Source organism: Camelus bactrianus, chromosome 12 (assembly GCF_048773025.1).
Source record: "Camelus bactrianus isolate YW-2024 breed Bactrian camel chromosome 12, ASM4877302v1, whole genome shotgun sequence".
Lineage (NCBI taxonomy): Eukaryota > Metazoa > Chordata > Mammalia > Artiodactyla > Camelidae > Camelus > Camelus bactrianus.
The window spans coordinates 66,641,035-66,869,572 of record NC_133550.1 but is presented as its reverse complement, the minus strand read 5'-3'; the positions used below and the strand labels follow the sequence as shown (position 1 = coordinate 66,869,572).

The following is a 228,538-nucleotide window of genomic DNA, read 5'->3' as shown; positions in this document are numbered from 1 at the left end:
TCCAGTGGTTAAAAAAGAAAAGAAGAAGGAAAAGGAGCCGTTACACGGCTGAAGCCGTGGGATTTCGTTTTGACAAAATGAAACTCTTAACTGCGGAGGTTCTGGGAAAACTGTCTCTGGACACCCCGGGCGCAGCAGTGGCGACGGGGACTGCCTGAGTTTAGGTTTTTGCTTGTTTCAAGGCAGATTTGCGTTTCTTTTGTTGCTGGCCATAGACAGCAGAATGATGATCTTGGAATTTCCAACAGGTCCAGGAGAGGGGTTGGAATTAGAACAGGCACCTATTCTTTCTCCGTCTTTGAGGAATTCCGCACCTAAGAGCCTCACCGGGAGGCACTGTTTTCTTCCCACTGCAGAAACCAAACCCTCACATCTCCCACACCAGACTCCCGTAGAGCGAGGATGCTGGCCTGTGACCAAGGCGGGCCAACCTCACATAGCTGCCTCAGATTTTGTAGAGGGAGCTGGTGATCGAAAGAAGCAGGGTTGGTGGCGAATCCATTGTGTGAGCAGTGAGAAGCAGCAGCAAGAACGTGGAGCTCCTGGGGTTGGCACCAAGAGCAGAGGAATGGTGGCGTCCGGGGTTGAGCGGCATGGTGGCAGGCGGCAGGGACATTACCTGACTGGTCTTGCGACCTGAAATGTGCCTGTAGTCCTGGCTTTACTCCAGGTGTCTCTGGCTGTCCCAGCTTTGAGGCGTGGTCTGTGGTATTCCCGTTAGTTCTACGAGCTGCCCGATGCCATTTCAATAACCTTTTTCCTATTGACCTTCAGCCCGAGGTGGTTCCCGCTACTCGCAATGGGATGGTTACAGAACCAGTAGGGGAATGGACGGGTCCCTGAAGATGGTGAACACTGAACAGGGGCCTTCATTAGATTGCTTACATTGAAGATGTAATATCTGGACAGGACTTTGGTTGCCTCCAGCCGGGGTAGGGAACGTTAATTTTGTCGTTGTACGTGAAATTGTTGGGTTAAGCAAAGACAAGTTCGTACATAGAGAGAAAGGGGTTATGGGTGACGGGTGGAGTGGGGTAGCACCTTTGGGGAACGAAGCCCAGCCCATGCCGCCGCCTTCTCTGACATCTGCAACTTTTATGAAAATTTTGCAGTTTCTTAAAGTACAAATCATGCATCTTACTTCTTTAGTCCTATTTTTTATTGTCATTCTGAATGGAATATTTTTTCCATCACTTTTTCTAATTTGCTGCTGCTGATATAAAGCCAAGTGATGAGATTTACGTGTTCCGTATGTACAACTGTGTGTACTGTATGTACAATCATATTTATTGCCATGAGACTTAGAAAGATAAACACAACTGGAAACATAATGACCAGTGTCTAATATAGCAGAAGAGTTAAGTCAGCACATGGCAGATCCCCACGATGGAATATCATGTAACTTTTCAAAATTTAAACTATGGGGGAGGGTATAACTCAGCGGTAGAGTGCAAACTTAGCATGCACAAGGTCCTGGGTCCAACCCCAGTGCCTCCATTTAAAAGAAAATTTAAACTATGAACACTTTCGCAACAGAGGTACTTGTTTTGTAAATAAAATAAAAATGAAGGCAGAACTTAAAATTGCATATACACTAGGCCCTGATAAAATATATATAAACACGGAGAAATATTGGAAGAAAAAAGCAGTGGCACTAGGATAGTGGTGTTTATGGGTCTTTCTGCACTAAATATTTGTTACTCTGTCCATGTATGACTTTTCCATTAGAGGGAGAAAACTGAAAAAGGCCATACGAGTGGTTCTGTAGAACTTGTTTCTACAAAGTTAGAAGTTCTCTTTCTTCCCCAGGAAAACCAGCCATTGTTTCTCTGCTTTGACTTCTTTTTTTAGGGTTATAATATACTTTTCACTGTAACCACATTGCAGAAGACTGGGAAGACAGAGGGGGGAAAAAGTGACCCAAGTTCCCTCCTTGGACACAGCCTGAACTGTGGGGTATGTATTCCCAGTGTTTTATATGCGTTGTTTACACAGCTCGTCTCGGGGTACAGAGTTTGTAACTTGATTTCCTTAATCAATATTCTCTCATGACCTTGTTCTGAGGTGCTGCAAAGCCTCAAAGCTGTCCTCACAGGGTGGAGGGGACAACAAAGCACCAGCGACTCACCCCTGCCTTGGATACTCGGGTTGACTGCAGCTTCTCTGCTGCTGTAAGATACACTGCAGAGACCGTTTATTTGTCCGTGAGCCTCTCCGTATTTGGGATTATTTCTTTAGGACAGATTCCCAGAAGTCAGATGCCTGGGTCAAAGGGCACATACTGCTCTAATGAGCATCTCTTTCTAAGTTGGCCCAGCCACCTGCTGCTCGCTGGAAGGACAAATGGTTCCAATTAAAGGCCTGAACCTTCCTCCGAGGTTCCAGCTGTGTGGACGCGGGGGAGCCGCTGGGGTCTTTGCAACCAGAACAAACTTGTTAAACTAAATAGTCGGTACAGGGAGTCTCTGCAGGTAATGTTTTCTAAAGGAACACAACAATCTTTTGATCGTGTGGGTTCGCATTAGGAAAATCTGTCAAGCTTTGAGCCTTGCAGTGTTCCCTTTGCTAAGCAAGGAGTAGGGCCCCGGGCCTTCCCTGGAGCTGCGCTGGGGAGCCGCCATCATCCCTGCCTTCAGCCCAGAGTTTATGAAGTGTCTTTGTCTCTCTTTGCCTCAATGTGCCCCCATAATACAGATGAGAAAAACTGAGGATCAGATGGGTGCAGGGACTTGCCTGAGATTACACAGTAATTAAGTAGCAAAACCAATGCTCAGTCTAGTCCCCTCAACACTAGGGCCACTTCATAACCAGTCCACGTTGGGTTAGCGTTGTTCATCCACAAGCACAAATCTGTGCCAGGCCCTTTGCTGGGCCCTGGGACCCGGAAGTGTCGGGCCCGGCTCCCTGGAGCAGCTTGTGGTCTGGAGGAGACCACAGGTGCCCTAAAAAGAAGCAGGTTGCAGGGAGCAGGGGGGCTCTCAGGGATGCTCAATAGAAGTTTGCCAGGTGGGCAAGAAAAGAAAGGGGAAACAGAGAGGAGAGTGGGTGGTGCATTTGGCCAAGAGGGGCCTGGGCCTGGCTCTCAAGGAACTCAGCTCCTGTACACACAGGGCGCCGAGGGGCAGCAGTAGAGTTGTTTAATTCTTTTTATTGAGGTAGAGTCAGTTTACAAAGTCGTGTCAGTGTCTGGTGCACAGCGTCATGTTTCAGTCATACGTATACATGCATATGTGCCTTTTCGTATCCTTTTTCACTTTCATTATAGGTTACTACCAGATTTGAGTATATTTCCTGTGCTTTAAAGTAGGACCTTGTTGTTTACCTATTTTATATATAGTAGTTCATATCTGCAAATCTCGAACTCCCAATTTATCCCTTCCCATCCCCTTTCCCCCAAGGTAACCACAAGTTTATTTCCTATGTCTGAGAGTATGTTTCTGTTTTATAAAAAAGTTCACTTGTGTCTGGGACAGCGTTAGAGACCACAGTCCCCTGTCTCACCTGGCAGTGTCCCCTGACGGCAAGGAGCAAGCTTTGTCCTCACCACCTCTTGTCAAAATGCTGCCTCCACCCCTCGCTGGCTGGCTGACTTTAGGCAAGTCACTTACCTGCTCTGAGCTGCAGTGGCTTCTTTACAAAAAAGGCTATTGACAGTGCCCTCAAACTGGTGTTACTGGTGTTGGGAGGATTACATTGGATACTGTATGTGAAGCTTCTAGACCTGTGCTTAGCGATGGGACCAGTCGGGTAAGTGTTAACTACGATGGAGGAGGAGAGGAAGGCGGGGGGTGGGGTGGGGACGATGTAGGGGAGAGCTGATCTTGGAAGTCTTCATGGAGACCCTGAAACGTGAGCTGGGGAGAGGACGCAGAGCTCCTCTGCTAGCAGAGATGGGAGGGGAGAAGCGCCCAAGGCAGAAAGAACAGCAAAGTTTTGGAGAGTGGCCTTGGCCCCTCCAGCTGGGCCTGGCATTTCTGTGTTGTTTCCAGCTGTATCCCGGTGTGTCTTTACAGAGCCCTGACCTGGGGCCAGGTGCTACGCCACAGGCTGGCACAGCGCCAGCTCTGGGCCTCCTAGAAGCCGGTGGGCTGGGAGCTGCCATTCTCCAGAGGGAGGCCCCGGGGCTTGGATGTCCACTGGCATCCAGGAGCACGCTCTGCTCAGGGCACAAGGTGGCCTCCTCTGATGTCTCCCACTTGGCGGCCAGGCCTGGCTTCTTCCTCCCCAGGCTGGCCCCTCACCTTCCTTCGAGCAACTTGGCTTTGCTCAGGATGGCTTCCAGCCTCCTCTTGCCATGTGGCGCTGCGGTGGGTGTGGCCCTGCGGTGGGTGGTGCTGAGAGAAGCCTTACACACCACAAGCTTTACAGGAAGACACCCAGCCAAGCCCCTGGGCTGTCCTGGAGGACTGCGATGTTTGTGGCCGTGGCTACTGCCCAGGGTCCAGCCAGCTGCACACTGGCCACTCCCTCCCACAGAGCCCGGGACAGTCCGGCAATAGCAGAGGGACCTTGCTGCCTCTCAGCCAGCTCCCCGCTGTCTGCAGGACCACATCCAGGATCTCAGACCACCACGTGAGGCCCTGGGACACTCTGCCCTGTTTCCTTCAGTTTTATCTTCAGCCCCTTCTCTCTGGGTACCGCATACCCAGCGAATGGCTTGCTCATCCAGTCACCCAACAAGTATTTTATCGAGCACCTACGATTTGCCAGGTGCTGTCCTAGGTGCAGATATGAACCAAACGGACCACATCCTGCCCTCGTGGAGCAGACACTACGGGGAACAGAGTTTCCATTCGGTCGTGAAATATCCTTCCTCTGCCTGAGGCTGTGGTTCCCTCCCCGACAAGCCCTTCTTCTTCCAGTGAATCCATCCTCACCCTTCTGAGTGTACCCCAAGCATCCGGACTGTCTCAGCAGCAGTGTAACGAGGGGGTGGGACCCTGCAGCCCTGCTGTCCAACCCGCCCTGACGACAGACAGAAGCTTCAGGACCTGAGATGAACATCTAAGTGCATCTCACCACCGCAGGGGGCTCCGACCTTATCTGTGCTTTTAGTTTCAGTCCTAACATGAGAGGTGTGGTGCGCTTACCCTGACACGGAAAAAAGTCAGCCTGTGTCTCGGATTTCACAGTTTACGAGGCTGACTTTGTTTGTGAGCATGCTTTACGCACTCTGGTGTTTCAGACCACCAAACGCCTTTAAGTCCCTCTGGAATTTCGGGGTTGGACGTTGGGTGAGGTTGGGTGGTCTGTGGCCTGGGGGGGTGTAGGCCTCCTCCACCCCAGCCCTCCTCGCAGTGTCCACGGGGCCTCCGCCCTGGGTCTTGCACGGGCCAGCCTGCCTGGGTGCTGACCCCTTGCCCATCTCTCTCCTCACTAGGTGGGGCTGCCCTCTGGCACCCCAGGGACCCCCGCGCAGGAGCAATCGCACATTCCTCTGATCCCCCATGTCTAGCGTCCCGTGGGAGCACAGGGCCTGAGCAGAGAGGACTGCTTGTGAATGTGTCTGATCAGATCGGCCCAGCATGCTGTGGCCCACGCATGTGATCCTCCACCAGTGGCCTGAGCCCCTGCAGCCGCTGTCCGCTCACACCCGTGGCCCCCACGGCTCAAACGCCAACTTAGCCAAGCTCTGGCCAGCCGCATACAGCACAGCCCTGAGTCCTCGGCAACCCTGTGACATAGAGCTATTGTGTCCACTTGACAGATGGAGAAGCTGAGGCTCAGGAAGGCCAGGGGTTTACCAGGTGTCCTGCAGCCACTGAGGGCGGAGCCTGCTGCTCCCCTCCCCCAGCTCTCCTGCCCCCAGCCTGGGGCTCAGCTCCCCAGAGCACCCAAGAACAGGCCAATGAGGTGAATTCCCCCTAACTTCTCTAAGAGTCTCAGTGAGGAGGAAGACAGGGGCCAGACGAGGAGTGCGGAGTCTCCAACAGAGAACACATGGAAGTGGCGGGGGGCAGTGGCCCACTTACAAGAACCTGGGACACCATCTTGCAAGCTGATCTCAGGTACAGCTGCACAGCCATGCCTGGATTTCCAAAAGGACATTTCTGAAAATCCTATAAACCACATTAATCATGTTGCATCAGAAGCCCAAGAAAACAGACAGCCCACCACCGTCCCCCACTGGGCTGATCTTTCCGTGTTCCCCTCTAGTTCTTGTTCGCTGGCAGGAAGGATTTTTACAGCTGAAATCATGGTGTAGGTACAATCATGTATTTAGTTTTCTCACTTAAGCATGACTTTTGTTTTAGAAAGTGTGTGGAGAAACTATGTAGGAGACATTCTTTTTTCTACTTTTTTTTTCCCCTTAACAAGGGCACTGGGAACTGAAGCCAGGACCTCGCGCACCCTGAGCACACCCTCCCCCACTGAGCTACCCTCCCCCACTGAGCTATGCCCTCCCCCCTAAGCTATACCCTCCCCCTCTGAGCTATATCCTCCCCCTCTGAGCTATACCCTCCCCCTCTGAGCTATACCCTCTACCACTTAGCTATACCCTCCCCCACTGAGCTATACCCTCCCCCATTGAGCTATGCCCTCTCCTTCTTCCAATAGGGACAGTTGTTTTTTTTTTTCCTGCCAGATTTGTGAGGAATTTTGTCTTTTGAAGAAGGCAATGTTCTGTCCAAGTTCAGCAGTGTTCTGAGTGAATGGGTGAGCCCGTGGATGTCTCTCTTGGCGTATTCGTGAGAGAAGGTAAGCTACGAGCGTCCTGCTCTGCCTTCTTGGATGCTCCCTCCAGGAACAGCTTTGTATTTAGCTTTTTTCACATAAGCAGGAATATTTTTTAACAGGTGAGGAGGAACCACCCCCAGGAGAGATAAAGTCTCCTGGCGCCTCCTTGCTTTCTGCACACAATGTCTAGCATTCCACTAAAACTACTAGGCATGAAGAGAGTGAAAAAAATATGACAAGCAACGAACAGAAAAGACAGGGAAAGGATACATGACCACTGTTGATCCAGATACTGAAGTTAGCTGATAAGAAATTTAAAATAATAATGATTGATATGTCCAAGAAACTAAAGGAGAACTTGGGCAAAATACCAAAAGGTAGATTTTCAATTGGAAACGAGAATCTTTAGAGAAAAAGAACCAAATAACCGAACTGACATCCTAGAACTGAAATATGAAGAACTCAAGGGAAAGTCTCAACAGCAGATGAGACAGAGTACACCACAAGGAAAATGAACTCAAACAGGGTAAACACAAAGAAAACCACATTCTAAGCCCAGAATAGTCACACTTTTGAAAAACAAAAAGTATTTAAAGCATCCGGGGGTGGGAGTGGGGAGAATACATGCTCTTCAATAGAACCTTGATGATAAATTGGGGTGAGCAGAGGGAGGGGCACACCCTGTTCTGATCACAGAGACACCATGATCCCTGGAGACGTGGTCCCTCCCAAAGGAGCCCACAGGCTATGAATGACACCGAGGACTGCGACACCATGTGATTGGTTTATGACAGACGCACGGGGGACAAGGAGACCCAGAGGAGAAGAGGCAGGTAACCCAGACTGGGGGCAGGCTGGTCATCCCAGAGAGTGACATCTGACTGGAGATGAAGAACAGGTGACAGCCACTTGGGGAAGAGAGAAGGCTGTTCCAGATAGAAGCCACCAGCAAGTCCTCTCTGCACCGACCTCCAGGAGGCGACCTACCCCCACAGCCCAGGGCCTCCGAGAGGGGAAGTCCCCCCACCTCAGGATGCCTCTTGGGACTCCATTGCCCCCCCAAGTTCTGAGGGAGGGCCGGGGAGCAGGGCACAGGCCACACCCAGGAACTCGCCAGCATCAGAGCTCTCTTCTGCCCTCTCTGAAGTCTCTCCCTCCAAGCAAAGCAGATCCTTGGATTTCAAGGCACAGCCTCTGCTCCAAGTTCCAAAAGTCCATCTTGGGAGTGAAAGGCAATACAGCATCCTTTGTCCTGAGGCACGGGCCCTCCTCCTGAAGACACATCCAGTTAACACATCTCTTAATATCAAACATTATCAGCTGATACCTACTAAGCACCTAACGCTGTCTGACTTTGCGCTAAGGACTGAAAATGGAGAAATGAATGAGTCCCAGGCCTGCCCTTGGGGAAGATACTCAATGAGAAACATCCGGGGGCCAACCATGGGGCAGACTGCTTTCAAGCCACTGTGCTGTAATGCTGTTTCTTTTCTTCTCCCCCCTGATGGGGTTAAGCTTTAGAAGTAAGTTTGGCAAGCACTTTTAACAACCTGCACTGCTCCCAGCCCGTGGTCGTTATCGGCGTAAAAGAACATTGGAGCTGAGATTATCCAAGATGCATGAACAATCTTAGGGGTGTATGACCTCATAATTTTATGCCTAATCTCAAATACCAGTTTTCCAGGTTTAAGTTTTGGCAATTTAGAATCACAGTGGAGATGTAGGCCAAACACACACAAAAACAAGCCCTCCTCACTGCCAAAAAAGTGTATAAATTAAAGACCATCGTTATCTACGCAAGAGTGAACCCTGAAATCAAATCTGAGACATTCCCCGGAGAATGTGCGTACTTTTTATGGCAGGTTTTATACATGCCTAATCTTTTTCTACACACGAAAATCACTTTCATAAAACTTCCCCACACACTCATGTTCTAGCAAGATAGCATCTGTTGGCAATTCTGAGGTCTTATGACTTCATCCTGAAGCCAGGGAAAATTCAAAATATATTTTTTAAACTTCAATGGAAAAATGAAACAGCCCATAAAGATACGAGATCTATTTTAGAGAAACAAGTAAGAATTTGTTCAGAGTTATAAAGAATTCACAAGACTTTAGAGCTGATCCAAAAAAAAAAAATTTTTGTTTTAAAAAGTGAAGTCATCACGAAGCCTGAAAATGAGGGGCCATGTTCGTTCTGACCTTCTGTGCTCTAATAGAACAACATTTTAATTCCCCTTTAAAAACACCACAGCAGTAACCACTCATTGATCAAGTGGGTTTGGAAAAGAGCCAGCTCCCTGTGAGAGATTTTCCCCCAGTTTTGAAGTTTATCCCTCTGAGCAGCAAGCCTTTGCTTCTTTATTTTGACAGTTGAATGGAAAGATTTCCAAAATGCAGAACACATTTCCTTGCCTTTCGAAACAGAGCAGGAGTTTATTTCATAATGTTTCTCTTTGATGGTCTCTAGTCATTATGTTGATGGTGTGCAGTCCTGAGTTTCTCGGGCAGGACTATGTCCAGCTCAGCCCTGGGCACTCAGCACATGGCCCCACCCAGGACGAACACGTCAAATCTGCCGATTGACCCTTTCCAGGAGTGAAGCTCAGAAGATGAAGAGACAGGGGAGAAGGGCTCCAGCATCCCAGCATGAATGACTACAAGTACTATGAACTCTTTTCAATGAATCTGCTCCCCAAGCACTGGGGAGTATAAGCGAAGGCATCAAGGCAACCCTAGAGAGAATTCCAGTGCGTGCACACGTCTGGCCGGCTAGCCAGGAAATGCTGCCCCGAGACTGTGCACTGCCAGCACAAAGGCTGACTGCACCTGGACTGATAACCTCACCAGGCATTTCTTATCTGCCTCTCCCTTTAGATAAGTACCTAGGACTTGGCCAGGCAATGGCTGTATGACATCATGACTCTCCCCTCCCCCAACTTTCTTCCTGAGCATACTGATGCTTTCCTGGAAGCTTGCGATCTCAGGGTTGTAAAAGTGAGAGAGAAAAGAGAAATGAGGCAGGGGAGGAGGGTGAATTGATGCAAGGATAGCAACAAACAGAGCCACATATATACATTTCTACATATGATAGGCCTCATACACTGTCCTCTAACATCTTTTCTGTGTCTTAAGAAAACATGGACTCAGAATTGCTTTACAAGGGTTGCAAACCAAAGGTCTGCAGGCAAGATTCACACAAAAGTTTTTTAAAGTTTGACTCTGAATGCTTTGCTCTTTAGCCACAGACCCCACTGCTCCTTATTGTTCTCCAGTGTTTTCACCTATTTATGTTACTGGCCCAGTCTTGAAACCATTTGAATTTGTAACCCTTGGTCTAGAAGCACAAATGTATTCATTCCACATGTACTAAGTACCTACCATATTGGCAGAGGGATTGAGGGTTAAAGGGAAGATTCAGCTTAGTAAGTGAATTATATTAAACATTTAAGGAAAAAACAATATCAATTTTACACAAACTCCTTTAGAGAATAGAAATAGAGGGAATACTTCTCAACCCATTTTAGAAGGCCAGCATTGCTCTTGTACCAAAACCAGACAAGGATACTACAAGAAAAGGAAATTACAGCTCAGCATCCTCATGAGGATAGACACAAAAAATCCTTAACAAGATACTATCAAATCAAACCTAGTAAGATGTAGAAAGGAAAATGCATCATGACCAAGTTGGAATTATCACATAAATAAAGAGTAGGGTTAACATTGAAGAATTAATATTGGATAAAGATATGGTATATATACAATGGAATACTACTTAGCCATAAAAAGGAATAAAATAATGCCACTTGCAGCAACATGGATGGACCTAGAGATTATCATACTATGTGAATTAAGTCAGATAGAGAAAGACAAATATCATATGACATCACTTATATGTGGAATCTAAAAAAATGACACAAATGAACTTATTTACAAAATAGAAACAGACTAACCAACATAGAAAACAAACTTACGGTTATCAGTGGGGAAAGTGGGGGGTGGAGGGATAAAGTGGGAGTTCTATGTATAAAATAGATAAACAACAAGGACCTCCTGTACAGCAAAGGGAACTATATTCTATACCTTGTAATAGCCTGTAATGAAAAAAAACATAAAAAGGAATACATGTATGTATAGCTGAATCTCTGTGCTGTACATCAGAAATTAACACAACATTGTAAACAAACTATACTTCAATAAAAAATTAATCAATGTAATTCACTACATTGACATAAATCATATAATCATTTCTGTATATATAAAGAAAAAAATTTAACAAATTCAACATCCATTTATGATTTTTAAAAAAGTCTCAGAAAACTAAGAATGGAAAGGAGCTCCTCATCCTGATAAAGGTCATTCACACAGATGGACAGTGAGAATGCTCAGTGAATTCTGGAGAATATCATGGCTGTTTCTGGGTTTTGGCCATTAAAAGTAAAAGTACTCTAAACACTGGTGTACAGGCTTTTGTGTGAACATAAGTCTTCATCTCTCTGGGATAAATACCCAGGAAGACAATTGCTGGAGCACGTGGTAGTTGACAAATTTTTTAGGAAACTGCTAAATTATTTTCTAAAACGGCTGTACCATTTGACATTCCCATCAGCAATGTGTGAATGAGCCAGTTTATCCACATCCTCATCAGAATTTGGTGTTGTCTCTATTTTTTATTTTAGCCATTTTGATAGGTGTGTAGTAAAACATCCCACAATGGTTTTAATTTGCATTTTCCTTGTGGCTAAAGATGCTGTCCATCTTTTCATGTTTTCATTTGTCATCTATATATTTTCTTTGGTGAAATGTCTCTTTATGTTTTTTTTTTTTTCCATTTTCTAATTCAGTTGTTTCATTGGGTTTTCGTTTTTTTTTTTTTAACTGTTGAGTTTTGAGAATTCTTGATAGATTCAAGATACTAGTCCTTTGTTGGATATGTGGCTTGCAAATTTTCTTCCAGTCTTTAGCTCATCTTTTCTTCTTTTTAACAGAGTTTTTCACAGAGCAAAATTTTAAAATTCTATTGAGTCAAATTTATGAATTTTTCCTTTTCTGGATAATGTCTTTGGTGTCAACTCTGAGAACTCTCTGCCTAGCCTTAGATCCCAAAGATTTTCTCCCATGATTTAAGTTTCACATTTTACATTTAAGTTTGTTATCCATTTTGAGTTAACTTTTTAACAGATGTGAGACTTAGGTCACAGTGTGTAATTCTTTTCATACATCATTAAATTCTACTTACTAGTATTTTTTCTCCTTTTTTTTGTTGGAGTACAGTCAGTCTACAGTGTTGTGTCAGTTTCTGGTGTACAACATATTTTACTCATACATATATTCCTTTCATATTCTTTTTCATTGTAAATTACTATAAGATATTGAATCTAGTTCCCTGGTGCTATACAGTATAAACTTGCTGATTATCTATTTTATATATAATAGTTAAATTCTACTTACTAGTATTTTTGTTAAGGTTTTTCAATCTTTATTCATAAACGTTATTGGTGGAGGGAGGAGGGTTGGAAGGGATAAACTGGGAGTTCAAGATTTGCAGATACTGACTGGTGTATATATAAAATAGATAAACCAGTTTATACTGTATAGCACAGGGAAATACATTCAATATCTTGTAGTAGCTTATGATGAAAAAGAATATGAAAATAAATATATGTATATTCATGTATGACTGAAGAATTGTGCTGTACACCAAAAATTGGCACAACATTGTAAACTGACTGTACCTCAATAAAAAACAATTTTAAAAAGAGATATTGGTCTGTAGTTTTTTATTTCATTTTGTATTGTACTGTTTTATCCCATTTTGATATCAAGAAAACACTAACTTCATAAAATGAATTGGGAAGCACTCCTCCTTCTGTTTTCTGGAAGAGATGGCATAGAATTAATATTAATTGTTCTTTAAATACTTGGTAGAATTTTTCAGTAAAATCGTCGTCTGGGCCTAGAGGCTTCTTTTTTTTAGGAGTTTTAAACCCACAAATCCAATTTCCTGAATAGTGATAGGCTGTTCAAATTATTTATTTCATATTAGTTGTGATAGTATGAGTTTTTTGAGAAGATGCCCCTTTTCATCTAGTGTGCCAAGTTTATGTGCAGAGTTGCTCACAGAATTCCCTTCCTATCCTTCAGAGGTCTACAGGGTCTGTAGTGATATGCCCTACCTCATTCCAGGTTTTGGTGACTCGTATATTCTTTTTAAAACCTGTCAGTCTTGCTAGGTTTGTCAGTTTTATCACTTCAAAGAATCAGCTATTTGTTTCACAGATTCTCTCTACTGTCTCCTATTTTCAATTTCATTAATTTCTGCTCTTTAATATTTTCTCCCTTCTGCTTGCTTTGGGGTTTCTTGCTCTCTCTCTTACAGACTCTTGAGGTGAAATCTTAGATTATTGATTTAACACTTTCCCTATTTTCTAACATATGAATTTAGTGCTATGAATTTTCCTCTCAGCACTGCCTTAGCTGTTCTCACAAATTTTGATACATTGTATTTTCATTGTAATTCAGTCCAGTGTACTTTTTTTTTCTCCCTTGAGACTTTCTTGTTGACCCATCAATTATTTAGAAGTGTGTGGTTTAGTCTCCAACTGTTTGGAGATCTTCCTGTTATCTTTTTGTTATTAACTTCTAGTTGGCTTCCATTGTGGTTAGAGAACACACCGAATAATTTCAATTCTTTTAATTTTTTGAGGTTTGCGTTTTGACCCAGGATATAATCTACCTTGGTATACGTTTCTTGGCAGCTAAAATAATGTGTGTTCTGCTATTGTTGCATGGGGCATTCTCTAAATGTTGTTTAGATTCTGTTAGTTGATAGTACTGTTGAATTCTGTATTTTCACTGAGATTCTGTCTAGTTCTATCAATTGTTGAGAGATGAATTTTGAAATCTTCATGCCATTATAGATTTATCTATTTTTCCATTCTTCTATCACTTTTTGTTTCACATATTTTGCAGCTCTGTTCCTCGATGCATACACATTTAGGATTGATATGTCTTATTAGTGGATTTGTCCTTTTATCATCAGATAAGCTCTCTCTATCTCTGGTAATTTACACTGCTCTGAAGTCTCCTTCATCTGATATTAATAGAACCATGTGCTTTTCTTATTAATATTTGCATGATATATCTTTTTCTACCCTTTTGCTTTCAAGCTGCCTTATTTATTGCAGGTGGGTTTCTTGTAGATGGCACATAGTTGGGTCATTTTAAAAATTCACTCTGCCTATTTCCTTTTTCTCATTGCCAATTTTTGTATCTTAATTTTCCTTAAATGGTAAATGACCATTTATATTTAATGTAATTATTAAAATGTTAGGGCTTAAGTCTGCCATTTTTGTTTTTTGTTTTATATTTGCTCTATTTTTGTTTTTCTGTTTTCTTTTTCCTGTCATTTTGTGGGTTAACTGAACATTTTTTAGAACTCCATTTTTATTTATCTATAGTTTTTTTTAAACATACTGTTTTGTCTAAGCATTTCAGTAGCTGTTCTAGGTATTGCATTATATATACATAACTTACCAGTCTATTGGTATCATTTTACCAGTTAGAGTGAAGTATAGAAATCTCATCTCCCTTTAGTTTCCTTTACTCTTTCCATTTATGGTTGTCTTAAATATTTCCCCTACATATGTTTAGAACCACATCAGTGTTATAATTTTTGCTTCTAAGTCAAACATAATTTAGAAAACTCAAGAGGAGAAGGAAAGCCTACTGTGTTTTCCTGTATTTTTTGCTTACTTTCCTGATGTTCCAAAGTCCCTTGCTTTATTGTTTTGTCTCTTTTAAGAAAAATTTCTTTAGCATTTCTTTTCGGATGGGTCTGCCAACAAAAATTTCTCTTAGTTTTCCTTCATCTGATAGTGTCTTTGTTTTCCTTTAATTTCTAAAGAAAATTTTCTCTGAGTATAGAATTCTGAATTTTTTCTTTCAGCCCTTGTTAGAGTCATGCTACTTCCTTCTGCCTTCATGATTTCTGATGAGAAATCTACTATAATTTGAATTGTTTCTTCTATTGGTAAAGTGTCATTTCTCTCTCGTTGCTTTCCAGATTTTTTTCTTTGTCTTTAGTATTTGAAATTTTGACTGCAATGTGTCTTGGTGTGGATTTCTTTGGGTTCATCATACTTGAAATTTGCTCAGCTTCCTGAATGTGTACATTTATGTCTTTTGCCAAATTTTGGAAGTTCTCAGTTACTATTTCAGCTCCATTCTTTCTCTTCTCCTCCCAGGACTCTGATGTAATAAACATTAGATCTGTCGTCCCGTAGGTCCCCAAGGCTCTGTTCATTTTTTCTCCAGTCTATTTTCTCTCAGTTGTTCACATGGAGTCATTTCTATTTTCTGTCTTCTGGCTCACAGATGCTTTTCTTTTTAAATCTTCTACACCTTAGCTGAGACTTTCTATTTTTTCATTTGTTTTGAGCATTTTCACAGTTGCTTGTTAAAGCGTTTTTATCATGTGTGCTTTGAAATCTTTGTCAGATGATCTAACATCTCTGTCACCTCAGGGTTGGTATCTATTATCTTTGTTATCTTTGTTCATTCAGTTTAGGATCTATCTGGTTCTTGGTTTGATGAGTAATTTTCTTTTCTTTTTTCTTTTTGGGCGGGCGGTAATTAGGTTTATTTGTTTGTTTGTTTGTTTATTTAATGGGGGTGCTAAGGGTTGAACTCAGGACCTCGTGCATGCTAAGCAGGCACTCTACCGCTGAGCAATCCCCTCCCCCTGATGAGTGATTTTCAATTGAAACCTGGACAATCTCATATTACATATGAGATTCTGGATCATATTTAAACCTATTTCAGCTGGCTGCTTCTCACTCCGCTCTGGCAGGGGCGGCGGGGCCTCCGCCTCATTACTGCCAGGTGGGGATAGAAGTCCTGGTTTCCCAATGGCCTTCGCTGACAGCCCTGGGGGACATGTGTCGCTACCACCGGTAGGGGTGGGAGCTCTGGCTCCCCGCTAAGCCTCCACCGAGAGCTTCCTGGCTGGGAGGGGTAGAAGGCTCTGTTTCTTCTCCTCACCTGGAGACGTGGGGTGGGGAGAAGGGTGACCTTGTTACCACCAGGCCAAGATCGAAGTCCTGACTCTCTGCTAGGCCTCCTCGGAGAGGAGAGATGCCTTGTGCCTGCCGGGCTGGGGTAGAAGTCTGGACGCCCCATGTGTCTCTGCTGACACCACGGGAGAGGGGCCTCATTACCAGCTGGCAGGGATGAAAGTCCTGGCTCCCCACCCAGCCTCCCGTGACACAGCCCAGTGGGGATGTTGGGGCGCCTCATTACCGTCTGGTGTGGGTGTGGGCGGGGCCGCGCTGTCTTCTGTGCCTTTAGCTAAAGTAGGGCGGTTACTGTCTGACAGCTTTCCGTCTCACAGGGCTGCCCTCTCCGGGTCTTTGGCCAGAGAGATCTGCTTTTGTCGGCTTTTGCTTTTCTCTGCCTGTTGGCGTTTCCAGATGCCAGCCCCTTCAGCTCCAAGTCTAAGACACACGAGGCAAAGGAAAACGTGGGGTGCTCACCACCGAGCAGTTCCTTGGATCCTGAGGCCCCTGGTCAGCCCACCTGCTTCTCTCCACCTTCCTGAATCTTCTTATATTTGTTTTATATAAAATATTCAGAGTTTTTAGTTGTACTTAGTGGAAGGAATAGGGAGAAATTACATCTGCTCCATCTTCCCAGAAGCAGAAAATTCTTTCTGTGCTATTTTTTTGCAACTTCCCTTGAATCTATCATTAATTCCGAATAAAAAGTTTAAAGGAAATTCTGACATAGGTGTCTCACCAGTTTGTTCAAGGATTAGAATCCGAGAAAGATAGTTACTCTGCAAGAAGCAGCCTGTTCATCGATTCACGTCAATGCGACATGTTCCAGGGCAGCAGCTCAGAGGCGGGAGCCGGCGTGGGGCTGACGTCACCAGGAGTGGGTCATCCGGGCAGCAGGATGGGGAGCGGCACCAGCAGTGCCCAGGGAGCTGGGGCTGGGCAGGCAGCTCGGGACAGACAGGTGGGGTGGTGTCTTGGAAGGTTACGAGGCCCTTTTCAAATAAAAGGCCTCATTACTGCTCACCTGTGGGGTCGCATGCCTGATCTTGGGTCTGAGGCAGTCACAAGGCCAGGGCGCACATGACTGTTGACTGTTAGAGCTGGAAGTGTGCTTGGGACCATCTGCCCACCCCCTCCGCAGCAGGAAGCGAGGCCACAGCAACACAGCTACAGCGAGGCGGGTGGACGCTGGGCCTGAGGAAGACCGTCTGGCTGTGCTGGAGGCCAGACTGATGGAGAGGCCCACAGCGGGGGCCCAGCAGGCCGGCCCGACTCCTGGCTGGGGGAGACAGGAGCATCTGGAAAGCATCATTCACGCTGGTCGATCAGGGTTTAAAGGCCAGACAAAGCCTCACGGAGCACAGCCGGGTTTTCTCCCCCTTCCAAGTGGAACAGCACATCTGGATGTTTCATTTTAGCTCCCAGTCATCTGCTGCCATGGGACTGCCTTGCAGGGGACACGAGCCTCCTGCCATTGAGGGACCCGTTTACCCACCTTTAAGTCCCAGAAGCAGACTGACTTCATGAAAACAGAAATTCACACCTGCCTGAGGAAAACTAGAATATTTCCACATTTCCATTTTTATTCTATTCCTGAACCAGTCCCTGGGGTGAGTGGGGAGTTGGATCAAAGGAAAACCAAGCCCCTGCCTGAAGCTGTCCGCCCTGTTGTGGGAACCAGGAAACAGGATGAGTACCAGGTAGGAAAAAGGCACCTGCCGCCCTGGGAGGCCAGTCAGCACGGCGACCACTCTCTCTTCCTCGAAGCAGTCCCTTCCTTGGGGTCCTTTCTGTGACTCCACCCTCCCCGGGGTCTTCTCCTGTCCCACCGGCCACAGCTTCACCTGCCCTTCCCAGGCTGGCTTCCTGGATGATTGGTCCTGGCTCTCTTCCCTTCTCCCTCCACTCTCTCTCCTGGACCGATTCCTCCCCTCCTGTGGCCCTGATCACCATTTCTTTGCCACCCACTCCCGCCCACATTCACAGCCCCAGCCAAGCCCTTCCTGCTGAACCCAGACAAACACATCCAACATGGCCTCTTGAGTGTCTGCATGGCTCTCAGAACTCAACCTGCTTAAAACTACATGCATGCCGGTGGGGAGGGCAAGCTTAGCATGCACAAAGTCCTGCGTTCAGTGCCCAGTACCTCTATTAAAGTAAACAAATAAACCTAATTACCTCCCCCCTAAAACAAAATAACTAACTAAATGAATAAACTATGTGCATGCGGCTGTGGGCTGAATTGTACCTTCCCAAAATTCATCTGTTGAAGTCCTAATCCTCAGTATCTCAGAATGTGACTGCCCTCGGAGATGAGGTCTTTAAAGAGGTGATGAAGGTAAATGAGATCACTAGAGTGGACCCTAACCCAGTATGACTGGTGCCCTTATAAGGAGAGTAGGACACAGACACAGACACAGAGGGATGAGCATGTGAGCACACGGGAGGAGGTGCCCAGCTACAAGCCAACGAGAGAGGCCTCAGGAGGAACCAGCCCTGCTGACACCTTGATCTTGGACTTCCAGCCTCCAGACTGTGAGACAGTGAGCTGTCTGCTGTGTAAGCCCCCGCTCCGGGACACGGTGTGACGCCAGCCCAGCAGGCTGATATGCCTGCTTTCACCCCCGCCTGCTGGCCTCCCGTGTCTCCTTCTTCTGTGAAAGACACCACCACCGAGCCAACAGCCCGAGCCAGACAGAAGCACAAGACTCCTTCTGCCTCCTCCCTCTCTTGTCCCCCACAGTCGTCCAGAGCTACATCCGGGCAACTGGGCTCCTAAAGAGCTGAAATCCACTGACTTCTTTCCGTTTCTCCAGCCCCCCCCCCCACTTCCAGGGCTGACCGACCGCAAACCAGGCCAAACCACCAAGCTCAGCATTTTTCAGGATCTGCAGCCTAAGGGGGCACGACCACATGTGCCACAGATGGGGCAGCACTTCCTGGGCGCCGCCCAGACATTGCACGTAACCTGTGGACCACGTCCCGAGATGCCCGCCGCTGCGTATTCCGAGATGGCACCAGGCTCTTGGGCATTAGACCAGTTCACATGGTTTGCAGCCACGAAAGGCAATTATGCTGTTATTTTGGAGTGAGGTGTTTAGGAATGTAAGAAGTCCCTACTGATGGCTCCTCTCAGCTCAGAAAGCCCCCACCCTTGACTCACAGAATGCTGCCACCACTAACTCCAACATGTCTCCTGGTGAAGTGGGAGACTGAGGCCCCAGGCTCACCAAGCATCCCCCACCAGGCCTTTCCTGGGTGCTTTGCCGAGAACGTGGGCTCTGGGTTCACTGAAATAGACAGAACACCCACAGGATGGTGTCTGGCTGCTCTGCCCAGCCCTCCACAGGATCATTCCACACATACCCAGGGCACCAAACAAGTATGAGAAGAGACAGGCTAGACTCTTGCAACCATCAGATCTAGAAAGATGTTGTTTACAACGAATATTAGGTACGTGGTTTGAATCACCAATAGGAGCCTAACCTCGAATGGCTGGTGCGGGGCGGGCGGGGAAGAGAGGGACAGGGACCCTTCCCTAGCACTCGCTGCCAGCCCCGGCCCACCACAGCTGGTACCTGTCTCCTAGGACCCTCCCTCGACTGCAGGAGGTGGACGGTGAACACAGAGAAGCTGCAAGGTGTCCATGACAGATGTACATGGTGGGAGCAGCAGGACCCAGAGGAAGGAAGGAGGGAGCTGTTCTTGAAAAGAGACTCAAACCACTGATGCTCAAGTCCGTATGGGAAGATGTTTGCCAGGCTGACCAGGTGGGACAGACAGCTAGTGCAAAGGTCCAGCAGTCTGGACTGGGGGTTGGGGTACAACTGAAACAGGGCAGGGGGTGGCCAGAGCAGACGTCTGTCAGGCCCTGAAACTGGATGGCCGGCTTGGGAACACGTGGCCTCTGCACTTGTGATTGACAGCCTCCTTGCTGAGGGAAGTCAGGGCCTACTGCACATGGACGCCATACCAAGGGGTGAGTGGTGGCCCGGAGGCCACCCGCTGCAAGCTGGCCAAGCTGTGTGCCGGGCAGAGGACTACACTCATCCGGAGAGTGGGCACCCTTTTCTAATTTGCCAAACCCTGAGCTGGGAGCAGGGGCTGAGGATTTTTCCTAATTTGTGCTCGTGCCCTGGAGCCCCTGGGAGCAGTGAAGGGGGGTTCGTTGTCCCTTCCATTTGGGGTGAGGGCTGGAAGCGAAGTAGACGTCTCAGAGTGATGTTGGGGGTGGGGGGCAAATTAGGAGGGAGGTCTGCCCCCTCGAGCCCCCAGTCAAGGCCCCTTCTAGGGAACACACTTCCAGGGGCAATTAGAGGCCCGTGGAGTTCCACATTAAAATAAAACCCATGGAACTTCAGAAGTGAGCGTCCCCAATGTATGTCTCCTCTGGCTCTAACCTGAGTGTCGTGTTCAACACAGACCTGAGCGTCAAATAAAGCTGGCTTCAGATCTCAGTGTCCCCAAGGCCCTGTAGCTGCGGCTTGACCCCCGAGGGCTCGGCTTTCCCATCTAGAACATAGTGTGATAACAGCTCCCACATCACACAGTAGACGGGAGGCCGACACGAACACACGGGCAGATGGCAGCTAGCACGGTGCTTGGCCCAGAGCGGACACCTCGAAATTACCGGCAACGCGTTGTCCGTCCAAGGAGGGGAAACATGCACAAATACTTTCCACCGGCTCCTAAAATACGTTAGAAGGCTCTCTTCTGGCCAGAGGTTTGTTTTAATTAGCCAGCAGCAGGAAAAGCTGGTTCAGGAATGTGCTTGTTGCTTGATGGTTTCCCCAGGTGGTGGGGAAAAATATTAAATGACAAAAACAAGCTGAGAAACATTTTTGAGGGAAAAGAGAGAGTCCGAAAGCCCTGTTAATAGCGTGGCCTAAATATAGCCAAGGGTATTTTTGTAGATGGCAAAAATGGTGCCCAAGCCGTGGAAGAAAATTCTGCTTCTTCCCAATTTTCCATCTAGCTCTTTCTTGAATCAAGGTGGCCAGGAACGTCTGGGAGCGTCCAGCCGAGGGCGCGTCGGCCCATAAACCTGAGTGCTGGGCTCCATCCAGGGCGGGGGACAAAGCTGAACAGTTTTCCAACCCTTCCCATAAGATCCAGCACAGCGGCCAGACTGCAAGGTCTTGTTCTTTCTCCCCTTTCTCACCTCCCTCCACGGGGCTTTTTTTCTTTTCTTTTCTTTTTTTTTTTTTTTTGAGTCTGCATTTTAAAAAGCTGAACATGTTGCACAAAGGGTCCTCGGGAGGCAGAATTTGGTGAAAGAGGTTGAAAAACGACAGGAGGCCCTGAGCCCCCCAAGCCCTTGATTGGGAACAGGTTAGTGGGGGCGTCCCTCTGCGGGGAGTCGCCACGTGGTCTCCGACAGCAGCCTTCCCCACTGAATTCTTTCGCTGTGATTTTGACATAAGCCGTAACAAGACCATGCAGAACCAATTACGGGCTCTGAGGAGGAGGCCATGACTCTGCTCGGGGTGGCTGGAAGTGGGCGCCCGAGGACAGCCTCCTCTGCGCGGGGGGCCACCCCGCTGTCAGTCCTGTGACCTGCCTGTGCCCGGAGCCCGCGCCTGCCTTCCCGAAGGAAAACCACACAGCATTTATCATGAACTTGCTGAAACATTGGAGCGTTTCGTGGGTGGCCAACAAATTGTTGACCACGGAGCTGACCGCTGGTAGGGAGCAGCCAGCCATTTGGAGAGGGCGGTGGGTCCATTTATATTAAATGAGTGAGCAGGGAGGCCTTCCCCTTCCGGATGTCAGTTTACAGCTGCCCAAGGGCCTTTAGTACCGAATCCGAATCTGAAAGAGGTGCCGCGTGGGGGTGGGGCAGGGTTTGGGTGGGTGGGAGCTGCCAGGAGATGGAGGCTGTTTGGCATCTGATGAAATAACACATCTGGGCGCTCCTTCAGCAAACGTCTGTGAGTGCCAGCGCCATCCCGACCTCGTTCCGGGCTCTGTACGAGGGCTCCCCTGGTCTGTGCACCCAGCGGGGGCAGCGGCTCCGGCCTCCACCCGGCAGGGAGATGGCAGGACAGAGAACTTGCCGCAGGCAGCGCTGTGGTAGAGCCGGTGACCGCAGCACCGCGTAAACTTAGCCGGTGACCGCAGCACCGCGTCAACTTCACCGCGTGTGTTCTGCAGTGAGACCAATGGGTTCAAATCCTGGCCCCACCCTTGACCGACTATGTGACCTCGGGCCACTATTTCTCACCCACAAATGGGTGTAATCATAGCGTGTAGCCCACAGGCTGTTGTCAGGATGACGAAACCATCCAAGTAAAGTGCTTAGGATAGAGCAGGAATGCAGCAAGCTTTAGCTCTTCCTATGATTCTGCTTGAGAGAGCACCACATGGAGAAAACCACACGGAGGTCGCTAGCTTTGCCCTTTGGGTGTCTCGGGGCAGACTGGTAGGGGAGCTGGTTTAGGGAAGTGGGGATATGCATCCACACAGCAAATAGTTATTTCCTGGCTGCCTTCTAAGAACAAAGCAAATTGAAGCAAACGCATACAGTCTGATATTCATCAGAGCCCCCTAGGCTGCAACAGGCAGGCCTCCCAGCACTGAGCAGACGCTGGCCCCGGCCCAGCCAGGCCAGGTGAGGGTGGTGGGGCCCAGGGTTTTCTCTGCCCCCATCATGGTTCCCAAGCTCAAAGCCCTAGCGAAAGGCTGCTGAGAACTGGAAACGGGGGTGCGGGAGAGCTGGCGGCCTGCCTTATCAGCCCAGCACCCAGCACTGCCCACCCTCTGTCCAGCTGATGCTCGCTCAGCAGCCCCAGACCACCAGCATTGGTCCCTCCTTTTGGACTTTTCAAGGCTCAAGGTTTTCTCACGCTGGCCTTTCCCTTCTCTGGCCCCTCCTTCTGGAAGCCTTTCTTTCAGTCATTACTAACTACCCATCTTCCAAGCCCCACCTGGCAGGGACTGCATCTGGGTCATCTCCAGGGCCTGGGCCCTGCCCAGAACAGGTGCCAGAATCCTGCCACCAGACCATCAGTTCATCATACAGGACGTGGTGGATGGAAGAAGGGGCACAGTCTCCCCCAGCGTGTCCTGGAAGGGCCTCTCGTATTAAATCCTAGGTATGAGTTTATATTGTGGTTATTTACACTTTTCTCGGAAGGTGGAGTTCAAGAGGAGAAAGTGATGGATTTGAGTTCCAGCTCAGCTCACAAAAAGGGCCACGGCCTGGTGGGATCTATGTGGATCTTTCCACAGATCACTCTGGCTGGAGGGGTAGAGAGTGGGCTATCAGAGGTGGGCAAGAGGAGGCTGCTGCCATGGCCCACAGTTCGGAGGGGGACCCCAAGCCAGGACAGGGGCCAGGGTGCCCGGGCAGAAGGGACCGAATCAGAGGGAAGAGGCCCAGCACTTGACTGACGTGGGACAGCCTGAGCGGTGATGGGGGAGACGGGGAGCAAGCCCCAGACCTCCCGCCAGGACGAGGTGGTGCCTTTCATCAACGTGGAATCTGTGGATAGCAGAGCAGGTTTGGAGAAAATGATGACGTTCATTTGGACATGTTGAGTCTGAGATGCCTGCAGACGTTCAGGTGAAGATTCTTAGTGGCAGAAAAAGAAGGAGCTCAGAGGAGAAGTGGGGGCTGGGGGTGTAATTTGGGCTGTGGGACATATATTATCCACTGGTGACAGCTTCACCCAGGACACGTCAGCAGTCTTCCTGATGCCTGGACCAGGGGGCAGGCAGGAGACCCGAGTGTTGCAACATCCTGAGGTGATTTATAGGGAAAAACGTCCTGTGTGTTTGTTTCTCAGCACTGTCTTCCAAGAGGGAATCTAAAACCCCACATTCTGATCCTAAGTGTAATTTCCAGTCATTTCCACCGACAACATTTGGTTCTTATTATCAAAAGATACTCACACAGATGTAGCATTAAAATCTTGGCTTGGATGGATAAAGAAAACAAGATAATCTAAAGTATTGCAGCAACTCTCTGACTTTTACGATTCCAAGAAATGATTGTTGGAGAATTGCTCTAGAATAGCCATTTTGCAGTGTGTTTCTGGGTGGAGGAACGCCAGCCATTTCGTAAATTTGAGGCTGTTGATCTGAACTTTCAATCAGGAAGGTCCTAGGGTCTTCGATGGTGAATCCCTTAGGGACAAAGGCGTGGGCATTTCCTCCGGGCATCCCCAGACCTGACACACAGCCAGGCACGCAGGCAGTGCTCACTAAGGGTTTGTTGACTGAAAAAAGAAACAGCTGAATACTGAAAGTCAGGACATGCTAGGTTTTCTCATTGGATATTTCCTTCCAAATGTTCTGAAGGCTTAAATTACTGGAAAAGATTGCTTCTGTAAGTCAAAAATGGAAAAAATTTGTATACAGAACTTGTGTTTTGAATTTTAATGGAGAACTTTACCTTCCCTGTGTCAAAGTCTGTGTTGGGGTCCTTTCAAATACCGGTAACCGGTATAGCGTTCCCTATTCATGAGTCCTAGATGTCCCCACAGCGTGCTTTTTACATAGTCATAGCTAACATTTACCAAGTACATCTGATGTACAAAGCACCTTAACAGATTATCTTGTTTGAGTCTCACGACAATTCTGGGACAATGATACACTTATTATCCCCATTTTACAGATGTGGTAACTTGGCCTGGGCAACCTAGGCCATTTTTCCAAGGGCCCACAGCTAGGGATAGGCAGAACTGGTATTTGAGCTGAAGGAATGTGACCCCTGGACCTATTACCCACTGTTCCCAGGGCTTCTGGGCGCCAACGGTGAGCCAGGGGCTGATGGGATGGCCCGTCACATACATTCATCTACTTACTCCTCTTGGTAACCCTGGGAGAGAGTTTGATATTATGATCCCATTTTACAGCTGGGGGATCTGAGCCTCACAGAGGCGACGGAGGCCGAGGCTGGGTTCCAGGACGCCAGCGGGCTGCTTTGTCTACCCATGGGCCACAGGACTGCCCCTCCCTCTCAGCCCCAGACCCCCATCATCGCCCGGGGACTACACAGGCTGCGTCAGACAGCATGTCTCCCTTGGGTCCCCCGGGACCCCCATGCTGAGAGGGGACAGCCTCAGCCCCGAGAACGTCCAGGACTCTCTGGGGCCTCGGTGCGGTTGTGACCGTGCCAGGCATGACTCAAGAGGAAGAGACTGGACCACGTGCAGCAAATTCCACTCGAAGGAAGCCTGGATCCCGGCACCAGTGCCTTCCTTCGACATCTCCCACGCTGTTCATCCTGTGTACACGGCCACGTGGATGGAATCACGAGACTGATCCAAATCCTGTCCCTCTTCAGAGGCTTGCTTGCTTAGCAGGTCTGAGTCAAGGCCAGGGAAGCCTCTCTTCCTCCCTGTGGTTCCTCCAGCCAGCCCCCTCCCACCCACCTGGCCCAGCTTGTGGCTTGCCGAGGAGAGGTGGTCTGGGCTCCCTGAAAACAGCCTCAAATCATCCAGTTTGCTGCCAGCTGCAGCGAGAGCGCCCAGAACCCATTCTCACTGTCAGCCCTCCACCTCGTCGTGGTGGTCACGGGATCCAGGAACGGTGGTCCTCCCATCAGCCCAGATGGGTAAGCAGGTTTATCTCCAATTTATAGAGGGAAGCCAGAGCCCAAAATGGGCTTTGGGGCCATGCAGCCCAGAAGCCCGTTCCGACTCAGCACTGCCTGGTTTTGAGCAAATCTCTTCACCTCTCTGAGCCTCCGTTTGTTCATCTCATCAGCAAAACAGGTACAACACAAGGGTTCTTCATCTGAGTCCACAGATTCCTGAGGGATCCTTGGAAAGGATGAGGGGGTGTCCATAAGAGGATGGGGAAATTTACCTCTTTATCTCAACCAACCTAGAACTGAAACATAGCATCTCCTTCCACTGTGAAGGCACAGCGCTTCTGGAGGGATATGAGCAGCACCTGTGACCTGTCATCAGTTAACTGCCATGGCTACTTCAAAATTACAATCATTATTAGGTCTGTCGCTGGGTCTCACTGTTTAAAGCATTAATTTGTCAATGCCCCTTCTGAAGTGTGTGTCCTAGAGGAAAGGGAGCCTCAGCTGGGTGGTGGGGTCTGTCTCTGCTCCTCAGCTGTGTGGGGTCCCCCTGTGCACACAGCCTCCCCACCTAATTGGTTAAATCATCTGTCGCCCAGTCTCCCACATGGAGCAGAGGGTCTAGAGGGGAACCGACTTTTTAATGCCCAGTGCAGGCCCTGTGTGGTGGGTGCAGGCCCTGCCTGGTGGGCTCAGCCCAGCATCCTTTTGGAAGAAGACATCGATTTTTGTGACAGTAACTCCTTTCAAACAGTTGCTCAATCCTCAAACCTTGGCGTCACCCTTGACCCCTCTTCCCACACCACAACCAGTCAGTCATCGCGTCCGCTTGCTCCTTCTCTAAGTTCATCCAGAAGCAGGTCACTACTCTTCACCTCTGCTGCTCTGTCTGGGTCCGAGTGACCATCATCTCTTTCTTGGATCATTACCGCGGGTTCCCCTTGGGTCTCCAGGCTTTATTCTACCCCTCTGCCCCAACCCTAGTCTCACCACAGCAGCCAGAGAAGTCATTCGATGTGCAAGTCAAACCGTTCTTTGCTCAAAGCCCTCCAGAGGCACCAGTCTGATTCCAAGTAGACGTCATGGTCCTTGAAAAGGCCTGGATGATCACTGCCAATCCAGCTGCCTCCCCCTCTCCCCCTGTCCTGACTCTGCTCCAGTCACATGTGCCCCCTGGAACACCCAAGCATCGCCCCTCCTCAGGACCTGTGCAATGGCTGCTCCCTCTGCCTGGAGAGGTTTCAGTCCTTATGCCTTCATTTCTTATCTCAATGTCATCTTCTTCCTTTTTTTTTTTTTTATATAGTCAGTTACAATGTGTCAATTTCTGGTGTACAGCACAATAGTTCAGTCATACATATACACACATATATGTGTTCATATTCTTTTTCATTAAAGGTTATTACAAACAATTGAATATAGTTCCCTATGCTATACAGAAGAAATTTGTTTTTTATCTATTTTTGTATATAATGGTTACCATTTGCAAATCTTAAACTCCCAAATTTATCCCTTCCCACCCCCTTTTCTCCAGTAACCATAAGATCGTTTACTATGTCTGAGATTCTGTTTCTGTTTTGTAGATGAGTTCATTAGTGTCTCCTTTTTTCTTTTTTTTTTTTTAAATGTCCATCAACAGATGACTGGATAAAGATGTGGTATATTACAATGGAATACTACTCAGTGATAAAAAAGAATAAAATTTGCAGCAACATGGATGCACCTGGAGATTGTCATTCTAAGTGAAGTAAGCCAGAAAGAGAAAGAAAAATACCACATGATATCACTCATATGTGGAATCTAACAAATAAAATAAAATAAAATAATGTCTTCTTCTTGATGAAGTCTTCCCTGGGGTAGAGGACACTGTGATGTGTGGTCCAGACTCCTCTTCAGGAGTCAAGGACTGGTCGCCTGGCTGCTGGGAGGTGCCTCAGGTCTGGGCTTCTTTGACGATTTTCTCAGCTGACGAAAACCTCCCATTCAAGGTCATACGTCCTTCCTGGGCAGCCTCATCCAATGACCGATCAACGTGGGGTATATAGGCCTTATTTGAGACAATTCTGAAGGCTCACCCATCGCCGGAGCTCCATGGGACGTTGGCTGGGGCCTTTGGCCTGAGTCCCAGCCCAACTTCTCCTGCTGCCCAGTCCTGCTTCCTCCCCTCCTGCACTCCCTAATAAATCCCCCTCCCTAATAAACACACTTATCTCTGAATCACAGTTTGCTTCCCCGAGGGAACTCAAACAGTGACCCCGGTCACCCGACCTAAAATTGCAGAACCCCTCCCCAAACACACCCTCGCCAAGCCCTTCCTTCCCTGTTCGTTTGCCATCACCCATCACCATCTGCTTGTTAATTGTCTGTCCTCGCACCAGAACATAAACTCCGCAAGAACAGGAACTTGTCTTGTTTTGTAATTCCATGCCCAGATCAGTACCTGGCGCTGCAAGCATCCGCTCAGATAGTTGAATGAAAGATGAGTGAGCAGGTGCACCGTCCTTGACTTGCAGTCAACAGAACCCTCCTAATCCTTTTCACACGCTCCGTCGACTCTGACATTCTGAGTTTGTGTAACTGCTTTGGGGGCCTGATTCCAGATCTTGACAACTTGTCACCATACTGTATTACAGAGTCATGAAGGTTTTAATCACTTAATGTGTGTCATGTCAGTGCCCTTTGGACCTATGGTTACTCTCTGAGCCATATCCCCCTGGCCTCAGTGGAGGGGACCGGGGATGGGGCCTTGACCTCTGCACGGCCCGTTTGGAAGAATAACCTGGTCGAATAAGACTCCTTGGCTACACGTTTGAGTTGGGAATGAGGAGACTGGGGTTTCCAAGTCGGTGGTGGGTCAGGAGCTGAAAGGCCCTTCTGGGTCACTTACCATGTGAGCAAGCCAAGGACAGAGCAACCTTGAGTGAGAGACTTAATGGCAACCACCTGGACCCTGCTCTCATCCCACGGAGGACCAGATGGCCGTCAGTCCTGTCCTCAGGCTCCGTGAGTTCCCACTAGACGTCCAGTCAACAAAGGGGTATTTGTTAAGCCCGAGAGCCTCAGTGGGAACCTCACGGGGGATTAGTTCATAGTTCAGTCTGGTGTGGAGGAGATGGCCCCAGCTGCCTCTTTCTCCAGTGGACTCTGGAATGTTCCGCCCCCCCCAACAATTGTGGACAATAGTGTTGAAGTCTCTTCGGGCAAGTGTGTTTGGAAAGCTTTCTAGAACTTCTGGTAAAAGGAAAGACCCACGAAACCACAGCCATTGCATCTCCCCACATCCCTTCCATGTCCACTCTCTGGGGCCATACCCGGCACTGGGGATTGGCTCTGGGGGCACCGGATTCATCTTTGGTCTGGCAAAAGGAAAGAAGGAAGGCAGACGTACCAGACACGGGACGGGCGAAGCCAGCTCTGCTGGCGCTGGGCGGAGGGGCAGCTGGGGTCCAAGATGGGGCCTCATGTACCTGGCGTGACAGCTGGGCCTTCGCTTGGTGGGGGGTAGGCGCAGAGGAAGGCCCCACCCCCAACTACCTTCTCCACGTAGCTCAGACTTTCTCTCACTAGGCTTCTTCCAAATTCTTTTCAGCAATGTCTTAACAGCATGTGGACACATGACACATGGTCGGAAGATGCTTCTTTTGGAAAATGTACTCGAGGCCCCTGTTCCATTCTCCCCACCCCACTTCACGTGCCTGCCTGTGACAGGGTGAGAAGCATGGGGACCGGTCATAGCATCACCTGCAACAACACTCCAAACTGGCTGTCGCAGCAGTCATACCCCCAGCCTCCACAGCAGCTCCGTCCATCTGCCTGGATAGACCAGAGGCACGCAGGCAAACAAGATGGCCAGGGGTCTAGGGCCCTGCGGAGGGCCGGTGCCGTGAGGCAGAGATGCCACCTGCTGGTGGACATCGGCATGGCAGGCGGCAACAGCTCAGTTTCCACTGTTCGCAGCTGTGTTAGGGCCCCTCTTTCGCTGTCTTGATGGGGGTTGGGGTGGACTGGGGGTCTTTGGGGTGTTTTCCTGTACATTTCCATCGTTCCAAAAAATATGCCTCATGCCCTTTGCCGTCAAGCCCCATCCTCCCGTCCTAGGCAAACGCAGAATACTTCTGCACATTCTAGAACGTCACATACACAAAACTGTACTTGTGTCCATTTGGGGTCTTCTCTGATTACGGTTTCTGATTCAGCCACTTCGTTGAGTATATTCTCGGTTTGTTTCTTTTAATCAGCGAGTGGTACCGGTATAATAGTTGTTTACCTGATCATCTCTTGATTGACGTTTTGGTTGATTCCGGTTTGGGGCTATTACGAGTAAAGATGCTATGATCTCTTCTGTAAAAGTCTTTTTGTGGACTTATGTTGTCATTCCTTTTGGAATAGTTGCTCATAAGGTAGATGTATAGTTAGCTTTGTCAAATGTTAAATGTGTGGTTAATTGTGAGGAAACTGTCTCTTTTCCAACAATGATGGATTAAAGTTTTTTTTCCAGCCATGTTAGTGCATATGTAATGGTATCTCATGGGCTTCTGAAATATTGCAATTAATTCACATACCATAATATTCACCCTTTTAAAATGTGCAATTCAATGGTTTTTTAAAATATACACAGAGTTATGCAACGATCACTGTATCTAGTTTCAGAACATACTCCAAAAGAAATCTTAAACCCTTTTGCTCTCGGCAAAATACTAATCTACTTTCTGTCTCTTTGGGTTTGCTTATTCTGGACGTTTCCTATAGATGGAATGATACAACGTGGCCTTTTGCGTCTGATTTCTTTCCCTTAGCGCATTGTTTTCGGGGTTCACCCACGTTGCAGCATTTATCAGTACTCCATTCCTTTCTGTGACCCAATAATATTCTGTCGTATGTAGACATATACACATTTTGTTTACCCATTCATCTGATGGACATTTCTGGTTTTGTTTTTGTTTTTTTCACTTTTTGGCTATTGTAAATAAAGCTGCCCTTAACATTCATGTGCAAGTTGCTGTGTGGACGTGTCTTCACTTCCCGTGGGCACACACCTAGGAGTGGAATTGCTGGGTCACATTATAACTCTGCTCCACAAATTCCAGCCACCTCAGCTCCCCTGGTTCTGAGCTCTTCCTCCTCAGCTCAGCCGGCTCAGTCCACTCTGCTCGGTGTCCCCTCTCTATCCAGGTACAGGGATGCCTCCGGGAAGAAGTCCCAGGGGACGGTACAGTTTACCTGTTTCCTTCTGGCAAGGATCACAGTCCTGTGCTGTCTGTTGTCCAATGTCTGTTGTTTCTTTTGTCCAGTTTTCTGTTGTTTGTAGCAGAAGAGATAGTCCAGTTACCCCATCAAGTCTGGAAGCAGAAGACCTATACTTTTTCTTTAATTTATTCTTTTGTTTTTCTTTGCGGGGGTAATTAGGTTTATTTATTTATTTTTAGAGGCTAAGCGTGTGCTTTACCACTTGAGCTATACCCTCCCCCACTATAAACTTTTAGAGTACCTGTAACTTCACCATCCAAAGTTCTAGGGAAACCCAAATCTGGGTGCTTGTTTTCACTGACATTTACTCATGGCAGCTTGTTTCCCTTTTGTGTCTTGTATGTTTGTGTGAACTTATCTGTGGTTGAATTTAATCTGGGAGAATCATGAGAAATCTAAACTGGGAATGCTTTCTTCCAGAGATTATCCGTGTTAGCTTCTACTAGGTATAATGGAAGCAAAATTAATCTGAAAACACTTAAATTTAATTTTTCTGCTGGGGACTTTCCTCACCTCTTTAAAAGAACTGAAACTCTAGGGCTATATAAGAGTGAGCATATGGGCGTGAATTCTCAAGGACCACTATTATAATCATCACTACCACCATCACCAGCATCACCAGCATCAGCAGCATCACCACCATCATCACCATCACCAGCATCACCATCACCACCATCATCATCACCACCATCATCACCATCACCACCATCATCACCATCACCAGCATTACCATCACCACCATCATCACCACCATCACCAACATCACCACCACCATCAATATCTCAGCCACAGTGAAGACTCACTGGTGCCCACCAGTCTCTCTATCCTTAAGGGTGTAGCCGCCTTCCAAGGTCCCAGATTAATGCAGAGGTCTCAAGTTTGATGCTCCCCCTTTATGAATGTCTCTCATTTTTATCCTAATTATTAGTCCTCAAAGCTCTGGGTCCCTGTTACCAGCCTTTACCACCAGAGCAGCCCTAGCTTCCATTTCTTATACTGTTCAGTGTTCTGGTTTCAGCTCATTGTTCCTTCTTGTGCGTGTGTAACTTTTTCACGGCTTCACTTACTCTCTTGTGAGCTCAGTAATGCATATTAAATGCTTGCTGTAAATTATCCTGGATCTAGTGGAGTTGTAGCGGTCGGACGTCTCATGATGTTCACTCTGTCGTATACATCATTCCTTTGGACGCAGACATCCTCCACTTCAGTGACTTCATCTGTGAAGAATGGGGACAGTAACGCTGGCTTCTGAGCCCTGCTGCAAGGAACTGAGCTGTGAAAGGAATGTACTTAGCGTAGCACTCGAAACCCACGGGGCCTGCATACGGTATCTGTCCTGATGTGGGAGGTGGACCAAAGCACTGACTCAGTGCACTGTTCACCCCTTCAACAGCAACGGAAGTTAGGCCAGGTGCCCAGGCAAACAGCAGCACCTTAGTCTGGGGGTTTGTATGCTGGAGCAGGGCCCCTTTCAGCCGATGGCAGGCCTGAGCACTAAAGTAGGAGTCAGCATGACCCGGGTGGGATTGTGTCATCTCCCTAAACCTCAGCCTCCTTATCTGTAAATCGAGGCAATGAATAACGGCCTGTCTCACAAGTTTGTTGCAAGGACCGAATGACGCCATGTTGGTGACACCTGTTTGTCTACAACGCAGCAGGTTCATAGATGCCTGAGGTCACTAAGCAAGTAGAGCTGGAGAAAGGGAGGTGGCTTTTTGAGGGGACTGTGGTCTGTGTCCACAAAATGGGCTGGCAAGGGTGCGAGGGGACACTAGAGAGGATGACGACGATCAGATTATTTGGGTTCGAAATGTCAGTGACTTCTCCACTGTTCAGCTTCCTCATCCGTAAAATAAGGAGAAAGCGAAGCCACGCGGCCGTGATGAGCTGGCACCCCTGTCACACGCGGAGCTGAGTTCCTGCGTGGCCCGTGGAAGGGGTTGGACTAGCAGGAACAGTTCCCATACTGGGGGACGTCTGGAAGCAGGAGGCACGTGGCAGGAGCAGAGCTAGGCCGCCAAAGATCACGGGGGAACATTTTACTCTTTAAATACAAGAAATAAGTGTAAACTTGGATACACGTGCCACCGTTTTCATATTTAGCAAACACACAAAAGTAAGAAAAAAACACTCCACAGGGGTACAAAGATTCACCAGAAGTTTTAAAAATAATTGCATCCAGTGATTTCACACCAGTCCCCTCTGCTTAAAATATGTGCTTTCCCGGTAGAAAATGCTTATTGAAAACTCCGGAGTTGGGGTGGGGAGGGTGGGTATAGCATGTGCCTAGCATGCAAGACGTCCTGGGTTCAGTCCCCGGTACCTCCACTAAAATAAAACAAAACAAAAACTCCAGAGTGAGAATTTTGGAAGAGCAGATAATACAAAAGGGCCAAGTTCTGCATGAAATGCTGTGGGCAAGGACCAGTTAAAATTTTATTTGGAGCACATTAGAGAGAACAAACCAGTGTGCGAGTTACGCCCATGAAGTCCGAACAAGGAGACACTGACAAATGAAAAGTGCTTCCAAGTTATTTCCTTAGTCAGTCTGCCCTCCAGCAGAGTCAGGAGAGCTGGGCCCTGAGGAGTGGCTCGTGATGGCTGTGGCATGGGCTGGCACTCTCTGAAGCTGCTCTGAAGTTTATAAAAACCTCCACTCCTGGGCTCTCTGTGTGCCTGGAGCCACTGGTTCTTTAGGTCCCACTCCCCACTGCAGGGCCACTCCGCATACCTGCATTTCCACAGGATAAAAATATCTCTGGATGTGTGTTTACCCTGCAGGGCTCATCGCCAGGAGATGGCCTGTCTCACAATACCCTAGGCAGGCAGGCCTCACAACCTGCCCTATCAAAGCTGTAAATCCCACTGTTCAGAGAAGTCCCTGACAGGTCTTACAACCAGGTACCTGTGCACAAAATGACCATACAGCCCCTGCTCCTGTGTGCACAGTCCCCTTCCCCCAATGACAGACCCTGCACGGCCACTCTCGGGGCTCACACGGGCACCTCTCATCTGTGTGGCCCACTGTTGCTGATAGCAGGGTACCTATTAAAATTTTCTAAACTTTTCTTGATCCCTTGTAAATTCTTTTACCAACCCATGTCACTGGCCTCCCACAACAACAGTAACATACTTTAGCTAGATTTTCCTAGAGGGGTGCAGTCCAAAGGAAACAGGTAGGGAAAAGATACTAGCAAAAACACGGAGAACCAAAACAAAGCTTCTGACGTGTGCCAAGTCGCACCCTGTTGAACACACAAACTGTGCTGCGTCCAGCGTCTCCTTACATCACTTCAGCAGGAAGGATATCCTATTGGTGAAATAATGAGCCAGAATTTAAAATATTTGTATTTGCCTTTAAGACACCATGCATTGTTCAGAGTCTTGATCGCACAAGGATTCTTTTTTTGTTTTTGTTTTGGGGGCAGTGGGGGAGGAGAAGTAATTAGATTTACTTATTAATTTATTTTGAGAGGAGGCACTGGGGATTGGACCCAGGACCTTGAGCATGCTAAGCGTGTGCTCTACCACTGAGCTATCTCCTCCTCCCTTGATTGTACAAGCATTCTTGGTTATATCAGACCCTGTGCACACAGATACCAGGACAAAGCAGGAACAGGCAGGCGGTTAGACAGCTGCAAAGTTCACTTCTCTCTTATGCAACCATGAAACTCTGCATGGGCTCCTTCTCAGCTGGGCCATCTGTAAGGCAGGGATAAGTGGACAGACAAGGGAATTTGGCTCCTGAATTATTCCCATAAGTCTGCAAATTAATTCACTTTGTATATACTCTGCACTTGTAACTATGTAGCCTGGGGAACCCTAGACTTCGAGATGCTACTCTACCAGGACAGACGGGCAAGGCCAGGAGTGTCATGGAGGCCACAAGGGAGAATCCTTAAGTTATTTAGCATCGGCTGATCCTTCACTTTTCAGTTTTTCCCTCCATTATTCTAAACACTTGAACTCAGAATGGAGCTAAAGAACAATGTGCAAATGTCTTTTTCCTTCCTAGTTATTTTACAGCTTCTTCTTTCAGGCACATATTCGACTATTTTTTAGAGCAGCTGTAGGTTTACAGAAAAATTGAGCAGGAAGTTCAGAGTGCTCCCGTCTGCCTCTTCCCTGCCTCCACAGTTTCCTCTTACCATCCAGCATTAGTGTGGTACATCCATTATGAACTGATGAGTCAATATACCGATACATCTTTTTAATTCTTAATTTTTATTGAAGTGTAGTCAATTTATAATGTTAGTTTCAGGTGCAAAGCAAAGCAATAATACTAACACATTATTAATAACTAAAGTCTTTATCTTGATTAGGATCCACGCTTTGTGCTGTATATTCTGTGGGTTTAGGTGAATGTATAGTGACTTGTGTCCATCGTTACAGTACCATACAAAACTGTTTCACTGCCCTAAAAATCCTCTCTGCTCTCCCTACTTTTCCCTCCCTCCTCCTGAACTCCCTGACATCCATTGATCGTTTTACTGTCTTCAAGTTTTGCCTTTTCCAGATGTCATAAAGCTGGAATCATACAGCATGCAGTCTTTTCATATTGGCTTCTATTACTCAGTGATACGCATTTAAGGTTCCTCCATGTCTTTTCACAGCTTGATAGCTCTTTTTGTTTTTTTTTTTTAGCAAAGAATAATGTCCCACTGTATGGATGTACCACTCTTTGTTTATTCATTCACCTACTGAAGGATATCTTCGTTGCTTCCAAGTTTGGGCAATTATGAATAAAACTGCTATAAGCATTGGTGAGTGGGCTTTTGTGTGGACATAAGTTTTCAACTTTTTTGGATAAATTCGAATGAGTTTTGAATCTTGTTATTTTTAACTTTTCTATACTGCTTTGTTTTAGATGTGTCTCCTGTAAGCATCATATACCTGGAATTATCAAAAGCCAGTTTGTGGAGAGATAGACCATGAAGCAAATAAAGCAGAATATTAACTGCAGAATCTAGGTAGTAGATACATGCGTATATTGTATAATTCTTCCAGTTTCTCTACAGAGAAACTCTGAAAAACTTCCAAATAAATGTTAGGAAAAAAATGAAAAGAAAAACAAAACAAAACAACCCTCTGGAGTGTGTGTGTCTGTAAAATCACAATGGGGCCATTCAGAAGAGAACCAGAGAGGGCCCCACACCTGGACCCTGGCTCTGCCTTCCAGGTTGGGGGAAGTTACCCAGCCTCTCTTCTTTTGCTTTCTCTCTGCAGGATGACAGTCACAACACCCGCTGGGGCCATGGGAGTTGCAAGGCCCTGCCCAGCACTGGGCCGGCAAGCCCTAGTTTCATCAATCCCTGGATTCATTTTCCTGCCAGAGAACCGGGGGGGGGGGGGGGGGGGGGGTGTTGTGCTGCTGGCCACCAGCAGAGGGCGCACTTAAAGCAGGCAAGCGCCCAGTTTTCAAGCCTGACCTTCCGTTTGGAGTATTTTTTATAATGATGCGAAATTCAGGGTTAAAGCCAGCCTCCCCACATTGGGCGCACGATTCCAGGCATTTAACGGTATTACTGGCGGCTGCAGCAGCCTCCTGGCGCTGTCTCCTTCCTAGCCTCTGCCCATCAGCCCCGTGGATGATTCTGCCTCTCTTTTGCAAGGACCTACACCTGGGTCTCCCACTGGACTGTGAGAGAGCCGAGCCCAGAGCCCAGCATAGCATCTAGGACCTGAAGAGCACTCGGCATGCACTGAATGGACTGACAGCACCTCCATTACTCACTTTATCTCCCTGCCCACACACGGGAGGACTAACAATCTTTGGGCTGTCTCTCAGCCAGTACCCTCCCCCAAGTGTGGCTCGCTCAGTCTGGGCAACAACATTCTTAATGGGATTACCCCGAGCAGCAAAGGGGCCAGGTACCCCTCTGCATTCCCCATTATAGGTTGAATTCTGTCCCCCCAACCCAAAAGGTAAACTGGAATCCTAATCTCCAGTACCTCAGAATGTGACTTTATTTGGAAATAAGGCCATTGTAGATGTAATTAGTTCAAAGTCATTATGGTGGGTCCCAATCGAATATGACGAGTGTCCTTGTAAACAGGGATAACTTGGACACAGACACACACAGCATGAGAACGCCACGTGAAGATGAGGGCAGAGATGGGGGTGATACAGCTAAAGACCCAACGAACGCCAAAAATCACCAGCAAACCCCAAAAGCCAGAAGACGCCAGGAACAGATTCCCCACTCAGAGCCCTCTCTAGGAGCCAGCCCTGCCGACACCTTGATCTTGGACTTCTGGCCTCCAGAACTGTGAGGAACTGCAAATTTCTCTTGTTGAAGCTCCCGGTTTGTGGTATTGTGTTATGGCAGCCCCAGGAAACTATATACCCCCAACCAGCTTCCCTAAAAGTGTCCAGCTCTCACTGATCCCCCTGGGAGAACCCTGCCAATCCTCAGGCTTCGGTTAAACATCAGTCAGGGAAGGGTTTTGAGTGAGGGGACAACAAGGGTTGCGTTTAGACAGAGAGGGAAGGCGAGCTAGGCATTTTGCATCGATGCATCTAGCTCCATCTCGATGGATGATAAAGTGCCACCAAGAGCTGCCCCTTGTCCCCGGCCCGATGTATACGGCCCTTCAAGAAACCTACGTGGAGAAGGTGGAGGTACCTGGGCGGGATGCAGTCATCCTGGGCCTGGGAGCTAAGACCCTATTACTGCCTGACACCCTCCCCGCCTACTCCCCCCGCCCCCGGCCCGCGTAAATGCCTCCCTTCACGCCACCCCTGGCAAATTCCAAGTCACCGTTCAGGGCTGTGGCCGACTGCTAGTCGTCCCGCAGTGTGTACCGTTATAGAATTATTGCGCGCCACGTGGTTAGCTCGGATTCCCAGCCTCCGGAGCAGCTAGGCGTGGTCACGTGACGCAATTCTGGCCAATAGGCTGTGAGCAGCGGTGAAACGTGCGCTTCCTGAGCCTTGAAGCTGCGCGCCCCACCCCCCACCAGCGTCCTTCCCGTTCTCTCCTCCCTGCGGCGCCGAGTGGGACTCGGTGGTGGAGCGGCGCTGCATTCCTGGACCTACCGGAGGCGAGATGGCAGAGCAACGAGGTAGCCCTGCTCAGCTTGGACGTGCACAAGAGGAGGAAATCAACTTCTGCTTTTTGGGCCACTCTTGTTTTGGGTCTCGTTACAGGGAGCCAGGAGAGAGAAGTGCTTGAGCGCCGGTGTCTCTGGTTCAGCCCCAGGCCCACCCCTTCCCGTCAGCGTGACCTTGGGCAGATCACTTAATGTGTCTATAACTCAGGCTCTTCACCTGGAGAACGTGAGTAATAATACCCACGCCTGCCTGCTGAGAGGACCGAAGTGATACCCGGCTTTCGTCCCTGTATCCCAGAGCTCCTCTAGAGGCAGCACCTTGAGCTGAGTCGAACGGGCACTAATACTCCTCATAGAAATACAGGGAGAGTTTTAATCAAGCTTTGTCTACAGTGGAAAAATTAAGTTGAAGGGTACTTCTGGACCAAAGAGTGGTGGTTGTTTTTTTTTAACAGTGACTCTTCAAGGTTGCCGCACTTAATACGTAAACTAGTCAGAGAGAAGGAAGGTGATTTTTTTTCATTAACGACTGCTTGTATTAAATTGTGTGAAATAATCTTCAGTGGGATGATTTGTACAGACATCCTTCATGTATTTTCTCCTGATAATGAAACAAGGGGAAAGAGAAATCAGCGAACGCCTGACTTCCTGGCCTGCTTTCTATCAGTGTGTTATCCCCAGGGTACAGAATGCATTCCGGCTTGATGGGCTCAGGGGGAAGAAGGTGGCATTTCATCACCGCGGACCAGTTAGTCCAGGGAGCTGTGCCATCGAAATGTGGGGATATCTTAGAATTCCATGATTGTAAACATATTTGCTCATCCCACTCGATTTCAGTGAAATTATCTCTTAATGCTCCTTTTAGGCCCCCAGTGATGGACCGACCCACCCATCGATAGACAGACATCTGATTGGAGAACATGCCGGCAGGTCCCCTCTGAGTTCAACAGAACTTGATGCATAGATAGATAAACAAGTAAATAAATAACCCAGTTTTTAGTGGCAAGTTCACCTGCTGATCTGCATTTGACATTTTCTGTAGCTGGAACTCTGAACTACTTCTAGGACCTGTCTGTAATGAAGAAGAGACTCCAGGCTTGTTCTTGGCAGCCCAGGAGCCCCTCCCTCTGCCTGGAGAACCCTCCCTGCAGTGGGTGGCTGGCGCTGTCCTCCCACACATCTGAGCCACGCAGCCTCCCCCCAGGAAGCCTCCTGACTCCCCCAGGTTCACTCAGTGCCCTCCCCTGGGGCTCCCGCTACCCTCCATGCACCCCATCAGCAGCACCCAAGTCCAAGCCCACTGTGGGTTGCCAGTGCCCAGGTGAGGGCCATCCAGGGAGGGGTCTTTCCAGGATCAGGGCACAGTGGAATCTCAGTCCCTGGTCTGTTTGGGGACTAGTGGTTTTCCAGCACTTAATTTCTGGCTTCTTAGCTCTGAGCCCTTCCTCCCCTCCTCTTTACCAGGAGGTTGTGCCCAAGCCCCAACCACAACTGCTACAGGGCCGCTGGTGAAATATACGTCCTAGGCCTTTGGATGGGAAAGATTTAGGAAGGGTGAGCCAGGGGTCCAGGCAAAGACAGTGCCTGCACTCTGGGCCCTGCACAGCCAGTGCCCCCCACAAGCCTGATCCTCTCTCTGGTGCCCCCAATTCCCACCTGCCCCTCTTTGACTCTAACCTGGTCCCAGCCCCCTCTGCCTCCCCTCCCAACTGTGCCCCCACCTTCCCTGCCCAGCACTCACTGCAGGAGCTGCTCCTTGGCCAGGCTGAGGTTGCTGCAGTCCAGGGCTCTGCGCAGGTCACGCTGCTGGCGCTGCCGCTGGCGCTCCAACAGCAAGGTGGCGCGAGCCCTCTGAAACCTCCGCTGGTCCCAGTCCATGTCTCGCTGGCGCTCTTCTTCCTGGAGCCTCTGGAGAGGGGAGAGGTGGCTCACTCCTGCCTGTCCCCAGTAGAAGGGCTCCAGGGGATGGTCTATGGGAGCTGGCCTTCCATTTTACAAATGAAGAAACTGAGGTTCAGAGAGGGGCAGGAAATCAGAAGAGGACCCCCTCCCCCAGCTGGCATCATCCTGGGTGGCCCAGCTGCTTCCTTAACTTGGGAGGTGTTGGCCGGCCCTCTGAGGCCTGAAGGGACAGCAGAGTCTCAGTTCTAACAGCGCTCCCAGCCGCTCCCGGTATGCAGGGCCCACAGGTGTCAGGTCCCCCACATCTGGGATGCTACCAGTGGGCAGGTGCGCCCCCTGGCGGGACACTCAGATCCCCTGGTCACTTCTAGAATGTGCAGCCCCACCCTGGGCTCATGATCTCAGAGGTGAATTTCTGCATCTCAGCTCATTCCTCGCTGCCTTCCAGGCCCCTCTATAAAACCACTGAGCCCTAGGAGAGGAAACGGGATCAATGCAGAGAGTCACCCCCCAAAACGTGGGTTTTATCAGCTGTGCTGAGTGTAAACGGCTTTATCAGCTCACCCTCCTAGCGGCGAAAGGAAGGGAAGCAGGGGGCCGGGCCCGAGGACGAGCCTCCTTCCTACCCGCGGGTTTTAGGGCAGAGCCTCCTCCCATCAGATGAGCGGGGTAGAGTGTCCGATGGCCCCTGGGGCCTGGGTGAGTTGGCCACCAGGAGCAGATGGGTTGGCAGAGGCCCCAGCCACCCACGCAGGGACCAAAATGCAGGTGGTGACAGGCAAGTCACTTGGCCCCTCAGAAGCTCAGTTTCCTCACCTGTAAAATGAGGCTACTTACAGGTGTCCTGGGTTGTGACCCAGGAGGCTCTTGGCAAGAATAGGGAATGATATGGGGGCACACTCGCCCCAGACTGAAAGGCTGCTCTTAGCACGGTCTCAACTTTCCAAATTATGTAAGTGCGCAGAAGAGGAGGCGGGAGGAAAGGGCACCGAAGATGGGAGAGTGCTGAGTGGAGTGGGTTTTTGTTTTTGTTTTTGTTTTTTGCCCCTTTGTGCTTTTCTGTCTTCTTAATTTTCTATAAAGATTGAAATGCAGGCATAAATGCCGCTTTCGGGACAGGTGGCTGACCTTCCTGGCCAAGCAGTCAGGCTGGGTGGCCGGCGTGAAGGGCAGGCTCTTCCCACTGGGCTGCTGCCCCGCCTCACCCCACGCTGCCCTCCACTCTCACGAACAGAATGTTCCCCCCAACACAGTTAGCGCCTCCGGGCCTGGAGGTGAGCGGGCAGATGAGCTGCCCCACCTGCTCCTTCCTTCCTTCCTGGTCCAGGCCATTCTCCCACCCGCCTCAACCCCTCCCTCCAGGCCTGCCTGCTTGGAAACTCACACTGACCATGCATCACACTGGCGTGGTGGTCACCTGCTGACCCCGGAGCAGCCCCACCCATCCTTTGCAGGTCTGAGAACTTCTCCAAATCTCTCCCCTGCCGTGATACTGAGTGATGTCAACACACCCAGAGATGACCCTTTCCTTTCTCTGCTTCTCAGCAGTTCTGTCTCCTCTGTCAAGACCTCCTTCCAGCCTGTCAGCTGTCACCCCTGGGGCATGTGCTGCCAGTGGTCCTCCAACTCCAGCGGGTGTCAGAACCCCTTGGGGTGGGGCACTGCTAGGCCACAGACTATGGGCCCCACCTCAGTGTTTCTGGCTCAGTAGGTCTGGGGTGGGGTCTGACAATCTGCTTTCTCTCAGGTTCCTAGGCGAGGCTGATGCTGTGGTCCAGAGACCCTGCTCGGAGGACCTCTGCCCTCACCTTGTCACCATCGAGAGCGCTACCCTCTCAAGTCTCGCCTTCGAGTCCCATTCGCCACCCCGCTGACCTGTCTCTTCTGCGCTCTCCACACCCTCATTCCAACAGCTTTTCCAGCCTCCTGCCCTGCTCCTCTGTCTCCACTCACTCGCCTCATGATCCCCGTGATTCCCCGGGTTCGCAGCTTTTAAATACCCTCAGTGCAGTGACGACTCTGTGTTTCTGTCTCCAGCCCAGATTCTGTTCTGAGCTCCAGACTATACATTCAGCTGCCTGCTGGGCTTTACTTGGGAGCTGTGTCAGAAAATATAATTTGTCCACCAGTAGCCATTTTCCCTTCTTCCTAAATAATCACCAGCACTTCAGTGCCTGGAATACACACTATATGTCCCAGCCTTCTTTACAGTTAAGGACAGCCTAGTGACTAAGTTGTCCAATGAAATATAAGTGGAAATGTCTTGTGAAACTTCTGGGAAGTGTCCCTGGTGTTCTTCCCTCTTCCTTCTTCCTGCTGGCTGGAATATGCATGTGATGACTGGAGCTCAAGCAGCCATTCTGCATTAAGAGGTGGGAGCCAGGTGCTGAGGATGGCAGAACTTTAGATGACCATGGAGCTACCACACCAGCTCTGTTTTCTAAGGATTTAGTCTACATGCAAGAAATAAAGTTTTGTTTTATTTAAGATGGTGTCATTTGGGGTTTTCAGTGGAATCCTAAGAGATGTAGATGTCTAAAGAATATTGCACACAACATATCCAAAATTGTACTTGTGATTTCCATTCCCCCATCAACCTCCCTCCTGGACTTGCTCCTCCCACCATCTTCCCATCCCTGTAAATGCAAACTCCATTCTCTCATTGCTTAGGCCAGAAGGCCGAGAGTAACCCCTAAGTCCCCTGTCTCCTGTGTGCCACGCTGAACCCTTCAACCAATCCTGTCCTCTCTACCTTCCAAATAAATCCAGAATCCGACCACTTCTCAGCACCTCTGCTGCCAGTGCCTTGGCCCCAGCCAGCACCATCTCTGACCTTGACCATGGCAACAGCCTCTTCAGTGATCTCTCTTCTTCCCTCTTACCCTGCTAGGTCTACCCTTGACACAGCAGTGAGACGGATTCTGTTAAATGCAAGTGAGATCCTGTCACTCCTCTGCTCAAAACCCTCCAGAGCTCCCCATTTCATCACAAAAGAGGCCAAGTCTTCCCCAGTGGCCTGCCAGGCCTTCGATCCTCCACCTCTTGGACCTCATCCTGCCCCCTCCCCTCCCTCCACTTCAGCGACCGGATTCCTCTCTGCTCTGAAAAGGCAGGTGGTCCCACCTCAGGGCCTCTGCCCTTGCAGTTCACTCGCCCTGGTCCCTGGTCGTCCTTTCCCCAGACATGCACACAGCTCCCTCCCTCCCCTCCTTCATGTCTTTGTTCCAAAGCCACTTCTCAGTCCCCTGATGGCCTTCCTCCCCTGGCCTACTCCCCTCCCCAGCACTCAGCACATACGGGATTATTGGGGTCTTGTCCTCCCCCTACTGGAACATAAATGTCTTGAGGGCAGCTTCTAGGCTGGGTGTGACTGCGGCTATAACTAGACAGATGCCCGAGGCAGGCGGCAGGTAGCCCAGAGCTGCATCTGTGGGCTCTGAGAGGAGGGGAAGGGCAGGTACCAGCTTCTCCTGGACTTGCTGTTTCTGAATCAGGCGGATCTGCTCCAGCTGCTCCTGCGTCATGCCCTTCCAGCGGTCAGGGACCACGCGATGGGGCCCGAAGGAGCTGGCAGCCTGCTGCGGGTTCTCCGAGAGCAGGTCCCCTCGCAGCAGGCTGGAGATCTCGGCCAGATTGTCCTCTTGTTCTTGTTTTTTCTCTTGAATTTTCTTTTCCACTGACTCCAAGGCCTGCACAGGGGAAGACATTAAAGAAGACACTCCGGGCAACCCCCAGTGGGATTAAGGCACAGGCTGGCAAGTCTCACTGGGGGCCCTTGAAGGAAGAATGTGCTACACGGCCCCGGGGTGGTAGACTTGTCAGGCATGGCTGTGGGGAGACCCTTGGACCCCCGGCTGCCTGGGTGGTGCTGAGTGGGCTGGGCTCAGGGAATCCCTGCCTGTTGGTTGTGTGCATAAGAGCTGCAGGTTTGGTTTGCAGCGATTTGCAAAGCAGGGAGCTGCCTCCCCGCAATCCCCCCATTAGGCTGCCATCCCCTCAGCTTGGCCTCACCAAGACAGGGCTCTGTGCCCCTCCCTGTGGCCCTAGTCACCCTCAGACAGTGGTGGGCCACGAACAACAGCCAAACAAGTGATTCATAGCAGTGGTGTCTTCTAAAAGGGGAAAAAGCATTGTCGCCTCCATGTTTCTGCTGCCCCCCAGCCTTGACCCAGGGGAAAAATAAATCCTTGGCCAAACCCCTGTTCACAGGAGGTTTATGGGTAGAGGGAACGGACCCTGGCTATGTGGCCTGGAGGAAGTCACCTCCCCTCTCTGGGCTGTAGTTATTTCTCTGTGAAGTCAAGAGATGGATCAAGAGACATTTCTCAATGTTACCAGTTCTCTTTAGTACTGAACAGACAGGGTGCTTCGCCAGGTGCCCACACGCAGCAGGTGCTCACAAGGGGGCCACCTCAACTGTGTCACAGAAGCACGTGCTTTGCAGCTGGACAGGCCCAGATTCCAATACTGGACTTGCAGTATTTGGAAGTGCAGTATTTGAGTCTTCCAAAGCAAATCAGATTAGTACTCAGCTGTCCCTAAAGAAGTCAGTTCCCTACTCTGAGCCTGTTTCTTTTATCAATGAAATTGGGTTACTCATGCCCTTCTGATAGGGTGATGAACAACAACTGTGTGTTTCAAGCCACCGAGATTTGGGAGGTGTTTCTCATTCAGGCTCATTTAGGTAGGTGTCATCTCTATTCCCATTCTCCAGATGATAAAACTGAGGCACTTAGAGTGGCTTCTCCAAGGTGACAGAGAAGGGCCTGACCTCCTCTGTGAGGGCCGCCTCTGCAGAATGAAGGGTGGGGCCAGCTGGTCTCTCAGACCTCCCGTGGCTACTGGTTGGTGACGGGGGGGGGGGGGGGGGGGGGGGGGGGGGATATCCAGGGGCCTCCGTCTGCCCTTTGTTCCCCCCAGCCCGCCCCATCTGTGGTAGTTGGTCTTCCTTGTTCCTCTCCCCTGCTATTGAAAACCAACATTCTCTCTGGTGTCTGGCCCAAACACTCCAGGACTGTTGATTCCATACCCCCATCAGTAGAACATTTTTGAGCTTGTGTTTCCAATATATTTAGTTCACAGTGTGGTCCTCTTAGACCATAAAAACAGCATGTACCTCATGGCACCCACATACTCACACACATGGGAATTTTAAATGACGAGGTTAAAAATAAATAGGAAGCAGGGTTCTAACATCTTCCTCCTGCTCCCCAGTGGATTCTCTTACTCAACTCTGCAGACCACAGCTCTGGTCAACCAGCTAATCTAATCAGCGAATCCAGGCCAAGCCCCTTCCCCAGCCAGGAAATATAATTACATTTGAAAAGGAAACCTGGAAGGGAGGGGGTCCCATTTCCAAAAGGAATAAAGAACTTGAAACAACTTCAGTTTGGGATGGGTGGAGAAAGGAGTGTTTGTGAGGAAGACGGGCAGAGTTTAGAGAGGAGGGAGCTGTCAGGGGATGCCCCAAAGTTTGCACAAATCATCATCATAACAGTTTCTCCCCTGATGAGTGCCTGTGGACCTGGTCTTGGAGGAACTCTCAGAGGTGGCAGAGAACTGAAAACAAGACCAGGTGTTTGGTCAGCAGCGCTAGGTGGTACCCATCCAGGCAGATATCACTGTCCTCCTATCACAGAAGAACCTGAGGTTTATTTAGAAAGGTGACCTGACTTCCCCAGGTCACGTGGCTGGTTTTGTCAGGTTTCAGGCCCCGATTCAGAGCTGAGGAGCAGGGGCTGGGGCTCATCCATCTCTGTAACTAGGGAGCCCCCAGCGGGGCCCTGTTGGGGTTTGTGATGTGATCCAGTGAATGGGGCGCCCCGGGGAGGTGGCTGTGTGCCTGTCCTCCCCCTCAGACAGAGCCCGGGGCATACCTGGCTCTTGTTGAATTCTTTCACAGCGGCACAAACCGCCTTTCTTGTGGTGCTTTCCAGAGTCTGTAAATGCTTGGCAGTTTCGTCAAACTGCAGCCTTGTCTTCATGTAGAGGTCCTCTGAAAGGAAGCACAAAGCAATCAAACTCTGCACGAGGCCCAGCGCACCTGCCCAGATGCGCAGCGCACCCCGCTGGACGTGTTCACGCGTTGGCTTCTCACCACGCCCCCATCCAAAGAACCGGGATGCATCGGAAGGTTCTTGGCAGACTCAGACGAGTTCATTTAAGTAAAGCTCTTAGATCAGAGCCTGGCACCGAGTGTCAGCAGTTACCACCGTGCACTGGTAAAGTCTGCTCTGGATTAGTGATGTCTGTCGTGGTAGAGGGCACGGGGGAGAGAGGTTTAGTGGGCAGCCCAGTAGGAGACAAGGTCAGACTGGGAAGGCCTTCTTGGTCCTTGAAATAAGTTTGGTTTTTACTGAGTGAAATGAGAAGCTATTGCAAGGTTTTGAGCAAAGGACCCAGCTTAACTTTTAACAGGGTCATTCTGGCTGCTGGGTTGAGAAGAGACGGTAAACAGGACAAGGGAAGAAGCAGAAGCCAGTCAGAGGCTACAGCAGGGGTCCAGCTGGGAGATGTTGGCCGCTTAGTCCAGAGCGGCAGTGGCGGAGGGGGCTGGGATTTGAGATGACTTGCTGCTGGACTGCAGGCGGCATCGGAGAGGGAGGGAGGAGCCGTGCTGACTTGGGTTTGGGCCTGGACAGCCAGAAGAGCGAGGCACCCACTGATGCAGGTGGTCGGTCAGGTTTGCGGGATGATCAGAGTGTTTTACTGGATATGAACCGACTTAGTCTGGCCCTATGTCTTTCCCATTGTCTTCCCAGCAGACTGTGGGCACTCTGAGGGCCAGAACCAGCTCTGCGTTACCCGGCGCTCCAGCACCCAACTGGGGCACAAGCTCAGAGAGTGTCCCCGCGGAGCGGTCATGTCACTGGGGATGCTCAAACCCTGGAGCAAAGGCTCCGAGGCCTCCTTCGGCCCTCACGGCCAAAGCAGCACATTAGTAGGACTTAAGAGACAAAATGAAACAAGGGGAAAAAATGGTGGTGGGGGGGTTGATTTGTTGTAGAAAGTATTGAGACCCATTTTGTCTTTTTTTTTGTTCCATTACCTGCGCATTTTTGGTCGGCCTGGGCAATCTTCCATTCCCTTTGCTGTTGCAAGGACCATTCTCTGTTTTGTTCCTGTTGGAATTTCTTCCTCTCGTGGGAGTTTAAATCCTCTCCCATGAATTTCTGCATCCCTGATATTGTATTCCGAGCATGGAGATCTGACTGCCAGGCTGGAAGATCTTTCTTAAGGGCGAGGGGGTCAGAGAGGTCAAATTCACGGCGACTTTCTGGCTTCTGGAAGCTCTGTTGGAAGTCACTGATAGCTTTACAGAGATTTTTCCTATCTCTCCTTTCCCGGTTTTCTAATATGCACTTGATCTTGTCATTTTGCCTCATTTCAGCAGCTAGAAGAGACAGCATATCCATAAGCTTACGATTCAGTGGAAAAAATTAATTCGAGTCCACTTAAAAAAATTTTTTTAGTCATTCTAAAAGTGATACAACCCTCCAAAAAGGTAACACAACCATTAAAGAATTAGTACCCTGAATATACAAAAAGCACCTCATAAATTAACTTTTAAAAAAGCCAAGCAACCTAGACAAAAAGAGGACAAAGGATAGGAAAAGGCAAATCACTAAAAAGAAACCTGAATGATCAATACATTTGTGAAAAACATATCGTCAACCTTACAAGATGGGGAACGTTCAATGGATTGGCAAATCTAATACTAACAATATCGCGTATTAGCAAAGATGTGGGGAGATGGATTTCTTCTTCCCTGCTTGTGGGAGTGTCACTTGGTACACTGGTAACTTTAGAAAGCAGTTTGCCAGTATCCCATAAAAATGAGAACATGCACATCCTGTGACCTGCCAGCTCCACTTCTAGGTACACCAGGGACATGTGCAGCAGGGACATGATGCAGAGGAGTCACTAACATTGTTAGCAATTTAAAAAAAAAAAAACTGGAAAAAAATCTAAGTCAGCCACCAATAGGGGATAGATAAAGTAATTGTGGTTAAAATTCATATAACAAAATATCATTAAAGGAATTTAAATGAATATTCTGTATGTAGATTACTGATTAATTCCAAGAGTAGACTGTTGAATTTTTTTTAATGTTGCAAAAGGATACATTCAGTAGAACACCATTTATGCAAAAATTTAAAACACATACACAAAAACTTTATATCGTCACAGATATACATACATAAATAATAAAGTTAAAACACATGCACAAGAATGATCACAGCTCCAAGGAGGGAAGAAGAGGAAAATGGTAAGGTGGGCGAGAGCTTTAACTACGTTGGTGCAACATTTAATTCTCAAAAAGTATCCTTAAAATAAGATATCTAAAACCAATTTGCCAAAATATTAGCATCTAATCTGGTGGTGGGTACGTACATGTCTGTTCCATCATTTCAGTAAGTTTGAATTCCTTTTAAGCTAAAATTCTAAATGGTAAAAGGTTTAGAAAATAGGAAACAGTATAAAGAAGGAAATGAACTTTACCCATCATGCCATCACTTCAACTCCCATCACTTCAACTTTACCACAGCTAACATTTTGATGTATTTCCTTTTGGTCTTTTTCTAAGCATATTTTTGCATATTTTTAAACATATGTATATTAACATATATTTAAACTTAATTGATAACCCATTGTATATACAATTTTGTATCTTGCTTTTTTTCCATTAAAATAATCCTTAACTGCTTTAAGAGAAATTGTTGAACATGATGAAGGAAAGTGGATTCTATTTGAGAATTTGATCTAAGAGCCAGAACACTATTATCTGAACCATATCTGGTTCTGAGTCAGCTCATGAGTGTGAGCTCAGGAGTGTATGTTGTCTGTGTAAACAGCTGTCCCCAGTAGAAGGTCTTGAAATTTCTGGCAGAGAATATGTGTGTGTCTAAGGTTTTTCATACCCAGGTTTTTTAAGAAAACAGAGAAAAACTTACATTTATCCTCAAAATAAATTTCCTACAGCCCACATAGAATTCAATAGCTATTTTTGTTTTAAGTGAGGAGGAATCAGTGCATTAAGTTAATTGAGCACAAGAAATTGTGAAATTTTAAAGGGAGGAAGGGAGTAAAAGTGACATTTCTATATACGTGAGGAAATGGGGACTGGAGTCTAAAGGTACACAGCCCTGAACTACTAGATGGCTATTCAGGGAATACTCACCAAAGGTTTCCTGTCTAGCTTTTTCAGTAGCTTCTTTTATCTTCTGGTCACAAACCTGAGCATCCCAGGCTTCTGTGTCACCCTGGGAAAGAGAATTAGAGCCAAATAATTTTATTCAGTTAATAACAATCCTACTTGTCTTCGTAGCCTTGCCCCACTGTAAACCAGATTTTTTCATATACCTGGATGCTTTCCTTATAGTTGGTTCTTCAGCCTGTCTTAACTTTTCCCAGAGCTTCCTTCTCCTTTTCTTAGTCAATACATCCTCATCCTCAGAACACTACTTAGGCATCACCTCCTCTGGGAAGCCCTCTCTGATTTCCTCTCCCAGCCCCTTGGTGCTCCCTGGCACCCTGTGCTGCCCTCCCTCGCAGCACTGACTCCAGTGCATTCTAATGTGACTATTTTAATGCCTGCCTTCCCCACTGGGCTATGAACTCCGCAAGGTCAAGGATTGCCTCATCTCTTGCGCCCAGCTCAGGCTTGCCACAAAATAGAAACTCCGCTGGCATTTGTCACATGAATGGATTGGAGGGAACTCCTGGCAATGTAGAAAATCTGGCTTAGAGAGAGGAGAATCGCGTTCTAGTTTCTGTTTGGTCACTAACTCCAGACAAGCTCCCTCCCTGCTGCAGGACTAAATTTGCCAGTCTGGCAAGTGATGGGGGAGGGGGGCATTATTCGGTCTGTTAAGATCTTCTTATCCTCAGCAAAGTCAATACATGGAACTATTCTTCCCGGCCAGGTCTGGACCTGTTTGCAGCTGTGCCTGAATCAAAAGTTTCATTCCAAGTGTTCCTCTAGCCTCCTGCCGCCCGCCTCTCTCACCCCGCACCTCTCCTCCACAACCCCTCCTGGCCCCTTCCCCTTTCGGACGGAGGGTCTCACCCCAATGATCCTGTTCCTGGCATTGAAGATTCGTTTCTGTCTGCACAGCTCCGCATGACTCCTTTTGGCCAGGCCATAGTACTTCTCCAGGTCCTTGGGTTGCACTACCTCCATGACTGGGAATCACCAAGAAATTCTAAGAGGGTTTTTTAAAATGAGAGATAAAAATGAAAGGCAATAAAAATAGAACAAGCTCAATCCAAGCGACGCTGCCCTAAGAGGTCGGGCCGGTGGGATCCGAGTCAGCTCCCGGAGGCTTTCCCCACCTCTCGGTTTCCTCGGAAACGTAAACAACTCCGGTTGCTAAGAAACAGCGCCACGTTCGCCCGTGTTCTCGCTTCCTCTCGCGAGACGGCACGAGGCCCTTCCCGCGCTTTTCCCAACGGCGTGTGAGGACGCCCCTGAGCCTCGGAGGACGCCGCCATGGGTCGTTTGGAGCTGCTGTTTGTGGAGAATTTCAAGTCTTGGCGGGGTCGCCAGGTCATAGGCCCCTTCAAGAGGTTCACCTGTATCATCGGCCCCAACGGCTCCGGTAACTTGGGACCCAGACCGCCTCCGCCCGCCCTGGCCGTCCGGGCCCATCTTGCCTGAGGGGCCCCGCAGGGTGGCCTCGCGGCCTGGACTCGGGCGGCTGCTGCCCTGCCGGCCTCGGCAAACCCCCCGGCCCGGCCCGCACCCTCCGCCTCCGGGACGGGGGTGGGAGGATGGGGCTAGAGGTGACCCTGTGACTCGGCCCAGGGGGGTTGGAGGTGGCAGGGAGCCGACCCTCGAACTCGGCCCAGGGGGTTGGAGGTGGCAGGGAGCCGACCCTCGCTCTCTGCCCCAGCCCTCAGACACCACCCACCTCCCCTGCTCGGGCCGACCCTCGCCCACTGCCCCCCGCCCCCACCCTAAGGCCCCACCACAGGCCAGACCCCGGCCCTGCACCCCCCCACTCCCACATACACCCTCGCTCCTCCTCCCTGGTCACCTGTCCTCTCCTCTCCATTCCCTTCGGTCTCTCATCCAAGGAGGTGAAGTGGGAGCGAGATCTGGAGGAAGTAAGTGGTTCCAAGGAGCCTGAACAACCATTGGGATCCAAGGAGCCCGAACAACCATTGGGATCCAAGGAACCTTCCCAGGAATATTGTGATAATGACCGTGTTTACTGAGCTTTTACCAAGTTCCTGGCAGCGCCTTTTTTGCTTAACCCTCACAAATGGGTGTTGTCCCCATTTTACAGTGGAGGAAACTGAGGTTCAGAGGGGCCAAATGACTTTCCAAGTTTCCCCAGGAAGTGGCAGAGCCTGAATTAGAGTTAGGGCCTGGCCAGGCTCCCCATGACTCTGTGACGGGAACCAGTGGGGTTATGTTACCCAAGCAGGTGATGTAGGACCTAAAAAGAGTGTTCTTTTTTTTTTTTTAATTTCCCCTAAATCTGGAGTCTCCCTTTGGTGCTCTCATCCCAGATTTCCTTTCTTACCTCAGAAACCTTATTTGAGCTGAAAGATAACTGTTGCCTCAGTAAATTAATTTATTTCACAGACACAAAGAAGACACTTAAATATGTGTTTTCCTGGCACACCATATCTGGAAATAATTATTGTGGAACTGTAGTGAAATTTCTGTTGCCCTATAAAAAACAGCTGCTGTTTAATGTTTTCTTTTGCACTCAGTACATGTGAAAAGAATACCTGAACTTAGAAATAGTCACATATTTGAAGATTTTCTTGCCTCTTCTGTGTACTATATTTCCTCATTTTTACTTTCTGTTGTTATCAAAGAAACCTCGAAAAGGTAATTACTTTAATGACTCCTGCATTCTTACCCTACCACTCATTTACTGGGGCCACCACCAGTTGATTCTCACCTTTTAACTGGTGATTATGTGAAGGGTGGCTCAGTGACCTTTTGCAACTCCCAACAGTGCCATCCTGAGAATGAGTATTTGCACAGAGTCTTAAACTTCAGTCCACTTGAACCATTCAAGATCCTGTTAAAACGGTGTTTTTAACTTGTTTAAACTAGTGCCAAACAAGTTTCAGAATAATCTTATTTCTTTCCTTAGTTTAAACATACATAATGTGATTAACAGCATATCTTAAGGTTATTGTGAAAATGCCTTTACAAATTCCTCTTGCCCCTCTAGATCCACATGCCCAGGAAGCTCAGCTCCCCTCTTGAGAATCACTGGTAACCTAGAGCCTGTTCTTGGTACCACATAAAGCCTGTCATGGATTACTTCAGCACGGTCTACAATGCCATCTTGCCACAATAGAAATTACTGGCTTACTTATTACTGAATTTTGCCTAAGGTGTTCATATTCTTTTTGCTATATGAAGGCCAAAACTCAATATAGTACTTGTTTATGACTGATTTAATGGGTGATATTCCATTTATGTTCGTTTGAACACGTTAGTAGATCATTTTTTTAATTTTACAGAATTATTGGCATATTCAGATAGACTTTTGTTAAACCAATTGGTAATTCCCTGTTATGCTCGTTTCCTGTTATACTTTAGTTTAGTTAGTTTTACTATTTGTGATAGTTCTCTGTTGTCACCACCTGCCAAAACTTGACATGTTCTCATTTGCTTGTTTTTAGTAAAATCTAATTTTGGGCTTTTTATGGGTAGCATAAGATTTTCATTTTAATCTTAACCTTATGTTTTCAACTCAAATGCAACAAATAGCTGTCATATATATACGTGTGTGTGTATATATATATATGTACGTATATATGTATATATTATATATAGTGTTAGAAGTAGCAAAAGATGTGTAGATTGACAGCTCCTGACCTGAAGGTGTAAGGAGTGTAAGAAAATGACGCACTAACTGAAATAGAAAGCCAAGTAACACGTGAAACTTTAAAGAAGGAAAATACAACACCTGATTTGGGGAGTTATGGACAGGAATAGGTGAAGCTTAGGAAAGGTTTTCTAGAGGAGTTGGCATTTGAGCTGGGCTCATACTGTAAAGAGTATTTTTCTAGGGTTTTGTGAAAGTCTATTTGTGGGATAGGTAATAGTCCAAATTAGCCAGAATATAGTGCGTAGGTAGGGAAGCCGTGGGAAATACGGAATCCTATTGAATAAATCCTTGCCAGAGTGAAGAATTTGTATTTAACTTTCTGGGGGAAAAAGTTAGACTTTGAAGGATTTTTAGCAGGGAACTACCACAAGGGTGCTTGACTATCTAAGGCCATCCTCTCCACTTGTGCTTTGGATCCTGTCCCTTCCTCAGTTCTTTGCTTTTGTAATGATCATCTTTCTCTTTTGAATTGTATGTTTCTCCCTTATTGGATAATTTTCATTGGCATAAATACATACATACAGGACATTGAGGATAGATGGATGTGTGAAAAGCAAGCGTAGTACAATGTTAATTATAGAATTTAGTGGTAAATATGTGGAGGTATACTATGAAATTCTTTCAACTTGTATGTTTGAAATTTTTATAATGAAATGCTTGGGGGAAACTCCCTTGAACCTCACTGTCTTTTCAGGCTGTTGCCCCATTTCTTTTTTAAATCAGTACAGTGAAACTCTTTGAAACAATTGTCTATAGTTCCATTCTCTTCTCAACCCCTTTGATTCAGTTCTCAGCCCCAAACTTTATTGAAATGACACTTATCTAGGTCACTATTGAGCTATATCTATGAAAGTCAGTGGTCAGTTTCGTATCCTTATCCTGTTTGTCATTTCAGCAGTATTTCATTCATTTAAAAATAACTGAATGCCTACTATATGCCATCTACTATTCTAGGTTGTTTGGATTTCATCAGTGAACATGATATAAAAATTCCTGCCTGTGTAGAACTGACATTCAAATTCAGAGAGACAGGCAACAAACTAAATATGAAAAATACATAAAATATTAAAGTGTTAAGCTTAAAAAAAAATAGAAACAAGGGAGGGGAATAGGAAATGCTGAGGGTGTTTTTAAAGAAGTTGGTCACGGGAAAGCCTTCATCTCTCCCTTCTTGAAATACTTTGTTCTCTGGACTTTTGTGAGTATACCAGCAAGGTTTTCTTCTACTTCACTGGCCACCCATCAGTTACTGGCTGCTTCTCCCCCAGCTCTCTTAAGCGATGGAGTATCCCCTGGGAGTATATCCTGTTTCTTCCCTCTGTTCTTTCCCCCAGGTGGTCTTATTCAGTCCCATCCTTATGCTACTGCCTTTCCAAATTGTATTTCCAGCCTATAATCAGCATTTAGTTTCCTATTTCTAGTAGATATCTGAAACAATATAGTCAGGAAGAGTAGTTAATTTCCTCTCCCCTGCCTCTACCAAACAACAAACCTGTTCCTTCCTAGGTCTTTACCAGCTCACTAAGGGGTGCCATTTACTCATCTGTTTAGTCCAGAAACCCAGAGTAATTCTTGATTCCTCCTTTTACTTTCTACACCCCACTTTCCTCATCCAACCATCTATGTATCCTGATGACTCTGCCTCTGAAATACGTCTTGAATCCAATTGTTTCTTGCCCCTCTTCACTATTATAGTTGAACCTGCTAGAGCTCTCATTTGGCTTATTGCTGTACTCTCCTAACAAGTCCTTCTGCTCTCTTCCTTGTCTCTGCAAACCAAACAGCAGCCAGAGTGAACGTTAAAGAAAAGGTGGTGGGGGGAGCTATAAATCAAAGCACTCCCCAGCTTAAAATTCTATCCAATGGCTTTCCTCTGCGCTTGAAATAAAATCCATATCTTACCATGATCCACAAAGCCCTTTATAATCTGACCCCTGTATGTTTCTCTTCTCAAATATTCTCTTTCTCCACATTTACTATGCTCAGGTCAGAATTGCTTTTTTTTGCCTTCCGTACACAGGCCAAGCTCATTGCCATTTCAGAGTTTTAGCGTTTGCTGTTCCTTGGACTTGGAATGCTTTTCTCCCAGGATTTCAGATGGCTGCCACCTTAGTGAGTTCTCCTTCATCCTTGATAAGTTCTCCCTGTCACAGCCAGTACATTACCAACTGTGCCAGTCCTGCCTCCATAATAACCTTGCCCTCGTCTCTCTATTCCCACTGCTGTCACTTTATTTCAGACTCATCATTTCCTCCTTGGATTAAAGCAGTCACCTTTTAGCTATGTTCCCAACATTTGGTCTTACCTTACTTTAACCCATGTGGCACACTGCTACCACAGTAATCTTCATTTGTTCCTGCAAGAAAGAAAATCGGTTTTATTTTCTTGGTAGATGAGGAGAAGGCATTTGACAAAATTCAATATCCATTTCCATCAACAGTTTTCTCTGAATGGTGTGATTTTTCAGGTGATTTTAGAAATACTTTTCTCTGTTTTCCAGATACCCTACATTGAATGGTTTACTGTTCTAATCAGGAAAAAAAGTTTATTAAGAAAAAACCATTTTGGATAATCCATAATGGTTGCTGAATTCTTAAAACAATATTTTATTATTGTAAAAGCAGTTTATTTGCATTGTAAAAAATTAGAAAGTAAGCAAGAGTAAAGCGGTAAAAACATATTCCGCAATGCAGAGAGTACTACTGTAATACTTCAGGGCATAGCCATATTGATTTTTACCCATATAGATCTTTTTCCCTGCAAACTTTTTTTTAATGAAAATAAGATCATACGATACATACTAACTTATGTTTCAGACAGTTATCCTCACCTTTCTTAGTTTATTTCATCTGATGCACAGCTCAAATTCACATTTCCTCACTTGACTCCAAAATGTTCTTTGACCAAACTGTTTTCCACCCCAGAACTACACATTGCATCTGTTATATTCCTTAGATCTCTATTAATGTAGTACAGTTCTTTTATTTATAACACAGACTTGTTGAAAAGATTGGAAGGATTGGAAAAGTTTTCCCACAGAAAATGTTAAGATGTGTCTGATTGCTTCCTTATGATGTTGTTTAGTTTTTTCCTCTGTTCCCTCTACTTTTGTGAACTAGAAGGTGTAGCTAAAAAGTTGATGGTTTCAAGTTAAACATTTTTGGCTAGACTTCATTTAGGTGATGTTGTATACTTCACATTACATTATTATCACATGATATCTGGTGATGCTAAACTAAGGTTGACCCCTGGATTAGGGTGGTGACAGTGATCTCCATTTTACAGTAGCTTTTCCCCTTCTTTCTAACCTAGTGTTGTAGTGTTACTGGTGCCACTTTGGCATTATACACATATTCTCTGTCAACCATTTACCCAGATGGTTTTAATGCCAATTAATAATCTTACCTGGGTCAGCATGTCATTAAGGTTTGCAAAACTAGGTTTTCTAATTCTATTTTTGCTTTCTATATTCATTGGATGGTATTCCTCTATTAAAAAAAAGTTTTTCTTCATTAAGTAGGCTTATACAGTTCACACACACAAAAAAAGCTTGCCCCCTTTCTTTCAACCAGTTTTTTCAAAGAAAAGAGTTTTAATAGGGCGAATGGTTTAAAATTTTTAAAAATTTATTTTAGTTAGCATCATTATGGACTCATGAATTTTCATTGGTGCAATGTACTATAATCTGCCAAAATCATTATTCTTTCTGATGCTCAGATTTTCATAACTTTAGTCAACGGGAGCTCCTTCAAGCTGCTTCCTGTTTCCTTTGGTCGTGACCTCATTAATATTTGAGAGCTTCCTTGCTTTCTAACGTAAGATGTCCCAGTTCTCAGACTCATCTTCAGCTTTCCCTGCCACAGTCTTGGAATCAACCACTTTCCAATAATTTCTGGTTCCTTTTAGAAGGCAAGGTATCAAAGACCACCATCTGGGAACTAGAAGTATTTAGTGCATTTAGATAACAGTGGTTCTGGACCATTTGAGAGGATTGGGCTAAAAAGTACATAAAGGGCTTTTTTGGATTTGTTCTTTTTTTTTTTTTAATAACAGCTTTATTGAGATATAATTTACATGCCATAAAATTCATCCTTTAAAAGTGTACAATTCAGTGGTGTTAGTGTATTCATGGAGTTGTATAACCATCATCACTATCTCATTCCAGAACATTCTCATTACCCCAAAGAGAAATCTTGTACCCATTAGCAATCCTTCCCCATTATCTCCTCTTCACCCAGTCCCTGGCAATCACTTATCTACTTTCTATGTGTATAGATTTGCCTTTTCTGGACATTTCATGTGAATGGAGCCATGCAATACGTGGCTTTTTGTGTCTGGCCTCTTTCACTTAGCATAATTGGTCCATCTATGTATGTGTTAGTACTAACATGTATTCATACGTTGTGTTTATCCATTCATCTGTTGATGAACATTTGAGTTGTTGCTACTTTGTGGTTGTTCTGAATAGTGCTGTCATGAACATTTGTGTACAAGTTTTTGTGTGGAGATGTTTTTTCATTTCTTTTGGGAATATGTTTAGAAGGGGAGATTCTGGGTCCTACGGTAACTGTTTAACATTTTGAGGAACTATCAAACTCTTTTCTAATGTGACTCATCATTTTACATTCCTTCTGGCAATAAGTAAGCATTCACATTTTTCCACATCTTCACCAATAATTGTTATTGTTTGTCTTGTTTCTTTTAGCCATCCTAATAGATTGTAAAGTAGTATTTTATTGTAGTTTTGATTTGCATTTCCCTAATGACCGATTTTGAGCATCTTTTCATGTTACAGTAATTTTTAAAAATTGAGTTCATGCTGATATTTTCCATTCGGTTTTAACTTAACTGTGTTTTCACCTTCCCTTGATTTTTGTCATTGTAAGTATTTTTCATTACTCTGAAAATCTTATTTCCTAACATGACTAACAAAATTACTTACTTGTTTTAAGTTACAACATAAAGAAAACTCTCTTAAACTACCAGAACCAATAACATTATAGACAATAAAGCTTTTAAAGGGAATATAAAATTCCTTTGTACTTCTTTTTGGTCCTTAGAATGGATCTCACTAAGAATGTGCAGTCAGAATTTTGTGATCTGAAGTCCCTTGAAGTGAATCATTTCTCAGTATGCCTACGTTACTAATTTAATATTCAGTTAAATTTACTTGTTTGTGATTGTTTTCATTTGTGGGATTTTTAACATTTAGGTTTTTTTTTAATTGGTCATGCATATACATATTTAAAGATCAAAACTATAGAAAAGTATACACAGAGAAATCTTACTTCTACCCCTGTTCCCTGTACCAGTCAGGGTCCCAACAGGAAACAGGTGCCACTATCAAATTAGACAGTTTGAGAAAGATTGATTTACAGAAGTGTGGGAGGGCTATAGAGGAACCACAAGGAAGAGAGGAATCACAGGGCTAGCAGCAGTGGAGCTGCCACTACCCCAATGCCCAGAGAGGAAGGAACCCAGAAGGAACTTTGAAAAGGCAGTGACATTCTGTTGAAGGGCACAGCCAGTTGGAAGCTACCTCCCAGGGAGGAAAGTAGGGAAGTAAATACCCTGACTTTACTCTTGTCCCTTCTTTCCTCCTGCCAGAGCTCCCCACTATCCAAGTCCAACTGGAAGCTAAAAGGCATGAAAGCTTGTGGACAGAAGCAGGGTGAGGAAACAGGTGTCCAACTCAGTTTCTAGGTCCTGCTCTTCTTTACCTGCTGAACATAACCATTAGTTTCTTGACTATCCTTCAGTGTTTATTTTTGCAAATGCTAGCAAATCTCTGTGTATTGTTATTCCTAACCCCTCACTTTTTCTCTAAATAAAAGTTCACACACATATGTTTTACTATATATGCTGTTACACACTTTTCTTTTCTCATTTCTTACTTTATCTTCAGTCCTCTTGTTGCTGTGTGATTCTCCACTGTGTGGCTGTTACATAGTTATTTCAAATAGTCCTGTAATTTTTGGACACAAGTTATTTTCAGTCTTTTTCTGTTAGAAATTACCTATAATGAATTGTATAATTGTGTATTTGCCGTTCTGTAGTAGTGCATATGTATCAGGGAGATAGATTCTTAGGAGTGAAATTGCTGGTTCAGAAGCTAAATGGAGTTATAATTTAGTTAGCTATTGCCAAATTCCCCTTTCATAGTAGTTGTATCATTTTGTACTCTCAACAGTAATTTGTGAGTTACCCCGTTTCCTTCTTGCCTCATCAAAAGAATATATTTTCAAGGTTTTGGAGTCTAGTAGATAAGAAATGGTAGCCAAAACAGTTTTAATTTACATTTCTCTTATTAGGACTGAGCTCAAGTGTCTTTTCATATGGTTAAGGGCTTTTTGTATTTCTCTGAATTACCTTTTTATGTCCTTTGCCCATTTTTCTGGTGGGTTATTGTCTGAGAAATCTTCACAAGACATATCTGAAAAAGTCACTGCTATTCCTAAAATCCTTCATGGCATCACATAATCTGTAGCATAAAGTTTAGTTTCTCTCTTATCATTCCCAGCCTTGCAAGCTCCGCTTCACCTCTGTATAGTTACTTGCCATCTCCTACTGGAATGGTACCTTGCTCTCTCATTTGTACCAATGACCAGGCTCTTCTCTTTTCCTGGAATGGTTATGTTTACCTTCAGCACTGCCTCCCCAAACTTCTACTTACCCTTTAAAACTTAGCCGAGAATTACCTCCTGCAAAACCTACTCAGAGTCTCCAGTAGTTAATACTTCCGTTAAGTGCTTCTGTATTTCTTTGTGTTAATTTTATCTTAGAATTTATTATAGTAAATTATAATTTCCTCCTTTTTTTGAGAAGAGTATAGATTTTGGAATCAGACACCTAACCCCAAACAAAACATATGATTTGTTTGACTTTGAGCCTCTGCTTTTTAATTTATGGAATGCAAATTAAATACCCTTCTCATAGGATTATTGCAAAGACTTAATAGAATGGCAGATGTGGAGTATCTGGCACAAAAGAGGGTTCAGTAAAAATTGATTATATTTCCCACTGTAAGCACTTTTGAAGAAGTCCTGCATATACTTATTTTTAGCCCTAGTACTTAGCAGAATGCCTGATTAATAGGTGTTGCATAAATGTTTATAGAATGAATGAATGAATTTGAAGAGGCAAGAGAGTGAAGGTTAAGTCCAGCTAGGAAGCTCTTGGGAAGCGGGAGGACTCAAATAACTGGGAGGATGGTAAGGAGCGGAATGGAAGAGATATGTAAAATTGAAATCAAAAGGGACTTAGCAGCTGGTTGATAAGAGGGCAAATGAGTGGTAAATACTGAGGTTTTGAGATGAGAGAGTGATATGGTAATTCTTATATCTTTGAATATTTGGTCCATCTTTATCAAGTGATGATAGCCTAGAAGTTAACTCTTTCAGAATTATTATTTTCCTGATGTTGGTTTTGGATTATTTACAGTGGAGGTTCCTGATCTGGCCATAACAAAACTTAACTTGGTTCATTCATTTACTTTCTTTTCAACACTAGTTAGCAGGTGGCACTTAATAAATGCTTCCTGATCATCCTCTCCCAGTTACCCTCATCCTTCAGTTATTTCCTCATGATGCTTACTATAATGTATATCTTTTTGTTTATTGTCTAACTTTCATAATAGATTATAACCTTCATTAGGCAGGGTTGTTTTATCTGTCTTGTCCTTTTACCGTATCTTTATGACCTAGCACACAAAATAATTAATGGAATGAATGAATTTGGATGGGGAAGTGTTTATTTTAGGCAGATTTTTAAATAAGGATTGACCAAAACCAGTTTCTATTTAGTTCTGTTACTGTCAGACTTCAATTCAATTCAGTGAATGTTCATTTAGTCCTATATATGTAACTGTCTACAGTAGCTCTCAGTCTGCAGGTTATCAATTAACCCAAAAAAGCCATGTTTCATACCTGTTAGTTAACTGAGACTTAGCTAAATACATTTGCAGCATTTAGCCACTTCTAGTTCTTTTTAGAAAGATCATAAACTTCTAAAACTAAGCCGTATTTCCAGTGACTGGCAGTATTCTCTTGTTAGTGTTACTTTCCTCGCTTTTGGCACTGGAAGTTTAAATTGCTTGTGGATATGGGGGAAGAAATGTGAGAAAGAAAAAAAAAGTTAGATGTGGTGGTATCTGAAATGATGCTACACCTTGGAAATTGTCTTAGAGCAAACTGTGGCGGTAATAGAACAATTTGCCATTCCTGTCAGAGTCCTCAGGACTACCCCCTTAGGGTGGTTTGCTAGGAGGACTCAGCATATGGTTTTACTCATGGTTGTTACTCATAACAGTGAAAGGAAACAGCAAACTCAGCAAAGGGGAAAGGCTCACGGGGAGAACTCTGAGGAAACTAAGCACAAGGTTCCATGACTCTTCTCCCAGTGTTACACAGGACAGGCTTAACTCCTCCAGCAACAAGTTGTGATAACAGATGTGAAATGTCATCTACCAAAGAACCTCATGAAAGAGTCAGTGCCCAGGGTTTTACTAGGGAATGGTCACACAGGCACCTCTGCCTAGCATGTACTAAAATTCCAGACTCTTAGAAAGAAAGCAGGTATTCAGCATAAATCAAACTGTTTAGGCACAGTCAGACATTCTTATCAGAAAGTTGTAGAAACCCTCCCAGACTCCAAAGCCAGATCCCACAATGCCAGCCAACCTTGTGAGCAGGGCTTTCAGAGGACAGCAGGCTTGGACGTGCTGTGGAACCTTTCTGTACCACCAACTCATACCAATCATAACTATCCTAGCAACCTAGGTCTAGCCCTTGGGAGAATCCTGGAGACAGGATTTTAATTATAAAATGTATAAAATGGGAGTAACGAAAATTCAAAAAAGTTAAGTGTTTTGCCTTGGTATAATACTTAATAATGAGAGAGCAGGGGCTTAGATGCTTAAGTTTAAAATTTAGATCACTTAATACTCTACCGTAGCTGTATAAAAGAAACCAGTGACCTATGTAGAATTGTTCAGGCACATGCATGTTGAATATAGAAAAGATAGACTATTTAGACGTGTGTATTTGCTATATTTTACTTCCATTGGAAGCCTGGTTTCTTTGGCTCTGGGTAAGATTCGTTTTATCATTAAGAATAAATAACTTTGTCTTTCTCTCTCTCTTCTTCCCCAGGAAAATCTAATGTAATGGATGCACTTAGTTTTGTAATGGGAGAAAAAATAGCTAATTTAAGAGTGAAAAATATTCAAGAACTTATTCATGGAGCGCATATTGGAAAACCTGTTTCTTCTTCTGCAAGTGTGAAAATCGTATATGTGGAGGAAAGTGGAGAAGAGAAAACATTTACAAGGATCATCCGAGGTATTTTTTGGTAGATGCTTGTTTAGGAGTCATTTGATTTTTCAAGAGTTAAGTCGAATTAACTGTTTTTTTTCCTTTTGTTGAAAGGTGTGATTTATTATTCCACTGATAGGGTGAATTAGTGATTCCTTTTTTGTTCTTGGGTGGCAGATGTCAGAAGCATGTAATAGAACCTGTTTGATTCTTCACTGGACTTTTCTTTAAGCAGTCATATTTATTCAAATTCCCTTACTATCAAAGGTCATTTTTCTCCCTGGTTATTAGGTTAAAGTGAAGGAGAAAGTCTACCTCAAAGACAGGGATGTTGTAAAAGTCCTTTCTGAGGTTCTTTTTGTATACATGTTTATGTGGTTTTCCTAGTGATTAATTAATGAAATGCGTATTTTTGGTTTGTACAGAGTTTTTTCTATCACCAGAAAGCAACTTGAGTGAAATATTTGAATTTGTATTTTGTGATTTATTCATGAAATCCCTGCATTTCCTGAATAAACAAGATTGAGACCTATTTATATGTGTATTTCCTACCTATGCTAGGAGTTTACAGAGCCTCTATAAATAGATGTTTCTTGGTTTTGTTTTTTGTTGTTACTTGTTTTCATTCTGCCTCTAGAGCATGGTTCTAAGGTTCTGATGTATAAACACTGTCTTATTAACTTTCCTCAAGTCCAGTCACAAATAATTTTAAAAATACTTATTGTATACTTGTACCTTAATGTGTAATTTAAATATTTCACCACTGTATCACCCAGATATTTTCATTGGTTAGTTTTCTCACTTTTCTTTGAGTTTTTTATCAAGTCTGTACCTTAGCCGGAGTCCCTGACCTACTTTGTTTACAGTAAACCATCCTAAATTTATTTTTTCCATCTTTATTGAGGTATAATTGACAGATAAAATTGTATATGTTTGAAGTATATAACTGATGTTTTAATATACATTGTGAAATAATTACCAGTCATGCTAATTAGCGTATGTATCACCTCACATAGTTACTATTTTCTTGTGTGTGTGTAGATGTGTGTGTGGTAAGGACACTGAAGATCTACATTCTTAGCAAATTTGAAAAATATAATACAGTACTGTTCATTATAGTCATACTGCTTTACATTAGATCTCCAGAACTTACTCATCTTGCATAAATGAAAGCTTACATCCCTTGACCAACATCTCCCCATTTTTCCTTACCCCAGCCCCTCAACCACTGTCGCCATAGCCCCTAACAAACATTCAATTTAAAATTGAGTTTAGAGGGGACACAAACATTCAGACCATTGCATCCATCCTACTTAAAATTGCAGTGCCTCTTTCTTCTACACAGGAACCTCCATACCCCCTTCCCAACTCTATTTTACTCCTTAGCACTTAGCACTTTCTCACATATTTATTTTACTTACATATCTCATTTTTGTCTGTCTTCATTACTAGGATATAAGCTCCTTGAGATCAGATTTCATTTGTTATGTTCACTGCTGTAGAATACTCTGTGGCATGTAGTAGACACTCAGTATTTGTCGACTGATTAAATACATATATTAACATGTATATTATTGCATAAGTAGCTATTTCAATAAAAAATCTTATTAAGCTTTCCATAGTTGTTGATATATGTCTGGTATTTATAACAGCCTTTATTCTTTTATTTTAGGGGGATGCTCAGAATTTCATTTTAATGATAATCCTGTGAGTCGTTCTTTTTACATCACAGAGCTGGAAAAGATAGGAATAATAGTCAAAGCACGGAACTGTCTAGTTTTTCAGGTAAGTAGCTGTGGTAGTTTATTTGAGTCATGATCTTGAAAATATATCACTATATTTTATGTGTTGGTATCCTTTACTGTTTTTAAAAGGGAACTGTGGAGTTGATTTCAATGAAAAAACCCAAAGAAAGAACCCAGTTTTTTGAGGAAATCAGCACTTCAGGAGAGCTTGCAAGAGAATATGAGGAAAAAAAGAGAAAGTTACAGAAAGCTGAAGAAGATGCACAATTTAATTTTAATAAGAAAAAAAATGTAGCTGCAGAGCGTAAACATGCAAAATTAGAGAAAGAAGAGGTAAGGTGTCATGTAACCAACTGTGCTGGGTACAAACACTTCCTGTTAGAATTGTAGGTATTGGTTTGGGATTACTAAAAAGATTATTTTAAAAACATAAGACAAATAAAGCCCAATATTCATCAGAGATAAACTTTTTGATGTATTTTCCACTGTTGAGGTTTTTTTTCTCTCAAACAGGTAGAACAGCCTAAACTGCAAAGGTATCTGATTGTCCCAAATAAATTAAACTTGAGGAGTTTTTAATCTTATACGGCAGAGGCTCTCAGACTTTTGGATTTTGTTCTCTTAACACTTTAAAAATTATTGAGGAGTCCAAAAAATTTCTATTCATGTGCGTTACATATACTGATATTTATTGTATTTGAAATTAAAACTGAGATAGTAAAAAATGTATTTTAATAATCAATGTAAAAATAACTCATTACATGTTAGCATGAATAACATTTCTTATTTTTATGAAAAACACTGCATTTTATAAAACTAAATAATTAGCAGAGTGGTATTATTTTACATTTTTACAATCTCCTTAATGTCTGGCTTAATAGAAGACTGATGAATTCTCACATCAGCTTCTGTATATTAACTCTTATTTGTGCTAAGGCCTAACAGCTTTACCCTCCGTTGGCTTTTACACCATCAGTGCAGACGTCAACACAGTGAAAAAGGCAAATAAAATCTTAGTATTATTGTGAAAATAGTTTTGACCTCAGGGGCTCCATGAAAGGGTGTTGGGGAACCCTAGGAGGCACGGCCACACTTGGCAGATGCTGTTCTGTAGGGGGTTATTTCTTGGTGCCCTTCCCAATGCCTAGTATAGCACTTTGTATATTGTTGAGAGTTGGTTGTCTTTGGAGTAATCTTTTTCAAATGAAAATCAGTTTCTGTCTTTGTCTTGCAAAAAACCTCTTCCCAAGCAGTGCTTCCCACTGCACTGGGAATCCAGTCTCCAGATCCAGCCTGCTGAATCGCCTCTTGTTCACCCTAGAAGCTTTCACTTCCTCCGCTCTCCCACCACACTGACCTTTATTACTCATTGAACATATCACGCTCCCTTCTGTCCTGGAGCCTCTTCTATTTCCTCTGCCTCAATACTTGTATACCTACTTTTTACACAGTTGATACTCTCATGCAGGTTTTCATGAAAAAGCCATTTTCTTAGACAGGCCTTTGCTGTCCACGCTCCCAATCTAAATTAGCATCCCCTCCCTGGTAGCATTGCATTACTCTGTTTTGTTTCTTTTGTAGCATATTTTGCTGTATGGAATTATCTTATTTGTTTGCTTGTTTATTGCCTCTTCCCTACCTGCCCATTAGGATAACAAGATTGTAAACTTACAAGAGCAGAGACTGTTTCTATCTTGTTCTCTAATCAATTTCCGCACACAGAATAGGGCCTGGCACACTCTAGGCGATTAATAAATATTTGAAGAAATAAATGAAAGGTGGATGTGTTCCTTATTAGTGATGTTTCTCTGTTCATATTTTTACATGTGTATATTTCCTTGGTTTTGTCAGTGAAAGGTAAACTGTAGTATTCATAATATGCTGAAACAGCTTACAGAAATGTAGAGTTGGAGGACTTTAAACATTAGAAGGACAATTAGAATAGTCCAACTTCCTCATTTTTTACTACACCGTGGCAAATGGCTGTTTTCTGTTACTTGGAATATTTCATTGATTAGGAGCTTTCCTCTCAAAGCATCACATTTCTTTCTTTCTTTATTAATAGTACAAATGGTAAGGAAATTCTTCCAATTTACATATTTAGAACTTTAACAGTCCTATTAGTAGAAAAAATTATATCCTATAAAAGGAATTTTACCTGGAATTACTGAATTTAATGTTGCTAGGGGCCTTAAAAGTCATATAACTTCCTTCAACTTACAAGTGAGGAAGCTGATGTCGGGAATGCTTGCCAGACTCTGAGGTCAAAACAAAAATGAGGTAAGGACTCAGTTAGCAGGTGCCACTTCATGGTTCTTGCCACCATACAACTGAGTGCATGAATATAAAATTGTTTACTGGTTTACTAGTTTATTGTAGAAGTGTATACAGAAGCCTTCTCCAAATAATTCTACTCTTGACAAGAATACCATTTGTTAATGGCATAAATAAAAATTCATTAGAGGTCATTTGTTGGTACTAAAGCTGAGTTTATGCAAGGTCAACTTAAAATATACTCCTTTTTAACTGTTGTTGAATTATACTATTTTATAGGCAGAACGTTACCAGAGTCTCCTTGAAGAACTGAAAATAAACAAGATACAACTACAGCTTTTCCAACTGTATCATAATGAGAAAAAAATTCATTTTCTAAACACTGAGTTAGAGCGTGTGAATAAGGATTTGAGTGTCACGAAAGAGTCTCTTTCTCGTCATGAAAACATAGTTAAAGCCAAGAAAAAGGAACATGGAATGCTGAGCAGACAACTACAACAAACAGAAAAAGAATTAAAGTGAGGTTTTTTTTAAAAAGTTTTTAACAGTTGGATTTTATGTAGATTGATAGAGAAAATAAAAATATAAGTAACATTTTGATTTTTTGAATAAACTTTTTGCCTTGGAATACTTCTAGATATGCAGAAAAATTTTAAGGGTAGTACAGAGAGTTCCCACACTACTCACACTCAATTTCTCTCACTTATAACATCTTACATTAGTAGTACGATATATTTGTCGGAATCAATGAACCAATATTGATACATTATTAACTAAAGTTCATACTTTATTCATATATTTTTAGGTTTTACCTAATGTTGTTTTTCTGATCCAGCATGCTATATTACGTTTAGTCATCATGTCTCCTTAGGCTCCTTTTAGTTGTGCTTGTTTCTCAAACTGTCTTTATTTTTGGTGACCTTGACAGTTTTAAGAAGCATTGGTCAGGTTTTTTGTAGAATGTGTCTCAGTTAGGATTTGTCTGATAGTTTTCTCATAATTAGATAAGAGTTGATGGGTTTTGGGGAAGAAGATAATAGAGGTAAAATGCCATTATCATCACATTGTATCAGAGATGTAAACATATCATATATGTTATATGACTTACCATCTAATATATCATAATATCAAGTGATATTGCTGTTGATGTTGACCTTTTCTTGCTTATCTGTAACTGCCCATTCCAACAGTAGGAAACCTGGGTTCCACTCTCTCCCATCTGTTTGCTTAACTGTTCAATTCCAGTAATTACTTGTGGTGGTATCAGAATTGTTAACCCATATCCTTGTGGGAAGCAGCTTTATCTGCTAGAGTACAATGCTTATGTACAGTTCCTTTTGCTTTTAGTTTTACAAACTCTACTCATTTCCAAAGTGACTTCGGTTAGCACCTTTCCCCTCCACCTTCTTCAGTAAGGTTGTTTCATAACTTTTTAATACAGTTAATTCTTTTGTCACATTCTGTATTCCATCTAGGATCCCTTGGCTTCCTAAGTGGTTTTTAAAAATTTGCATACATTACAGTTCACTTTTGGTGCTGTAAAACCATAGAAGTTTTGACAAATGCATGATGTCATATGTCCACCACTACAGTATCATACAGAGTAGTTTATCACCATTAAAAAATTTCTCTGTGTGTTACCTATTCAGTTCTCCCTCCAACGTCTGGCAATCACTGATTCGCTTAGCTCTGAAAGTCAATTTTTAGCATTTCTTTTCAAATGTATAATTTAATCAAAAGAACTTCTTCCTTTATATATTATACAATTTAATTTCCTTTAAAGCAAACTTTATTTTTCTTTTTAGATCTCTTGAAGCACTTTTAAATCAGAAGAGGCCTCAATACATTAAAGCTAAGGAAAACACTTCTCACCACCTCAAGAAATTAGATGTGGCTAAGAAATCAATAAAGGACAGTGAAAAACAATGTTCTAAACAGGAAGATGATATAAAAGCCTTAGAGACAGAGCTGATTGATTTAGATGTTGCATGGAGAAGTTTTGAAAAGCAGATTGAGGAAGAAGCCGTACATAAAGGGCGAGATATTGAACTAGAAGCCAGTCAGGTGAAAAAGTCAACGTGTGGGAAACCATGTTTCTACGTTTCAGCTTCTCCTTTTCATTAGAAAAAATTTAAAGGATAACATCTCTTTCTGATATTTTAAGTGTTGTCCTCAGAATTTAAGTTATGGGGATTTAGATTCAGGCTATGTATCTAGAATCTAAATGTAATCTTTATTCTAGGTTTTTTTCCTTCATAAGTTTAGATGACGTAACATTTTTGAGCTAATTAAAGAAACTACGTCAATAAGACACATGGTATCATTCTGTAATAAAAGTTAGGTAATTAAATTATATTCTTATGTTTTAGGTAATTAAATTATATTCACATGTAAGGTAGTCTTTTTTTTCTTACGAATGTTGTAAAAACTTAAAAGTCAGATAATATATGGCTTTGAAGAGACATGATCACTTAATTGACAAGGAAATCGATTTACTTAAGATGATTTAAAATGTTAAGTAATGAATTAATATCCAATTTAGTTTATAAGCTTTAATTATAATAAATCGATAGTAGATAATCCAAAAATTTGTATTTGAGAATTTTTAATTATACTCTCAACGAAATTTCTATCATTTATCTCTTCCATTAATTTTATGATAATCTTATATCATAAAATATATACTAAAATAATTGTGACTATATAAATAGAAAGAAGATGTAATTTTCTCTGAACTCCTCTTGCTTCTGGATTATTAATGAGTTTTAATCTGCTTTCTCTTTTAAGAATTTCTTACAGAGACCTTATAGAGTTGGTTTTGAATACCTTATTGATCTATCTAAGCAATTTTAAATAAGACAATGTTTATTTTATGTTCACAGTTCCTTAGCTGGAGAAGATGGCCAATTATGATCTAATTTATGTAAAATGTACTTTTGAGAAGTTTAGTTATCTGCTAGTAAAGGATATGATATAAAGAATTTCCTCTCATGCTTCTTTAAGTGAGGTAGCAATGTTTAAATGCCTTTTATACAGCTGGATCGTTATAAAGAACTTAAGGAACAAGTAAGAAAGAAAGTGGCTTTAAAGACCCAACAACTGGAAAAACTACGGTGGGAACAGAAGGCCGATGAAGAAAGACTGGCATTTGAAAAGAGGAGGCATGGAGAAGTTCAGGTACCTTGGTTTGTGCAATAATGATTTAGAATTATTTTCCATGAAATTTTATTCCCTTTTTGTATTGACTTTTCAGTATATAAATGGGTTTATATCAGACATAAGGAATTAATTAAGATTTCTGGATTACCTGTTGTGCTGCTTAGTATCATTTTGTGCTCTTTCATGGTCTAAGGTGTAAATAGACAGTGCCTTCATTTTTGTTGTCAGTAAACATCTTCGTCACATCTATATAGTGATATGCGTGGGCAGGTGATATTGTCTGTTCTTACATGTAATTTAGTCCAGTGAGGTTAGTGGGAGGACAGACAAAGGGAAAAAACAAGTAAATATCATGATACAGGTGAATGGAAAGTCATTTGGAAACATTAGGGGCATAGCCGAAGAGGAGCTTAGTAGTCTACATCAGAAGTGACCTTTCCTTGCTTATCTATAACCGCCCAAGGCATTACATAGCCTGTAATGAAATGAATATGAAAAGGAATATATGTGTATATATATGCATATAACTGAATCACTGTGCTGTATACCAGAAATTAATGCACCATAACTGACAATACTTCAATTAAAATAAGTAAATAAATAAATAACAGAAAAAGACCAACTTTATAGTGTTCTGCCTTAGAGTAAGGCAGACCTGGCTTCCAGCCAGTCTTATTCTGTCACTGATTTGTGTTGCTATAATTAAATCATTTCACTTCTCTGAGCTTTGATTTCTTTATTTATGCAACGAGGATAGGTATGTCTACCTCATAGTGATGGCAGGTTGAATAAGATGACAGTGAATGTGGTAATACACTAAGCACCTTTCCCTCTTAAGTCTCGTGATCTTTTCTAAAGACTGAGAATTGGGCTGTAAAAATATTGTGACAATTCAACGATAACAATAGTTTACCATATATTATGTAGTTTGTGGGCCATCCTAAAAATGTGACCACAATTTCTAACAAGAATCACAATGGGGAAAGGTTCTAGGCTTTTTTGGGGGGAGAAATGTTCTAAATTATATATATATTTGGAATTTAGGGGAGAAAAAGTTTATTGATTACTTTGCCAGACACTTTTCATTTATTAGCTCATTTACATCTCACAATAATACCATAGAGTTAGGTTTTTGCTGTAGGGTACAAATGAAGAAACTGAGGGCTAGGAAGTACGTCTCTAGAAATGGGTCTGACATCTTCCAGGGATAACAACAATATAATTATAATGTAGTGTTTGTTTGTACATACCATGTATATGCCATGTTTACATCACTGCCATAAACCCAATGTATTTAATCCTCAAACCACTGTGAGGAAGATACTATTATTTTGTTCTCATCCTGGTTTTTTCTTTTCTAAATTTTCTGCCTTGATGTCTACATTTCTCATAACTTTATGTATTTAATTTTTAGTTAGGTTTTATTGAAAAAGTAATATATGCATATGGTAAATTTGCAAAGGAATATGAAGAGAAGACTTCTAGCCACTCCACACTCCCACTTAGAGAGTCCACACCCATAGCTGTTAACACTTTCTTATGCATCCTTCAGAACTATCCCATGTATGTAATATATGAGCATATGTGTCTATACATATCTAGGGTGAACTATTGATGTTCCTGATTTATATATAATTAAATTTGGCTGGAGTTTATTGGCCTCAAATCTTCAAATTTGTTCCAGACATCTTTGATGCCTAGAGGGTTGTGTAACGTCACTGTGATGGGTCAGTTAATCTTTAAGAATAACCTTGTAGGTCATTGGGCATCAATCCATGGGGTCTGTTCCCAGAGGCCTTCATTCCCTTCCATTGGGGAAAGAGGCAGGTGGTTGGCTGTGCTCCACAACCTCTCTGAGATTAAGGTCCTTTCTTTTGATACCCCATGGTTTATTTACTTCAGTGTAGTAAAAATTAGAGTTTTTAAAAAAGGTCTCAAACATATACTAAATATGTAGCACATATTCTGAATTGAAAGAAAAATGCATTTGGCTATGAAATGTATACAAAGAAGAAAGGCTTTAGTACCTTTTATATCAATCAGACTATTAAATGCTGTTCCAAATAGCCTTAGTTCAGTAAGAATTGATATTCATATCGTAATTCTGAACCACTGAAAGATTTGGGAACCATCAATATTGAATTCTTTTCAGCTCAATTTAGGGTATTGTTTCCATTCTAATTATTTGACTGCTAATTTTCTGTTACCTGAGATTTTAGATAAATCAGAATAGTGCATTCCTCTATCATACCAGAAAGTAGACTGTTCTGTATATTAAAAGATATGTTTTCAGTAAATTTACCCTTTCTAATCTGTGGAAACATTTGTTAATTGAGAAAACCATTTCCTTTGGAGGTGATGAAAAATTGACAACATTTATCTTTACACATCTCTGGAAAGTCTTATTTGTACTTTGTTTTCTCCCTTAAATGCTCAATCCTAAGTTTTTTAAAATTTAGTGTGAGAATTAAACTAGGTTCTCTTTAATTCATCCATTTCCCCCTGTTTTTCTGTGTGATTATTTTCGACAACATTGACACTGAGAAATATTGCATGATTTTTGGTGAGTACACCGTAATATAGCACAATATCGCAGTAGACTCCATCTTAATTGCTTGATAAATTATGGTTTTAAATGCCAGGTTAGTTACATGCAAGGTTGATAATATCTAACATTATGTACTCTTCTGCATTTGAATATATTTCTACTTAAGAAATTATAGACTGTCTGGTACTTGATATCAAACTTACATGTTTAAATTATTTAACATTTTATAGTTCATAGTTCTATAACTGTAATGATCTGGAAATAGAAAGTAATATAGCTTATTCCCTATACTAGGTGGTGGGAATTGAAGTACATCTATGTTCATCAGTGAAATTGGCCTGTAATTTTCTTTTTTGTATGGTGTCTTTGTCTGGTTTTGGTATTAGGATGATGTTGGCCTTGTAGAATTAGTTCAGCAGCATTACTTCCTCTTCAGTTTTTTGAAATAGTTTGAGAAGGATAGGGGTTAACCCTTCTTTGAATATTTGGTGGAATTCACCTGTGAGGCCATCTGGTCTTGGACTTTTGTTTGTTGGGTTTTTTTAAATTACTAATTTGATTTCATTAATGGTAATTGAGCTATTCATATTTTCTGTTTCTTCTTGATTCAGTCTTAGGAGATTGTACATTTCTAGGAATTTATACATTTCTTCTAGGCTGCCCATTTTATAGGCGTGTAATTGTTCATAGTAATTTCTTAATGATCCTTTGTATTACTATTATTACTTCTCTTCTTTTGTTTCTGGTTTTATTTATTTGGTCCTCTTTGTTTTTTTTCTTGATGAGTCTGACTAAACATTTATGAATGTAAAAAAAAATTTTCCCTTCCAGTTTTATTGAGATATAATTGACATATAGCACTGTTTAAGTTTAAGGTATACTACATACTTATTTGACTTACATCATGAAGTGATTATCACAATAGTTTGAACATCTATTCTCTCATGTAAGTACAAAATTAAAGAAATTTTGAAAAAATTTTTATGATAGAACTCTTAGGATTTCCTCTTTTAACTTTCTGTGTAACATACAGCAGTGTTAATTATATTTATCATGTTGTGCATTATATCCCTAGTATTTCTTTATTTTACGACTGGAAGTTTGTACCTTTTGACTGCATTCATCCAGTTCTCCCTCCCACCCTCCTGCCTCTCTAGCAACCATAAATCTGGTCTCTTTTTCTATGAGTTTGTTTGGTTTTGAAGTATAATTAATCTATAACACTGTGTTAGTTCCTGTTACACAATGTAGTTATTTGGTATTTCCATACGTTTCAAACTGATGGCCACAGTAAGTCTAGTTATGCTGTGTCACCTTACAAACGTATTACATAGTTGTTAGCTATATTCCCCACACTGTACATTTCATACCTGTGACTCATTTATTTTGCAACTGGAAGTTTGTACCTCTTAATCTCTCCTATTTCTTCCTCCCCTTATCTGCCTCCCCTCTGACAAACACCTGTTTGTTCTGTGTATCTCTAGCTCTGTTTATGTTTTTTATGGTTGTTCATTTGTTTTGTTTCTGTTAGATTCCATATATAATAAGTGAAATCATACAGTATTCATCTTTCTCTGTCTGCCCCATTCACTTAGCATAATACCCTTTACATCCATCTATATTGTTGCAAATGGCAAGATTCCATCCTTTTATGGCTGAGTAATATTCCATTTTGTGTGTGTGTGTGTGTGTGTGTGTGTGTGTGTACATATACATACACAATGGCTATTGTAAATAATGCTGCTATGAATGTAGGGGTACACTTATCTTTTCAAATTAGTGTTTTTGTTTTCTTTGCATAAATACCCAGCAGTCTTATTGCTGGATCATATGTTAGTTCTATTTTTAATTGTATGAGGAATCTCCATCCTGTTCTCCACAGTGGCTGCACTAGTTCACATTCCTACCAACAGTACATGAGGATTTCTCCACATCGTTGGCAGCACTTACTTGTTGTCTTGTTGGTGATAGCCATTCTGGCAGATGTAAGGTGATAGCTCATTATGGTTTTGATTTGCATTTCCCTGACAATTAGTGATGCTGAGCAACTTTTTGTGTGCCTGTTGGCTATCTGTATGTCTTCCTTGGAGAAATGTCTATTCAGATCCCCTGCACATTTAAAAAATTTTTTTTGATACAGAGCTGTATGAGTTCTTTGTATATTTTGGATGGTAACCCCTTATTGGATATATTATTTGCAAATATCTCCCATTCAGTAAGCGGCCTTTTCATTTTGTTGATAGTTTCCTTCTCTGTGCAAAAGCTTTTTAGTTTGATCTAGTCGCATTTGTTTATTTTTGCTTTTGTTTTCCTTGTCTGAAGAGACATATCCAAAAATTACGAAGACCAGGGTCAGAGTGTACTGCCTATGCCTATGTTTTCTTCTAGAAGTTTTACAGTTTTAGGTCTTGTATTTTAGTCTTTAATCCATTTTGAATTTATTTTTGTGCTTGATGAGAGAGTAGTCCAGTTTGATTCTTCTGCATGTAGCTGTCCAGTTTTCCCAACACCACTTGTTGAAGAGGCTGTCTTTTCCCCTTGTATATTCTTGCCTCCTTTGTCACAGATTAATTACCCACATAAGTGTGGGTTTATTTCTTGGCTCTGTATCCTGTTCCATTGATCTATGAGTGTTTTTATGCCAGTACTGCACTGTTTTGATTACTGTAGCGTTGTAGTATAGTTTGAACTCAAGAACCATGGTACTGCTCAGTTCTATTCTTTCTCAAGATTGTTTTCACTATTTAGGGTCTTTTGTGTTTCCATTCAAATTTTATAATTATTCTAGTTCTGTGAAAAATGCCTTTGGTATATTAATAGGGATTGCAGTGAATCTGTAGATTGCCACGGGTGGTATGGTCCATTTTAATTCCCGTGTACTTATTACATATCATTGAGTGATTGAATCTCTGTTGTCTTTTAAATACAGAAACACTGATAGAAGAAGAAATAACTTTTCAGTGTGGAAAGAGGTGAAAAAATACGTACCCATACTCAGTTTCCCACAGGAATGGTGGTTTCTATGTGGCAGGGGCTATTACTTTCCACAGATCCCAAGATTGCCAGGTGCTGGACAGGAGTTGGTTTTTCTGGACGACTAGCATGATCAGCTGGCATCTCGAATCCAGAATGCCTGGTACCAAGGCAGTCTGATTATCCCCCATTTTGTGCCCAATAGGACATCCAGGCCCTGACCATTGCCATGTGTAATGATGTCCCTGGCCTTTTACATTTTCTCCAGTAACGCCAATTCTTCAACTAAAGCCATGTCTGAATCTTCTTCCAAGCCCTTGGCATAACAGGTGGTGGACCCTAAGAGACCCACCTGGCATGTGAAGTCATGAGTACGAGGGAGCCCACATGACCTGACATAAGCCCTGGGAGTGGCCAGAGTAAAGATGGAGGCAGGTCAATGTGGTCTTTGACGTTAGCTAATCTTGTTTTTGCCTCTTTGAATGGAATTCTTAAGTGAGATAACAGAATTTCAATATGGAAGCTCTGATTTCAAAATGTGTGAGTTCCTGAAGGAAAGGAATTACATCTTGATCATTTTTATAACTATGGCACCTAGCATAGTAGATATTTGTTCAGTGAATATGTGTGATAAATGAGTAAAATGAGAACATTATCTTCATGATATATGTTTGTCCTTTTCCACCTGAAAACTGTGCTATTTCTTCTCCTTCCTGGTGTTGTATACTGAAAAAGAATTATATTTTTTACTCTTCCACACTTCTGGTTTTAGATCACTTAGTAAGACAAATTAATCTTGCTGTAACACATAAGATGAATTAGACAGGGGGAAGGTTAAGGATAAACGAACTGGAAACCAGCACAGTCCTTGGATTTAGTGATAAAGTGAAAGGGGCAAGACTTTTTTCAAGTCCTCTCCCATAAGCCTACATTGGCCTTAGTCCTTGAGAGCGGGGACTCTGTCCTGTTCATTATTATATCTTTAGTTCTTAGCAGATGGCAGCCAGTGAATAAATATTTATTGAATGAGTTAGTTTGAGAGGTAAATAAGAACTATATATAGATATTTGAAAATGATCCCCTTGGAATTTGAAGTTAACAAAGTAAATTTGCTGGAGATCAGCTATCTAGTAAATGGTGGAGCCAGGATTTGAACACTGATTCTTGGAACCTCAACGCTCTATGCCATAGTGCCTTTTCAAAATTAAAATTTGCTCTTATGGTGGGAGAGGGTATAGTTTAAGTGGTAGAGAGCATGCGTAGTAGCATACATGAGGTCTTGGGTTCAATTACCAGTACCTCCATTAAAATAAATGAAACCTAATTCCATCCCCCCCCAAAAAAAAACCTAAAAAAAAAAAAAAGAAATCACAAGTGATAAAAAAAAAAACTTGCTCTTATGAGAATTTTCACATGGTTATGTATGATATATTTCAAATTTACAGCTTTACTATTATAGTAAGCTCTAGGAATATAGTGAAAAATAATTTTATTTGTTTAGAGTTGTAATTGATTTCAGGTTTCATTTCCTATTTTAGGAAAATCTAAAACAAATAAAAGAACAAATAGAGGATCATAAAAAACGAATAGAGAAGTTGGAGGAGTATACAAAAACATGCATGTAGGTATATTAAAATTCCTTTTAGTTTTCCTATATCTCAGGGGTCTGGTATATTTGTGGTATATTTATTCATCAGATGAATGCTTCTGCTGTATCATAATATTCTCACTCCTCCATTGTTTTTTTTAATTTCTTTATAGATAATTAAGAATTATACTTAACCACTAATGTTTAACTTTTGAAAATATAAATGTTTAACAGTGGTGAAACTTAAAATTCTGTTTTGGTATTGATATTTTATGATAAAAGTTACGTCATGAAAGCTAGCATGACCTAAGTATTTCTACCACGAAGAATTTCTTTTTAATTGGCTTTTGCTTATTATTAAGCTCTTAATGATTGCTCTGGTTATAGTGATCTATCCTTTATTTTTCAGTATCCAGAAATATGTATCTTTTGAATCAATAAAGAATGATTAGAATCTCTTTTGCCCACGTTTAGTGCTAGGCTTATTTTATAGTATTTTTCATCATTTCAAATTGATGCAGAACTATTCTGTTCCTCTGCAATGCCGGACCAGAGTATATTGTATCTTGTAATTCCTAAATTTTGGTTTTTCCTTTTTGCTATATAATGTATTATTATTATGTAGGAATTGCTTGAAAGAGAAAAAAGAGCAAGAGGAAGCCCTAGTGGATGAAATTGAAAAAACAAAATCAAGAATGTCTGAAGTTAATGAAGAGTTGAATCTTATCAGAAGTGAATTGCAAAATGCTGGAATTGATACCCATGAGGGAAGACGTCAACAAAAGAGAGCAGAGATTCTGGAACACCTTAAAAGACTTTACCCAGATTCTGTGGTAATTAGAAATGACTAGTTAATTGAAATTAAAAGGCTAAACTTTCTTATTTGGAAATGAAAATTTACCATTATTAGGAAGCAGTAGTATTTCAGAAATCTGTAAGTTTTGTGTTTTATTATTTATATTTAAAATACAATAATAAATAACTGGGGTAAAATGTCATGTCTATAGACAGATAATTATTGGAGAGAAACGTTGACATGAACATATTACACAGAAAGTCCAAGTTATGGCCAGTAGTCCCAAAGGACACAAAGGGTGCCATGAAGTAGTCTGGTGCCCTGTGGACTTCTGGCCTCAAACCTCACTTTCTTCATTATTTCAGCTTTTTTAGAAATATATTTTCAGTAGACATTAATGACATACTTTTGAAAAGTATGAATTTTTACTGAAACAATAAATTTTTATTCCCTAAATACGACTGTCCATCCAGTATTACTAGTGTATTTCATTAGTCCAAATATAGCAGTTTTTAACCTGATGGTTGGACTGTTACCTTCACAGAATTATGTCCTTTAGTATTGGGTCTGGCATCTCACTCTCTTATGACCAGCACCAATATACACTGTGTGGTCCTTGTTTTATGATGGCCTGTTTTCAACATTTGACACAGTTAACCACTTCCACTGTTTGAAACACCTGTCGGTTGGCCTAATACCACATTCTGCTGGTTTTCCTCCTACCTCTCTGGCCACTCATCTTCATTTGTAATTTTACAGCATCCTTCTTGACTTTCTGACTCCTAAATGTTTGTCTTGCCTTCTAGATAATGTCGGCGGGGTAAGGCTATGTGCACCTTACTACAACATGCTATAAACCTCAGAGATGGCAACAGTCGAGGATTTTTAAAAAAAAAAAGATCAAAGTATAGCATTGCTTGTTCTTCATTCTGAAGAAGGCAAACTGATAAATCAATTAATTCCTGAGAATGCTTACATAGTATCTCTTAATCTAGCAAGAAGCAAACTCATATGTATTTGTTTCTTTTTGTTTAACCAGTGTCTAGTTCAGTACCTGCATGTAGTAGGTGCCTCATATAGTATTATTCAATAAAGAAGGGAATGGATGAATTCTGTTTAATTGCTGTAGCTTTGGAAAATATCTTAGTACCCTGGTATGACTAGTCCTTCCTTATTAATCTTTTATTAAGTGAAGTATGATACACCTAAATGGATATTTCATAATGAAATTTATGTCCATTTGGATGAGACTCTGTTAAATTATGATATTTATAATTTTTATAGAATTAGTCTTTGATCTATGCTGCTTTGTTACATTAGAAAACAATGAATTATATATTCATCACTAATGTATTTGTTTTTCTCTCCTTTTTTGAAACTTGCTAAGTTTGGAAGACTACTTGACCTGTGTCATCCTATTCACAAGAAATACCAGCTAGCTGTTACTAAACTTTTTGGCCGGTACATGGTCGCCATTGTTGTAACTTCTGAAAAGGTAGCAAAAGATTGTATTCGATTTCTGAAGGAGGAAAGAGCTGAACCTGAGACGTTCCTTGCTCTAGATTACCTTGATGTAAGAAATTTATAATCCTTAACGTTTAGTAGTGATAAAATCTTGTCTTTTAAAGCATGTCTTTGTTACCTGAGATTGTGGTAGTGATTAAAAAAAATCATAGCTTGCATGCCAGTTAGTCAGGCATTCAGATGGCTGGTGTTAACGTATTGGCAGGCAAAGAGTACCATCTAGCAGGTACTATCTTTCTTGATTCATATCATCTCTTCCTAATCTAGTTTTGCCATAATTCACCTTGATGATTTTGAGGACATTGCTCCAACAGTGTGCCAGTCTGCCTACTAGGCAGCATTTTATTTTGTTCTGTAGCAAAGTATAGGACATGGCTAAGGCATATTTTCTGTCGGTGAAATGTCAACCCAGGGTCTCGACTGTAAATATGTGGTCCAGTAAATACATGTCAGCTCTTGGTGGAGCAAGCTAAATTTGGGGTCTTGAGGTATGTTTTGAAAGGCCTTAGAATATATAGAGTTTAAATTTCTGAGGCAGGAACTCTGTCATTATCACAACTGATCCTTCAGTGATTTTTTTCACTGCCTATTAAAGAAAATGTTCTACTTGGCTCAGCTTTCAAGTCCTTGAACTGCAGGCAGTGTGTATAGTGGTTAAGATCGCATGCCCTAGAGTTGAACTGACCTGAATTTGAATTTCAGCCTGCCTTTTAATTAGTTCTCACTGATTTGTTCTTAATTTTTCTGAGCTTCAATTTTTTCATCTGTGAAGTGGTGGAGTTAGTCCTTACCTTGCTGGATTATTGCCAGGAATCATTACATGTGGAGTGCCTGGCACATAGGAGGGGCTCAGCAAATGCTAGCTGGGTGCTAATGGTCCGGACTTGCCTTTGATGCTTTCACACTTCTGCTTATACTTTCTCCATACAAAAACTATTTAACCTAATTCACCTACCTGTTAAAATCCTGTTTTACTTATTTCGTGCTTAAGATTTTTTCAAGGCACACTCATTTTTAAAAAATATAATACAGAAGTGTATCAGGTGTAAAGGAAATACCCCTATCTCTTCTCAATGCCCAATTCCTTTATTGTTACTGTTTAAGATTGCTTCCATACATATAAGTTTATATAAATATATGTATATACACACACACACACATATGTATACATACACACACAGGAGTTTTGCTTTGTTTTACTGTTTTTTTTTAGTTATACATAGATGTGTTTTGATCTGTTTTTTTTTAGTTATACATAGATGTGTTTTGATCTCTTTATAGGCCCAACTTAAAAGTCATGTCAAAGAAGATCTGAAAGCTTTCCTGATCATTTAAACCTAAAATGATTTTTTGAGTCCCATATAGTTGTGCTACTCCTTTGGAAGTATATAAATGGGTATTATCTCCCACTAGATTTTATGATTTTGAGTGCATGAAGTGCTTCTCATGCATTGCTTTGTCCCAGCTACTTAGTGACAGAGTTGAATCTGGAAATTATATCTTCTGGCTTTTTATGAACTGTGTTTTTAAAAAAATATTATGCAAGCCAGTTGCAGGATATTGATCTTGTCAAATGTTTATTGTATGTGAGTGCATACTATTAATCATTTGTTGTCACGCTTATGTATGTTTTTTGAAAAAGAATATAGTGAGTATTTGGTTTTTATTTTAATACACTAAGTATTTTTAAACCTTTTAGATCAAGCCAATCAATGAAAGATTAAGGGAGATTAAAGGCTGTAAAATGGTGATTGATGTCATAAAGACTCAGTTTCCTCAGCTGAAGAAAGTTATTCAGTTTGTGTGTGGAAATGGCCTTGTCTGTGAGACTGTGGAAGAAGCAAGGCATATTGCATTCGGTGGACCCGAAAGACGGAAAGTAAGAGGCTTAGATTTCACTTTTGGATAATTTAAAACAGTATTTATAAGACTAACATATTACGCACGCACAAATATTTATATGTGCTTTTATATGTTCTCTTATATAAGGAAAACTAACGTAAAACATAAGAATGCTTATGGCTTCAGTAGTTTTTACAACGTTCAGGTGAATTTTTAAAGAATTAATTTCTATAACACTTCCCAAAATCATAAATCATATTTTGGAAGTTAGATTTATTGTAGTAATAGCCTAAAGCTGTTCTTTTCTTCTGTTCTGTATACAAAAAATGTCCTTGCTGAATCTCAGCTTTTCTTTGTATTTACATATGTAGTACATGTGTTTCTGAATAGCAGGGAAGATTTTAGGTGCTTATTTTACATTCTCGGTTAATTCTGCCATAGCTTAGTGGAGATACTGTCCTTTTAACACATTTGAAGTTATAGAAATAGCATAAGTGAAATGGAGTTACTAAATGCTAATCTCTCAAAGGAATAATTTTGGTTTTTAAAATATTGTTTTACTCTCAGTTAAAATAGAGTTTGTATTTAGTTAAGCACTGTCAAATTTCTCAAGTTATCTGACATAGTTTTTTTAAACAACTGTATTTGTGATGAGTATAACACAGTGCCTAAAGGCGTAAACTATGTAGTAAGACCAGTGATGCGACTTAGTAATTAATTGTGTGACATTAGGCAAGTTTTAAAATTTCTAATTTTAGTTTTCCGATCTAAAATTGGGGAAATAATAGTACCTATTTTTTAGAGTTATAGAAGTTACAGGATTAAAATAAGTAATAACATGCAAAATAGTACTTGGCAAATAGGTCTTTAAGAGGAATAGTCATTTTTAAATTTACTAGTCAATTTACACATTTGATCTGGAATGTCCAGAATTGCAAACTAACACAAAACAGGTTATTCTTATGAAAGAGAGGAATTTCCAGTATTAAATATTCCAGTATTAAGTGTATTGACTTGTCTAATATAATTAACTTCTCATGCATTTTAGTACTTCTATCAGTGATAATCTTAATGATAATACCATCACTGTCTTAGTAATCAGTCATTGATTTTTACATACTGAATTTAAGCAGGTGAAATAAGTGAGTTACTAAGGTGTCTTCCTTATTTTGCTGCCTAATTAACATACTAAAATTGATTTTTGTATATTTGTAAAATTGATTTTGTAAAGTTGATTTTTTAAAATTTGTGTGGTCAATTTAAAGAAGTCACATGATGATAAGACTGTACTTAACCCTTCCTTTGTTCAACATATATTTATGGTTTGTATCTTGTTCATAGTAATATGCCTTACCCCTTCACGCTATATTTTGTTCTTATTGTTATTTCAGAATTTTAATCAGCTTTATTTGTCGTATTTTTATCTTAAGTATATTCCAGGGACTTTTATCTTCTTCCCGTTACTATTATTCCACTTTAAAAAATTCTCTGTTTTAGGATGCATAAAACATTTGAATAGATGTCAAATTTTCACAGAAATCATCTGATGTTTTCAATTTGTGCTCTTGGTTTTCCATGGACTTGATATTTTTCCGTTGATTTCATATGTTTTAGGATTTTCTTTATTCAAACACTGAAAATTGCATCACAAAATGATGCTTTGGTTAGTTTGTAAGCTACATACAGTATATATAAACTACATAATATAAATCACAGCAGTTTTGTTGTCAGTAGTTCGGTCGTCAAGATTTTTATGATAACTCAACTTTAAAATATTTTTAAAATTTATGTAACAAAATTGTAAAATCTAGAGTCTCTTTCAATACATGTAATTATTTCATCCATTTTTCTTGAGGAAAGAAACAATTATCTGCTTCCTTGTCCCATAGGCTGGATGGCTATTACTCTAAAACATATAAAGCAAGATCTATTTATGTTTTACCTGTTTAATATGAAGTAGCAAAAAGCAGACCCAGAAAAATGTCATTAACTAGCTGGTAATTTGTGAAAAGATCATTTTTACAAAGATTACACACATTAAACAAGAGAAAATAAAAATGTAGTAGGGTATAGTAAGTTCAAAAAATGGGTACCATCTGGAATAAAATATAGTTAGTTGAATCTAAACTTCGTACTTCATATCAGAATAGATTCTACATGGTTTAGAAATGTAAATGTAAAAAAATGAAACTATAAAGATAATAAGAGAAACCATGGAAAAATTTTTCTTAATGTCAGAGACAGTAAGGCATTTCCAATATGACCAAAAAAAAAAAAAAAACCCCAAAACTACAAAAGATGGATAAATTCATATAAACATAAAAATTTCTGCATGGCAGAAACCACCATAAGAAAAATCAAAAGATATGTCAAAGCAGGGAAAATATTTGTGACTCAATAAAAACCCAAAATTTCCTACAAACCACTAAGGAAAAGAACAAAAATAAAGTTGAAAATGGACAAAGTACATGAACAAACTTACTTTGATAAAAGGAAATACAATTACTCTTAAAAATGAAAATTCACCCTCACTTAAAGCATGAGAAATTCCCATTAAAACTACACTGAAATACTATTTTCCTCTATCAGATTGATCAACATCAAAAAGTTCGCTAACATTTTATTGGTAAAGAGGCCCCTCCATCACTGCTGTGGGGGTGAGAATTTGTACCAGCTCTGTGAAGGACAGTTCTAGCAGTTGTACTTCTTAGGAACCTCACATACACGTAAACTCACATGCATATGAAATGATATACAAATAAGATTTATTCATTGAATCATTGTTTGTAGCAGGAACAATTGGAAACAATCTGCACAAGACTAGTTGAATAAAATTATAGTGCATTCATACAATGGAACACTATGCAACCTTAAATAAGAATGAATCTCATACAGGTATGAGACATTCTCTGAGATTCAGTTTTTTAAAAAAGTTAATACATAGTCTAATGTGTAGTATGTTTCCATTTGTGTAAGAAATGGGGAAAAGAAATGTATGTGTGTATTTGTTTATGCAAAAATATTTCTGAGAGAATACATAAAAGATTGATAGCACTGATTACTTTTGGAGAGGAAAACGGTGCTGGAGCCAGGGATGCCAGGGAAATTTCTTACTCTACTCTCTTGTATATTTTGAATTTTGAACTATGTGACTATCTTACCCATTCAGAAATAAAATTATAAGTATAAAGTATATTACTTTTCATACCAATGAAACTTTAAAAATATGCATAATCTGCATAACACAGAATTATAGGAATATCCACCTTAGCAGCTTATAACCTGAAACAGTATTTTTGAAACAGTTGGAGTTGATTCAGTGGAATGATGAATTATCCCACAGAACAAAATTTTAATACCAGAGAATTCCTTATTTTTCTAACCCAGAGTTTTCTATAACTCTGGAACTTCTTTGCTACTTAAAAATTCCTCCAGCCCCTGATTTTATATGAGATCCCAACTGTGCCAGCCAAGGTATTTTTTCAGGAATGTAACCCCAGAGTAGGCATAGGATTACTGCACTGAGCAACTAATGTAAGCTGTAAGTTAAGGAATTTGCAGGCTGGAAGTAGAAATTATAGTCCTTCCAGAATAGGAATTTGTAAATCAAGTGAAACTAGGTTATTTGAGACTAAATTTAGTTTTAGAAGAAATAAATTATTTTAATAAACCTAGAAACTATCACCAAAAAAACTCCTATAATTCTATAAATTGTTGCCCACTGTGTTTTTAGAATTGAAGGAGGTGTATAACATGGTTAAGAACATGGACATAGATGTTTGACCAACTTGGACTTTAGTCCCTATGTATGGCCTTAGGCAAGTTTCTTAATATCTAAGTCCCAGTCTGTAAAGTAGAAATACTTACCTCACAGTGTTGCAAACATAGAATCAGATAGCCTATATGCAGTGTCAGGCAAGTATGTGCAGTGGTAAATGGTGGCAGTGACAGCAGAAGCAGTCAGCCAGGCAGCAGAGTAAAAAGAATCTCGAAAGATTATTGTAGCCCTACTGAAAGACGAGGGGTTGACTTGCCAGAGTATCATGGCTGGGAAGAGAGAGCTGGCATTAGAATTCCATATATATTATGACAGATTCTTACCTCAGAGTTCTTGATACACTTCTCTCCAAGCCAACCCCATGGACTTTTTTCTTTTGTGTTATGTTTGTCTTTTACACATCAGAAATACAAGTTAGTAAATGTTCAGATTTGAAAATAGAACTCAAAAAGGAAAATAAAAACCATCCCTGTCTTGCCCCCTAGAATAGTTGTCAGATAAAACATTTGTACATATATTACAAAGTTACTTGTTTTTTATGTGAAATTCAAATTTAATTGGACAACCTATATTTCTGTTTGCTAAATCTAGCAACCATACCCTAGAAAGATCTAGTGAGTATTATGGTGTATATGCCATATGTTTGATAATCAACTATATCACTCTTAGCCTTTGTAACTATTCGTATATGTATATTTGAGTCTTTACTATGAGATCAAATATATATTAACTTTTCTTCACTTTTTAAAATACAGTATCACTTCTGTGTTTTAATTTTAATCTAGAATTTATTTTGATGTTTGTCATTAGATGCAGGTATTAGCTTTTTCCTCCTAAATGGTTAATTACTTGTCAAAACATCATATATTGAATAATTTTTCTTTTTCCTATTTATCTGATTGAATTCAGTGATTTCTCATAATAGTCTAAATTACTTATACTTTGTTCTTTGTTCACCTTCTATAATTTGTTATCTCTATTTTTTGTAGCTCTTATTTTATATTTACATTCATTATAATAATCTATTATAATTATAAAAGAATCTAATTTCTTTTAAGAAATAGCTAAGATAGACATTGTAAATAAATAAGAAAACTTTTTAGCCCACAGGCACTGTAATATCAGCATATCTAAAACTAAATTCATTTTCTTCTTTCTAAATCTTGATCTATGTTCTGTATTCCGTAACTCAATTCTTGGTACCACTGTTCTAGCCAAATGAAATTCTAGTTTTCCTCAAGGATTTCCTTGTAACCTTTCTAGTTCCCAAGCTTTCCTGATTATACTTCCTAAGTATTTCTCAAATATTTTTCCTTTTCTTTACCCTAGGCGTTATTGGCTTATTTCATACCATCACCTCTGGCTTCGCTTAGACCAACCCATTTTCCAGATGGGTTGCCAAAGTGGTCTATTTAAAGTTCACATCTACCCACTTCTCTCTCCTGTTTGCTCCAACCATTCAGAGCTAACCCCCCGCCTCCCCCCACCACAGGCCCCATCAGTCCTCAGTTGCATTTGATTCTCATTCTTCCTGTGATGACATACAAAGAGCTCCACAATCTGCCCCGTCTACCAGCCTTGCTCCCTCCCTTCCTTCCTTCTTTCTTGTAATACACAATAGCTAGAGCTCTAGGAGTTATCTTGGACTACAGAATGACTTTGAAGATTGTATAAGAGACAGTGACACACACATCACTAGTGACACAGTGTAGATGTAAAGTAAGCTTTATTGAGAACAGCTTAAAAGCAGAGAAGCAGTGGAGCCTGCTTGGTTCCGCAGCTTTCCTTCCAGAGGTGTGATTTGGCCAGGCAGAGACAGCATGAGCTAAAAGCACTCCAGGACTGGGAAGCTTCCTCCATGCCGCTTTACGTTTTTATGGGGAGGTCGGAGGAGTAAACTGAGCTCGTAACAGTCGGCCTCCCAGTGAGGGAAACTGCCTTCCAGACCAGGGCTTGCCTGCAGGAGTTCAGTTTTCCTGCCATTGCTGCAGGTATCCGGTAGATATCTAGGGTTCTTCCAAAGTTCAGACCTGATGAGAAGACTCATTGCTAAGCCCTCAGTTGAGAGGGAGGGGAGCCCCCAAGGCCTTCCAGAAAGTACAAGGCCTGTCTCCCGTGAGGAGTAATCCCAGTGCTGGGATGGCAGAGTGGTGCGGTCGGAGGGGTCTGGTTTTTTGTTTACTATGCGACCTCCATACAGACTCTAATCACAAGAGAGAGATACATTTTCTGTTAAATATAATTAATCTAATTCTAACTAGTACCTCTAATAAGAACACTGAAAGCTGTCATCTCCTCAGGAAGTCTTTTGTGGACCTCCTGGGCTGGGTTGGAACACCCCAGCTTTATGCTTCCAGATTATTCTGAGTGTGTTTCTGTTGTCTCATCACCTTACGCTGTAATGGTATGTTAATATGTTGCTTTTCACTATTAGCATGACTCCCTAAGGATCAGTACCATATTTCTGCGCCTTTGGTCACTCCAGTCCCCAGTATAGAATGTCTCAAACACAGGGAATGTTTGTCTGAAAGTAGAGATGAATGAGACTCCTGTTTGTTGGCTTTCTTTTTATTAGCTCGTTACATGGTCATAGTCCTCCTCAGTCAGTCTCCTCTGTTTTGACCACTTAATTACAGACATTTGTAAAACATGAAGTATTTTCATTTATTCCATAAAGCATATATGGTTACTCACAGGACTATAAACTTCAAGCTGTTTTATATTTTTGATTCCATTTAAATTTTTTTATTGGTCCCAGTTTCATATTCATTTTAGAACATAATAGTTTTGGTATCCTAAAGTTACTAAGGTTGTTTTCATAATATATCATTGACATGTGATGTCAGATTCTTCAAAATACAGTATTACGTGATGCAAACTGTGTGATATTAAATACAGATATTATTGGGTTTTGCTTCTCAATATTGAATATGTTTGAAACTAATACACAGTTTTATTTTGAACCTTTTTAATTGCTGCTAATTTGTTGCCTGGAATTGCTTTGGGCCTTAGCAAAACAGGATTTTGCATTTGAATTTGTTGGTTGGCTAGTATCCCTCATAAGCTAATTATTTTATTAGTAGAGTTCAGTAAGTGGTTTTTCTCACCTATAAATTCTCAGCTGTAAAAATTGCCATATTATATTCTGGTTTTATCTTCCTTATGTGCATTTTTCCAAGGTAAAATATTTTTTAATTTTACAGACAGTAGCTCTTGATGGAACATTATTTTTAAAATCTGGGGTGATCTCTGGAGGGTCAAGTGACTTAAAATACAAGGCTAGATGCTGGGATGAGAAAGAGTTAAAGAATTTAAGAGACAGAAGAACCCAGCTAATCCAAGAATTAAAGGTAAATCCATGTTGTAAAAATTGTAGAATACTAAATAGATTAATTGTGTTCTTAAGCTAATTTCTTGGATAATAAAAGTACCATGCCTATAGTTTCAAAAAAATTCAAATTATTCAGAATGGAATAAAGTAAATGAAAATCTTTCCCTTACCCATGCTTACATCTCAGTGGTACTTGCTAAACAGTTTGATGCATAGCCTTCAGAAATTTTCTCTCTACATACAAATACCTATGTATTACTTTTCTGATTAGTTTCATTAGACTTTTGCTGTGGATAGTGTTTCCAATAAGCCTTGTCATTTAATATCATAACATGGACTTGTTTTCATGTTAACATATAAGAAACCACTTTATTTTTAATGAACCCTGCCCAGTATTTCATTATATAGCTTTTGTTTATTTAACCAGTTTCTAATGATGGACATTCTGTTTTTTGCCGTTATAAACAATGCAGCGTTGCACATTCTTTAGACAGGGAGAATGACACAGTGGCTAAGAGTGTAAATCTTATAGCCACACTGCCTGCATTTGAATCCTGACTTTGCCAGCAGTATGAACTTGGGCAAGTTACCCAACCCCTTTGTACCTTAGTTTCCCATCTGTAAAATGGGGATAATAAAGGAATTTCCTTTTAGAGCTATTTTAAAGATTAAATCAGATATTCCAGATAAAATACTTAAAACAATGCCTGCCAAAAATGTAAGCACTATAGAAATGTTTGTTGTTACCATATCTTTACATGTACCTCTATGATGATTTATGCGTGGAATTTCTAGATCTAAGCATATGTGTATTTAAAATGTTGATATTGCTAAATTCCCATCAAAAGGAAATCTGTAGTAGAATGTGTATGTCTCTAGATTGCAGCACTAAATATTAGCAAATATTTTAATCTTTGCCAGTCTGGTTTAAAAAAAGTAATCCAATTGTTTGAATATGCATTTCTTAAATTATTACTGAGGTTGAGCATTTACTCATGTCTTCATTGGTTCTTTGTAACTTTTTCTTCTGTGAACTTCTTATTTATTTCCTGTGCACATTTTTCTTTTAGATTTTAGGTTGTTATTTTATTAACTACTTCAAGAATTATTTGTACATAAGTAAATAAGTGCTTAGTCATATATGTTGTAAGTATATTCTCTACTGGACTTTTTGTTGGCTATATTGAAGTATAATTTGTATACAGTAATAGTCAACAATTTTAAATGTATAATTCAATAAGTTTGGTAAATGTATGTAGTCATGTAACCACCACCAAAATCGTGATATAGAACATTTCCATAACCCCCCCAAATTCCTTTGTGCCCCTTTGTAGTCAGTCCACTCCCCTGGACCTTCTGGACCCTTGCAGCCCAATTGACTTTCTATCATTATAGCTTTTTCTCATTTAGAATTTCACATAAGTGGAATCATACAGCAAGTAGTCTTTAGTGTTACGCTTTCTTCATTTAGCTTGATGCTTTTGGAATTCATGTTGTTGTGTGCATCAAAAGTTCATTCCTTTTTACTGCTCAGTATCTATTTGACATTTGACTTCATTTTGACAGTATGTGTTTTTAAACTTTTCTTTATATAGCCAAATGTATTAATCTTTTATAACTTCTGGATTTTAATGCCATGTTCAGAAAGACTTTATTCTTCCTTAAAATGACAAAAGAAATTCAATAATGCTTCCTTCCAAAGTATTATTTGTTGACTATTGTAATCCCCCACACTTTCTTGAAATGTCAACTTTAACAGATACTAAATCAGTAGAATGCTTTTAGATTATTTATTTATTTTTCCTATTTAGCTTTCTTCTTTTTTGTATACAAATGACCAGTTTTTGATTCAAGGAGATATTCTGGCAAGGTTACTCAACTAATTTTAATCTTTTTCTGTAAGCATAAGACTGCATATTATGTTTTGATCTAAGGTGTATAAATATTCAGCTTTTAAAGGTTTTACAAATTTAGCCCTAGGCACAGAGAAAGTTGTAGGAAGGTAACAACTTGAAATGAATTAGTATCCTATTTATACAAATCTCCTACCTGTGTGTCTCACCTGAACCTAGTGGAGAGCTGGGTGTGAATGATGCCTTGGATTCTGGGGGAGGCCACCAGGAAAAGCTGATGCAGAACTTCTGTTGTGATCTTTGAAGAGTACTGGGGGAAGAATCAGGACATAGGGGAACCCTAGGGAGAGGTTAAATATATGTCCCATGTGAATTTGCTTAGTCTTCTTGAATCCCATGAAGCTAAACGTTAGTAGGTTGTGGCCTCCCTGTTCCTGAGTTTGGGAGAGGCCAGGGAGACCAGAGAGATATCTTTCCCTGTACCTCAGATTTGGGCACTGACAGTCTTCTGTTGTTAATTGCTGGCCTCTGGGTGTAGAGCATATTTGTAGGGCAGCTGCCATTTAGGGTACGTTAATACCCAGACCTGATCCTCAGGAGGCAAAGAAATACATAAATGCGTTTGAGTTGTTCTGGGAGCCAGTCAGCCCTTGAACAAAAACAGTAAAGGAGCATTAAGGAGATGCAGTATAGTGTTGGCCCTTCCCATATCACCCCCCAACACACACACACAAGACTTTCTGGCATGAAAAAACATTTCTAAACTATAGAATGCAATAGATAGATTGAAGGATAGGGTTGCCATATTGAGACCCAAACTGATAACCTGGAAGATCAAATGGAATTGCATCTCAGTGAGGGGGGAAAATTACAAAGATAAAGATATCATGAAAATAATAGAGACTTGGTAGACAGACTCAGGAGAGTTGGTGTGAGAATAATAAAAGTTTCAGAAGGAGGAAAAGAAACACAGAAGAGAGGAAATAATTAAACAAAACAGAAGAAAATGTCTAACCTGAGGATCCTTAATTTGCCAATTGAAAGGACACACACAGTTCCCTTGTAGGCTTAATGAGAAAAGTCACACAGTAACACAGATCTAGGTGTGATTCCTGAACTTCTAGGATTCCCCTCCTTTAAAAAATACCCCTTATCAACCTTGTATCAACTACAGAACTAGGTAAGACTGGAATAAGGGCTGCAGACAACTGAGGGAAAGTACTGTATTACATCATTCACCTCTTAGGGATCTGCAGATAAGCAAATTCAGAGAGAATGTCATCCACATACTCCACGTGACAAAAATACTAGAGAAGGTACTCTGAGCAACACATGGATTAGATCAGACCTAATAATAATAAGTGAATAGTGCTAAACTAACTCAGCAAAACTTAGGACCTGGAGATGAAGAAAGAAGTAAATATATTCCAAAGGTCTCATCTCTAAGGAGAAGAGGAAGAATATTCTAAAAATTGTATGTTGGTGAGTGGGGAGACATGGAGTGTTTAAAAGTACACTAAATTAGCACAGGAACAAATAGCAAAAATAATGCATGAATCGAATGAAAGATAAAAAGAAGAAATAAAATTTTTGTTTATCAGTCATTACAGTAAACATGAGTGGATTTAAGTGTCTCATTAAAAGACCAAGACCGTCATAGGTTAAAAAGCAAAATTCAGCTAAATGGCATTTATAAGAAATTGTCTTAAAAATGAATATTGAAAATTATAGAACGAGCACTTGGCAAATGCAAACGAAAAAGAACAAGTGACTATACCAGACAATGTGAACTTTGAGGTTAAAAATCCTCACTTATAGTAAGCTTTCAATAAATATTTACTGAACAAATTGAATAAAGAAGGATATTATGTATTAAAAAACAAGATCTCCATTTTTAGCCCTCTTTGAAGCACATAACACCTAAATATTTAAAGCAAGAAAACTTAATAAAAATGAAACTAGAGTGAAACATTTCACTATATGTACTTCTTAAAAAATTGGGCAAATCTAGTAGACAGAAACAATGTAGAGGAATTTGTAATATAATCAATAAGATTAAATGCAGATTCTGTTTCTACCACTTCATAGCAGTGTGACTGAATAACTTACATAAATGCTTTTATACTTTAATTTTATTATCAATAGAATGGGGATAATAATAGTACCTATTTCATAGCATTGTTAAGAGAATTAAGTTAATGTCTACTTTATAAAACAATGATAAATGCTCAATAGATGGGAGATTATTTAAAATATCCATAAAACACTTATTGAAAACTGATCAAATGCTTATCCACAGTGGAAACCTCAGTAGTTTTTTTAAAGCAGAGATTTTTATAGGTCACCTTGATCATAATTTAATGAAATATAAATAGTGACAAAAAAACCTGTCTACTTAGAAATTAAGAAATGTACTTGTAGATAGTTTTGGGATCAAAGATGTAATCAAGGAAAATTACAAGATGTCTCAAAAGTAATGAATAGAAAGTCTTTGAGACACAGTGAGCTACATCAAGAGGAAAATATCTTCATTATTAAAGAAGAGAGATGAACTAGAATGGAATTTATTACTTTAAGAAATTAGAACAACCACAAAATAAACAAGTAAAACTATAACAGAATTTTTTTTAAGCTGCAGTTAATCAAATAGAAAACTCCAAATAGAAAAGGGAAAAATGAATCTAAAAGCTGGTTCTTTTGAAAGACTAATAAAATAAACTCTTTACAACTCTAATGAAGGAGAGAAAAGCTAGAAGCAAACATACACATCAGGAATGAGAAAATTAAAATAATTTTGAGAAAATCTTAACAGGCACGTAACTATATTGAAATGAAGCAGAGGCAGGCAGCGGTGTAGTTGGCTGGCCCAGTCCCCACCCACAGCCTCTTCCTTCCTTGCCTGTTTCTATTAAAGAATCATAGAAATCTAGAACAACTTGATTTCCCAAGTTCCCTTGTAGCTAGCGGTGGCCATGTGACAGTTTTAGAGGTATAGGTAGAAATGTTGGTATTATAATTTGCGTTTTTTTCTTCCTGAGTGGAATACAGTCAGGAGGGCTGGAGACAGAGCAGTAGTTTTGTACAAAGAGACAGGAAGCTTGAGTATAAAAACCATCGTGTTAAGAAGCTGAAAGGTGCCATTGTTGAGGAACTGCATCACTCTAGACTGCTCTTGTGTGAGAAAAATAAACACATTTTTTTAAGCCACTGTTAGTTGAATGATTTCCCATTGAAAACAACTATAGTAATGTAAAATAGTGCAGCAACTGTGGAAAACAGTGTGGTGGCTACTCAAGAAATTAAACAGAATTATCATATGATCCAGCAATTCTACTTCTGGGTATATACCCCAAGGAATTGAAAGCAGGATCTGCAAGAATACTCATAGCAGCATTATTAACAATAGCCAAAAAGTAGAAGCCACCCAAGTATTCATTAGTGGATGAATGGATAAACAGAATTTTGTCTATACATACAATGGAATATTATTTAGCCTTAAAAAGGGAGGAAGTTCTAACACACGGACAAAAATGGATGAACCTTGAAGCTATTATGCTCCATGAAATAAGACAGTCACTGAAGACATACTGTATATTCTACTTATGTGAGGTCCCAAGAGTATTCAAATTCATAGAGACAGAAGAGAAGGATGGTTGCCAGGCTCTGGGGGAATCAGAGAATGGGGAGTTATTTCATGGGTATAGTTTCAGTTTTGGAAGAGGGAAAGAGTTCTGGAAGTTGGTTGCACAACAGTGTGAATGTACTTAACACTATTGAACTGTACCCTTAAATTGTAAAGGTGGTAAATTTTACTTTATGTGTATTTTGTCACAGTTAAAAAAGAAAAAGACGAACCAGATGGGTTTACAGTTCATTTCTAATATAATTCTAGTGTTGGGATAGCCATTCTAAATCATAGAAAAAGTAGAAACCTTCTTAGTTTATTTTATAAAGGTAGTATAACTTTAATATCAAATATTATAAAAATACTACAAATATAAAACTAAGTACTGACTTCCTTTGTGAGCATAAATGTGTAATTTCTAAATTAAGTATCAGTATAGAGAATTCAGCAGTGTAGCAAAAAAAAAAAAAAATACGTCTGCTGAGTAGGATTTGTTCCAAGAATATATGGGTGTTTCAGTATTAAGTGATCAGTCAACATAGCCCATGACATTAACAAATTACAGGCAGGAGACAATAGCATGATCATATGTAGAAAGGCATTTGAGAAAGTTCAGCTGCTGGTTCTAAAGTTCTGAGTAAAAGAGTAATTGGTGGAAATTACTTAAGTAAAATAAAATATAGCTGTTACCCAAAACTGACTGAAATAACTGCTTAAATGGTGAAGCATTAAAATTTAACTATTTTAATTAAAATCAGGAAGTAGGACAGATACCCGCTGTTGCCGATATTTAACATGGTCTTGGAAGTTGTATTGAATACAGTAGGCACAAAACGAGATAATTTGTATATGTTTTCAAAAAGAAAAAGTAGCTTTAGGCTGATAAGACTGTAGTTTAAAAACTACTAGATTTAATAAGATAATGAGAAGGATACATCAATAAAACTCTAGTTTTTCTCTACTATCAAAAAGCATCTAAAAAGGGAAAGTATAGGGATAAGTATAAAGGCACAGTAATTATTTCTGAATGATAAAACAACAACTGAAAGAAAAGACATGATATTCTTGGGTTAGAAGTCCTCCAATTAATGTAACTGAATGCAAATTTAATTAAAATACTACCAAGGATTTAAAAAAAAATGATCCTCTAATTCCTACAAGTGAAGAGTTTCCTGAGACTAGTAAAAACAAAACAAAAAAAAAGTGATAAAGAGAGTGAGTTAGAACTTCTCTAGCCAGCATATAGAATACTATGAAAAGCCACTGTAACCAAGCTGATGTAGTATTGGCATTAATCTATGAAAAAGAATAGGAATTTCAGAAATAGGCCCAGTATATTTGACAATATACAACTAATACGTTGTTTTAGTTTGGTGGGAAAAGGATAGATTATTTAGTAAATGGTATTAGCACATCTAGGGAGAAGTAACTCTGTGCCCCATATAATTGCATACAAATAAATTCCAGGTGGGTTAAATTTTGAAATAAAAAAATTTTTAAATGAGGATAAAAGCCATTGTATAATTTTTTTAAAAAAGGTTTAAAATGAAAACTGTAGATCCTGTACTACCAAAGAACTCTATACACTGACATGAAAAAGACATGATAGAAACATCTGGGCAAAGGGTAGGATTAGCCTAGTTCACTGAATGAAGAAATCCATATGGCTAGTAAACAAAAAAAAGTGTCAATATAGAATATAAAACTTAGGGGAACACAAATTAAGATTATTTCATATCTATAAGTAAGATGGGAAAAATATGTATGCTGGTGGAGTTGTACAGAAACACACAGTCATTTATAGAAACGTGAATTGTTTTAGCCTTTGGGAAAGCAGTTGGTACCAACTAGCATAATAAAAAACATGAATACCTTTGATCTATTGATCTCACCCTGGAGCATCTATGGCATGGGAATAAAAACACAAATACTTAAGGGTATACAAACAAGTACGTTATTACGATTACTGTAGAGGCAAAAGCCTGGAAGGAAGCACAGTGAATGCCCATCATTGAGAGAAGAGTTGAATAATTTTGGTATAGTCACACTGTGGAATAATATGCAATCACTAAAAGAATGAATTTAGAGTTTTATCAGTTGACTTTTGTGAGTAACTGAATGAGAAAAGCAGGAGACAGAAAAGCATGTTTAACATGATTCTAAATTTGCAAAACAAGACTGAAAAACAACATATATGGGCGAATATGTGTACATATGTTTTCATATAAGGACTTGGAGTAAAAATACAGAACGTGTACTAGGGAGTTAATTTGGTTGAGTCATAGGGTAGGTGAAGGGAGAAGGAAATGGACGAGGCAAGACGAGGATATGTGCAGAGCAAGGCAACACGTATCATGTGGTCTCCTCTATGCCACGTGTGTGCCTTGGGTGGAACAGGCACTCCCCACTCCTCATTTTCTTGCCTGGTTCCTGTTAGGGAGTTAGTTTTTTGAGGATGCTGCATGGCGTCTTAGTTACCCCAGATGGCTTCTGTACTTAATTGCCCAATGTTTTTTCAGAAGAAGGGAAGATGGAGTGTGGGTGTGGTTATATGTAAAAATCAGTGAGCTAGAATGTATGAAAGCACTCTGAAAAGTGAAGGTTTTTCCATTATAAAGTGTTATCATATTTCCCTTCCTTTTTAGAATTTAATGAAGGCACTTCGCAAGGAAGCCGACTTGAAACAATTACGGACTCTAGTACAAGGGACTCAGACGCGACTCAAGTATTCTCAGAGCGAACTGGAAATAATCAAAAAGAAGCGCCTGGCCGCTTTCTTCCGGGTAACACAGGCTTGCGTAAAATCTGATGGAGATTGGAACTGGGACGTAGAATTTCAGGGATTACCTGTATATAGCACCGTGTGATTTTTACACTTTTTCCCGTGATTGAGGTGATATTACAGTCCTTTAGGTTACTTTATTTTCCTGGTTGTTAATGTTGTTATCCAGTTGTACCTGCCCCGTTTACCTTATCTCATGGATTCCCTTTTTATTCTGAAAGATAACTGTCATGTGTTTGGCTTCACGATATAAAGCCAAAATAGCCGTACTAAAAAGACTTTTTTTTTCTCTTTTGTAATCAGGAACAATCTCAGCTACAAAGTGAACTGCTGAATATAGAGTCTCAATGTACTATGTTGAGTGAAGGAATCAAAGAACGGCAAAAAAGAATTGAAGAATTTCAAGGAAAGATAGATAAGGTTTTGAATGATACATTTATTACTAAATGGCATGTAGAATATAGTTCTAGACCAGACACCAGATTAAGGACTTCTTCAAAATGTGCTAAAGCAAAGTCTGTTAAGTGCTAAGTTTGTTTATATATATATATAAATTTTATTTTATATATATATTTTATTGAAGCATAGTCAGTTTACAGTGTTCTGTCAAGTTCTGGTGTACAGCACATTGCTGATAAGTGCTAAGTTTTATTGGTTTGCCAAATTCATTTCCTTGTGTTTCTTGAGAACTGCTATTGCCCATCTCGAGAGACAGTGACTAGGGCATAGTTCACTCTCTTCTGCTCTCCAGCCTCTCCTCGTCCATTGTACAAATTTCAGCCGCTTTCTTTCTCTCACTGCCCTTAACACCGGGAAGGAAAGAACTTTGCCATTTGTGTCATCTTTTAAGGTTGTGTGTTCACTCAGTGATTTTTTTTCTTGAACATTTATTACATGCTGGGCACAGCTGCTTGGATCTGGGGCAACAGATTTGATCTTCTAGCCTCTGCTTATTAAGTGACAGGAATTTTGTGGTTTAATTCATTCCACTGTTATTTATCTCTAATCCTTAAAAAGTTGTCTGTCACACCATCACTCAGTAACTTCCACCCATTCCTGTTAGTTCTGCCTTTTACCATATAATTTGAAACCATGCTTATGTTGCTCCTTAATTGTCTCTTTTCCAGATTAAACACCCCTAATTCCTTATTTATTTACATTTACCATGGATTTAAGACCAGTTCTAGTAACCAGCTGCTGGATACACTATTGTTTGTCAATGCCTAGAAGAAAAAATAATGTAAAAATATTGTATGACCAGTACAGAGTACCATGGGACTCTAAACACCCAACTATAACTTTCCATGGTTTGGATTATCTGCTTATATAAATTATAGCTTACTAATGCATCAGTCTTATCACATTCATATTTAATTTATATTCAACTGAAATCTGAAAGTTTTTAACATGTCCTGTTGTTAAAACAAGTCTCTCTTATAATTGTGCATAAATTCAGGGCTTTAAAAATGTTAAATGTTGTTTTGTTGGATTTGGCCCATTCTAATTTTTCCAAATCTTTTTGAGTCTTAATTCTATTCTTTAGTCCTCTTGGTTTTATACTACCTGACTATAGTATTACTCACATAGAGAGAGTATTTTATTTGTTTATGTAGAATGTTGTATTTTGGTGTGGCTAATATAAATGCAGTACTTCTGATTTTGTATTAAACACTTGATAAAGCCAGAATATTTAAAAGGCCACTTGTAGGCTTTCTTACATAGTTTTTAGAATAAGAAATTTGAAAATAGATAAGCACAGTTTATGAAGTTAAAGAAGGAGAAGGCGCTGACTCCCCAGATGACGGTGACCAGGCTTGTTGGGCTCGCTCTCTGGCCCAGTCTGGGAAAATCTTGGTGGGAAAAACTTAGATTTAAGTATTGTCTGTATATATACTGTCTTAAAATTAATTATTAAACCACTTGTTTTGAAATAATTTAAAAGGTTGAAGATGATATTTTTCAACATTTCTGTGAAGAAATTGGTGTAGAAAATATTCGTGAATTTGAGAACAAACACATTAAACAGCAGCAAGAAATCGATCAAAAAAGGTATTTTTATTAACAGATGTTGGTAAGCAATTACATGTATATAAATGTAACTGTTATTTCATAGTTTAAAGGAATTATGCCTCAGGTAGTCTTTTTAAATAATTTTTAAAAATGCTTTATTATTTTCAGTTTTTTTAATGGAAGTACTAGGGATTGAACCCAGGGCCTTGTGCATGCTAGGCATGTACTCTACCACTGAGCTATACACTCCCACCCTGAGGTAGTCTTTATTTCAACTCATCAAGAAATAGCTAGTAAACATTCCTATTCTTACAAAGTGGTCTAATTCTTTTATTTCACAATTTTTTAAAGAAAGAAAACATAAATATATAAAATAAGAGAATGGGAACATAACCGCACTCACGGTGGTTATTAAAATTTACTTAGTTCTCTACAAATAGCCATATATGTGGATAAAGTTGATAATTTTCAATAAATAATAAATACCCAAAATTACCCCAAATAAGATAGAAAAAATTTAAGGAGGTCAGTTACCATGGGAAAAGAAAGTTAAAAAGCTTCCTCCCCATTCCCCTAGATTCACCAGGCACATGTGGTTTCACAGACGAATCATCCCAGCAAACATTAGAGGTGCATGTAGCGTCAGTGTTTAATGTTCGAACAAATGTTTGGTATTTAAACTGCTTTATAGTATAGAAGGAGAAGAAAAACATCTTTTTATGAAATGAATGTGATATAGATGCCAAAATCCAAAAGGGCACATACACATATATTAAGAAACTATAAATCAGTTCTACCTATAAATAACCAAATAAAATAAGGTTATGTAGAAACAAGCAGTACAACACCAGCAAAACATTATCTAGTGGGCTTCATGCCAGAAATGAAAAGACGGTTCAGTAGGAATCATTATTGCTATAAATATTATTTACACGTATATGTTGCTGCCATATTAATAGTTAAGGGAGAAAAATCATTTGATCAACTATAGATGGTGAAAAATGCACTTGACAAAATGCAGCATCCATTCTTAATTTAAATTTTTTTTAATAGAAGTAGTTAGATACCTGTGATATGACGAAATAAATCTCATTCTAAGTTAACATGTCTTCATGGACTAACTCGATAGAAGTTTCCTAGTAAATTCAGAATATTCAGTATCACCACTGTAACTAACATTTTTCTGGATATACCAGTCAATATACAGTTAAGAAATTAAAGTATGAAAATTTGGAAAAGAAGAGGTAAAGTTATCACCATTATATGTTATGTATGTTAGATTATGTTATGTTTATATGCAGATTATATGTTACATATTTAGAAATTACTAGAGAACAAAGGAAAACAAAGAAGAAAATTGAGTAATATTAATACAAACATTAATATGAAATTTTAATTAAAATTAATATAGAATTGATTGAAAATGTATAGCCTTTCTATACACAAGCTGCCAGGGAGACAACATATTAGGTGAAAATTGTATTAGACAAGAAAAAGATAAATACTTAGTACTGAGAAATAAACTTACTAGGTGTGAAAACAATATATAAAGAGACCTTTAAGTAAGACTGAGAGATGTATACAGAAATGTGAATAAAAAAGAAAGGCATACTAGGTCTTTCATACGAAGACTCAATGTGTAAAGAATTTGGTTCTCCCTAATTTAATATGTAATTTACGTATCATCTCAATACAGGTATGGGCAAGATTTTTTTTAAACTAGTTAAGCTGATTCCAGAATTCACATTCAAAACTAGTTAAGAAAAATCTGAAAAAGGTAATGAGAAAAGACTAGAGCTCCCAGATTTTAAAACATAGTATATAAAGCTACCTTAATTAAAATCTTAAGGTATGGCTCAGAAATAGAGTCTAGGAATGTACTCAGATCTATAAAGGAAATTTGATCTAATATAAAGAGGCATTTCATATCTGTGGGGGAAAAAACCCACTTTTCAATAACTCAGTTGAGATGCATGTGTTAGCATCCTGGAAAAAACCTACTTGGATCCCTATCTCATTCCTTAGACTCAGATTAATTGCAGTTGAGTCAAATATTTTAATATAATTAAAATGAAGACATAAAAATACTAGAATAAGTCGTAAGAGAATTTTAAAAATAACCTCAGATTAGGGAAGGTCTTTCAGTATGACAAACCCCAGAAGCCATAAAAGAAAAAATTGGTAAAATGCAGATGTATAGAAATTGTTTTAAATATTTTGCATGGCAAAAGCATGATGAAGAAAATGAGAAGACAAATGACAATCTAGGGGAAAATATATATATATATAGAAACTGTAAGAGTTGTTTCCTCTGGGGAGGCAGAGGGGAAGGGAAAGACATAATTTACTTTTTGTATATTCTCACACTTTTTGAATTTTGTACCATATTCATGTATTACCTATTCAAATGAAAATTTTAAATACAGAAGTAGTAAGTGCCTCTTGGAGAAAACAGAGAAGACTTTTTTTTAAAAATCAGTCGTTATTCCATTGTCTGGAAATAAAAAGTCAACAGTTTGGCCCATTTTCTTTTATTCTGTATAATTCTGTCATAGTTCATTAATGTATTCAGTACCTATCCTGTAAGCCTCCCATGAGCCAGGCACTTTCTAGGCCCTGAGTGAATCAGGAAGTTCAAGCCCCTGCCTGTTCTAGGTCCTCAGCATTTCTGTGTACATTTCAGGATCAGCTTTTCAATTACTGCAAGAAAGTCTGCTGGGATTTTGACTGAAATTATGTTGAATCTATAGATCAATTTGGGAAGAATTGTCATCTTAACAGTGCTAATCCATGAACATGGTGTCTATGTCGACTTTTAAGGTCTTCCTTAATTTCTCTTTTTAATGTTCTTTTGTTTTCAGTCTACAGATACTGTACATATTTTTTCAGTTTATTCCTAAGCATTTCATTTCTTTATGCTATTATAAATGGAATTGTTTTAATTAGCAATTTCAAATTTATTGTTGGTAGTATATTGAAATAAAATTGATGTTTTGACCTTGCATCCTATAGCCTTGCTAAACTTATTAGTTCTAGTAGCTTCTTTTGTAGATTCCTTAGGATTTTTTACTAGATCATCATGTTGTCAGTGAATAAAAAATTTTATTTTTTTCCAATTAGAATGCCTTTTTTTCCTTGTCTTATTGCACTAACTGGGACTTCTAGTATAGTGTTGAATAAAAGTGGTAAGAGTGGACATCCTGCCCTATTCCTAGTTCTAGGGGCAAAGCATTAAGTCTTTCAGAGTTAAGTATGATATTAACATTAGGATGCCCTTTAGCAAATTGAGGAAGTTGCCTTCTATTTCTAGTTTGTTGAAAATTTTTTATCATGAATGAGTATTGAATTTTGTCAAAATACTGTTTCTGCTATTGGAATAATTGTATGGTTGGGTTTTTTTAGTAGGGGGATTCTCATTAATATGGTTAATTACATTGTGATTTTAGAATGTTAGCATACCTAGGATGAGCCCCAGTGGGTCATGTTGTAATATCCTTATCAAATATTTTGGATTGATTGACTGAGGTTTTAAGGATTTTTGCATCTACATTCATGAGAGTATCGGTCTGTGGTTTTCTTTTGATGTCTTTGTCACGTTTTTGTATCAGGGTAATGTCAGACTCATAAAATGCATCCAGAACTATTCTCTCCTCTTTTTTTCTGGAATTGTTTTTGTGAAACTATATTATTTATTTCCTAAAAGTTTGGCAAATTTTGCCAGTGAAGCCACTGGGGCACCAACATTTCTTTGTGGGAAGCTTTTTAATTATAAGCTCAGTTTCCTTATTAGATACAGGGCCATTCAGGATATGTTTTTTCTTGAGTGAGCTGTCGTAGTTTGTATATTGGAAGGAATTTTTGTGTATTTCATATGAGTTACCAAATTTATTAAGTTATTAATACTCCCTTTTTTATCCTTTTCAGTTCCTGTGGGCTCTGTACTGATGTGCTCTCTTTCATTTCTGATGTTGCTGATTTGTCCTTTCTCTTTTATTCTTGATGTGTAGCTAGACGTGTGTCAGTTTTATTGATCCTTTCTAAGACCAGCTCTTGGCTTCACTGATTTTCCCTATGATTTATCTGTTTCTGTTATTGACTTCTTTTCTCGACTCTATTATTTCCTTTCTTCTACTTATTTTGGGTTTAATTAATTTACTCTTTTTCTTGCTTTTTAAGATGGAAGCTTGCTCTATGTGTTTCGTACTCTTCTTTTTTTCTAATATAAGCATTTAAGCTGTGTATTTCCCTCTAATACTCCTTAAGCTGCTTCCCATTGCTTCTGGTATGTTGTATTTCATTTTCACTCCATTCAAAATATTTTCTAATATCCCTTGTGATTTCTTTCTATGACCTGTGGGGTGTTTAGAAGTTTTATTTAACAGTTGCTGTTGTTGGGGTGGGGAATTTAGATATCTTTCTGTTACTGGTTTTTATTTTAATTCCATTATAGTAAGGAATATATTTTGCATTATTTAAATTCTTTTAAATTGACTGAGGCTTATTTGATGACCTGACATGTATTCTATCTTAGTAAAAGTTCCATGTGCACTTGAAACAAATATGCATTTGTGGGTGGAGTGTTTTCTGAGTGAGGATTAAGTCAAGTTGATTAGTGTTCTCAGATCTTCTGTGTACTTACTGATTCTCTGTCTAGTTGCACTAGCAGTCACTAAGAGAGCAGTGTTGGAGTTTCTAAGGATACCTTTGGGTCTGTCATTTTCTTCTTCCAGTTCTGTCGGTTTATAGTTTATGTATTTGAAGGCCTTGTGATTAGGTGCATACTTATTTGGGATCATTATATCTTATTGCTGAATTAATCCCTTTACGACTATAAAATGCCTCTCTTCATCCCTGTCATATTCCATATTCTGAAGTCTGCTTGGACTTCAATATATTTTCATTCTAAAGAATTTTGCCTATCACTGTTTATTGAGTTTCTCATAAAAATCCAACTGGAACTCTTACTGAGATTGCACTGGATTTATAGATTTGTTTGGAGAGAACATCTTCAAAATATTAAGTCCTTTCATCTAAGAACATAGAATATGCCTTCATTTATTCTAATCATCTATGTCCTTCATTAGAATTTTAACATTTTCCCCATAGAGAGCCTGTGTGTTCTTAAGTTAACTTCTAGATATTTTACAATTAGACTCATGACTAGTATCTATTTTTATGATATTTTCCCAGTTGCCTTCTATGGGTATAGAAAAAAATGGTATCAAATTTTAGATTGACCTAACATCTGATAACTTTGCTAACTCCTCTTATTACGTCTAGTAGCTTATCCATTATGTGTCCTGGGTATTAAGTGTGAGATGCCTGTGACATCCAGCTGGAGGTATGGAGTAGACAGCTGAATATACAAGTTAGGAGTTCACAGGAGAGGTCCAGGCTGGAAGTAAAAATTTTGGGATTGTCACTATACACATGGTACTTAAAGTCACATGACTGGGTAAGAACACCAAAGGAATGAATGTAGATGGAAAAGAGAAGAGACCCTAGGCGATGTAAGCAAGTTGGAGGGATGAAAAGGAATTACTAAGGGAACAGCCAGTGAGGGAGAGGAAAGCCAGAGTAGTGTGGTGTTCTGGAGCCAAGTGAAGAAGTGTCCCATTTGTACCTGGCCTGTATGTCTGCCTCCTGCAGCAGAAAAAATTGAAGGATTTGTTCTTAATCACTCATGCAAGCAGCATGGTGAGTGGCTAAGAGCTGGGATTCTTTGGCTCTTGCTCGAGTGTGTCATGCCTGGCTCCACCACTCCCTAAGTGGGTGGCCTTGGGCAAGATACTTAACTCTCTGTGCCTTGGTCTCCTTGTCTGTTAAATAGGGATAGTAGTATTACCAACTTCAGAGAGTCAGATAACTTCAGTGAGTTAATTCAAGTGAAAGCATTTGTAACAGTGTCCGGCACATAGTAACCTCTCATTAAACACTACTCTTTGTTTTTATCACTGCTGCTGTTGTCTTTGTATTAGTAGTGTCTAGCACAATATGTGATACAGTTAGTGCTTTAAAATGTTTCTTGAATGAATGATTCTGTTAGCAGGGTATGTAAAGGAGAGAGGATGGAGAAAGGAGCTACAGTTGACACTGGAATTGGAATCTTTTTTAGAGATACGACTTTTATTGAGTTATAGTTGATGAATGATATTATATAAGTTATAGGTGTACAGTATAGTGATTCACAAATTTTAAAGGTTATACCCATTTATAGTTACTGTAAGATATTGGCTGTATTCCCTGTGTTGTACAACATATTCTTGTAGCTTATTTTATACATAATAGTTTGCACCTCTCAATTCCCTACTGCTATATTGTCTCCCCCCACTTCCCTCTCTCCGTTGGTAAACACTAGTTTGTTCTCTGTATCTGTGAGTCTGCTTCTTTTTTGTTAAATTCACTAGTTTGTTGTATTTCTTAGATTCCACATATTAAGTGTCTTTCTCTGTCTGACTTATTTCACTTAGCATAATGCCGTCCAAGTCCATCCATGTTGTTACAGATGGCAAAATTTCATTTTTTACGGCTTAGTAGTATTCCATTGTGTTGATGGACCCTTAGGTTGCCTCCATATCTTGGCAATTGCAAATAATGCTGCTGTGAACATTGAGGTACATATATTTTTTTCAAATTAGTGAGGGTTTTTTCAGATACATACCCAGGATTGGAATTGCCAGATCATATGGTAGTTCTACTTTTAGTTTTTTGACAAATCTCCATAGCGGCTGCACCAATTTACATTCCCACCAGGAGTATAGAAAGGTTCCCTTTTCTCCACATCCCTGCCAACATTTGTTATTTGTGGTCTTTTTGATGACAGCCATTCTGACAGGTGTTGTGAGGTGTTATCTTATTGTGGTTTTGATTTGCATTTCCCTGATGATTAGGGATGTTGAGAGCATCTTTTTATGTGCCTATTGGTCATCTGCGTTTCCTCTTTGGAAAAATGTCTTTTCAGATCTTCTGCCCATTTTTATCAGGTTGTTTATTTGGTTTTTTTTTTTGTTTTGATTTTGAGTTGTATGAGCTGTTTATATATTTTGGATATTAAGCCCTTAATGGTCATATCATTTGCAAATATTTTTTTCCATTCAATATGTTTCCTTTTTTCTTTTATCAGTTTCCTTTGCTGTGCAAAAGCTTTTAAGCTTAATTAGGACCCACTTGTTTATTTTTTGCTTTTATTTTCTTTGCTTTAGGAGAAAGATTTAAAAAATTACTACAATGATTTATGTCAAAGAGTGTTCTGCCTATGTTTTCCTGTAGGAGTTTCATAGTATCCAGCCTTACATTTAGGTTTCTGATCCATTTTGAGTTTATTGTTTTGTATATGGTGTTAAAGAATGTTCTAATTTCATTCTTTTACATGTAGCTGCCCAGTTTTCCCAGTACCACTTATTGAAGACTGTTTTTTCAATATTGGAATTTTTATGGAGAGTTTATAAAGCTGGCAAAGTAGGAAAGTACCTCAGGAAGGAACATGTTCTTAAATTCCCAAGTTTGGAGTTTGTGAATAAATAGCTATTTGAAAAGACTAATTGACTAAATAAATAAGAATAAGCATATAAATTATAACTTAAAAAGGGAGGGAACCTATACAGATTATAAAAGATTTAAGAAACATATTCATGTGCAATGTATGATTCAAACAAACCAGTTTTTTTTTTTTAAACTAATGAGATGCAGGAAATTTGACAATGATAGCAATTTGATATTAAGGAATTTTTATCATTTCTATAATAGTTTATGTATAATAGGTTATGTATTAAAAGTCACTTCACTTTCAGAGATACAATATTAAAATATTTACAGATGAAACTACATGATGTCTGAAATTTGCTTCAAATAATCCAGTAGTGGGAAGGAGTGATAAGTGGGGTTACAGATGAAATAAGATTAATCATGGCTTGATACTTATCAGAGCCAGATGATAGCTGTATGGGAATCCATTATAGTATTCCTTCTACTTTTATATTTGTTTGAAATTTTCCATAAAGTAAAAAAGTTTAAAAAAAAGAATTGAAAGGCTCTGTTTACCACTTGTAATGCTTGACTTTATTATACTAGATTAGAATTTGAGAAACAGAAAACTCGGCTTAATATTCAACTTGAATATAGTCGCAGTCATCTAAAGAAGAAACTGAATAAGATTAACACATTAAAAGAAACTATCCAGAAAGGTAGAGAAGACATTGATAACCTAAAGAAGGTAATTATTGATGGGTGGCTGAAGTGTCATCGAAATGATGACTTTCTTCATTGAATAAACATTTGTTTTGAGCTCCTGAAATGTCCTAATAGTCTTAAGAAGTTGGGGGGAGAGGCGGGGGCATGCAGATTTGAGAAATACTTGAAGTAAATTAACACAGCTTCATGAATTATTATGTGAAGGGGGCGTGCCATGGATGACTCCTGCATTCTAACCAGGCGAGGGGTGGATAGGAGGAGCGATTAAGGAGAGAAAATTCTGGACCTGCAGAGGTTGACTTTCCTATGTGGCATCCATACAGCAATTTCCAGCAGGGAGTTAGAGAGTAGGTAGGTAAGGGGAGTCTAGTCTGGTTTATGGGAGTAAGTTGAAAACATATTTGAATGGCTGAGACTCCCAAGCAGAGAGGTAGGCAGTGAGGAGCAGTGGAGCAAGGATCGATTCTGGAAGGAGTGTTCGCAGGTTGGGAAGAGAGCCAGAAGGGGTGGTATTACAGAAGACCCCAAGAGTGAGGAAACAGGAAGTGGAGAAAGTTGTCAAAAAGTCAAGTCTGGAAAATGTCTGTTTAATTGCCAATTAAGAGGACTTAGTAAGTAGCAAAAATTCTTTCACAGGACAGAGAACAGAAGTTAGGTGGCAGCCAGCTGAGGAGTGAATCCAAAGTGAACGGTAAACAAGAGTGGGTCACATTCTGTGACAGGTTCAAGCAGCATGCAGGATAAGGGTTTACCTCGGAGTGACTGGGTTGCTCTATTGATGATAAGTTGATCTACTGACCTTATTAATCTGCAATGCAAATCTTCTCCATTCAGACTGAAGAAGATTGTCTGAAAACTGTGAATGAACTCATGGAGAAACAGCATCAACTTAAGGACATGTTTGTTGCTCAGAACTCCAATGCTGAGAAAGTCCAAGCTCAAATTGAAGAGGAACGGAAGAAGTTTTTGGCTGTTGATAGGTAATTAAGAAGTTTATCAGTTTGAAAGACCACAACCAGAGTTTTGAAGATATTTACCATCAATTTGAGATTTATTATAGGAAAGTTCATTATTTGAATAGGTACCTTTGTTGCTTTTGGTCCCACATCCCACCTATCAAGCAGCCTTATTTGGGGGAGAACCAAGAGAGGTGGTTAGTCGTTCAGAGTTCTCTTTGGTGGATGAAACAGAGACCTACGTAAAGAGCCCCTTACCCTGAATCCCCCTTGACACCAGCACTTCCGTTGTGGAGTCTCCCACTGGTCTGTGTATGTGACGGAGCACGGCAGGTGAGGTGTAGACCCGGAGCCACGCTGCATGGTTTCGTGTCCTGGCTCTGCTGCTTCTGTGCTGTGCTTTCATTTCCTTGTCAGTGATGGCGATCATTATGGTGCCTGCCTCATAGAAAATTCGTAAGGGTTAAATGAGCTATTGCACATGGCACTTAGAACAGAACCTGCACATGCTCAGCATGTGTGTTTACCACGGTGACGACCATAACACTGAATCAGCTGGCTTGCTGTACCGCAGTGACATCTGCTTTCCTGTGTGATGCAGTCACAAGTGATCAGATGAAGTGAACTCTGTTTACTCAGCCTCGTGGCATTTCACAATTTTCCTCACTGTTCAAAGCTCTTCAGTGTTTTAAGATACAGTTAGAAAATTTTTTGTCTAAGATTTTTAAGTGGAATTAAGTTCATTTAGTCTTGATTTTTTTTACTCATATTTAGTTTAAACAGAACCACGTCTCTCTTTGTCATCATATTTTTGAAAACCATCTAATTCTTAACTTACTTTATTTTTGGCCTGCTTCTAGGTCTTCTTTACAATCCCACAATGTTTCAACTTGTATAACTCCCAACCCCTCATTAAGATAGAAGGCATTACATTAGTGGTAGTGGTAGTTAAAAGAAAAAGTTCTGGCTACTAGGTGTGTAATAATTTAATTGATAAGATATTTCTGTGGCTAAGAGACTGTTTATCTTGGTTTTAAGTTCTAAAATGTAGAACTTACATAGAGAAACGTAGCTTGAAAAGTTGTACAGATTTGAAAATAACTAGGAAAGCACTGTATTGTTGCTAGCCTGATTAAAGTAACAATGTTTATTATTGAAAATGCTCCCTTGGGTTAAATATTTACATTCATGGTCTTTGTCAAGAGTGTTAAAATTTAAATTGCAAGCATCTGTGAGATAATTGGAATTTACAGTAATCATAGGAAAAAATAAATCTTTTTTTATGTAAGTTTATAACATATGTTTCTTCCTTGGTGCTACTTTACATATTTAGTAAAATACAATAACTTTTATATCTGTGTGTTTACAGGGAAGTGGTAAAACGGCAAAAAGAGGTTGTAATCATTCAAACTTCTCTGGAACAGAAACGGTTAGAGAAGCATAACATGTTGCTTGATTGCAAAGTTCAAGACATTGAAATAATTCTTTTGTTGGGGTCATTGGATGACATCATTGAAGTGGAGGTATTCTAGCAAATGATTTTAAAGTATGTGCAGTCGTGTGGAACTTAATGTAATGCCTTTGGCTGGTTAGTGAAGTCCCAGCTATGCAGATTCTTCCTCTTGTTCTAAAGCCTTTTTAGGGGCAGAAAAGACATCTCTTCCTAGGAGGAAAAAAGTGAAAAATGATCATCACTCCAGAGGACTGGGCATTTTGTGCAGTTCTATTCTTTCTCTTGCTAATCCATGTCATTTTAGCTCCACAGGACGGACTGGAGCTTTTTTGTAACCTATATTTAGAGGAATCAGAGAATGAAAGCCGTTGGAGTTAGGGACATTTCGGGGAGGTGGTGTTAGCCACCGTGAACCGCAGGCCACGTGCCAGGGGGCTGCTGGCACGAGCAGTTCTCTGTACTGTTGTGACATTGTACATGGTGTGTGGAGGTATCTTGCTGTGCACCTGCACCAGCCACATGAGATGGTTCTCAGAAGAAACATGCTTCACTGAGTCTGTCCAAGTGGTGAGAGTGTGGGGGAGGCAAGATTAGACACCCAAGGAATCGGAAGATGAAACCGAAGTCTACTAATGGTGACATCTCTCTGTTTGCCTTTTTTTCTTTCTTTCTCATCACATTTATATTACACCATACTCTTTAGATTGGCTGGAAGTATATACATCCTTAGTTCTGTGGCTCATGTTAGGAAAGATAGGACTATACAGTTCAGAAAGTTTCACTATTAGCTGATCCAGAAGGTGGCGAAAATAGTTATTTGTTTTGCCTCTCAAGTTATTTCTTGAGTTCTTTGGTGAATCTCGTCTGTGGTTTCCCTTTCCACATGCCTCCTCCCCTTTCTGCTCTGCCCTCAGTCAGGAATCCATTCAGTCCCAGCCAGTTTTCTACTCCAGGAGAGGCCTTCAGCCCTTTGGGTTCTTCAGTATGAAGTATCTATATAATAATGTTTCTCTTGCTAATATTGACCACTTACCATAGCATAATTCTGGTGTGATATTATACTCAAAAAGTCTTTTTTCTCTATTTTAGCAAAGATCACATTTCAGATAGAAGGTAAGGAAAGGAGAAGACCCTTTCCTGGCCACAAGTGTCATAAACCCCACTCAGATGGCTTTAAAGAGGGGAAGGGGTAGGGCTGGAATGGAAGCAGTCTCACACATGACCCGGTCCAGGAATTTGAACGTTGTCAAGAACTCTTTCTGATTCAGTTGTGTATTGGCTTTGTTCTCTCAGATCAGCTTTCCCCACAGGAAACCACTCACTTTGACCAGAGGAGAAAGACGGCTCTCCCCTGTCCTCTCTGTTAGAAAAATCCTGGGGAAGAACTCTGGTTGGCTCATTCTAAGCTGTGTGTCCATTCTTAATTAAGGGCGCAGAGAGAGGAGAGGGAGGGGCCTGTAATAGCAGAAGTGGATGGGAGCAGAAAAACAGTACTCACCGTGCTACAGAGAGAAGTGGAAAGTCTGTAAAGGAGTGTTATTTTAGGAGAGGTTGATCACAGGACAGTGTAGAGGAGGAAGCAGGTTTAGCGACCGACGTCTAAGTAAATGCTGCTGGGCGAGTGCTCCTGCTTCTGCTTTGATCCTGTTCCTCTTTCCGCTGGCGCACCTTCAGAAGTGCTCCCCAGCAGGCCCACTGTGAGTGTGGGCTCATGCTTCGTCAGCGTGGATGGCTTTCGTATTCCTAGGGGGGTATTTCAAAGCGGGCATTAAGACCTGGAGCAGGATTAATACTGAATCGTTATCTAAAAAGAAAAAGTGATAGTTCTGCCCCACTTTGTGCTAGTCAAGTCGCTTTCTAAAGCTTGATGCTTTTTGAGAGAAAAGTGTCCAGGATAGCGAGAAGGCCCAGACCACGTCATGCTGGAAAGAGAAGGCTGAGGGAGTATGGTTGCTCCTCCAATAGAGGGAGGTCTGCCAAAGAAGGATCATACTTGTTCTTTCTGGTCCTAAGGGGAATACTAGGGTTGGGGGTAGAGGGCAGAATCAGATTTCTTCTGCTAGGGAACACTTCCTACTAGAAAGAGGGAGGGCCTCTAGTGGTGAGTTCCCTGATGGGAATGTTGCAAGCACATCAAGCAGTGGCCGTGTAATGGGGATGCTGTACAAGGTTGTCTGTAAAGCCCCAAACAGAAGGGGTCTTAGGTATAAGCTGTCTCTCTCCAGAGGGCGGGGAGAAGATCACTGAGTAGAATTAACTGACTTACAACAGCAGTTGTAGGAGTAATTGTGCACGTGAAGCATCTGGGGATCTTGTTGCCTAAGAGATTGCATTCCTGTTGGCTCCCAGGTGAGGCCCACTGTTACTGGCCCACTGACCACACTTTGAATAGCAAGGCATCAGAGGACTCATGTAGAAGCATAATGCAAAATACGATGTTGAATCGCCTCAACAGGAATCGTGACAGTCAGCGATTCAGTATTACATTTTGTATTCAAGCTCCACTTCTGTGCGAACCATTTTAACATGGGTGTATTACATTAAAATGCAGACTTAATTCCAAAAGTAGTTTCATTGGGTTTGTTTCAGCTGAGAACATCTAGGGCGAAATGTGTGACACAGGCTTTTTTTTCTCTCTTAATTTGTGAGTCTTAGTTTTTGGTATCAGCATTACACCAGAGACCAGCCTACAACTGAAGAAGTACTTATTTCATTCCTTCTTTCCTAGTCCTTTCTTCTTTCAGAGAATGATATATATTGAAATTGAAATATTACATGTTGTCAACATTGCACTAGGCACCGAGAATACGGCAGTGAATACAACTGCCCAGGATCTCTTCCTTCATATTCTATCACATGCACGAAAACAAAATGGTGAACAAATGAAATACTTACGTGTTTGGTGATGGTATAGGCTAAAGAAAGTGTAAAGGAGGAAAAGGAAAAGAGAATATTGGTAGAGGAGAGTTTGCAGTCTTAGATGCAGAGGCCACAGACGTCTTGCGAGAAGGCAGCTGGTTAGTAGTGGAGGTAAAAGAAGTGATGCAGACATCAGGGGAAGGTTGTCCAGGCAGAGGGCAGCGTGCCGGCTCTCAGGTGGACGTGTGCCTCATCTGTTCAAGGAGGGCAGTGTGGTTGGAGCAGAGTGAGTACCAGGAGACTGGCACAAAATGAAGTCAGTGAAAGGGTAACAGAGGGCCAGGTCATCATGGCCTTGCAAGCCAACATAAGCATTTTAACTTTTAATCTGATTGAGGTGTTAACCAACTAGATTGGGGCAGGAGGATAAAGAGATCACCATTTCAGATGACAAAGAAAGGGCTTCATATGTTTTTCAGTTGGGAACTGAAGCAGAAAGTACCCAGGCAACACTTGATATATATGAGAAAGAAGAAGCCATTGAGATAGACTACAGCTCTCTAAGGGAGGACTTGAAGGTAACGGAAAGGTTTCTGTCGTTATGACTAACTCATGGTAATACTGAACATTTAAATACTACAGAATAATTTTTAGATGCCAGAGCATAAGTTTAGGGGAAAAAGTAGATTTCCTAATGATTTTTTAAGGAATAGTGTGAATAGGTTACATTTTTAATGTTTAGAACAGTTAAAATGTTTATACCAGCGTTTCTCACCGTGTGTCCTGTAGAGCACCAGTACCATGAAATGTCTTGCCAAAGAAAAGTTTCTGCCAGTTTTTTGAAAGGCTCTTCCCTTCTTGGAGATTCACAGTGAATAATAAAGTCTTTGAGAAGCCCTGAAGTAGACAAAAGTGGCCGACATACTCTGGCATCAGGGACATTGCCCTGTCAGTGTCCCAGTGTGGTCCCCTCAGTAAGTGACCAGTCATTCACAGCTGCAGGGCACAGAGCCAGAGCCCAGCATCGTGGTGTCTAATTCGGCAGCTCTGACTCTGCTTCTCAGTCATCCCTGCAGCCATATGATGCTTTGTGTTTTGGCTTCATCCGGAGGCTGCTTCTCTCATGAGGGCAAGATGACTGCAGCCTTTCTTGGCCTTCCAGCCACACAGCCACCACCCTCAGAGAAGACAGAAGACTGTCATTTGTGGTGCTGCTGCTCTTAAGATTGAAGAAAGGCTTTTCCCACAAAATTTCAGCAACTGCCCCCTCATCACAGTGGCCTGAAGTAGGTCATGTGTTCATTCCTGACCAGTCACTGTTGCATGGGGGGTGGACGTAGCTTTAGACCAAGCAGGGTTCAGGGGACCCATGAGGGAGAAATGGTCAGACGTGGGCTCTGTTAGGAAGGAAGGAAGGGAGAGTGGATGCCAAGTAGCAGTACCCACCACATCCTTTCATGTCATGTGTCTCCTATATGTTTTGTTAGATTTGTTGGGCTCTTTGATTGTACTCGTACTTTTGGCAATCAGAAAAAGTCTTGTCTTTTTTATGGTCTATTCAGTGCTTTCATATCCATAAAGTCCTTCCCCACCACATTACTGAGAAAATATTTATATTTTCTTCCTGTTAATGGTTTTCTTTTGTTTTCATTTACCTATTTAATTCATCTGAAATTTATTTTTGTATGTGATATGAGGTAAGAATCTTTTTAAAAAGGTACCTGAGTTAACCAGTTTCACTCAACATTTTTCAAATGATCCTTTTTACAATGAATTAAAACGTCGCTTTTATCGGCTATTAATTCCTTCTGTGAGGTCAAAAAAGTTTTCCTGGAATGTGATATCGACTCCACTTTCTCCCTTCCCTCCTCACTCAGGTTAATTCCGTTCATTGTCTAGGTTTAGCTGAAGTGTTACCCCTCCGGATGCTTGGACCCCTCTGCCTGCCCCGCAGACCTCCATGCTTGCCTGGTGGAGGGTTTCACACTGCTGTAAATGCCAATTTACACGTCTGGCTTCCCTGTGAGAGCTTTAAGGACAAGGACAGAGCAGTTTTCACTGCTGATTCCTCAGTGTCTAATACATAGTAGATGAGCAATATTTTTTAGCGAACAAGTAAATGAAGTGATATATGCATCGTTACTTTTTTGGCCCGATGAAGAAATAAGAAGACAAAGCCTGTTCCAAGAGAGCAGCGTCTGTGACGCGAGAGCTGTGAAAGGGCACAGCCAACAGGAAGCTGCATGTAGTGCGGCCTTGCGTCATTGCAGACTCAGAGGGCTGTGAGGGAGGGCAGGCCTGGGTGCGGGGGAGCAACGCAGGGGCCAGGGCCTAATTACCTTAGCACTTTGGGTCTAAAAGCCAGGCTAATCACTGCTGTCCTTTGCCAATAATAGGCTCTACAAACAGATAAAGAAGTTGAGGCCCACCTTAGACTCCTGCGGCAACAGATAGCCTCCCAGGAGGATGTCCTGTTGAAGACAGCAGCCCCCAACCTCAGAGCCCTGGAGAACCTAAAGACGGTCAGGGACAAGTTTCAGGAGTCCGCAGAGGGTGAGGCTGGGCTTTAGTGCTGCCAGGATCATGTTCGTGGGTGTTCTGTAACGCTAACCAATAATCCCCCTGGAACGTACCTTTGTTTTTATTATGTATGTTTTTCCTCTGTTGTCTTAAAGTAACATTCTTTTAATACTGAGTCACTAATTCCTTCCTTTTTGAAAACTGTTCTGCTTTAATTTAAAAACAGGTGTATTGGTTATTTTAGAATAGGCAATGTTTTGCTTCATACCAGCATGAGAGGCATATTAGATCCTTTGTTGGAATTTGTTATTATTTAAAAATTAGACCTACTAGAAAAGGGGCTCTTCAATTTTAAGAGTCATTTTCTTGGAATTAATAACAGTTGAGGTATTTTGAAGGTAGACTTTACTAAAGACAACCAAACTCAAAATCCAATGTTAGAAATATTTTATGCTTTAAAGTTGAGAAAACCCTTGGTGTTCTCCAAAATAAAGAACATTGATTCTCTCTTAGCTTTTGAGGCCAGCAGAAAGGAAGCCAGAATATGTAGGCAAGAGTTTGAACAGGTGAAAAAAAGGAGATACGATCTTTTCAGCCAGTGTTTTGAGCACGTCTCAGTCTCAATTGATCAGATCTACAAGAAGCTCTGCAGAAACCACAGTGCCCAAGTATGTATTTTTCACCCCCAAGTATGAGTGGGAACTTTGTGTTGTTGTGGGGGTTTTTCCTGGTGGGAAATTGCCACCACACTGTTTGAGCAACTCACTTAACGGGGCAAAGTCAACTCGTGAAGACTGGTTGTCACAGTGACCCATGTTCTAGATCCTACTCACTCCACCACTGGCCAGCCAGGACAAGCCAGACTCTTCCTGGTCCTGGTTCTTCATCTGCAGAATGAGTGGGTTAGATCATTTGGTTTCCAAGTTCTCTTCAGCTCTGGAATTCTGTTATCTGGTACAAATTTGAGTCTATAGAGCTGTCAGTGGTCTGTGTAGTAGTTAGGGTAATGGAGAGCCTGTGAATCCGGAGTCTGTGGAGTTGCCTAGAGTAACAAAGGAGAAGGAAAGAACTAAAGGCAAGACTCAGATCTAGATACATGCCCCTTGTGACGACAGTCTCCCCGTTCCATGGTCATTGTCCATAGCAGAGACTGTGGGATGGAGTGTGTTCCAAAGATCAGATCTTATACACCTGCTCTCCCCTCTTTCTTGTGGTATTCTGTTATACCAAGGTAATCTTGAATCAAATATTTAGAATTGCAACCAAAAATACCTTGTTTTCAGTAAAGTAGGACTAAAATAAACCACTGATTCCTTGAGGGCAGGATTCATCTGTTTCCATAGTACCTGGCCCATGACAGGTGTTCAGTAAAGATTTGACGAAAGGGCCAATGAGTGATTTGAATGAAGATTGTTTTCATGAGGCTGCGGCATATGGTGGAGGGCAGTCTGGTGGGAAGGCTCACCCCTGATGCCCGTGGCGGTGTTTTCCCTCTGCTCCCCACCCGGACAGCCCTGCTGTCTGAGCACATGGAGAGCTAAATATGTTATTTACAGACATTGGTATCTTTCCATCAAAATGGAGGAAAGTCTAATCAATGGTATTCTGCAGTTAAACTCTGTGGCTGTTGAAATTTGCTAATAGCTTTTCTGATACTGCTGAATAAATAACATGTGTTTCAGGCATTTCTTAGCCCAGAGAACCCGGAAGAGCCTTACCTGGAGGGAATTAGCTATAACTGTGTGGCCCCAGGCAAAAGGTTCATGCCGATGGATAATCTGTCAGGGGGAGAGAAGTGTGTGGCGGCTCTGGCTCTCCTGTTCGCTGTGCACAGGTAATCAGTTCATTACTTGTCTTTAGTCATGTTATGTATGTGATACAGAACAGTTTTTTTCAGCCAGACAATTCAGGTTATGTTTTAGGCCTATAACAATTTAGATAGCAAATCTAAGAGAGAATTCTGTTCTTGACAGATTTTTATTCAGTTTCTTACTGTCAGTATCTACTAATACTCCATCTTTATAGAAATCAGAAAGAAGAAAAAGGAGTATCAGTGGCCACACGTGAAATCAGGATTGCCAAAAACAATAACAACAAACCCAAACAAAGTAAAAACACCTAACTTGTATACTATTTTCCTAATCCATATGTGGAGATCTGCTGGTTAGTAGTGAATGTTAAGCAAAGTATTTCTTCTGGGACAAAAATGTTTAACCTCATTTCTGCTGATGATGGTGGCACTGTTTGTAAAATAAATCAAGGGAAAAAAGGGTTAGCTAAAATTAAGGCAACTTTCAACATTCAAAGCTTTAGATGAAGATCTAAGGTATAGATGATGCTGCCTCTCTGTTTTCATGGTCAGGAAGATGAACATAAAAGTTTTACAACTGTTTTTACTGGTCTCAAGGAAAAGGAATTGGCCATTACACTAAAAGGAGCCTAAGTTGAGTAAATCTTAGAGTAAGACTATTACTGGGCACCATCTCCATCCATTTATTCAGCAAATATTTATTAAATATTTACTGTGTGTCGAGAGGTGGTACAGGCCTTACAGAGATAGCAGTGAAGAAAACAAATGCCCTGTCTCAAAGATACTTCATTTTAGTTGGAGAAGATAAATAAGGTGATAAATAAGGAATATAGTAAACTAATTCTCTAACATGGAGGCTATTAGAAAATGACAGATGCTGTAGAGAAAACGAAAGAAGGGAGGTAGTAAGTAAAGAATGGTTTGCAGCATTAAAGTCTCCTGGGAAGGCCTATTTGAAAAGTAACATTTGAGCAAAGATTTGAAGGAATTAATTAAGGGAGCAAACCTTGTGGATGGATGTTCTAGGGGAGAATTATAAGGGAAGAATATTCTAGACATGAGGAACGACAGGTGCAAAGGCCCGAAGGCCAGAGTGAGCCTGGCACCTGCACAGAGCGGGCTGCAGCAGCAGCAGGCACAAGGTTAGGGAAGTGCTGTGCTGATCGCGGTGGAAGATGTTGGGCTGGACCCAGGTGGGACGGAAGGCTGAGCAGACAAGGCGTGGGGTATGAGGGAGTCAAGGGGTGACTCTCTGGGTTTTGGCCCAATCAACTGGCGTGATGAGAGCTGCTGTTAACTGCAAGGGCGAAGACCACAGGAGGGAGTAGGTTTGGAGGGGCAGGTGGGTTTGATTCTGCATGATTTTGAGTTATTACACCCACGTGGAGTTGTTGAGTAAGCCACTGGACATGTGAGGTGAGGGTTCAAGAGAGAGGTCAGAACTATCAGTAGAAGCGTGGGAGCCATCGGTGTATGGATGATACCTAAAACCTTAAGATCAGATGAAATCACCAAGGGAGCTAATTAGGTAGAGAAGTGCTCTAAGCACTGAGCCGCAAAGGCACCCCAGCATCAAGAAGTTAGATGAGGAGTTGGCAGAAAAGACTGGGAAGGACAGTGGGTGAGGCAGTGGAAGCAGACCATGTCGTCCTTAACGTCAGAGGAACGGGGAGAGGAGCACCCCAGATGCCGCCTGCAAAGGTCACATGGGATGTGGACTGAGACTTGAGCACCATGTTTAGCAACACAGAGATTACTGGAGACGTAGACAGAAGCATCCAAAAGGGCGAATCATTACCCTAAATGCTGTTAGTCCTCTCCTCCATGGCTTCGGTGAAACAGAGTTGTAACTTGATTGTAATCTTTTTCTAGTTTTCGGCCTGCTCCATTCTTTGTTTTAGATGAAGTAGACGCAGCCCTGGACAATACTAACATTGGCAAAGTAAGTTTCTTTCTGCTCTTAATTTCCAATAGAACGTCTACAATTCAAGCGTCATGTTGCAGTCAGAAGACAGTTTACCCTGAACAAACTATGTTTGTTTGATAACTGCTGATTAAAAATAAAATCTAAGTTAAATACCTAAAAACAAGATGCATCAGGGTAGTAGTTTTCATTCAAGGTTTAGTGGGCCCTCAGTGAGCTGTTGAGGAGTCAACACAGGGAGTCAGGTGGGTGAGGACCACTGTGCTGAACCCACAGCATTGCTGCTGGGTCACTTGCTTTTCCTCAAGGCCCCTAAGCATTGGGACCTAGAGGGTCCTTAATAGTAGACCCCATGGCCAACTGGACCAAATTAGTTATTTAAGAAAGTCCAAAAATAACGTGTAAATAAAATCCCAAAGGAATTACAGTTCAAAATTCTGTCCCACTTGTTTATTAAAATTTATCCAGTTACCGCAGTTGTGTATGATCCTGTTCTCAGCATTTGCGACTGAGGAAGCTAAGGGCACAGTTTAACTCTTGAGAAGCCAGTTTGAGGTCAGTGTTAAAGATCAGTGCACAGATACACAAAGCCACCTGGAAGAGACAGGCTCTCAGACCACACGTCTTGACTAAATTTTTGACATGAGGATGGAGTTGGCCATGGAAGTATGACCAAAGGATGGAGGCAAACACGGGCAGCACCCATCACTGCCCAGGGCTGGGACGGCTCCGTCCTGCAGATTCCCAGGGTCATGGTCCTATGCCAGAGCCATCCATTTTCAGAAATGGATGAATTAAACTCCTGGTTCTGATTCCAGGTTTATCCATCTTCCAGAAATGACTGGCCTTTGCATTTCCAGCTGTTCACAAGGAGGCTGCTCTAGTCATGCTGACAGAGACCTCTCATTGCTAATTTGTAAACGAGCCTTCTGCCTTGTGCTCTTGGTCAGCGAGCCCACCCCCGAGAGAGGTACCCACTCTCGGGGTGCCACCTCGACGGGCTGAGTCTCTGAAGCCAACCTCCCTGATTTCTTTCTCTGCTGAGAGTCAGAGGACTTTCAGGAGCTGCAGCTTGAGGTGCCTTCTAATGGCAACCTTTGCCAGGCTGTGTTCATCCTACCCAAGTCTCTCCAGGACCTTGCTTTTTGACCACGTCACAGTATACGTGAGAAGCCACACCCACAAAAGTTAGAAAAGTCCCGAGTCTTGTAGAGAACAGGCAAGAGCCACATTCTGTGACCTCCCAGACTCCAGGGTAACTGGGGAAAAGGACAGCACAACAAAAAACCTCGATTTGTCTCTCTCGAATGCCAGCCAGTCTGCATCAGCTAACTGGGCCCCATAGCCTGACTCATTTGGGAGAAAGTTCCCCTTAGGTTAATTTTAGCACTTTTTCCCCCGTATCCTTTGTGTCTGTGTTGGGTGGAGGTGGGGATCCATCACTGTGGACCACCCCTTCTCTTGGTAGCATTTAAGGTATCCCTATCTTCTACTAAATTTAGATGTTTGTGTTAGTGGCATCTTCAGGTAATAGATCTTACTTAAGACTCTTTTCCATTGGCACAAATCGTATCTATTGAAAACCTCTTGATTTCCACTTTCCCTTTGAGATTTACATCCTGGTACCCACTGCCGACTTGAGTTCGAGCAGTTACATGGCATGAGCAGCTGTGAAGGTGCTCCACTCCCTCTTGTCATCAGGGCGCCCAACGTTTGTTACGTTTGTTTGCATGCCTTACTGCTTGCACCCCATCCATATCAAGACTTTAAAGTCCTCTGTGGCTACAATCGATTCTAATGCTGGAGTTCCTTCTGTCTGTGAACTCAGCCTTTTAGCCCAAAGCAGTTTCCCTCCTCTCATCATTCACCTCGGCTAGTGACTCATTCCTCCACCAACGCTGCTGTTCCTGCTTCCAAGCTTGTGTTCTTAGTGCAGTCAGGACCCCTACACGTGAAGAAGGCTCTCTAGGCTTGCAGCGAGATCCAGGCAGCTGGCAAGTATCTTACAAAACTGTGGTTTGAGTTTAGGTTATTCTTTATCATTCTCCAGGTTCTGAGTAGTTTGTTCACCAAGACCTGTTTCTGTCCAGTCTATTTTGTTTTTATTCTCATTCCTTAGAATTCAACCTCCTGGAGCAGCCATGAGTTTCCCTCTAACCCAGCGACTTGACTGCAGATGATGAATACGTATATAATTGCCATATTTCTCCCACCTTCAGGCTTTAAGTTGGCAATGTAGGGAGTTTAAGGACCACCCCTTCTTTACCCTCATAAAGTACCTGAGTGGTAATTTTTGTTCTACCTTGTTGTAGAAGGTTGATTGCACATTCACAATAGTACCTTAAGTTAGAGCTTTATTCTTAAAAACAGTCTTCAGGTTTTCAATCATAGATTTAGTGAGGTTTATATTTTTCACTAACCTCTCATTTTGGAATCTGAGCTATTTCCATTTCTGCAGTTGTAGCGGGTTTACTGAATTACCAGAAGGGGGAGTATGTGCCTCGTCACCTAAAAGGGCAGGTTCAGAGATGTGCAGAGTCGCTGACCTCAGAGCCCAGAAACAGGGCTTTTCCTTACTGATGAAATGTGTGCTTTCTGTTTCCTCCCAGGTATCAAGTTACATCAAAGAGCAGGCTCAGGAACAGTTTCAGATGATAATCATCTCCCTCAAAGAGGAGTTCTATTCCAAAGCTGATGCGCTGATAGGCATCTATCCAGAGGTAAACAGAAGTAAAGGGGCAGAGGAGTAAAACTGCCTTCGTGGTGCCCTCACAGCACAATTACAGGTTCCTGATGGAATCTAGATACTGTTTGATTTCTGCAGTTGATGAATATAGGCTTAAATGATTTTTTAATCAAATAAGATTTAAAAGTAACTACTATGGCAGTACACAGAGATTTAAGATATATTTTAAGTGAAAAAACAAACTGAAAAATTGCAGAACAGTTAAGTATGATAGTTTTGTTTGTAAAATAGTAGTACCCGTTAACTTACAGAGTAAATCCTTGATATTGTATTTATTTCTGTAGTGTTTGAATGCTTTAGGCAAAAACAAATGCACGTGGTAGAGCCAACAAGGAACCATTTAGCCTCCAAAAGTACCAGAGGGAAAAGGAAACTGACCACAGTTCCAAGTTGTAGAGTAACTTCTAGAATTCAAACCCACCTTTCTCAAAGGCTGTTCAAATACTTACCTGAGCTAGTGGGGCAGAGCCTCTCATTCAAATCCTTCAGTTCGTGGACAATTAGGTTTCACTTCCCGAGTTTTCCTTTAAGCTAAGATAAATATTAATTTCCCTTCCTGTGCCTAATTAATGTCAAGGAGTCACTGGAAATATTCTGCAGGAGAGAAATGGAAATTCTCGTTACCAGTGTAGAGAGAAATAAAATCTTTTTCTACCCATTTCAGGTTCTTTGGCTGAGATCCTGTAAATTAGACGCGCAAAAGACAGAGTAACGAGAGCAAAGCAGTTTATTAGCGCGTGCATCACCCACGTACACGTGGGCACGCCCAGCAATGAGTAACCGCAGGGGGGCCAGAACTGGGCCTGTACACCCACCACCTTAGGCTAAAATGAGAAGAGGTTTCTGGGTAACAGGCAAGTGGTGGGAAGGTGACTAGGGGAAGTATGGTAAATGAGGTTGTTCGGTCGGCTTCGCTCTGCAGATTCAGCTAGGTGCCTTCTCCGTTGATGAGGAGTGAAGAGGGCGTCCCCTCTCACATAAATGTGAGCTCCCTTTCCTGCAGGGAGCTTGTGCCTAGTTGGTGGAGCCTGTCCTCATCCGCTGCTTCTCAGGAGCCTCTAGCTCAAAATAATCCACGTGCGAGAGGCGTATTTTGGGTGGCACGTGCTGGTGCCCTTCACTAGCTAATACAAGAAATAAATCAGTCTGATGTAAATGCGGACGAGTGGTGCCTTTCTAAGCGGCTATAAAGAGGTTCCTTTTTAAATGCAAATCTAGACCCACTAATGGCCCTTATTTTACATTTAATAGCACTTTTTTCCCTAAGTAAAGGCACTGACTTTTAACTGTCTTCTCTCCCATTTCAGCATGATGACTGCATGTTCAGCCAAGTTCTGAGCCTAGATCTTTCTCAGTATCCAGACACTGAAGGCAGAGAAAGCAGCAGGAGACAGCCTGAGTCCCGTTAGGACGTTAGGACGCGGAGTGCCAGTGAGTGGCTGGCAGCTGAGAGCGAGGTCAGACAGGTCAGGCCGAGCGCTGCACGGTCCCGCCGCTCTTGAGTAACAGGCTCCCAGGGCTGCGCGGCTGCGCGGCTACGCGGCTCGTGTGCCACGTGAGAAGCCTAACCGTTACCTCCCGAAGGTGCTACAGCTCACTGTAGCCAGAGTATTCAGTAGGTGGGGTTTCCTACACGAGTTAGCTTTAGTGAGTTTAAAAAAAAAAAAAAAAAGGTAGTTTTGTACCATAGTTTTACCTTCCATTTCGAAAGCCAGGCAGGCAGTCTTTGACTCCTGCATCATCTCACTGATTGCGCCTTGTAAGTTAGGTAATCTTCAAGGGAAACTCTTGGTTTCTAAATATATTAGTTATAGGTTGTTGAACCTGTGTTATATGGAAAATTATATCAGAGGAACTGAAGTCAGTATTGAAAATATCAATAAAAGTATTCTAATTTCAACTGCCTACAATCTATAACTTTTAGAAACTAAAAATTAAGGTGAAATTGAATTGTATCTGTTTCAATGCAATCTACATTTTTCTAAATATAATTTGTTAAAAAGTAAACAGTGAACACAGGCTTTCCCAAGTGACAACTGACTTTTCTACTTAAACACAGTCGTCCCTTGTCATCTGTGGGGACTGGGTTCCAGGATTCCCCACGGAGACCAAAATCCAAGGATGCTCAAATCCGTTATATAAATGGTAGTGTTTGCATATAACCTGTGCACATCCTCCCCATATTTTAAGTCATCTCTACATTATAATACCTAGTACAATGTAAATGCTGTGTAAATAGTTGCCGATATACAGCAGATTCAAGTAGTGCTTTTGGAACTTTCTAGAATCCTTTTTTTCCCCATCAGCTATTTTTAATCTAAGGTTGGTTGACTCTCCAGATACAGAACCCAGGGATACAGGGGGCCCACTATACATTGTTTGGGGTAGGAAAAAGTTGCAGAGTTTTCAATAGTACTTCATTCCCATTTCAAAATTAAAAAATTCTAGGGTGCTGGTGGCTCTGAACTTAAGACTGTCTGGGCCCAAGTGCTGACCGAGGAGCGCCTCCTGAAGCAGTCTGAACGATACTCATTATTTCACGCGCTCTGTGCCTAAGAAACAGACTAAGTCACAAAAACCTTGCTCCCTGGCCTCCCCTAGCTGATCTCTAAGAACTTTAATAGCAGAAGCCACTGTATTTGTCCTTTTTTAGTGCTGGTAATACATCTACATCACCGCCTCCCTCTGCCTTGAAAGACACCAGCTTGACACTGAGCTGTCCGTTTGGTGCCATGTGAGCTCAGCATAGACCCTTTGCTTTGCTGGGGCTGTTCTCTCCTAACCTGGACTCATGGACTGTCGGTGATCTTCAAAGTAGGATCCCTGTTCTGACACGGTACACCCACACTCCTGAAAACCCCGTGCTACGCAGAAGCACACGATGGAGAGCATGGGTGATGGGAAACATGGGGTGGGGGCACCGTACTGAAAAAGGAAGACAGGACCCTAGTACATAGCTGGCTTTACACATGTTAAACGGTTAAGAAACACAGATACTGTAGCAAATATGGCACTTCATCTCAAGAAACACCCTGAAGTTGGCATGTGAACTCACCCACTGGGTGAAGCACGCTGCTGTGGTCAAGTGGGGGGGGGGGTGTCGGAGGGAGCCGGCGGGGGTCTGAGGGCGGGTGGTGGAGCCCCCCCCCCCAGTTCTGTGCAGCCGGCTGTGCTCCCGCTTTCACCCAGAGCAGGTGCGACAAACTCCTTTTAAGGATCAGAGAGTATTTCAGGCTTTGTTGAGGCAGCAAGGAGGCTCACTGTATAGGTACCTGCATAACTGATTAAAATAAAACCATCTAAAAATGTCAGAACTAGTCTAGGTTGAGACAGAAAACAAACAAGGCCATACTTAGTCGCTCCCTCACCTGGTTTTCTCAGACAAAATTATACATAAGCAAATGAGTTATACTCAGATTGTTTCTAATACGTCAATCGTGTTGAAATAAATTTGCATTTTGAAAGAAGAAACAGCAGAACTGACTAGATATGTCCGTTCATTACAGCAAGAAGGCCTCCAGTCTTGAGACTCACAGCTTGTCTGAAACTGGCTCCACTTTCCCAGTTCTGTGTCCTGTTCCCCGTCACTTTCCATGCTGCAGTGCTGCTATACCCTGTGTCTGCTCAACTTTCAGATTCAGATAGCCTGCCCTGATTACACTTCGTGTGTCTTTCTTTTTTAAGTGAACTTAAAATGTTGGCTTTTTAAAATACTTAAACATACTCAAGTAATCAATTTCACAACCGAACGGCAACTCAAGGTAAAATTTCTCATTAAATACATACCATGCCGTATCATAGCTAAAGAAAAGTTGAGCAGAGTTGACGATAAAATTTTATTTCTGACCAGAGTAATGAAAGATTTGTTTTCCATGCTTCAAAAAGGAAAGAAACAAAAGGTCTTAAGCAGGTTTCTGGCTTCTCTCTCGTTCCCTGCACATTGCAACCTCGCGTTTCTTGTTCTTCACTTTCTCTAAACCCAGAGGAGCAACAAAACAGGCAGCCTTGAAACAGCCCAAGCAGGGCCTGTGCTGGGTCCCAGAGCCACCGCCCCTGTGCCGTCTGCCCCGGGGAAGCCCAACGGTGTCGCCGTGTCACAGGCCCTGCTGCGCTGTGTGCGCACCCTTTAACGTGGGCCGGGGGCAAGGGTTTTAAGAGACAGGAACAGAAAGGCTGGACTTACCTCATACAATAAAGACTTGGAAAGCTTAGAACTTAACTAGAAGTTTCAAACTTAGTCTTGTGCCCACGTGTAACTTCTCAGCTACCCACCACGAAACGCACTTTTGGAAAGGCTCTCTGGCTCCTCACAACTTCACTGCTCGGCAGCATCAGACCTGCCATTCTTCAGAAGCGAAGTTACTGAAGTCGTGTAACCCCAAAGGGGCCGCACAGGGCTAGCCATTCTTCAAACACCCAGCCCTCACCAGCAGTCAGTGCCCCCAGGGTCCATCCGCTTTTACTATTTAACAATGCAACAAACAGACTTCTAACTTTTTTCCTACAGTAACAGATGTTTCCACATAAAAATTATAAAATTTAAGTGTTAAACTTCCTATTTTCTCTTTGGCAACTCCTGTTGCTTGGACAGTCTTCACTCTCCCCCTTTCATCAGAAAAAGCCACCTGACAAAGAGGGCAGGTCAAGGGGGAGTCGGGAGTAGCAGGCCTCCCGGCCCGCCAGCGTGGTCCCTGAGGTAGGCGTCCATCCGTCCTCGCAAAGGACACCTGGCGTGTGTGCGCGTCACCGCCCAAGCAGTCAGCACACACGGCGGGGCTCTCACCCAGTGCCCGAGCGCCACGCACCCCCGGGCTCTTCCGGGGTGCTCGACGGTTTAGGACGAAGATCCTGGGTGGAGTTCTCTGACATTCTTCATCGTTTGGGACGGCACTGTGGTTACAGAAGGCTGGTTTTCAAGTTGCAGTTTTATTGGTTTGAAAGATTTCAAGACCCTCCAGCATCATCTGTTTAAACAAAAGGAAAGGAAAACCAAAACATTAACTGGATCTTTAAAAAGTATTTGCAGTGGGATTTCTACTTCAAAAACTGGTTATAGTTTTCCTCATGTACTAAAGACTTTGAACACACCTCCATAATGGAAACAGTAGCCACTGTCCAGAAATAGCCTGTGAATTATAACTACCATCAGGGGACAAAGTAAATTATGACATTAGATCTGCAAAGCTCTGGAAATCTCACACATACAACGGGAGCCCAGGGAAGTGGAGAGAAGGATGGAGGTCAGGGCGTGCGCGCAACGGGCCTGCCTGCAGGTGGGAGCCTGCCACGCGCTCTGAGCTCTCCTGCCGGCAGGAACGGCCAGCAGCACTGGGAAGATGACCTCGGGTCTCTCCTCCGCGTGCAGAACGGGACAAAGCTTTCTGGAAGAAAGTGGCCTTAGAGGGCTTTCTCTGTGAAGCCAGAGCTCCCTGGGGAGGAGGCTGCTGGTGTGGGTGCTGGCCTCCAGGGGGTCCCCGCTGACTGGCCTGCCCACTGCTCTGGAGCAAAGTCCAGCAGGCAGTGAGCTCTGCTGCCTGATAACACCACCCACGGGTCGCCCTGGGGGGAGAAAAGCTACGTACACGCAGCAACGGTCCACGCTCTGGACGGAGAACCGTCACCCGGGCCCGCTGCTCAGATCAGCAGGCCGCGGAGGAGCCCAGGCGTGCGGGCACAAGGAACAGGGCAGAGGCTAACGGGAAAGAGCCCCTGGTCCTGCAGGGACAACTCAGCGAACTCTAGTTTTAGCTTTTTATTTAGCTATAGATGTTCCTACCGGCTGAATTCACAATCCAAATATTTGCTAAAAGACTTCAAAGAATTTTATCCAAAATACCATCAAAACGGAACTCCCTCCGAAGATACATGCACTGACGTACGAATCTGAGGGAGGGGGTGCGGAGTCAGCCGCGGCTGGGGCGCAGCCACCAGCATACTCACCTCCACCACCTCAGCCGTCCCCTCCCGCCACCAGTCCTGACTCGGGCCACAGCGCGCTGCCAGCCGCCACTTAAAAACCTGCCATGTTTGCTTTACTTGACTAAGGTCTGGTACAAGTCTCTGCATTTATAACAGGCTGTTTCGACAGCACACGTTCCTTGCGGTGCAGAAGGAAGCGCATGCCGCAGCGCCGCCCCCAGCACCCCCTGAGGAGCCAGCTTGGACGTGAAGCAAGTCAGTAACAGCGCGGTGAGGGCTTCGCAGCTCTCAGAAGTGCGGGGTGGACTGTTACGCAGGTGCTGGAGAGTGTTGTACTGAGGTTTTCTTATCTAACAGAAAATAAAGCCTGTTATCTGGAAACCCTCTATCCTAACGTTTTCAGGAATGGAGCAGTCAGGACAACCAGGAAATCTGAAAAGATACCTTCCTCATAAAACAACAGATGCTACGAGAGAGACTAGGTCAGAAAACAAGAGCTCTCAGAAGTTAACAATAACACTCAAAATTTAACCCAAGAAGTAGAATATGATTTTGAGAATCTCCCAGAAAGTTTTTGGGAAAAAAAGAAGACAAAATGAAAATTCAGATATTAGAGAAAACAGAACACAGCAGAAGCCAACCTAGGAGGTCCTAACTAACACGGTTCCAGGAAGAGGGAACAGAGAAGACAGCTGGAGGGGGCAAAAAAACCTGAGCAAGGGACATCAAAAGGGTTTCCACCTACAGATGTCCTCATGAAATGTCTAAACATCAAGGAAGAAGATCCTAAAAGCTTCCAGAAAGGGAAGCGACAGTTCACCTACAAACCACAGCAGTCTGGGCTGCAGACCCTCTTCCACAGGACACGCGGACACCCAAGACGGCAGAGCTCCAAGGGGGGATCGGAATGGTGGCTCCCGCACCACAGGCGACGAGCAGCCCCCGGGGAGCTGCAGGCCCTGCGCGGGGCCGAGAGGGCTCCCGGGGGACAGGCCAGCAGAGGGGGTGCGGGCGGGGAGAAGGCAGACCCGTACGGTGATCCAGGAGGGCGAGGAGGGGGCTCCAGGGCGACAGGTGCACACCGTCCAGAACGAGCAGGTGGGCAGAGGATGACTCGGGAAATGAGGGGCAGGGTGACTGAGAGAAAGCGCATGTTTAAAAATACCATGAAATGTGTTTTTTTGGACCATAGGAGGAAAAAGGAATCCAGAAATGCCTCAAAAAAAAAAAAAAAAAAGCAACCCAACCACCACCAGTATGCAACAGTCAAAAACGGGAGCAGAGCTAATGGAATGTAAGGAAACACGGGACCTCGGTATCACGACCCCTCCGCTAGCGCAGCAGCCGGGGCCTGGGCCCAGGGGCGCGGCCCGCGGGCGCGCTGACCAGGAGAGACTGCTTCCTCCATGTTTCTTAAGTAATTGCTTTTGTTTCCCAACTTTTAGTGCCAACCTACAGGCGGACCGGAAGGCGTATCCCCCTTCAATCCCGGAGCCCAGTGCCGGACGCCAAGGAGGCAGCAGCGGTGGGGGGGAGGCGGGGGGGCAAGGGCTGTGGCAGCCTAGGCTTCTCACTGGGAAGTCAAAATAACGTAAACAAGTGCACTAGTCAGGGACACAGAAACTACAGACTTCCGAAACCTGGCAGGAGACAGTATGAGTGAGCCAGGTCACCTTTCCTAGGGTCAACAGAGGTTGTCTATTTAAATGCACAGTTTAAATCAATATTTAAATAGTTCAAATAAATCTAATTCAGTGATAAGAGGTTAACAAAAAAATGACTCAAAGTGGTTTTCCTTGGAGACTACGGTGACATAAGTCAAGATGGTGCTCACCCCGGGGCAGTGAGGGAGCGATTGAAAAGCGATGGGGGGTGGGGGCAGCGAGGCTCCGACAACGTTCCATTTCTTGAACTGGAGATGACTACGTGGGGGTATTGCTTTGTGAAAATTCACTGGGCTGAACTTACAATTTGTGTGCTTTTTCTGTGTGTCTTTCTTCAACAACATGCTAACTTTAACAGACACCTTTTGGTGGATATCTCTGGGCGGCTGGAGTGACATACGCATTGCCCCCTCCACCAAGGGGCTTTGAAGCGGAGCACTGGAACTGAGGACACCCCACAAACAAGGCCTGCTGCACTACGTCCCCCCGGAAAGAAAGGACACTGTACCAGTATCTGATTGTCTGGGTTTTTTTGAAACTTCAATTCCATTTTCTTCTAATTTCCTCTTTGCACAGTCCTGGCATGCATTACCTGAAAGGTGAAAACTTTAATTAAAAAGCTTATCTAAGGATGGCTGTCATCAAAAAGAACACAAACAACAAGGGTTGGTGAGGATGTGGAGAGATGGGAAGCGCTGTGCACTGCTGGGGGGAATGTAAACTGGCGCAGCTGCTGCGGAAAACAGTACGGAGGGTTCTCAACAAACTAAACAGAACTACCATACGACCCAGCAATCCCACTCCTGGGTATATATCTGAAAAAAACAAAGACACTAATTCGAAAAGACACATGCACCTCAGGGTTCACAGCAGCACTATTTACAGTTGCCAAGATATGGAAGCGACCTAAATGTCCATTAACAGATGACTGGATAAAGATGTGGTGTGTGTAATGTATACACAACGGAATACTACTCAGCCATAAAAAAGAAAAATGAAAAATTTGCCATTTACAGCAACATGGATGGACTTGGAGGGCATTATGCCAAGTAAAATAAGTCAGACAGAGAAAGACAAATACTGAGTATCATTTATATGTAGAATCCAAAAAATACAACAAAAAAGCAGCAGACTCACAGATACAGAGAACAAACTAGCATTTACCAGTGGAGAGAGGGAAGGGGGGAGGGACAATACAGGGGTAACAGATTAAGAGATATAAACTATTAGGTATAAAATAAGCTACACGGATATATTGTACAACACAGGGAAAACGGCCGATATTTTATAATAACTATAAATGGAGTATAACCTTCAAAAAATTATGAAGCATTATATTATATACCTGTAACTTATATGATACTATACAGCAACTAAGCAACTATACTTCAATTAAAAATTTTTTGAAAATGAAAAAAAAAAGGTTATCTATTCTAGAATCTACCCTCTGAGATCCAGTCTCTAAATCTGATTTTACTGACACACTAACCAAATAACCCCTGCCACGTGCGACAGATGTCTATCAAGTTACTGCTTTTTTCAAAAGAAATGGATGGTTCTGGAGTCAGAGAAAGCAACTATAATAAATGTGACCTTTCACAAGGACATAAGGTAGAAACGGAAGGCTGAGGACAACTGTTGAAATTCCTAAACGGAAGCCCACCCAGCACGACGGCGTTTCCCGTCTGCGGCTCTGCCGGGGCCCGTGGGGACCCGGGGCACAGAGGCCCCCGCCAACCCAACTGACGGGCCGACGTGGGGAGACCTGCGCCAGGTTCACTCCAGGCGGGCGCAGCAGCCACTGAGCTCGGTCCCAGCTCGTCAATGAACAGGCAGAGTCGAGCCCAGGAGGATACTCATGTTCCAAACAAGTAATAAACAGAATATTTTACAAGAATGCTCAGAACTTTGCAGTTAAAATCTCTGAAGGGGATGGGTCAAAAATTACTCCATCTTAGACCAAATGGTACGACACGAGCAGCGTCTCGTTCTGACCCCGGCGACTAACTCCGGGTTCTAGGACAGGTGGTTACTCTCAGGCGCCAGCAGCTGGCCCATGATGACAGCTGCCTCCCGGCCGAAGGGCTGCACCATTAACCCCTTCCTTGTGGCGGGACCACCACTGCTATTTCCATCGCTGGTGGGGCTGCCTGCACACAACACGGGCTAAGAATTTAACGTGACAAACACTTCTGTGACTTTATAAATGATGGCAGGAAGCCAGAGACGCGTGACGGCCAGAAACAGTCTGGTAACAATCAGTCGGCTTTACCCAGCAGCGTGGTGCTGTCCACTCGATCGGCATCTGGAGAAGAAAGGAAGACAGTCAGCACAGCCGAGGCTCCAGGCGCTTCCTCCTCGGCCTGCTCTGCTCCGGGTGGGGGGCTGCAGGAGAGGCCCGCCCGGCGGGAGCCCGCACTCACGTCCTGGGGACCGAGGGCTGGGGTCCGGCTCCCGCCCTCTCCTCTCCGCCTCCCGGGGCACCTGTGGGAGGCACCTGAGCCAGCCGAGCACACGGGACTGTCCCATCAGGGCTGTCATCGCTGGTGCGCCGCCCTCGCCTAACAGAAGTACCTCAAGAAGCTAAGTGAAAGTGTCCTTAGGGACAGAGTCACAGGTCACAAGTCCAGCAGGCCTTCAGCCCCGGCCAGCTGTCAAATCCACTCAGCGGCCAGGGTCCGGCCAGGGGGCCCGGCGGGGACAGGAAGCCCCAGCCGTCAGCCGGGTGCTGGCCCCCCAGGCAGCTGTGCGAGTGCAGGTGGGAGGGACAGTGGGAAGGGGCAGAGGGACTGGAGCCGCTGCCCCCCAGAGCGCGTGCGGGGACACAGCCAGTCACACGTTCCACTCTGCTGTCAGCCTGGGGTCCCGGGCACTAACTGGGCAGGTCGGGCCCCCCCACCGAGCCTGCCTCATCATTTAGCAACAGTGGGCGCTGTGACTAACGATGCAACAAGCACAAGAAGGTAGACTTGGGAGCGGCACGTGACGCGGCAGCAGTCCCTCCTCCCCCCTCAGCAAGCACTGCCTGCCGTCCTAGGTGTGCTTTTATTAATGGAAATGCAGCTTAAATCGGTCCATTTTGCTAATTATTAGCAATTCTGAAAAGGACCAGTGGGAAGAAACGAAGTTGCTAGATTATCTGTGCGTTCGGTCACTGTGATCTCAGCGCTGCCTAGTCTTCAAGGTCACTGCTGGTCACGTCCTGCCACCCCGGTGGTTAAGCCAACTCCACCGCGTGGGTGACCGCGACTGGGTTTCCTGTTACAACACGAGAGCCCACACAGACCTTTCCAAGTCTGCCGTCATCCATGCTTAGTGCCACCAAACTCAAAGCCTTTATGTCCAGGTGACCAGTTTAAGAAGTGCTCAGTCACCTTGGTCATTCCTGGCAGATGACCAATTCCCCAGAAGAAGGGCCGAGGACATTCACCGAAAAGGTGTGTTGCACTCAGCAGAACAGGGAAAAGACATCATATGAGAACAGAAAGAAAAGTCTTCATAAAACCCCTTTGTGCCTCTGCAGCTTTAGTTTTTAAAACACAGTGACAGGGTGGAGGTACAAGACTCTGCCATTTTCCAGGTGTTCAGCGTCACAACCGACGGAGCTGCCTGGGCAGTGCCCCCTCCCGGGGAAGGCGACGTGAAGCTCGCCACGTCATGTGAGATGGGGACAGACGTGTGGGGCTCCAAGCACAGCTCTGCAAGGGGCAGGAGAGTTCTCCTTACAGACTGTCACCATCACACCAAGTTCCCCATCTGCTGTTTTTTAAGTACACAGAGACACTAAAAATAAATAAATAACGGGAAGACTGGCGCATCTGACTGTATGTAAAATTATACCTCAAATTTATGGTATGTAAAGTATATCTACAAAAAAAAAAAAAGCAAAAACTGGAAGAATCTTATCGGTTTTGTATATTGAAAAGTGAAAAAAAAAATCCTGTACCTGGACTTCGCTGTTGGCAGATCTGAGCGGCAAGGTCTTGCACATATCCTGGAAAATAGTCAAAGCAGCCCCCGTAGGACACGACTTTAATTCCATGCAGAAGCATGTCCGCCTGGTGCTTGAAGAAGTGGTCTTCACTCTCCTTGAGCACAACCATGTAGTGCTCTAAGTCCACCTTGTTCGGCACCGAATAGAGGAAGAGAGCCTGGAATATCTGATCACGCAGGGTCTCTCCACAGCCCACAAACAGAAAAGACTTCGTGCGGTACAAGTTCTGGAAGACTTCCTGTGAAAGCCAGCAAGATCTTAGGACAGACCATAACGTCACACACTTGCTGTTTTAAATAGGGCTTCCTAACCGGCCTTTCCCAAGACCCACTGGAAGGAAGGCGGGAAGAAAGAGCCTCTCTGTCTCCAAGCCAGGGTCCCCGGCCCCGGCCCCAGACCCGTGTAGACGCGCTACTGCCCACCACACCACCAGCAACCTTGTCAGTGCGGTCACTCAATTCAGACCTTCTAGAATTATGCACAGCTTTAAATGGTTAAAACATAAGGACATGAAGTTTTTTTTGGTTTAGAGCTGTGCACATGCAACGCCCTGGAATGAATGTCTCAATGGATCACAGGTGGGAACTTTGCGGGGAGGGGCCTGTTGTCCCGAGAACAGGGATGTAGGGAGTGAGGGCAGGAGAGCTGAGGAGGGAACTGGTGACAATGACCCAAGGGAGTAGGCGCAGGGGGAGGCCAAGATTATTAATGGGGTCACTCAGGCACACAGCAGAGAATCACCAATTCAGACACCCAGACACCTCAGTGAGGTTCAGTGTTAGCAGGGCATCTCTCATCCCCACTGACGCCGTCCCTGAGGCAGCTGAAGGGCGTCAGCCCAGTCGTCCACGGGGCCACCATGTGCACAGGGATCAGCACCGAGGCCAGAGGCCTGACTCCGAGCGTGATGGTGAGGCGGTGAGGACCCCGGGGCTCCCAAGAGCCATAATCAACGAGTTTATAAAAAGCTGGGAAGCAGCGTCTGCACACACCTCACTCCGTCAAGAATATCAAATAGCCTCAAAGAGTGAAATTTTAAAGCTAGGTTTTGAAAGCTAAAGAGATTGTGAAGCAGAGAAAGGAGAGGAGGTGGCTGAATGAACACAGAAGGGATGAGTGGGGAGGAGCAGCCAGAGAAGAATGTTCCAGACCGTCGGGGCCTGGAGTCTTGCCGCACAAGCGCCACCACCCCCCTAGGCAAGAGGGCCGCACACTCCGCCCTACGGCTCAGCCGGCGCCGGGTCGGCCGGGCGTACCATGACTTCTGGGTCCTGAGTGACGTCTTTATATCCCGAAGGATCCAGCACCATCCCACAGGGGTCGGTGTACAGGCCGTGAATGTGCAGAACTCCGTACTTGATGTGGCCCCTCGCCCACTGCAGGACCTGCCGGGGAGCAAGCCGGACACACACGAGAGGGAAATGCCTGCATCGGCTCCTGGCCTCTCACCTACCTTGGAAGCAGCAGGAGAGATGCTTTACCTTATAGCTGTGCCCTTAAGACCCACGGGAACCTCGGCCGTTGGTGCTGGTTATTCACGCGCACCACCGCAGCAAGGGCTTCTCTAAAGCCCGAGACAGTGACAGAGAAGATACCTTCAGCATCTCAGAGTGTTTCGCCCTTTAAGACTGGTGCCTTTAGGGAGATCAGGACGGCCTTCACTTCTGAGTCACATGTTGTATTTTAATTACTGCTGTGTAAACATCGTTTTTACACCCAAAAGAGATGTACATGGAAAAAATAATTCCTCAGGTAGCTCTGTGTTGCCTTCATGTCAAGATGCAGAACAAGGTCCTTAAGGAGACGCACACCTTGTGCACCCTTTCGTCTCCAGGCCGGGCCTCTCGCATCGGAGGCGGGACTGCCAGCCCCAGGCCATCGACCGCCACCACTGCCCCTGCCACCGGGCACAGGCCCAGGACCAGCCGGCGTCTCTGTTACACGCCATCTGCAGGGCATTTCCAGAGACACCATGTGCAGCAGCGAGCAGCCTCACAGACGGGCCCTCGCTGTCCCCACGTGCAGCAGGTGTTCTATCACGTGTCACCAGCGGCCCCGCCATGAGGGTGGCAGCACTTCTCCCGGCCCCCTCGCAAGGCAAGGGCCTGGGCCGCGACTGCCAAAGGGAAGCCCGGGGTTGAGCCGAGCCGGCACACTTCCTGGGTCCTGAATGGGACACAGTCTCAGTGTGCCTCAGTTTCCCTGCGTGTGGAGCGGGGCTGAGGCCTCCTCCCACGGTGGAGCAGGTTAACACAGGCAGCATGGGAGCTGGTGGTCATATTATAAGTCTTTAGGCAAACAGGTCACAGAAGTGCAGTCAATGTAATGAAATTATGTTCAACCTTAGTGACAAATAAAAACGTAACATGTGCTCCTATCCAGCGGGAGAAGTGTGCTCTGTCTGGTTTGTAGCACCACCGCATGCCGGCAAGATGTGGGAAATGGACTCCCCCTTACACAGCGCGGGCGCATGGACACTGGTAATCTTCCAGCAAACGCTTCAGTAATTTACATCATTTCTCTTTAAAACAGTCATACCCTTTGACCCTAACACTTTTCTAGGAATTTATTAAAAGTGTAAAAATTTCCCCTGTAGCATTATTTACAACTGTGAAGAGTGCCAACAATGACAGAGGAAGGTGACAACTATAGTCTAGCCTCACAATGAAATTACATTTAAAATCATGCTTCTAAAAACAGCTTAAATGAAAAAGAATATGAAAACGAATACATGTATGTATATGTAGGACTGAAACATGATGCTGTGTACCAGACACACACTGTAACTGACTACACTTCAATAAAAATAAACAAGTAAATGAATCAATAAAAACAGCTTAATGACAGAAAATGCTCACAGCAGAGTATTAATGAAGAAAAATAGGGATAAAAACTTTACATATACTGCAACCCCAATTTGTTAAAATAAATAAATAAGTAAGCAAATTAACCACAATTCACAGCATCAAACTGGAGGCGACGTTGCCACCGTCGCTCCCGTCTAGAAACAGGGGCAGCGCCCTCCGTCCCAGGCCCTCGCCGCTCCTTGCACGGTGGGGAGTAGGCGGCGCCTCCCTGACCACTAACTGACCGCTGCAAAGGTGGAGCCCGTGCCTCCCCGGCAGTGCAAACGTGCGGCCCGGCCCGGCCCCCAGCCCCCAGCCCGTACCTTGGTCTTGTCCTTCAGATCCAGGGACTCCATGGGCTTGTTCTGCTGCTGCCCGAAGATCTCCAGCAGGTTGTCGTAGTTGGTGGTCAGCACCATGGTGCCCCTGTCCATCAGGCTGAGGATGGACTGCAGCACCAGAGGGTTCTGGATGTGCTGCTCCAGGTTGTCGAAGACCTCCATCAGGCAGTCCTGGAAGAAGTTGGGCTTGGTGTCGCCCGTGCGCTATGGAGAGGTGGACCAGAGTTACAAAAACATCACCCGTCAACACCAGCGCGCCTAGGCGGGCGCTGCGACACCAGGTGCTAGGCTACGGGGGTTTTGTTTTGTTTTTTTTAAAGAAAGAAATCTGTTGACCTTGTAGGGTTTACTTTTGTTTTGTATTTTTTTTGTGAGGGCAGAATTAGGGTTGTTTTTTTAATTTATTTTGACCAAGGTACTAGGATTGAAACCAGGACCTCGTGCATGCTAAGCATGCACTCTATCACTGAGCTGTCCACCCCCCCGACCTTGTAGAGTTTATTAAAAGAGGTAAAAGGAGGAGAGAGACAGATAACATGCAAATAATGTAAGTAAGACATCAACCGTGATGAAAAGCAAAGCAGAGAAAGGGGCGAGTACTGTGGGGGCAAAGGGTGGACGGGCCAAAGGGCATCAGGAAGGGGCTGGGATACAGGGCATGAGGAGAGGCTGAGAAGTGAGGAGCCCTGGAGAGAGCCGCCATCAGAGGGACGAACAGGTGAGACGGCACCGAGGTGACAGCACAGGCAGGGGCGTGAGCACCGGCCCGGCCTCCGGAGCACAGTGAGGGCATGTGTCACAGGCAAGGTCAGAGGTGACCTGGAAGCTGGTCACGCGGGGCCCTGAGGACCACGCTGAAGACTGCGCCTCTCCCTCTGCGAGAGACACAAAGGCCCGGCTTCCTCTTCCTCATCAGCCTGCGAAAGTAGATGAAAGGCAGCGTGCCATGCTGCCAAGAGCTCCAGCAGGACTAGGGGGAGGTCCGGGGTGGATGCAGCGCCAAAGGCCGCTGCCGGAGGCGGGGGGGGGGGGGGGGGGGGGCGGGGGGGGCGGGGCCTGGCTGGCGCGGGAGGAGGGCAAACACACCCACCCTTGGAGAGCTGCTGTGAAGGGGACCGGAGAAGCGGGGGCGGGGCGAGGAGGACACAGGGTCAAGAGGCTTCCTGGTGCCGCTGCCTGTCCCACCTCCCCTCACCGGCCTCGGCCGGGGCGGGGGCACAGGCCGTGGAGCCTGAACTCCCTCCGCATTCACACGCAACCCCTCTGCGCAACCCCTCTGCCCGCCCTCGGCTGGGCCGCCCCCTCCCCTCAGGCTCGGGAGTGGCCGTCACTGCTCTCCCCCAGGCATGTCCCTGCAGAGGTCGGCTGCCCCACGGCTGGCACGCCCTTTTCTGACGCTCTCCTAGCCCTCCCAGCCCCGAAAACCCCTCCACCGTCCCCAGGGTCCCGTCCTCAGTAAGCCCCCACGTCTTCATCCTCTCCTGGAAAGGTCCGCCTCCTTCCTCCACTGGCAGCCGGCTCCCCACACCCCTACACCCCGACGCCCCAACCAGCGAAGATGTGGGGGTGCACAAGTCTCTCCAGCTCCACCTCTGTCATAGCTCGCGGTGGGTATGCCTGCATGTGGATGACCCCGTCTGTACCACAGCCTCTCAACTCCCCCAGCACTCTCCTACTGCGCTCTTGTCCCACCTCCACCAACCACGACGCAGTCACATCCCAAACTTTGTCATCACCAACAGCGGGACCCTTTCCAGAACCCCTGGTCCGGCCTCTCCCGCCACCTGCCCAGCTCTCCTGCACCCTGGCTCCCAGGAAACTTCAATCCCATCAGGACACGCTGCCACGACCCACCGTCTCTCACCTGCCACCAGCCTGACTTCTCCCATCAGGCAGCCTAGACTCCATGACGCAGCACTACAGTTACTCCTCAAAACGCTGTCAACTTCCCTGGCTGTGCTGGGACTCCCTGGCAAAACCCCAACCCTGATAAAACTAACTCTCCACTTACTCTAAATCTGTTCTCAACCTGCTGAACATGGCTGGGGAAAACCACCATTCTGACTGGCCTCACTTCAGCTCTTTTTATGGAAGTTTTCAAAAAGATACAAAAGTAAAGAGAAGAGTAAGATAAACATTCATCTCCTTGATTCAACAAGTACCAACCGAGCTGGCCTCTCTTCAAAGGAATGACCTCCTCTGAACGGGCTCCCAGCCCTATGACCCTCCTCTGGTCCACCCCCTCTGCCTCCCCGGACAGGGCTCAGCTACTGTCTCTAAGGGACCAGGGAACAAGCAGCTGCAGGCTTCACGGTCTCTGCGGCCGCTACCCAGCCCTGCCTGGGGCGGGACAGCGGCCACCGGCAGCACGCAGACGGGCGGCCGGCTCTGAGCTGACACACTCTCTTTATGAAAACAAGCAGCAGCCACCCCTGCCCAGTGATGCCAGCTGTCCCGTAAGAACAGGACGCCCACACCTGGCACAGTCACCCAGACTCTCCCAGACTCTGGTAAAGCCAGGTATGGCCACATGAGAACTCTGGCCAATGCCATGAAAACAGAGCGGGTATGTGGCTTGCCTGTCAAAATCCAGACGGGATGCCACACGGCCCTCCCTCCCAGTCCCAGTCCCCCCCCCCAGAAGACGCACATCATTATGGTGGGAGTTGGGGCAGCAAACCTGGGGCGTCAGGGGGAAGCTGCAGAGTGACGATGGCAGACCAAGAAAAAGGAGCCCGCGTCCCCCCACAGCCACACCACTAGGCTCTCCCATGGCTGCCCACCCAGGCTTCTCTGTAGAAACACAAATGCAGTCACATTTGAGCCATGTGCTTTTAGGTTTCTTTTCACAGCAGTCTGAATTCTGCACGCTGGTTTTCATACTTTCTCCCTATCAATCCAACATCTCCCCACCCCTCAGATGACGGCTGTCCTTCAATAAACAGAACGAGAAACCTGCCACGGGCCAGTGTGCACGCGTCCTGGACGGCGGTGACCTGGCTGAGACCTGGGTGAGCGCACCAGCCCCACTGACTCCGGGGCATCATCCAGCGAGCATCTCTGTCTCACCCACGTCCCTTCCACCTGCAGACACAGAAGCTACATCTTCTCCCACCTTGAAATGCTTAGGAACCACCTGTCATGAGGAGAGACGTGGCCGGCCGGCCTGCTCAGACCTGGACACCCCACCCTTCACTAACCGAGGCTGAGATCAGCAGGCTGGTCCCTGACACAAGCTCAGGTATCCAGGCTCCGTCTGAAACACAGGTTGTTTCAGGAGCCCGCACAGCGCCCGGCATCCCCTCTGTTTAAAGAGACAATATTCAAATGGACTGAGAGATTTCTGGCTCATCAGCCCAGCTCTGTGGGAAACAAACATGATGCAGGCTTGTAGAAATTAAAACACTAGATTCACAGATTGACCTGTGCCCAGAATCAAGTTGCCCCCCGTGCCACCCAAAGTCCTTGTCTGAGAAGACTTACAGGGGACATCTTCCGGATGAGATCGTGGGCAACAACCAGCAGGTCCCGGTCCTTCAACACCTTCCTGCGGAACTCGGCCACGTCCCCTGGGTGCAGCACCTCCAGCTGCTCGGCGGCCTCGATGACTGCCTCGATGCAGCCCCTCCACGAGCAGAGGGCGGGGATGCCCGGGGCCACGGCAGCGCTGACACCAGTGCCGATGACCAGGAGCAGCTCCTGGGGCTGTTTCCGGATGAGGCTCTTTAGAAACTTCCTACTTAAAATCAAGGGAGGCAGAGAATGACAGTCAGCGTGGAAGTATTACAACCACAAAGAAAAACAGTGCAGTCTGGGAACACCTGTGAAGGGTGAGGTCAAGTACAGCCTTGCACTGGACACACACACACCGTCCCCCTAGTTTATACTAACTGGAAGTAAATCCTGTGCATTGTTCTTTTTTGTGTATTAATTTCACATGATTTATCCTCATCCCATAAGGGACTTGGAGACAGTTGTGTCTTCCTCACTTTGAGTCCCCCATGGTGTTGAGCACATTTAAGTGACAGACATTTATGAACAGCAAAGCTCAGCAGTTTAATTTCCCTTAAAAATGCAAAGAGCTTCTACATACAAACGATGATGACAAAATGATCCCTGCTTGCAGCGACAGAAAAGCAAACCCCTGGCAAAGCGCCGGCCCTCCGCTACGCAGCAGTCCCAGCCCACCCTGGCAAGCACCCCTCCTCCAGCCTCACTTCACAACAGCGTAACCTGCCCGCTGACAGAGACGTCTTTCCTGCAAGGCGTGGCACCCCTGGTCTTAGATGTGACCCTCTGATCACTTGCTGCTTGGTGTGGGGACCAGGCTATGGGCACTTCCTTGGGCAGAAAGGAAACTGCCTTCTGGAACATTTCTCACGTGGAAGCAAGGGGTAGTTACAGGGCCCTTGAGCTCCCCTCCTGACCCAGTGTTCTCACCCCACTTTCGCCCTCGTAGGTACTAAATAACAGACAAGGAGGCTTGTGATGGAGGCCATAGACCTGTCTGAAAGTGTAGTCGACTTTATTTACCTTGATTTTTGTTCACTTCTGTTTGTTGTCTTTTCCACTGAATCCATCTGTGAATCCTAAAGAGATTCAGAAGCAACTTCTACTTCCCAGATAAAAGTTCTCTTATTAGTATCCTGGAAGAGAGATGAGGCTGGAATTAAAATCAAAGGTCCTGGAGCTTTCTTTAAATTAGAATATCCAAAAAGCATCATCTATAAAAACATACATCCAAAACAGTTCCTAAGCCCCCATTTCCTAACTCGTGATTTGCAGGCCAGGCCAAGTCTCAGACTCAGCTTCTCCAAAGTGCTACACTGGACAGAAAAGGGAGGAAAACCAGGTGACGGAGCACAGCTGGAGCAGTGGGCTCGGTGCTGGGTGTTTGCACATGGACCTGCTTATGTCTGTGTTTCAGAACAGCCTCCAGTTGACATGAACACAAATGACTTATCACAGGAAGAAGACGATGCACGTGGCATAAAAAAGTAAGCCAGATACAGCGTCCAGGGGACCATGAGCTCTGCAGGCTACTGAGTGGTGCACTTGAGATAGATCGTGACACTTCGAGCAAGTCTTCTGAGATGCCAGGCCTCCCCTTGGCCGTACTGAAATCCAGACCAGCCAAATAAAATCCAGTCCAAAAAACAGTCAAAATACAAGGTCAATTCTTAGCTTACATGAAACAGGAATCTTAAACCAGCTAGGTCCCCGTTGCCAAACTATTTCCATCTTCTACAGTTTTTCCAGAATCATATTTCCCCCTAATTCTATAATACTTATTATCAAGAAGGAAATATATTAAAAAAATGTTAACACTGTTGGTGGGTATGCAGTTTGGTGTAGCCATTATGTAAAACAGAATGGAGATTCCTCAAAAAACTAAAAATGGACTTACCATATGATCCAGCAATCCCACGCCTGGGCATATATCCAGAGGGAACCTTAATTCAAAAAGATACCCGCATCCCAATGTTCACAACAGCACTATTTACAATAGCCAAAACATGGAAGCAACCTAAATGTCCATCAACAGATGACTGGATAAAGAAGTTGTGGTATATTTATACAATGGAATACTACTCTGCCATAAAAAAGAATAAAACAATGCCATTTGCAGCAACATGGATGGACCTAAAGATTGTCATTCTAAGTGAAGCCAGAGAATGCCAGAAAGAGAATGAAAAATACCATATGATATCACTTAGATGTGGTATCTTAAAAAAGACAAATGAACTTATTTACAAAACAGAAACAGACTCACAGACATAGAAGACAAGCTTACAGTCACCAAGGGGGAAAAGAGGGTGGGAAGATTTGCAGATACTAACTACTATAAATAAAATAGATTAACTACAAGTTTATACTGTATAGCATGGGGAACTATATTCAGTATCTTGTAGTAACCTATAATAAAAAAGAATATGAAAATCGATATATGTTAATGTATGACTGAAGCATTATGCTGTACACCAGAAACTGACACAACATTGTAAACTGACTATACTCCAATAAAAAATATATATACATATACAAGAAAAAAAGAACATGAAAATGAATAAATGTATGTATATGTATGACGAACTATACCAGGAACTGACATTGTAAACTAACTATACTTCAATTTTAAAAAATTTTAATATATATAAAAAGGAAATATATGGAAAAATAAAGTTTAAAAAGCCCATAATCCTACTATCTACAGGCAGTAACTGTTAGCATTGTACATTTCCCTCTAGACTTTTTACTTTAAAAATTTTACATCCTTTGGGACCATAGGCCATATCCTACTTTTTAAAAAAAAATTTTAAATTTTATTTCGAGGGGGAGATAATTAGGTTTGTTTATTTATTTTTTTAATGGAGGGACTGGGGAATTGAACCCAGGATCTGGCGCATGCTAAGCACGCGCTCTACCACTGAGCCATCCCCTCCCCGCCGCCGTGTCCTCCTTTTTTCATGCATTATAGTAAAAGCATTTCCCTCACATTATTAAACTGTTCATAAACACAAGTGCAGTAGCTGCATACATGAACCTCCTCGTTACTAAACATCAGTGCGGGATGTTACTGTAACACTGACAACCATCTTTGTGCACAAGACTTTTATCTATTTTGAAATTATTTATTCAGGAGAGATTTCTGAAAAGCAGAACTGCTGAGTTAAAGAACATGGACTCTGTACAACACCTCAGCACACACTGCCAAACTGCTTTCCAGAACAGCGGTCAGCAGAATACACCAGGGCCCTCTCTGCATCTCCTACGCGCACTGACTGAAAAGCACCTTTTCACAAGTGTAATCATTTTCCCCTCAGTTAGAATCAGGTCACCAGAAGGAATTTTCCAGGGTAAGGAGACAAGGCTTCATCAGTCTATGAGCAGCATTATTAGATTTTAAAACTAAACACGGCCCTAAGAATAGCCCCGAAGATGCAGATACAACTTCGTGTACATGCCAGTGAACCCCCAACCACCCCCCCAACCCAGGGCAAAGGCTCAGAGCTTCCATCAAACTCCCCAAGGGTCTGTGACCTTTCCCCAAATGTTAAGAGCCCACAGTGTGCAGGTGAGGAAAACGCTGCTCACAGATGCCGCCCAAGGCTAGTGCTCAGCCCCATCGCCCCTCCCGCTGCGGGTTACCATCCAGGTCATCTGTTTCTAGATAGTCTCTCAGGAAAGGAGCAAATATTGAGGTTTTCCACTATGTTATGTAACTGCTAGTATAAGCAACCTTGGGCCCCAGCCCAGAGATTTCAGTGACTGACCTAACTACTCGCCAATCCTCAGGTTTAACAGCTATAAAATAGGAAATCTTTTAACTGACTGAGTTTCGAAAGCTTGAGAATCTCTCATATGACGTGTTCTGGACTCAAACTGCCGAGTCAAAGAGCTCAGGCGCCCACAGACTCCATTCTCAACCTCCCACTGCAGGACGGAACTCCGAGTCACTCTTACTCAATCCTATGTGAGAAGTTAATACCAGATGCTTACAGACTCACTAATCCAACTGCCCCCCAAAACAACCTGCATCACTTGAAAACAGTTACTCCTTCCCACCTGGGAGGGACTCTCAACTCACCCTGCTCCACACAACATCCTACAATGCTTTTTTAAACAGTCTCTGGTTAACCAATGACTTAAGAAATCACATGCCCCAAACCATTACTATTGTGAAGAACTTTAAAAATCTCTCTCTAGTTCTTTCAATTATTGTTCAACTGCTTCTGATGCTCCGAATATGCATGATCATAAAAACAAACTGAAAACCCAAACATTTACATATCTGCAAAAAGTCTGAGTAAACTAAACTTCTGTGGGCTGGACTTAACTCCAAAATTAAGTGATTTCAAAGTTTTCCAGAAGAACAAGTTATCACTACAAGCACCGAACACTTGCGCAACAGGTGCGCGCTCACACTCCTGTGTCGTGCGGTGCTGGTTTTAGTGCTCAAACCTCTCTCTGCTCCTGAGCCTGGCTGTCCTCAGCACTTCCAGCCGAACCGCGCAGGCTCCAAACTCCGCAGGCAGATGTGCCTCAAGGCTTTAATACTGATGTGTACCTTTAAGAATCAAAGCAGCCAACACGGGAAGTACCCAGTTACGCTAAATCTCAGCACAATAACTCTAGTGACGAGCGCATAGCTGCCCATATTTAGACATTTACAGTTCATTATAACAAGTTTATAAAGACATTACCTCATTTCCTGTTCTTTCAGCAACATAATTATCGGAGCCAAACCTCACAATGACTTAGAAAGCACCCCAAGCCCTTCTGGTTTGGAAATCAAGGACCAAGCAAGAGGTTCCAAAGCACTTAGTACCTGCCCCTGGAAGTTTCTGTAGGACAGCGAGCCTCAACGCAGTTCTTCTGAGCCGGTCCGCTTCCAGCCTCCAGTAACAAAAGCCTTCCGAGACCTTTTAGAAGCTGCATCTTTTGGTTTCCTTGGTGATTATGTCGTCACCACAGTTTGCAGGCCCGAAGCCAAGTCATCATAGCAACCCATTTTTTTTTTTCAAGGACGTATCAGCATTTCCTGAAAGCAAAATCACGCCCCAGCACAGATTTGTATAAATAGTTCCGTCCTCTTTATCTGAAGCCATGAGTAAAGGTCTGACAGGACGCTTTCTGCTTAAATGTGAGACCATAAGTGCTTACAAATGGAAATAAAGAGCAGCCAGAGGCTGCCTTATTCTTGCCCAGCACCCAGCACTAAATAAATGCTCATCAAACTAAGTTGAATGCAAACTAGAATAAACTACAGACATGGAACTTGTCACTCACAGCTGGCAAAACAAAGCCCCCACCCCCAACTCCCCAGCTCCACTGTGGTAGCTTACTCATCACCTCCCCCATCGCGCCTCCTGGTACCCGGCTCTTATACAGTTCAGTCCCCTCCCTCCCTGACTTGGCCAAGGGGATGTGGGCAGGCAAGCGTGTGACAAGCACACTGACACTGGAGCCTGCTCCTGGAACTCGGCCTCGTGGAGCCCAGTCTAGCCCCCAGTGGGGAGCCAAGGTACCCCAGCTGACAAGCAGCACCAATCACCCAGCAGATGGGCACGGCTACCAGAGCCATTCAGTGCCGGTGCAGCAGCTAGAGGACCACAACTGCGTGACCCCAGCGAGACCTGCTGGACCAGGCCCAGCGCGGATCTACGGAACTGGCCGTTCTTTGAAGCACTCATCCAGGTTCTACGCTGCCAGAGAGAGCAGAGGGGTGGGAAAGAAGACAACAGTATCAAGACCAAACAAACAAAAAGGCACAGATCAATGAGTGAAAGAGTCCATAAAGTCTGAAAGGGAGGGAGAGAATGTCAAGAATAGGAATATGTTACAAGGCGCATAATAGAAAAACTTTAATTAAAACTAATCACTTTCTATTACAAATCACTTTCACTTATCAAGTACAAACCATGAATTAGAAGTTTCAAGTCTGGAGGACCCTCAAAAATATCCTTAGGAAAATCTCTTCATTTCTTTCTATACATAATGACATGGATTTTGAGCGGTATAAGAGAATGTGGAGATGAGTGCTCCCCATCGTACAGCCCCTTACAACGAAGGAAGAGGGGCGCACAGCAGACATACACTCTCAACACACCCCTCTTACACAGCAGGGGAGGGTATATCGAAAATATTCATCAAAATTTCCAAAGGGTGAGTTTTAACTCATCTGTAGCCGATGCATACAGTGATGGACTAAGATGCCCCCAGGCCACTGGGACTGCAAATGGCTTGATTCCTGGACAGGCCGGCCACACAGCAAGCTCTCACCCTCAATATTATCATTCTGCTACTGTTACAAAAGCAACCCACACTAAGAAATGATTTATAAATCAGCTACTCACAGGAGGCAGGAGACCTGGAAATACTAGTATTAAGTGTAATCCATGTAACCACTGTGGTTCCCAAGGACTGGAATGTCCTTAAAGGAAGCCAAACCCATTGCACACTGACTACACCCTGGCAGGTCTGAGGCCTCCAGCCATAACACAAGCTCTTCCCTGCACCGATCAGCACTTTACGGCAATATACAGGGGAGGGCCTGTGGCTATTCAACTCACAGCTCCCTGACACTGACTCACATGGTTGTTAACATCACCCTCACCCCTTACCCTGATCTGACTGCCGCAAGCTGCTTTTTCCATAGCAATCTGGTTCCCCGTGATGACTCGGGAGGAGGGAACAGAAGCAGAAATCACTGGGCAACAAGAGTAAGTTTTCAAGTACCTTTGGCAGTCAGACTTCCTGAATCACCTGGCACTGCTGGAGAGCTTGATGAGCATCACTAGGTTCACCTGAGCTAGAAACAAGGCACAAATGGAAGAAATTAAGCTTCCAGGACTGCAAAGGAGAGGCTCACCCTGACACCACAACAACACCTGGAGCAGCACTGGAGCAGCGCCGGCACTGGGGCTGTGGTGGAGAAAACACAGGACCTGGAGCCAGGAGACACCACATCCCGAGCCCTGAGACCCTTCCAAACCTCAGTTTTCAAGTCTGTCAAGTGGGAATGCCATCATCCACACTGATTGGACTGTTGTGAAGATTTTAAGTGAGTCAATATCTGAAAGGTAATTAACACAAGATGTTTATCCCTGACTATGAACTACCAGATGTTTATCCCTGACTATGAACTACCAGCCTATCTCCCTCAGCAACAGCCAGCTTTCACTCAACACTGCTTTCCCAGGGCGGCCCCCACAACTGCATCTTCACTTCAACTCGGCTCCGACGGAACTGAAACCCAGGCCCGACCAGCAAGGGATCTTCAGGATGGACTGCTTTCCTCAATTTACAGGAAAACAAAATTTACAAAAAATGTACAAAACCTTAATTTGAAAACATGCTACTTAACCAGTGATTTTTTATTCAGTCAAAATAAGCTGTGGTGGAGGAAAAATGCTTATTTTGTAATGACCTATATGTGTTTATTTGCTTCTTGAAACCAGCAGACCTTCAAACAGAGTTGCTTGGGCACACATGCTCAAATCAAGAAAACAACAAAACCCACCATTAATAAAAAATGTAACGGTCACAATTTAGCTCAAAAAGCAACATTAATTAGTGACACTTTCTACACCCTAATTAGATTCAAGGGAAAGTACTAAGCACTTTACACGCCTTATCTCATTCAATCCTCTCCCAACAACCCTGTGAAGTGGCTCTTACCTCTCACCTGGCCAAGGCTGACATTAAACCCTTTTAAGAGGCCAACCACCAGGGCAAGTGCAGGGCAAATGCAGTCCGGCACGCTTCCTCCTAACATCCTTGCAGCTCAGCAAGGCAAACAAATATACCTGACATTTTACTAGGAACACTGCCAACAGCTAAAGCGTTCGCTGTTTTAACAGCTCGTTCATCAGATGTGACACGTTGCACAACTCAAATAGACACGCTACTTAATAAGCCAATAATGGTAAAAATACACCAATACAGAGGTCAAAGGCATGCTGAACCTCCAGCATTTATCCATCCCAAGAGGAGTAAGAGATGTTCTAGAAAGTAAACCTCCAATGAAACATAAAATTATAGAATCTTAGAGCTGCAGTGCTCTTAACGGTTATGTGAGGCCAAATACCCTATTTTATAGATGTGAAAATTGAGACTGAGAGGCAGTGACTTGGTGAAGGTACCCCTGGGAATCAGGGAGTCAGGGGCAGGCTACACACTCACTCCTGGCTCATGTCCCCCAGGCTCGCCACTATCCTGGACACCACTTGGTCCACTGCGACCCCAAAACTCCATGTAAGGCACTCATTTCCACCTCTTTTCACCACCAAATCTTTACAAATACCAAGCGGCAGTTAGGCTGATCTGCAGGTTCACCTGCTTCCTAACCCTGTTCATCTTCCAGAAATGCATCAGAAATGGCCGTGAGGAAGATCTGAGAGGCAGCAAGAAGCCTCGGGCAAAACAAGCAGCTCACACAGTTTTCTGTTTGGTCCCCAGGCCGGCTTATCACACAGCTGTCTGCATTAACTTTAGCGGGGACCAGATAAGGAGGGCTCAGCCTGGAAACAAAGCCACCAAGAGGACCTCATTCTCCTGGGAAAGAGACCTGCAGGCTCCTTGTGGGAGGAAGAAGAGTCTCACAGAGAGTCCAGGCTTAGAAGTTAAACAACCAGGTACTGCCTGTACTAATTAATATGGGAGTAAGTTAGCCTCTGAGCTGTACTTCCTTTAACTGTTAAAAAAAAAAAGAAATAGTATCTTATATCCCAGGGATGCTGAAAACATTAAAAGGAGTAACCTTTAGAAGAACAAAGCCTACAGCAGTGTGATTCCCACTACGCCCCATGGATGTGATGGGTATCCTTCCTGGATTTAGTCAATTAAAATTAAATAAAATTTAAAACTCAGTTCCTCCATCACACTAGTCACTTTTAAGTGCTTGACAGCGACACGTGTCGCGTGTACTGAAGAGCACCCACACAGATCACTTTCATCATCACGGAAAGTTCTATTGTACAGTGTTATCCTGCAGTCTCCCTCCCCTCGGCCAAGCCCAGACTTCAAAAACAAGTCCTGTGGATTTCTCTCCCTAAATCGCTCTCTAAACCACACCCTCTATCACTGCCTCACAGTCCTCACAGCTTGTCTGGACTGCTGGCAGCCACCCTGCTTCCAGCTTCGGCCTCTCTGGTCCCACAGTCTCCAGAATGACGCTTCTGACACAACACATCTGAACTTCTCTCCTTCAAAGGCCTTCCAGTTCCTTTAGGACCCCGAGCCCAGCTTCCCAGTGCTCCATGATCTGGTTCCATCTCAGCCTCAGCCTCTCGTCCCCTGGCCCACTGCACCACTGTGCACCTCCTGCGTGGACTCTGGGCTCACTCTGCCACACAGACACAGTCACCGTGACAAGGCCCAAGGTGACCTGCCCTATGGGCAAAAGGACAAAATCTCGCCTAAAGGGAGTAACAAGGTTCCAGAGTCAATCCCTGGACAGAAAACTGAAGGCTGAGACAGGAAACAACTGGAACAAAGTATTTTGGGTCTAAACTTTAAGAGGACGCCACGGTCCTCACTACCACCACCCTGGTCCAGGTCACCTTCCCCACTCCTGTGGTCTTGCTTCCCCCAAACCATTCTCCCACACCAGAGCCAGTGACTGTTCAAAACCACAAAAACCATCTTCACTCCCCTCCTTAAGCCCCTCAATGGCCCCCCACTCCCTTCAGGTGCCAAATCCTCTCCTGGGCTTCAGAAGCTCCTCACTCTTTGGGACTCCTGTCTCAAGCCCTGCCCTCTGTCAAATGTCCCAGTTTCTCCCATTCCGGTCTCCTCTCTATTGACCAACTCCCATTTTCCTTCGGCTCTGAGCTGGATCACCACTTACTCAGGGCGATGGTAGAAGCAGGAACCCAAGAAAGGGCCAGGGGCAGGGTGGGCCTCCGGGAATAAAGCTAGATCCTTTCCACTTTAGAGTCCCTCTAAGAGCACCCTGAGGACCTTGTTCTTAGGAAGATACGACCTCTTTAGCCACACTTCTTGGTTTCCAGAATCAGATGTGCTTTGTGGTGTGCCTCAAAGCCTTTTCGCATACAGTCCTTTTCCTGGAATGACCCTGGCAAACTTCTCCTCAACCTCCACCTTCAAGATTACTGGTCACTCTTCCTTCCCTCCAAGAAGCCCTCTGTAGCACCCCTTCCTGAGAATCCGACCCGCACCCCCAGCTAAGTGCAGTGCCACTACACTGTTACCACGTTATTAAAACTACGTACTTGCTTGACTACTCCCTCCAGTGCGGCCCTGAGAGCAGGGACTGTCATCTCCAGCTCCAGTGCCAATTCTTGGAAACTATAGTCTTTTGGGTCTGGACTTTAAGAAGCTTAGCCATGCTTGAGGAAGCCACAGTCCTCACTGCCACCACCCTGGTCCATATCACCTCCAAACAATTCTCTGGCATCACAGCCATTTTAAAAAATGTTAGCTCCGTGAATGAAAAAATTAAGAGGAGAGAACTTCAAAAAATGCCCCAAGTCCCTCACCTACTTAGCTCTGCCTCCCTCCACATCAGATCTGATCTCTAGGCTCTTCTGTGGGGCCACACGAGTCTCACCAAAGAGCATTAAAAGTTAAACACTGTCCTGCTTTGGCCTCAATGCAACAGTAAACACAAAGTGCTAAGATCATAGCCCCTGCCTGGTTACAAAGAGTCATCAGGTGACCCATTATATGTCTCTACATCTTTTATGTTATCATCAAGAATTCACAACCCCCATGGAATACTTTCACAGAGCACCCATGGGCCCCCAGACCTCAGGCCAGAGAAATCCAGCATTGAGACCAGCGCGAAGAAAGAACCAAAAGGGGACTGAATCTCAGGGCAGGTGACAAAGAGGGCAGGGCAGATGCCGAGGGTGGGGGTGGCGGGGGCTAAGGAGAGATGGCACGGAGGGCCTCACGGCCCAGGGGAAATCTGCGGAGGCCTGGGGATGGGAAAATCTGGGACGATCTCGGGGATCCTGAGGGACTCTTGGGGGGTTTCTGGACATGAGGATCCTAAAGGGTCTCGAGGCCCTGAAGAGTCAGGAGGTCCTCAGGGGGTCTCGGAGTCTAGGGGAAATCCTGAAGGGTTTCGGGGCTTGAGAGTCCTGAAAGTGAAGGGGCTAGAGGTGGCAGGGACTAGGGGTCCTGGAGGGGCCGGGGCGGATCCCGAGGGGTCTCGGGGGCTGAGGTTCTCAAGAGAAGGGGGGGGTCTTCGGAACCGAGATCTGTCGAGGTCCTTTAGGTGGTTGTGGATCCAGAGTGGCGGGAGCCGGGGGTCCTGTGGGTGCGGGACGGTTCCTGAGGGCCTCGGGGTCTTGAGGGGCTCTCTACCCGGCACCCCCGGGCCTCCCCCACCTGCCAGCTCACCTGCGGCGCCGCCGAGACGCTGGTCGGAGGTCGCGCTCCCGCCGCCTACTCCGACTCAGCGGTCCAAATCTTCCGGGGCTCTGGGCGGCCGCGCGCCCGTTGCGCTGGGCTGGGCCGGGCGGAAGGCGGTCCGCGGGGAGGGAGACAGTACGCGCACCTCGGATGGGAGCCGGAGCCGGAGCCGACGCCGCGAAGCCCTAAGCAGCGACTCCCATGGAGGCCGGCCGCCCCGGCGCCGCAAAGCCTTCCCCCGAGCGCCCGCCCTCGCCGCGCGAAGGTTCCGCCCAGTAACCAACGGCCCGGCAGAGGCCGGAGGCCCCGCCCCCCGCCCGAGCGGCTGGCCCCGCCCTTCCATGCAGGCCCTGCCCTACCTCTGGCGCAGGCGCGGTGGAGTGCGGCGAGAGCGCTCGAGATTCCGAACGTCAGTCTGCTTCTTGCCTGCCCCCGCGCTCTCAGCGCGTCTTGGGTTTCTTCATCTGAGAAATGGGCGCAGGTGCGCGTTGCAGACACGTGGCGAGCATTAAGTGCGATCGGAAGCGCCCCTCTGCAGCCACGTCCCGCACCACTCTCGTGCACAGCTTCAAGTCTCCAACCCGAGATGGGTCCAGACGCAGGCCGGTTCGGGCCCCCAAACAGGCCTGGCTTGCGAAAGACCCCTGCCCACCTAAAATCGCCATCCCCTCCCCTAGCCCCGGATTCTTTTCTTTCAAAGCTCTTACCACTCTCTGAAATTACGTACACCTGTTGTAGTCTCTCCTTAGCCGCCCCGTGAGAGCCGGACCACCCTTGGATACCCAGAAGCTAGAATGGATCTGGGCACACAATCGGTGCCCAAATGTTAGTGAATGAGTGAGTGTCCTCCCCGTGCTCTTCCCTCATCAAGAAATACTCTTGCCCGGTGGCTGAGAATGGGACAAGCTAGGGTTCGGATCCCGTGAGTCCCTGCGACCTCACGCCGCTCTGTGTCCTGGTTCCGCGTCTGTAAAACAGGGCGATGCTAGTGCCCCCGCCTAAGGTGGTTGAGAGAACCAAATGTGACTCACATAGATGGGCTTGGCACAGGGGCAAGCAGCTGTTTTAGTGTCCGCTAGTGATATTATTCTGGGGGCCCCCTCCTCCCATTGTCTGCGGCTGGAAGCCTTTCCCCTTCTTTGTATAAGACATGACCGGATTAAAAGCCACTTCCGCTTGCCAGCCTTCCCATCCTTCCTGTATCCACCCTCCCTGCCCTGCCCAAGCCAGAGTTAATGATTATTTCCACCCTCCTTAGGACTCCCCACCCCCACCCCAGGGGCTGGTTTTAAAATTGGCTAACATACGCCACCCCACCCCACCCCCACAGGAAGCCTCCCATTCACGAGGGAGGTCTTGCTGGTGAGTTACAGCAGCCTGTGAATGTTTAGGGGCCCAGAGCCCAGAACACTGTAGGTCCAGTGACTCAGGGGCATGAGGAGCAGAGGAGAGCTTCCTATGTGGTGCCAAGCACTTGCCTGAGCCCTTTACCTGGGTTCCTTCCTTTAGCCTAGGAACGACCCTGTGAGGAAGTCACCATAATTATTATTCCAGATAAGGAGGCTAAGACACATGTAACCACCGCTACATACAGCTCCCCACGCCCGGGACACAGGATCGGAGTGCCATGCAATTCAGTTCCTGAGCACCTGTGCTGGTGCTGGACACCTGTGTTACCTGAAAGCTGGGCTGGAGTCTTGGTGGATGTTGAGACAAAAGACACAACTGAGCCAAAGAGCAAGAGAAGGAAGGACTCATTATTATTTGCAGCAAGAAAGGAGAACACTGGGGATCTCTCCCAAAGCAGTATCTTCCCAACAGCAAAGTTGCAGAAGTTTTAAGTGAAGGGTACATGCATATTCATGCAGGGGCTTGAGCAGAGGAGAATTCAAGATAGAATTTTGGCAAAGGTCGACATACCCCAGCTTTAGCTGACTGAAGTCTGGAGGGTCAGCAGCATCATTCTGTCCTCCACCTGGGTGGGGGCCTTAGTTCCTGCAAGAACTCAAAGACCGTGTCAGATTGTTCTGTACGTCCCAGGAGGAGGTACTAGGACTGTTTCATTGCTAAACTATTGTTTCTTGACTGCTTTTCCTGTGTTCCTGCATTTCCTTATTTCTCTTAAGATCACTGACGGGGAATGGGAGAGGGTACGTAGCTCAGTAGCAGAGTGCATGCCTAGCATGCTGGAGGTCCTGAGTCCAATCCCCAGTGCCTTCTTTAAAAAAGTAAACAAACAAACAAACCTAATTACCTCCCCCCCAAATTTTTCTTTTTAATTAGAAAAATAATTGATTACTGAGACCTGTTCAAGGGCAAGCATAGTGACCAGGCTTGGATCACAAAGTGGCTGAGTCCAAAATGGCTTCTCTTATGTCAAGAACGTCATTCCTGGTTCTCTTTCTCCAGAGACTCCCAATCTGCTTACACCTGGACCTGCAGGAGACACAGCCCAAACCCTCAAGGCCCTAGACCCCAGCATGGACCTTGATAAATAGGACCCTGTGGGCTTGGGGCTGTCAGAGGTCAGACCCAAGGTGCAGGGGTCGGGGCATCCCAGGGTGGTGGAGCTGGAGTAATCAGTTCAGCTCCAGCTGAGGCACAGGCTGGAAGTCTCAGCCCCTCCACCCAACAACTCAGCCAAGGAGTCTTACAAGGACAAGGCCAGCAGAAGGGACACCTTAGGAACAATGAATGCCCCTCCCACCCGTATCCATGAGAGATGCAACTTCTCTCAAGTGGTGGAAAAGTACTGGGAGGCACTGCCAGCTGGCCGCCTTGAGCACTCAGAGCAGATAAGGCGGTGGTGTGGCAGGTGGGCCAGGGGCCAGCATGTGCTGGTATGTGGATGTGTATGTCACGCGTTGTGGATGCTGTATGGCGTAGGAGTCCATGTCCCAGCCTCCACCCAGCCACTGTAGGCATGCCTCATTCAGTGTGGACTGAACCTAGGAGTGAATGTGTGTGTGTGAAACCACGAGGCTTGACTCCCTGAGCTCCTGGATGGACCTGACTCATTTCCATGCCACAGGTGCTCTCGTGGGCACACGGCAGGGGCTGCCCGGTAGGACATTAGCGTCTGGAATGGACATGCTTGTGTGTGTGTGTACATTGCTGTTTACCGAGCACCTACCACATGCCATGTGCTCTCCCCACGCACCTTCCTTCATCCTCAGTCACCTGTGCAGTAGGTATTATTAACTCCCTTTAGCAGACTGAGAAACAGACCCAGAGGACCACAGTATTGAGGCCAAGCTGGAAGGTGGGCATCTGCTGGGAACTGCTGCTGGGGACTGTCTGGCTACAGAAAGGGCACTGCATTGTCAGAATGGAGAACAGGGTCAGAGTCACAGGTGGGGCCCCAGAAAGGGTGCTCCAAAGAGGAAACAGAAAAGACATCAGGGACCAGCTGGCAATCCTTCCATCCTAGAAAGGAAGTGTGTTGCTCTGTTGCCATGGAAAGGCCCACATCATAAAACCCAGATGCCCTGCACGGGTGTAAAGGCCAGATATATAAGTGTCATACACCTCTGGACCACACCCTAAGTAGGTAACACACACTACACACCCCGTACCGTGTGTGCATCGCCTCATCACACACAAAGGTTGTAGAAATTCTAACAGAAAAGAGGCTAATTAAGCCTTTTGGATCCTTCCCCCACCTCCCCTCTCCTCAGTTTCCCTTAGAAATTCCTGGTGTTGTTCCTGCATCTGGACAGGCTGGCAGGTAGGAGTGTGATGCCAGGGCTGAGCAGCAGGTGGGGTATGTGTGGCTGGCAGGATGGGTTTGCCGGCAGGAGAAGAAGGGAGGAGGGGAGCTTGGCATATACAGCTTGGAAAAGTCTCTGGCTCTCCTCCTTGACCATTCTGTCTGCCCTCCCCCCACCCCCTACCCTCCATGCTCCAGCTCAGGCCCCCTCGGTGCTGGCCTGGGAGTTTGCAACAGGCTGCTCCGAGGTCTCCACTCCCCAGTCCAGGCCCCGCCCCACCCCAGCAGCCAGGGGGACAGGCATGAACACCCACTGTGCTAGTTGCTGAGGACGCAGCAGGAAAACCAGCCCCTGCCCTGGTGGAGCTGACGGTGTAAAAGAGAAACTGGCAATAGACAGACGTGTGAGGGCGTGGGGAGGCTGTAAAGAAAAGGGAAGTCGGGTCACGGACAGACACCACTATGAAAATCAAAGGGCAACACACAGCCTGGGAGAAACCTGCAAAGCACGTATCTGACTAAGGCTCCAGTCTAGAACATACTAAGAACTCTTATAACTCAATAATAAGACAACTCAATTTTTTTGGAGGGGGGGAGGAGTAGTTAGGTTTATTTATTTTTTTATTTTTAACAGAGGTACTGGGGATTGAACCTAGGACCTCACGTGTGCTAAGCACGCGCTCCCACTGAGCTATACCCTCCCCTGACAATTCAGTTTTTAAAAACTGAGCAAAAGATTTGAACACATGCTTCATCAGAGAAAATATATGAATGGCCCACAAGGACCTGAAAAGATGCTCAACATTATTATTCCTTGGGAAAAGGCAAATCAAAACCACGGTGAAACACCACTACACACCACTAGAATGGCCGCAGTGTAAAAGCCTGAGCACAGCGAGTGTAGCCAAGAGTGTGGAGGAACAGGCACTCTCACACGGGGTGGGGGGGTGCACGGATGGGAAGGGATTCTGCATACCTATCAGAATAAAAGTAAAATAAAAAATAGCATTAACACCAAGTGCTGGTGAGGATGTAGAGAAACAGTCACCTACACACGGTTGGTGGGACTGGAGAATGGTTTCCAGCTACTCTGGAAAATAGTTTGGCAATTTTTTCAAAGTAAACATGCACTGGTGGGGAGGATATAGCTCAGTGGTAGGGCCCACGCCTAGCATGTACAGGGTCCTGGGTTCAATCCCCAGTACCTCCAGTAAAAAAATTAAAAAAAAAAAAAAAGAATTAAAAAACACATAAATAAACCTAATTACCTACCCCCCTAAAAAAAAAAAAAAAACAGCCTTATGCAACCCAGAAATAGCACTCGGGTATTCATACCAGAAAAACAAAAACCGTGTTCAGTAAAAAACCTTACGTAATTGTTTGTAGCCGTTGTATTCATAACAGCTAAGAACTGGAAACAACCTGAATGCCCTTCAGTGAGAGAGCAGGTATACAAACTGTGGTCCATTACTTCATGGAACACCCCTCAGCGATGAAAAAGAAAACGCTGTTGGTGCAACGACTTGGATAGACCTCAATGGAATTATGCTGCTGGGAAAAAAAAAATCTCAAAAAGTTATATGCGGATAGCTCAGTGGTAGAGCATGCTCCTGGTCTGCATGAGGTCCTGGATTCAATCCCCAGAACCTCCACTGAAATACATAAATAAATAAAAACTGAATTATCTCCCCCAAAATTAGAAAAAAGGAAAAAAATTATATGCAGTATGATTCCACTTATACAACGTTTTAAAAATGACAGAATTGTATCGATGGAGAGAGTAGATTAGTGATCCAGGTTTGCAGCTGGGGTGGGAGGGCTATGAACGGTAGCAGGAGGGAGTCTGGTGGTGATGGGACTGCTCTGTATCTTTTATTGAAGTATGGTTGATTTACAGTATTAGCAGTTCTATACCTTGCTGGTGGTGGTGGTGACACAAATCTTACACACATGATAAAATTGTATGGAACTGTGCAGACACACACACAAAGACAGAGGGTAAAATTGGCCAAATGTGAGTCAGCTCTGTGGATTTTACCAATATTAATTTCCTGGGTTTGCTGTAATTATGCTACAGTCAGATAAGATGTTACCATTGGGGAAAACTGGGTGAAAGTTACATGGGTTCTCCCTGTATTTTTTTTTTCAATTTCCTCTGAATCCAAATATTTGAAAACAAGCAGGTGTTTTTCGTGGTTCTGCTCCTAGGTGTTTCCCCAGGAGAAGTGAAAGCATGGGTCCCTGCCGGGACTGGTCCACGACTGCTCATAACTTCATTTGCAGTAACTCCAAACTGGAAACAACCCAAATGGTCATGAACAGAATGACAGATCAAGAAATTGTAGAATAGTCACACAGTGGAATAAACAGGAACAAAATATTAATACATGCTGCAACATGATGGATCTCAAAATAATTATGCTGACTTTTATAAAAAAGAATGACCTAATGCCATTTGTAGCAATATGGATGGACCTGGAGATTATCATACTAAGTGAAGTAAATCAGACAAAGACAAGTATCATATGATATCTCTTATATGTGGAATCTAAAAAATGACACAAATGAACCTATTTACACATCAGACATAGAGTCTCAGACACAGAAAACGAACGTATGGTTCCAAGGGGAAAGAGGGGAGGCAGGGATAAATTAGGAGTTTGGGATTAACAGATACATACTACTATATACAAAATAAAGAACAAAGACTTACTGATAGCACAGGGAACTATATTCAATATCTTGTAATAACCTACAATGGAAGAGAATCTGAAAAAGAATATAAACATATTGGGGGTGGAGGGATAAACTGGGAGTTCAGGATTTGCAGATACTAACTACTATATATAAAATAGATGAACAGCAAGGTCCTACTGTGCAGCACAAGGAACTAGATTCAATTTCTTGTAATTGCCTATAATGAAAAAGAATACGAAAAGGAATATATTTATGCATAACTGAATCACTCTGCTGTACACCAGAAATAAGGACAACATTATAAACCGACTACACTTCAATTGAAAAAAAAAAAGAACGTTATGGAAAAAAGTCACAAAAAGTTAAAAAAGGGGGTGGAAGGTATAGCTCAATGGTAGAGCGTGTGCTTGGCATGCACAGGTTCTGGGTTCAATCCCTAGTGCCTCTGTTAAGGGGGAAAATAAAAAATAATGATAAATACAATAAAAATAAGTATATATTAAAAAGAAAAAAATAAAAAATAAAAAAGAATATATGTATATATCTGAATCACTTTACTGTACACCTAAAACTAACACAACGTTGTAAATCAACTATCCTCCAGTTTAAAAAAAAGAAAAATTATACTCAGCAGAGACAAGCCAGACAAAGAAGAGACCATACTATGTGGTTCCATTTATATGAAATTCTAGAAAGTGCCTTCGAATCTGTATGGTCAGAAAGCAAATCAGTGGGGGAAAGTGAGGGACAGGAGAGGGAGCTTACAAAGGAGCAGGGGAAAACTTTCCAGGGAGATGGAAGTGGCCATTGTCTCAATGTGGTGGTGGTTTCACAGGCTCTTCTTCTCTTTTGTCAAGCAGACTGTATGCTGCATTGCTTGTGAAATTTAGAATCATTCATTTAAAAATGGAGGAACAAGAAAGATGTATGGCATCCCAGGAACGTGTTACTGTTTATTGAGTATCTATCTGCTGGTAATAGAGCATGGACCAGGACCTCTGGCCTCAGGAGCTCTGGGTTAGAAATGGCAGGGACTGAAAAAAGTACTACCTCCTCTAGGATGTCCTCCTGACTATTCCAGCCCTGACTGGGTGAGGAGGAAATCCTTCCTCTGTTTCCTAAATCACCTCTAGCCGGATCTGAGTGTTGAAGGCCAGACCATGCTCTGTCCAAGGATCTGCTTTGACAACTCCTCTATGCATTTCTGTTCTGACCAGATAGGAGGCTCCAAGTTTTCAGGGTTTGGTTGGATTTAATTGAATGCCATCCTTTGTGACTGATTAGATCTCAGAAGAAAATCACCTATTTTGGAGCAAACTTCCCAAGCACAGATGAGGTCAGAGGAGCCCAGAGAGGGTGCTTCCTTGCCCAGAGTCACACAGCGTGTCCACAGTGATTAGCTAATTGATGAACCGTGATTGAGATGGGAGGGAGGATGAGGCAGCCTCCATGTAGAGGTGGGAAGCTCAGCTCTGAAGGCCTCACCTTCCCAGTCATGGGAGGAGGGGAGCCTTCAGAATCTGAGAAGTGAGCTAGAAAAATTGCTTCCGTGGGTATTTATAATTGGAAATTTCTGTGAAGCTTGAGTCCAGCCCAGAACCCACGAGCCAAGCCCTGCCTCCTCCACCCACCCCCACCCACCAGCTGGGGTGTTCTGCTCAGACTGCATGGGGCTGGCCGGAAGCAGGCAAAGGCTTAGCCTCGCCTCAAAATACAAACTGCCCCCCCACCCCAATGATGGCAGTTCAGTCCTATGCCCTCTGCTGCACAGGAGGGGTCTGCGAGCCGCATTCCGCGGGGACCAAAGGCCTCCTGCCTTGTCAGCCATCGACCCCTCTGGTGCATCTGAACATGTCGTCTCAGCATCTGTGCCCCTGGAGAACGATCCGGTGCCCTGAGAGCGCCCCACCAGCCTCTGGGGCTCTTCCTGGCAGCTGTCAGTCAGCGCTCCTGCTTTAACCAACCCTGCTTCTTTCCATGACGGGAAGTGGAACTGACTTGTTTCGCTCATCCCAAAAAGGGAAGCAGCCTTGCTACCTGGCTCCGAAGACAGAACTGTCATCTGGGTGGAGACCCGGGGCCAGAAGAGCCCCACCGCCCCCCACCAGGGGACTTGGTGCCCCTCCCCTGTGTCCTGCAGCCTCTTTTGCCCACCCGTCATGGGGTCCTCAGAGAAAGCTGTGAAGGAACCCAGGCATGCATGGCCTTGAAGTTAACCATTTACATCAGCCCATTTTACAGATGAGGAACTGAGCCCTAGAGAGAAAGAGATGACTTGGGGGGCCAGCAGGGCCACACCCAGGGCCCAGATTGGCTTCTAGTACCTTGCAGCCAGCACACCCCAAGCAGCATCTAATAACTGCATGTACACCCTGTCTCACAGCACCCCTAAAGCTCACATGAAGCCATCAGGGGAGGCGCTGACCTCCCACCTTACAGAGGAAGAGACCGAGGCTCAGGGAGGTCTGACAACCCAGGTGTCCTGGCAGCCCTGACCTCCTTACCCTCTCCACCTCTGCTTTGACTGAAATGAGCCCTGTGCCCCACCCTCCAGAGAAACAATGCAACCCCTCAAATGACAATGCCACATTCATTCATTCAGCTTCTCACTCATTCATTCTTTAAGTCTTTACTGAACTCAAAGTCTTAGGAAGATTTTATTAAGCACTTTCCTGCAGTTGGACCAACATGGCCTGATACACCTTGGGTAGGGTCTAGATGTGAACGCAGCTGCCTGCAAGGCCCTCGGGGAGACTGCGGCCCCCCGGGCTCAATCCTGGAGCTTGCTGGTGTACACCTCGGCCCTGTCCAGGGGTGGCCCCCGGTTCACAGACGTGTACGAAGCCTCTGAGGTCCCCAGGGACTTGGGGACGGCCTCCTGCGTGATCTGGGAGTCGTGGGTGGTTTCTCCCTCAGCACTGCCCATGTCCCTGATGGAGGGCACGAAGACAGTCAGGGCTGGGGGTGCAGAGCAGACCCACACCCCTCAGCTGGCCAGGGACCCTTCTCATTAACCACTGCTTTCACAGATGTTGTCTTAGGCCTTCATTCAATAAACCGGTCTTTCCGGAGCACTTACGGGGTGCCAGGCCCTGGGATAAGGAAGGTGTCACTCTTTTGGAACTATGTGAACAATTTACAGGTCTTACCATGAGCTGGGCAGATGGCCCCAAAGAGCTAAGACTGTATATGGAAACAGACCACAGCAGACAGTGACTAGATAGAATGGGCAGGTCTAGGTGGAAGCCACCGGAGGGCTTCCTGGAGGAGGGGGCAGTTAATCTCTCCCTCAAAAAGGAAAGTGGGAGCACAGAAAGGCATTCCAGGCATTTGATAGGAAGTACTGGGGAATGTCTGGGGCAACACTGGGAAGTTTGGTGCAGCTGGAGTTGGGAGGGGGAGAGTAGGGGGACAAATGCTATCAGAAAAAGTCAGATAATAGGACCTTCGGTGCCAGATTAGGGTGCTACCCAAAGGGAGGAAGGGACATAACCACATCCTGACTGCTCCCAGGTCTGGCCAGACAGACCAGTCTCTTGATAGCTAATCTCATCTATTATTCGTGTTTTTGTTAACTTAAATGTCAGAGAGTTATCTGATTTCCCAGTTCACTGTCCCCTCCCTACTCCATCCCTCACCCACCCTACAAGTCTTTTCCTGCCTGGCTAATTTCTGTTTCCACTTAATTCCACCTACTCAAAGAACCTTTTCCATCAGCTCACCCTACCCTCACTGGAACAGGCACCCTCTATCTTTAAAGCCCCCTGGGTCTCCCTTCCTCTCTTCCTGAGAATTACACTGCATGTGAATTTTTGATTCATCCCTGCCCTGGTAAGAGTTTGTTCCTGCTGTTCCTTCTGCCAGGAAGCCCACCCTGATGCTCCAGGCAGGATCTGCCCTCCCTGGATTCCTTTGGATTCCCATACCTGCGGGTGCCTTGAGTCACTCCCTGCTCCATTCTCCCAAGATTAATGGATTGACTGCCTGCCTGTCTTCCCACCAGTTGCTCCAAACACCCTACAGGAGACCTTGAGTCCTAATCCAAATTGACATACATCAGAGGTGTTTATAGAGTCAGAAGACTCAGGAGCTCTGGTTAAGTGGCTGCATAACCTTGGGCCACCTTCCCCTCCTCAGGCCTCAGTTTCCCCATCTGTACAGCAACTGGGTGAATTATAATGACAACACAAGCTAATACCTGCTCAGCGGGTGGAGTGCTGCCCTGCGGCTCTACAGGGAATACCTCACTTACCCTCACAGCTCCACAGGGCAGATAATATTCATTAGAGTCTCCAGTTTCCAGAGGAGGAAACTGAGGCCTAGAAGGATAAGATACTTGCCCAAAGTGCGCAACTGTGTCAGAGCTGGGCTCCTCCCACAAAGCCTCGCTGCTAACCCTGATGAAGACTCAACCTTGGGACACCCCAGGACCCTGCTCCCCCCTCACTAGACCCCGCCCCACCAGCGTGGAAGGCAGCTCTCTTGCTCCTGGGCTCTCCCGGCCTAGGAAGGACCCCCCCTCCCCCGCCAATTCCACCCACCGTTGGAGTGTGTCCCTAAGTCCCGCCCCTAGCTGACCGGTACTCACACGAGGCTGAGGACAATGGCGCCAGCAAAGCCCACGAGCAGGAAGAAGGGCAGGGAGCCCAGGATGGATGTGATGACGATCATGCCCCCGCTCCGCCGGCCGGGCCACGTGTCGATCGACGAGTACGGGATGACTACAGGATGCAGGCTCAGTTACTCCCCAGACACCGCACCCCTCAGCCTTCTCCCAGGGGTGTACCCATGGCCCCTGCCCTGGTGGCCGAAAATCTCAGGGATGAAGCCAGGACCCTGCTCAGGGACTGCCTCCCCCTCGGTTTGAGGTGCAATTATCTGACTTGCCCCCACATCCCACTCCCCAACTTTCTCTTGTGTGTGTCTCGTCTCTCCCTCATTTAACTGCTTTTTTGCATAATTTTAAATTGTAAACTGACTCAAGTCTTCTAGTGAGACGGATGGGACACAGATTACAAACGACTGAAATGAAGGTAGAGCAAAGGTGCCTGGCCAAACGGAGCTAGGGGGACCGTGGTCTCCCTCTGCTCTGGCCGGTGTCCCCCTTTTGGAACTAAATGGACAAACCATCTATAGGTCCTACTGTGAGCCAGCACTTTGCATTCAGTGTCCCACAGAGATCCCATGAGACCCTCGTTCTGCAGACCGCTCACTGCAGCTTAGGGAGGTTGAGTTCACGTACAAGGGCTCTTAGACTCCAGCCTCAAGCCTGTAGGTCTGTCTGGTCCCAAAGGACACATTCTCTGCACAGACTGACCTCCAGGCTGTGCCCCCAGAGAGCTGGGCCTGGTGCTTTTGTCAGGGAAAACAGCAAGGCTTCTCCTTCCCACTTCTCTGATGGGAAAATGGGGTCCCGAAGGGCTCACACAGCAGTGACGCTCAGAGGCTGGGCTTGAACCTGGGACTCTCGCTCCCAGGGCAGTGCTGTTTCAGTGGGACCACGAGGCACGGGCACGCCCCTGGAGGAGTGGGCAGGAGCGAGGGTGGGAAGGAGCCGCCCAGCCACATACACCGTGGGTGGCAGGAGGCTCCAGGGGAAAAGCGCTGTGCTCCAGGCTGAGCCCATCTTGGGTGCCAAGCAGTCACCTCACGGAGGCTGAGGTGTGGTGCAGGCGAGTTCTAAAGTTAGGGTCCCAGGCCAGCAAAAATTTCCCTTGGAAATCTCTTCCATTGCCCCTAAAGTTCAGCAGACATGATTCCGTGTGTATAAATCTTGCATCTGTGTTAAGAACTCAGAGGGAGGCTTGCGCGGGGACAGGGCAGAATGTCCTGGGCCTGCGAGACTCCCCCCACCCATCTTTAGGAAAACATCTGGGTCTCCAGCTGTCTCCATGCCCCTGAGGCTAAGATGCCTCTGGAAACATCTTACATGGAAATGTTGTCCTGAGGGTTCAACAAAGGGGCCGGCTGGGTCTAAATGCAGGATAAACTCCATGCCCCTTGGAGGCAAATACACCATCAGGGCTGGCAATGCCGCTGAGTCTGACTTCAGTTACACCCGTGCAGCCCGCCCAGACACCCGCAAATCCTTCACCTTCCTCTGTCACGGCATCTCCTGCTCTTGAGGAAGGGAGGGAGGGAGGAGGATTTCTCAGGTTAAATTCTTTCAAGATGCATTTTCCTCATAACCCAATGGCCTGCCTGTGTCTGGGGAGACTTCGGAGTGACAGCATGAGTCTGTTTCCCAGGTTCCCTTGAGGACCGCCACCCAGCCCTGCCCCACCACTTACGCCGGTGGGTGCGGATGGGGTCTGACCATAGGGTCTGGTCCTGGACCAAGCCCGTGGACATATTGACGAGGACAAACTTGAACCTGGAAGGAAGTGGAGGGAGAATTACTTCTATCCATCCTGTGAGCCTCAGCCAGAAGGAGGGGGAAGGGGTTGGGGGGTCGGGGCAGAGCTGGGACTTCCAGGAGATGGAAATCTAGGTGGGAGCCTTTGCATCAGCAGCACCTTCACCCCGGGCCCTTTCTGCAGGTCAGACGCCACATCCTCCACGAAGCCGCCAGAGTCTAGGCTTTCCTTCTGGGAGCCCCTCTGTTTCCCTGTTATATTTATTAGCACGTAGCGTATTTGCTGACAGTTGGCCCGTGCACCATCCTTGCATCTTTGCCTTCCTCTATTCCCAGCCTGGTCTTAGGTTTCACCGCAGGGACTTTTCCTTAAAAAGGAGTAATATCTGCTTGCAACCCCACCGCCCTGTGATAAGGGCTAACTTTATACGCAGAACATCCCAGTCAGGTGTTACAAATCGTAAAGGCAGACGAGGGGACTCTGTACAAAGCAGCCGACTTTAGGACTTCTTCACCCTCAGTTTAAAATGACAGATGTTCTGAGAACAAAGAAATCAACAGCCTCCAGTTTGACACTTAAGAAAAAAATGAAGACCCTTAAAATCTCTGTAGCGTCCAGCATTTTGCTTAATCCCTTGATTCTCAGGATTCGAAGATGGGAACTCTGGAGGCTGGAATTTGTGCCTGGTGTCCCCAAGGCAGGGTGGGCTTTGAGACCAAGGAAGGAGGAGAGGTTTTCACACATTAAGAACGAGGTCAGAGCACAGGGAACCATATTAAATTTCTTGTAATGAGGTATAATGGAAAAGACTCTGAAAAATATATGTATGTATGTATATGCATAACTGAATCGCTTTGCTGTACACCTGAAACTAACATTTTAAATTGACTACACTTCAATAAAAAGTAAGAATAATTAAAAAAAAAAAAAAAAAAGAACAAGGTCAGAGTAAGGACTGAGGGTGGGGAAGGGGAGAGCCGGGACTCGTGTCCTGCTCGGCGGCCCAGGCCAGAGGAGGAGTGAGCCCTGCGAAAGGATGGCAGGTGAGGGGTGGCCTGGGCCCCAAATGTGGCCTAGAGGATACAGAGACCCCAACCGAGGCATCTCCAAGGTAACAGGAATGGGTGTCATCTAACCCAAGGCTGGGTAAGACCCCCGGCCATGGATCAGGGATGAGCCCCCAGCTCTTCACAGAGAAGATGCTCAGAAAATGAATCAGGGACCCTCTGTGCTGGGGTGGACCACAAAAGGGTATACGGGTAGGACCTTCGTGCTGAGCCCCAGCTTTTCTTGAGGTGACCTCCCCTCCCTCTCTGGACCACAGTTCCTTCCCTGTCAAACGAACTGCCACACAGGTGATAGGACAGAAGCAGGTGCATAATTTGTGGGGCCCAGTGCAAAAGGAAAATGAACCCCCATGTTTAAAAATTAAGAATTTCAAGGTGGCAGTGGCAGAGTATTAAGCCAAGAGTGGTCCTTCTGAGCGCAGGGCCCCGGGCACAGTCGCCAGCCCAGGAAGCCAGGAAGCCTTTATGGTACCTGGGACAGCCCTGGCACATGGTAGGTTCTGGAGAAAGGGCTCTCACACTGTAGCCCCTCCGGGGCGCCCCGAGGCAGGGGCTGGGGCCCACCTGCCGCTTTCCCGCTGCCGCTTATACGCACCTGTATTCCGTGGCTGCTGACAGGGGTGGGTTGCAGAGGCCCTGGAAGTTGGGGTCAAACAGGCAGGTCGCATTGGTGCCCACCCTGACCAGGTAGGCGTTCAGGATCTCCGAGGCCTGGGACACATCCCCAACAGCATCCAAGCTGGGCAGGTCACTGCATGGGGTCAGGTCAAAGGCTGCGGCCTTATAGGGACCTGTCCTTCCTCCCTCCGTCTGCTGGAATGTTGAGCTGAGTGGGGTCATGGTGCTGTCCTGTACAGAGGCATTCCTGGAGCTGGCTGTGGAGGCAGTGCCAGGGGCTGGGGGTGAGGTTCCTGGCCACCTTAGATCGGTCACCCATTCAGTCATTCATCCAATGTCCCTAAGCATCCTCTCTGTGCCAGCACTGTGCTGGTCCTAGGATTTCTTCCTTACTTGCTGGGTGACCTTGGACAACTCACTTTACCTCTCTGACTCTCTGTGAAATGGGAGAAAAATACTCTGCAGTGCCCACAGGCTAGGACTGGGATTGGGCACAGGTAGGCAGTCAGTACATGTCTGCTGAAAGAATAAAATGATGCTCTTACATGCACTGGTGTAAATGCCTGGCTGCTAGAAACATAAGAGGCTGTCATCGGGTTCCTACTCTCCGATCCCAGGATCCTGCCAGTGAACAGGTGTGGGTGAGGCCAGAGCCGGCAGGTCCGAATGCGTGGCGTCCCTCCCACACCCTGATTTTGAACCACCTGGAGAAGCCTTGGCAAGGACTTGGACTTGAAGACCAGAGAATCTGATTTGTTCTCCAGCTCTGGGAGCTCCAGTGAATTACTCTGCCATTGTGAGCCCCGATTCTTTGCCCCTGTGATGGGCACTGTAACAGTGACCTGGCAGACTGCTTGTAACTATTGGCTCTAAGGTGTACAAAGCACCTGGCATGATGGACGTACTCAGTGATTGGTGGTGGCATTATTTCCCCTGCTAGGCTGGATGTCCCTCCAGGGCAGAGACGCATCTGTGACCACAGCACCCGGCCCAGGGCTGGCACAGAGCAGACACCGGTGTGTGAGGTGCATGGGTCAGGTTAATTCCAGGGATGGAGCACCCCTCTACCTGCCTCCTTCCCGCTTCCCTGCAGACAGGTCAAAGCCCCTTTCTGAGTAGCCCGAGGGAGGCAGGACCTTTACCTGAGTCGACCAGTACATAGAGGTAGACCTCGTAGGTGCCAGGGAGGGGCACGGAGCTGTCAAACATGCAGAGAGGCTTTTCCAAGGCCACGGTGGTGAGCGTGGGATTGTTGGTGGCAAAGGTCACACTAGCCAGTTGGGGCTGGAGGTTCACACCTGAAGGAGGCAATGAGGATAGGGGCTGACCCCTGGCAAAACTGGCCACATGTGTGGGCACCCCCTGCACACACACGTCTGCAGTTACTGAGCACCTGCTGTGTGCCAGGCACTGGGTTTCACTCTCCCCACAGGCCATCTCAGGAACTTGTTTCAGACACAAGCTTCACCCCTGTCCCCACCCAGCGATCCTGACCAGAAACTGGGCAATCCAGCTAAACAGCTACCCTCTTGCTCCCCGCAACAGACATGCCGTCGCCAATAACCCCACTGCCCCTCCTAAGCATTTCTCCACCCTGTCAGCCCAGTCTTAGAGTCCACCCTTTTCACCTGGACCCTAAGGAGCCCTCCCCCATCCTCTGCTCTCTAACCTGCAAACCTGACTGGGTCGCTCTCCTGCTGGGCCCCTTCCTGGCTCCGCACCCTGCTCCAACACAGTCCAGCCTCTCTGGAGAAGCAGCAAGGCCCTGAAGGGCTGGACCCTCTTTTGTTGGGTCTGCAGCCTCAGCTCTATGCAAACTTCCTGACCTCGTGCTCCAATCACACTGATGGACAATAGATGGGATGTTCCCAGGATACAGCATGCCACCCCCTCCTCCCTGAACTCGCCCATGCTGCTCCTTCACCTGAAATGTCCCTCCAGCTCCCGAGTCCAGGCATCACTGTGAGTCTAGACTAGTCCCCCTCTGCTCTCCCACAGCCTCCTGTTTGTGTCTTACAGCAGCCAACACAGAGCCCTTAAATCCGCATCAGAGGAAGCTTACTAACACTGTTGGCTATTATTATTACTATCTGGGCCCCCAGAGCCTTCACAGGGCCTGGCACAGAGCAGGCATTCACGTCTATTCCTGGAGTGAGTAAGTCAAGTTCCCAAACCTAATGCCACTTCCCATCGAGACCCCTCCGGAGGATCAAGGTGCATGCAGGACACGCCCCTCCCTGGGCACAGCCCCCTCCTCTCATCCCCCCGCTTACTCGAGCCAAGTCTCAGGCAGCCGAGGGCCAGCAGGACCCAGAGCGGAGGCATCGCCTGGGAGAAGCTGAGACAGGGCGGGTGGTCCAGGCAGCGAGAGGGCACCGCGCCTCTCCCGCGCCGCGCACCTGCGGGCCCTGGGCCCCGGCGCGCCCCGCCCCTGCCTGAGCCAGCCAATCCTCGGCCTCCTCGAAGGGTATTTGCATACACCCCGCCCCGGGCTCCCTGGGAGCGCGAGGCGTCCAGGGCACAAGTCCGTCCGCGCGGGACTTTCCCAGAGCCCTGCCCAGAGCCCTTACTGTGTGTCCAGGCTGGAACGGAGCCTTCACGGCGTCTCTCGCCTAATGATTCCTTAGGGGCAAACCATCCCCTCTTTGAGCGTCAGTTTCCATACTGTAAAGTGAGGACGCTAATTTCTTTACGCAATTCTATTTATGGAAACCCTAGTATGCACCTATCACTGGGCTCTTGCGAAGATGAAACGGGTTAACGGGGGAAAGTGGTGTCATGGAAACCTTGAAGTCCTGGGTCTGTGAGCTGTACGCAGAACTCTGGTGTGAGTTTTCTAGTCACAGGAGCAAGACCATGGCCCAGGGAGGCCAGGGATCAGCCAGGGCTGCAAGTGGGCTCCCTGGAAACGCCGAGGCTGGTGGAGTGCTGGCGTCCTGCCACCCAGCCCAGGGCTGTTTCAAAAGATGGATTGGGGTTTTAAGGCCTGCTTCCTGGGGGGGAGGAGGGGATTTTGAAAATAGTAATAGGGTCTTCATCTGGACTAGATGGTTCCCTCCAGCATCAGGAACCGTGCTCATCTCCCAGGGTACTTTAAATATTAGGATTTACAGTTAAGAAATAAAAGTAAAAGGATGGGGAAAAATTAAAATTGGAACCCAACAGTAACTAATGAACCTGCGTGTGATGTTGATGACTTAACCACTTGAAGAAAAGGACTGTCTGAGGGACTTTGAATCCAGCTTGCCTGCCTGTGTTCCCTTGGTGGAGAATCCTCCAAGGACAAAGAGAAATGGAACAGACCCTGGTCCTCACTAGTGAGGCAGTGGTGGGGGTGAGTGGGTGAGACAGAGCAGTTTGGAGGCAACTTTGGGACTTTCAACCCTAAGACTGGTGCTGTCAGAACTTGGGTTCTCAGCATAGCATGAGGGAGATTTGGAGTGGAGGAAGGACTCTGCAGTGTTTTCAGTGAATAATATCGTTATGAAGAAGTAACAAAACAACCCTCTAGCCCAGTCTACTGAGAAGGCCTAGAAGCAATGACACCCAGTTGCAAGAACTCAGTTAGCACTCTTGGACCCGAAACCCCACTCCCCGGTAAATGGCACCAGGACCCCTGCAGAGATGGCGACTCCAGGACTGGGACAGGGAAAATCCAGAATAAAGAAGTGCTCAAAGAATGATGGGGATGTGTCAAAGGCATTAGCACAGAAGGGGCTTGAAGGGGCTCCCCGCAGCCAGATTGGGGAAATTTTAAAATAAATAATCAAAGTAACCCATTCAGCCCAGTGGATAAAATACAAATCTTTAAGTCAATAATGATACTTTAATATAAAAAGTTTTAAAAGAGAGGGGAAAATTCTTCTTTAAAGAAGAATACCAACTGGCAGGGGGTGGTGGCAGTGCTGGGTAGAGCTCAGTGGTAGAGCATGTGTCTGGCAAGCACGAGGTCCTGGGTTCAATCCCCAGTACCTCCATTAAACACATACATACATATTTACAACCCAATGACCTGCCCCCTCAAAAAACGGATACAGGGCTACATGACAATTCTATCTCAATAAAACTGGAAGGAAAAAAATTAATTAAAAAAAGAACAACTGATAAATGTAGAAGGAATGACAAAACCAAAAGTCACATTTTACAACCATCCTGGTAATAACTGATTCAAGAAAGAATCATCTCAAAAGATGTTAAAACCATAGGGTGAAATCTTTTTAGGAAACAAGATACGCAGAAATCTGGGGACACCAACTTAATGACATCATCAAACCCGATGCCACCAGTCAGGGGATGGACTGACCTCGTGTGCTTCCAGGTGTCGTGGCTCTGGGAAGAGCCCACATCATCTATGGAGTGCTCCTGGCCCAGAAGTCTAACCTGAACCTAATCAACAGGAAACAATCAGACACATCCAAACTGAGGGGCTTTCTGCCAACCAGCTGGCCTGGATGTGCAAGAATTTTCACGTCATAAAAGGCAAAAGCAAAAACAAAACAACAAAATAGAAGAGAATTATGGTAGACTGAAGGAGACGTAACAACTCAATGCACTGTCATCCTTGGTGAATTCTTGGGTTAAAAAAAAGAAGTTGTAATGAACACTACAGTAGTTCGTATGCCAATGAGAGAAACTTGAATTATAGAATGTGTATTGGGTAATAATATAGATTAGACATTAAAGTTCCCAAGTGTGACCACCGTGTTGTGGTTCTGTAGGAGACACGTGTTGGACTATTGGTGGGTGAGGTGTTGCGATATCCGGAAATCACGCATGTATTTAAGGAGAGAAAGACAGAAAATAAGAGACAAAGCAAATGTATCATAATGTTAACAGCTGGCAAGTATGGAGATTCATTGTACTCGTCTTGCAATGTTTCTATAGATTTGACATTTTTCAAAGTAAAAACGTTGGGAGAAAAGGATTCTATGCTCAGCCAAAATGTACTGTTCCTCTCCAGGGGCCTCAGTTTCCCCTCTGTAAACCGGGGAGGAGGTTTGATGGCCTCTCAGCTCTGACATGCCAGAAGTGGAAGGACAGACCCTTATCTCCAGGGAACAGAGATGACCCGAGATAAGAGACTCGTAAGCAAGGGGTGGGGTTTTCCTGCAGGAATTTTTATGGACTAACTTTTCTCGTCCAGCAATTTTATGTGAACACGGAGTTTGACCGGCAGAGGCCAGCAGAGTGGATCTTGATGGCTCAGCCTGGGATCCCCCGTGAGAGAGAGAGAGCTCAGGAACTTATTGTCTTCTCCAAACACTGCCATTTCTTCTGAAAAAGCAAACAAAAATTCCTCGGTCTCCTGCCTTGCCCAAATATGGAAAAAACATTTGGGAGGAAATGTTAAAATAATACTCTGCTACAGCCCAAAAATGTTCTGTAAAAAAAAAAAGTCTTAGATTTATAAACAAGTTTCCACTTCAAGAATGCTGACTTTTATTTGGCAGATTCTGAAGAGGGGAAAAGTGCAGGAGATATGAGTCATGGTGGCAGATTCACCTGGGAGACACCCACGCTGGTGTGCACAGAGGGAAACTGGGGTGACAAAGAGGCCCTGACACCACCCCCTGCTGCAGTCCAAACACACCATGTGGACGTTCCAAAAATTTTTTGTGCAAAAATTTTTTTTGATTAGGCAAATTCCAGGGCCCTGAGGCTTCCGTCTGAATTTATCATTTTTCCTTCCAGCTATATTGAGGTATAATTGACATCCAGCACTGTATACGCTTACTGTATACAGCATAATAATTTGATTGGCGTACATCACGAAGTGATGACCACAATAGGTCTGGTGAACATCCATCATCTCATTTAGATACAAAAATTAAAGAAATAGAAAAATGGTTTTTTTCTTGAGATGAGAACTCAGGATTTATTCTCTTAACAACGTTCGTCTGTAACACACAGCGACGCTCATTACGTTTATCCTGCTGTACATGACACCCCTCGTATTTATTTGTCTTATAGCTGGAAGTTTGTAGCTTTTGCCCACTTTCATTCAGGCCCCCCCTCCCCACTCCCCACTTGTGGTAACCACAAATCTGATCTCTCTCTACGAGTTTGTTTGACTTTAAAATATACTTGTCTACAACACCATGTTAGTTCCATGTGACTTTAAATCATGTATCTCAGCCCATCTCTCTGAACCCTGGCCCAGACTGCATACTTGCCGGATGCCACGGAGCAGGAAGCTGTGTGATGTGAAAGGTTGTGCAAACCCAGCCCTGCACAGGCCTCCTTTGAATTTGAAACTTGGGGGATTTATGGGTTGGAAATTCTTGACCCAGAAATGTTTCTCCAAGGGTCAGAGGGGCCTGAGCCGGTTTGCACGACTCTCTTCTTCAGAAGTCAGAGGGGTTGGGGGCAGGGGGGAGAGGCCATCCTCCCCACTGCGAGCACTTGCCGTTGGTGTGGGCAAAGTCCCAGATGTCCTGCAAGCCAAGCTTCTCAATGTGCCGAGATTCAGTCACTTTAAAATGAACTGATAGAAAGCAAACTTATGGTTACAAGGGAGGGAAGGGGGTGGGAAGGGATAAATTGAGATTTCAAGATTTGGAGATACTAACTACTATATATAAAATAGATAAACAAAAAGTTCATACTGTATAGCACAGGGAACTATATTCAATTTTTTCTAATACCCTTTAATGAAAAAGAATGTGAAAATAAATATATGTATGTATATGTATGACTGAACTGTTACGCTGTGCTCCAGAAATTGACACAACGTTGTAAGCTGACTGTACTTCAAAAAAAAAAAATGCACTGGATAGATTAATGGCAAATTAGACATTTCCAAAGAAAATATTGGTGAACTTTAAGTCACACCAATAGAAATTTCCAAAACGAAGCATACATAGGGAAAAAAAATTAAACAAAACAAAATGCAAGCAAAGAAACCCCAAACCAGAGCCTCTGGGAGCCCACCCACCTCCCACCTGCTCCGAGTGGTTCTCAGGGTCCCCCCTCTGCAGCCGCCTGTCCTGCAGAGCATCCCACGGGGCTCTGAAGGGCCTTGACTCTGGTTCTCTCTTCAAAGCCTTAGTTTCTTTTTCAGTTAACTCAGGGTACGGAAAGTGCCCCCCACAGAGCAGAGGCATGAATTGCAGTTGGTTGTGCAGTGAAATTACTGGGGGTGCTGGGCTGTGTCGGGGGTTAAAGCCTCCAGGCCATCGCCCTCTGCCTGGCCCCGTCAGGCTTGTCCTGCCTTCTCCAGGCCACGGAAGGCCTCCGTCTCAGTCCCCGCTCACGCAGAACCCGACCTTACTGTACAAGCATTTACTGACGGCCCACTGTGTGCTGGGCACGCCAGCCTCCCAAGCGACTCAGATCCATCCCTTCCTTTCTGGTCCTGCTGCCGCTGCCTGACATGTGGTACGACTCTGCTAGGGCTGCTGGAACAGACACTACAGATGGCGGAGGGGACTTACACGGCAGAAATTCTGGAGGCTGGAAGTCTGAGACCAAGGCGTCAGGGGGGCTGGCTGCTTCTGAGCCTCTCTCGATGGCTTGCAGGCGGCTGTCTGCTCCCTGCGTCCCCACACGGTCTTTCCTCTGTGGTCTGTGTCCTCATCTCCTCTTCTTAAAAGGACACCTGCCATCTTGGATTAGGTAGGGCCCGTCCTGATGACCTCATTTAACCTTAATCACCTCTTTAAAGGCCCGGTCTCCAAGCGCAGTCACATTCTGAGGCGTCTGGGGTTAGGACGCCAACATATCAGAGACACAGCTCACCCATCACACACACTTGGCTCTGCTGTGTCTTCTTGCTAATAACTAATAACATGACAGTTTGCTAGTAACTGTTAACAATTGCCCACATGTGTCGGGGACTATGATGAGCGTTTTACACACATTAACTCATTTATCTCACCCAGTCTGGAGGGCAGGTACAATTATTACCTCCATTTTACGAATAAGGAAACTGAGGCTCAGAGGTTGACTCTAAGCTCCCCGAAGGTGGGAACCTCGTGTTTAATGCCAGCACCCAGCACAGTTCCTGACACTGTTATGCTAGACAGACAGAGGTGCCCAGCGCCCCCCAGGGGGGAAGTAGGGAGGCAGATTTTAAACCCTGTCACGGGACCAGAGCATCCACACCCTAATCTGCCTCCTGCTTGGTCTCCTCTTGCCCAGAGACTGGAGGGGTTTTTCTAGGGTACAAATCTGGTGGTTACTGCCTCATGTAAAACCCTTCAGGGGCCCTGACCGTCCTCGGGATAAAGTCGCCCTGGTAGCCAAGGCCCCGCGTGGTCGGTTAGCTCCCGCCAACCTCTCCGCCTTCCCTCTCTCCCCTCACCCCCAGCACCAGCCCCACCAACCACTGGCATGCTCCCAAACCCACCATGCTCTCTCTTGCCCTCTGTGGTGCTTCCCAGCTTTGACATCAGCAAGTGATGCTTTCTCAGGACTGGGCTTGGCTCGACTTCTGCCCCCAGGTTGCTGCTCAAAGGCTGTTTTTGTACATGCTGTGCTCACCGCATGGGGTGCCTATGCTCTGCAGTCCTTCATGGAAGCCCCTTGTCCTCCAAGGCCTGGCCCACAGCCCTCCTCCTCCAGGAAGTCTTCCTTCCTTGGCTCTCTGTACATGACACATGTAGCTGTGAGATCATGCCGGTGCGGTGTCTTGCTCCCTCGAGCCCCAGAATAAGAACCCCTCCCTGGCCGTGATAGGATCTTCTTTGGTGCCCTGCACAGGGCACAGGGCACAGGGCACAGGTCCATCAGTGTTTGATGAATGAGTAAGTGAAAGAATTTTTGAATTAATATGAGTAGAAGAGAGGAGGCTCTTTCAAAGTGCCAAGTTCATCTTGGTTCACATCAGACACCCTTTGGGCATCAGTGGAGGCAGGAGGCGTGTTCACACCGTGGATGTTTTGGGAAGGCTGAGCCACCAGGATGTTGCTGATGGATTGGATGCAGGGTGTGGGAAAGGGGAATCAGGGGTGGTCCCGAGTTCTGGCCCGAGGAGCTGGAAGGATGGAGTTGCCCTTAAGTGAATGGGGAAGGTTGCGGGAAGAGTGTGTTTGGAGGACAAGTGGGTATTCGACCTTCTAATTCAGCTGAGGCTCTGGAGCCCAGAAAGTAACCTGGCCAAGCCGCTCAGCCACTCAGAGAAGCAGACAGACTCTTCCCACGCCTCACGCTTTCCTCTTTGAGATCCATGAAGCTGGTTCTCTGATGAGGGACCCTTCCCTGGGCTTCGGAGAGTTTGTGGAGCGAGTGACCGCTTCTCCCGCCTGGTGACATCTGAGTGGGGGCAGGGAGGTGGGGGCGGGGATGTCCTGATTAGGACCTGAGTGTAACTAACATCCCCTCAACCCCCAGGGCTGCCAGCTGTCCAGTCCCTTGCTGGGCACAGGGGATTGAGGGCTGTCAGAGCCGCAGGTCTTGGAGAAGCTCTTGGAGCCCCCTGGGTCAAGGCCAAAGGGCATTATGTGAGGCAGAGGAGGGTCAGGGGTGCTCCGGTGACTCCCCTCCTTGGGGGAGGGGGAGGTGTCTCTGGTTGAGCAGGGGCAAACTGGTTTGTCCATCTCTGGAATGAAGCCCCGACTAGACATTAATCTCTCCTTATCTGTGAGATCTGGAGGCTGGCAGGCATGGGGGGGCCCTGGTCCTCCTGGCCCTAAAAGCTTGTGACGGCTCAGAATTGCTCTCCCTCTGTCACGTGGGCCACAGGTAGCCCAGTCACTCCCCACTGGCGCCTTGCCCTGGCCAACCCTGTGGGTCAGAGCTTGGAGGATGACAGCGGGGGGTGGGGGGCACCCAGCTCCCAAGCGCCTCCCCCTCCATCACTTCCCTTCATCCCTCAGCAGCTTGGGGAGGTGGTTGGCAGCACCCCCTCTACTTCACAGAGGAGAAAACAGGGGTTACTGGTTGCAGTGACTCTTCCCAAGCCTCCTGCCAGAGCTTGAACCTGCACCCCAGGCTGCCAGCTCTGTGCGCGCTCTGCTGTGCTGAGCGTGTATTTCAGGGCCCTGGGGGAGCAGGGGCTGTGGATGGAGGGGAAGGGATGGGGCTTCCCCTGTCCCTGGGGAACAGCTGGGCACTGGGCGCCTGGACTCCAGGCTTCTATCTCATCTGACTGCTGCTCACTTGCCTCCCAACCCCATTTATCCCTGGTACCACCTGGCCAGCTGGAAGGGGGCTCCCTGGTCATCCAGGTCCACCTCCTTGTGGTCTGGTGGGGACACCAAGGCCTTGGGGGAAGAGCTGGGTGCAGCCCCAGCAGTCGTGTCAGAACCCCGTGTTCTTGCCCAGTTCCTGCCTCTATTTCCATCTACACGTGGGCAGGCACCCTGGCCCCTTCTCTGCCTCTCCCAGCTCAGACACAGAGCAGTTTCGATTTGGACTTTTTTGACGCTGCCCTTTGGGTACCGGTGCCCAAATCTGAACACCCTGCCAGCAACCTCAGCTCTCAGATGAGTTCTCTATTTCATGTTCACGTCCTAACCAGCCTCCTAATGGCCACCACCCTAAAAGGCATGATAAGCTAAGTCACATGACTGTGAATTTCCTGGGGGCGCCTCCCTGGACAGTTCCCCACGGGGCATGCAGGTTAAGCCCCCGGACTTGCCGTCAGTCTCTGTGGCCTTGAGCAAGTCAACGGTGCCTCTGTGCTGTGTCCTTATTTGAAAACGATCATAATCTCTCCCTCATGGATTCCTTTTTATGCCTGAGTAATATTCCATCATATGGCTAGATCACATTTTCTGTATCCATTCATCTCTTGGTGGACATTTGGGTGGTTTCTACTTTTTTGGTTCTTACAACTGCTGCTGCTGTGACGACTCATGTGCAGGTTTTTATGTGGACACTGGACACTGTGTCCATTGCTCTTGGGTATATATTTAGGGGTGGAATTGCTGGGTCATGTGGGAACTCTGTGTTTAACTTTCTGAGAAACTGTCAGACTGTTTTCCAAAGTGGCTTCCCCATTTGACACCCCCCCAGCACTGTCTGAGGGTTTGATTTCTCCACACCCTCACCAATACTTGTTACTGATTTTTTTTTTTTTTGGTTACAGCCACCCTGGTGGGTGTGAACTGCTGGCTCACTGTGCAGAGAGATTTTTAAACATTAAAACTGGCGATTCCATTGTTTGGTTTGAAATATTTCAATGACTTCTTGTTTGTCTCAGGAAGAAGTCCAGAAGCCTTCCTTGGCCCTCTAAGCCCAACATGCGTGGGCCCTGCCACCCTGGGTGCCCCTCCTGGACGCCCCTGAGCACAACTCTGGCCTCGAGTCCTGAGCTCCACACACACAGGCTGGGTCTGGAGCTCAGGCGTCTGCCGCCCTCTCTACCTGGGCAGCTCACACCTGCCCCTTCGCCTGGCCAGCTCCTCCTTGTCTCTCATGGGCTAAGTCTAAATGTCCCTCCTGCAGGGACCCCTCCTGACCCCCATCCTGCGTGCTCTCAGCCTCCTGGGCGCTGCCTAGATGCTGTCGGAAAACTGTCCCCCCAGGCAGCTGAAACCGTTTTCAGGAAGCTCCCTGCTAGGTCCCGGAGCCAGGACCGTGCCTCAAGTGAAAAAGGAACTCAGAAGACACTGTTGAAAGAGTGATGAGTAGAAAGCTTTTAGTGCAGGGCCTGGGCCGAGTCAGCGGCAGTCACTGGAGCTGCTGTCACTGTGAGCAGGGGACGCTTCTGAGGGTAAAACTGAGACAGGCTGGGACCTGGGACCCTTTACCGCAGTATTGGCACCTGGACAAGCTCTCCTCCAGCAACAGAATACGGAGAAACTCTATGGGAATGAAAATGACTGCACGTATGTGTGCGCAGCTGGGGCAGATTATGAGCCACAAGATACAAAAAGATCCAAACCCAACTGCCACTTCTGAAGTGTCGGGAGCAAGTGCAGGGTACCACGCACGATCCCTGCACACGGCGCCACCGAGGGGGTGGGCAGGTCATCCAAGCCGCGCCCCCGCCCGCCCAATTTATGGGACCAGCTCACGGCCCCCTCCCCCCTCCAGTCAGGGAGCAAGCAGGGCACCTGTCACTTGTTTGGCTCCCTCGTGCTGCACGTCCCAATAAAGCCTTGCCTGAATTCCTACTCTAGCATCTTACCAATTTCTATTGATTAGAGTCCAGAACTCTGGTTGGTAACAAAATCAGTCCCAGCTCACCTGCTCTGTCCCTGTGGTCGGCCCTGCTCAGACCTTGGTTTGCCCTCCATCCTGGTGGCCAAGGTGGTCAGGAGAGAAGACTCATGTATTTAGCCCCTACTATGTGGTAGGTATGTGTTATTCCAAAGAATTTTTTTAATTGAAGGATAGTCAGTTTAGAGTGTTATGTTAATTTCTGGTGTACAGCATCATGTTTCAGTCGTACATGTACACACATATATTCCTTTTCATATTCTTTTTCATTAGAGGTTACTGTAAGATATTGAATATAGTTCCCTGTGCTATACATTAGGACCTTGTTGTTTATCTATTTTATTTATTTATATAGACACACATACATATATATATATTAGTTAGTATCTGCAAATTTATCGAACTCCCAGTTTATCCCTTCCCACCCTCTTTCCCCCTCGGTAATGATAAGTTTGTTTTCTCTGTCTGTGAGTCTGTTTCTGTTCTGTAAATAAGTTCATTTGTGTCTTTTTTTAGATTCCACATATGAGTGATAATGGTGTTTGTCTTTCTCTTTCTGACTTGACTTAGAATGACAATCTGCAGGTCCATCCATGTTGCAGCAAATGGCATTATTTTATTCTTTTTTACGGCTGAGTAGTAAGTATTCCGTTGTATACATAGCAGCACTATTTACAGTAGCCAAGACATGGAAACAACCTGAAAGTCCACTGACAGATGACTGGACAAAGAAGCTGTGGTATGTGTGTCCAAAGAAGTCTATGCCATGCATCCGGTCCTGGCCACGATCCTGGGCAGTGGGGACTCCTACTAGCCCATTTGAAAGGTGGGTGTGTTAGCTTCCTACAGCTGCTATAACAAATTACTGCAACCTGGTGGCTTAAAGCAACAGAAATGTATTCTCTTACTGTTCCAGGACCAAAAGTCTGAAATCAAGGTGTGGGCAGGGCCGAGCTCCCTCGGAGGCTCCAGGGGAGATTCTTTCCTCTGTTCTTCCCGTCTCTGGGGGCTGCAGGTGTTCCTGGGCGCCAGTCTCTGCCTCTGCGGTCACATGGCCTCCCCCCAACCCCGTCTCTGAACAACCTCTGCACCTCTCTTCTGAGAGATGTGGCTGCGTTTACCACCCACTCAGACAACACAGTAGAAATTCCTTCTCGCCATATCTTCATTCATCCTCTTTGCCTGTAAGGGAATATTCACAGATTCCGGGGATTAGGAGGTGGACATCTCTTTGGGGGCCACCCTCCAGCCCCCAATGGACCATGGTGTTGGGGGTGCAGGGTAGGACCACGGGCACAGTCTGGGTGGATATCACCCTGGGGCCCGCTCACCCCCAGGCACAAGGGGCCAATGACACCCTTAGGGAAGGGCCTCCAGCTGGTCTGGTGAAGCTGGAACAGCTTGGAGGAAGGGCAGGTGATCCAGCCCAGAAACACTGAGTCTCAGAGCTGCAGGCTCCCAGAGAGATGAGTACGGAGGGCATCTCGGGCATCTCAGCTGGACTGCCTGTGCTCCAGGCTCTGCTGGAGCTTTCCGGGGCTGACACGTTGGGGGTTATTTGAGGCATATGTTTGATGTCTGTGTGTTCATCCAGAACGTAACCTTCCTGAGGGCAGCCTTGGTGCCCCAGGAGGGGCTCCTGGCCCCCAGGTGTTTGGAGAGTGATGTCGTGAGTGGCTGGCCCTCAGATCATCTGGGGAAGTGGGTCCCACCATCCTGTTTTTATAGGTGAGGATTCAACCTCGGGAAAGCTGAGGGGCCAGAGAGAACAAAAGCCAGGCTTCAAATCTGCAGTGGTTGGAAACGCAGCCTGGGTCCCTATGCCAAGTCCCAGGCCAGTAGGCAGGGGCATGTCAGGGCCCCTCAAGAAACAGACAGGGAGGAGATGAAAGCCATCCTTCTAAACAGCAGAGAAAATGGAATGGGGGAAGCCCCGGCCTGGGGGGGGGGGCTTGGAGCCCAGCCCCAGCTCTGCCTCTCAACGCTGTGTGACGGGCTGCCAGAACAGGGGCCCGTGGACTGGACGGCCTGAACCACAGACGGTTATTTTCTCACAGTTCTCGAGGCTGGACGTCCAAGATCAAGGATGTGGCTGATTCCTTTATGACTCACCCTTGGAGCACTTCCTCTGTGCTGGGCTTGTTAATCCTCCGAGAATGAGGGAGGGGTAGCTCTGATACCACCATCCCATTTCACAAATGATGCAATGGAAGCACAGAGAAGTCCAGGAGCCTCCCTAAAGTCACACAGCCAGCCAGAGCTGGAGCTGGGATTCGAACCCAGGCAGTCTCGTTCCAGCCTGTGCTGTGAACCACCTACATGGGGCGCATGTGAGCCTGAGGCCAGCAGGGGACCCTGGAGTGGAGGCTGAGTGCTAGAGCACATGACCCCAGCCTTTCTGAAACCACCTGGCGGGCAGACACACCAAGCCTGCGGGGCCAGCCACGCCTGCAAGTTCCAAATTCGTGAGTGAAGCCGATTATTATGGCGATCACTGGAATCCTAACTTACCAGCAGTAAGAAATAATCCCCACGTCTCTGAACACTTTATTATTGCTCACAAACTGAAGGTGAGCCTCACAAACTACCCCCCCACCCAAGTTGAACAGGAAGCAGTACTAGTGTTACCGCGAAAAGGGAAGTAAGAATTACCTTGGTTCTCAGTCACCCAGAAAAAAGAATTTTTGACCAGAGACAGAAAGTGTGATATAAGCAAGATTTTTATTAGCGAAGTAAAAAAATAGTAAAAGATGGTACACTCCCGAGAGCTGAGAGCTGGCCAATCCACAGGAGGGAAAAATGGCGCCGTTCCTTTGTTTCTCCTGTTTTTATATCGTGGGTTTGTAATTGATTGATTGATTGATTGACAACTCAGGTTCCCTGCGCTCTGGTTAATTGACAGCTCAGGTTCCTTGTGTTCTGGGTTGTTCCTGTCCCCTTCCGCTCCCCTGCCCAGTGCTCATTGTATCTAAACTGCCTAACACTTGGTGGAGGGGCCTATAGGTGCAAAGGGCCTAGGGCAGAGGGCAGCCTGCAGGCCCGGAGGGCGCGTTCCTCCGGCTCTGGAAGAGGACTAATCAGTCCTCAGAAGGTACAGACAGAGAGGATGGGTGGGGGTAGGAGGCGAGGAGCCCAGTTAATGAGGGTCTGTGGCCACTCAGGCCTTCAGCAAGGGTGCGGTGGGGGCCAGGACCTCCACCAACGAACGACCCAGGAAAGCTTCATGGGGCTCCAGCTCCCAGATGTGTTCACCTGAAAACCACTTCCTGAGTGGCCGTTCTAGGGTCATGGGTGACCCAGGGTCATCCCTGGGTGACTGACAGTGTGGATAGGGCTGGAGGGGACTGTGGGAACTCAAGGGAGGCGCCTGGCCCAGCCTGAGGCCCGGAGGACTTCCTGGAGGCTGTGGTACTGGGTCTTGTAGGGGGAAGAGGGGGCCATGAAATGCACAAAATGGGTTTCTGGTGCAGGGGGGCTGTAGGGGATAGACCGGAGCCCCCAGAGTACCACCCCACCTGCAGAGCACAGCACCCCTCCCTTGTCCCCTTGTGGCTGTCGTGGTGCCGCTCGCTGGTGTCGGGCGCCCCCTGGCGGCACCTGCGCGCGGTTTGGGCAGGGAGGGGGCGCGGTGGTGGCGGGGCGGGGGTCGGCCAGATCCCAGATCCCGCCTGGCTGACCTCCCCAAGTTCTATTCAAATCAGAAGAAACAGAATGAACTTTTAGAGGAGGAAAATGTTTTAGCACGTAATTTTGATACATTTGTCTTTATACACGTCCTTGTAGTTTTAATTTATGATGAAGAAATGTTCACATACTGAGGTACAGGGAAGTCATTCCAGCTCATGCATGATTTAACTTGAAATTTATGCTAATTACCTTGGGGTCGAGCTCTCCTAGGCCACCCGGATCAACTCCCACAGTTCCTCCTGATTCTAGCCCTCCCTCCATGTGGCATCAGGAAGGACCAAGTGTGGGCATGTGTGTCCAGACGTCCCCTCTCATTGCTTAGGACTTGAAAGGAGGCAAGCCTAGGAGTAGATACAGGAGAGCCTCCATCATTTCTAAAGTCAAGGAGAGGTGCCTCTGAGCTTCCTGGAGACCAAAGCACAAAGGAAATAGAGGATTTTTCTCTTACCCGCTCAGTGCCCAGGAATAGTGAGGGGTCAAAGGTGAAAGATTCCCCTGACTCCCCAAGATTCCTGGGGTCTCAAGTTTTCCCCAGAGTAGATTTGGTTAACCCACCAGAGCACAGAGCTCTGGGCAAATTCCGGGTGGCAGGTAGGACTTTGAGGGTCATGTTTCTCATTTTGGTGATTAGCAGCTCCAAGTGGGGAAGCTGTGGAGAGGAGACTTGTTCTCAAGGAATCCTAGAATATTACCGTCCCTGGGAAGCGTCTAGACTACCTCCCCCTCAGAGATGGGGAAACCAAGGCAGGGAAGAGGGGAAGGGGTGTGGCCATGCAGGCCAGTTCTGCAAGTATTTACCACAGCTGGACCAGCCGGAGCACTGAGCTGCAGGCCTGAGTGAGGCCTGTCCCCTGTGTCCCTCAGGAGGGAGGGAGAGGGCGTGTGGGCAGAGCTTGGCTCACACTGGCTCTGGGCCAACCTGGCTTCGGGCTCTGTGTCACAGACCCAGAAATAATGACCAAAGGAGTTCTACACAATTCCTGCCACCCTGAACCCCTCACCCCGCCAGAGGCTCTGCTGGGGTCTTCTGTAAAGCAGGGGGACGGTACTGCCTAGGCGGGTGTGGTGTCCACTGGGAATTAACGGCGCCATCACTGTTCTGGCGTTTAAGCCTCTTCTTAACCACGCCTGGCAACCCACAGCTGCAGCTAGACAGGGGGGCCTTGCTGGGCCGCCTGACACGGGCCTGGAGGAACGAACCGGGGTCACCCCTGCTCAAGACCCAGCCCCCGCTCCCCAGCAACTGTCCCAGGCCACCAGTTTGCTGAGACGGTGATGAAGAGTGGAGAGAATCTGAGGAGTGGGGCCAAGGCCAGCTGGGGATGGTCCAGAGGGGCCCTGGCTCCTCCACTCCAGCCGACGGGAGAGCCACATGCAGCTAGTCACGTTTTTCAAGTAAAGTCAGAAATACGGATTTAAAAAAAAATTGACATTGCCCCACTTTCACGACTGGCAATTTCCAGATTTTTGAGGTATAACTGACATATAGTAAACCACACATATTTAAAATACGTGATCTGATGAGTTTGGCATGGATGTGAAGTTTGACATACATGTATGCATATGTATGTGAATCTGCCACTGCAGTCAAGATCATGACCATTTTCATCACCTCCGAAATCCCTCTGTGCCCCTCGGTAACCCATCCTTCTTCACCGTCCCCTCCCGTCTACTCCACCCTCTGCCCCGCCAGCCACAGGTCTGCTTCTGTCACTATAGATGCAATGGCATTTTTAGAATTTCATGTACATGGAATCTCTTTCTGGTCTGGCTTCTTTCACTCACTATAATGACTTTGAGCATCATCCATGTGGTTACACGTATTGAGTTCGTTCCTTTTTACTGCTGAGCAGTATTCCCTTGCAAGGATGTACCATCAGTTGATCTCGCCACCTGTGGTGAACAGCGCGTTGCTTTCACTTTTTTCCTTTTAGCTGTTACACATTAAGCTCCCCTGAACATTCACGCACACGTCTCTGTATGAACATGTGCTTTCATTTCTCTTGGGTAAATCTTGGGAGTGGAAGAGCTGGGTCATGTGGAAGGTATGTGTTTAACTTCTTAAGAAGCTGCCAAAGTGTTTTCCAGAGTGGATATAGGTTTACAGTCCCACCAGCAACGTATGGGCATTTCAGTTCCTCCACGTCCTCGCCGGCACTTGGGACGGTCGGCCTCTTTAACGCTCACCATCCCAGTGTGTGTGCAGTGGTGCCTCGTTAGGAGAGCTCAGTCCCTAATGACTAACGCGGCTGCACTTTTTTTCATGTGCTCATTTGTCATCCCTGTACCTTCTGTGGTGAAAGGTTTATTCAAATCATTTGCCCATTAAAAAGAAAATTGGATTGTCTGTCTTCTTATAGTCTGACCATGGAGTTCTTTTTATATTCTTGATCATATAGTTTCAGTGGGGGCAATATTGCCCCCAAGGGGGTGAAAATTGGTTCTGAGGAAGTGAAAAAAATCATACTCTTTTTATATAAAAAGCACGAATATACATGCAGTACAGAAGCAGATATCTGTGCTATTAAAATTTCATGGGGGCGATTTGGGAAAAAAGTGCCTAAAAAGGCTCCGTGGGGGAGGGAGGGGTGAAAAAAGGCTGAGAAACCTCGCTGTAGTTACACGTCCTTTGTTGGATATATGCTTTGCAAAGAGCAAAAATTTTCAATTTGGATAAAGTCCAGTTTAGCAATTACTCCTTTTACAGGGCATGCTTTCCATGCACTGTTCTGGACATGTTTGCCTTAGTGACTCAAGGTCACTAAGATTTTCTGTGGTGCTTTCTCCTAGCAGTTTCAGTTTTAATTGTTCCATTTATGTCTATGAAATGGATCATAGACCTAAAAAATTTTTTTTGGATGTTGTGTGAGGTCAGAGTTAAAAATATATGTATATATTTTTTGGCATCTGGACGTCCAAATTGATCCAACACAATTTGTTGAAACACTTTTCTTTCCCCACTGAATTGCTTTGGTCCTTCTGTCAAAAATCAATTGACTATATATGTGTGGATCTATCTGGGGACTTCCAGTCCTGTTCCAACTAACTCAAATATTTTTAATATACTGAGTGGACCAAAGAGAAGTCTGTCTTTGGGCCACCTGCTCTGGGCCCTGCCTGTCCTCTCTGTCTCCCATGTAGACCTCCTTGCCTGACTTAGCCGGACACCTCCTGCCTCTGTCCAGGCCCAGAACCCTCTGCCCCGGGATGCTCTCCAGGTCAGTGTCTCCTCCACCAAGAGAGGCTCCCGCTCGCAGGCAGCCCCTGGCCCCTCTCTGTGGCATCACTCTGTTGGTTTGGTTCTAGGAGAGCCTGGTGAGGTCGGTAGGCCCTGGATCATGCAGGGCTGTGTAGACAGAGGTGAAGAATTGGGGTTTTATTTTATGTGAGATGGAAGCAGGAATGATGGGATCCAAGTTCAGTTTTGGGAATGTCATTCGGGCTGCTGAGGGGAAGGGACTGAAGGGAGCAGCGTGGAGGCCCTGGCCATCACGTGGACCTTGCCAGCAACTCACGCTGCCTGAGGTTCCCTCATCAAAGTGACCCCTTCCCTTTGAGAGCAGTGCCAGGGAGAAGGAAGGTGGCTCTGGCTGGCCTCGCTGTGGGGCCTCAGGTGGTGGGAATCAGGAGAGGTGGGGACTGGGTGTTTTGAGTGGTTACGGTGGGCTGCTATTGTCCCTGATGCCCGCTGGAGTAGCAGCACTCCCATGACTGGCCCTGCCCTCTGGGGGTCACGCCCTTCTGCCATCAACTCTCCTCTGGCCAGCAGGGGCTTTCAAACTCCTCCAGTGATGGTGCGGTCCTCACCCGCAGCCTGGTTCACTCTGCATTACATGTATCCACTGACTCGACGTGTGTTTACTGAGCACCTGCTATGTGCCAGCTCCGGGCCAGCCAATGGGGGTATATTGGTGAGCAGACAGACGTGTCTGCACTCTCAGTCCCCAGGCTGGTGGAGGAGTAGTCAAGAAATCACACTCTGAATGGGTCGTCATGGATGGAGGTGGGTGCTCAGAGGACAGGGGTGAATCAGGGCAGAAACAGGATTCCAAGAGATCAGATGAGACAGGACCTGGACCAGGTTCAGGGCCTCCAGGGGGCTTGCCTGGGGAAATGATGGCTGGAAATGATGGATGGGAAGGAAGAGAAAGCACAAAGTAAGTTCCAGATGGAAGATAAGGTGGACCCGTAGGTCCTGCGGCTGGAAGGATGGAGGCCCATTGAGAAACAGTAAGAAAGTCAGTGGGCAGGAGGGCAGGGGTGAGAAGAGAGACACAAGGGGGTCGATACGTTCTGCCACCTGCAGGCCAGGAATTGAGCCTGTACCCCAGGACCAGGGAAAGCCCACAGTGCCAGACAGGAGGTGACACGTTCAGATTTTGATGTTGAAAAGATCACCCTCATCCGGATTTAACACCCAGCTGATAAAAAACATTCTGCTAAGAGAAATCTGAATGTAACTGGGGTTTAAAAAGGCTCAGAGGGTTAATATGAATTTCATTAGGGGTGACGATGATATTGTGGTTATGGAGGAAAATATCCATTTAAAAAACCAATGCACGTATTGAAGCATTTAGGATTGAACAGTCACCATGTCTGAAATTGACTTTAAAATATTAAGGAAAAAGACAAGCGAAGAGAACAGGCAAGATGTTAACAATTGTTGAAGTCTAGGTGGTGGGTACAAGGCGTGTCCATTGTACTGTTCACTCTGCTTTTGGGTTTATTTGAAATAATTTATATTAATCAGAAAAAAAAGGATAATAAAAAAGAAGGAAAGATAAATCAGTGACAGATAGATAGACAGGCAGAGGAACAGATGAAAAATCACCTGGTTGTCCAGGCTGGGTCGGAGGGGCCTGGCCTCCCAGGCTGGGAGACCCCACGAAGGGGCTGTTCATTGCAGAAAATGACCACCAGTAGCCTTGTATAATTTTCTCCCTGTGAGTTTGAGTGAGTCCTATAGATATGACAGGATATCACTCCCATAATTGTGTTATATTAGATGCAAAAGGGAATTTTGTAGGTGTAATTAAGGCCCCTAATCAGTTGAGTTCATCTGGGGGTGAGCCAGACTTAATCCGGTAACTCATCAAAGGAGGAGTCTTAAAGACAAGGGGAGTCAGGGGGCTGAGTTCCTGTGGCCTCCGGCCCTGGAGGTGAGGCAGATGTGGGCCGTCACTGGTGCGTGATGGAGGTTGGCACCAGGGGACTGAGGAGATGGGCTCAGGACAGAGCCTCGAGGAAGTGCCGGGAAGAGCTGACGGGGGAGATAAGGGTGGTGGGCTGGAAGCTGGAAAAGGGAGAGGCCTCAGGATGAGGCGCAGGGGTTCACGCTACACATCACACTGGCCCCCAAGGCTGCCACTGTGACCTCTTCATGATCCTTAGACTGTCTTCTCCCATTCCCCATTCCCACTGGACAACCCCAGCCCAGGACTCCTGGCCCCTCCCCCGGCTCCCTGTAGCAGCCTCGTCCCCCTCACGGACCTCCTTGACTCCAGTCCCCGCCGGTTCTCCGTGGTCATTCTTACATACTCCCATCTGAGACCACGTCTGCCTGGGACTCCTGGGGCTCCCTGGGAGGGCAGGAACCGCATCTGACTCACCTGACAGGGGGCCCTGCGTGGGCTCTGGTGACAAAGCTGCAGACACTGCTGCGGTTTGCGAGGCTTCTGTGCTCTGTGGCCGGCAATCATGCTGAAAGGAATGCTAGATGTCAGATAGAAGTTAGTGAAATAAAGGTGTGATTTTTTTGCTGTCCTCTGTGTGGGCTCAGCCAGTTCCCAGCCAGTCTGCCCGTCCTGCTTCCCCGGGGTGGCTGCGGGCAGCTCTCCTCACGGCAGCCCCACTGTGAAGACAGCCAGCGTCCTGGGACTGGCTCTGACCAGCCCAGCCCGGGGCCAGTCGCTGCGGCCAGGGGGGTGCTTTGCTCTGACCGGCCAGGCTCAAGAGCTCGCCCGACGGAGACCGAACGGCGGGCTGATTGGGCCCCAGAGGAAAAATCCAGGGCTGAGCGAAGAAGAGGAGGGGACAAACGCCTCACCCACAGAAGCAGCAAAAACCACTCCAAGGGGTAAATTGTGGCCCCTCCGCACTCCTCAAAGATACGTGTACCCGAAACCTGTGACTGTGAGTGACTTTATGGGGGAAAGTCTTTGTAGTTAAGGCTCTGGAGATGAGAGTGTCCTGGGTTTAGGGTGGGCCCTAAATCCTATGTCAAGTGCCCTTGTAAGAGGGAGGCAGAGGGAGATGTGAGCCACAGAGACACAGAGCAGGGAGGCCATGTGACAACGAGGCAGAGGATGGAGTGACACAGCCCCAAGCTAAGGACTGCCTGGAGCCCTGAGGAGCTGGAAGAGGCAGGGAGCGCAGCCCTGCCCACACCTTGATTTCTGATTTGTGGCCTCTAAAACCACGAGGGAATAAATTTTTTTGTAAGGCACCCAGTGTGTTGTCTGGTTGTAACTCCTGAGGGTTGAGGGCCTACATGGGGCAGGGCCTTAAATGTGCCAAAATTTTCTCTCTAATCCAGCCACTTACCTGTCCCTCCTGCGATGCACCACTGCTCCAAACACGTCCATTGGAAAAGGATGGCCGTGGGTGTGAAGACCTGCGGGGCTCTAAACATTAGGCAATGAGCTTTCACAAAGTAGGTGTGAGATGAATACATGAGTAGGACTGAATATATCAGATGTTCAAATACAGTGACTGCCTTCTTCTCAAGGCTCAGGGGCACAAGTCCCAGCTCTGTGGCCCCCTGGCCCTGTGAATAAGCCCCTCGGCATCTCTGAGCCTCAGTTTTCTCACCTGTAAATGGGGATGATGAGACAGCCATCCTGCAGTTAGGCCGAGCATTCGGTGAGCTGAATACAATGAGCTCGGCACAGTGCGGGGGGTGTAAGAAATGCCATCTCCCTCCCCTCCACGACCACCCCCAGCCCCCAGTGGACAGTGACCGTGAGGACAGGGCCACTTTTAGCCATTTGTTGGCCTCAGTCCCTCTTGCTTTTGAAGGCTCTGCCCACATCATCCCAAACATGAATGTACCCTTGTAAAATGGAGTCATTTTTCTAAAAACGTTCTGAAAGGATTTTTAAAATTTTGTTCTTGAGTTGACTTGGCTCCTTGACTCTGCCTTTGATGGTGTGGAGAAGATAGACACCTAAGCTCTCGGGGGTGGGCGTCAGCTGGCACGCCTGTGAAGGCGTGATAGTGATGTTTCTAAGTCACAGGAATCAGTGTGACCACTTGTAAAGTCACAAAACTGTGCCTGGCACGGAGCACATCCTGCATACATGTCTGCTAACTAAGATAAAATACCAGGAACTTTTAACTTCTGATTTCTTATTAATTACCCCAAATTCTCAGAATTCTTGCTAATCAAGAGTTCTCAAAGGTAGTGAAACTTTTCTAAATACCAAGTCAAAAACAATGATGACCTAATGTTATATCTTGTAGGTATTTAATGAGGCATCTTTTCAATTTTGTCATTTGCATTTTGCAGTAGTACACAATGTTGGCTGGTAACACAATTCCTATTGCCCCATGGGGGCAAAGGCTGTGTGCTTACGGAAAGGGGAAAGGCTTCCTGGCAGGAGCCCTGGGAGCAGGAGCCAGGGAGAGGCAGGAACAGGAGGGCAGGGTCTCTAGCTCTCGGCCTGGCTCACTCACCTGCCCTCCCCTCATGTCGGGGCTGGACAGGCAGTTCAGCCTCTTCATTGACAGATGGGAGGCCCTGGGCTCTGGAGCAGAAGGGACTTGGCCAAGTTCAAACTTGGTCTCAGGTCTCCCTCCTGATGATCAAATTCTTTCCTGATTTCATCCCTGCCCACAAATAGCGCAGCCCCACCTCCTTGTCCAGGGGTACCATTGTACTTCCCAGGAAGGACCCGATGCCCTGCATTTCCAGGAAGAGAGGCTTCTCCTTTCAAAACTGATCGTCCTGTGTCCATTCTCCGTTCTCCTCCTGAAACCAGAAAAGGGAGGAGCTAATGCCAGATGGTGTGTGCATTGCTGTCTCTTCCTTCCCGGCTCCAGGGTTGGAATCCTGGCTCCAGGTCTAACTTGCTGTGTGATGTTGAGTATGACTCAGCCTCTCTGGGTTTTGCTTATCTCACCCAACACAGGAGGCAACACTAATTGCCTTCCAAGGCTCAAGATTAAACTTGTCCACATTTATGAATTTTCTGGCATAAAGCAGTTCCTCAAGAAATCTTAATTATGTATCTCCCCAACTCCCAAACCCATCAGGCACTTCCTCTCTCAAAATCTCTGAATCCTTTCTTCTCCCCAACTTGTCGGTGCCTAATAATAATTTTAAGGTTATCCCCTCTGGGGGAATTTTAGCAGAGAGGTATTTAAAAAAAAAAAAAGCGGAGTACTAACAGTGGAATTTCTGACAATAGCTGAGGATGAGAAAATATTTTGTGTGTCAGGTAGACGGTGGAAAGCGGGCCGGCTGGACCTTTTCAGGTCATTCCTACGCCTGAGTAGCAGGTGAGAAGCACTCAGTGTTGCAATCTTGATGGGGGATGGTTGGATTTAAATTTTCCAGCTGGAAAAAGGCTGAGGAACAAGAATTCCAAGAACCACGAGTCACATGAAGGCAGAAGTCTGACCAGGAAGCTGCTGAAGACACACTCACATGACTGAAAAAATTTTTAATGGATTATCAGGGTGGGTAGGAGAGCCTTTGAACCTGCCCCTTGGACTTTGTGCTCATCTACCCAAGGTGGGGCTACTTCTACCTGAAATGTCCCCAGAAATTGCCTTTTCTTCTTGGGGGCCAAGGAGGAAGGATGAACAACTGGGATCGAACCATAGACTAACAGAAGGGGGGCTCTCAGAAATCATTCAGTCCCATGTGCCCTTATACGAACAATAAACGAGGTTCAGTGAAGAGAAGGTTGGTGGCCAGGGGCTCTCAGGAGAACTGGCACATCCTCTGACAAGTCCCTGGGAGCAGTTCTCTGGGAGCATTTGTTCTTGACACAGCCTGGCTCTTTGAATAAGATCAGCCCCAAACGTTTGGGGAGCAAAACATGAACCGTCAGTGCCATTGTCACAATCGTATGCATGAGGATCCCAGGCAATGGAGCAACCGACCTATTAAAGCAGACGGCTTGTGGTTGATTTTTCTTCTTGCTAAACTTTGCTTTATTGTTGCTCTAGTGTTGTTTGCAAAATAAACCTCGGGGAAAGAGACGCTTGAGTTGAGAGTGTGTGTGATTCCCTCAGGTTTGCCCACTGTATTGGTTTTCTGTCACTGTCAATAACGAACTCACGAAGTGAGTGCTTTAAAACAACATACATTTATCATCTCCCGGTTCTGTGGGTTAGAAGTACGACTAAAGGGGTGGGGTCTCAATGGGCTAAAATCAAGGCACAGGCAGGGCTGTGTTCTTTCTGGACGCTCTAGGGGAGAATCTGTTTCCTGGCCCTTTTCCAGCTTCTAGAAGCTGCCTGCATTCTTTGACTTGTGGCCCCTTCCTCAACCTTAAAGGCCAGCAACACTACATTTATCTGATCTTTCTTCTGTTGTCACGTCTCTCTCTGACTACGGCCAGGAGATCTCCAATTTTAAGAGTTTATGTTCCCCAGTACCTCTATTAAAGTAAATAAATAAACCTAATTCCCCCTCAAAACAGGATAAAGATTTAAAAAATGGCTTTTTAAAAAAACTGTATGTTAACTGAATCACTTTGCTGTACACCAGAAACTAGTACAGCATTGTAAATCAACTATACTTAAATAAAAAAAATAACAATAATTACAACTAAAAAAAAAAAAAGAATGCATGTGACCACACTGGGCAATAATCCAGTCTCTCCAGCTCAAGATCCTTAACTGAATCACACCTGTGAAGTCCCTTTCAGCAGCTAAGGTAATATATACCCACAAGTTACAAGGATTAGGGCTGGACATCTTTGGGGGCCCTTATTCTGCCAACATATTCTTTTTTTTCACCATTATCTTTATTTTTGAAGATTTTTTCATTAAAAAATTTTAAATTGAAGTATAGTCAGTTACAATGTGTCAATTTCTGATGTTTCAGTCATATACATACTGTTTACAAATTCTTTTTTTCCCTCAGTGGTGTCTCTAAAAATAAATTTTGCTTCTTTGCAGAAAAGAACATTTTCATTGTCATGGGAAATATGGCTAAACCAAAATCTTTTCAAGAATTGTAAATCTTTTTATTTTTAATTCTGTTTTATATCTGAATATTTATACACAGAAAAGTGCATAATGCATACAGCGACAGTCTGATTTTTATAAAATAACCACACCATTGTAGTGAGCACACAGATCAAGAAACAGAACATGTCCTGTGACCCCAGAAGCCCTGCTCATGCCTGCTTCAAGTCCAAAATATAATTTAACATTTATTAACATTAAAAAATTTCCTATGTGGCCAATACCTGGAGTATGATTAAATAAAAAGGAGACAGCCCAAGTGCTGTTCATGTATTCATTCATGAACTCAAGTATTTTCTGGCACCTGTCCTGGGCTGGAGGCCGGGGACAATAGGATGAGTTGGTTTGATGAGGGTCCTATGGCATAGAATCTATGGAGGCAACTGTGTGTGTGTGTGTGTGTGTGTGTGTGTGTGCACGTGTGTATCTGTGTTGGGAGGGAGTCTGTGGAAGAGATAAGAACAGAAATGCATTGACTCAGTAGTGCTCACCAGAAGGCTTCCCAGGGAAAGAGGGTCCCAAAGGTGACTACATAGTGTAGGAGAAAGGATTTCCATCAAGGGGAAGCACAGGAGCAAAGGGACGGCAGTGGGGCAGGTAGGAGTCGTTGTGGAGTTTGAGGAAACAGAGAGAGAGTTGACCATTGGACTTGCCAGCCTCAGAGCCCTTGCTCAGCCTTTCCCATTTCTACCAGCCCAAATCCCAGTTGTCCGGACTCAGAACCATAGCCCTCAGGCCAGTGTCCTCCCTTCACAGATGGTGAAGCAGGCCCAGAGGAGAAGAGGGACACTTGGGGGACAATCGCTGCATTAATTCTCCCCTCCACACTTCTTCACAGAGCCTCCCACCCTGCCACTCTCCCCCTTTGCCTGCTGCTGGGGACACAGAGGGATGAGACGTGTGGGTCCTGTCCTGAGGCACTCAGGGACTCACAGCATGGCACTGGCCGTGAGGCCTGAAGCAGGCTCCAGACCCCGGCATTTCCTCCCCCACACCACGGCTCCAGCCCCCTTACTGCCTCTTCCGCTTCCCTGCGTCCCTACCAGGCCTCTCATTCTTCAGGCATGCAGCCCACATTTATTTACAGAGCATCTACTTTATACTGGGCATCCTTCCTGGCACTGAAAATAGTTGTACAAAAGACAGATCCCTTCCTCAGTGGGGAAGACAGACAACAATCAGAACACCTAGGTATTAAGTGATGTCAAAGGAGGTAAGTGCTGTGCAGAAAAACAAAGCAGGGGAAGGGGTCAGAGGGGGAGGGAAGGTGGTGTTTTAGGTAAGGCGGTCAGGGAAGGCTCTCTGAGGTGACACTGGGATCCAAAGGAAATGAGAAAGTAAGTCTTACAAGGATTGGGGAGAAGGGAAGGGGGGTGGGGCCTGGAGGCAGGACCATCCTTGATGGGTCTGTGGACCGGAGGCCAGTGAGAGTGCAGGGGACGTCATCGGAGATGGAGGCAGCTGGGAATCCCCAGCACTCTCTCTCCATGTCCATCTCTTCCACCCTTAGGAAGGGGCCACCAGGGTTGAGGTCTGGGGAATGTCTCCAGCTGATAGGTCTTTCGCCATCAGCAGAGGCCAGCACTGGGATGGATGCCCACTGGACCTTGGCCTTCACCAGGATCACATGCCCGCTGACCTCATACCTCCCTACCCCTCGACCCCCTCATACATCTTTAACACTCAGAGGGAGACCCTCATTTTACAGCTGAGGAAACAGGCTCACAGACTTTCTTAACACCCTGCACTGTCAGAAGGAGTCAGTGGGGGCGGCAAGGGCTTTGCAGTCCTCCCCCAATGAGACCTCTTTCCGGGGGAGGGGTGACCTCTTTCTGGGTTCTGCGGAGAAAGTTCCCAGCGGAAACAGGTCTTGACAACTTGACAGAGGAGAAAAGGAGGGTGGCAATGAGGAGGGCGGGTGACAAAGTCAGTCTCTCGCGGGGCGGCGGCGGTGGGAGGGCAGCGGCGGTGGGGGGACGACCGGAAGGGGCGATGGGAGGGGTTCAGAGACGCCAAACTGCCCGAGGGGTTTTCTGGGAGGGCCTTAGGGGGAGGGCTTGGAGAAGGTGGGCTCAGGCGTGGAGGGGTCAGGAAGGGTCGACGGCCAGGTGGGCGAGGCGGGATCGCGAGAGCCATTTGAGGAAGAGAGTGGCGGGCGTCAGAGATCAGCGGAGGCTGGACGCTTGGGGTGGGCGGGGCCAGAGCTGGCTGGGAGCGGGCTAGGGAGCCGGCTCCTTAAGTCAAAGCAAGGCTGCCCTGGGGCAGAGAGGGGCTGCCAGGGGGCGGGGTCTGGGTACAGGGGCGTGACCTGGAGAGTCTGGGTGGGGGTCTGGCGGGCCAGGGGCGGGGCCTGGAGGGCTGAGGTGTAGCATGGGGGCGGGAAAGGGGCGGGGCATGGACGGCCGGGGGCGGGGCGGGGCGGGGCCGGGCGGGGCAGGCGGTGGCCTGGAGGCGCGCGGGCGGCGTCGGCGACGCGGAGGTACGCTCGCCGCTTTGGGCTCGGCGGGCGGCAGCGGCGGCGACGCGCACAAAGGCGGATTGTGGCTTCACTGGTGCTCGCGGCGGGCGGCGCCGGGGCGGGGGCAGCGGGGCGCGCCGGGGGCCCCCGCGGGCGCGGCGCGGGCGATGAGCCGGGGCCCGGCATGGCCTCTGCGCGGCCGCCGGGCCGGGCCTCGGCGCCGGCGCCCGCGGGGCTCCGGGCCGGGCCGCCCGCCCTCCCCACCGCCGCCTCCGCCTCCCCCGAACCTGCAGGCGGCGCCGAGGCCGAGGAGCGCTCGCTGCAGCACATGCTGCGCGCCATAGCTGAGGAGCGCGGCCGCCTCAGCCTGCGCCGCGAGGTCTGCGGCCTCGGTGAGTGGGGTCGGCTGGGGGCGAGGCCGTGGCCGGGCCGGGGCCCCGCGTCGCCGGGGTATGCGCGCCTCCGCACGTCTGTCTCTGCGTGTGTCTCTGGGGCTCCCTGCGTGTCGCGTCGTCGTCCTCACGCCTCCAGGTCCCCGCGTCTGGATCTTTCCTGTGCCCCTGCGTCTCTGCCTCTGATTGTGGTTCCGAGACCGGTCCTGCACGCTCGCGTTCCTCTGTCTCTGTTGCCCAGGTCACTCGGTGTCTCCCTCTGTCCGTCCATCCGGGTGTCTGCCCCGTCTCTCTTCTTCCCCTCCGTGGCTCTGCCTGGCCTCCTTCTCCTCCAGGAAACCCTCCCCGGGGTCCTCAGTGCCGTTGCAGGGAGTGTGGGCGCTGGATTTGGGGAGACCCATAGCCCAACATGGCAGGGCCGGGGCTCCGTGGGCTCTGGGCAGACTTGCCTGTAAGACGCCTTGGCCACGATCTCCAGCTCGCCAGGAGGGCATGTCTCCGGCTTCCTGAAGCCTTTGTCTTTCCGCACCTCTCTGCACCCGCGGTTTGGCTTGTCCATTAGCTCTAACTGGGGACCTGTTGGACCTTGGCCCCCTGAACCCACCCAGCCCTGCTCCCACTGCCTCTCTGGGTGTGATTCTGCTCTAAGGAGGCCCGAAGTCCCAGATCTGCCTGTGGGGTGGGGTAGGGGTGCCTTGTATCATTTGAAGGAGCATGGAGCTGCAGGTGTGGGTGGGGTCTCTCAGCTTGGTTGAGTGTGAGGTAATGGCTACTGATGGATCGTGTTCAGACTGAAGCAGGTGGGGCCCCCCTCCCCTGTAGTGTCAGGTTTGCCATTTTCTCTCTGAAAAGACCCCTCCCTTCTTCATGTGAGAATGACTTCATACCACGTTGTCAGCCACCCGCCACCCAACCCTCATCCCAGTCTGGGCCAGGGATTTCTGAGGGGGCGACAGCATTTTGTGAAGGGAGAAAGGAATGCCAGCCTTAGAGATTCTACCAGCCCCGCTTCCACTCACCTTTGGGGAAACTGAATCCCAAAGAGCCAGCGTATCGCCCCTAAGGTCACAAGGTGTCCCACGCCCCCCTCAGCAGGCCACGCCCTGGAGGCTGGATGAGGAGAGGAAATATATTTGAACCCTCCTTTTTTGTCGGAGGCGGGCTTAGTATGACACTTCACCCTGCAGGTCTCAGCTCAACCTGCCCTGGAATGAAGCTTTCCTCATGGGTGAGGGTAGAATGTCTACAGAGTGGGGCTGGACGAGGACACAGTTTTCTCTGGTCTCTTCTGAAAAGGTGTCACTACTTAGTTTTGAGCAGGAATTGAAGGATCCTCATTAATCATTCAGGAAACATTCCTTGAGCACCGACTGTGTGCCAGGTGCATGCCTGCCTGGCAGGCCGTCCAACACCTGGCACAGAAGGTCTGAAATGGGAGGGATCTGAGGGACCATCTGCTCCAGGCGCCTCAGCCCTGTTTGCTCAGCAGCTCCTGGCACCCCTCCCCACTCCCCTGTCAGCACGTTCCTGCTGTCCTCTGAGCATCCTGCCCCGTTAGACGGACCCTGCCTGAGGAGCCTGCAGTGCCGTCCCCTGAGAACAATAGTAATTTGCTCTAGCACCTGGCCTTTACTGAGCTCGTACTGCGTGCCCAGTGCTTTATGCGGGCTCTGTCAGTTTGATACTGACTTTGCCAGATGGGAATATTATCTGCATTTCACCAAGGTGCAGCCTGAGGTTCAGAGAGGCAAGAAACTGCCCAGGGATGGCCAGCGAGGAGGTTGTACAGCTGGAATTGACCCTTAGTCAGTCTGACCCTAGAGTCTGTCCCCCTAGTTGGGCCCAGCCAGGCCTTGCTGCACCTTCTGCGTTGCATCTGGGCAGGAGGCCTGCCCCGTAGTGGGCCAAGAGCAGAGCCTAGTGGCTGCTCTGTTGCTGTGTCTCCCCTCCCAGCCTCCAGTCCTCCTTCACACACAGGGTCTCCCCATCTTACCACCCTCCAGCCCCCCAGAACTCAGTCCCTATAGTGCTCTCCTGCTCTGCGCTCTTATGCCCGCTGTTTTCTCCGCCTGGAAAGCCACCCCCTCCTCACCTGCCCTGCAGACACCTGCAGGTCTCCCTTCAGGCCTCAGTGCTCAGGCTGCACCTGGGAACCCTTCCTCAGCTCCTTGTCCTTCTGCCTGTGCTCTCTTTGTCCTGGCTGCATGTCCGCTGGATGGTCAGATGGCCGTGGCACTGTGGTGGTCTGTGTGGCTGTCTCCCTAGTTAGCCAGTGACTCCTTCTCCAGGGCATTGCCCAAGTCTGAGTCTTCTCCGTGCCCGGCATGGGGTGCGTGCAGGGCAGAGGCCCAGTGCACATTCAGCAAATGGACGAGAGAATTAATTTCTGGATGGGGAATTGAAGGGTGTGGATGGCCGAGGAGAATGGAATCTTAAACTCTTCGAAGGGCTCATGTGGCCCATCTGTTCCGTTTTCAGATGTTCAGAGAGGGGCAAGCTAAATAATGACTTCGTGCCTAGAGCAGAATTAGGTCAGGATGCTCGGCCCAGGCACCAGGTGAGAACCCACAGTGCCCTCCAGAGCATTTTTCCTCTTACATCCGGTGATCAGGTAGCCCTCTCATCTCCGCTTTGCAGCTGTGAAACCCTGTTACACTGATGAATTCATGTAAACCTCCCCAGATTTTTATTGGGGGGTTGGGTAATTAGGTTTATTTGTTTATTTAATGGAGGTGCTGGGGATTGAACCCAGGACCTTGTGCATTCTAGGCACACACTCTACTACGGAGCTATACTCTCTCCACCCACTAAACCTCCCAGATTTTTGTTTCTTAAAGCTTACGTTATTCAGAAGTGTGGCATGTTCTCTGAGATTGTTTTAAAGGTATAACAGAGCCTCTGGGAGAGACACTTGACCCTGGACAAGCTATTGTCACTTCTGAGTCACAGTGTCTGTCTCTGAGATGAAGTGACTGCTCCCCCCTGCCCCGCCATGGGGTTGGGTACTTGGCTGTCATGATGAAAGGTGCCTTGTAGATCCAAACCTGATTTTTTAAAAAAATGATTTATTTATCTAATTTGGCAGGGGGTAATTAGGTTTATTTATTTATTTATTATTATTTTTGACAGAGGTACTGGGCATTGAACCCAGGACCTTGTGTCTGCTAATCACACCTGATTTTTGAACCTTGTCTGTTGTGGCCGCTGCAGTAGAAGCGTTTTTTGAGCACTTGCTCCTTGCCAGGTGGAGAGATTGGTCTTGATCCCTGCTGTGTGGGAGGGCACAGCTGAGCAGGGGAGAGAGCCAGGTACACAGGTGACTTGGCTGAAGTATAAACCCTGCTGGAAGAAGCCAGGGTGTGGCCACTCTGAGCAGGATTTGGTGTTTTATCTAGAGGAAACCGCCTATGATTCCAGGTAACAGGTGAGCCAAGCTGGTGGCCGAGGTGGCTTGTGTGAGGCTCCAGAATCTGTGTTGTGGGGAGAATCAGCTGGTCCAGTGCCCAGGTGTTGTGTGATGGAGCATCTGGGCCAAAGGTGGAGGTAGCCTGACACTTCCTTCTGGGGCTTGGGCCTCCTGTTGGGCCCTGGCCGTGGGCCTGAGCGTGCCGTGTGGGCAGGCTCCTGGTCAGCAGGGCTGCAGGCCCCTGGGTCAGCCACGTGGACGTGCCCTGGGTGTGAGTCGTGGAGAGGTGCTGCAGGGGTCGTCTGGGCCCTGCCTAGGCCGAGCGTGCTAGAGCTGTTTGTGCCTGGGCTGTCACACCCTCTTAGGTGGCCTAGGGAGTTTTCTCCTTCTGGAGTGCTGTGGGACAAAAGGAGTGTGTTCCATTCACTATTTCCTTCTGTCCTCAAAATAATCCTATAAGGTAGGTACTATTAAACTCTTCTCTTTGTCCTGATGAGGAAACACAGGTTTAGAGGTGAGGTAACATGTGCCCAGTCACATGCCAGTCAGTAGCAGAATCTGTCTGAGCCCAAGCTCCTGGCAGAGGTGAAACCCCCACATCTGTCCTCAGGGGGCTTGAGGCCTGGCCGGCATAGGTGTGCACAGCAGCCTGGCCCAAAGTGGACTGAGGAAGGACCCGGGTCGAGGTGTGCGAGGTTCTGAAGGGGCACAGGGAAGGGAGCCACCAGGGCTGACCGGGGGTTCGTGCAGTGCCTGGCCTTTGAGAGGGGCTCAAAGTGGAGGAGCAGGGAGGCTAACGCAGCTTGAAGGGTAGCCGTGGGAGCTGACGCTGGGGCGGTGCCTGGCTGGGAATTTGGCACCTCTTTGACCTTCTATGCTGTGGTTGTTATAAAAGAGAGGAACATCTGGCCCAGGGCCCGCACGTGGAAGTTAGAATTGGATTGGCACTCTGAAGTTCAGGCTGCTTTGCAGTGGCTGGGGCCGCTTCCCTGGCTTCCCTGGCTTCCCTGGGGCCCGGGCCATCTGACCCTGAGGCAGACAGCTGGTTCTGGGCCAGTGCGGCAGGGAGGAAGTGCGGCCGTTTGGAGTGGTAGTGGTGCCTCTTTCGGTTCCTGCGCCTATTTTTAAGGTCTGTGGGTTCCGGCCTCTATCTGTTTCTGGGGCTGGAGCAGCCCCAGGAGGCTGCTGGTGTGGTCCTGTCCCAAGGCAGGGACTCTGCGTCCTTCCAGAGAACCCCGAGGACATTGGACTTCACACTTTAAGGAGGCCAAGGATCACAGCTTCAGGGATTCTCTGCAAAGCGAGAGGGCGATCAGCCGTCCTGGCGCCTCCCTCGGCCCTCTGCTCTGCCCCTGCCCTGAGGCTTCCTACAAGCTGTGCCCTGCTCTATGCCCTCCTGCGCGCTGGCTTCTTATCCACAGGCCGCCTTCTCTGGAAGGGCCGGGCCTTGAATACCAGCTAAGCCTTGAGGCTGCCGAAGAGGAGCCCCAACCGAGACACTTGTTTAAAAAACAGCCTCAAAAACCCAAAACAGATTTTTTCCAATTAAAAAATGTTACATGTACATTTTACAAACTGGAAAGTATAAGACAATGGAAAAAAAAATTACTCATAGTTCCAATGACCCAGAGACACACTATTAACTTTGCAAAGTCTTGCTTTTCAATCTTTTTAAAGCCCCTTTAAAGAATACTTGATATTCTACATGTAAACTTTCTTTTTTTAATCTTTAAATTAAAAAAAATTTTTAAACTTTTATTCATTTATTTGTTTTTATTGAAGTATAGTTAGTTTGCAATGTTGTGTCAATTTCTAGTGTACTGCGTAATGTTTGAGTCATACAGATACATACATATATTTGTTTTCATATTCTTTTTCACTACAGCTTAATACAAGATATTGAATATAGTTCCCTGTGCTGTACATAGGACTTTGTTGTTTATCTATTTTATATATAGTAGTTAGTATCTACAAATCTCAGACTCCTAATTTATCCCTTCCCACCCCCTACATGTAAAGTTTCTTAATCAAAATGCTTTCTTACTTAAAATTCCTAAAACATTTTCCATGTTGTTTAAATTCTAAACGTTATTTAACTGATTACAGGATACTTGAGTGGCTGTGTCATAATTTACTTATGTGGTCTTGTCTTCTGGGTAACTCAGCTTGGATCCAGTGTTTCACTATTATAAATAGCTTGCAACAAAACTCTTTATTTGGGCGAAGGTTTCTGCATCAGGCTGATTTTTTTAGGCTGGTCTGAGTCTCCCGTCCTGTCTGCCCTCCCTGGGATTCAGGCTTGCCTTCTGAGTAGGGGATGCAGGGACCCTTTGTTCTGTGGCTAAGGCTGTGGAGGCCTGGGAGCTGAGTGGGCACAGGCCAGGCCGGCGCCTCCCTTCCACTCCTCGTGACCCTGCTCACTGCCAGCTCAGGGCCACCCCTGACCACCCAGCCTTGGAGACCACAGACATCAGCCCCCGGGTCAGCGGAAGGCCAGGCCCACTCCACTGGGTGCAGTGTGAGCCCTGGGGGGAAAGCCCTGGATGTGACCAGCAGCCCTCGGGGCATCCTTGCTCTGATGTGCTGTGTGGCTTTGGGACAGATGTTCTTCTGGGAGCAGACCAGACTCTGGCTTCCTCTGCCCTCCTGGGGTCGGGGCTGCCCCGGCTGCTTGTTCCCAGTCTCCTGGTGTTGGCTTGGGCAACAGAATGTCCTCTGGAAGCAGCCTGTCCTGGGGGAGCGGGATGGACAAGAAAGATCCAGAATTCAACCAGCCTATCCCTACTTCTGTACAGACAGGTAGGTGAGGCTCAGAGAGGACCCTGACAGACCGGTCACCGGAGCAGGAATGCCTGGTGGGCCCTCCCTCCTGGGGCCCCTGTGCAGGTGAGGAGATCGAGGCCCGCTCACGGCAGGGCAGGGGGTACTTATTTTCTGTGTGCAGTGACCGGGCCTGGCGTGTGGAGTCAGAGAGGCCCAAGGAAGCCCCTCGGGGCCCAGTTGGCTGCAGTGGGAGCTGGGGTGTTGCTGGTGGACGTACAGACAGAGCGTCTGGGGGCGGAGGCGGGGGCCGCCCGGCTCTGGGAGGACCCTCCGCACAGCCTGGGCCATGCAGGACCAGCATCCGCTCACTTTAGGAGAGACCTCTTCCTTTTAAAAAAGGAGTCTTGTGTCTGACAGCATGCAGGACAAACACTGGTTAGCCTGAGTCTTTTAAAGGAGAAGTTTTTTTTTGCCTCCCTTGAAAGACCAGGGAATACTTGAGAAACGCCTGTTGGCAAAGTGAGAAGGGGAGGCCTTGACTTTCAGTCTCATAGAGGGAGGTGCTGTCACCGTCTCTTTCATGTAAAGATCCTTTGCTTTGGATGCGCTTTGAACCGAGTCTCTTGACGCTTGGGGCAGGCGGGAAAAACTGACGCGCGTGTGTTGCCGGGACAATTAGGAGAAAACCTAACATTTACGAAGTGCCCTGCTGTGCCCTCGGGGGTCCTCACTCAGTGCCGAGGGCGCAGGGTGGGTGTTGTCCCTGTTTATAGAGGGCATCGAGGCTCAGGGTGACGGGGACCTCGGGTGAGGCAGGCCTGGGCCTCTGCCTTCCAGATCTTCCTGAAACATTGCTCATGGGCACCGTTACAGCAACACCGCCCCTGAGACCCTGTGCCAGCTGATTTCTCACCTTCTCTGTGATTTCTGCCCCTCTCAGTGTCCATTTTTAGGTATTTGTGGTTTCCATTGTCTCCCTCTTGCAGGCCACGGTGACTGAGTACCTGCAGATGCAGAGCTGGATTGGGCCTGGTCCTGCCTCCCAGGGGCTGGGAGCTTCCCAGGGAGGCGGTAGTGGCAGGTGGGGTGAAGGTGACAGTTCACGCTGCCCCCATATCCTGCCCACACCCATCACAGACCAGCCCAGGCCCCCGCTGGGTCCCCAGCCCCCACTGCTGACCGCCCTCCGACTCCCATCTCCCCAGAAATGTGTCGCCAGTCCCTGCAGCTCAGCCTGACCGAGACTGGGCTAGGCAGAGCCCTCCCGCGTTCCCTCTCAGCACCCAGATGCCTGGACCACCAGCCAGGGCGAGGGTCAGCCCTCCCTCAGCGCCATCTCTGGCTGCGGCCGCGTTCTGTCCTGCTCGGAGCCCTCCCTCGTCCCCACACATGTCACCTCTGGGTGGGACTCCGCCAGCTACGGCGCCTGGTCCTCTGCCCCATGGCCGCCACTCCTGAGTGTGTCAGACCCTGCTGCTGATACCCTTAAAGACCTGCAAGTCAGAGTTCAGGGTCCTTTGTGACCTGCTCCTGCTGACAGCTAGGCCCCTGCCACGTGAGTCCTCCGGGGGCTCCCCCACACTTGGCCCCATCTGTCGGGGAGCCTCGCCTCTCAGTTCTCAGCCCTTTCCTGACCCCTTGATAGAGTTGGCTGCCCCCTCCCTTTGCTCTTAATGGCACCTGCACTGGTTTCTGTCCTCAGTCCTGTGACACTGTGCAGCCTCCTGTGTGACTTCCTTTCCCTCACCCCGCAGGCTGCTCCAGGGTTATCTGCACTGACTCTGCATCCCCTGTCCCGGCTCAGGGTGCGACTGATGGTGGAGCAAGGGAGGGGAAGGGGCCGTGGGGTAGCGTGGGTGATGGATCGATGGGGCGGTGTCTGTTGAGTGGAGAGCGTGATCACGGAGATGCGGAGTCCTTGAGGGGGGTGTTCCTCAGAGGCAGCAAGGAAGAGGGCAGAAAAGGCCGAGAAGTGAATTTTCCCTGAATATGTGCCGCCTGGGGGAGGTCACTGCTGCTCTCTGGGCCTCTGCTTTCCTGGCAGAGTAAGACTGATCACTGCTTTACCGCCACCGTCAGCGGAGGTCAGCCTCCAGACCTAGAGCATCGGAGTGTCAGGGAGGCTGCCTGTGACAGGTGACAGCCCTGGTCAAATCCGGGGGGGCCTGTGGAGTCACTGTGGGCGAGGCCCTTTCCCTCTCCAGCCCTCTCAGTTTCCTCTTAGGTCATCTGGGGACAGGAAGGTTGACCCGGACCACTGTTCACAGCCTGTGGTTCTGGGATGCGTGTTCACCAGTCCACCCCTTTTACTGCCTAAAACCAAGCCACTTGCGAAAGCAGGGCCAGTTACTCCGCACCTCAGGGAGGTCAGTGCCGCTTGTGTGCTTTGGTTTACGAACAACAGAAATGAAATAGGAAGAAGCGGAACTAGGAGGACTCACGTGCCTGCCCCCACCCCCAGAGATGGAAACCGGGGCCCCGTCCTCCCACCACCCAGAGCGGCAGCGTCATGCTCTGCGTGCAGGTCTGTCCTGACCCACGCTGTCTGTGGTGGCCGGTGCTGCCTTGGGTGATGCCCACGATTGCCCCTTGCCAGGGAGGAGGGGCCCTGGCTTCCAGATTCCTCCCATTGCAGGGAGGAGGGAGCTGCCTCATTAGATGTCGCTCAGCTCCTGGGAGTCCTCGTCCTGCTCCCACTCCTGGCAGTAAACCCCAAGGAGTCAGCCTGAGCTGGGTCAGGGATGAGGTCATCTTCAGCCAGCGCTCTGTGTCTGGGAGCCTCCCTGCACGTCCAGCAGGGCAGTTCTCTCACTGGAGCGGCCGCCCCCCGTTACTGTGGGCCCAGGATGGTGTCGCGCTGTTAGCGGCCCCGTGGGGAAGGGGTGTTACCCTGCTGGCAGATGAGGAGGATGAGACCCAGAGGTGAAGGCCCTGCTCAGGGCCCCACAGTAGTCAGTCTGGGTCTTGGACTCAGTTCTCCTGGACTCCAGGCTGTGGCCTGTCCAGTCTCACACTCAGACATCCATTTGTCCAGGGAGAGGCATTTGGTGCCTTTTTCCTGTGTGACTTGGCCCCAGGCTAGTGTATGAAGAACCCCGCCCTTTGGTTTTCCCAGAGAAGGACATCTTAGGAGAAGCGAGAATAAAGGAGGGAAGTGAAAGAGGAGGTAGGCCTGGGGGTGGGCATTCCTGGGGTGGAAGCAGCGTAGCAGAGGGCTGGGACTGAGAAGGGCCCTGAGACCCCTGAATGAGGGGATCTGAGTGAGAGGCCACCTGCAGGAGGGTTTGTCTGGTCTCAGGAGGGAGGGACTGTGCTAGGTGACCGAGGAGGTGAAACACCTTCAGGCTCAGCTGTCCACTGGCGTCTGCCTGCGGCCCAGGGGTTGCCCTTGAATCCTAGCTTCCTAGTGTGCCATCAGCTCTGCATCTTGGCACGTTGCAAGTGCTTTATAAACACCAGCCCGCACCCTGAGAGCCTGCAGGAGTGGGTGCTGGGCCCTGAGCAGGACAGTGGCCCCTCCCGCCTGGGCTCACGGTCGGGTGGGTTGGTCCAGCTGAGCCTGCCCCGTGGGTGAGAGGGCGCTCGTGCGGCCTGGGGTTCCTGGGTGTAGCAGCTGCCCTAGCCCAGTGTGGGAGCCGGTGGGCTGCCAGCGCCCCTCGCAGTGCTGGCGCAGGCTCTGGGAGTCTGCGACGTGCCTCGCGCTGCGTGCACGTTGCGGTGGAGGTGGGAGGAGGTGGTGTGCTGACGGGTCAGTGACCGAGGGCTCTCAAGCCCAGGTGGGAGGTGGGAGCTGGGGTGGACCGGTCATGGCTCCTGTCTGGGCTGGGACAACTGGTGTGGGTGTCCCCGGAAGATTGCTCCGGAGAATGACATCTCGTCCTGGGGGCCCGTTTATGTGTCAGAGCAAAGCAGTGAGTCGGAGTTGGAGTCAGGCCACGTTGTTGACGAGCTCCTAGGACATGGGAGTTTGAATGTAGAGCTGCTGTTCTGTCCTGGTAGCTGCCTAGCCGTCTGGGACAGTTAGTGGGGCCAAGTGGCCCGAGTCCTGTGACAATGGCTGCAGGGCTGTAGGGGTTTGCAGACATTGCTATTTTGGGGAAAGCAGAGGGTTGCTTTTGGGAACTGTGAGCGTGGGAACTGAAGCCCCTGCTGCATGACAGTGACCTTGAGGCCAGGGCCTGGGTTTGTTCCTCAGTGCACCCGGGGCCTCGGGCGATGCCTGGCACGGAGCAGGCTCAGACTGGGTGCTGACTGAACCCGACTGGGATTCCAGTCCCAGCTCCCACTACGATCTTGCTGGGTCACCTGGATGAGGGCCTCCTGGGTGTGACCTGAGGGCTGTGGAAGCACTTTAAGGATTTCACAACTTCCCGTATTATGAAAAGGGGCTGTGAAGTGGCTTTGGGCTGAGTTTCAGAGCTGCTGTGGTGTTCTCCGAGTGAACTCGTAGTTATCTGTTCAGTATTGGCCGACTCCCTGTTGTGGGCCCTACCCTGTGCTGGGGACCTGCTCACCGAGCCAGCAGGGTGCCTGTGGTGGGAGGGGACACTCAGATGGGTGGTTAGTGTGACAGGCCATAGCACAGAGCTAAGAGCTCCGCCTTGAAGGCAGCTCTGGGCTGTGGCCTGGCTCTGCCTCAGGCTGGCAGTGTGACTGGCGAGTCAGACCTTGAGCCTCAGTTTCCTCATCAGTTAAAGGAAGGTAGTAACTTTACCTCAGAGGATCGTTGTGAAGATCAAATAGGTAAAATGGCTCAGGTGGGCACTCAGAGTGGACGGGGTCAGGTGCTGGGTACAGGTAGGTCAGTGGGAGGTGCATGTTGGGGCAGGGTCATGGGGAATGGCCCCAGGGACTTGGCACAGGCCAGGTCAGGATGGTCCCGTGGTGCGGTCCAGGAAGACACTCCACAGTGAGGGAAGGGGTGGCCTGGTGACACGCAGCACGTTTGTCTGGGAAGAAAGGCGGGGGCCCGGGTATGGGGGACCACACCGCAGCCTTCAGGGGGCTGTCTGGTGGAAGAGGCTGGACTCATCCCCGAGGAAGACAGGGAACAGACAGGTGATGGCCCCCTTGGTGTGAGCACCTTGCATCACTGAAACCTGTGCTTCCTGGAGCAGAGGGCTGGCCTGGCCTGTGGGATTGCTCACACGGGACCCGTCTGACCAGTTCTTCTCCATCCAAGTGCCTCATCAGGGCAGCCCAGGGCCTCCCTGCTCAGCTTCTTTGTCTTTTGTGGCCTGAGGGGCACTGAGAGGCACGAGTTGATGAAAGGCCCATTGAGGGGCCACAGTGGCCTATTCATGCTGCCCTGGCTGCCTGGGGGCGGAAGCAGCCAAGGGCTGTCTTGGACTCTCCTCAAAGAGGCCAGTTGACCCCCTTGCTGCCTTTGGGAGGGGCCAGCCCTAAGAGAGGCCCTTGGACAGGCCGGTCACCCTACACTTGTCCCTTCTCCCCACAGCACAGGGCCTCCATCCCAAAGTCCTCAGGGGTCCCCAGTCCTCTGAGGATAAACACAAACCCCCAGCCCAGCCAGAAGGCCCCTTGAGGTTGCATCCTCCCTGGCTCTGGCTCCCATGTGGTGTCCTCACTGCTAGACCCCTTCCCTCTCCTGGCCTCACCAAGAGGGGCTCGACTCCCCCCCACCCCCCGCCACTGCCCCCTGCTCTGCCCACTTAACTTTTAGTTTTTATCCCTCAGGTGAAACTCCCCTCCCCAGGGACCTTCCCTGATTCCCCGACCAGGTCCAGCGCCTGCTGTGTGGGCTCAGGGGACACAGCCTGCATCCACACCAGCACCGAGCACCCAGCCTTGAACGGTGGCGCCCGGGAAATGTTTGCCCTACACTAAGCAAGATGTGGACGGGTGGGTTCAAGTACCAGCTCAGCCCGCTCTGCGACCTGGGCAGACAGTGTCCTCCCTGGGGAGTGAGCCCCCTTCCAGGAGGGCGAGCTGGAGGATGTGGGCGGTCAGCATGGTGCCCGGGCACGGGGGTCCTCAGTGTTCTTGAGGTGCATAATATGCCATAAATACACTACAGAATGTTTGAAAAACAGGAAAAAATTATAATTCCTCCACTCTTAATACTAACCACTAAGGGTTACTTCCTTTTGGTTTTTCTTCTTAGGCATTTTTTTTAAAAAAGCAATTTCCTTCATTCAAGCATTATGTACAATTTTGTGGCTTGTTTTTTGTTTTTTGGTTTTTCTTTTTAACTTTCTGTCATAAGCACTTTCCCAAGTAACTACCTTGTTATTAAAGATAGTTATTTTAAATAATAAATTAAAAATAATTTTGTAGGTGGGGAGGGTATAGCTCGATGGTAGAGCACATGCTTAGCATGCATGAAGTCCTGGGTTCAAACTCCAGTACCTCTATTAAAAAAATTAGAATTTGCTCGCTTTGGCAGCAGAAAAGAAAACAAAACAAAATTAAAATTAATGTATCTAATTACCTCCCCTCCAGCCCTCACCAAAGCAAAACAAAAAATACTTTTTGTTACTCTTTGAATAGTAAACATTGTCAGGGCACAAAATTCAAAAGCTCAGAGAAGACAAGGACCTACTGTAGCGCACAGGGAACTATATTCAATTTCTTATAATAAACTATAATGGAAAAGAATCTGAAAAAATATATATGTATGCATATGTATAACTGAACTGCTTTGCTGTACACCTGAAACATTGTAAATCAACTACACTTCAATAACGAATAAAAAAAAACCCAAAAAAGCCCCAAAAGATCTGAGAAGAGTCAGAGAGAGAAAGCTTCCATTCTTGTTTAAAAGCTACACGGTATCCCATTTTGTGAATGAATGATTCCTCATTTATTTAATTAAACTTTCATCTTGATGGGACCATTCCAGTACTTTGCCAGCAGTGCTCTAGGAGTTAGGTACATAATTTTGCTCGTGTGGGAGTAAGACTGCAGGAAAGGCCTTCCTGTGAGTGAAATGGTCAAAGGGATACGTGTTTGTGGTTTTATTGCCCAGTGTCTCTCCTTGCGGGTTTTATCAGTTTATTTTCCTGCTGCTGATAGGAAGCCCCCATTGCTCCACAGCCTCTTCAACCTGGAGTGTTGTCAAGTGTTTAGATTTTTGCAGATCTGACAGGTGGTTTTCATTTACGTTTCTCTAATTGTGTGACCCCGAGCATGTTGTCCTGTTTTAAAAGCTATTTATATCTCCTTTTGCTTTTCCATTCAGCTTCATTTTATTATGCATTGTATGGCACTTGTTTGTTAAGAAAAGTAACCTTCATTTAAGAGTTCCACTAATTTTTCCAGCGTGCTGTTTATTTTCCCTTTGTTTATGGTGTGTGGGGTTTTGCCTCCAGAAATTTTGCATGTAGTTTGATTTGTCATCATTTTCTTTGACAGCCTTTGTGTTCAACTTAGAAAGGCTCTTCTATCTCTGAGAGAATAAAGAAATTCACTCGTGGTTTATTTCATTTTCTTATGATTTTACTTTCGAATCAGAAGTTTTTACGTTCTTGGAATTGGTTCTGGCACGAGCAGGGGCCCAGCCTTTTTCTTTTTCCTCAGTTGACCAGTTGTCCCAAGACCAACTGGTGAACTGTCTTCATCCCGCTGATTTGCTGTGTGAGTCGTAATATAAACAAAATTTGGCGCATGTTTTCATTCTGTTTTTGTACTTTCTGTTCTGTTCCATTGATCTAATCGTGCACCGGTACCACCTTGCTTTCATTAATCACTTAGTTCATTTCATTTATTCATTTAATTAGCCAATATTTATTTTTTTTCCTATAGGCCAGACACTATTCTAGGAACTCAGTTTACAGCAGTGAACAAAACAATCAAAGAGGGAAAATTCTCATAGCTTCACGGAGCTGCCTTCCCCGTGGGGCCTCTGTTAAAACAGACGCCTTCTAGTAAGGCAGATGCTCACCCGCGGCTCCAGGCCAGCTCCAGCCCTCCGCCTGTTTTTCTGAATAAACTTTTATTGGAACACAGCCACACCCGTTCCTTTCTGTTTTGCTGTGGGTGATTCTGTAGTTGAGACAGGACTATACGGTCTGCAGAGCTTAGCTGTTTTCTTTCTGGACCTTAACAGAAAAAGTTTGCTGGCTCCTGTACTGGGGAAAGACTGAACGCAAACAAAATAACTAGGTAAAATGTATATGAAGCTACGTGGTGACAGGTGCCTTGGAGAACAATAAAGCAGGAAGCGGATGGGGACTATTGCGGTGGGATTTACGATTTCAAAAAGGGTGGTTTGGGAAGGCGTCCCTGAGAAGGTGGTGTCTAAGTAAAGAGCCAGGGGGAGGGAAGGAAGGAAGCTTCATGGAGGATTATGAGCTGGGAAGTGACAGGAACTGATTTAAGCCTAGGGGCCAGTTAGGAAGCTGGGACAGTAATACAGGCAGGAGATGGTTGGTGGCTTGGCCCTGGGTGGAAGAGTGGTTTGTGAGAAGTGGTTGGATTCCGGGTACATTTAAAGATAGAATCAATGAAACAATGCAGAGATGAAGTCAGAGAGTTCTGCAGAAAAGCAAAAACAAAAAACAATGGAAGAATTTAACAAGTCTGTAAATTAACACACCTGTCCAAGTAAGAGAGGGCTGAAAAGTTTCTGTCGGAGTCAGCTTCTAGTGAGACAGCAGCAAGAGGTGATGTGGGGTCAAGGGAGGTTTTTTGGTTTGTTTTTTTAAGGAGTTGAATGATTCTTGAATATTGTGTTTTTTTAGGGTTCTTTCAGTTACAAGTGAAACCAATCCATGGTAGCTTAGACAAAAAGAGAAATCTATTGGCTAACAATCTGTAGAAGAGTTGAAAATTCAAGCCTCCAGGAGACTAGGGATGACCAGTACTAAGGGTTTGTGGCCCCCACTCTCCCCAGCTTTGTCCTCCCATCTTTCTGGCTGGTTTTCTCTCCTGCAAGTCGACCTTCCCCACGTGGCAGGGTGGAGGCATCCAACAGCCTGGGTTATACACCTGCAGCACTGAAGGGTGATGGGTAGTTTGGGTTGATGGTGACACGAGATTTAGCTTTCTAGTATGTTTCACTATCTGGTAGGAATCACATACTCACGTCACTTTTTCTGAATTTCCTGCTGTTCTTATTTTAAAACATTCTCTCGCATTTTCTGTTGGGTCATGTAAATTAATAGATCAAATCAGGTAGAATTGCTCCCTCTATGATTTCAATATTCTTAGCTAAGAACGCGGTAAACCTTTTCAGTTGTTCGAGTCTTTTTCTTTTTAGCTCTAAACAGAATATCCCCAATCCCCCCGTTGTATCTTCTAACCGGGAGTGTTGACTTAGGTTGAAGCTGTTGGTTTCTGGATGTACTGGTCATTTTTGTACCCAGATACCTTATGACTCCTATTGTTTGAATAACTTTTTAATAGATTTCTTTGTGTTTTCCACATCAGGTATAATATTATCTTGCAAGTGCTGTTAATTTTACCTTACCATCACAATTTCTTTTATTCTTAATATCGTCATTGTCTAACCACAGTGTCAGCATGGCCACACCTTGCTTTATTGCACTTTGCAGATTTTCTTCTCCTCTTTCTTTTTTTTTCTTAAACAAATTGAAGGTTTATGTCAACCCTGCCTCAAGCTAGTCTGTTGGCACCATTTTCCCAATAGTGTTTGCTCACTGGGTCTCTATGTCACATTTTGGTAACTCTCGGAGTATTTCAAGCTTTTTCATTATTGTTGTTTGTGATGGTGATCTGCGATCCGTGATCTTTGATGTCTCTATTGCAAAAAGATTATGACTTGAAGGCTCAGATGATAGCATTTTTTAGAAATAAAGGATTTTTAAATTAAGGTTTTTTTTTTTTTTTTAAGACATAATGCTATTGTGCATTTGATAGACTCCAGTATAGTATAAATATAACTTTTAAATGCACTAGGAACCAAAAAATTTGTGCGGCTTGCTTTATTGTGATATTCGCTTTATTGCAGTGGTCTGGAGCCAAACTCACAGTGTCTCCAAGGTGTGCCTATAGTAATGGATTGTGGTGATACTTATTTTGTTTTTAACTTTTTCTAGTTGAGATGCATCTCATGATTAAGGAAATATCTGTTTATTCCTATTTTTTGGAGAATTTTTTTAAAAATCAAGAATGGGTATGGAATTTTGTCAAATGCTCTCACAGCGTCTGTTGAGATAATATGTTATTTCTTATTTAAACTATGAATATACAGTGAATATATGAGTAGATTTCCTAATATTGGACCATTCTTGTATTTCTGAATTAAATCCTTCTTGGTCATGGCATATGCTTTTAATGGACTGCTGGATTCTTTTAAATATTGTCTTTAAGATTTTTATGTTATATCCATGAATGAGATTAGCCTGTAATTTTCTGTAAGTGTGTGTGTGCGTGTGTGTTGTTTTTGGAGTCAGTGCTATCCCTCCTTGTTAAAAAGTTTCTTAGGTTCTAAAAATGTGCAGGTAGCATTGGAGCTGTCTGTTTCTTGAAGACCTGGTAGCGTCCTCTCAGAAACATCTCTCGGCCTACTACTCCAAAGTAGTAGTAGCTTTTTTGGGGATTAGCTCTTGGACAGTTTACTATAATACATGACCTTTTTTTTTTTTTTTATTTAACGACCATCATTTTTAATGGCTGTAAGCTGTTTTAAGTAGGATGTTACCATAGCTTGCTTAGCCTATGTGGTCTAATGGTTTAGAAAAGGATTGGGGTGGGTTTCAAGGAATACCCCTGAAATCCAATTCATGACTGTTCTAAAGGCCTGGTTAATGGGAAATGACTCCAAGTTATCCATAGTCACAACAGTAGCGGTCTTCATCCACTGAATGTTTGGGAAGTGCCAGGTGCTGTCATGAACACCCGGGATTGTCTCATCTCTGTGGAGACTGAAAGAGGGAGTTCCTGGGGGCTCATGTGTAGCGAGAAGGTTTGGAAGCCTGAGTTGATGTCTTGGCTGCTTACCAGGTGACCCTTCAGTCTGCTCATTTATAAAGCGGCTGGAAGACTCCGGGCCCTGCACGTGCCCTCGTGGGGGACCTTTTGAAGGATATGAGCTCTCTGTTTTGAGGGGCTGGTTCTGAGCCCCAGAGACTGTCGAGCCTCTGGATCCCCAAGTTTCAGTTGCCTTATCTTTAAACTGAAGACTGAGGTTTTAAACCAAACTGAGGGTATCCCCACCTCATCAGGTTGCCGTGAGGATCTGAAGAGGTAACAGGTGAAAGGGCTTTATACTTTATAAACTGTAGAGTGCAGGGCAGATGTGAGCCATCACTGCTGCTCTTCATCCCTCAGTGAGTGCTGTTAGCTGTTGGTAATGTTATGTCACCCATCTGGGGTCATGCAGAATGAACTAGGGAATCTCAGCTGGGCGTGGGGCATGGGTTCCAGGCCTCATGCAGCTGCACGCCCTCCCCACACAGCCCCGCAGCACTGGTCTGTAAAGGGCTTCCCTAGTTATGCAGTTCGGAGACAGTGACTGAGGAAGGCAGGTCGGTCTGTCGAGGCAGGGGAGGCAGCTGGATCCCCCTCAGCCCATTTGGAGCTGGCAGATAACCAGTTTTTCTGATACAGCCCATCCTCACTATTCATGGATTCTGTATTTTCGAATTTGCCTACTCACTGCAATTTATCTGAACCCCCAAATCAGTACCTTTGTTGCTTTTGTGGTGAGTTGCAGACACGCGCAGAGTGGTGGGAAACACAGAGTCACACACATGCCCGGCTGAGGTCGGACAAGGCGACGCCCCGTCTCCTTGTTTCAGCTCCTCCCTTTCGCGGTCTGTTTAGTGCCATGTGCTTGCACTCTTGTGCTTTTCGTTAGTGACTTTCGCTGTGTGAAGTGGCCCCAAGCGTACAGTGCTGTCTACGCCCAGCACGAGAAGCCTGTGATGGGCCTTATGGGGAAATATGTGTTAAATAGGCTTCGTTCAGGCACCTAGTGCTGGTGGCCCATTAATGTTGCTGACCCGATATACGTTAAATAAGGTGTCATTAAACAGAAACACATGGGACTAAGTTATATATTGACTGGTTGACAGAAATGTAACCAGGAACTTGCAAGAACCCAACCCCGTATTCCCTAGGAGCAGTAGTAGCTCAGGATTTGCTAAATCAGTGTTTTTGGCTGCTTCACAGAACAGAACTACCTGAGTCACGAGAACAGACTGATCACTGCTGTTGCTCTAGGGCCCAGCCCCGCAGGGAAGGCAAGCCGCGGGCCCGGAGCTGTCCGTGGTGCTGCCGCAGTGAGCGGACGGGCATCTGGGGACTGCATCTCTCTCCTAAGTCTGTCCCTGGATTCAAGGGCCCGGAAACCCGCTGCCGCAGTGGCCAGATGGCAGGGAGACAGACACGGAGAGAGTCCTGGAGATCAGGGAGCTCGCTTTTGGAGTGGCAGCTCCCAGGGCTTATGACCCAGGGGATTTCTTGCTGGACAGGCCTTGGGAAAGGATGCAGGGAGTTTACCTGTGGGAGAAAGAGACAGCACTGATTTCACAGGCCACACAAGTGTCCATTTACCTCTCATGTGTTTATTCACACAGTTGCTGCACCACATGGTTTAGGGACACTGGCAGGGTTGGGATCCAGTGGCCTCATCTGAGCCAGCCACACTGCTGACAGAGACATACAGAGCAGCAGTGCAGAGGGCCCCCACGAACGTACACGTGGACAGAACCTTATGGCTCATGAAGGACTGTTGTATTGGCCTCTCCCCCCAGTTCTCACCATTGGTTCTGGGAGGCGGGCAGGTTAGACCCATATGACAGATGGAGTCCCTGGGATTCAGAGAGGTTCAATGACCTGACCTGGCTAGGGAGGAATAGAATCAGGGCCTTTACTTGGGCATATTTGGCTGGAATCCTAACACTGCACTGTGCCTCTGTGAGTCTGAACTCTCACCCTGCCCCTGACCCTTCCAAGCATTTGGACGTGGACTGTCTCTTCTCCCTCCCTCCTCTTAATCCCTCTGAAGATGGGAGTCCCTTCTCCACCCCCTTTCTATTTCTCTGTCTCGTGGACCTTAGGACATTCATCAGAAGTCATACATTCATGGGAAAAAGTAGTATCATCTTACTAATAAAAATGTTAAAAGTAAAAAAACAAGAAAAAGAAAGCAAACAGTCCTTGTGAGGTTCTGCAGCTCCTGTCACTTCAGTGTCTGTGTTTCCAGGGCCCTGTGTGGTCTGTGTAGCTGTGGTCAGCGTGTCTGCAGTTCCAGCTTCTGCTGTTTCACCAGACGTTGTGTTACACACATTTCCACGGCCACCGGGGTGGGAGTGGGAGTGGCGGCTGGTGCATCCCAGGCCAGGTGGCGCTAGCCTGGGCCGGGGGCTGGCTGGGAGGTAGGGGAAGGATTGAGTGTGCCCCCCCGGGGGACTTTCTGAGGGCCATGTGACTGCTGGGAGTTTCAGTTGGAAGTTTAGGTGTGGTGGGCCGGTCCCCTCTGAGATGTTGTTTGGGAGGGGCCTGTGGAGGAGGCGGCCCTGACCGTTGGGCTGGACACGGAGCTCTTGTGTGAGCTGAGCCTTCATGTTAGGAGGAGATATTGGCAGACTCCTGGGGCTTCAGACTTCACTCATTAACCAGGCTGGATGAGCAGGGAAGAAAGTGATTTTCCAGCATTTAAAGCTGGGAGATGGGACCCCTGGTGTGGACCATGGTGAGCCAGGCCTGGCCAGGCACTTGGAATACTAGAGAGCAGATCGGCATGTTTGTGTCTTCTCCAGCTTGTCTCTCCTGAACACAGACTCCTTGTCCTCTCTCAGCCCAGAGCTCGGGCTGCCAGCTGCCCGCTGAGTGCGTTGTGTTCATTGTCTGCTTCCTCTGCTGGCACAGGTTTGGAGAAGAGCACAGTGCATTTTCCAGGAGCCTGAGTGCAGGGGTCTGACACACCTGAGGACCTGGCAGTTTCTGGCTCTGCGATCCTGGGCTCCTTCTTTAACCTCCTGAGAGTCAGTTTCTTCTTCTGTGAAACGGGGTGGGGAAAATAAGACTGCCAGGGAGAGTTTAGTGAGATGATGTACCTGGCTCTGCCCAGCGCTCACGTGGCAGATGGTCAACAAATGATAGCCTAGGCCCTTGTCATCACTGCTGCTGTCTGGGTGCCCGAGGTACCACCACCAGGTTGCTTCTGCTCACAGAATAAAAAGGGAGTGCCTGAGGGGGGCCATGCTTGACCCCGAGGGATGCTGATAGCGAACTTGTACTTCACTGTGGCAGGTGGTGGGATTTTAAGCCCTGACCACTGTTGTCGCGGCCAGAGCTGCTTCTGTATCCCCTGCGAGACCAAGAAGCAGTCGGTGTGGGTATCTTTGGCATTTATCCGAGACCTTTTGCTGGGCTTTGGGCTCAGAGGGAGCTGAAAGTAAACAAAGTTATGGGAGAGTTTTGCTAGGAATAACATAGCACCTTGGTCTAATTTTGCAGGGATCTGTAGGAGCATGAATTGGGCATTGGCTGTTGTAAAAGTGTGGCAGGAACATCAAAGCAATGATGCAGAATGATGCTGACAGCATCCTTCCACCTGGTGCCTGTGAGACTGGGGAGGTGGCTGTCAATCCTACGGGCTCTCCTGGCCTTTGCCCCCGAGGCTGACAGGTGGCCTTTGTCTTAATCAGGCTCGCTGACCTGGACCCCTGACCATTGGGGCCCCTTCTGTTTTCCTTCCATTGGAGCCAGACAGGATGTGAGAGTGGGTGGGCCTCAGGCCCGGCAGAGGGCAGGGGGCAGGAGCTGGTGTGGAGCCCTGGATCCTTGGCAGTGGTGTGGCTGAAGTAAACAGTCTGAGGTTTTCTGCATGCGGCTCAGTCCCCCAGAGCCTGCTGGCTGAGGCACCCCCCACACCCCCCGAGGAGGGGTGTGGGCTGTAAGTCAGGGGGCCTGGCCAGTCCTGGTCAGGCCGCTGAACTGCCCGTGAGGACTAGGGAGGGCCCTGGCACTGGCTGGCCCTCAGGTTCCCCGTGTTCAAGGCTGGATTAGGTCTGTCCTCCCAGCGCCCAAGTGTGAGGCCTCAGTCACTGTGGTGAAGTGGTTTCTGGAGAAAGAAGCCAGCAACAGTTTGAGGTCTTGGGTTTCTAAGAAATAGGGCTGCAGCAGATCTTGAAACTTCATCGGATCTGAACACACCCACCTTTGTGGGCCCTGCTCTGTGCCAGGCTCGGGCTTTCCATGCCCGGGGTCTCCGGCAGTCTGCGGCCACCGCCAGGCCCGGGGGATCAGGGAGGCCACGCTGCTTGCCCGCCGTCACGGAGCAGGTGCAGAGCTGGCGTGGAAACCCAGCTTTTCCTGCCGGAGCCTGTGGCTTTTTCGCCTTGTGGGGAAAGAGCAGCATCAGGATTTATTTGTCATGAAGAAATACCATTTGTAGTGAACAGAAGAGTCAGTCTGGCGGGCTGCGAGGCTCCGAGTGCTGGGGTGGGGGTGGGGGTGGGGGTGGGTGTCTTCCCGGTGTCCGCCTACAGCTGAGACTGGTTGGCCAAGGAGCAGCTGTTCCTTTAAGTCGGAGTCTCCGTGGGGATTGCTGCAGCGCAGGGTGGGGGCCGAGGGAGGTGCCTGCCTGACGGATCTCCCCTCCAGAGCCCTTCCGGCTCTGGCCCAGACAGTCTGCCAGTGACGTTCCCTCTTACCAGGTCTTCCCTTTTCCACCGAAGCTGCTGATTCATCCGTGGGCTGGAGTCTGCTCGGCTGTGGGGCCCGCAGGCCGCCGCTGGATGGAGGAACTGGGCCTCCTGGGAGGTGTCCTTGAGCCTCTTTGGATGCCCCACGGACAGGAGGAGGGGGGAGGCAGGGGCAGGGGTAGGGAAAAGGGGGCTCTGAACACCATAGAGCGTTGGCAGTTTCCTGACCTGCGCAGTGGTGTGGGGTGGGCAGGGGGCAGGGGCCAGGTTGACCCGTCCCTCCTCACTCCTCTTGGCCTCCCTGTGCAGGGTGCTTCAGGGATGACCGCATCGTCTTCTGGACTTGGATGTTCTCCACCTACTTCATGGAGAAGTGGGCCCCACGGCAGGACGACATGCTTTTCTACGTGCGCCGGAAGCTGGCGTACACGGGCAGCGAGGGCGCCCTGGATGGGAGGAAGGTGAGTGCCGCTCGGCCTGGGCCAGGCCTCCCTGGGGGGTCTGCTCCTGGTGCGCGAGGGGGCTTCCCTGCAGGAGAAGTGGTGGTCACTTAGCACCTGCCGGGTGCCAGGAACTGTGCGGGGATGGTCACACGTGCTGCCTGATGGTGGGGTGGGCTGGGCATGTATGTACAGCATTATTAGTCTTCACTGGTTATTATCACTATTGTGCCTTGGAGGAAACTCGTCCCAAGGCTGGGTGGTTTGGCCAGCATCTCAGGATTGGTAAATGAATGGGAGAGCAAAGATTTGACCCCAGAGTCCGGAGTCCTCCCTGGCCATGGGCAGGTGACCCGGCCCTGTGGATGCAGACGCCTGCCAGTCCGAGCCCTCACCACGGACGAGACTCAGTGCTGCGCTCTCTGCTTCTTGGTCTCCTTGTGTCTGCCCAGCCGCTTGGCAGGGCGGGTGTTACCAGTTCCCTTTTCACAGGAGAGGAAAGCGAGGGCTCCCAGGCGGACTGACTTACCTCAGGTGTTCATCCGCTAAGTTTAAGCTTGCAGAGGAGTTAACAAAACAAACTTCGCATGTTTTTCAGAAGCTTTAGTGGTCTATAAAACGCTTAAGGAGCCTGCATGCCAGACACAGACACACATTGTGGGGGCGGGTCTGGAACTCGCAGCATGCCTAGTGTCCCCCGGGCCGTGTCAGCGGGGCTCGCACCTTCCCTGCCTGTGCTTTCAGCCCGAAGTGTGCAGGACAGGTTTCCTGCACACGGACAGGCCTGGTGCCTGCGGCAAAGGAGACGTGGCGGCTTGTGTGCCGGCGGCCATGTGGCTGGTCTGGCTGGGCTGCGTGACACGCAGGAAGAGCCAGGGTGGGCTTGGGTCCTCTGGTATCCATCTGGTGTCCATCTGGTGTCCATCTGGTGTCTGAAACAGCTGCTCTGTGTGACCGTGTTGTCACCAGGGCAGGTGGGCACTGGGACCCAGAAGTGCATCGCATAGAGCTAACACAGCATGGTAACTATAGTGACCAGAAGGCAGGGGAGGGGTCAGCAGAGGCCACTTGGGTGAACTGAGCCTGAAAGGAGGGGAAAAGGTGCTCCATGGCAGAGGGGACGATGGCCAAGCTGGGCCTGAGGGTCTAGGAGTCTGTGGAGGCAGGGGCTGCTGGTGGTTCTGTGCGGCTGAGGGTGGAAAGGTGAGGATCCCGGGAAATGAGGTGGGCGGGGAGCAGGTCACGTGGGCACTGAAGGTGGTGCCCAGGAATTTGAGTTTTATCCTCAGAACCCTGGGAAACCACTGAGCCTGATAAACTGAGGAAGGCAGCATGGTCAGAGTTCCATTTAGCAAGGTCTTGGGTGTGGGTGAGGAAGGACTGGAGGGATCAGAGCAGGAGCAGGAGCTGCTCAGAGGCAGCAGTGGAGGGGCCAGCAGGGGGCAGGGAACGGGGCCAGGAGGGTGGCTGAGGAAGTGGGCCTCCCTAGCAGGGCTTTGGGTGACTGAATGTGGGCAGAGGGGACTCGGTGGGGCAGCTTGTCTGAGGCTCTCAGCTGTACCTTAGACCTAGCTGTACTTAGCTCTAGCCAGGGAGGGTTTTCTTACCCAGACTGTGCCTTGAGTTCTCCAGCGGGGCAGGAAAGAGAAAGGAGAAGTCAGTGATGCGTGTTCCCAGAGCGGCCAGGTGGGAGCGGAGAAGAACCAGCGGATGGTGGCTCTTTCTTGTGGGGAGAGAAGCCCTAGGACTCAGGGCTGAGGAGTTTGGAGCAGGACGGCCTGGGGCTGTGTGCAAACTCCTCTGAAGACTGGGGAGGTGTTGAGGTCCGTGAGGGGCGCCTGAGTCCAGGGGAGCATGTGGCAGTCTAGCTGTTCATGTGCTAGAATGTTCCAGTGAACACCTGCACTGAGCCCTGGGAGCACAGAATGCCTCAGACTGGCCCAGCCTGTCCGGCAGCCCAGCCAGGAGTACGTGGAACGGTTGGTGCCATGATGCTGGGAAGAATGAGGGGTGACTGGGGACCCACAAAGAGGAGGAGGTGACATCTGGTCGGAATGTCGTAGGACAGGGAGGGGGACAGCAGTGGCCAGGGACGCGAGTGTGGAGGGACCTGCAGGTGCAGAGCGGGAGGGATGTGATGGGGCCCTGCCCTGCTGCGCCAAGTGCTGTCAGCCCGTAGTGTTTGGAAAGCAGCAGGTGGGCGGCGACGTGGGGAGACCCTACAGGCTTGGAGGTGCGAGGTGCACAGGGTGGGGGAGTGGGGAGACCACACAGCTGTTCCCAGGCAATCTCTCTGCCCCTGCTGCTCAGAAGAACAGAAAGAAAGGGGAGCCCTTGGCAGGCGTGCCGTGGGCCTAAACGCAGCGCCTGCACATTGCCGGTTCTCTGCGGCAAGCCTGGGCTGCTTCCCGCCCCCTCCCCATCCTGCAGCCCAGCTGGTACCCGGTTGCCATAGCGACCCAAGGGCTTCCTGCGCTAGACCAGTGGTGGAGGGTGGATGGGTGGACAGGCTGCCTGTAGGCAAGGTGAGGAGCAGCAATGTGGGTGGGACAGAGGCTGGGAACCCCCAGCCTGCTGCAGGGCCCTCGGGACGACTCCGAGACTCAGTTCTTGATTAACTCTGGGTCGCATGGCTAGAGAACCAGGAGTAAATTGGAGCCCACTTCTGCTTTAACACCTGGCTGGTGGAATGGTCAGGGAAAGGATGCCCCGGTGGGGCTGGCACTCACTCTGCCCTGGGCCTTGCAGCTGGCAGAGGCCGAGCCCGAGGTGGAGGTGGAGGTGTACCGGCGGGACTCCAAGAAGCTGCCGGGTCTCGGAGACCCTGACATCGACTGGGAGGAGAGCGTCTGCCTCAATCTCATCCTGCAGAAGGTATGGGGTGTAATGGGGGCTGGGCTCCGGGAGGAGGGTGTGGGAAGACCCCAGAGACACAGACCCCTCCACATGCACCATCCTGCGCTCTCTTCCAGCTGGACTACATGGTGACATGTGCTGTGTGCACGCGTGCGGACGGCGGGGACATCCACATCCATAAGAAGAAATCCCAGGTGAGCCGCGGAGCTGGGGCCCCAGGCCTCCTGACAGCCGGCTCAGCCTAGGGATGCCAGCCCTCTGTCTGCCCGCTAGTTTATTTTGGGAGATAAGTCTTCCTGCCCACTTCTCTGCCCCAAGGTGAGGGTCTGACTCCAGAAAGCCATTCAGCTTCCCGGGTCCTGTGTCCCATGCAAAGGGCCCTGAACCAGGTCACCTGAACAGCCCCTTCCCGGGCGGTCCCTGGGGCCAGGCCCTGACTCAGCAGTGTGACTCCTGCGACCGCACCTTGGACAACACACTCCACCCAATCGAGTGGCTCCAGGCCTGGGCGCAGGGGGGTGCCCCACTCAGTTCTTAAATCTACATCTTCTTTCTTCCAGCAAGTGTTTGCATCCCCAAGTAAACATCCCATGGACAGCAAAGGGGAGGAATCCAAGATGAGCTACCCCAACATCTTCTTCATGATCGACAGCTTCGAGGAGGTGGGCTCTGGGTGGGCTCTGTCTCCCTGTAGGCCCCCCTCCTCAGGGAACGTGAGAAGCTTCTCCCTCAGGCCTCACACCCTTCCAGAAAGGCGGTGGGCTCACTGCTGGGCTCCCGCTCTCCCTGCTGTTTGCCTCGGGGCAAGTGAGGTCACCTGACTGCGAGCCTCAGTTTTCTCATCTGTGAAATGAGCGTCAGGGTTGAAAGATCAGATGAGCTTGTGAAGGGAGAATGCATCGTAAACTCCTACAGAGCACGCTGCCCGGGCAGGGCGAGTCATCGTTGTCGCCCTTAAACTCTGCACAAGGCCCCCACGCCTTGGGGTCCTAGGATGTCCGAGGTGGGCGGGGCTCCAGAAGTTATCTGGGCCAAGCTTCTGGGTTGTTTTTTTTTTAATGAGGGGATGGTAATTAGGTTTTGTGTGTGTTTGTTTATATTTGGAGGAGGTACTGGGGATTGAACCCGGGACCTCTGCATGCTTAGCACGCTCTCTACCACTGAGCTATAGACTCCCCCCCAACAAGCTTCTGTTTTAAGTGTGGGAAAACTGCGACCCGAAACAGAAGGTGCCTCGTCCGGGGAGCTCAGGGGCTGCTCCCCATACTGCCGGCTGCCGCGCAGCCGCCCCCCCCCTCTGCCCGGGCCCCTGGCGGCGGAGCTGGCACCCAGCAGAGGGGTCGGCCCAGGGAGGGAGGGCTCACGGAGAAGCGGGCGGGGCTTCAGGTCTCTTCTTGGTTTGGTTGGTGTCTTGAAGCATCTTAGGTGCCAGACTCACACGGCTCCTCAGCGGCAGAGCTGAGAGTTGACCCTGAGTCTGTGTGACCTTGAGGCTCGGTCTGCACAGCAGCCCTGGAGCAATGACTGCCCGGCCCCTGGGCCTGTGGCTGCACCCGCGCGGCGAGGCTTGCGGAGGGGTGCGGCGGGTGGGCTGAGCGCCCGCAGACGGAGCAGAGGAGGTCCTGGATGGCGGGCCAGATAGTCCCTGAAAACTGTTTTAACTCCCTGGCGTGAGGAAGAATGATGTGGGTCACCATTATAGACCCCCACCCCCCTCCAGACGCGCCCCCTGCCCTGCGGGTAGGCTGTTCCCATTCCTGTGCTGGTCTCAGTGGAGCGGAGGAGGGGAGGTGGCCTTGGGCAAATATCTGGACGTCTGTGGCTCGGTGTTCACTTGCAGAACGGGAGCTTCTGACCAGTCCTCCCCAACAGCCCTGGGCGAGTGGGAGGGGTGGGGGCTGGGAGCCAGGGTGTGGCTTGGGTGGTGGGCAGCTGACAGGTGATGTCCCTGTCTCCTCCTTGCTCCCACCCAGGTGTTCAGCGACATGACCGTGGGGGAGGGAGAGATGGTGTGTGTGGAGCTGGTGGCCAGTGACAAAACCAACACGTTCCAAGGGGTCATCTTTCAGGGCTCCATCCGCTATGAGGCTCTCAAGAAGGTGTATGACAACCGCGTGAGTGCGGGGCGGTCCGGGAGCACCCGCAGCCCCCCTCAGGCCCCGCCCCACGCTGTGCTGTCCCTGCCCCTCCTCAGAGCACCTGCAGGCCCTGGGCCCCTCGAGGCGGCTGAGAGCCTGCGCTTCGCTGTGTTCTTCGCAGCGGCCTCAGCCCACTCCCCCCGCCCAGTGAGCACACTCCTGAGACTAGCCCCTGAGTGACTGAACTGAAGGGAGAGGAGGCCGGTGGACGGGCCGCTGTCCCGCAGCTGAGCCCTGTCTTGAGGATGTCCTCCCTCTGGGACGTGGGGAGGAAGGGGGCGGGGGTCCCGCTGGGCTGGGGCCCTGTCCCCAGCCTGGTGCTGGGCCTGCCGTGGGGCGGGGTCACTGGGCTGAGAGGAGTGGCAGCCAGAAGTCTCCAGCCTCCCAGCGCCGCCCTGCCTGGTGGGTGAGCCGGGGTCAGCCGGGGCTCCCTCTCCCCTGGAGGCAGGGGCGAGTCATCACCACTGCTCAGGTCCCCAGGGGAGGGTGTCCCTACCTGCCTGACTCAGGCCATGTCCCCCTGCCCGCAGGTGAGTGTGGCCGCCCGCATGGCACAGAAGATGTCGTTTGGCTTCTACAAGTACAGCAACATGGAGTTTGTGCGCATGAAGGGGCCGCAGGGCAAGGGCCATGCTGAGATGGCGGTCAGCCGTGTGTCCACTGGTGACACATCCCCCTGCGGAACCGAAGAGGACTCCAGCCCGGCTTCGCCCATGCACGAGCGGGTAAGGGCTGTGGCTCGGGGAGGGGCTCCTGTCCCTCAGACCTGCTCCCCACCATCTCCCAGATCCTCACAGCCCTGGGGAGGTAGGTGTCATCCTCCTCACCCCTCTGGTGTGGAGGCCAAGGTTCAGAAAGAGCAGGTGATTTGCCCAAGGTCACACAGCAGGTTAGTGCCTGGGCCCTAGGCTGCCACTGCAGGTGGGCTCCATCTCCAGAGTCCTGGCGCCTGCCTCAGTGGACCTGCTGGGTGAGTGTGGGCACGTGGCAGGTGTGGGCCTCCCTAGAGAGAGAGAGGGATGACGATGAGCTGGCAGCCCTCTGTGAGGGTCAGCCAGAGCGCAGAGGCCCTGGCGCCGCCCAGCCCTTCTCTCTGCTTGGGCCGCTTGTTACAGGTCTCGTGCGCCTGAGCTGCTGGGAGGCCGCCAGTGGCCCTTGGGTAGCTGTGAGCTTTCCTGTCTGCAGACCTGGGAACCCAGGCTTGCTGGGTTTACTTGTGCTGTCCCAGGTCACACGGCTCCCGTGTGACAGCACCCAGCCTTTGAGCCTTGCTCTTTCTAGGCCGCCATCCTTCCCCAGGGGTGGGACACTGAGACCGTTGGCGGCTTTACTCCCAGAGCCACCGGGGTGGCCCAGGACTCAGGCAGGACAAAGTCTTCAGCCCGCTGGCTGCTTTTGGCCCAGTTGGGCCTTCCCAAGGGGGCTGCTCCGAGCTGTGGGTCTGGACGAGGACTGGTCCGTCAGGGCACCGTGGGCAGGGAGGCAGCCTTGCCCTGCTCGTTGCCAGGAGAGGGGCTTGCGGGTGGGCTGGGATCCAGGCGCTGCTGCTGGCGTGAACTGGGACAGGCCCCTTCTCCTCTCTGAGCCTCAGTTTGCTCATCCAGAAATGGGGTGAAAACGCCTGCTGCCTGAGGTAGAGGGTGCTCAGAGGAGCTGCATGGGGCGGGCCCTCAGGAGCTGGAGGGAAAATGGCTCCTGGGAGTTTGTGCCGGCTCCGCCCGAGGCGAGGGAGTGGAGCTGCTGTACTTTTAATTCTGTGAAGCATGTTAACTGCGCACATCTGCGGGGAGTCCGAGGATGGTTTTCTTTCTACGTTTTTTTTTTTTAATATTTTTATGATATGAATTTTCTGCAATGAATGTATTTTATAAGCAGAACAGAAACAGTAAGTGCTGTTTTTTGTGATGATGGGTGAGAATTCCAGGTAGGGCCTCTCTTGTCTTTGGAACAAAGATTGTTTATATGTCTGAGATAAGGAGCCTAATTCTTCTCCCTGGTCCTAAATTGCCCACTGAGACCCTAACAAACGTGTATGTGAAAGTCGCTGTGAAGGTGTGGCCTGGGCTTGGGCTGGACAAACCTGGGAGCCAGTTCCAGCCACATGTCTGCCGAGTGATCACACATGGGTTACTAGACCTGCCTGAGCCTCGATTTTTCCCATCTATCAAATAGGGGTGATGATCTTTCTCTCTTGGGGGGCTGCGGGGGCTGCAGGAGACGGTGCCTGTGAAAGCCCCGGCCCATAGTAGCAGGGAGGCCTGGGGTCAAGGGGAGGGACTCGCCAGGGTCATGCAGCTGTCAGTGGCAGGCCCTGACCTCCCAGGGCTGCTCAGGCCCCCACCCCCTCTGTGCTCACCATCACGTGTCCCCCTTTTCCAGAGGGGTCGTTTGTAACCAGCACATGACAAATGCAGACTCTGTGTGTATTGTGGTTTCTGGTGTTTGTTTTTTATCTTTTAAAAACCTTCCCTGGCTTATGGGAGGACCATCTGGAGCCCAGCGGCCGCCGGGACTTTGGTGGATGTCGGAGCCATGACGAGGAGGCTGATGGGACTCCCGAAGTCTCAGTCCCAGCTCACCTTGTTCCTCAGATTCTTGTTTGCATGGGGAGGAGGGAGGAGATGGGCCAAGTTCCCTCTGCCTGGAACGCCCTTCCCCCCCTTCTTCACCTAGCGAACTCCTACTCGTCCTTCAAGACCCAACTCGAGCAGCGTCTCCTCCGGGAAGCCTTTCCTGATTTCCCAGGCTGTTGATTCCTTTTGCCTCTGTGCTCCCCTGTATCCTGTGCTTCCTTTTTTCTGTCTCAGCAACCAACATTCAGTCTGTGGTTGTCACTTTCCAAGTCTTTCAACTCCAGCAGACTGTGAGCTCCTTGAGGGCAGGGATCAATGTCATAAGCCTGTGCTTAGTGCTGCCCTGAGTGGGTGTGGAGAGTGGCTGGTGACTCACAGTCTGGTTGAAAGAGAGGAGAGGAGGAAATGGGAGCAAGGACCACATGGCCAGTGAACGTCTATGAAAGGAAGCTGGGGGAGAGGGGGCAGGGACATATTGGCCAAGAGAAGAAATTAGTGAAGAGCATGGCCTCAGGGGCAGAAGACCTGGGTTGCAACCCTGGGATGGCCACCATCCTGCTGAATGACCTTGGGCATGTCAAGGTCACTGTCCCGCCTTGGTTTCTTCTTTGTCAGATGGGGCTGGTGCTTGTTCCTGTGTTGTGGGTGGTCAGGAAGGTTCAGTGGATTCAGTGGCAGGGCAGGTGCTTGTGCCACGTCAGCATCTGGGCTGGCTTTGTGCTCGAATGAGCCCCTGACCAGTGTGTGAGGCCGGGTTCCCCCGGGTCCCCCACTGGGCCACAGGGTGGCCGCCCTCAGCAGGGCGGGTCTCCTTGGTCTGAGGCAGGAGATGGGGGCGCGCTGGGACCCCGCTGGTGGGCCGCTCTGGTGACTCATTCCTTGTTCCCAGGTGACCTCCTTCAGCACACCCCCGACCCCCGAGCGGAACAACCGGCCTGCCTTCTTTTCCCCGTCGCTCAAGAGGAAGGTGCCCCGGAACCGGATCGCGGAGATGAAGAAGTCTCACTCGGCCAACGACAGCGAGGAGTTCTTCCGGGAGGACGGCGGGGGAGGTGACCCTGCCCCTGGGCCCCGAGGCCCCTCTCCTCTTGGCTTATTCACTCATTTTCGTTTAGAGAGCGAGCGGGTGCTGCCAGGCCCGGGGTTGGGGGAGCTGTGGACAGACAGACAGAAGCCCACCTAGAGGAGCTCTCGTCCCAGTGCTCTCGGCGCTCAGAGGCCGAGGCCCAGGCGGCAGCGTGTGCATCATTTCTGGGCTCAGAGACTTCCAGATGTTGCCGGTCTGACTGTTCGCACTGCGGGTGCGAGAAACGCCTGCTGAGAGAGGAGCTCTCTGGTCTATTCGTGCATTTTGTCACCTCCCTCTGCTGGCTTTTCTCCTCCTCGGTGCCGTCTCTGACCAGCTCAGTGTCGCTCTGGAGCCTCCAGTGGGGTGTCCCTCAGGGCTCCCCTGCCCTTCTCATGACTCGCATGGCCTTCCCGAGCCTGGGCCTGTGCATCTGGTGGCCTCCTGAGTGTCTCTGCCCAGGGGTCACAGAAGCCCTGTTCTCATCGACTCGCAATCTGCCGCGTCTCCCAGCCAACCTGCGCCTTCCCACTGCTCCCTCCGTGCAACACGGGCCCACTGTTAGCTGTGCAGCGGGAGGGCTGGGGTCGTGTTCATTGTAAGAGCGGCAGGAAGTCATTGGCGGAGCTGGGCCACGGCACTGAAAGGTCCCGACTGCCAGGACCCAGAGGCAGAGGCAGAGGGCCTGCTGGACAAGACCCGGGCCAGGGCCAGGAGATGACAGCACTGGCCTTGACCTGCTCTTGAGTGAGCTTGGGCAAATGCCTTCCTCACCTCAGCTGGCTTCCAGATCAGTAGGGGGGTGTTGATAACCCCAGCCTGCTACCCTGGTGACCCATAAGACTGGGTGATGGTGACGGGTCATCTCAGCCTCACCCTGTGCCCTGCAGGCTGGCAGTGCTTTGTCCCAGTGACAGGCAAGGCTAGAGGGAAGTGGAGAAGCGACACCGTGTGGCGATGTGCGCGTCCCACGGAGAAGACTCCGCAGCACAGAGAGGGAAGGGTGTCAGGGAGAACTTGGAGGGGCAGAAATGGGCCCTGAGGGGTGGGATTGGGCTAGAGAGGCAGGAGGGGGGCCAGGGGTCACAGGCCAGGGTGCTAAGGCGCCCAGCAGAGGGTGGAGCTGGCCCAGGGAGGAGTCACTTGGGGAGGAAGGTGTTCTCCTTGCTGCCTGGGCCTGACTGGCCTTGCCTCCTCCAGCTGATCTGCACAATGCCACCAACCTGCGGTCTCGGTCCCTGTCTGGCACTGGCCGCTCCCTGGTCGGGTCCTGGCTGAAGCTGAACAGAGCGGATGGAAATTTCCTTCTCTATGCACACTTAACCTACGTCACTTTGCCGCTGCATCGGATTTTAACAGGTAGTTTGAACTTTGGGTGGGACCTCAGGAAACTGCAGCCCCTAAATATACCCCTTTGGGTGGCACTCGGGCGCCTACCCCATCCCCTCGGGAGTGGCTGCCGGCCCTCGCGGTACTGGGCGGTGGCTCCAGAGTCAGGCCAGCCCACGTGTGAGCCCCGTCCCACGTGGCCTCGCCAGGCTGTGCAGCTGCTCCGAGCCCCTTCCCCCTCTGTGATCCAGGTGCTACAGCACTGTGCTTCCCGCGGGATGGGAGAGGAAATGCGCGTGGACTGCTGGGCGTGGGCCCCCTTCGTCAGTGGAGCCCTCGGGGTGTTAACCTCCTTGTCTACCCTGCCCCCCACCGCCCTAGACATCCTGGAAGTGCGGCAGAAGCCCGTCCTGATGACCTAGCCGTGTGCGGAGCCCCCGCGGGGCCCCCAGCCCTGCCTGGGCCTGGGCCTGCTGCCAAGTGCCTACCTGCCCACCGCCACTGGGGTCTTCTGGGACCACCCAGCGCCAGAGCCGGAGCCAGGCGGGGCCACTGACTCCCGGGGCCAGGGCCGACTCCATGAACACCAGCCCAAACTGAAGTGCCTCTTCCTCCTCCCCTGCTGGCTCTGCTCCTGCGCCTGCCCCCCCGTCACCCGCCAGCCCATCTCTGGAGAACCGTCTGCACCCAAAGAGGACCAGAGATGCCGAAAGGCCATAAGAGAGCAGAGGAGCAGCCAGCATCCAGAGAGAGTCCAGACCAGCGGACCCGAAGCTCACATCCCGACAGACAGCCGGCGGCGACCACCCAGCCGGGAGCATTCAGTGCGTCAGACTGTCAGCGCCTAAGGAACCCGGTTTAAGATTGTGTAATGCTGTGCCGATGCCTTCAGCGTGCAAGTTAGTCCTGATCGTCTGTCCTCCCTCGTTTACTGCTTGGTCATCAGTGGGTTTGGGGAACACAGCTGTTTGATGGTTTTGCTCTGGGCTGGGAATACCTCACCCCACGCCCGGTTCCAGAAGGGCCTCGAGCTGGGCAGACAGGCCCCAATCCTGCCAGAATGGCCTTTGCTTCCAGCCAAAGAGCACCACCAACACACACCTCCAACCTGGAGATAACCCGTCTGGGCCTCGGCTGGTGTGCCCCACAGCACTGGAAGCGGGTGGGAGGGCTTGGTAGCCAGAGGAGAAGGTGGAATCTCTGCCAAAGGGTGGATGGTGCAACGTGGGGTTGGCGTCCTCCCGGGAAGGGTCCAGGCAGAAACTCTGTCCCCTGGGGCTGGGGTGGGGGGAGTCTCATCCTCCCTGGTTTCCTAGGCCTCATTCCTTTGACTGGGTGTGCTGGCCCCCTTCCTCAGACCAGTCATTGAGGCAGAGAGGAACTGGCTTCCATGTGGCGGGTCTGGTCTGTTCGAGGGGGGTGGCCGGCCGTCCAGTCCGGGTCTGGCCCGGCCCCATCCGGCTTGAAGGTTTCCGGTGATGACAGCGCGCTGTGCTCCTCTCAGAACCACGGGTCTTCTCGGGAGCAGAGGCTCCCCTACCCCACTGGGATAAGCTGTCGGCTGGGCCTCTGCTGCTCTGGTTTATGTCCTCAGGAATACTTGAAGGATTCCTGTTGCACGTTTAGGGGGGAAGAGGGAGAGGAGGGGGCTCGTTTACCCATCCGTTTCTATTCTGTGTGCTCCAAGGGTTTGCACTGGGCTCCGGGAACAGGGGACTTACTTTGGGGCTTTCTCCAGATTTTGTATGCTGTTATTAAAAGCGAGCTATTGCATTTCATTCTGCCTCAGTTTGCCCACCTGTACGTGGGGCTGATACCACCTACCTCACTGAAGTCTCCAGGGTTCCAGCGCGATCGCCAGCCCTTCTGCACAGCTCAGCTCAGGTCGGGGGTCAGGCTGTTGGGATGCTTACCCTCCGCCCACACCCCGGTCACCCAGGCCAAGGAGGCACAAGCCGTGGGGCTGGGGCAAATGTTCTTGCGTTCTCTGACAGTGCCCGGCTCATCTCCGCTGTGCCTCAGTTCCCTACGCGACTTCATGTTCCAAAGCAGTGTCTTAGGGCGGCAGGTCCCGCCCCGAAGTGTTGGCGCAGGGCCACCGGGAGCCAGGAGCCGGGAGCTGAGCCTGGCCCAGTGTTCCACGATGCCCTCTTGAGTATTTGCTGGGGGTGCCCAACGCTGCCCGCACGAGGTAGGGGCTGAATTATAGCCTTTTCTTCAGGCTTTCTTCCCTGTCATGTGGAGTTGAAGGCTGGAGATCAGTTCTGGGAGAAATGCAGCCCCAGGGGCCCTTCTGTGGAAGGAGGAGGTTGCCTAACACACGCGGAAGTGCGGCAGCCCTCCCTGCTCTCCAGAGTGAGGAGCCCGAGCCCGGTCCTCCCGCTGGACCCAGAAAGCAGCCGCCGCTCCTAGGGGCCCTGGGTGGGCTGGGCTTCTCGTCTGTAAAGGGCAAACCTAAGTTCTGCCCGCCTCGCAGGGGAGCTGAGGGCTAGTTGCCGCAGTGCATGAGAGTGCTGACTGATCTTAGAAGCGCGTGCCCGCGGTGGTTTAGCGATCACATGTCATCTGTGACGCGTGTGGACACACACACACGGTGGTGTGGCTGCTTTATATCCAGCACTAGGTGGCACCGAGCATTTACAGGCACCGTGCTAAACATTTAGGAACTGTCGTTATCCCCTTACCGAGGAGGACACAGCCACAGAGGGGTTGGCAGAACTGCCCGGGACTGAACAGCGAGCAGGGGGCAGGAGCCCCACCCAGGCACCCGGCCGGCCCCCGTGGCCATGGAGGACACCGTGCTGCCCCAGGACAGATGCGTGAGCGTTCCGTGGAGTCAACCTTTCTCGGGCTTTAAATCCTCCAAAGGGTACTTCTGACGCTGAATTTAAAACATGCTTAGAGGCACTTGGTAACTCGGCAGTAAGCTGTTACTCTGAGCTTGCTTTTACCAAAGTCACAGATGACATCAGAAACAACGTAGCAGCATAACCAGTGACGGGGCCGAACCAGGGCCCCAGCATCCCTGGGTGGCCAGGTGCTGGTACACCTTACGTCAGGCCAGCTTCCGTTTTCTGAGAACGTGCCTGTCTTCTGGATAACGTGGGGGTGGCCGAAGCGTGTGGATATCTCTTAAATGGGAGTGGAGTTAAGGTGCAGTTTTACTCTGAAACTGTAACCTCTGAGGTTTTTAGGACATTAGTCAGAAAGTTACCTTCTAGAGAAGTGTCACGACAGGGAGCGCGCCGTCGCCTTCAGCACCTGAAGGCTGGGCAGTGTTTAGTCTCACTTCTGGCGTCTTACGGAACTTTCAGTAGCCCGTGAAAGCAGGTGAGGCTTGTTACTGCAAAAGAAGAATATATAAAGCGTAAGTAAGAGAGAAGTAGTCCAAAGAGAAGAAAAAGCAAAATATTCTATAGCCTGTCAGCTTGGAGACAGGGTGGGTTTTCTGACGCGTCAGAGCCTTGCTAACATTTGGGCTTTTCAAGGACTGTGAACAAATCATCAGGACTCAATTAGG

At 46.7% G+C, this 228,538-nt stretch overlaps 5 protein-coding genes and 2 long non-coding RNA genes across 20 annotated transcripts; 4 read left to right on the top strand and 3 right to left on the bottom strand.

Moving 5' to 3' along the window:
- The first annotated feature begins 20,954 nt into the window (after positions 1–20,954).
- LOC141579522 (uncharacterized) lies at positions 20,955–27,328 on the top strand. Its single transcript, XR_012511062.1, has 3 exons — positions 20,955–22,827; positions 24,592–25,452; positions 26,911–27,328. It is a non-coding gene; the product is annotated as an uncharacterized LOC141579522 (long non-coding RNA).
- A 7,417-nt stretch (positions 27,329–34,745) lies between these two features.
- Positions 34,746–41,960, top strand: LOC105073023 (uncharacterized). 2 transcript variants are annotated; one of them, XR_012510977.1, is made up of 3 exons: positions 34,746–37,583; positions 37,669–37,797; positions 38,437–39,305. It is a non-coding gene; the product is annotated as an uncharacterized LOC105073023 (long non-coding RNA). The 2 variants fall into 2 exon arrangements; XR_006726785.2 differs by lacking the exon at positions 38,437–39,305 and adding an exon at positions 41,221–41,960 and having other exon boundaries at positions 34,752–37,583.
- RIBC2 (RIB43A domain with coiled-coils 2) lies at positions 37,931–49,813 on the bottom strand. Of its 2 annotated transcripts, none has more exons than XR_012510976.1 (7): positions 49,543–49,813; positions 48,655–48,736; positions 46,522–46,866; positions 45,350–45,468; positions 42,935–43,162; positions 39,313–39,555; positions 37,931–38,172 (listed from the first exon to the last, which is right to left on the bottom strand). XR_012510976.1 is itself a non-coding variant. In XM_010960156.2 (7 exons), the coding sequence occupies exons 1-7, from the start codon at positions 49,654–49,656 to the stop codon at positions 38,094–38,096; spliced, it is 1,134 nt and encodes a 377-aa protein (XP_010958458.1). In that variant the 5' UTR covers positions 49,657–49,813; the 3' UTR covers positions 37,931–38,093. The 2 variants fall into 2 exon arrangements, 1 of the variants encoding a protein (XP_010958458.1); XM_010960156.2 differs by having other exon boundaries at positions 39,313–39,479.
- Positions 49,814–49,965: 152 nt separating this feature from the next.
- On the top strand, positions 49,966–121,676 carry SMC1B (structural maintenance of chromosomes 1B). Its single transcript, XM_010960158.3, has 25 exons — positions 49,966–50,074; positions 61,486–61,674; positions 63,320–63,432; positions 63,522–63,725; positions 65,946–66,184; positions 67,472–67,730; positions 68,703–68,843; positions 75,885–75,967; positions 76,560–76,767; positions 78,118–78,303; positions 79,954–80,133; positions 87,078–87,224; positions 95,329–95,466; positions 95,769–95,885; positions 97,408–97,514; positions 105,546–105,687; positions 106,500–106,645; positions 107,991–108,144; positions 111,413–111,511; positions 113,330–113,486; positions 113,967–114,121; positions 115,136–115,287; positions 117,136–117,205; positions 119,797–119,907; positions 121,241–121,676. Exons 1-25 carry the CDS (start codon positions 49,966–49,968, stop codon positions 121,340–121,342), a joined length of 3,708 nt encoding a protein of 1,235 aa, XP_010958460.1. The 3' UTR covers positions 121,343–121,676.
- A 2,079-nt stretch (positions 121,677–123,755) lies between these two features.
- FAM118A (family with sequence similarity 118 member A) lies at positions 123,756–149,898 on the bottom strand. 9 transcript variants are annotated; one of them, XM_074375704.1, is made up of 11 exons: positions 149,569–149,893; positions 144,937–145,009; positions 143,027–143,239; positions 139,231–139,343; positions 138,181–138,436; positions 134,680–134,901; positions 132,767–132,895; positions 131,463–131,748; positions 129,789–129,821; positions 128,025–128,108; positions 123,756–124,897 (listed from the first exon to the last, which is right to left on the bottom strand). In XM_074375704.1, the coding sequence occupies exons 4-11, from the start codon at positions 139,275–139,277 to the stop codon at positions 124,878–124,880; spliced, it is 1,077 nt and encodes a 358-aa protein (XP_074231805.1). In that variant the 5' UTR covers positions 139,278–139,343; positions 143,027–143,239; positions 144,937–145,009; positions 149,569–149,893; the 3' UTR covers positions 123,756–124,877. The 9 variants fall into 9 exon arrangements, with proteins under 9 accessions (XP_074231805.1, XP_074231809.1, XP_074231807.1 ...); XM_074375708.1 differs by having other exon boundaries at positions 138,181–138,433; XM_074375706.1 differs by lacking the exon at positions 143,027–143,239.
- An 8,756-nt stretch (positions 149,899–158,654) lies between these two features.
- Positions 158,655–166,428, bottom strand: UPK3A (uroplakin 3A). The gene is made up of 6 exons (XM_074375949.1): positions 166,301–166,428; positions 165,170–165,325; positions 164,005–164,284; positions 162,277–162,359; positions 160,575–160,707; positions 158,655–158,916 (listed from the first exon to the last, which is right to left on the bottom strand). The coding sequence occupies exons 1-6, from the start codon at positions 166,350–166,352 to the stop codon at positions 158,757–158,759; spliced, it is 864 nt and encodes a 287-aa protein (XP_074232050.1). The 5' UTR covers positions 166,353–166,428; the 3' UTR covers positions 158,655–158,756.
- A 25,373-nt stretch (positions 166,429–191,801) lies between these two features.
- KIAA0930 (KIAA0930 ortholog) lies at positions 191,802–226,796 on the top strand. 4 transcript variants are annotated; one of them, XM_074375700.1, is made up of 10 exons: positions 191,802–191,886; positions 214,926–215,077; positions 217,805–217,930; positions 218,029–218,106; positions 218,473–218,574; positions 219,886–220,026; positions 220,581–220,775; positions 223,513–223,675; positions 224,890–225,048; positions 225,400–226,796. In XM_074375700.1, the coding sequence occupies exons 1-10, from the start codon at positions 191,817–191,819 to the stop codon at positions 225,438–225,440; spliced, it is 1,227 nt and encodes a 408-aa protein (XP_074231801.1). In that variant the 5' UTR covers positions 191,802–191,816; the 3' UTR covers positions 225,441–226,796. The 4 variants fall into 4 exon arrangements, with proteins under 4 accessions (XP_074231801.1, XP_074231800.1, XP_010958469.2 ...); XM_074375699.1 differs by lacking the exon at positions 191,802–191,886 and adding an exon at positions 192,399–192,498; XM_010960167.3 differs by lacking the exon at positions 191,802–191,886 and adding an exon at positions 192,590–192,869.
- Positions 226,797–228,538: the final 1,742 nt, after the last annotated feature.

Coding starts and splice junctions, on each gene's coding strand:
- RIBC2 (XM_010960156.2), bottom strand. CDS start 49,656: ATGGAGGTAGTGCAACCCAAGGACCTGGAGAAGTACTATGGCCTGGCC. Junction 48,737..49,542: donor CCAGGAACAGGATCATTGGG/GTGAGACCCTCC, acceptor TCTCTTTCCCAG/GGTGACACAGAAGCCTGGGA. Junction 45,469..46,521: donor GGCCGACCAAAAATGCGCAG/GTAATGGAACAA, acceptor GCTTCCTTTCAG/AGGACCTCTACATGAAGACA.
- SMC1B (XM_010960158.3), top strand. CDS start 49,966: ATGGGTCGTTTGGAGCTGCTGTTTGTGGAGAATTTCAAGTCTTGGCGG. Junction 78,304..79,953: donor TTGCTCTAGATTACCTTGAT/GTAAGAAATTTA, acceptor TAAACCTTTTAG/ATCAAGCCAATCAATGAAAG. Junction 119,908..121,240: donor TGATAGGCATCTATCCAGAG/GTAAACAGAAGT, acceptor CTCCCATTTCAG/CATGATGACTGCATGTTCAG.
- FAM118A (XM_074375704.1), bottom strand. CDS start 139,277: ATGGATTCAGTGGAAAAGACAACAAACAGAAGTGAACAAAAATCAAG. Junction 134,902..138,180: donor TCATCCGGAAGATGTCCCCT/GTAAGTCTTCTC, acceptor ACCTCTCCATAG/CGCACGGGCGACACCAAGCC. Junction 132,896..134,679: donor ATCTGAAGGACAAGACCAAG/GTACGGGCTGGG, acceptor GCTCCCCGGCAG/GTCCTGCAGTGGGCGAGGGG.
- UPK3A (XM_074375949.1), bottom strand. CDS start 166,352: ATGCCTCCGCTCTGGGTCCTGCTGGCCCTCGGCTGCCTGAGACTTGGC. Junction 162,360..164,004: donor TCAGCAGCCACGGAATACAG/GTGCGTATAAGC, acceptor ACTTCCTTCCAG/GTTCAAGTTTGTCCTCGTCA. Junction 160,708..162,276: donor CCCCATCCGCACCCACCGGC/GTAAGTGGTGGG, acceptor TGCATCCTGTAG/TCATCCCGTACTCGTCGATC.
- KIAA0930 (XM_010960167.3), top strand. CDS start 192,662: ATGGCCTCTGCGCGGCCGCCGGGCCGGGCCTCGGCGCCGGCGCCCGCG. Junction 218,575..219,885: donor TGATCGACAGCTTCGAGGAG/GTGGGCTCTGGG, acceptor GCTCCCACCCAG/GTGTTCAGCGACATGACCGT. Junction 223,676..224,889: donor CCGGGAGGACGGCGGGGGAG/GTGACCCTGCCC, acceptor TGCCTCCTCCAG/CTGATCTGCACAATGCCACC.